General features: G+C 38.3%; 2 protein-coding genes across 11 annotated transcripts; one reads left to right on the forward strand and one right to left on the reverse strand.

Moving 5' to 3' along the window:
• Positions 1-252: 252 nt before the first annotated feature.
• Positions 253-151687, reverse strand: mid2 (midline 2). Of its 9 annotated transcripts, XM_053505921.1 has the most exons (13): positions 151493-151687; positions 118076-118165; positions 95031-95215; positions 55281-55995; positions 28085-28150; positions 26554-26649; positions 23743-23850; positions 19491-19639; positions 17001-17128; positions 16771-16914; positions 10078-10239; positions 5162-5369; positions 253-4228 (listed from the first exon to the last, which is right to left on the reverse strand). In XM_053505921.1, the coding sequence occupies exons 4-13, from the start codon at positions 55977-55979 to the stop codon at positions 3826-3828; spliced, it is 2163 nt and encodes a 720-aa protein (XP_053361896.1). In that variant the 5' UTR covers positions 55980-55995; positions 95031-95215; positions 118076-118165; positions 151493-151687; the 3' UTR covers positions 253-3825. The 9 variants fall into 9 exon arrangements, with proteins under 9 accessions (XP_053361896.1, XP_053361899.1, XP_053361898.1 ...); XM_053505924.1 differs by lacking the exon at positions 118076-118165; XM_053505923.1 differs by lacking the exon at positions 95031-95215.
• Positions 151688-182229: 30542 nt separating this feature from the next.
• tsc22d3 (TSC22 domain family, member 3) lies at positions 182230-213486 on the forward strand. Of its 2 annotated transcripts, none has more exons than XM_053505364.1 (3): positions 182230-182890; positions 211807-211858; positions 212142-213486. In XM_053505364.1, the coding sequence occupies exons 1-3, from the start codon at positions 182577-182579 to the stop codon at positions 212379-212381; spliced, it is 606 nt and encodes a 201-aa protein (XP_053361339.1). In that variant the 5' UTR covers positions 182230-182576; the 3' UTR covers positions 212382-213486. The 2 variants fall into 2 exon arrangements, with proteins under 2 accessions (XP_053361339.1, XP_053361340.1); XM_053505365.1 differs by lacking the exon at positions 182230-182890 and adding an exon at positions 211177-211503.
• Positions 213487-288358: the final 74872 nt, after the last annotated feature.

Below are 288358 nucleotides of genomic sequence, written 5' to 3' on the forward strand. Positions count from 1 at the left end.
TCTGACCTAACTGTGCCCTGTGCCAGGAGAGCCAGCTGAAGAGCATGGGCAATGCCCCGTCTCCTGACTGTGGGCACTCAGAACCCTGCCAGTGCACCAGACTCCACTCTAGCACTCTCATGCCCATGGGGTTTGTGAGCACACTCGCTTGGCATCATTATCCCTCTCTTCCTGTGACACAATCTGTGTACAGAGAGAATACAAATTTAAGGGCAGAACCACAAAACACACAGTCCAACTTTAATTTTTGGGATCAGATTTGTTTTTAATTGGGTTTCAGCTCACATAAATAACAATGTTCATATATATTTGTATATTATACAATTTCATATAATATATATTTCCCCCTATGATTTACATCCTTGTCTTGCTAAAACGATCGAAACAGAAACATGATAAACACGCTAGCGTTTGTTCGTCTAATAAAAACTGAAGTAAAATTGAAACCTTGTGTGATTATTTTTTTTTCCCTTGTAAAAGTAATCAGTGAACAATGGAAATGTAAAAAAGTTTATCAGTCTATTTTAAAAGCAACAAAATGCACAGCTAGTTGTAAACCTGATACGCAGTAAAACAAAAACAAATTGTTCAGTGATCTCTATGCCGCACTCTCTCCTTACAAAACATTATAGAATATTAATAGGAAGCAGCGACACAAACGCTCAAACAAACAATTCAAACCTGTCAGGTAGAGATGAACAGCCCCTGAATAAGACTCAAGCATACTGGAAAACCTTTGCATCCCAACCTCAATCGCTGCTGAAATGTAACTACTACTATATTAAAAAGAGGAAAGTAAGGAAATGGAAATGTTCAAATGTTTAGACTCTTACAATCTACATATATTGCTTTCATGTTTAGGCTCCACTATGGCATCTGAACTATTCAGTTGACAATAAAAAGATATTGGACAGCTTAAGATTCGCTGAGCTGTTAAAGACAAAATGGAATTTTCGCAACAACTGTCTGTTTATTGTGCAAGTATGTTTCCAATAGTATTAATAATAACCTCACAGAACACACAAGAAAGGATATCATGGTGTAAGCTTGCGCTGTGTGAAAAATGGATTGCATTAGCACTGTGATCTGAAGCATGCTCTGGGATTTTAGCCCAAAAACATCAAAAAAGCAAAAACGGTCATGGGAGAGGGGAGAGCTGAGCTGAGTAGCCACAGGGACAGGGGGGAGAGAAAGAGAGAGAGGGAGAAAAAGAGAGAGAGAGAGAGAGAGAGAGAGAGAGAGGCCCCACACATGACTATAAGCAGCAGCAGGAGAGTGCCATCAGTAGTTCGTCTGCTCTCTAGGCTGCACTGAGACAGCATATTACCGTGGGACGCCCATTTCTGTTTCAAGGAGGGGCTCAAGTAGAACTCACTATTGCCGATATACGTTATCATGCTACACATTATACATATATATTTTTTTTGCCTGCAAAGTAGAAATGATTGTCTATGACATCATTCACTGATTCCTCCCTGAATATCGCACTGAGGGAAATCATATATGAGGCAAAAAAAAAAAAGTCACTTCATGAAAATTGCAGCCAATCTGTGACATGGGTCACAGTTAAATTCCCAAAAACATAATTCTAAAGAAAACCCCTTACACCTTTCTGCTTATATTACTATTAGACATAATGGCATACGGGTCAAAAAGACTTTTCCACTTACTGCGTTGCGTATGTAATCAGGACAGGAAAATAACAACTAATTAAATTTTTTTTTTTTAAAAGCCAGGCACTGGGATGAAAATGTCCAACTTTTTGTAACCATAAATAAACTGTCATTTATTGTGTTTAAAAGTATTTGAAAGTGTTTAAATTTGAAAAAATAATGGGTCATACCGGCAAAGAAATAGCACAGATACACATAATCACATGTTTTTGTGGTTGTTTTTAGTTGTTTCTCAGACAAAAAAAAAATTAAAAAGCATTTGGTGGCATCATTCCCATAATCCAAGAGCTAAAAAAAGTAATGATAACGCAAAGGTAAACTTAAAAGTAAACTTTTAAAAATAATGATAACTTGGGCTCTACCCGACATGTCCGAAAACCCAAATGCAGTTTAGTATGTGAGACCTCCCCAGTCAACACACACTGGCAGGACGTCCATATAAGTTGATGTTTTTTTCTTTTTCTTTAGATTGGTCATTAAGCGTTGTAGTGTTTTTGGCACAGATAAATGCCACATTTTAGATGATTTGAGTTCTGTACTGTATACCTTCAGATCCCTTATTATATAAGATCCATTTTGATCTCAAGTTTATTCTTTTATCAAGTCCGGTTGCTGCGATATGGCCATTGTGAGTTTGTTTACAAGAAGGGAGTAGTCGACATCCTATTTTTAGAATATTTAAATTACAATTCTGTGACTTAAAAGAAAAAAAAAAAAGAACCTTCAGTCTTATTTGACACCGGGATTTCCCTGCTAATAACAGCAGCAACATTTTATAGCTAACAAATTGCATGTTTTTTTCATCACAACTGGTAACCAGTATGGACTGTGTTCACCATTAAAGTGCTTTAAAAAATGTTTTAGAGGATTTAAACTTTCTTAATCCTGTTAAGCAATCAGGAAGATATTTTTGCTGAAATTGAAGCTTTTTACATTGTACATTGCACTTTATTGGCCATAGTGCAAAACTAACTTGTGAAACTTGATACTTGACTTAAAACGATGGGTCACATACACTGTATGAACCATATCTACCTGCTTTGATAAGTTTTTTTTTTTTTTTTATGATAACGTAGTTACAATATAAATTAACTGAGTGACCTTACTTTACCCTGGACTGAACCTTATGTGAGTGTAACATGGATGCTGTGGCTGAAGTTTTCATGAAGTGACCCAAAGCACTGATGAGCTGTGGTTGTTGGCTGCCATCAGGACACCTGCATGTTGATGTCAAAGCAGACGTCCCTTTGCAGAATTGTCACAACCCCCTGAAAACTGAGCATGGGACTGAATACTGTTAGACTCGGCCCCTCCTTTTAACTGAACGAATCTATAAGTGAAAGCGTAAATTGTGTTCCATAAAGCCCTTTGGAGATTTAGTTCACCCGCAATGCTTTTACGTGTTGGTTGATTTGGTAAGATGGATTTAGCTTTCCAATAAAAAGTATATAAAAAATACTACATGGATCAGTATAAATCCATGTCTATAAAATCAGCAGTGGGACTGTCATGCTTTAGCACAAAATACAGAACAGGAAACCAATAGAGTGGAACAAATCACAGAGGAAATACATATCATGCTATAAACGTCTAGACAAAAGCACAAAGAAAATGCTCTCCTTGTTCCCTCCCTGAATATGAAAGTGTGAATTTGTTTCATCAGGTATTATTAAATGGTAACCTAAGTAGAAACACCATATCTTACCATTATCTATAATCCCTTTTTCTATTAGAAGATAAATCCACTATATCCAAACAATGTCCAGCCCTGTCCTAAATCATGTCTTTTTTTTTTTTCTTTTATTTCACACACGGGGCACTTAAAATGTTTGAAAAAGTGCTTTTTTTTTACGGATAATAGCAAAACTGATAAAAGAAGCAAACCAAACTATTAGTCATGAATAATTTACATACTTTTCCCACTCCATTACAGATCTCATAATCCATGACTAGTAGAGTCATGCAACACATCCGAAACACCCCTAACTGCAACGATCAAGGAGAGAATTAGCACATCTTTCAAACCTAGCTTCCACAATTCTATCCACACCATCATCCATGTGAGCCTGTGGTGGGGCCAAAATAAAAGCGAGGAAGCGAAGTGGACGAAACGAGCTCCTGGGACCGTTCTGGAAGAGTCTGTGCGAGCGCCTCAGTTGCAACACTTCATAGTCAGGCCATATGGAGACTCTTGCTGCCGGCCGCTGCCGTCCTGCTGCTCGGGGCAGTCCACAAAGTCGGGCACAGGCAGGCCAGACAGGATCATTAGTGATTTATTCGAGATCATGAAGGTAGGGGCGACAGGAAGCAGAAAGGAGATGTCGAATGTGTGCAGGTGCTGAGAGTTCATGGCATCATAGAAGGAGAGCGTGTTGTTGTCATAGTCCAGTAGCACTCCGAGCCTTCGCAGCTGCAGTGATGCCTCCACCAGCATCTCTTTGCCGTTGTGTCGCACCAGAAAGTTATTATTGCAGCGAGAGAACACCCATGATGACGAGTTCTTGCCGTTCCACTCGTTCTTCGGGGCCGACTTGTAAGCCACACCCACCGTGTACCTGCAGCATAGGATGCATTTTAAATGCAAAGGATGGTTTATAAATATAAATAAACTAATATTAATTAATAAACATTTAATATAAAGAATAAAACTGTTTAAACCAGTGTCTAGGACCTGCCCATGGTTATTGTCATATTTTTGTTTTGATGGGAACAAGTTTCAGGTAGAAGCACAGTTAATGTCACAAAAATGTATAAACGCGTAAGGGGAAAAAAAAAGCTAAGGTAAAATGCTATTTACTTAAGTGGGACTTAGAAGTTAACCATATGAGGTTACGAAAAGAAGATTCAGCAAATGTGTAGAACGCCAGCTAACTTTAACCATGTGTTTGAGATGTTAAAACATAAATGGAGTTTGTCAAACCTAAATTATTTAAGCAGTATTTTTTAACAGCAGATGAAATATCTTGCCTTTGAACAGATGGGATGATGGTTGTGTTCATCTGATGCTAAAATCTGATATCTCACCCAGACAAATTCTAAGCTGACATTTTCTTTTAGCTTTATTTTTAGTTTTGTTGTGTATGGGTGGAAATATCAGATAAAAACAGATAGGAACGGTTGCTAAGCAGTGGGGTCAAGAAAATGTAATTTTAGCGGTTTGAAAAACACAAATGTGCAACATTCACACCATAACACACACACACACACACACACTAATCTGTAGTAGAATGATTGAAAGATTTTTTTTAAACTGTGTGGAGATTGCTGCTTAAATAAGTATGAATGGCAGCTGCGTACACCACACACGCACACACACGACTGGGTGAATCTAGATGCCATTTTTTTCTACAAACCAGATGTGGAAAAGTCAGTCATTCTCTGATATATATATACAACTCTACTAACATAAATACAACTCGAGAACAAAAAAGTGATGGTACAAGAATAATAATTGGCCCAGAGGAGCATTGTTTATTTTTTTTACCCACCATGTGGATGCTCCTAACAACACTTCCCAGTAATGGCAGCCACTGTCGATAAATACGTTGCCAGCTGCGCCATAACAACCTGTACCACTAAAGCGCTCTGGTGTGTGACTCTTCTTTAAAGAGCTCTCATCCTTCTCCATGGTCAGGCAGTCGTTGGACAGGCGCAGCTTCTTATGAGCCGTCTTAGGGTCCAGTTTAAAAGGCTGGCCTGTGGACAAAAAGACATAAATTGAGTGAATTCAAAGAGACGGCGGGAACAAGTGCTTGTCAAGGACAAGGCTTTTACAAGCTTGGTCAAGTTAAATACTTTTCCTGATTTCAACAGATCTGAATCAGCTTAGTGAGCCTTACAGGTTTTACTGTTACACATGACCCAGCAGGAAGCCTGAAGTTGGGCCTGCGTTGTAATATAGCTGTAGCGATGTTACAATAACTTTTCTATTTTGGTTTATGGAAGTTAGAATGACTTTAATGAAATGACTTTGAGATAACATTCATCAAATGACCCAAACACAATGCTGCAAACACAATGCTGCAAACACAATGCTGCAAACACAATGAAATTTAAAACCTTTGATTTAGAGCAGTCATGCTGGCTGATTGGGCAAAGATCAGACTGATGTTAGAAAACATTAACATGAGGTACATCTTAGCTCCCAAACGACTGCACTATAGTATTGTATTACCACAGTGTCTACATGGCATCACATCCGGTTACAGAACAGATCTCAGACGTTAAGTAGACATTTGTCTGCTTTACAATTTATTATTTCAGTAAAATAATCTTGTTTGATATCTTTTGTGACACATGATGTTATGTACGTTAATTTACTGCCATCAACAGCATGTTCCTTACTCATCCAGTGGTCCAGTCCATCAGATTTGTAATTTCTTTTAGGCCAGCGGTTTAGTGTTAATATTGACAAAGTTGTATTTGCAACATTGTAATTCTAACATTCAAGAACTTTTCTTTCATTTTTAACCTCAACCTTTTCTTAATGTCCGTAACCCTGCCAAAGTAATGTCACCACAATAGTTTGACAAATAATTACTAGCATAACTTATAGGTTTTTCAAACAATCCATGTCTGTCGATACAGACCATGTTTTTCATTAACTGTTAAAATCAACGAAATGTATAAAAGGTGGAAAAGCAACACCTCTGACGAAGACGGCATATCTACAGTAGATGAGGATGTTTTCCCCTGAAGAGTTTTTCATCCCTCACACTCTCACTGCAGAAGTTTGGGATTGGAGTTTAAGCACAGGTCAGGACTGACATTTCGCTCAGACCTGAAGCTAAGCCTCTGAGGTGCAACCTAATGACTGACAGCACGGTGCAATAATCAGCTTGCATGTCTAGCTTCACCCGCAGTGTGAGTTACTGTGCCTGGCTATGAGGCATTCAAGCAATGTGCTACTTCCAGCCAATTCCATTAATGTTCTCTTGTGCTTTGAACTGCTTATCGCGGCGAGTGCAGTCCTCCCGAAACACACGTGCACGGTCTTGCCTTTCCACTGGGACTGCTCCTGGCAAGCAACAAAGGAAACATGTATACACACATGCAGACACGTGGCATGCTACAGCCAAGGTAAATGAAGCAGAAAACCTGTAGTCTATTATACCAAATGGACCGATACCGTTTAATACAAGGAATGTGGAGCGAGCCTGTGTAATAACTCAGTCAGAGCATTTCCAAAAAGCTCCATATTAGCCAACAGCAGACTGTGTAGGAGAGCTGCACCCGGGAGTGGGAAAGACTACCACATTTCTAACTCTGAAGGGATCTGATAAGAACATATTCACAATGTAAACAGAAGTGCTGATTAGTGTAGTTGGAAATGGAAGGGTGTTTTGTGTAACATTCTGTTCCTACACACGTGGGAATAACACCAGGACAATTGTCTTGTATTTTCTTAACTCCTTCTAATTTGACTTTAATTATTCTAAGGGGTTTTCTTCTGTGTTTGAGCGACTATCATGAAAAAAAAAAAAAAAAAAATAAAGCAGAGGCTGACATTTAGGAAGTCTGCTGTCGCATAATGCAAATCTAGGCAATTAAACAAGCGCAACGAGGACAAGGTAACTCTAAGACACTTTACAGCTCCTTATTAAGTATTCCACGCTTGCTTATTCTAATTAAGACACACTTCAGTTGGCGTAAAGGTCTTAAGACATAACCAGACAAGCCTGACATCTTATAAATAATAAATACATTTTTGAAAAGGATATACACAGTACATATAATAAAAGATGGGGGGAAAAATACACAAAGCATTAACGTGATTTTAAAATACTGTCAACTGACACGGAATCAGTTTCTTGAAATGAGCCCTGAATGTGCATCATCAGCTGAAGCAGTGCTGATTAAACAGAGCCTTCTGTTGGAGACACACACTCACACTCGTGCACACACACACACACACACATAAACACACACACAATCTTGCTGCTGCTAAACACAAATACATTATATACACTATGGAGTTATGACTGTGTGGGTTGCTTACTGACACAGACTGAGACATACTTCAGCACAGCTTGATTTCTCATCCCTCACACTCTGAAGTGACATTTTACTGGATGTTTAAAGGACTACTTGAGATATACAGCACGGGTCCTGGTGCATGACACTGTATATTTTCAAGATGGATTGGAAATATGACTAAACATTCTAAACATCCTGAATATTTACAATGAAAAAAAAAGGTCTTACAAAACACCTAGAGGCAGCAGTGTTACATGTACTGTACATCCTCCGTCAGTGTGGCTTTGATTTCTATTTTACAGCCCTGACGATGCCTCTTCTCCATTGTTGCCCTAAAGGCATGATATGACATGATAGAGCTCCTGGAGTAAGGTAAGGGATGGTTAAGCCTCGTCTTCTTCTCCATGCTCCACGGGCACACTTTTGAGAACATCCTGACAAGATGTATTAAAGTCTGAGATAGGTAATGTCTCTGCACTGTGTAACAAGCTGAAAATCTGTGAGACTATCACAAGTATCAAAAGCACTGGCTCGATAAAGCCAATTCATTTGCTTTTAGGGTCTCTACTCACCCCTGTTATCTGGTAAAATGTCACACAACATTTAGGACACGTGTGCCAGGCTGAAAAAAAAAAAACTTCTTCCCTAAACTCAAGGATGTTCTAAACTGGGGTCTAAACTTCTCTAACAGAGTGCTTAAGGTGCATACTAGGTTAATCTCCGGTACTGGTATAGCACATATGCTACTTAAGATTTCACACACACACACACACACACACACACACACACACACACATATACACACACACACACACACATATATTTTTATCCTGACTGCATCCCATCACATACTGTATAGTCTATTTAAAAAAAAAAAAAACTAAAACACATGACAGGTTCTTCTTGACTCTTATTGTTAGTACTCTCCTCACACACACCCCACACACAAACACACACACTTGGCTACTTGTCGGCCTATAGTTAGCAAGACTTCACTTTAATGACGCAGTCACCAGCAGCTCTGCTTCTGGATAATTACAGCCAGCTGATCATGCTGAGGCAGAGACACGCTGGAAACAAAAGACTGTTTCAGAATCTGCTCGCTCTGAATCTCTTAATCAAACACAAAGAGCTTATGCAAATGGATTCAAATAGTAGTGCTGCTTCTTAGAGCAAGCTATTGTGTTACTTTGTGTGGCTGTTTGACAGTGTACAATGTAGTGTAGGGGTAGAGGGAAACAAAACAGATGAGAGACATGCAAAAAGTTTCTCATCTAAAAAAAGAAAAAAAAAAGTGCTACAGCATTGGCAAGACTGTCAAACATGCACGTGGCACTATGGCAGAGTGTTCCTGATAAACACACCTGCTGAGTAACATGACTCTCACTGAACAATTCCCATAATTGGCCATTGCTGCTTTCTGTGCTGTTTAAATCTCATCTTTACTGTGCTGAGCAAACTACCTGCACTGAAAAGCCAAGAGGACTTCAGACTGCCTTCAACCAAGAGGGCGATTAAAGCAATAAGTGGTGAGAATGCGGTTTGACTGTGCGAAAGATGGAAACCTAATCACAGCGCCCAAACTCGCAGTAAATCATGATGAACCGTACTTACGGCCACCGTGCGAAACCGCGTAGGTGAGATAGGGGTATTGGTAGTTAACAGATTATTGGCCAAACTTCGCTAAGTGATGATGGTAGAATAATTATAAAGGTCTTGACTAAAACAACATGCATGAGGAATCACAAAAGATTTCTGCAATGGAAAAGTATTCTAACTAGTTCTTTTATCAGGAAGTAACACTGTAATGTAAATGATTACTTTTTAATGACAGTAATTTTGTAATGTAATTAGTTAATTTAAAAAGTAACGTCTCCCAACAGTGATGAGGATGAAATGTAAACCCTCCTGGAGAGGCATACATTTAAATCAGACCTAGAGGTCATGGGTGTTTTGTAACATGATTGAGAAAAGGCAGGAAGAGTTTACAATTGCATGGGACATCTGGGCACAAACACACATGCTGTACCAACAGTGCTATTACAGTATTATTATTATTACTATTATTATTAACAGGCTCAGTTGCTCTCTAATGACGCAACAGTGATAAAGCTGGTGTATGATAGATCTGCATCATTTAGCGGATTGCACATCTTTACTGACAGATTGCTCTACGCACACTGAGCCAGCGGATTCTTCAGAGTGGAATTTAAATAGCAATCTCGCGGCTGCGGATAGTAATTCTTATCAATCATATGTCCTTGAGAGGGTACTGTAGGTACTGGGTGAAACCGAATGCGTGTTTTGAACAGGACCCAACAATATGCATGAGAAGCAAGGCCCTAAAAGTTCTAGTGTGATAAATTGTGTTATTTTTTTGCTTATTTATCCTTGCAGTGATGTGTGTGTGTGTGTGTGTGTGACTTACTGTTGGTTTTGAGACGTGCTGGCTCGCTGTTGCGGCTGCCAGCCTGGTTGATGGCCTTGACGAAGAATATATAGCGGGTTCCACTCTGAAGCCCGTGCACCGTGTAATGATTCTGCTTGATGTTGGGTACAATCATCCAACTGTCCACTGAGTTATATAGACCTACAGACAGAGAGAGAAAGAGAGAGAGAGAGAGCAAAGATGTGTTAGAACAAATGAAAACACAAAAAACAATAATACTTTTTGAATCATCCTTTTAAGGTGTGTACATCAGTTACTTTTGAAATGACATCATCATCACTATTATTAATTTTGACTTCCAGCCAATGTCACTAGATGCAGAAAGGACATCCTGTGTAAAACCTGTGCCAAGTTGTTGAAAGTCCAACAACAACATTATTATTATTATTATTATTATTATTATTATTATGACTGCTGTTCTGGAGCTATTTATGCAATTAGGAAAAAGCATGCAAAATCTTGCCTTGTTTATGACACAAAAAAAAACACCTACCACACAACAAATGTTTAATTCACCACATGTTGTGGATATATGGATCAGTCCCTGTGGGATTCCAGCATGTGGGCTTCAAGCAAACAGAGACAGAAATATACACTCCCAGAACCCGATTCCTTATGGCAGTAAGACTTATACCAAGCATCTCCAGGGAACATCAGGGCATAGACATAAATCTGACGGTCAATACTCCCAGTGTGTGAGCGAGACACGCTTCCTTTCCACCAAGCAACCACAATATGTCAGCCCTAGGGATTAGCACTCTCGCTTACAAAATCACTGAAATTAAATGTCAAACGGCGCGCTCTTAGAAAACATGATCCCAAGACATCGCCCAGAAAGGACAGCTGAACCGCATCAAAAATGCACTTTTACACGGCCCCAGTGAAATATTCATTGTCACTCGGTCAGCCTCACCGCATACCTCCTGAGAAAGCAAATATTATGTCAATTTAAATCTTGCTTTGTCATGGACTTACAGTCACTGCATATAAAGTACTTAAATATTAATGCCTCGTCATAAATAAGGTGGAGAAGACTTCAGACTTCAGCGTGGTTAAAAGTTCAAATTAGACCCTCAGTTTCATCTGTTTTTTTTATTCATTTTTATTAAACACGAACAATTAAGGTACAGTGACTACAGTATGACTGCTTGCTCTTTTGAATTAAAACAGATCGGCACTCCGAGTGTTTCGGTATCTATACAGTAAGAAAAGAGCTCTCGAGTGTGGCGGTCAAAGTAATGTAAAACTAAACCAGCCGCCGCGCTGTCTGGCAATCTGTCTGTGGTTTTACAGTGATAGTTGTCATGCATAAAAATGCCACAATATATGAGGCCAAAAACATGGGAGACAGGTTTGTCAGTTTTCCACAAGAAAAAAATAAATAAATTTGTGGTTATCAGCCATCCAGCGAGAAGAAAAACTTAATCCTGGTCAAAGCTGTGTTCTGGTTGCTGTTAAATTGAGCTTGTGTAGTGACCGTTTTAGTTCAGGCAGAACCATGCTAAAATAAAACTTTAACACAACAAATATCTAACATAAGGTACATGATGTACTTTGTTTATGTTTGCTAATTTAGGGCACATACAGGGTTTAACAGGTCAGCGGTGCCATTATATTTTCATTAGAGTCATTAAGCTGCTCTTGGTATTCAATTTACATTAATTGTTCATTTGGTGTTTCCTTAAATCTTAAATTAGACGTACATTTTCCCCCAAATAATTTTCTAATTGCACCTGTTTAATCAAACATACATTGAGACCTCAGTCACTCGTCAGGCAGCGCAGGTAACAGAGTGAGAGGTGGACGGCAAGGTCGGGAGATAAATACATCAAGAACTGACATGTTAAATAACCAAATGTCCTAATATTCTACTTAAACACTGCTTTGATTTGACTAAATTATAGTTTAACATTAAATCATACCTGATGAGACAGCTGTAAATATCACTGTATCGTAAATCTGGCAGTTCTCTGTCCTTGAAAGTGTTTGAAAGAACAGCTGGAGCTGATAATTTGGTAATATCCAATCACTGGAGTTTCTTAACATTTCTGGTCTCGTGATCTCGTGTAAATTTAGCCAGAGATTTTTCAGTATTTTAGCTTGGCAGTGTTAACTTTGGCAGGCATGACTGCCAGGCAAAATAGTTTGTTGAAATGTTGACACACCTAAATCCTGATTTATGCTTCTGTGTCAAGTCTACACAAGTGGTCTGCAATGGTTTGAGCATTTATATACTTGTGCGCTGATGTGCTGCGTCCCTCAGCTAGTTTGTAGTGGGGTTTCTATGCCACTGTGCTGAGTCTTTTTGCCACTTCTTGGTGAAAGTACTATAGACCTTGGAGAAGATCAGTACAATGCTCGAGTTAATAAAAAAAAATGGATGCAGAGAAGAAGAAGAAGAAGAAGAAGAAGCAGGAAATGCAATACTTCTTGGTGGACCAATCACAGTTGTTGCCATCTGCGTTGGATTTCAGGGGAGGTGCACGTCAGGGTATGCCGTAGGCTACACTGTAGGGTACAAAGCTCTGGCATAGACTTGGTGCAGAAGCACAAATCAGCCTTGAGGAATACTGGGATGCTCTTGTTCCCGTCTGTGAAACCTGTTTTCGATGTTGTAACAGGGAGTTTTTGTTTTGTTTTTCTTCCATGTACAAGATGCCACTGACTTTACACTCAGTGTCTGTGAACAGACCGCATTCTGCATCTCAATAACCCTAACGGAAATGTAGCGCTTCTGCTATCACACTCAGTCTAACCCCTATCATATGTGGCCTCACAGGACTCTGCCTTTATTCTCCTCCTATTGTTCTCTGCAATCCTCTAAAGCCCAGCTTATGAATTTCTGCACTATAAAGACCTGAGCTTCTAGCAGAAGTCATGGACAATGTTATCGCAGGTAGGCCTGTCCTGATTTGAACTTGGGCAATGACATCATGTGTACTTTATTATCCTTAAGGCTAATCAGACATTTCATTGAGCATTACTGCACAATTCTTCAATCCAGCCGGACAAAATGTGTTGATTAATCTCCGTTAAACAGCAGTCTGGCATGTCTCTGAGAATAGTACCTGCTGCGAGGCAAATCACAAGTGCATATTAATCTTCTCTTTCTAACACGTTATCCTTTCTATAGTAACAGCTCATTCATGTGGAGCTGTATGACAGCGCTTTGAAAAAACTATGCCCAACAATAAGCAGCAATAAGTGAGGCTTTCTGCAATAAAATGTTTAAAATCAGTAAAGGATTTAAAGCTGACCATGAATGCAAGATTAATTTTTGGTCATTTCTAGACATTCAGTGGTTTTCAGTATGCTTATACACAAAAGAAATTTTGATACCCCTCCACCCTCAATGTTCTCTGGATGAGGAGAGAAATAAAAGGTGTATAAGTGATAAAAATTTATAATCCGCTAGTGTTAGTACCCATTGTTGGCGGTTACAGAGTTTTGCCTAACTTATTAATACAAAGAAATGGTTAAGTATCTTACGCCTTGTTTACGTCAAGTTCTTTTTTCATCGCCAGCACTTACTGTACATCACTCTTACTCAACATTTTAATTTGAGCAGCTAACAATCACAGTGTGAACATTTTACACGCCCTGACCTCGGACTGCAGTTTGCTCTAATGCTCTCGTAACACACTCTGAGGACAGCGCTGTCCACTCAGCGCTGTCCACTCCTTCCGCTTGCGTGAACTCACAGACGCCCCTGATTGGCCGTATAGCCGGGATTAATGTGGAAGCACTAAGTACCTCTTATCCCTCCCCTCTGAGAGAGCTTGGCTAATCAGCTGCTCATACTGTTCTTTCTACTCAACATTTTTATTTCATTTCAGCAAACACTGAAGGACTGGCAAAGATTCATTACATTCTGTTAAGCCAGTTTTTGCGTGATGCTGTGATAAAATCGTCTGGATGGATAGACATTCAGACAGAATGTTTTTTCGGAGACTTGTTTCGGATCCTCCGATATATGAAATGTAAAGATAGCTGATTTCTGAACAATGTACAGAAAAAAACTTTTATTTGTATAGATTATCAAAATCCAATATCTGGTGTGCATTTTAGCTGAAGCACTAACAGACTTTGAGTTAACTTGTTAAAGAAACAGTAAAATTTATGCTGGACCTTTAAGTCTTCAGCTGAAGGAAAGTCTTTAGGACAAAATTTGGTGAGATGGTTAACATGACTAGGCATATAAATAAATACTCCAGCATTTAAGCTAATCTCCATCCACTGCTCCTGTAGCGTGTGTATGACTACCACAGACAATCATTTTGTTCATTTTAAATTTAGTGAAAAGTACAGAAGACCGGTTTACTCAAAACTCACTCATTACTGGGCGTTCATTGAAACGCCACCAATGGATGTTTAGAATATTTAACTACATAACAATATACCACTTAAATAAAAAAAAAGGGATACAGTTCACTAAACATTTCACAAAAGCATTTTACATTCTGTGTATTAAACTACAGTGATGCACTAATGACTGAAGTACACAGAGACTGAGCTAGAAAATGCTGATTTCCTTTAGAGTAAAACCATTTACACTATACATGGTGTAGATTTCAAGCATTTATGTGTAATGACTGATTCATTTGATCATAAAGAAATATCGGTGTCATCAGTATCAATAGTTCTGTCACTTTACTTTGCATGACATAGGTTTATCTTTTATTACTCCCTGTGTTGTGTTAAGAATGGAAGTCAGCAGGATTCACTACAACTCTACAAGATCCATTCACAAACTGCTTTGAGGTAAAATAAAACACCAGGAAAGACGATCGAATGAGATACGAGTGAACTCTTTAACACAACATGCTGAACAGATCACTCTAGCAGTGAATCGTACCTGCCTGCTCTAATGTCACTGTTACCTATTTAACCCTCACATCAGATCAGCACTCCTTCAGTCCTCTCCAATCTGGAAGATGTACACCAGTAAGGACAAACAGTTAAATCTGAGCAATGCAGCTTGTGTGTGTGTGTGTGTGGGGAGGGGGGGGGGGGAAGTATGTGGGCTCCTGTGAGGCTTGGAGGACCTTTTGCTGCTGGCTTAGCATGCAGCTCTAGCAACTCCCATCACCATCAATCACCATCACAATAAAAGCGAAGTAAAGAGCATTAGCTTGGGTCAGATGTAATCGTGCCTGATGCCAGAACAGCACCTGCACTCGTGTGGATGGAAAAATCAGCAGGATAATCCAGCCTCAATGCTTGGGCTAATGACTGGCCTGGAAGTGTGCAGTCCCTGAGTAAGAGAGGGAGGAAGCTTTATACTTCTCCACTTCCAGCCCATTAGTGTGAGATCTGGCTGAGATAGCTGCTTTTGGAGCCGTTTTTAATTAGCCACCGAGGGGTGCCTTTGTGTCTGCGCCAAATGTGTAATTGCTGATATCTGACCTGTGGAGAAGGGCAAGGTAAGTCTATAGCTATTGTAAATGTTTTAAACTGGAACAAAGTTACTCTAATAATTCACAGGCTTGTTTACAGACGCTGGAAGAAAAAAAAAAAAATCAATGGTAATTAAATGCAATAAGAAAGCTTATACAATTCAGTCCAAGAAAACAAATTTGATTCGGTTAGGAATGAAACAACACAAAGCTCTTCTGAATGGGCTGTATGTGTAGAAACCAAGCAAAATAAAAGCTATGGGAAAGGCTCGTGTTTCTCCTCATGGGATACAAGCAAATTCTACCAATAACCAGCTAGTGGCTTCACTTAAGCGCTCGCATCCGCAGAGCGATGGAAAAAGTTGTAAATCTGGGAAGAAAGCATTCCTCTCCATTTCTCAGCCTCTCGGCTTGAATTCTCTGAGGAGGTTGCAGTAACGGTGGCCAGACCAGTGCTCCTGAGTCTCTGGGCTATTAAAGGCTGAAGAAGAAAAAAATTGCTTTCTATGCTGCTGTAACTGAAGGAGTACAGCTCACTCCACAGCAGAGTGAGAGAAAAAGAGAACGATATAGAGACAGATGGAGAGAAAAGAAAAGACAGGAAAGGAAAAGGGCAGAGGGAAATGTGGGAGAAAGAGACAGCGAGACAGAGTACAGAAACGTTAAGCACAATGTGTATTTGTGTAGGAGTATACATAAGTGTATGGAAGAAGTGGTGTTGTTTGAGTGCCACTCTAGAACTCTAGGCCTCTGGATTGCAGTTCTCCCTTTCTTTTTCTCTTACAATGGCTTCCTCTGCCAAGATCACGTCAAGTGTACTGATGTTACTGCTTTATCTTCTCCAAAAAATAAATAAATAAATAAATAAAAAAGGGACTATTTGTATGATAATGAAAGGCGCTGTGCTAGTAGGTGATCCTAAATCATATAATGAGAGTTAAGTAGACTTTTGATGCAGGAAATCTTAATGTGTCAGCAATAAATCCTCTGGAAACCAGACCTCACAAGAAGCTTTGTTATATAATGGAGAGTATGCAAAAATACGGCTCTGCCAGGCTCTAACTTACATAAAGCTTGTTACTATCTGCACTGCAGAAGCACATTCTTGACTTTGGTAGATCATATTTCTAATTTTGGGCAACAAATTCAATACCTACAGTATTATTCAAAATATAACACAATGCTGCATACAATGTGATGCGGAAAAGAATGAAAGGTGTAGATGGTACCGTAAAAATACACTGTTTGTAAAATAAATAAATATATAAACACTCACTGATGAAGTTGGTCTGGCCCGTGTAAATAGTGTATTGCAGTTCATAAGATGTGACACTAAACTCGTCCTCAGAGGTCCAGTGCACAGTGATGGTATCGTGGGAGGCTGTGCACAGCTCCTCTCGTATAGATGGTGGATTAGGGGCTGGAAAAATTTAAAGCTTATTATTAGCAACATTTTTTTTTCTTCCTGAGAAAATGATGTGTAGAGGTGGTGTGTATCTGTCTCACCTGTCAGATAGTCCAGGCCCTCCAGGATCTTCTTTTCTCGGGAGAAGTCGAGGGCAAAATTGTCAAAGGCCTCATTCAGATTGACATCTGGGATAAGGACCTGTGAGGAGGCGGTGGCCATGGCAACCCTGGGTGTCAGCGAGAGAGAAAGAGAGAGAGATGTGCATTGAAAGCAAGCTCCACACGCTCGCTTAAGGTTTGTTTAGTGCACTATTTCACCGTGACAGCCAGGTTAAAAGCTCACCTGAGAGCACAATTAAAGAAACGTGTAATACTGATGGAAATGGAACTGCATGGAGGCAATTATAAAAACCCTGTCTCATGAGCACGGCTCTGGTGCCACAGTGGTGGCACAGAGGAGCCCTTGCTATTCTTGAAATATGTCTTGCTACTAGAACTCTGACCTTAGGCCATATCAGTAAGAGGTCTATAAACTGGTATAATATTTATGACGACTTGAAGTGCCGCTGAAACCAAGACTAGTGTTCTGAGCTTTTTTTTTGTATCTGTATGAACACTAATACAATACTGCAAATAATAATAATAATAAAAAGTCACTGTTTGGGTTGCCATAAGAAAACACATGAGAACCTTTGTTGGGAAAAATTTCTGAAGTGATTAATATGTTTCAGCTGGCAACAACTCTTTTAACCTTAACTAATGCTGTTAGTAGCTTCTCATTTCTTTAACAACCGTGTCAAAAAATGTATCCCATGGTCATGGAAAATATGTTTCTGTGTTTCAGAAGGGTCAAATTATTGGATTGCATCAATCAAAAAAACAAAACAAAAAGCAAAAAACAACAATTAAGGAGATTTCTAAAACTGAGAAAACAGTCCAACACACTATTAAAACTTGGTAGCATAGAGCAGAACCATCAGTTCACAGAAGAAATGTGACCGGAAAAGTTGCTCAGTAAATATATACAGTACAGTAGAAATCCTGGCTATGTTTAACAATGAAAGTAGGAGCATTTCCACGTGCACAATGTGACAAGAAATCACAGGACTGGGACTAAACAGCTGTGTGGCCATAAGAAAACCAATTATTAGTGAGGCTAATCAGGAGGAAAAAAGGAAGGAAGTATAAAGATAAGACTTGGGCACAATGGGAAAAAGGGGTAATGTGTTCTGATAAGTCCAGATTCCAGAGTGATGGGTGCATCAAAGTAAGAAGGGAAGCACATGAAGAGATACATCCATCATGCATTGTGTCGAATGTACATAGTGCTCCAGGCTCTCCCATCACCAATATACAGTAAGAACTCAGCCAAAAATAAATGCAACTCTGAATGCAAATAGATGTTGTGATGTTATCAAAGCAATGCATAGGGTGCCATAATTAAAGGCAGAGGGTGACTTTTTTAGCCAGGCAGTGCATGTCTAGTTTAAATAATAAAAAAAAGCAATGAAAATGTACTCATATTAATTTTAGAGTTAATCACTTCTGGGAAAGCTATTTTTTGATGAGTCATCCTGTACTGGTCTTTTTCCCCCTTTAAATATGTTTGGAGTTTATTCAATTGGAAAATTATGGAATTTGTACAAGGTCAGGGTTTATAAACTTGGGGCTCATTAATGCTGGAATGTCTTGTATGTTTATGCACTGCCTGAGTTTCTCTATTCATATGAGGAATAAACTTTATTTAATCTACTGCTCACTGCAGATGCCTCCCAGTGATGACCTTTGTGACTCTCTAGGACCTATAGGTCGTCTATGGTATGGGTTTTATTTAGGTCATCCGACACGGGGAACAGCAAGTTGGGGGAAAGTCCTTGTTAGACCTTTAATGGTTCTGCATAATTAATTAATTCACTAAGCTACTGTGAATGTTATTTAAATTTGGCACTGGTCCGCTGTATCTTGAACACTATTAACTGTGCTGTAAATCAGTCAAGCATCTCAACACAATTACTCTGACCGCCTGTTGTAAAAGAAAATGTTTAAACATACAGTTAACGTCGCTAAATGAGGACTTTAACTGAATTATATCTGGCAGGTGGTTAGTGTATATGAATCCACACTGCAGCATTTTAGGTATTTTGCATGCAAGATCCATGAAGAGACGAATCCTTCAATCGTTACTGGCTGGAATAAATCTGATAGTTGTGTGGAAAGCGTAGTTTGCTGATTGTCCCTACGATTAGATGCCCATGCTTAACAACATGTCTTTGAAGTAAAGGCTATCATTTATCCATTGAAGAATGTAAGGCAAGCTGATCCTGATGGGGAGAAAGTACCGCGTTCGAGCACTTGTGCATGCAAAAGAGGCTTTGTACAAGCCACAGCTCCCTTCAAGTATCTTTAAATTCCTGGGTGACCATGTGCTGAAAATATCGACAGAGCTGAACGGAGAGCGTGATCCACAGCGTGTGCAGCATATTAAATCGTGCAGACGTGAAATGCTGAATGGTGTGGAGAGAGAGAGAGAGAGAGAGAGAGAGAGAGGGAGAGAGAGAGACCGCGTATGTGTTTATGCATATATCTCACCTTTCTGCCACGTTTCTGGCAGTCTGGAGGAAGCGAGCATGGTCGTTTTCTTTTAGACTCTGCTCAGCCTGTGTGATAAGAGCACTGGAACGTTCCAGACACTGTCTACAGTTAGCGATCTGCTGAGCCAACTTACGGAGTTTCATCACCTACAAAGACAGACACACACACACATTTTCATCCATCAATGTACAAAATAAATCAGTCCAACTCTTCCTCAAGGTATATCTTCCGTCCTTTGGTTTACACTATGCTTGAGGTGATGGATGCTGTTTAACCTCATATGGATCCTCTTTTCACTCAATCACTGAGAAAAACATCTTTACACAATATCTCTCTATTAAACCTGAATTTCATTAAATTGCACTTTGTTGTTAGTACAAGCGTAGACTCTGCACTCTGTGGAGCCACAGGATATTTAATATTTTATCTTCCTTGGGTGACCTACAAACTTGTAAAAGAGAATCTAATAGGCATAGGAGTTCAATTTTCACTTTTCATGTGCACTGATATTTCACAAGTTCTGCTTTGTGTGTTCTATTATTTTGGTGCAAATGCATCTCACAATTCTTCATGAGCTGCTCTGACTCAGAGCCACCATTTTTCAAATGAACACAACCCCATATTTTTGGGCTGTAAAAATGTTTATGAGATAGATAGATAGATAGATAGATAGAGTAATCACTTATAGTGTAGTGAGATTATGTATCGCTGTCGCAGAAAAGTGTGTCATTAGTGTGGAGGTGTACTGTATGGCTGCTGGCAGGTTATGAACACTGTGAATGCTGCATCATCAGCAAGCGCTCAAAGCAGTACCACAGTCTATTATTCTAGATAGACTTTTTCGAAAACATATTTCAGTATAAGATAAAAAGGCATATGAGCACTCTTCTTTTAAGTCTTTTTCACTCTCTCTCTCTGCTACTGTATCTCTGTGCATTAGCGCGATGATTTAATGCTGCAAAATGAAGTGAATTTATTCCTCGTGTCTGAATAAACTCAGAGTCTTCTTGCTTGGTTGAAGTTTAGAAGGCAAGCGGTAAACGATTTAATTGCTTTAATTGAGCTGCAAGGCGTAAACCCCCGAAGCCGAGCTTCTTCACCTCACAGAAGAACTATGGCTCAGCTGGAGTGAAGTGATTTAGTGGGATTGCTGTATGAAGAAGCTTAAATTACGCAGTACCCCGTGAATCTAAACACACAGTAAAGCAGGTCAAGTTTTACTTTTTGGTGTCATGGTGTGTGTTTGTGTGTGTGTAGGGGTCCCAGTTTGAATACTCAGTTATTAATGAAAAAAATAGGTCTAAAAAAATGAGGAATAATTTTTTACAGATGATTTGGCCACCACACTGGAGTGCTGACCCTAACTCTACTGAAAGTCTTCGGGATGTGCTGATGATCACTTTATTGGAGTGCTTATACTAAATAAAAAGGCATCTTAGCACTCTTTTTCACTCATTCTCACTGCTCTTTATGCATTGGCTCAATGATTTAATGCTGCAAAATAAAGTAAATTCATTTGCCGTGTCTGATTTTAACTCCAACTTCTCCATCTTGCTCTCCCACTCTCAAAGGTTAAGGTTTGGAAGGCAAACAGAAAACGCTTTAATTGAGCTGCAAGGTGTAAAACCTGAGGCCAAGGTGTTCACTTCACAGAAAAACTATGGCTCAGCTGGACAGGAAAAAACCTGATGTTGCATAAGGTTGACAGAACAATACAACAACAAATACATGCTGCAATAAAAGCTTAAGTTCGACCAATTGAGTGTGTAAATGTTTCGCCCAGACAGTGTATAATATAGTTGCGTAATAGTTAGCACTGTGACCTCACAACTCCAGGGATGAGGGTTTGAGTCTCGCCTTCAGATCTGCCTAGTGCCCCGAGTCCCCTGGGATAAGCTCCAGGACACCCATGAACAGGTACAGGATTAAGAGGTGTAGAGAGTGAGTGAGTGATGTGGAAGGACATTTCTTCTAGTACGCCTCTCGTCAGTATTCACATAGGAACGCTGCATAAAAATGCCCTGGACCAGCCTTTTAAATCCCCAGTGTGCTCATCCAGCCAAAGAAAGGGCATGATTGCTATGTGAGCTGCGGGCTGATAAGAAAATTGATTAAAAATGCTAGTTTCCACTTGACTGATGACAATGTCCTTTGGTTAGGTTATAAATGTTTAAAATATCTCCCCATCACATGACACCCTTAATAAATGCAAAATGCTTCCCTCATTACACACCTGATCAAATCCTTCAAAGGAAAAAAAAAGCCTTCTTTCCTTCCTGCTGTTTTGTTCATCCTCATATACGACTGTGCTAGAACACTCCCAGTTACACAATTTCATAATATGTATTTGCACAGTGTGTCTTTTAAAAATGTAAATGTGCTACAGCTGGGAGCGGCTGGAAATATTCCTCTGTTGTTTTCCAGATGAAATTTTAAAACATGCAGAGAATATTCTCCCGCAGTACATCTGTGTCTAGCCGAACAGTGGTATGTATTGTTCTCTGCCACAAAAACACATGCCTCTTCCAAGTTCATAATGCAGCGCCTTACAGAACTATTGTTTTTCTCTTTCTGTCGCCATCCATCCATCCATCCATCTATCGCTCTTTTAAAACCTGTGGGAACCGGGAGCAAAATTGGCAGGATACACCACATTGCTATAATGCACACACCCCAGACCTGCTTAAACAAGCTTGTTGATCCTATGACTGATTATGCTCTTGAGAAACCAGTCAGTTTTATTTGTAAAACAATCAACTTTTCATGGACAATAAGGAAGACAGATGATGCCTTGAAGTAGACCAATCATCTGTCGCGCAGTAAAGGAGAGATACCGCACACGGGCAATGGATTGACTTCTTTAGAATAAAAGGTAGAGTTTGATCTACACTTGACTCATCCAGCTCTTTTCTAGCACGACTTGTTTTTTTAGGGCTATTTTAAAAGGTCAGTGACATAATTCCAACAGTATTTTCATGCTTCCAGAAACCTGACACATCAAATTAATCTCACACGGGGGATTAGTACATCTGCTTGGGCTTCCTGCCTCACATTTTCAAAACGGTGGATTCTGTCCAAACCAGCAATCAATCAGTCAATGTTTGAGCAAAGAATCGTTAGCTGTAGATATTAGATGAACATTAAAATAAAACAAATTCATTTATTCAGATATTAATTTGTGAGTCCTTACTGTAACACTAGCATTAAAGAACGAATCAAGGCATTTATATACCACCAAGTGCCTATTAGATTTCCCCTGGACAGTTTCTTTAAAACCAACAACACTGAGTACTGCATCTCATTTCTTGGTGTCCTCGGTACATCAACAGTTAAGTTAACCTAGAAAAGAACAGTGCAAAGGACTGGACTACTTGTTTGTGTTGGTTGGCATCACTGAAGTGCTGCTTCTTCTCACCAGAGTATGCTTGTTAAGTGATCTCACATGGCTGGAACCAACACGCCGTGCCTGGCTGGAATGAACCTGAGCCTGGCTCTCTGTCTAATCTCGTTGGTCTCGCATGAGCATTGTTTCTCCCTTTCACTTCTTTTCTCAGCCCATTTTCTCCTTTAAACCTAACACCTCTTAGCAGTCTGCTTGTGAACGTTAGCGGCTGGATGCACTGGACGGTTTCCTTCACTGAAACAGTGTCATGCATCTCTCCAGGTTTATCTCAAAGCAGGCAACAATAAGCCCACAGAGAGCTCCCTAAGGAGGGACGTGCGTTACAGTAGAAAAACAATCGACCGACCGAACAAACAAACAAAAATCTCCACTTTCCTAGGCTTTCTTATCAGAAGGCTCATGAGTGATCCCTTTCCTTTTTTACAGGCATCAAAGTCAGAAAGCTAAAGATGGGTCCGGCAGCATCGCTTCCTCTGACACAGATCAAGTGATGAGTTTTCGGAGTAGGCTCAGAGCTGTCATCTCCATATGGGCCTCTCTACTTGACAGGTTGCTGCGGAGCGAGCGAGCACAGATGGGTCTTTAAAGACAAAGTAGAAAATGAAGCTTGTAAGGAGCCTGTGCTGTTTAAAAAATCTGTTTGTACAACTCGTTCCTTTTTCTACGCTTGAATTAGCTTTTCACTGCGTCACGTCACGTGGTTCGAATACATAATGGCGTGTAATTGATTGGCAGGTGATGCACGAGCGCAGCCAGACGCAGCACCTCTGGGGCTGACTAAAATTTGCAATTAAATGTCTCTTCTGTGCTTGCCTTGGAGGCGCCTGAGCGTGGGGGCTAGTGTACCTTAGACTCTTTGATCTTGACAGCGATGACCTGTTTCCTCTGGCGAATGATTTCCACCAGCTCGTCGCACTCCTCCACCAGCTTGGCCTCGTGCATGGCTGTATTCACCTGCAAGAAAGCAAAGCACAGAGACGCCGTCATGAAACTCGCGCTCGGAGAAGTGCAGCGCGCTGCATGCTAATCCTGCTTTCTCTTTGCCCCACTGACTTCTTCTTGTTCGGGGTGCATCTGTATGCACTATGCACAATAAAACTGTGTGAGGCGGGCTGCGTCATTACAGAGGGGATCTGGGGAGGTCGGAGCCCTGTATGACCTTCTCTCTGAAATTCCATTTCCAAGTAACACAGCTTCGATACAACAAACAGTTGTGACTCTGTGACACGCTCTTGACCTTTAAATCACCTCATCTGCCAATCTTTACCCAAAGCTCGCTACGTAATGTACATTAGAGCTGCTTAAACCGCTTTAATCACACGTTTTAAACACACACACACACACACACACACACAATAACACAATTAATTCCATCTGGTCTTGATCCCATTAGCAAAAATAAGCAGTTCAAAAGGGTAACAATTTAAAGCCAAACAAATGCAAGAAGCCAAGTGATGTGACAAAATGAGTGACTGAAATTGAAAACTGAAAAATGTGCTAATAAACCATCATCTCCTACTCACACTGTGACTGTTAACCCCTTTTATCTCTACCTGAATCCTTATGTAGACATATCTTCCCAGGAATTGTTAGAGAAGCCTAGGGGCGGAGGTTCATTGGATCTCAACATGTGGTGTGGCGAAGCTGCTTTGCTCCACACTCTCACAGTACTTCACCTGATCAATCTTTCAGTGGCGAACAAAGAGGTTTGTATGAAAAACTATATGGTGTATTATCACGTTTAAAAAAGCCTGGAAGGGTGTGGAATATATATTTATATATTCCACACCCATTGTTTTGAACAAATTTAACCCAAGGCAGATTGAGTAACCACCTCTCTGACTGTACAAGTTCTGATTTCAGTTCGTGAGAAGAAGCTGTTGCAGCGTGAGCTGACTGCAGCGAGTTTAACTAATGGCTCCTCTCATCAAAGCCGGACTTCCTGGTCTCACAGAGACCCCGCGGTACGGTTAATGAAATCATCTACAGACGTGGGGATCTCTGCAGTCTGTCACCAGTGAGAAAGGTGTCAGGGAAAAAAAAACACACACAATCTTAACAGCACAGAGCAGATGCCAGTGAGACGGACAGCTCTGTTTTTGTCCTGCTGCTGATTACAGCATTGCTCTTCTGTGCGCTGACAGCTCAGGACAGAATAGGACAGGAAGTTCTCAGCGCAAGGCCAGGAAACAGTCCTCTGATGCCTGCGGCTGTGTTCTCACCAAGAGCGAGATCCTGAACTGCGTTATTAAAAATGAATAAGGCAGAAATGGTCTGCAGTGTGGTGGCCATGCTGCAGTTCACATAACGCCATGTTGTCAAAGTGAAACCTCCTATGGCTTAGAGGTGCTATCAAAAAACAAACAACAAAACAAAACAAAAAAAAAAAAAGGGAAATTTTACTCGGAGACCAACAATCTGAAGGAATCTGGAGAATAGGGGTGCACAAAAACCCTGAACTTTAATTATGTGCTTTTTCATTTAATCTTCATTTTATCAGGTACTTCCTGTTGAGAGTCCTGCTTAGAGACCATTAACATGATCCCTGGTGCTATTACACTGAAGAAACTTCTCTAACCCTCCAAATCATCCATCATAATTTATAGATGATAAGATAAGAGCTCGCTTTATGACCCCCATTACATAGTTTTTTAGGCGGAACGACCCTCTAATGGAGCTTGCATCGAACGTCACAGCTACTGCAAAACTTTGCTAAGGCATGAAGGCTAAAAGCAGTAAACTCCTGAGTGAAACAACAGAAAAGTAACCTTATTTCCTGTCAATCACAGCTACAGTAGCCAATCGTGGGCGCCTGTGCGCTAATGTATTAAAAGAGGGTCAGGGATTGATTTCCTTCGACGCATGAACATTGGTATGGTAGGTGTGGTATGACAGGAAGAGAGCGCGTTGATTCAAGTTACCAAATTGGGGAGAAACATGGACGAGGTTTGTTTGCAGTGCAATTATTTAAAGTAAACAGTATCTACCTAGTAACCAACAAATTGTTTACTGACATCAGGGTTTCAAATTTCACGCACAAATCAAATCATTACTGGAAATCACTGCTGAATTTTCAAGACACATCATTATCCATAAGTAATAAGCCTTTCTCTGGACAGCAATACGCTCCAGCACTAGAATATAAAAAAGAAAATGTTATCATCATTTAGACCTTTTTGTTAAAACTCTTTTTTTTCTCTTGTCCCAAGCTCTTTATTAAATCACACAGGAATGGTGTATACCGTATGAATCACAGACCTGTGGCCATTTTCAAGGTTCTTTTCTCTGCTAAAAAGAATGATTTTATGAACAGAGAGGTTGAAAAATACAAATAAGTTACTGCGCATATGATGCGGTAAACGGCCAAATTTCCTGTAAGAGACATTCATCAATTACTTTTAAATATGATCTATTTTAATAAAATAAAAGATTTCTGCACAGATTCGACCGTCAACTCAGAATTAACGATCATCAATAAAAAGCGTTTAAACAACAGTCTACTGAAAGACTCACTCACTCACCCATTCACTCACCCACTCAAACAACCCATTCATTTACCCACTCACTATACCCATTCACGCCTAAAACTCTGTAAACTCTATGTTATCTGTGTGATGATGATGATGATGATGATGATGAAGATGGACATGGACATACCTCCACCTGTTGGCAGATCTGGATGAGTTTGGCCATCTGGTTTTCCAGCTCACTGTTCCTCTTTACCAGGTTGGTCAGGTTATTCTCCAGAGTTTGCTGTCGGAAAGAAGAAGAAAAAAAGTGTAAGCGTTGAGCTTGGAAGGTCATAAAGTCTTCAACTGAAGAAGTGCTGCACTTTAGTACTGTATCTGTTGTGGGATGAGTGTTAAGGTTGTATGATCGTCTATGATTCTGATCTATCAATCAGTTATATGTTAAAATAGAAATGATCTTCAATCACTACTAATAAGAAAAGTAGTCATAAGTAGGGATGGGAATCACCGGGGGCCAGCCAATCGCAGATTATCATGATCCCTAGGTGATGAAGTAGTATTACGATTCTGATACGATTACGATTCTTTCAAATTATATATTTAATTTTTTTTTTGTTACAATTCTTATTAAACTTGGCTAATGATTTACTCCTACCACAGAGGATGAGGATGCTGTGCTGCCTGACCATGTGTGAATAGTTTAGTTGCGTCACCTGTAGCATTACGGAGAAGCGCCAACATTTTACCACCTCAAATGCAAAACATACAAAGTAGAAAATGATTATTACGTACAAGTAGAAATTTTTATTAAAAAAAAAAAAAAAGAAAAAAGAATCGCAATATGTAGCTGAATCGATTATTTCCCCCATCCCTACGAATTAGCACATTTATATTAAGAGCCTAAATGTCTCAGATGCTGCTGTTACAACTTGGACCAAAAAAGTTTTACCTGAATGAACTATAAATGTAGTGCAATGAATACAAATGCAAGAAAGGCAACAAATGAGTTTAAATCCAAACTGTTAATGGTAAACTATTTTCACACAGTCACACATCAAGAGTTTTTTTTTTTTCACCATAAGCCCTGGTGTCCACTGTTAAGAACATGGTGTTTATTGAGTAATGCTCAATAAAATAAAGCTTGGCCAGTTTTTTTATTCGTCTCTGCCAAGCGACAGACTGTAAAGCATGTACGTCAAAAACCCACACTGTCTCCTAACCATGACGAATCTCGAGCGAATCATAAACCTATAGGAAGTGTATGATGAGAAATGGTAGGCTGAAACTGAGATAACTTTGCATGTTTGACAACAATACAAAAACACAAGGGATGAGTCAGTCAGAATGAACCCAGTCTCTCTGGGTGGCTACTCGTGTGTCTACCTGAATATCAGAATGAGAGATTGAAAGAGAAGCACGCACACACAGATGGTGCTTGACGAGGCAGCTAGTGGTAATGACATGGGTGGATAAAAAATCTAACAAGTTTCCGAAAAAAGCGTGGAGTGGTGAGAACAGCCTTGATCAAAACAAAGAAAACAACAATTAAAATAAGCAGACGTGAAAGAGGCTGGAGCCTGGCAGTCTGTTCTAATGGCTAGTCATGCATGTGGGATGCAGCCCCGGCCCTCTCGACTCATCAGAAACGCAGGCTTCAGCACGGGCACGCACACGCACACCTCCGACACAGAGAAGGGCCAAGGTAGCCTCGGACTCACCGCAGCGCTCGTCTTTGACGCCTCCATAACAGCTTCAGATACTCTGCCGGGGCTCACGTGAAAACCCTACAAACACACACATACACACAGCCTTACTGAGATAGCTGGCTCGCTGGAACTGATGGTAACTAGTCATCCCTGCCCTGCCTTTCTGTCTCTCTCTTTCTCTGTATCTGCTGTGTGAGCCACCTGGGAGCAGGTACGCTTCCTGTACTCAGCTGGTTTGTGTTGGATGGTTGCATCAGACGAACAAGTGGAGCCATTCGTGTTGCTTGTCAGCATTTTCAAATTCGGCGTGGCTAGGCGAGAACAGATGGGGGTCATTAATTAAAGAGCAAACGAGAAGGGGATGATTTATACATCAAACCCAAGCAGCATTTCCCTGGAGTGCAAGAAAGGCAGAAGTCCTGTTCAAGTGGCATTATGTAGAGAGAAAGAGGAAGAAAAAAAAACAGTGAAAGAAGAAATACAGAGAGAGGGAGCAAGAGAGAGAGAGTCACCGAGGGAGAGTAAGCAAGAAATTGAGATAGAGCGAGAGAATTAAATGGAGATAAAAGCAGAAATTTATAAAGAGTAAGAGAGAGAGAGAGAGATGGAGAAACAGCTCCATGGAGCAAGGTAGCGATGCGGTGCCCTCAGTCCTGTAAATCTGCAGCAGCACACACGGAGCCGCTGAGAAATGCACTCATTAAACCAGACAGCAGACTTCAAAGCCTCAGCCTGAGCCATGCAAGAGCAGGCAGCACACACACAGAGCGGGAGAAGGGAAAGAAATACCGCGGTAGACAGGACAGAAAGCAGAGAAATGAACAAAAAAGAAAGAGGGAAATGGTATGAGAGGGGAAAAAAAACGTGGAATGTCTGCGGTGACATCACTTCGGTGCAAGAGGCGTCTATGAAGTCGAGTGAGAGTTTTGATGATGAGCAAGAAAGCAACGGCACAGAGCGAAGTGAAGGGAAAGGTGGCTATAGTAAAAGTAGGGAGAGAGAAAATAAAAGAGAGAGCGAGAGAGAGAGTGAGAGAAAGAGATTGAGAGTGAGTGACAGTGAATGAAAAGATGTTGTTTTCCTGTCATAACAGCCAATCAGCTGTTCATCACCCTGGTTATTATCATGCACATGTGGAACATTCACAGACACACCCAGGTGTTATTCACAGAATACTGGGAGAAGACACACCACTCGCTTCTAACACAGATAATATTTCCAAGTACTCGGTAACCTCGGTCCTCCGGGTGTCCTCGAAGTCTCTGAATCACAGCGGCTCTACGGACTTGTGTTTAGTTTATCCATCACAGAAACATCTGGTCGTAAAAAAATGATAAAAATAAAGGCTTCATAGTGAGTGCCTTTACATATTTCGAAAACTGAATTGAACAAACTCTCTATATGACCCCATTAACCGGAGAATATTTAATGTCAGAGGCTGCTAGCCGAGACTACTTATAGCACCGGCTCTCTAGAGACACACACAGAAATTCGACCAACTGTGCAGCTCTTGCTTTATTTTGTTAAAACAGAAGGAGCTTCTCTGAAGGTCATCATGTAATGAATTAATACGCATCGTCTTCTGTATCGAATCTGGTTATTCTGGTTAAAGTGGGAGGGGATCCAGAACCAAGCCTGTGGAGACGCATCGCTGCGAGGTGGGAGTACACTCTGAAAGGGATCATGCACACACGCATTCACACCTAGGGGAGATTTCACCTGGACAGAGAAGCCATGAGCCATGGACAGGAGACAACTCTGAGGATGCATTGCTAATCCGGTGTGTCAAAAAATATATATTAATGTTGATCAAAATTCAAATTCGAGACATATCAGTTGATGTTTAAGTGCTCCACTGGGGCATCCGTCATCGACTGAGCTAACAAGCACAAGACACAGCGAATTTCTCTGTGGCAGCTCTCACATCCAAACACACGTGTGACACGCAATACTGGAATGTTTTGTGGAGTCAACTTTAACCTAATGGCCGCCCACATCCCCAAACATAACCGAATGTGTCGATAACTGCATTTCTGTAAACTTTTCATGCAGTTCACCGTCCACACAGGAGAATAGGAAGCATGGGTGCTTTTACCTTTGATTGTAGGATCGGCTGCTTTCCTCTTAAATTCCACCAGAAAAAAAATGGGACTTTAGGAAAGGATGAGAAAGTCTGGCAGACATTCAACTAGCCTACTGCTTAAGATTAGCTCTAACCATATGTCTTGGTGCACATGGCACAGGGACAAGAAGGGCGACTATGGCATGACTTGTGAAAATAGCGACAATATGGAAGATTATAGCTAAATTACTGAGCAGGGCTGTGCAGCAGTGTCTGGGAGAAAAGTGTTATTACTCTAAGCAGAAGCCATGACTGTTTTATATATCCGGCTTGGCTTTTAATTTTAGTAACAAATTCATTTTCTGTCTTGTCTATAAAGATGCTATTCTTTTCCTGTTGATTCACTTTAAATTTTATGTTACAACTCTATAATAACTTTACAAAAACATGATGAAATATCTAAAAAAAAGTTCACTTAGATGGCAGCACGTTGCCGTAGTGGTAGCGGTTAGCATGGTGACCTGATACCTCCAGGGTCGTGGTTTGATTCCTGCCACGGGTCGGTGTGCTTGGAGAGCGAATAAATTTACTTAGAAAGAATAAAAAAAATCAGTCCGTATGAATTTACTGAACTTTCAGCAGGTTTACTTCAGCAGGGTGAAGCTGTAAAAGTGCAAACGTCGGCATAACGAGCCAATAAAAAAAAGAAGCATTCCTTCTAAAAAAACGTGACAGAGGAAAATCTACTCATTCCTAAGGTGAATAAATGTGCAGTATACACTTTGTATTTAAATTTGGCTCGGGGCGGGGCGTATCTTGAACGCAAGTCATCCCCAGAGTTCAACACCCCGTCACACTAACGTCCTGTTCCAGAAGCATACAGAATCAAATCACAGCTCGGACATTATTTCTCGGAAAACTTAATAGCAGTCACGTCATTTTCTTTCAGTTTCCTGAACCATTACCTTCAAGATCACAGCCGGACAGAACATTATGGCCTGAGATTTGGTCCATTGTGGTGCAGGAATTAGAGATGTGAAAGTCCAGAGCAGCTACTAAGTGTGTCCTAATGCATTTACAGACCTTACACCATAATTAACTTCTATAATAAAGGTTTCTAAAACTAAACCATGAGGCCCTGCATATCGCTTATTTAATTCCTACATCGATTGTGCCATTAAAAAGGAACAGTTCGGGTGTTTCCAAGTCTTTGTGTTTGTGTGTTTTACCATAGGACTTGGTTGTAATAAATTTTCCTGCTTTGTATACTGACCATGAAGTGAGTGAGTAGTAATCAGGGACAAACACCACAAATGGTGTATAGTCGGCCCCCCAAAAAGTCATGGTTTACAGTTCATGGCCTTAGTTGTTCTAGGATTTTTCCTTAAAACCTGACTAATAATTGTTCATGGAAACCACCGACAGTTTAGCGAAAACCGCAAATACCCTCCATAATTTTATTTATGGCTTTTTCGTGGCAGTATATACTTCTTCATGCATTTTAATGCTAAACCATTAAGAACAATATACTTTAGTAATTTAGTAACATGAATATTAAGGTAAATTCAGCTACATATAAGATATAATACTGTATACATTTATTAGTACTGTAGAGAGAACACAAAGCAATAGCAAAGAAGAAGGTGACTTGGGTTGGTGAATTATTACTGTGTTTACCCTACAGTACTTATACCAAAGAAAACGACAGCGCATACCAAAGAAAACTTTCATGAATTACAGAACATAACGGGGTAACATTGATATTATACATTCTAGCACTGGGGGAGACACAGGAGTACAGAACTGTACAGTACACGGGTTTACCTTTACATTCTTTAAGGTTATGTATGAAGGGGAGTTTTGTTTATAAATAATATATAAAAATATGAATTTAAGGGTGTTTTACACATTTAAAGCTAATCAGGTCTCTAAGTTAGCTAGTTAGTTTTTCTGTTAATTTATGTGCTAAATTAATGTTGCATGTAGCACCTTGGTCCTGGAGGAACGTTGTTTCGTTTCACTGTGTACTAACCGTATATGGTTGAAGTAAGAATAAAGTCCACTTGACCTGACTTGACTTTGACCACATCTAAAATTCACAGGTGCTCTAAGAACCCCTGTGAATTTCGGAGGTCGACTGTATTTAATACTAATTTAACTCTTACTTCCTTGGAACCAACCAGAATGAGCCATACAGTACAGCTATTTCCAGACGCAGAAAAGGAGTTAATTTTGTACTACAAACACAGTAACTTTGAATGATAAAAACTAGATTTAGCTCAGTCAAACCTGGTGACAAACTTCTCAGTCGATGTGCAGGACACAAAAATTTATAAAAACCTAGACCTATTGTAATGTTAGTTAAGCCTTTATTTGTCACATATACATTAGTGAAATTTCTTCTTCGCATATCCCAGCGTAACTGGGGTCAGAGCCCCGCGGAGCAGATAGGGTTAAGGGCCTTGCTTAAGGGCCCAACAGTGGCAACCTGGTGGAGCTGCCATCCTTCCGATCAGTAACTCAGTGCCTTAGCCCTCTGAGCCACCACTGCCCACTAAAAGTCGGGGTGGTTGCACCAACCGGGAACTTTGAATGATAGTGGGTAAGATAATGTACTTCATGCCCCTTAAATTTGCACCTTAATTTAGATTTAGTACAGACTTGGGAGGAAAAAAAGAAATCCTAACTATCCCTTTAAGCTTTTAACATGATTGACTTTTCTTTTATTGTTGATGACGATAGTTAACCAGATGCCATGTTAAAGCCTGGCTTTGTGTCAGTAATCCATTTTCCACATGCTGTAGTTAATCAGATCGTGTGAAGTTCGTTTTGTGCGCAACAGCCACTATCGGGGGAACAACATCCAGAACATCCGATCATACAGCCATGTGCAAGCAGCATGAAGGTTAAACAGACAAGTGACGACCTCTTTAATCTCGTCTTCCGCCTCTGAAGGAGGAGGGCCTGCGTCTAGTGAAAAGGCATTGAAAAGAAAAATATCTGGTGCTAATTATACCCACACATGACGTTAAAGAGGAAGGAACTGCTCAACAGATTTGCCTAAAATATTATATCCACGGTGATTATCTATCAGGAAAGCAGACTGAACACTGATCTGCTGAGCTTGTGAGTCTATCCTGCTGTCATCCTCGAGCACTGGTTAAGCTTTAAAATAAAAACATATCTTATAGACCAGACTGTAAGTCAGACAGGCAGGAGACTCTTCTAATGAGACCATTATCTGAGGATACCGTGTCTTCTCCAACAAGCTCAAAATGTGTTCGGCAGAGAATACGTGCAACCAGAGCCAGCAGGTTAGAGTTAATGGACAGAGAGTGTGAGAAAACAATCGGTCACGCAAAAAAGAAACCAAACGAGATACAAGCCAGGCTTTTACACTATGCACAGCCTGCAAAGGTGAAAATAAAAAGCTCAGATTTTTCTCTTGCACTCCCTAATAACCGAACAGAATCCTCACATGCACCCAAAAGTAATCATCACAAGACAAGCTGGAGGCTAGCTTCTGACAGACAGCATAACAAATGGAAATTAATTTGCAGAAATACGCCTGGCTCTTCTACCAGCAAGTTGAGCGGCAACAATACGAACGAGCATGAGATAGCTGAAAAAGTGGCTCACGTGCCTTGTTGGGGAAATGGCTTTAATTTCGTGCAGCACTATTAAGTGGTGATGAATTTCCCTGGAATCTAAGTGACATGGTGATTTACTTCTGAAAGGAGACAAAATGCTCCAGCGCTCTCGGTTGAGACATCTTTTGGAAAGAATGAACTGCAGCAGAACACAGAGGCTGCGTGCAACAAACAGGTGCCTGTCTTATGCAATCATCCGGGAATGCTGGAGTTTGCGGTTCTCAAAGCCTCATTAACCCAGCAGTGAGAACTAACAGTAAGAGAAAGGGCGGAGGCAGCAGTAAATCATTTGTCATGGCTTGTCATTGCATTGGAGTGAATCATTGAGATATTGCAAGCGAGAAATCATTCGGAAATCAGGTTGGGAATCAGGCTACGGTAAAGGCACCGACAGCAGTATTTTTTAATTAAATGTCAGTTAATATTTATGACCATTATGTCCTGCTTTGACCCGCTCAGTATCTGTGTGCACTCACAGAAATAAACGTTGCTAGTGTGCCAGCATCAAGAGGACAGCTTTAGTTTTATCCTTTAGCTTAAAGGTAATTCATAAACAGTACAACACAATATGTGCACTTTCCCAGCATGCAGAGAATATACAAAGTCTACACAGCTTTTACTCAAAATTACATTTTTTCATAGTCATCTCTTATGTTTTGTACCAACCAAAGCTGATTTTTTTTATTTTTTATTTTTTATTTCCTTTTTTGTTTTAGTTAGAGTTTATTAAACAAGTTAGACACTGAAATGTTAGACACTGAAATGACACGTTTGAAAGAGGAGTGAAATAAAGGGGTGAAATAAATCAGTATCCAAGTTTATTTCAGCTGGAGCATTAACAGACACACACACATTGGATGACCTCTAAGACCTATATTAATTTGTTGAAGAAATATTAAAATATGTGACCTTTAAATATAATATAGCAATGGCTAAAGAAAACCGAATGCTTGTAATACACAGCACTCAGGCTTTATGAGTCTTCATTCTAAACTTTTATTCTACTTATTGTTATAAATGTGCTTCAGAGCTATCGGGTTGTGAGGGGATCTTTTGAACGCCTCCCTTTTCTTCATTCCACTGGTTTTGTTAGGATTTAGATCTGGGCTCTGATTGGCCCATTACAAAACATTGATCTTGCTCTTTTGAAGCCATTTCTTTGCTGAATTGGATTTGTGCTTCAGGTTGTAATGACGCTGGAAGGTAAAATCTGTCTTCATCTCCAGCTGTCAAAGGCCTGCAGGTTTTGGGCCAAAACAGACTGTTTTTTTGGAACTGTCCATGTTTTCTTCCACACTGACCAAAGTCCAAGTCCAAGTCCTTGCTGAAAAGAAAGCAGCTCTACAGCCTCCCCCATGCTTTACTGTGGGTATGGAGTTTTTTGGATCATATGGTGTCTTGTTTCATATCCATTACCATATAAAGTTTATATTTGTATTTTGTACTTTGTACTTTGCTTGTGCTTTCTTTTTCTCTCTGCTGGCGGCGGGTTGCAGCGTGTCCCATAATGTTTCAGGTCCCGTCCACTGCAATTGGTTTCTGCAATCTGTTGATTGCTTACCTGCTCTACCCTTGTTGATCCCGCCTTTTACCTGACGATTGGTTAACCACGAGACAAGAGGACAAATTAAGCCTTTTGAGACAACACTGCTGTAGACCGTGCCTCTGCTTATATTGTGATTGATTGATGTAAAACAGATCCTGTGTTTGACCCCATGCTTCGTTTCCCGACTACCTTCTGTTTTTCCTTTTTTTGATGTTGATTGATGGACGTTTCCGTGTATGACCATTTGCTTGTTTAATTTGCTTGGGTTTGCTCTTCTTAGGCTTTTGGTTGTTTTGTTTGCTAAACACATTTTGTATATATTTTTATACAATTCTTTATATAGTGAGTTAGTAGGAAGTCAACGCCATTTTGTTTATACTTCGTTTTCTCCTGCTTGTCGTTAGTCAAGGGTAAGATTTTTTGTATTTCTGTTTCTTCTCTTTTGGTGCAGCAGCATTAGGGGTTTCACCTCGGAACTAGCTAGAGGTTATATTTTAACCTGGTCAGCTTCTGAAGTTTTTAGACACTTTTTTGATGGATTTGCTAATTCAACTTTGTTGTAAATAAGCACTAAGCAAAACATCCTATTGGTCTCACCCCATTTTAATTTATTTTCAGATTTTTTTCTTCTTCTTTTCTGTCCTGTTATGGCTTGACTTAGACCTGGGCATAACAATATATTTTATAATTATGCTCAAAGAGTTGAACTTTGGTCTTATCAGACAGAAGCAAATTTGGTCACATGGTCCGAGGTTATTAAGATGGCTCTATATGCTGTTTTTCATGAGATAGGGCTTTGGTCTTGCCACCCCACCCCACAGCCCGGACATGTGCAGAACATGAGAGATTGTTGTGACATGCTGGGAGTGAGCTGTACTTGCCAGATATTCCTACAGCTCCATCAGTGTTGCTATAGGTCTCTTGGCAGCCTTCCTAATAAGGGTTCATCTAGTCCTTTTGTCAATTTTTGATGGACATCCAGCTCTCGGTAATGTCACTGTGGTGCATTATTTTCTCTACTTGCTAATCACGGCCTTCACGTCGTTCCACGGTGAATCTGATGACATTCGTTTTTTTTTCAGTCCTCTGCTGTCAATAAATCTCAAAAGATCCTGCATATGGTTCTGTTGCAGACTAGGCAAAGAAAATAATCTTTAGTTGAGGGTAATCCGAAACATTTTATTGATGACAAATGTAAATTCACGTTAGTGGCCATCTAAATTCTAATTTTTTTTTTTTTTTTCTCAGTATTAGGCAAATATAACCACATACAAACACCAATGTGCAGGCAATAATAAGTACCCCCTTACTACTTTCACAAGAGGGAATGTTAGTCTTATTGTTGATGCTAGTTGATGCTAATCGACAGAAGTTCTGGCAGTTTGCTAGTCTGGAGCAATCCGGATGTGTGTTCACACTATGCCAAGAGGGAACGACATAAGAAATGTCTTAGAGAAGCAACTGTTGATCCACATTAATCTAAAAAAGACTATAAAAAGTAATAAATAATTTGGAGTTCAATGTTCTATAGTGAGAAAGATTATTCACAGGTGGAAAGCATTTAAGACAATTGACAATCTTCCCAGGAGTGGACATCCCAGCACATTCACCCCAATGTCATAATGTGCAATGCTCATAGAAATACAAAACTCCAAGAGTTACATCTCAGAAGCTTACAGGCCTCACTGAGCATGTCAAATGGTAAAGCCTATGATGGCACAATTAGGAAAAGACTGAACCCTGTTTGGAAGCGTTTCCAGGAGAAGGCTTTTCTGTCTAAAAAGAACATGGAAGCACGACTAAGGTTCGTAAAACTGCATCTGAACAAACTCCAAGACTTCTAGAACATTGACCTATGGACAGATGAGACTAAAGATGAGCTGTTTGTCCTTAATGCTCAGCACCATGTCAGTGGAAACATCAAAATAAGGTGCTTTTGTAATGGCCTAAGTCCAAGTCCAGAACTCGACCCAACTGAAATGGACACTTAGATTATAAGAGACCATAAGTGAGCTGTGCATAAGCAAATGTCCCAAAACATCAATGAACAGAAGCAATGTTGTACAGACAAATGAGCCAAAATTTCTTCACAACGATGTGAGAGACTGATAAGTGTATTACAGGTAACAAACACACAGAGTCAGGAATTAACAGCGATTTTGACAATAATGTGAGAATTTGTTTTGAAGTGATAAATTAATATTGGCAAATGGCCTCTTGATACGATCATTTGTGCCATTATTTGCTGTTAGCTCAGATAAATATGTTTGAACACTAAATGATAAATGTAATAAATAAATATTAAATCAGGTTACATATAAATATTTTAAATACAATTAAATTACATAATAAAATCCACATCACAATTTAAACTGCAACAGCAATTTTCATCAAAAATGTTCGCAATGTGATTTGCAGTGAGACTTACGCAAACAGTTTTTTTCTTTACTTTTCTTTTTTATGAACAAGTTTCTACTTTATGTTTTTACTTTGGATTTTGCTGGTTCCTATAACACATTAATAGGTGAAAAAAGATCAGACATTTATCTTGGTTTCACCCTCCTCAACCACCCCCCCACCTCCCGCTGCCCGTTCCCCATCACAAAACCCTTCAACTTTAACAGGTGTGTAAGCCTTTTTATATTCACTGGACATTAATGTTTCTTGGCTGAACTCTTATTCTGAAAGATTATTGAAGGTCTGATCAAAGCCATCCGACATGTTTAATGCCTCGGCATCCTGTGATAAAAGGAGAGACGAATCAATCTGTACACAATGTAAAAAAAAAAAAAAAAACACACAAAAAAGTACAAAAACACGAAAATACCCTTGGCTTATGTTTCCTTATGTACAAAATGCATCCTATGAAAATGCATCCTTCAGAGACAATGAGCTCATAGAACTTGCAGAAATAATAAAACTCTTATTATACGAAGCCTCATTAAAGACTTCACATGTAGTGTCTTCACACAGCATTGCAATGCTTGGGTGGCTTCCTAACTATAAATCATGAATCATCTCATTTGCAAAATCTGAGTAAATAAACTGTGATGTGGGCCAGAACAACTGCTAACAAACAAAAGTGGATTACAAGTGGATTCCAGCAACGACACTTCCTGAAGTGTTTTATTCTTCTTATTCCACAGCAAACTGAAGCAATTAACAAGTCATCAAAAATAAAAATAAAACTTTTTATCCATTTATAGGTTTGTTTAAATTTGCAGAAGGTGAGATAGGGGTACAACATCAGGAATAACAGAGGGGGGCGGAGCTTGTAGGACGACTTTCACACACACACTAATAACGGATTGGGAATGACTCCTGTCTGGCTCACGGATTATATAAATTGTCGGATACAAAATAACAGATTTTTGAGAAAATAAGTAAATAACTAATGGCGGACCTAATGCGTTAGATTACTCATTACATCAAAAAAGTACTTTGTAACGCGTTACACCCAACACTGTTCATGTGGAGCGCTCGCTTCACAGAAACGACAACATATTAAAAAAACTGGATTCAGATAAACCGTGCAGTTGGATCGACTCGTTAACAACTCTTACAGAGAATTAACCAACATCTCTTGTCCAATCAGAATGAAGCATCTGACGGCAACTGGGTTATGAGCACAGGTAGTGTCTGCACTTTAGAAAGCTTCACAAGAGACAAATTGCCTTGCTGGCATCCCATGTAAACATGTTTTGAATAGAGGATAAAATGGCATACTGACAGCAAGAGTGATGAGGACTCTGCTTTCTTCGGGGGTTCACAGCAAAGACATGGCCTAGTTCTTGAGCCACAAGAGACGTCTCACTCAAAACATTCGAGATGCACAACATGGCTGAGTGTATGTGTGAAGCAGGCTTTTAAAAATGTATCTCAGTTCTCAGCTAAATAAAATTTACGTTTTTACTTTCCTTTCACACAATCTGAACGTGATCTACATTTCGAACGGCCCAAAATTCTAACACAAACAACACAAGAGTGAAACTGTCCTGCTGTGTCCAGATTGGAGTGTATCAGGGTGCTTTCACACAACGCACGATCGATTTATACTGTGCACAGTATCGACTGCTCCCTCCTCCCCACTCCCACGCTGGACACTGTTTATATACGCATTATTTTCGGTATTCGGGTCCCTGCTGTATTTTCATCCTCCGATACAGCAGGTGGCAGTATGCATCTACAGTAGTTTTTTAAAAAGCCACCATTAAACACAAAGACAACATGAAAACAAGTAAGTCAATCTTCACGCTACAGTATGCCCAACACCATATTATTGATATTTGGGGAAAATGAGGAAGAGGTTTCTGATGATGGAATGCTCTACAAAGTGGTCCACTTCCATGCTCAGGTAACGATGGCATCAACATCTCATCCGAGTACGTCGTACTAAACTTTTAAGTTTTTAATTTTTTAAGCAGACTTGGGTTTGACAATATGCTTGTGTTCACCCTAATGAAAAAAAAAAAAAAAACCAACCAGACTTTGGGGTCGAATGTACTTGGGAAACGTTACAACGTTCCTTTTGTAAAAAAAATGCCCTCAAGCTCATCTCGTCTCAGTGTGACAGTATTTAGCAGTCGACAATTGCAGACAGTACATTAGCACTTCCAGTTTAGCAGTCAATAGGGTGCGAACGCTGTGCATTAGCGCGCCGATTTCAGTGAACGCATGTGGGCCAACAGCCAGAGAATTAGTGATTTAATCCACACGGGCAAAAACAGATAATTAGTCAACGGTCGCTGTGTGTGTGTGTGTGTGTGCACGCTCAGAACACCTCCCCTGTGGGAGTGAAGCGACAGTGACTGACAGATGACAAGTGGACAGTATGGAGATGATGAGCACATGGTGCAGACAGGGAGATATTGATATGTAAAACCAGGACAGGCTGCATGTGTCACGTCGACTCATGAATCAATCAGCCTTCCTTTCCGTATACTTGAGGTTGGCATGTAGGTGAAAGTTAGAGCTGAATTAAGTGACATTAATATGAGCTTGATGTTATTATCACGATGGAATCTGATTTGCTGTACAGTAAATATGCTTTCGAGGCACTGATTTCAGCTGCTTCTCGGTGCCTTAAATAAGAGGAATATTCCTTGATGCTTCATACTGTAGCTCCTGCGTTCCCTCTGTCCAGCAAAATAAAGATCTCCCCAAGCACACCGTAACGCGGGATGTGTAATTATGTTGACAGCACAAACTATTTTTAACTCCTCTGGGTCTAATTCTCCTGCCGTTATCATATTAGTGAAAGGCAAAGTGTTAGTGTATCAGATAAACAGGGAGTAGGATGAAAGGGTGTGGGGGGGTGAGGCTGCATGCTGAGACTGTGATCAACTCAGCAGCTCTTGTGAGGCTCTTGTGTTTCTCTGTCGCCGGCTTTCTAAACAGCTGAGAGGTGATGCGGCTGTTTTTAGCAGCCCATTAAAGGAGCGCTCTGTGCTATGAAGCGCGCACGAACGCCACGACGCGTCTGTATAAACAGCCTCGGCTAGAATGGAAGGAGCTGGGTGCTTAACGGTAAAAGTCAGTGTTTAAAAATTATACACCGCCATATTTATGAATGTGTCTCACAAGGTTTTGCTTGAACTCAGCCTTTCTGGTGCAAATTAGACTTCTCAACTTGTTTATCCAAGAGAGAGAGAGAGAAAAAAAAAGATTCTATTTTCAAGACTAAGAAATTAAAGCTACCTAGGGAGAGCAACATAAGGCTAATAGATTAAAGAAAGCCACCCTGCCTGGCCAAATTATTAGGAACACACATAAATATAAAAACGGTCCAAAGTTTTGGATTTCTTTTTCGATATTTAAGAACAATAATAGATTTTTTTTAAACTATGAAATAATTAAATTCAATTTTATTTGTGTAGCGCTTTTAACAATTTACATTGCTGCAAAGCAGCTTTACACAATTAAAAGAATTTAAGTTTGTATGAAATGTGAATGTGTATGAGTCAAAATGATTAAACTGTCCTTGATGAACGAGCCGACGAGGACGGTGACAGTAGCAAGGAAAAACTCCCTGAGATGGCAGTAGGAAGAAACCTTGAGAGGAACAAGACTCAGCAAGAAACCCTTTTGGGTGATAATGGATAGCAGAAATTGATCTGGAGTCATACAGAGTGTGTGTGTAAATAACACATATGGCATTAGGTAATTAAGTAACAACAACAAAAATACAGTCGTTACTTTAAGACACATAGGTCAGCTATTTTGAAATGGTTCTTGCAAGAACAGTATTGTTAAATGTGTCTGCAAAACCCATCAAGCACCATGATGAAACCGGCTCTCATGATGACCTTCTCATAAAGGCAAGACCAATACTTACTTCAGTTGCAGAGGAGAAGTTCACTAGAGGTACTAGCCTCAAAAATCAGCAATTAACAAACAGCACCTCAGATCAGATCCATTATGAAGGCTATAGAGCATAAGCAGCAGAGACATCTCAAGATCAACTGTTCCAATGAGATTATTGCATATTTTGGACACCTTCAGAATTGATTTACAATAAAGAATGATATAAAAATCAAGAAAAGATCATGGGATTAGGTTTGGTGTCCGAACCTCTGACTGGTAGTGAAAAGCAGTAGCACAATGCTGAAACTCGAGCAATACAAGACAAGAACTTCAGTAACGTTCTTATCAAACATCAGAGTGAGAATGTTTTCTGACTGACTTCCATCGAGGCATGGTGGCTGGTACAGTACCAGATGGGCTTTCAAGAAACCGATGATCTCCTGAGATTTTCAAGTACAACAGTATCTAGAGATTACACAGGGTGGAAATGTCTACTTGATCACAGAGGTGAGAGATGAATGGGCAGACATGTTTGAGGTGACAGGGGGGTTATGGGAACTCAGATAACCATGCTTTATAACACTGATAGAACCAGAACCAGTGTTTACTTATTTATTGGGTCGATATTGTTAAGAATAATTAGTAATATAGAACACAGATAATCAATATGAACTCTTAGGCACAACCTACACTAAATAAACAATGTTTAATTTATTACATTATAAAAAAAAATCACTCACTATCCTGCTTACCCTCTAACTGGTCGCGGCGGACTTGCAGCATTTATCCCAGCAGATTTAGGTTCCTGGGTGGGGTATACTGGCCTGGACATAGAAGCGCACACATATGGGGAATTTGGTAACACCAATTAGCCTGCCCTGCATGTCTTTGGACTGTGGAAGGAAACCAGAACAACTGGAGGAAACCACACTAGGCACAGAGAGAACATGCGAACTCCACACAAACATGCCTGAGGTATCCTGGAGGTGCAAGCCCACATCGCTAATCACTACAGTACTGTGCCATCTAAAAAATCCCACAATGCTTTGGGAGAAAAGAAAACTGAAAAAAAAATAACTCACTATAAATACATAAATAAATTGGTGTAAATTTAGTTTAAAGGAAAATTCTGTAAAATTAGACCAAGAGAGTAAGGCACAGAAAGGAAAATTTACAAAATATTCAGTGTCCGGTATCCGGTTGTGTGGTAAAAAGCACAGCCTTTCAGCATGTTCTCTTCCACTCCTACTCATCTAATATCTTGCCATAACTTCACTGAAAACATGCATATGCAGGTGGCTGCTTTAGCCCAGTGTCTCACAAACAGAAAAGTTTCATTGAATTTACTCAACACATGGTCTACATTTCTCCCAATCCAATAGCGCTGCAGGCAGGACAGAAAGACAGACTACAGAAGTGGTGCTTGGATGTACTAGATGCATCATCCACATTTCAGGCAATCCAATAACGCTGGAGGCAGGACATTAGGCCAGGCCAGAGAAGCGTCTTTCCATCTTTATTATTTTTATTTATTTATTTTTCATCTTGGTTGCATCGGATGAGAATACATAGCAGCACTTTTATCGGCACGGAAAACAATTTCATCGTGGTGATTCTGACATCGGTCAGGCTGAATCAAACAAAAACGTCTGGTGCGTCTCCATTTCTGGCAAGCATTAAGGTCAGAATTACGCATCACCAGGATAGATAAATTCACCCAAACTGCCTTGAATCAACAGTTGGGGAATGTTTTCTGGGTCCTTTAATACCAATCAAGTTTTGTTTAAATTGTTTAAATTAAACTCCTTTTTAACAAGTTAATATAGGACTCAAAAAATCCCTAAACCATGTCTGTTATTTTTTTCTTTTATTTGAAATACTGCTCAAATCATGCATTTTTGGCTGCCTGAAAATCACTCGGTTTAACTTCTGATCTTTCTCAGTAGCTTTAGGGCGGTTTTTACATTAGGGCCCCGGGATCGTTTCCGAGAACCCAAAGTCTGGTCCATTTTGATCAGTAAGAACATAATCAGCTGGAAAAGGTGGTCTCGAAAAAACAATACAGCGTACTTGGGCACAGATGTGGAACCAATCGTACAATACCTAAGCACGGCAGGTCACCACTGTTTAGACGTGACGAGATCAGTGCCGTCGGTCTCAGTGTGTGGAGAGCAACGTGCCAATCTCATCCTCATGACCTCCACAGTCATACCTGATACAGTAGAAAGGCATGTGAGTGTGTTACTCTTGACTTTTTTTTTCTCAGATATATCAACATATATGCCTAGCATAGGGAGAAGGTTAAACCTCGACTTCTTTTGTCTTTAATGGTGGCTGAGCAAACAAGCTCCACCAGCCACTTGCTGTATCAGACAGTGTAAACACTATAGTGTCCCCAAGAACGGAGATGGCGCTGATGTATTTTCCTTAAACATTTTTTTTCCACACGGACTCCATATTACATTAAAAAAAATTCTTCCTTGAAGATTTCCCCTGCTTGATGTGCAATTAAAGCTACAGATAGCAAGATTGGACGCACATCATTGCCAAGTTCAACAGCTTCGGCCTCTGATGTTGTACCACTAACGCTTGTTATCAACCTACCATATTCTTGATCTTCAGTCCTGATGTAAATCCAGTCTTAAACCCTCATTTGTTAAGAAAGCAGTTGAAGTGCATGTGTACTGTAACACAAGACATTAGGGATTCACTTCCTTAGAGGATCAAGATAAAAGTAGAAATTTGTGTTATTTTGGACAGTCAACAACACAGCATTGTCTGTGCTTTGATTGTGTCTTATGACGAGCAGAAAAGCAGTTTGTTAGGCAAACTACTTATTATATTTAAAAATTGACATAATTCAACAGGGAGAAAAATCTGCCTGGCATGTTCAAGCCCATGGTTCTTCACTTAAAGAAAAAAAAAGAAAAAGTAAACCCCCCACCAATGTGTGTGTAACAATCAAAAGGTGAATTTTTCGTACATGACAGGTGACCAATAAATGCTACAGGCCATCTAAATATTGTTAAAAAACTGCTCTTGACATGATTACAGTACATGATCTCGACAATGAGTGCAGCGTACAATGGCCTCCCCAATCAACAGATCCTTTGGGATGTTGTACAATGGAAGATTTCCGGCACAAACATGCAACTGCCAAATCTGGACATATTGTTTGGTGCAGTCGGTTAATACAGACTACAACACTGTGTCATCAATGCCACTGAGAAGGGTGTTCTTAATAAAGCAGCAAATGTGGATAAACTTCCTATTTGTTCCCGATTTATTCCTCCAGGATGTCTTGCTTTGACACGTCCAGCGTTCACACTGACCTCAGTGGAGAGGAGATACGAGACAGACCCTCTGTCTACCACCACAGCTCATCGAAAAGGTGAGAGATAAGAGCAGCAGAGACGATTAAGCTGAAGTCTTTGTCATGCTGTTGTTGGTCCCTGGGGAACTGGAAGAGGATATTTGAGATTCCTGTGAGGTCAAGGAAGCTAAGGTCTCAGACCTCTGATAATGCAGATTTGTGGCCTGTCACGCACTAGCTGGCTTGTGTTGTGTTGTGTCCTAGAAGGAATGCAATTCTGGTAAAAGCAGCTCCTCATTCCACGGCAGGTGGAATATACTCTTATGTCAGCAGCAGTCTGAGACGAAGACAAGCCACGGGAAATTTGCTGCCCTGGTATGGCCTCTGACATTCCAGATTCCAGCACAGAATGGAAAAACTCAAAGCATCTCTGGAAGTGAGGTGGTGACCCAGAGCTAGGCGAGGCCCGGAGCTAAAGGATCAAAATAGCTCCCAACAGAAACTGGGTGGTTTAAAAGATTTTTCTTTGTTTGGGTTAATCTTTCATGGCATTTAAAAAAAAATGTCTTCACATGCAACCAGAACAGGCTAAACTCTTCTCTGTAGGAGGTAATGAAAGTTCACTACACATGATCCTCAGCAAGCTGTACTGTATTTAGAGATGACTGCATGCTTGGGACTTCCAATGAATAACTAATACAATTTAGTTTTTTTTTTTTTTTTAACAGACAGCCAGATTGTGTGAAAGACATCCCTGGGCACTTTATGGAAACACTAAAATACACTAGAAATGAGGGTCAACTTTGAGTTACACCTTAAAAAAAATACGGAAAAAAAGCCCTAAATATATATATATAAACTAAAAATGTCTCCCCTGAAGATTTCCCCTGCTTTGATGTGCACTAAAAGCTACTGATAGCAAGATTGGACGCACATCATTGCCAAGTTCAACAGCTTCGGCCTCTGATGTTGTACCACCAACGCTTGTAATCAACCTACCGTATTCTTCATTTTCAATCCTGATGTAAATCCAGTCTTAAACCCTCACTTTTTAAGAAAGCAGTTGAAATGCATGTGGAACACAAGGCATTAGGGATTCACTGTTGAAAATTACTTCCTCAGAGGATCAAGATAAAAGTAAAAATGTGTTATTTTGGACAGTCAACCTTGAGTTACACTTAAAAAAGAAAAGCCCTGAGTCTCCCATCTCCTGTCTTTATGCTCCATCCAAACTGTTCTTTAAAAAAAAAAAAGTTAACTAACACTAAATAGACACCATACCATCACATCCATATTTGAGTTCTTCCCAACTTGTTCTTTCCCACTGCATCCACCACAGACCTCCTCACCTGAAATCAGTGCCGGACACCACAAATAGTCTCGTGACAGAGTGAGAACAAACTCCCGTAACCTGACTCTAAGAATGTAGTGGAGAGACTTCTCAGAAGAGGCTGGAGGTCGTTATGAGCGCATGTTGGGGACAAAATCTGAAACAGGAAGTGGTCAGGTGTCCACAGTCTGTCAGCCGGAGTTTTAACTGGACATCTCTAAACTAAGTGATACATTTCTGGATTTATATTCACTCTCTAAATCACACTAAAGGTCAACACAAGACATGTTTCAGAGGCTTTTTTTCCCCTACACAGGTCTACCTCGCAAGAAAAAGTAAGAAGATAGACATCGATTTTATGCAGCACTGTGAAATGAGAGTCTGCTGCGCTGTACGGTGATGCGTACGAAATGCAAGTCATCACCGCGTTAAGGGTTTGGTGTGAATTCCAACTGGTGAGAAAATTTCCAGTGGTGTTACAAAGCTATTTCAATATAATTTTTACACATTTGTGTGAGACAGAAGAAGCGGCGAGTCTTTTTTTATTTTTATTTTTTTTCCCCCACAGGCGTTGAGTGCGACACCTTTGCAAGAATCAATGAGAAACTCCTGAAGCTTTAACCTTAACGACTGGATTAAGCTCTGTAGAATACCACTGGGATGACTTCACTTTGTGACTGGCGTAACTTAACATTAACTATGTATGGAAACAGTTTTTGTAGGGGAAATACACATTTATTTATAAGCATGGTTTAAGTCTTGTTACTCTGTGGACTAGTGGATACCATGTGACTGTTTTACCGCTGGAGGTCAGGTTTGATTCCCGGTCAGGGCACCTACACTAGTCATTGAGGAGTGGCTCACGTCAGTGCAATCCTAGTACTTGTCCCAAGATTGGATAAATTGGAAAGGGGTGTATCAGGTGCCATAACCGGTGTCATATTAGATGTACAGTCATGGTTTCCACAACTAAGTTTTCCTTAAAACCTGAATAGTAATTGCGGAAACCCCTGCAATTTCATGAAGACCTCATATACTATCCGCAATTTTTTAAAGGCTCTTTTCATAGCAATATATAATCTTTCATATGTTTCAACGCTAAACTATTAACAACAATATAATTTACAAATTTTGTTACATAAATATTTAAAAATTCTGCAGGTAAATTTTCATATAAGATATAATACTGTATACCTTTTTTATTAGTACTGTAGAGAGAACACAAAGCAATCGTAGTGGCTTGGTGATGGTGAATTATTACTGTATTGACCGACTTGCATGAATTACTGCACATATGGGGGAAACATCATTTCACATTCACTACACAGCAGTACAGTACTGTACAGTACATTGGTTTACCCTTACATTCTTTTTAAAAAAGTGTTTTGGGGCATATTTAGGGTTTAATCTATAAAATTAGCTATTTCGACCACATTGCTCCGGTAAACAGAGGCTTCTCAGGTTAAGTTTACTCTGAGAAAATACTCAAAGTAGGAATTTTTTTAAATAATTTACGTATCATGGTTATGTTTGGTGTCTCACTCCAAAATTGTTTTATGTATTATTTGTTTATATTAGACGTGCTAAAATGTTGCCATTCCTTTATGATCCTACAGATGGAGCTCAAAACTATTCACCCACTGGTGTGTAGCACAGCAGCATCCTGCGTGACAGGAGTTTGTATCAGGATTGTGGGTGGCGTAGAGCCTTATCCCAGAGGAACGGGGAAACTAGGCAAGGGACACCATGGACAAGGTGCTAATCCATCTTAGGACACAAGAACACACATACTCACTTACTATGGCCAATTTGGAAACAGCAGTTAACCTAAGCTGCATGTCTTTGGACTGGGGAGGAAACTGGAGCACCTGGAGGAATCCCAGCAAGTACAGGGAGAACATATAAACTACATGCACACAGACCTACGATGGGACTTGAACGCGCTACACTCGAGGAACAAGGCCACTGGGATAACCAGTATAAAAAAAAAGAAAAAAAAAAAGATCATGATATCATATTTGCTGGTCCCTGGTGATTCACACCCCTAGAAAATAGTCATAATGCACACTAACATATTAACACACTGCTCAGCCCATATCTCTCTCCCACACGTTACACTGTAAAAAGGCTGGAAATAGGTCAGTCGAAGAAAAAAAGTCAAATCCTTCCTGGGAGTGTGTGAGAGGAGAACCCAGTACTCTCAGCACACAGCTTAGTGTAACGACTCGCCTCTACTGCCTCGCGCTTCCAGGCTTGGAACGAGCCAATAATATCAGCATTAACGTAGTGACCTGAGCATCTCATTTGACTGCGAGAATGTAGAGGAAGTAAGAGGAGAGCCGTGTTGCTCGGCTCGGTTCTTATCGTCAGGAGGTCATATACAGCTTTTTTTTTTTTTTTCTAAAGAGCTTAACATAAGAAGCCCTGACAAATGAGCTGGAACTTGGAATCAACAGCAAGCTGAAAGACTGCTGTGACTTGCAACTGTCAAAACAGAAATTAAGCTGTTAATAGCTTATTTTTCATATGTCGTATTTTAGGTTGACACACACACACACAGACACACTAATCCCTGAAAATGTATTAAAAGATGACTGGCTCATATGCTTCGAAAGCATTAGTGTCCTTTCACATGCGAGTCGTCTCAAACGCGTGAAACTGGTAAAATCAGTCTGAGTTCAGTTAGCGCTCGCAGAGAGTCCCAACAATTCATTAATAATCAAAATAATGGACAAGACGGAATAAAAAGCAAACAAACAAACAAACACACCGCTTTTCAATCAGAAAAGTCTGACCCCATCTGCTTACGTTTTTAAATGGTATGAAAATAATGGAGTAAACCTTTGGTAATCCAGTTCACAGGTAAATATTAGTCACCTGATCTGATCATATCTCTCTCTCTTATTGGAATTAATTTATTCTTTCTGCACATGTTTGCTCTTCATGGGGGTAACATTAGATGATCAAGTTTCTGAGAGGACGTTTTCTTTTGCTTCTGTTCCTGATTGGTAAACTTCGTGAGAACGACTCTCTTCCACAGGTCTTTATTTTTATCCACTGAGCCTCAGACTGAGGAAGGAGCAAATGACCGGCTCCACATCACGTACGTAATAACAAATAAAAGATGAGACAGAATTCTTTTAACCAATCATAACACAGATGGCAGGATTTATCTAAAAAAATTAATAAATAAAAATTGTCCCAGCGCTGCCAGGTTGCCTCTGTTGGGCTCTGGAGCAAGGCCCTTAACCCTGTCTGCTTCACAGGCGCCGTATAATAGCTGATTCTGCGCTCTGACCTCTTAGCAAGAAGCTGATATACGTGTAGAATAAAGGATTTTACTGTGCAGTAATGTAGAGGTGATGAATAAAGGCTAAACTTAACCTAATTAAATACTTTGAGCATGTACCCGCACACTTTATCGGATCAGCATCCATGTTACCAGTTGAACTGAAATCTCTAATCAGAATGAAATAATATTGTTCATGTAAACGCAGCTAGTAAGGGGAAAAAATAATAAATGTAATATTTAGGTGTTTTAAATGAATACTTGATTCTGATTGGTCAGCAGGTGTTGCTTAATCTTTTACAACCTTTCCACAACGGTTTGTATAGATGTGCTTTTTAAAAACATCATTGTTTTGACTGTTAAACCTTGCACAGGGATTTGTACGGCGGATGAAACAACAAAAGCACATTTGACACATTGTGTGCAATTGTTCATATGACATTTTTGTATGAAGAGACAAGAGGGAGGCAGCATGGTGGTGTAGTGGTTAGCACTGTCGCCTTGCACCTCCAGGGTCCGGGTTTGATTCCCAGCCAGGCTCGATTCCCGTCTCTGTGTGCATGGAGTTTGCATGTTCTCCCCGTGCTTGGTGGGTTTCCTACGGGTACTGTACTCCGGTTTCCTCCTACAGTCCAAAGATATGCAGATTAGGCTAATTGGTGTTCTCAAATTGCCCATAGTGTGTGTGTGTGTGTGTGTGTGTGTGTGTGTGTGTGTGCTCTGCGATGGATTGGCACCCTGTCCAGGATGTATCCCGCCTTGTGCACCAAGTCTCCTGGGATAGACTTCAGGTCCCCGCAACCCTGAATACAGGATAAAGCGGTATAGACGGTAAGTGAGTAAGTGAGATTGGAGGGTAAAATAAAATTAAAAACAAGTGGTGACAGGAACTAACTTGATTTGCAGACATTTCACAATATTAAATAAACACAAAGTGTAAGTGTATTGCAATGTAAACTGTTAAGACATGCTGTTACTAAAGTAGGAAATGCCGCACCACACCATCCTGATTACATTACAATAACATCATGCCCAGTTCTGTTAACACTTGCATAAAGGAAAAAAAAATAAAATAATTTTTGACAATGACTTGAGGCGAACAGTGCACATGAGGATCTGCCTTCAACCACTCAATCACCAGCAGAGATGATTTGCGAGCAAATATCAGGGCGATCGTGACTCCAGCAGTCACAATAGTCTCCGAGGCCACGGCCCTTCTGCAGCAGTGTTGGAATACAGAATTTCAAGACACAGCTACAACTCGCAAGACACAAGAAGATTAAAGGTTTGCTGCTCTCTTTTTCTCTCTCCTCAGGTTGTGGATTGGGAGTTCAAAGTCAAGCAAGTTCAAAGTTGCAGTGGAGAAACATTCAAATTAGCTACTGCAATGGAGAAGAGAGAGAGAGAGAGAGAGAGAGAGAGAGAGAGAGAGAGAGAGTCAGTAGTCGACATGCTGCATGAGAAGCCTGCACATAAAAGTGCATTTAAAATGAGTTGTTTCCATTGCTGGCTGGCTTTAACGAATACAGCAGAGCCAAAACTGAGCTACTTTTCCTGAAAACACACATGCTTAAACACTGCAAATAATGAGACCAGTGAGGCCCGTGTACTGTAGGTTACGGGCCTTCTTTCCGGCCACTGGGAACAGCATGCTGAAATTAAATCCTGTCCCGGTGAGTCATGGCAGTTTCTTTTTTTTTTCTTCTTTCCATGTAAGAAAATCTCCGGACAAAGGTGTTGAAACTTTCTCAGGTATCTGCTTTCCTCCGTGCACTACACAAAGCCACTCGTTTTAAACAATTAACAGCTTCCTTGCATGGCCGTATTCACATAGCTGTGAACCAGAACAAGGGGGAGAACAGCACCGATCAGAATTTCCTTTACATGTGGGTGTGTGTGTACAAAAAGGTCAGCATGAATAGGTGATCACAGGGAGATCACATATGCTCTCTGGGCTCGCCGCTGTAATCATGATGCACACGTCTAATGGCAGTCTCTCTCTCTCTCTCTCTCTCTCTCTCTCTGAGAACAGATTACGGCCTTCAGCACATCTCGTATTCACACTGCCCGGTGTACTGCAGGAAACCTGACCTGCTCTCTGCTTGTAATACAAATCCCTCAGTGATTATCACCTAATAGGCAAGTAATATTTTATGAGCCTTTTAAAGGCAAGCCCTATAAAACATTAGGGCTACAACACTATAAATGATATTTCATTGTAACACAACATCAAATTCTCTCGAAGTTCTGCAGCTCCAGTGATGAGCAAAGATGAGTTTTTTCTCCTCATTTATTTGGGTGAATTTCACAGATTTTCTCCCTAATTTAGTCGTGTCCAATTCCTCCCCGTCACTAGGGGGATCTTACATTAAGGCTACTACTACTCAGTCGGGAGGGCCAAAGACTATCATGTGTTTTCTCCGAACCAGTGAGGACAATCTGCTCCTTTTACTTGCGTTAGCTCACAGAAGCCATAGAGCCGTAATTAATGTGGGAGAACTGCATACTTCTCATCCTTCCCCTCTGAGAGAACTCAGCCAATCAGCTTTCTTTAGACCTCTGGCAGCAAGAGGTTACTGAATCGAAAATTCTGAAATTTTGAGTCGAACTCGACTGATACGGTGAGCACTTTACCACTGCGCCCTCCCTCATTCATTTATTCTGTTCTTTTGGTTTATTCCCAGAAGTCTGCACACATTAAGGCTGTCACTATCTGAATTTACACATTTTATTTATACCTGTAATTGAATTCGTTTAGAACATAATAAAGTACATATTATATGTTTAAGCTTAATCCATCCATCCAAGATCTAGGAATTTTTGTATTTCAACTAGGGAGCTATTTATTTGTAATTATTCCCATTTTTATGACTGTGGTAGAACCTCTGGTCAACAATCAGACACTACGGGCAATTTAGGAACGACAGTTACCAGACTTTGGACTGTGGGAGGAAACCGAGTATCAGGAGGAAACCCATCCACCACAGGGAGAACATGCAAACTCTATGCACGCAGACCTGATGAGGGAATCAAACCCAGACCCTAGAAGTGCATGGCGACAGCGCTAATCAATAAACCATCAGTCGGGCCTTAAGCTTAATAATGTATCGCATTTTCTAAGTAATAATAAAGCGAGTCTAGTTGAAAAAAACCACCATCCTCATTTCATATTTCTTGCTGCTACAATTATTAAACAGTGTTCGTTTGTTTCACCTGAGTGCTCTCTCTCTCTCTCTTTCACTTTGTGTACGTGTGTGTGAGCTTCAGCCAAGTTCTTTGCTTTGTCTCTGTGTTTTGGTCCTGATTCAGCAGCCGTGTGCTTTGTGGTTGTCGAGCGCTGATCAAAGCCTGGCTTTATCAGAGTGCAGACTCATCTACTATGATAATAACTCCGGCTGAAAAGAGCAGCAGGACAGGGTTGCAATCTCTTTCACACTTCACGGTGAGGACTGTAAACACACTTGCAAACATGATGTAAATGCTGGGTGCATGCTTAGACTATGTGCAAGATGAGTCAAAACAACCCAAGTGCATAAAACCTAAAAGAAAAACAAAAAACATGAAGCTCATATAAAGCATGTTCAGCCATGATGAGTGCTTTTTTTTTTGCATCTTATGACTGAATGCAGCATTATCTCAAACAGCCTTGAGGGAAACCAGCAGGAAATTCCACATTTATGAAGAGGACAATGATAGAGATCAGCTGGACTCAGCTGAAACTGAGCCAATGAACCATCTAATGTCAGCAAAAAAAAAGTCTGCAAGATATAGTGTGAGGCTTAATGTGGAGATGATTCATGTAGTTTCACTTGTAGAAAGAAAGGAAGCAGTTCACTGTGATTACTGGCAAAGTCACTGAAGCAACACAATGTCATAATCTAGATGCAATACTCCACTGAGAATTAAATTTTCAGGATATATACATATATATTCCTGTAATATTTAACAGCCACACATATTCAAGGAGAATATCAACACATTTCATCCTGTCAGGGGAAACATTCAATTTCTCATTGCTAACTGGTTTTAAGATACTGTACGCTCACCTCTGGACACACCTTCTAATTCACTGTTTTTAGTTTAGCGATTTATTTCCTACGTTGTAGAACAATACTGGATATTTTAAAGCCATAACACAATCATATAATCAAGTAACAACAACAACAACAACAACAACTACAGTCAGTTGTTATTTTAAGACACAGAGATCAGTTGTTCTGGAACAGTTCTTGCAAGAACAGCATTGTCAAGTGTGTTTGAGTTATTTAGGTTTATTTTTTTTATTCTAGATACTAATACTGGATTTTTTTTAACTACTAAATAACACACATGGAATTAGGCAGTTAAGTAACAACACGTCAGTTGTTATTTTAAGACATGAAGGTCAGCTGTTCTAGAATAGTTCTTGTAAGACTGGTTCTCATGAAGACCATCCCAGGAAAAACAAGACCAAAATTTACCTTTGCTGCAGAGACGCTCATTTAGAGTCACCAGCCTCAAAAATCACCAATTATCAGAGTCGTTATAAAGGCTTTACAAAGCATAAGTAACAGACGCGTCTCAATATCAACTGACAAAGGAGATTATTGCATATTTTCGATGCCATCCAGTATTGTTTAACAATGTAGAAAGAAATAAAAAAACAGGAAAGACTAGTTTAAGTTAGAAGGTGTCCAAACTTTTGACTGGTAGTGTATTTGCTCTTTAACTTCTTAGCACACTGTATACTAGCTGATTTGCAGCTGTTACATTTCTGTGATTTCTTTCTTTGCCAGTATATCAATAGTGTTACCAAAGGATGGGTTTCACTGCAAACCGAGATAACTCCATTTAGTTTTTGCAAAGGATGCCAAAAGTATTAAAATCTAATAATATATTATTTTTGTGCATGTTTTCCAAAATGTTATTTTGAAATTGTTTTGATCATATCAGTGTGCTTTTTTTCTTTTTTTTTTTCATTTATTATTTTTGCAAAAACGCTATAAATCCCACAGTTTTGTCACAACAGATAAATCAGCCTGCAGTCGTGTTTCTGGCAATATGAAATTTATCAGTAGTATGTTGGTGGAAAACAGCTGGCAACAAATAAAAAAAAGGGGAAAATGTGTTGGATTTTGTTGCACACACAAACTTTTTTTCAGTTACAAAGACTATCAAAGATCCTGAAAAACATTTGTAAAAAAATAAATAAATAAATAAATGCATTATCAGCCTCCTCGTCTACTATTCTGCCAGGTGAAGCAGTGGCTCATCAAAAAAATGACTCCACGACTGCAGGAGTCACTGCAACCGCAGCAACAAACTGAAAAATTGTTCTCCATTTCAGTTCATTTAGGGCTGGTGATATTTTGCCCAGCTGGTAGTTTCGCTTTATGATCATGTGGCAGAAAAAAAAACAGCAAAGTGATTGTTCTTTTTTTTTGCTATGAAATGCAGGCATTTTCAAAAAAAAGCATTTCACAACAGAAAAAAAGAACCCTTCTAAAAGAAGACTATAAACCGTTTGCATCACTGTTTGCAAAAGTTGCTTGGTTATCGGTTGCCAGATTGAGTGAAAGTCCAAAATATGGCATTTATCTCGTTTTGCTTGGAAACCCCCTCATATATCTACTTCCTGTTTCAATTTATGGTAGAACACTAAACTCCAAGAGACGGTCAAAAAAAAGAAAGTCAATGTGGCACTACAGCAACAAAGAAGAGAAGTCGCGGGCTTACCTTAAGCTTGTCGAAGCGCTCGCTGAGAGACGTGACGTGGTGCTCGCGGTGCCGGCCAACCAGCTTGCACAGGGTACAGATAAGCTGCTCATCTGTAGCACAGTACAGGCTCACTGTCTCACTGTCATGCTCGAGGCAGGCCAGACCACGCAGATGCCCGTCACCTGCAGGTTCCAGCAAGCGATGGCTGGTGAACGGCTTCTTGTTGGGATGCGTGGCACGCAGGCAGCGCTCGCAGTATGATGCCTGGCACGTTGCACACGTCTTCACGGCGTCACGAGGAGGCTCCTGTTCACAGAACTGGCACGGTACGCGCAGCTCGGCCGACATGGCGCTGCCGTTGGCGCTGCCCCCGGTGGGTGTGGCGCTGCGGGGCCGGGGTGGCGGTGGCCGAAGGCGGCTCTCGCTGGGTGAGCCGGGCCCGCTAAAAGAGGCCTTCTGAAAACGATCGATGATGTTCTGCAGCGTCACATTGCGTCTCAGGCCGTCGAGGCCGCGCGGGCTTAACGTGATGACGTGGCGGCACGTTGGACACTGGAAGGCCGACACGGACTCGAGCGGCTTCGCGCCGGAACAGTGAGACACCAGGATGCGATGGGCGCAGCTGAAGCACAGGCTATGGGCGCAGGGAAGCAGCAGAGGGTCCTCAAACAGCTCCAGGCAGATCGGGCATGTCAGCTCCGACTCCAGGGTTTCCATCTTCAATGGGCCCGATCTAAAGGCGACATCAAATCCCACAGAAGCTGGTGAGTCACCTGCGTGGCAGATAGCCAGGGGGTTAGTGGCAAGCTGGCACCCCTCTGCGTCCAGGCAGCATGGGGAGAAGGGCAGGGGGCAGCTAAAGTGACATTCCACTCCAAATTCCCGGTAAATTCCTGATCTAGTCAATATTATTAAAATATTAGAATATATGTGGAGTGGAATGTCACTTTGGCACAAAGCAGGCTGGTTAATGCTGGCAAACAAGTTAAGCGACAGAAGCATTCATCTCAATCAGTACACTTTAATGTATCGTACATGACAAAATGATATGTTCTGCTTAACTACACTATACGAGGTTAGATCTAGAGACGGGTGACAATTTAAATGAAACACACAGCTGATGCTGGGTTTGGGTCGCTTTGTCGCTCTCTCTCTCTCTCTCTCACACACACACACAAAGAGATGTAAATCAATTACTTTAAATCAATACAATGTTACTTTGAAGGACCACCTTTACCACGAAACAAAGCATTTCCTTCTTTTTCATTTAATTTGTCACCCGTCTTAAAAAAAAAAAAAAGTAAAGGAGCGTCAGCTTATGGAGATGTTAGTAAGAGCTGCGACATTTGCACGGATATGACACACACACACACACACACACACACACACTTGACTTACTATCATTGTGAACACCTTGCACTGATGTAATTATTATCGTAGCAAATACAGTACTACGGCTTCAAACCCATCCTAACCTCAGTTACTGTATCTTTAATAACCTTCTTCATTTAATCAGCAATAAAACTGAGGCACTTTTTGTTGGTAGCCTTCATCAGATCCTTTCTTCTCCCATATCTCAGTTTGCTTTTGATGGTCAGGTTATCACTTTGTCCTCTACAGTCACTAACCTGGGGGTTCGGTTTGATCTACAGCTGACTTTCAGCAAACATATAAAACGCCCGTATAAAACATCAGTTTACCATCTACGAAATATCTCCAAACTCCGCCCCCTTTTAACATATTCCCAGATGCAGAGAAACTTGTTCATGCCTTCATATCATCAGGGCTGGATTACTTTAATGGACTCTTTGTTGAGATCCCTGTCAAGGACATTCAGAAATTACAATAAATCCAAAATAGTGTCGCTAGAATCCTAATGAAAACCAGGATATTTGAATATGTTGAATATAAAATCTTGTTGTTAACCCATAAATGTCTCACTGGCCAGGCACCATCTCATCTGCAGGAGCTGATCTCTGTACAATGTTCTAACCGCACCCTTATGACCCTCAAAGTCCCATTTACCAGACGAGCCACACAGACACTGTTAAAGCTAACTTGAAGACTTTTTTATTCAAGAAAGGTTACAATGGTTGATGTGGTTTTATTTAATTGTTTTATACTTTTTTTTATCTTTTCTCTTTTTTATCTAAAAGTTAGCACTTTGAGATTTAATGAATGAAAAGTGTGTTACAAATAAAATGTATGATTATTAATATTAACATAAAAAATTATGCTAAAATCATGTCTGTCTGTTTTTCTCTCTCTCACACACACAGACCCTTCCCAAGATATCACTATGCTTCCTTCAGCCAAGACAACAAACACCTCAGCAAGTGAACTGCTGTCTTCTGAGATTTAAATAAATAATAATTAAAAAAAACCCTCCTTATTTTTACCTTCCCTTTCCTCTTCAGACAGCTGCCTGTGTCCCTGTAACGGCCCGAGAGAGCTACATTAGAAAAGGGAATTCGGACTCATTTGAACTGGCCTGGGATACGACCGGTGCACGATATGAATAAGATACTCTGTTATGCAGGACATTGAAACCTTTCAGTGGAGGCCGTCAGGGGACGCGATTAAAAATAAGCTGGCGTCATTCAGAAAATAAATCTGAGGTACGTAGAGCGGCTAGGACCGGCATTAACCTGTGATTTATTTGGAATTTTATTTGGCTTTTGGGAAAACCGGATCTCAAATCTTAAAAAAAAAAAAAAACAACAGATGCCGAGTGCTTCGAAGGAAGTGTTTTATTCGGAGGATCATGTGACCAATTAAAAAAACCACCGTGAACCTTGGATTTTATCATAAATTCCCAGGAATGATTAACGCGTATTCTGTAGCCTTGAACGTCCCCAAGTAGTCGCGCGCTGCACTGAATAGAGATTCGAAACACCCTGGTACCTCGTTCACTCACTCACTCGCTCACTCCGGGCTCATATACACCCCGTCTGTGACAGCTTTATGTTACTGTCTGAATTTATGAAAAAATAAAGATTATGATGAAACGCTCTGGGAAGAAACTATGAAAAAATGGGCATTTTAGTTTTATAGTCGGTGATACAATCAAGGTGTTGATTCAGTGTTTTATGAGACATTTGGATGCTGGTAATAACGGAGAAAAATAGCTCATAAACTCTTCTTACACACACACAAACAAACACGCACACAAACACACACACATGCTTCGCAAACCAAGTTAGCAGCAGGAAACACCGGAATTAAAGCTGATGAACGTTGTTAATGCGGCCTTATTAATATTTATCACTCTTTCAAGAACTTTGCACGTCTTTGCCGTGAGTTTTTGCTCAGCCATTTGGCATCTTATTGATTATCACCTCAGGACACATTTATTTTTTTATTTTTTTTTATGATTTACATACTCGTCATATTCAAAATCAAAACACCAGCCTAAATAAGCAAAGGTGCAAAAAAAAAAAGAAAAAAAAAAAAAGATCAATTTCATCTTAATGCATCTCATCTTCTACATTTCGAATCAACCCATCATGTGTCTTGCTCCGGGGATGTTTAGATGAAAACTTGGCCACTCACACACACACACAGACACACAGACATAGCTACAGATTCAGACTGAATTGATCTAATGAAGTCTTTCACAGCGGCGCAGCACGTCGAATGGGCCGCACAAGCCTCCTGTGATCACCTCGCGACATGGAGTCTCCGTGATTAAAGTGGCGCCGTGTAAATTTCTTACTGGAAAAATAAATAAGCTGAAGTAAGTAGATAAGAGGCAGCGTCCTTGTGTAACCTTCATGTTCCTGCGCGCTCCGTCTCAAGGTGACTTACTGGTCCATGTAGTTAAAAAACAACTACTATCTTAATTTGGGAAGGTCATGAGACGGAGCAAAGGGTGAGAAGGTCTTAGATGAATATCAGGGTGAACTCTGACCTCAGTGCTTTAATCAAATCTCATGTTCTGAGATGAGACACAGAAGGATTCTCAGTGAGGAGGGACAGAGGGAACACGTCAAGGTCAACTGGGAAGAAGAATAAACACGTGAATAAACTGCATACTACCTTTGTAAAAAGAAGCCCTGAAACAACAGCTTCATTAAACACACACACACGCTAACACACGCACGCACACTATACATTAATCTTTTAAAAGTAAAGATGTTTTTAACACCAAACTACACATGTTTACCTGGGTTAAAGCCTTTAAACTTGTTTGTGTGTGTGTGTGTATATATGTGTATGCTGATGAACTGTAATCGGCCGTAAGGTGCAAAGCACACACGCCACGGCTTGTTTGAGTGTAGAGACGCCCACAAAACACTGAGCAGAAAATGAGAAACTGAAAATGCAAAAATGACATGGACACAGACATGGACAAAGACATGGACACAGACTGTTAGCAAAATCTGGAGACGACAGGAAAAAACTTAAATGATAACGATTATACTGCAGCATTTTTCACCCCCAACTGAATCGAACTCCTCGTCTTACTTTCTCTAATCTATGGATCTGTGTTGGCTTGCTTTCTTTAATTAGAGCTAAAGATATGAAATGTAATACGACTTTCACAAAACTTTCATTACATTTGTGTGTGAAGAACAAAGCTGTTTCAGTGTGACACAGTAATCCTTGTACAACTGCAGGAACTCATCACAGATCATAATGTGAAGCTGATTAATCGAGGTTCACATGAGTCGGCCTGTATATACTGTATATACAAATTCACACAAAAGTTCTCACGGGACACAGACGTGTTTTTTTCCCCCTAAACAGGATTTTTATAAAAATTTCTTGTGTGAATAATTTGTCTGATTACACATTAACAATAAAATCATTTGAACATGACCTGATACTGTATGTAAGGCGCTGTGTTGTCCTGACTTTTCCTCTTTTTTTTTATCTTTTCTTTAAATAAAAAAATGAAACAAAACCTATTTGCAAACAATCTTAGTGTCAGTACGCAGAGAAATATAAAACAATTAGCATTTTTAATTAATATTGTTTCAACGAGAGAAAATAATACTGAAATTGCAGTTTTTAGGTGCACATAGAGTATAAAATCAAAAAGTTAGGCATTTGAAATTTTTAGGGAAACAAGATTGGTCACTTCCATGTTGCAGAAACCTCAGAAGTAGCTTATAGTATTATAATCTTATAATTACAGTAAGTGATCGTACGAGTTCTCACTGAACTGGAGAGCGTATGACGATGTCTGCGAGCTTATTTTAAAGGTAGCATAAAAACACCATGTTGGGTGGGGGGGGGGGGGAGGAGGGGGTTTGGCTCACTCACGCCACAAACACAAAAACAAATTGTGTCATGGTGTGGCGTTTTGGAGACAATGACAATGAGCCTTGTGTAAACAATGGGGACATTTCATTTGTTAAAGTGACTTGTGGACAGCTCTTCCTTGAATTATATTTGGACAAAGATAATCATACTGTACAATAGAGTGTATAAGTTTTCTTATAAAAATAGATTTTAACTGTTACACAGACTGTAATGAATATATATTTAAAGATACCACGGTTTGGCAACAGATTAACTTAATGTTCTTAAGCCCGCTGAAATCACTCCAAACTAATTATTTTTCTAAATCTATCCAGTTCTCTGTGTTGGTAGTGTGGACACGGGACACATACAGCTACTGTACGACCGTGGGTATGCTATCTGACCCTGTATGTGAACACTCAGTAAAGGTCAGTGTAAGGACGTTTCTGTATTCTGATCTTGCAACAACAGACATTTCTAATACATATATTTAGTTATTTATTTTTTTTAATCTGACCTACCTATCCGATGACACAATTTCAGCCTCCTCTAGTCAGTCTGAGAGTCACTGAGTGCAGGTCCCTGGCGTGTGTGTGTGCCTCATGATAGGAGTGTGTGGTAGAAGTTCTGCCTGAGCTTGTGGGTCAGTTGTTGCCTGCTGGCCCAGACTCCCTAATGGAGCAATTCATCTTCTGTCAGCCTGCAGCTGGATACGAGTGCCACATGTTTTGGGTAAAAGCCCCGAACTGGAGATGAGAACTGAAGTTCACACCACCTGTACTAGAGCCCTGATCGATTTAGAGTGTAGCACTAAGCCTACTGGAATCTTACTGCCATGTTATCATGGTGAATCTGTAGTGAATGACCAGCAGCGAGTACAGGCCAGGCGTTATTATAACCGCTTCAAGATGGACAAAAGTACTGTATATGTACATCTGACCAGTATTCAGCACCATGTGGTTTTTAAGTACACGACCAGTCAAAAGTTTAAACACACCCTTCTAATTCTACGGTCTTTCCTGATTTTTGTTGATCTATTTTTTCATTGTAAAACTGCATCCAAAATATACAATAATCACAATTAAACAGTTGATACTGAGATGTGTCTTATTTATGCTTTATAAAGTCTTTATAACATGTCTAATTGCAGTTTTAGGTAATGAGGATGGTAATCTTTAAAGGGACTTCTCTGCCACAGACTAAAGTTTTAGTCTTGTTTTTCCTGGGATGTTCTTCACGAGAGCCAGGTTTATTATGGTGCTTGATGGGTTTTGCAAACACACCTGACACAATACTGTTCTTTCAAGAACTAATCCAGAACAGCTGACCTTCATGTCTTAAAATAACACCTGGCTGTAGTTGTTATTGTTACTTAATTACCTAATGTTAGTATTTATATGACATATACTGGTACTTAATTACCAGTATTGTTCTAGAATGTAGAAAATTTCCGCCTTTTCTCTCACAACATCCAGTCTTCCTCTAAAAAGGCTCATCGCTAGATTTCAGGGGGCGTGGTCACGGGGCAATTAGCCCCCAGTGTATTAGTGAGTTCGGGTCCTGATGCCAGACCTTCACATGGTCTGGCATGTAGTTGATGTTTTTTTTTTTCCCGAAGGTGTTCAGGTGGGTTGAGGTCAGCGCTCTGTGCACATGTTCCTCCACCTTATACTTGGCAGATTATGTCCTCATGGAGCTGTGCGTAATGCACAGGAGGACGGTCATGCCTGAACATGTTTATGTCTCATAGTTCCAGTGAAGTGACAGAAATACTAAAGCATTCTAAGATATCTTATCTAAGACATATCGGCCAAAACATGGTACTGGTGCTAAAACGTGTCTGGATGAAAAAGGTGAATTTATAGATAGGTTTTTCAGATATGATGTTTTCATGGTACTTAAATGTTTATCAGATATCACGAATTAAATAAAAACATGTTTAATACAATTCCATACAATTCCTTTTTTGTAATGTCTGTAACTATTTTTAATTCAAATCTTCCATTGATCTTATTCATTATTCAGATGAAACTCGGCCAGTTTTAGATTTCACATGAAAAAACATAAACCTGAAAACGTGTATTATTCTAAAGCGCTAAAAAAGATATTGCAACATGAATTTGAAATGGTTACAGACACTACAAACTTTTTGTTTTTTAACTGGTACCAAAAACCATCTCTCACTAAGCATTGCGGTATATGTGTTAACAAGAATTACTGGGCAGATTACAAAAAGCAATTTTAACTAAATAAACTACAGTTTTCTATGTTTTTTTTGACCACCTAACATAAGGTGTCTGTCTAATTTAGAGCATTTTAATAAAACCACTGTCGTTTTTATGACATGAGTCATATGCTTAAATAAAATAAAATAAAATAATTATTAATAAATAATTAAAATAAATAATTTTTATGCCATTTCTGGGGCACATATAGTTTAAAATCATCTCTACAAAATGGCTGAAGTTAGCAACTTGAAATATTTAGTGAAATAAGATTGGTTTCAGAAACTTCAGAAGTAGCTTTTTTGGGATAAACATTTTCTGTATTATATTAATAACATCTATCTATCTATCTATCTATCTATCTATCTATCTATCTATATAATTATTTAAAAAAAATCAGCACCAGTACTCGCGTGTGCTGCGTGTAAAAGTATTTACATTTTCATAAAGGTTAAGGTTTTTCTATCTAAACTTTTAGAGTGTACGCAGTGATAGAGATAAACTGTGTTGTTGAAGTAACACTCGTATCTAAATACACGCCTTACTTTAAAATAGTTATATTTCATTACACATACAGAACACACAGCAAAAGTAACAATCTCAACATCAGCCTTATTTCCCCTCTCGTCTTTATCATAATTCTTTTGTGTGGCAATTCATATATAAATTAAAATTCATTCGAAGAAATTAATATTTTGAAGCCAGTATATGTTTGCAGATGTAATAAAAAACTGGCGTTCTTCTATAATCTGTGCACTAAACTAGTGACACAACACTGCAGCCCATGTTAAAAAAGCTAATTGTTTACTAAGTGTGTTTAAAATTGTAACAAAAGCTGAAAAAGACTAATACGATTATTCTCTACATAAAATTAGATGTCCCTTAATATTTATAGTAATAATTTAAAAGTGATTGAATATGTCTGGTTAATTAAATGTCTGTGGTCTGGATGTAGACCTAAAAAAGTATTTTATTGATCTAACCAAGCGCTTAAACAATACCATAGCAGAATAATCAGGTATAAAGAAAAATATCTGCAGTTGACCCAGTTCGGCTTCTGTAGGAAGATCTTCTGCTACAGCCAATTATTCATTTATGTAAATTATGCAGTTGAAGCCAGCTTCGAGAGAAAAGCAAGATTTTTTACGGCCGTTCGTAGCATTTTACTTCCATTTACTCTCCTCGCCATTAAGCAGTCAACTGTTAAAATGGTTCAGAGAAAGGAAAAAAAAAAGCTGACAATGAAACACAATGTTTAAATATAAAAGACCAGAGAGGTTTGTGTTTCTTCTCTGCTTGAAGTTCAAACCAGATGCTGTGTCTGTTCAAATGTGGTAACATGAATCACCACCACAACACAAAACACAACCACTTCAAAAGTGGTGCGTTTGATTTATAACCATGAACTTATCACCAGTGGTTAAACATTAAAAGGTAAATCATGTCAACATGCATAATAGTTGTGTGTATCTGGACCTCTGTAATCAGACCACTTTTCAGGTTTGATCCGTAAGATAAACAAGAAATGGAAATGGCTGTTACAGTCCCCTAAAGATCAAAGTGCTCTGCGGTGTCACAAGCGATTCCCAGAATCTTTAAATACTTTCCTTATTTAAAAAAAAAAAAAAAAAAACCTCAATTACCATAACAAGCCTCGAGTGTGGCTTGTGTTTACAGCAGAGGCTAATCCCAGGAGAAACTGGTGGATTATCAAAGTAAGCAGGTGTACGTGAAGCAAGCTGACTCTCTCTGCAACTGTACCGTAGCTCACTCAGGCACGGCCCACTGTCTCTAACGCTTAATAATCACTATCGCGCAAAAACCTCCTGCATCTTAGAACGCTGACATTAAATATCAAATTACATTTCTACTATATAAGCAAAGACCTGCGGCTAGTGAAAAGCATGGTCGCCATCATGCCAGTCACAGTGTTTCTACCACCGTAATACCTTACATCTACACATAAAGCGTAAATAATCTTACAAAAAAATATTTAATCAACCCGAATGATTTTTGCAATAAAGGCTAAAAAGCCGTCTGATAAACACCGCTGCAGCAGGAACCGCAGCAACACTTCCAGCGGTTTAACCTTGGCCCAGAATTCACAAGTCTTCCTGAGCCTTCATTATCGTCCTAAACAACATGCAGCAGTTGACACGAGTGTCAGATTCTGCTCTGTCGGCATCAAACTTAACATCCACTTAATGTCTCTCAGCTAATGACCGACTTTCTCCATTGAAGCCGAAATACAGAGAAGCAGCCAAACTGGCGAAATACGCAAATATACAGTACAGTATGATGTCATTATGCTATGAAATGCACACTAAATTAGCGTAAAAAGTACACTTTTAGGATTGATCAAGCAGGATACGAGTTTAGAAAAAGGACAGCAAGATTTGGTGCAGTAAATAAACTCGAAGCCTATGAGTGTAAATTGTTAATTACGGAGCGGATCCACAGGCTACTTCATGTTAAACTGAAGCTAATGGCTTTAATTAGAAACCGGTGGGTGAAATGAATGTAAATAATGTTAATTAAAGTTGATTAAATTCAAAAGTGATACATACACTTTAATTACTTAGGTAAAACTTAATGATGTTAAATGGTCTCAAATTGAAAAACTTCTTGAAGACACTGTATAACACACTCTACATGGAAAATACAAACCACTCCCAACTTGTACGCTTCTGCGAGAGCATCACTTCTTCTTGTGAGTTTCTGGGTCGTTACATGCATTACTGCAACCTATTGGACTGGAGTGTGGAGAAGTTTGGTTATCGCTTCATATGGAAGACATTATATTTAAACAACAACACAAGTTATGCATCATTTCAATGTTTTTCATACGGCTGGGGGGTGCATTTACTTTTGGAAAGGTATCGATGTATTTTTGTATCTGATACTGTGTGATACAGTGGATCCATCTTTCCTCTCACAGACTCTTTACACGGCTAAAACAGAATTGTGTTTAAAAGTTTAAAATACTCAGGGGACTCTCAGTGGTTTCAATGGAGTCTCAGGGGACTTTGGGAATGAGGCAGAGTACACCCTGGACGAGGTGCGAGTCTATCGCAGGGCACACGCACATGCTCACTCACACACTGTGGGCGGTTTGAAAACACTGAAGTACACAGACGAAAACTCACCAAGCATGCAAACTCCACTAACACAGGAGTCGTACCACGGTCCAATGAAAATATGACGCGTAAGACACGGCATTATCGAACGCTATGAACTGCAGTGTGAAGAGCGCGTTCTCGGTTGTGTGGTGAAGCCTGAAAATTATTCTTTCTTGAAAGAAAGTGTGCTTCGAGCTTCAGCCCGGGATGACCATAGAGCGAAGAAAAAAAAGAAGTAGATATTAATGCAGCGTCGTAGTACAGCGCGTTCATTTCCACATGTTGGTAAATTCATATGTACGCGGCGCCAAGACCTCTTTAATGTCCGTGTTAAAGTGCTCTGACTAACTATAGCACCGTGACTATCAAGCACTGACCACACGTCTCCACACTGCCTTCTCAAACTGAAAGAAAACAATTAGTGAATGCATACACACAACGACATGGTAACAAGTATGTGGCTTCGTAATACAAATTACCTGAGAAATATCATTTGAGTGCTCAGTGTAGTAAATCTTGTATTTATTTTTCTGTAGAACAATTCCAGGAGTCTCCCGAAGCAGAAACTTGAATCTCGTCAGTGGACCTTTTTATTTTATTCTGTTTACATTTTTTTATTGTTATTTTTAATAGTATTTTATTATCCAATCTCATATCGTTGTTGAGAACGCCAGAAGGAGCATTCTCGGAGACAGGCCTATTTTTATTTAATATGGGCTGTTTATTTTACATATTTTTTTCATTTTCAGGTTATAAACAGGGAATGAAACCCTGTCTTCACGTTTAATTTGGTCCCCTGATTTAATAAAAGTGCTTGTGATGGCTCACATGTGGCTTGACCTGCTGAACATTTAGAAAATAATGAGCTATATAGATGGATCACGGATGAATATTCAGCCTAAGATACAGTATAATACTTAGATCACCTAATGTTTATTCAAATCTATTAAAAAGATCTATTCATCATGTAGAAGCTTGAAACAAATCATACAGTAAACGTTTGTGCTACTGAAATCACAATGGGGTGAAAATCTAACTGAACTGAATCAAATCGACAGTCTGTCTATGTCTCACAGCCATAAGGTTAAATACGCAGTAAGTTAAGATGACTTCGAATGATTTCCACTAAAATGGTCTATTAGTCACAGACTTGCGATAAAGATAAGAAAGAGACTTTATTGTCATTGTATTGATACAATGAAATTTGTTTGTTTAGAATAAACAAAAGCTAATTGCACTAAAATATAATAAAATATAGTGATACAACAAAATGAAAGCTCAGGGCGGTAACGTAAACCATTCAGATGCACTTGGCTGAAAAAAACAAAACTGAAACCAAAAATCGTTTCTTTAAAATCTTAAAACACGCCTACTCTTTATTTGTATATTTGTGTGTTATTTTGCTCAAATTTTCTGATCTCTGAAATGAAAAACTTCAAACCAATAGAATAATCAAACATTTATTGACAGTGGCGACCGAGGGTATTTGCAATGTAGTTGCGGTACTTTTAACCACCGCTGTTTTGCGGTACTCCTCATATTCAATTGGATGTCGTGATTTCAGGTGGTGTACCAACCCTGTTGTCAAAAAAACGTTTTTTAGCACCGCACCCCTCTAGAGATTTTTGCAGAACAAATGTTGCCTATTGCAACTTTGGAGTCTCATTATCAAAAATTTTAAAATACTTCCGTATCATAAACATTCACATTTCATACAAACTTCCATACTTTTGATTGTGTAAAGCTTCTTTGCGTTTGAAAAGTGAACAAGTGTAACGTAACTTGTGCTGCATGAGGATGGGTGGCTGAAATTTTCGTGCATCCCTAATAAATATAACACTATATACAATGGAATGTAAACTAAGTTGGTCCAAATAGTAAAGTTCAAACACGATTGTTAAGAATAAGCAAATACTACACAAGTTATAATACTAACCATTTATGATTAACCTTGCTGAGCTTCAATAACAACAACAATACAGTCCTGGTGTAAAGTGTCTGGCGCAGTAAACTGTCTGGCGCATTAGGAGCAGCAGCATCGTGTCCGTCTCATGTGGCTTTAGCTTTGTACACTGGAGCTGCAGAGCTGACAGAATTAAAAGTCAAAGGAACGGTGTTGTGATGAGACTTTGCAGCTCTACATAAGCGCATTGACAGTGTTGAGGAAGAAAAGGCATCATTTTTATAACTGGGTGTCAAACGGTGTCAGGCCCAGATAAGCGAGTCTACCTGAAACTGTCAGATTATGAAAACATGCTCTGAGGATTTGTTAATCCGGTGAGATTTCCCTCCTACACTCTGTAGCGGTTTATTTATTTATTTTTACAAAGTCTAAAAGTGAAGGGGCTGCTACAGTAGATGTGCTGAGACACTGAACTGAAACATTCAGTAATCTTCTACTTCAGGTTCACTCGACTGCTCATCAAGTTATGAGTAGTTACCGTAAGAACGCTTCTTAAATCACTGTTAAGATTCACTGCGAGACTATTTTGGCTCAATGACCCAGGAGAGCGCAATGTTCCATGCGAGCGGCCAGGCGTCTATTGTCCTGCTGCCGGACGTCGCTGAAACTGCTGGCTGATGCTCAGGTTTTCCACATCCTCTCCCGTTAACGCTGGCCTGGCCTAATAAAACATGCCGTTTCTATTCATAGAATGTAAACAGCGATGTGGAATCGCAGTTGCGCTTCACTGTAAGTCGATCCTGGTCAGAAGGCTGAGCTCTTTTGGCATTTGCCCTGCACAAACACGGCTGGCTAACCTTCACATTTAGCACAGCCAGATCCAGGTCGAGGCCCATCTGCTGCTCTGCCAGGGAACAACGTGGCTATAAGGTGACGGATGCCTTGCGGCAGAATGTGGATAATCCAGGGGACCGGGATATTAAACACAGATTACCCCTGCACTGTCAACCCGAACTGTGCGAGATAAATCTATACAAGTACTCACACCTTGTCAAGTGCAGCTTCAATCATCACTAAAGAGTAGGAATGGGAATCATGCAGCGACCACCTGATGTGATATATATTTAAATCGGCATAGAGATATTGTAAAAAAAAAGAAAAATAAATAAATAAATTATATATTATATACACACACACACACTACCGTTGAAACGTTTGGGGTCACTTTTTAACTCCATGATGGTTCCTGATTTTTATTTCTTTCTACATTGTAAAAGAATGCTGAAGGCGTCCAAAAATGCATTAATCTCCTTTGAACAGTTAAAGGTGAGATGTGTCTGCTACTTATGCTCAGTAAAGACTTCATAACGCCTCTAATCTGAGATGCTGTTAATTGGTCATTTTTCAGGCTGATAACTCTAAATGAACTTCTTGTCAGAGGCAGAGGTAGGTTTTGGTCTCGCCCTCCTGGGATGGTCTTCATGAGAGCCAGTTTCATTATGGTGCTTGATGGATTTTGCAAATGCACTTGACAATGTACTGTTCTTGCAAGAACTATTACAGAAAAGCTGACCTCTGTGTCTTAAAATAACAACTAACTGTTGTTTTTGTTGTTGTTGTTATGTAATTACCTAATTCCATATGTGTTATTTTATAGTTTTGAAATCCCCAGTATTGTTGTAGAATGTAGAAAATAAATCACTAAACAAAAACAAAAATATTTACAAGTGGCATCAAACTTTTGAATGGTAGTGTATACTGTGTATAATTATTTTTTTCCTGATTTCTTTACAATTCTAAACTAAAGGTGCGTTCTGATCGGCATGAAGTGCCCTGCGAAGTACATTCGACAGGGTGTTCAGCCATGTTAAGTACGATTCCAAACCGGTGGGGGTTGAAAATATTCAAGTTAAAGGAAACTGAAAACGGTGTAGAGAACAAGTGAACAACGGGTCTTTATTTCACCGGAAAAAGGAAAGAAAAATGGAGCTTGAAAATAGGATTTATATATTTATTATCAAGGATGATGTCCTATTAATAGGGAATAATAATGTACATTTTAATTGAATCAAGAAATCCGTAGTATTATATAGGCTAGTAATCTGTATTTTTTTTAACTTTAATCAATTCTTATTCTTAATTTTTTCCCCCACATGTTCTACACATGTCAATAGCATATGTTTTACAACAGTGTCAGTTTTTGCTTTAATAAATATTCAATATTTAATGTCTGTAGTGTGAAATTTCCACAGCCGCAGCGGCAGATATGCAACAAGCTTATGTTACCATGGTAACACACTGAGGAAGTGACTTCACAGGATGATTTCTGAATGGTGGAGTTTTGTCAAGCAAAGAGTTCATTTCATCGACATTCCCTACAAACGGAGAGAGAGTAGGGAGCACACTGAAGTACACTTCGAAATGGAACGCAACCAAACTTATAAAAAGCAAATAATTGACTCCTCCCACACAGGATGCTGTGCTGTCTGCCGATATAGAGGGCACCACCTGTAGGATTACGTAAGAACTGCAACGTTTTACCACCTTAGATGCAAACAAATCAATTAAAAAAGTGTATATATATATTTAAAAAACTTTAAATGTAAATTATAAAGTATGTTATACATGATACACAGGGCGATACACACGGCGCTCAAATTGATTTATCAGCTGTCTTAATCAGTCGTCACACCTCTCCTACACAACTGGTTCACATAGTTCACTGTGTCTGTGAGTTCATTTAGCAAGCATCAGCCAGCAAGGAAACAAAAAAAGTCACAAAAACAAAGTGAGAGTCTCATACTCTTTTCCTCTGCATTCAGACAAGACAAAGATGTCACACGGCACCACGGTATTCTGGGCTGACACAACAAATGATGCTCTGCTCATCATCATTTTAATTAGACACACTGCTACTGCCAGAGCCAGGCTTGATCGCACCTTCACCCAACACAACCGAGTTAAGACCTTCAAACGTCCTGTCATTTCACTAATGCTCTTAGCTCGCGCCGTGTCTTATCGTGCCCGAGCACAGTGTAGCGTCTCTACACCCTCTCTCACTCACCCAAAGCACTTCCATTATCGATGTGCCTCTGCTCTGGTAAGAACAAAACCGGGATATGAAATGCACTGCAAAAGCTTATAAGATATTTAGCATGGTTTAAAGAGCAGTAAGCAGAAAAACAATAAAAAAAAAAATGATAGAGTAACCTCATTGACTGATGTCCCCAAGGCTGACTTTCGCCTTTCAAGCCTCGGAGACAGAGAGAGAGAGAGAGAGAGAGAGAGAGAGAGAGAGAAAGAAAGAGAGAGAGAAGATAAAGCCAATTTGAAACGGACACAGACCGCCTCTCTGAGTGTCCTCTGTGGAGTTGCGGTGTCGCTGCGGTATTTCAAAAAAGACTGATACAAGGACAGAATACCAAACTCCTGACTTCTGACTGAGCTCTGGCACTATGGGTTCACATCTTGGAAGAAAAAAATAAATAAATAGACTTTGATTTTGTTGTTCCTCTTAGAGCATGAGAGTCGATTTTCAATCACAAAAGATGATGTGGCAGGATTTGACAATTTCTACGACACATTCAATTTTTTTTAAAGGAAAAAAGAAGAAAAAAATGAAATTGCGCTTTCATTTCTCACACAGCAATTTAGAGTTGAGTGATTTCCATCACATGCTGCGTTTTAAGAAGCGAACACTAACTGAAAAGATTTTTTTTTCTGTGTTAGTCTCTGATGATTGACAATAGATAGCTGATCAATAAGAGTGTAAACATTCGCCTCGAGCTGCAGCAAATCCTTCGGCTACGTCTTGCTGTAAACACACTTCCAGACGCAAATGTGTGTTTTCTGTCTTGTTGTGTTTTCAGTTGGCCGTGCACCAGCGATCGGTTTCTGTGATCTGTCGGGTCGTCACATTCGTTTCCTTTCGAGTATACTGTAATTCACTGACGAAATACTCGTGAGGTGACATGATAAACAAATCAGCTGCTACTTTTACAAGTAAATTCGTGAGATCATTAAACATGGCTGCTGCCACTGCTGTAGGATCGTGTGTTTGAATTTAATGGAGATTTATAGATAAGAGTCATATCACAAACTCAAGTCAACGGTAGAAAACTCCTCAAATAGTACAAACATGCAGAGCAAACTTGCGATCGGATTTGGACAGCAACACACTGTTCGTACATTTTACTTCAAAGGGTTAAACATAAAATAAAGCAACCGTGATGTGACTGAAGTGACTTTTAGCTTTAATTTAATGGATTTAAAAAAAAATAGCAATATTTTACGGTTAGAGCCATTTTTACAAAGTACTTCCATTAAAAAAAAAAAAATCTTGCTTTAAAGTAAACAAACTAAGATAATTAAGATTATAAGGACTGTTTTTAAAACTTGGATGGATTTTTTTCTCTTGTCAAAGACTGCATCAAGTCTGGAACCAATGCACATCCTCACACAATGCTGAGTTTCCTCCATTGAAATGCTTTCTCAAGCCTGCACTACAGTCGCGCTCAGTTGCTACTTATTTGTGGGTCTTTTTTTTTTCCTAAGTAAATGAAAAGCAGCCCAGTGTATTTGAGGTCACGTGACCGACTAGGATGTTTAAAATCATTCCATTCGTTTGGCTTGAATGGAGAAAATGCTTCAAGATTGTTTTCATGGTATGTTTTGAGTCATTATCCATCTGTACCGTGAAGCACTGTTCTGTTAGTTGTGCAGCACTGGACTGAATCCGAGCGGAAAGCATACAGTAACTCTACACACTATACACAGCATTCGTCCGGCTACTTCTATCAGCATTTCATCTGTCTAACGAATCCTGAGAGTGACTCTTGGAGAGGAGTTATGAAGGAGATTTTCTTAATCAGCAAAACAGTTCTGTTATCATCTACCTTTAAAACCTTTGAGTGTTACCGAACTTGCCAGTGCAATCCTTCTTTTTAAGAACGTTTGTTAATTGAACATTGTTAATTTTTTTGCTCAGTTTTTTTCTTCATTGTTAAAGTTTTCGCTCTCTCTCTCCGACAGATCTGTTTGCTTGTTTCTTTTCGTCAGTCATAATTGCCCTCTTCACTTACACTCACACCTCTTCGGATCACACAACTTCCCATGAAGAGCTTCCGAATGCAACATTCAACACTTCAGACCTCTCATCTTCTAAACTCCTTTGTGAAATAATAATGAGGGAAAAACAGGCCACACCCTATTTCAACAGGATTACATTTACATAGGGTCCCGGGGCAATGTCCTATTTGACAGACGCTCTGGTTTATTTTGTTTGCGTCTTGCGAATTGACCTTGTTTGTCTTTATTTCCTCTGACCACTTCTGTGAAAATTGCAGACTGAATTACATGCTGTTTTTCACCAAACTAAAAGATAATTTTACACACAGATCCATGATTTTCTATTGGGATTCTGTCTCACTGCTGCTTGCTGTATTTAGTCCTGCAGCACGTGTATCGGTGTTCCTACCACAGATATTAAACACTGCGTTAATTGTACTGCTGTCTAACAAATGTAACAAACAAATATGACAGATTTCTGATGAACTCGTCCGCTCTGACTAGAGCTTTGGTAAGTGCTTTGGCTCTGTGATAACGTCTCCGAATATGCAGAACTATTCCTGGTGCTTTTCTCTTCGCAGTGACTGATGGGAATCTACTTACACTCTACACATTCCTTTCTTTCAATCAAATACAACAGAAGCGCCGTCACTGGAAATCTGGCGCTCTCTCCCTTTCTCTCTCTAGCTACATCTCAAGTGTTTAGCAGTCTTTTCACAGCAGCCTTTCTCTTTGAGCTGCTGCTGACCCGACGCACAGATTCTGTCTTTTACATACTGGACGGCGGCCAAGCAGCGCTGGCACGGTCCACTGTGTGTGTTTAATGAGAGGCGTCATACTGATGAGAGATGCTAGATATTTCATTCCCCCCTCCGCATGTCCCTCTGGCCCCTCATCACACTTCAAAAACCAGACTTGAACTTAACCCTTTAAACTTTGATCACCGGGGAGGGAAACACAGAGCATGGAAAGCTTGATTCGATGTTTATTAAATCGCGTCCACAAGCTCACATGAAGCTGAGGTCCACGTTACAGCCGTCTACACACCTTCTTCAACATTTAGGAAGGAGCTCGGCTGATAAAAGCCATCGACAGACCGTTTAGACTCAGGAGCATCGGTGGGAATAATGCTGATGAAGCACAGAGGTCTGTTCCAACATTGTAGAGAAATGATACTGGGGAATGTGATGCTGTTTTTACATAAAGTGAGCTAATAACCTGATGTTTTTTCTTTCAGGTCTGGATGGTTGGAAAAATTAGAATCATGAAAATGTCGAAACAGAAAAACCCTGAAGACGAGACAGATCTGTACAGATCACAAAACCTATGACCTAATAATTTGGTCAGCTGTCAAAAGCCATTGAAAATAACAAAATCTCTCACAACTAACCAAAAAAAAAAAAAACGTTTCATAAAATACATTTATTACAAATCAGTTTAGCTACTAGATACTAGTGATGGGAAGTTTAAATCATTTTAGTGACTCAGTTCTTTGAATCTCGTTCATCAAAATCACTGTATCTTTTTTTGAGTTCATTTTGTTTTTTGGATAAGAAATGAAATAAAATGTCGCATTAGTCTTTTGAATCTACCACACTAGCGTCGATGGGAGTCGCGTGACAAAAGAACAAACGACTCGGAGTAGAAAGAATCTCTCAATTCTTTTTCCTGTACATCAACTGAGGAGGTTTTGCGATTATTTGCGCATGCGCGCCCAGTAGAAAATGAACAAATCACTCTCCGAGACTACTCATTCTTCTGAGTCACGTTAAAGATTCGTTCTAAAAGAACGAATCGTTCATGAACAACCCATCACTAATAAATACATTTGCCGGTCTATCCACTTGAGATCTTTTCCTGAGACAATTTGGTGTTTTGGCCTTGTCTCAGGACAACATACACAAATAACCCTAATGAAAAAAAAATATATATATATATTTGTAGAAAAAATTGTGGATGTTAAAAGTAAGGGGGAATATGTAAAATTTACTTTTTCAGTAATTTTTTTGGCTTTCAGATAGGGACCCCAGTGTGTGTGTGTGTGTGTGTGTGTACACAAGAGCAACTAAAAAACATTAGGAGAAAATAGTCCCCCTTTGTTGTCATTGTACTACTGTTTGTACTGGCCAGGGCTTAAACAAGCCAATTTGATTTCACTCCTCTTGTGACCTCATATAAGCAGAGCCCCTCCCCGACATTGTTGCCCTGCTCTGTTTAATAAAGGGGGCGTGGTTCAGCAAGAGCTCACTTACCAAGACACAAATACGACAAAATTAGAGGAGGAGTGAAGTACAGGAAGGTTGAGGTATGAAAAACAAAATGCTCTATCTGAGGACATTTCAGCTGGAGCATTAATGGCGCACCCATTAGAGGACCTCTGAGACAGTAAAATATGGGAGCTTTAAAAAATATTTCTTCTGGGAAATCAACCAGAATCCTGCTTGTTTAATTTGCACCCAAAAAGTAGCTGTGGCACAAAGTTACTGTTTAAACGTTACATGAATGCAAATCACAGCAACAATATACAGCCGGTGTGTGGGAGACAGAGACAGACCAAAAAAACAAAACAAAATCAGTTCTCAGTCACAGAGATACTTAAACCTACTCTCATTCTATAACTTAACAATAATTATATAACATATTTAAAAAAAGATTAATCCGTTTAAGATAATTTAATACTCGGGCTAAAACTTAAGCCGCGACCCGATCGGGTCGATGGAGTCTAAACGGTTCTGTGTCCGTCTCCACATTCACAGTCATGAACATCGACTCCACAGAATGACTTTGCATTAATAAATGAGCAGCTGTTTGAGAGGTGTTACACGACTGTGAAGGCATGGAGAAGGGAGTCCGGGGTGAGAGAGAGGGAACGAGGTTACACTGAAAGGATGGCAGACTTCCAGAGACCCGTCTCAGACGCAATTCCTGTTCTTCAAAAGGTAGCAGAAAGGAAGATGCTGCTATTTATAAGGACGTGTAATGTTTGGCATTTCCTCGTGGCGTGAGGGTGGGGGTTGAGCGCATTGTTGTTTATGACAATGTCTCGTCGACTTATTGAATCTCTCCTCGTTTCTGCCATTCGATTTGAGCATTTAAAAAAAACGCTTAAAAAAACGATCTGAAATGTAAAGTGATATTCCTAGAGAGTGAGAGTTTTATGTCTGTGTGTGTATATCATATGCACGCTAGAAAAAAAAAAAAGGACGTGTTGCTGAGCTTTCATTATGAAACACTGAGATTAGAAAATGATACAATACAATTCCTAACAAAAACACATGACAGTGTTGAATAATGGACCTATACTTGCGCAAAACTGAAGTATTCAGCATATCAGAGCTGATATTAAGCACAACCTTAAGCTGTTATACAACAGTTCCACAAGCACCACTTATTACCAACAGATTATGATTTGTTTGTTTGTTTTATATTCTTCAGTGACTTGCAGAAATAGCATTGAATTGATTAACAGTTCATTAAAAGGGAGCCAAAAGTTTAGGAGAATAAACCATGGAGGAGGAGATGTACAGTCCTGTAAATACTTGTAAGTTTCTCTTTATATTTCAACTTGTTTAAAATATCAGCTAACTTCTGGAGTTTCAGGGTTGAATCCCAGACAGTGTAAAGAGGAAAAGCTAGTGCACTAGGGTGTACAATCACTACATTCTCACTAGATCCAGGTCGTTCACTTGATCAAAGGATAGAGACGACTTTGGGATTCAGCCTTGTGTTAGCTTTGTAGCTCGTGTTAGCTGTGAATAATATAATACGGACTGTTCAGTGGAAATTCGGAACGACATAAACCCTATTATTTTTACACCCCGTATGTGATGTTGATCCCGTGCAAATAGTCCGTGTCTGTAATTTGTGAAGTAAAAAAAAAAAATTAATAATAATCACCAAAATTCGCAAATGAGCCACCATATTTCGCCGAACACCGAGGTCCTGTGATGATATCAGTCCTGTGTGATTTGGCGAGGTTATTTATCTTTTTTTTTTCCTCAAAGTGTTTGTTTCCTGCGCACCATCTTTTTATCCGCCTAAAGAATAGGAGGGGGGGGGGGGTATACGGTGGACTAGGAGGCAATTTGTAAATCACATGAGGTGCCCGGATAATACTAATCCCATGCGATCAGGGTTTTAAAAGCAAACAAGTCGAGTGTTAAGAAGACAGTGTTATCGGATGTGTGCTCGATGAAAAACCCTTTACTCACTGGTTTTGAATGTGTTGCATCAGGCCGATGCTCTCCGCTCTGTACTGCAGATAAGACTGACTCTCCTACTTTCTTTCATCCCTACTACAACCGACAGGTAGTGTAATCAACGACTGTTAGATCACCTGTGATATTATAGTTAACCCACTGCTGTAGTAAGTCCACTGCTGTCGTGCTTTCACCGGAGAATCTCTTGTCCAATCAGATTACTCGGCTGAAAATACGTATTGTATACTTTATATTATTGTTGTTGTTATTACATATGCCTAATGTAACAAATCAACACAAATAATCCGCTGTCCAGCAAAAACGGTCTTGCGCAGTCTGCTTGAATAAAACCACACGGAAGAAAAGGCTGGACTTTGATAACGGCTGCTTTAACATGAATGCCAGGAAAGAATTAAAGTAGTTTACATACACACACACACACACTTACACTACACACAGGCATCCTCCCCACACCCACACAAACATCTATTTCCATTCAGCACCGTGGGTCGTCAGAATGCAGGTTAAACTGCCCAAAATGGATGCGTGTGTGTGTGTGTGTGTATGCGTTCATGCTCGATGAGATCACTTCAGTCTGTTTTGTGTTAGATATGCAGAAGAGCCCACTCGTGGTAGGACATTAAAAGAAAAATAAATAAATAAAAAGCTGCTGCAGGACAGCTGGAAGTGTCCAGTATCATCCAGCCTGAGACAAACATCTTAACCCGCGTCCCATCATCGCGGCCTCACCGTGCAAGAGAGAGAAAATTATGGAAAACAAACACCGTGTTCTCACAGGCGTAATCAAGATGAAACGAGCTGCTATTGTTTAGTAACAAGTGCTCGATTAAAAGCAGCGCACATCTCGTCAGCTGGAGAGAAACACATGCTTGCTTATAGAGATGGATTATGCGGTGTGGAGAGAGAGTGGGCTTTTCAGCAGCACTCTAATCCAGCCGGGCTGGAGCTGATGAAGTGAGTGGGAGTGCACTCGCCACGCTCGGCTGAGGCGGACGGACGGCACGGTGGACGTCGAGTGATCGCCACGCAGCCAGAATGAATTTGCTCTACATCCAGCCGTGTGCTCCACTTTATCCTTCTCCTGCTCCATCTGCCTTTTCACAAAGTGAACCCCCGGGGGATCTACACCACATGTCCGAGGTGCCTGGCTCAATCAGAATAAACAACGTCCATGTATACACACTTTAATCTGAATAAAAACACACTGAGGTCAATCTGAATTACATATTTATCCAACCGAACGAGGTGGGAGATCCTTTTACTAATCTGCTGAAACAGATAAATAATAAGCCTTTGGGTCGAGTTGCTTATTACACTGGCTCCTTTAGCGAACAGCTGAGAATCGTAGCCAGACTGTCGATCTGATAAGATTTTTTAGGCATTCCTGTTTCCAATTCAGTTTAATTCAATAGCACTTTAACGTTAATCTGATTTATTTCAAGCAGCTGTATTTCTTACAGGTTTTAAAGAATTAAAACTGATAAAAAAACATTAAATAACTCTAAGAAAATTGTGTTCTTTAAACGTTACTGACTGTTACTTTATCGAGCAAAACAAGCAATCTTAAAATCTTAGGATCAAGTATTCAATATTTTTAAAAAATTGCAATTAATAATTTAATAAATTATATATTTATACAAAAACAATGGAACCTTGGAGTGTGAGTGTAAGTGTTTTGCAAGACGAGCTAAATTTTTAAAAACCTTGTTAAACGAGCAACGGTCTTGATATACAGTAAAGGAGTTAAACTTAACTTATACTTAAGGTATTGATATACGAGTGCTGTAGTATGCATGTGCTTTGTCTGCCAAGCCTCATGTGATCACAACTGACAGAGGTGAAAAGAGTAATAAAATTACTTCAGTGAAATTTTAATGAAGTACAAGTAAAGTTACCAGTATAAAAATCTACTCAAGTAAAAGTAAAAAGTGGCTTATTAAAAATTTACCCAGAGTAAAAGTTGCCAAGTTACTTTTTTTTTAACAGCATGGGAGGGATAGGGGGCTCTAGTGTAGTTCAAAGAAGACAAAGAGATATAAATTCCAAACTAGTTGTTTTTAATTAAATAAGCACTTTTGCATAATAAAGCTGTTGCCTTTCTTATGGTTGAAATCAAAGTGGTCGCTTAAATATGCCCAGAGGTCTGCATTACTGGCATCTGTTTTGTCCATCTTCATCGTTCTTGTGAGTTTTGGCCGTTTGTTCTCCACAGTCATCCATTAATTAGTGCAGTGGTTTTCGGGGTGCAATTTTTTTCTTTGTTGCATTATTTTGATTATTTAATACTCAGTAACAAATATGATTTAGAATGTAGCGAAGTACAATACTTCAAACAAAACATATGTGAGTAAAAGTAAAATTACAGATTTAAAAAACTACTTTAGTAGTTTGTAAAGTAGAAGTACACAAAAAACTACTCAATTACAGTAACACAAGTAAATTTAATTCGTTACTTTTCACCTCTGATGACTGAGCCAGTGGTTCTTCTCTTTCTGTCTCGCTGTGGGATTGTGGGTAATCGTCTCTCATGCTCAGACTTAGTGCGCGTACGTCACTCGTAATGACAACTTCCATGCGCGTGTACTGTTTACTATAACATTGTGACCATGTATGTGTGCATAAAGCATTTCTTTTAATTTTGTGTCCGAGTGTAGTGACTGTTATTTAGCAACTCCAAAAGGAAAAAAAAAATTAAAGGCTGTAATAGTGTGGAAGATGTTCATGCGGTGTTAATAATGTACATGTTTATGTTGATAACGTTTACTTGCTTTTATCTTATTTTAACTACAGTATCTTTCAGACCTCAGGTCATGAAATTTACATCTTTATGTCTATTTAATGATAACTCTTGGAGGGCATCTTACAGTTACGCACACACAGACCGGCCTGTCCAATTATACAATGCTATTTCTTATGACATAATTCAATAGTTTCATCTATTTGTCCTCATTTATGGATGTGGTTTGGCTCATATTCATTTTAATAATCTTAAGGGACATTAAGGTCAAATCAGGGATTTTGAGTTTTTTTAGAGCCACGATCGGACTGCTGCTTCACGTCTAAAATGCTGGCCTCCCAGGAACTTCTTTAATAGCCAAACTTGTGGAAGTGGCTTGAAGTGAAGTCAGGACTTTACGTGGTTTTCACAACTATTTCATGATGGAAGTAGCACAAGTGTTTTTAAATGTTAAAGCACTTCTATAATTCACTCTGTATAAGAACGTTTGCTTAAACGCTGTTTACTAGCGAGGCCCGTTGTTAGTAACCCTGCCGTCATGCAAGAAAACACACACAAAGTTTTGTATCCGATTACATGCATCATATGCATATACTGTCATATCGGATATGTATAAACAGTTTCTTTAGAATGAATTCATCCGATTAGGGAAAGTTTTTGCACGTGTAGACGCTGCCAGTGATGAGGTTAGCATCACACTTATTAAAAAGACACTGCAGTGTTTTGGTTGGAGCGGAACGTGATTATCATAAGTGAATCAGGGAGAGAGAGAGAGAGAATGCTCATGCTAAAATATGGAAATGCTGACTCCGCTGATGTCTCAACTGCGTATGCCTCGACTGCCGAGCATTTAGGAGCTGCGGCTAATTAGGATTTGACGAGCATTTTGTCACAAAATGCAGACAAACCTCGCTCAATAAAGAAATGAAAGGATGTTTTCCCGCTTCTCTGACTCTGGCGATCCTTCCCTGCTCAGGCAGATAACAGTTGCTGAAAGAAATGCGAACATTCACAAGCACCTCTCCGAGTGTTATGTCTGTCAGGTCTCCTTTTTGAAATCCCCTTAAAATGCAGAGCGACGGCAGTAAAATCCAGACATTGCATGAACGTGCATGCCTTTCTGAAATCTAGGTGTGGATGCTACATGCTTGTCAGAGTACATCACGTCCAGCCGCAACCCCTCCCTCCCTCCCCGCCAGCTCGCTCTCCTGTGCTTTCATCAATCTGTGAGGACGAGACCCAGGGGTTAGGGTGGACGAGGTTGCTGATGAGTCCTGGTTCCAGGTGAGATCATGGGAAACGCAGGCAGCCTGCTCTTAACAGCCGCAGCAAAAGCCTTCCTTCCCACTGGAAAGTCCTGACCTCTCGTCCACCTCCATCTCCACAACAGCGGCTCCAATTAGACCCATACGCTCCACTCTACCTCCATCAGACTGAGACTTCACTCCGGAGCAGATGTTACATATAAATATACTATATTTTAGGCAGAGAGCTGTCGGATAAATAGAATAAAACATACATTTGTGATGTTGTGAGTAAGAACTGCACTTTCAGGCACCTTTTGAAAGGAAAAAGAACGTCTATTCATTGGATCGAGGATACTGCAGATATGGTGCTTACCATGAAGTGTTCAGATAACCTGGCTCGGTTATTAGCCAACTACTACTACTACTACTCATGTCTATTACAATTGTATCAACTAATTCCTAGAGCACAGTAAAGAATGTATTCCTAATTCCCATAATTTCATTTGTCAGCTCTCGGTCATGTTCTTGAGTTTAAGACTGACAGACAGCACACAGTACTGTCACCTATTCAGCCATATTCAACAGAGTGATGTGCGCATGCGCAACACTCATCACTTTAGGTACGATGCAGAGTATGTTTGTGCACCCGTTTTAAAAATCTGTCCACTTTATCGATTAACTAGAATCGGACCGTTCAGTCTCGTGATAAACGAGTAAAGCGCGAGTGTGGTGTACTGAGACACAGTAAACGCAACGGATGACAGACGACAATAAAAAAGGTTTAGGAGAGCCGTAGTGACGGTCACACATGCGCTGTAGACAAACACAGTTCTGCAATGAACGGGCTCTTCTTAAAATTTTTTTTAAAAAAGACACACGGGATGGACAGACAGGAGTCTTCAGACATCACATTGTGTATTTGAGTTTTCCGATTTTATTCAACTACATGTAAATTGTACTGCTCCCGGAGAATAGAAATGACGTTGCAAAAATGCAGTACAAAAGTAAAAATGTGTGTTTTATTATTATTATTATTATTATTATTATTATCATCATTATTTTGGAAAAAGAAACAATCAAAGTTAACCATAAAAACATGTGATCTTATGAATCTGTGCTATTTCTTTGCTTATGCAGACCACTGTTTTTTTTTTTTTTTGCATTTTTAAGTTATGTTTGTATAGGAATAAATTGGAATTTGAATAAATATAATTGAAATAAAATTTAGTTTATAATAATGTCTGAAAGCTTGTGCTGAAATAAAAAAAGAGGTGTCACTCTGGACTGCACAATCTTGAGCCCTGGCTAATGCTATAAAGCTAAATACACACACACACACTGTGTCGCCACAATTATTCTAGAATCATTAATTATTTAATACATTTTCTAAGCATTTCAAGACATCTGATGAACATTCCTGTATTTCTACATATCTTAGAAAAAAGGGGGAAAAAATATTGCAAGGTCTGTTTTATTTCTGCAGCCCTAGTATACAGGCCCCATTTTCACACACCCAGTAATCTGGGTATTCCTACATTAAGCATCATCTACAATATACTTGGACTCCGAGCAGCACTGGCAAAAATTTAACTAAAGATTTTTATTTATTTTTTTTTTTTAAGGAAATGTGCAAACTGCCCGAGTGACTTGGCATGGCGCTCTACAGGAGGACGGTCCTGGAATTAAAAACAGTGTGAAAGCTTCCCAGGGACACATTATGGCACCCAATCCCATCCTGAGCATCAGCACATTGTTATGGAAGTATATCAGTAACATGTTGCCAGCGTTCATGGATGACTTCATAACTTCATTATCCTTCATAACGCCTGCCACTGTTCACCAAGTGTTTCCTCTCGGGCACAACGCGATGAACCAGGCATGAATGAAAATATAAAAGGCTCTATACAGAAAGTGACAAAGAAAATAGTAAACATGTCATGTATGTGCAGAAAGTCTATGTCTTAGTCTCCGCAGAGAGTGCACTATCTGGTACACTCTTATGGCACTGCTACTAGACTGCCACGCTGCTTTAAGTGCCAGGGCGGAGTGAGAAAACAAGTCAGGAGCTTGACTCAGCAGGACCTATTCCTGAGCTCCATTGTGCCTGTGTTCCTGAAATTAATTATCAGCTTGTAGAGAGGAAACTCATTTATAATGCATGGCACTTCCTCGCTTTTCAAAGCAGAAGCCAGGACTGACTAATGTAGTCAAACATGGAGGCACACGATCCCTGCAATCTTCATTTTTTTTTAAAGACGTTACAATCAATTAATCAGACTCGCGCTAAAATTACCATAATGCACTAAAATTTCCTGTCAATTACTGCTGTACAGCTCAGCATGACGCAATTATAAACAATCAATTAGATATACACTAAGGTGCTTTATAGTTTCCAAATGTTTGATCATGGGGCAAATATGAGAGCGTGCGGGAGCTTTACATGACGCTCTTTGTGTGTAGTAGTGTTTCTGCATGATGCATTTAAAAAAAAATCTACTCACTTACAGTACACACATTTTAAAAACTGTAGGAACTGTATTTTGTCCTAAGCTTGATATATTTTACTCATGTTTACACTTTATAATTGTATTTTTCTCCTGCTGCATCATGTGAAGCAAAGCTGGACAACTATCAAATGTGTAAGTACGTAAACGCTACTAATACGTACATTAACACAATACTATAATCATTTAATACTTCTAAACAACGCGCTAAACAGTGATCTTAAAACCTGAGCTAAAAGTATGTAAGCTTGGTAAATCCACATGGAACTACTCTCCATACAAAAACATTAAACACCGCTGTATCACCTACGCGTGAATCCGTGCAGTAGCTGTAAGTACGGGTCATCGTGATCCACGGCGAGCTTTGGTGTAGTGTTTATGTTTCCAATCTTCCCGTGTGAAAAATTAAACATGTTAAATTTTATTGTCGGTCCCCGTTGTGGAACCTCGCGGAATGTCATGAGGTCCCTCGCAGAGACTCGAGTCTAACACAGTGCGATAATGATTCTACAGTAGATAAAGTACTTCATAAACCTGGTAGTATCAAAGTCCGAAACAACGACAGGACCTTTTTCTGGTGTCTTGTGGAACGTTTTCTATACTATATGCACGACCATGGGAACTAGTCCTCCTTAAGTTTCCATGGATATGAGGCTAAAAAACAGTACATAGAGAAGCAGGACCTGTTTCCTGTTTTTGGCAGCGTGAGACAACTGAGACTGAACCTGACTCAGCGTAGTCCTCCGAGAGCTATAAATACACACACACACACACCTCACTCACTGTCTGTACATGGATTTTCATTCTAAATCTCTGATTGCACACACACACACACACTCAACTGTCAGGGTGTTGATGTACATCTTTATAGGACAAGATCAACACTAAAATAATAAAATGAATGAAACAACATTATGTTATGGTTAAATAGCAATACTTCGACTTATTAAGAGCACAATAATTGCATGTATGTGTGTGTGTGTGTGTGTGTGTACACTTATCAGGGCTGATTCATGGTCAATTGCTCCAAATCCATTAAAGCACTAAAGTTCCTTACAGATGCCTCGTTTAGTCCAGGTGAATGAAACTCTGGTTCTTTTAGTGCAACTTTTGGAGACAACACACATTTTCAGGTGCAGGGGGATGGTGGGGGGTTGTGATCCGACCTTGATCTGGACCATCAACAAGGAGTACTCTCTGCATGTGTGAGCTAAACAGCCCCCTGTAGCCAGGTGCGCTTTTTGCATCTGCACGTTTGCATGCTTACTGAACACATCTTCGTACAAACTCAATATTCTCTCCCTTGTTCTGCTCAGTTGATTACAGGCTGCATGTCTTTTATGCAAACCATGAAGCAGTTTTGTGTTTTCCGAGACGTTCTCTCAAAGAAGTTTAGACGTTCTGTTTCGGCCTGGTCTTGTTTGGTTACACCAAACAATCAGACGATCACAATTATAAGCGAACATCAGTTGTGTGGTTTCTCCATGTTGAAGATTAAATTTCAATTATAGGAACCTAAATCTTTTTCCTGTGTTTTTTTACGTTCCTCCCTCAGAATTATTTCATAAATGAGCTGAGGGGGAAGTTTTCAGAACTTTTGTAGTGATGCATTTTTAGTTTGCTTGGGTTTTTCTCGATGTGAAACGAAACTAAACCTAAACAACATGATTCCCAGCCTGTGGATATAAATAATGTAGGCACATTAAGCAAGATGATCACACCTGTATAATGGCTGCCGAATAAAGCATTACACATTTTTATGTTGTGTTTCGTTACAGAACATGTCCTGATCGTTCCTGAAATAGATCTGCCGCTGTAAGACGACCAAAAAACACCATTGTGTCACAGATCAACTATATACTGATAGTGATGCACCTGGCACTGAACGCTGACAAGCCGGGTACTTAGTATGTCGTTGGGAACCGAAACACCCTTCAGGACAGAAATGTTCAAGAATTCCCCCCGTATTCATGACTACAATAGGACCGATTCCTGCACATAGTGTGAATGCTGCATATCAGGTCACGTCAGGAGGCTTTTCACATGAATGAGCAGATTTAAACAAAACACGCTCTCAGCTTCTCTCCAATTGCAGAGTGATGGAGTTGTACACTCCAGACATCTCGTTTACAAAGACGTTGCATAATGGGATCCTGACGAACAAATGTTCCATACACACAGGCAAAAATGTTCCTAAATCCCTGTTTATTAATCCGCAGTAAATTAATACCACCCAGAGAAACTATTCTACAAATAACCTTTAAATAGTGGAACACAAGCAATTCCACAGACTGATTTTCATACACCACAGTCTTTAAAAGGTTATACACAATGGTGTGAAAAGCATCCAATTCTGTAGGTATAAACACCTCGTCAAAGGAGAACGGTTGCACTGGATGGAGCTGACAGCAAAGCTACTGTAGAGTATACTAACTCAAATAAACCACTCTTTACAACCGTGGTGAGCAGATAGACATAGCAGAATGCACAACAAGTCAAACCTTAAGTCAGATAGGACTTAACAGGCATCCTATGTGCTAGAAACAGAAATCTGAGACTGCAGTAAGAAACTGGACCAAAACTGGACAGCTGAAATCAGAATAAGACTGGGTTATGTAGTTCTGGTGTTGTGCTACCGATAAAAACCACAGAAAATCATCAGTTCGATAAATATTCCCATCTTTGCCACCAAAAAAATCTGGTCCTGACTGATATCTATGGGGACCAGCAGTAACCTTTTCAATTTGAGGTACATCAGACTACACAGCCCATGACCCTGTCACCGCTTCACCTATTTTCCTTCTTTGGACCACTTATGGTACAGTAGGTCCAGACACCGGCAGACCACTAACATCCCATAAGAGCTACAGTTTTGGTGTTGCTCTGACCCAGTCGTCCAAGCCTCTTGTCAAAGTCACTCAAATCCTTACACTTGCCCATTTCTGCTTTGAACACATCAACTGAATGTTAAAAAAAAAAGTAGCCTCCATGCCTAAAATATATCCCGCCCACTTAAACAAAGTGTATTTATGAAAGTTACTGAACATCCTAGAATACTAGCATACATTTTGTCGTTTCCTATCATGCACAGGTAAATGCCTCCATCGACTGAAGTACCAGTACATACAGTAAGTATACCAGACTTTTCCATACACATTAACAGATTTTGGCACAATGCTGATTTTCTACAATTTCTAGAAAGAACAAATCGATTACACATAAGCTCAAACCCAATGCCTGAGCATACACAACTGGAAATTACAGAACCAAAATTTCAATGACTTCAAAGTCTGTACCCTTTGTTTACAAGAGAGTCCACAACGCCTTTGTGATAGCGACACATGAACCATGAAAGCACACGGGCCAGGCTGGTCTGTCGAGCTTTCTGTCGTGCAGCATCCAATCATTTCATTCTACGTCTGAAAGAGCTGCTTACTGTTGATGTGTCAGACTGTCAGAGAGCTCGTCTGTGAGTAAAAAAGAGCCCAAAGCATGCCTTCCTACAGCTAACTGAGAGAACAGCGGGATTAAAGATAAATATGTGCAGGGATGGAACAGAAGAGGGACATCTTGTGCCCATTGTGTTCATGCTTCTGTAAATAGCTTTCCAGTGTTTCCAGCCATAAATATTAAAGGGATTAGAGCCGTTACTTATGTCACCGGAGAGTCCTGTGGATGCAACTGATTCGGATCGATGAGAACGATTCTCCTCTCTGAAACTGACAGCTGTTGGATGGCATTTCTTATGACCTTCAACACGATGCTGATATGTTTTCCTGAGAACAACAACCTAATCAACAAGCACCAATTTCTTAAGGAAATAAATAAATAAATAAATAAATGAATGAATGAATGAATTGATTTGACATATTTCGAGACTTTGCTAGGCGACAAAAACAAACAAGGCTCAGAATATATCAAACTGTCAGTAATTGTTTCAAGATTGAAGCAGCCTCCTGCAGAAATGTCTTTCCGATCAATACTTGGGGGAATAACAGAAGATTTACGGGTGTCCTTAATGGATTCACGACATCCAAAAAATAAATAAACTGCTGCACAGAATCCTGCTTTATGATGTACTATACAAGTTTCTGTCAGATTTCGCACGCATTAAACTAATTCCCTGGTCGAGATCAGCTGTCTTGGACTGCATAGTGAGATTTGCTATCGGTGTAACCTCTGCGATGGTGCTTGAGGAAAAACCACCAATGATCTCTAGGGATGGGACGATACATTTATTTTTTCTTGATATGTGATATGGCGTTTCGGATTTGCAAGGTTGAATGTTCAGTTATCCCGATTACAAAATAAAAAACCTTAAGATGCTCATGTAAGAAGATCGCTTGATACAGAACACATTATAATTTAAATCACAATATGTCAAATTTTAAGAATTATTCCTCATTCTTAATGACCGGACAGCATAGCATAACAGGAAATTAACAAGGAACACTACAGATACAGTAATATCGACCTGAGAACAAAACATGACTAGACAAGAAGTTTATCCTTATTACCTCAGGCTCGGTTTAAAGAAAGATTGTATACAAGACGGCAATTTCAACATAAGTTTGGATTGTCGTTAATAGTCATGGGGTCATTTTCAGAGGTGTTTCGCATGATACAACCGGGTCTGGTACAAAATTTTATGGGGATCATTTTCGTAGTACATTTTCTATCACAATCCCGTTTAAACTGCGTGGTGCAAACATGGATTAAGTTAAATGTAAACAGAAAAATAAACATTTAATAATTGTGTATATATACAGTATATATGCACGTACATATGGGGTGGTGGGGGGTTAATCTGACAACATGAAATACTTTTTCTCTTGTCTGTTCGAAGACGATCCAGACATGCAGGATCACCTGTGCAGACAAATTTAATTGTGCCCTGGAATTATTTATGAAATGTCAACAATGCGAAGCATGACAGACCTCTGCTCGATTAGACCAGATCTGAATGCATGACCTGCGTCACTATCAGACTCACGTTCACGAGTGAGTAACTTTGTTTTAAACGCTTAAATCATGAGATCGGATGCTGAAGCTTGGAATGGATCCAGGCACCAAAGTGGCTTTATTTTTTAAATGTATTTTAATATCTGAGACACATCAGCTGATTAACGCGGAGTTCCTGCTGTAAAGGTAGTGAGGCTTGAGCGTGCGTGCGTGCGTGCGCGCGCGCGACCGACTTCCCCCGTCACGCCAAACGTCAACACGACAGATTTCTCTCAGTCAGCCGACAATAAATCTCATCAGATCCACATTCAGAAACGAGCGGACTCGGCTTTACACATCTCATCTCACTGCGTGTCCCGAGCGGTGATTAACGTTCTGTGAAACTAGTTTCAGCCGGAGTCCGAGTTCTGAGGAAAACCTGAACCGGACAGAAGTGAGAGATTACAAACGAGGCGTGTCATGAAAAGAAACAAATTAATTCATAAATAAGAAAACAATTGTAAACTTGTAGTAAAGCGTCGAGCGATGCTATAAATCAGTGACAGTGAGCAGAAGGCGGAGGCTAGGCTAACAGTTTACTCCAGCAGTTAGACGGCGCGTGAAGCCCAGCAGCGCGTGCGGAGCGAGAGCGGCGGAGAGAGACGGGAACCTACCAGCTTTGTACGGCGACCATGCGTTTCTTCTGTCATTTTGAATGACGCCTGAGGAACCGGGAGGGAGAGAAACGGGAGACGGTACTGAAGTCGGTGTGGAGCGTCTCCGGCGTTTAGCTCGCGACAAAAACCCGAGGCTCCGCAGCGGCGCGCGCGACTCGCACTGAGGCGCAGCGGAGAGGAAAAGCGCGAGCGCGCAGAGCGGAGACAATCACAGGAAAGAGGCAGACTCCACCCACTTCTCACTACACACACACACACACACACACAGCTCTACTGACTGACATACACACAGCTCTACTGATACACACACACACAGCTCTACTGACTGACATACACACAGCTCTACTGACTGACATACACACATACACACACACAGCTCTACTGACTGACATACACACACATACACACAGCTCTACTGATACACACACACATACACACAGCTCTACTGATACACACACACACACACACAGTTCTACTGATACACACACACAGCTCTACTGATACACACACACAGCTCTACAGATACACACACACAGCTCTACTGATATATACACACACACACACAATATACAGAGAAACACACACAACCACACAGCTACACTTACAAATTGACACACAGATACACTGACACACAAAGAACACACACATGCACACGCACATACACCTATACACTCACATCATAAGTACACTGCTTTACTCGTACACAGCACAGCTACACACACATACACACCACTCAAATCTACACATACCACTTAAATCCACACACACACACACACACACACACACACACACACACACACACACACAGGTACACACAAACACACAAAGAACATCACCAGTACACTGCTATACTCTCACACAGCACAGCAACACACAAACACACACACATACACATTTACTGTACAACAACATCTACGCACACACATGCACTTAAAGAACATCACAAGTAAACTGCTATACTCTTACACACCATACGCATGCAGAAACAACCACACACACACACTACTTAAATCTATACAAACACATACTACTGTTACAAACTTATAGAAGAGCTATACAAATACACATTATTCTCACACAACAGAACAACACATGTAAACACAAAGAGCAGCTACACAGTGGACACACACACACATACAACACACACATGCAGATACAAAGCATAGTTACACCTATATGCTCAAAAACACTACGCACAGCTACATCTACACATTCACACTGAAACACTGGCACGCGGCAAAGCTACACCTAAACACAGCGCCGTTAAATCCAGGCGTGTTACTCTGACCCTGATCTATCAGCTACCTCAGTAACTGTATCTAAAACATACACACCTCCTCCATATTCACTAAGATGCAAAAAAAAACTTATGAGCTAAGCACGGCTGACATTTGCTTTTTATTCATTTGCTGTTATTCCTCTCCTCTTTCCTCCTGTCACAATGAAATAAAGACATTTTTTTCAGTTGCAAGCACACAGTGACAATAACTCCCGTGCTTCTGTGATAAACAATCAGCTCCGAGGGTTACCGGAAAATCATCGCGCCCTGTGTCTATACACTTCGGTAGTTTAAAACCAAGACAGCCCAGTAAAACCTGTACGCTAAATGTGCATCTAAATAAAGGCTACACACAAGGATATATTATTATAAACACCAGGCTACAGAATAGTGTCTGTCCCTCCATTTATCTCGAGGAACAGCTTTATCCTGGTCTGCTCTAGGATGAATCCTGAGTCCACTCTGGAAAGGCTGGGTGTTAAGCAGGAATGTACCAGGAATGAATGGGAAGGCAACCCTTCAGGAATTTTCTTTTCTTTTTTTTTTTGAAAGCCAAATCTGCCGCATGCAAATAAAGTCTGGCGCAGAACCGTTCTCTCCACAGCACTCATCGCTGGTTGTGGCCGAAAGTATTAAGACAGAAAATAGCAATTATATACAGTAGCTCGCCCCATTTGAACATAGAAAATAATACTGAAATTAACACTTCCAGTTAAAAGTTTGAACACACCTTCTAATTCCATGGTCTTTCCTGATTTTTATTTCTTTTTAAGTTTTAAAAACCATGCAATTTATCTTTTAAAAAGTTGATACTGAGATGTGTCTGCTATATCAAGACATGCAAGAACTATTTCAGAACAGCTGACCTTCATGTCTTAAAGTAACAACTGACTTTTGATGTCTTGGCAGCGCGGTGGCTTAGCGACCCAGCTTACAGACGACAAGCAAGTGAGTGTCGATGTCGTTGTTACTGTACATAACTCCAGAGATTTGGATTGGAAAATCCAGTATTGTTCTAGAATGTAGAAAGTAAATCCACACTTGTGTTCAAACCTTTGACTGATACTGGTACTGTATATACTGGCTGCACTGATACATTATGTGACATATTAGGCCATTAGTTTTATACTTTATGAATTTCAATTCTCAGCGTTGCTCAATCAGCAATATTTCACTGTATCCATTGTGAGGAGATTCTTATCGCCCTTGTTTCAAGACATTGTTCCATTCGAAATCTATTTCCTGCTTCCGTTCCCATCCCAGGTCAAACGATGGAAAACCGGACAACAATAGCACACCATGCATTTGTGTGTGTGTGTTTCTGTTCCTGAACAGTCAGTGGTCCCCTGTTGTGAAACTCAATCAGAAAGTCTTTCTCATGATAAGGTCATTGTGTGTCTGTGTGTGTGTGTGTGTGTGTGCGTGCCCCATTCTGTGACGCATGACACATCCCTGTCTGACTCAAAGTCAAAATATAGCTCAAACACCCTATAAAGCACTGATGTATCAGTGGTAACTGCTGCTGGTGTTTACAAAGAAGTACACAATGCCACAGCAAGTGTTTGTGATCCGGCTCCAGTGCTCGACCCCTGAGAATTAGAGCTAACCCCTTTGGCAGGGACATTTATCAAAGTCAAAGTAGATTACAAAACACATCATCAGTGTATACGGTGATGGAAAGCTGCCCTTTCCATGCACCATGCTACATAGATTTATAAACTAGCACATATCTACAGTAGCATTATGCACTAGAAATCCAAAATAACTGAGATTGGGTGATAAAGACATGGGAAAATATTATTCCCTTGGTCTTCACACATTCAGCCATAAGACACACCCATCACAGTATTCAAACCTGTTAGACACGCCAGACGTACTTGTCTCAGACTGGACATGACACATTTCATCTCGTCTCATGAAAGACATGAAAGCCAGTGACCGAAGCCGGCTGACGAAATCGGAAAAGCGCGTTCGCATTGTAAAAGCTTCAAAGCCAAAAGCACTTATTGATCTGTGCCGACAATGCATATTTACAATAGAGTGAGTAAATTGGTCTGTTTTTTTGTTGCCTTGAGGCATTTTCTGAGCAAGGTTATGTTCTATGATTCAGTTATTGATCCCATTTCAACACAACTTCCACTGTGCCTTTTCAGTGTGATGAATGCGCAGCGTTGAAAGCGATTTTTCAGCAGGATTTTCTTTTTTCTAGCCACTGATTAACAGTCGAAGATACAAAGGGCCAGGTGACAGAACTGGGGATAAAATTTTTCTGATGACAGCGATGTAACCTTCTTTTCTGAGGCAAGAGAGAGGCCTGCCATGTGCGCTGCTTACATAACAAATCATCAACACGTCTTCATGTGGATCTAAAACGGAAGTGTCTGGGTGTGAGAAGTGTGATGGGCGACACTGTGTATGACGGACAGCTTTATAGCATATCCAGTGCAGCGGAAACAGGCCAGCTTTCAGCTTTAGTGCGACTGATAACTGAGACTAATGTAATGGAAGAGAGTTGAAATGGATGACATACAAGGAGCGATTGAACATAACAACTTTAGCATCTAGATGACTCGCGTCATGTGCTATTAACTGAACATACAGTGCTGTTTAGTGTTTTTGCAGGGATCGCGGAAAAATAAAAGTAAAAAAGGAAAGCTGAGGTGCTGAAGACAGATGGACTGCAGAGCTCTTTGAGCTCTAAAACCCTTCGTTTTTTTTCCCCATGTGAGAATGAAAGCTAACCACATAAGACAAGGGATTTAACTGCCACTTTCATTTCAAAACAGGACCAATAGCTCTGTTTTCACTGTGGCTTGAATCAGCACTGAATCAGCACAGACGTAGGAGTTATTTTGATCTTTAGTTGTCAGTGCTCACATTTTACAAGCAAGTTAACAAGCAAATTTAAAAGAGATCAATCAATTGTAATTTTCTGCATGCTTAAGGTTATACAGTATAATATTTTGTGGAGACATATTGGACTTCTAGTATACAGGAGTATAATAATTCAGAGACATCCTGTATGCTGCCAAATTGCAGCAACAGTTTGGAAAACAAGGTGTTCACGAAAATGTGACCAACATATTGTATATTATACTAAAGTATTATTCTAATGATCCTGTGTAACAGTGACACGATAGACGGACAAAGAAACAAGGGCAACAACAAGTGAGTTGTAACCATCATCTAATTGACTCTTCAATCACGCCACTGTTTGAAAGATAATTGTTGGAGAATAATGAATCACTCATCCTGGTGTGTGGAGAGAATGTAATGATGTGCAGTGGACTCGTATTAGTAAAATCACTCGATAAACAGCATTGGGCCGCATGCGAAGTCCACATCTGAGGCTTATAGCTTAACGGCACAATCGTTTTTCTTTTAAAAGCAATTTATAGCTGCACAAAGCGATTCGATTGAAATGAGGGTAACAAATCAAGAAAGTAATGACTACTTACATAAAGACCATCTACACCCAAGCATGCTCGTTAAGGATTAATGAAACAATAAATTGTTGTGGGGTTTCTGTTGGACGGCAGGGGTAGTGCAGCGAGTACTGTTGTTGCCTCACGGCTGCTGGGTCCCTGATTCCATCCTGAGCTCAGCTTAATGTCTGTGCAGAGTTTTTCATAGTTTCGACATGTTTATTTGGGTTTCCAGAAGGTTATTTGGTTTATTCATGAAAAGCACACCAGCAGGTGAACTGCCCCAGGTAGGAATGTGGACATGGTCCTTGTGATGGACTGGCATCCCATCCTTTGCATATTCCTACCTTAACCCCAGTGCTTCCAGGATAAATTCTAGATTCACTGGTAGACAACATTGCTGATTCACTTTGTGCCCTATATCAGTCAGCTGCTGGGAATGGCACCATATGGGCATCGTAGCTTAAATACAACTGCTGTGAACAGATTTGCAGTCATGTCTTCATCATTGAACAATTGATAAATTCAACCAAATAGTTTATATTTTATGTATACTGTACAGTATGTATATATCTGTGTGTATATACTGTATAGGCTGTATGTATGTTCTTTAAAAAAAATATATATATACACACATTATATATTTTTTTATTACATTTATATTTTATACAAGTCTGTCCAGTTGCGATTTTGTTACAACATCATGCAAAACTGGCTAAAAAGATTTTAATGAAACTTTCTCAGTCTTTCGTTATTTTATGAAGTTTAACCATAAACGTTTTCTAATTACTAAGTAGAATGAATGTTTTTAACAGATTACCTCACAGCAGCCATTGCTTTTTTTGGCCAGCGTTTTTGCTCTCGAAGTGGGCGTGACTGTACGCGTCACTTACCAGGGCCAATCAATGCGATAGTTTACCATAAATACACAGAGGATACTGAAGACATGACATCCAGTAATTGGTTAGGCTTAAACAAGACAGTTAGCAAGACCAAAACTTACCTCTGCTTCACGGTAGAGGTTCATTTACCAGCCTTAAAAATCCCCATTTTACAGCACCTCAGATTAGAGCCGTTATGAAAGTTTTACAAGCTGTTCAGTGATAAGCAGCATTGTGGGTTAGTGGGTTAGTGCACTGTTGCATTGTACCTCCTGGTTTGGAGATTTGAAACTTACCTCTAGTCTGTGTGCATAGTCGTTCTGTCCTTGGTGGCTTTCATGCAGGTAGTCTTGTTCTTCCCTCATCGTCCAAAGACGTGCTGTATGCTGATTGGCATTTTCAAGATTGCCTGTAGTGTGTGAATGAGTGTGTTTGTGCCCTGCCCTTCGCTTCCTGGGAAATATTCCAGGCCTCTGTAACCCTGCACAGGATAAATAGTATAAATAATGGATGGATGTCTGTTTTCTAACAATGTCCACTGATAACAGTTTTAATGAAATGCAATTGATTAGAATGGAGTTTCTGTGAGTGTACACAAATAAATAATGAAATGAAAAACTTTCACTTGTCATTCTTTGCTAGATATGAGTGGCAAGCTCTTCACCTGACTGTAACCGTCTTGAATAAATAGTATCCAAGACTGAAAGTCCAGCTAAGAGCAGCCTCTGTGTGGGCTATGTCAAATGAATAATTGTGCTAGGCGGAGGTTTGGGGCGTAATGTCAATGGAAAAAAAAAAACACTTGGCTGATTATGTGGGCTGTTCAGCCCTACGGCTGGCTATGAGAATGAAAACATAATGGCTGCAGTTAAATATGTAATGGCCTGATGCTGTGCTGGACCACAAACTGAATTCCCTTATACGCAGAATCAGGTGAGCTCAGAGGCTGTAAAGATTTCCTGCCAACCTACTCGAGCTCATGGGCCACGCTGCTTCACAGAAAGGCAGCTCTGTGCTACTGAACTCCCATTAACACTATCTTAAATATCTTGAGTGAAATGTGTTGTTAACAGAGGTGTTGATAGGATATGCTCCAGTGTAACTGGATAGTAAAGTAGTTATTGATCGTGTGAAATGTCCTGCTCATTTCCGAACGCTTCACCAGTGGTGTGAGTGGGTTAAATGCTAATAGTGTCTTTGGGTTGGCTAGTGGACCCGTTAAGAGTGCATTGGAGTGACAAATCTTTGTGGGGCCTCTGTCACTTACGATTAACTGACTCTCTAAGGAGGCAAATCTTTACAGGGACAAATCGATAGAGACCTCATTTTAAGCACCTCAAATGTCATTTATAGATAGACGGGCAGCGCACAGGTCATTAGGAAGCTCCTGCCATACTGTTAAAAAAAAAGTGCCAGCAGGAGAGCATGCAGATGAGGTGTGTGTCACTCCTGCACCATTTAAAGCAAGGATAATCAGCTGTACCATACCAAATACCTTGGTAGACAGGGGACTACCCTTTTCTTACTAATGACCCATGACATGTCTATTTTCATCTCTGTTACAGCTTAACACTTTGTGAACTCATTTTGCTGGATTTTTCATATAAAACATACAGAATTCTCAATATTATGAGCTGAAGGAGAAAGTAAATTTTACCGATTCTCCATGATATCAATTAAATTTAATTCAATTTCAATTTTATTTATATAGCGCTTTTAGTCATTGTCTTAAAGCAAAAATAATAATAATAATAAATCGGACGTTGGTGTACAAAAAGCCTAATTTACTCACTGTTTCTACAACATCTAAACATCCTGGCATAGTGCAGCTGAAAATTAATAACAATTTGGCTAAAATGAGATTACATTAGCATTACACATGACTGACATTACCTGCAGTGTGTTTAATAACCAGGTACCGGCTGGGACGTAAATACATTAAAATATTTTTACGAAGAAAAAAGTAAAATATCTTCGTTAACAGCTTCTGAATATCTTAAATAACAGTCAGAAAGAATTGCTGAGTTTAAATTAGTGCTAGGCAATTAGACCTCTAATCAATATTATGATTAATTAAACATTTTACCTAAACTATGATTAATGACATTCTATATTTGGTTTTGTTTTTTTGTGTTCTAATTTCTATTACGTACACATAAAGCAACCTCTAGGCAAAGTCTAGGCCTAAATTAGTATGTTAGGGTTTTGCTAGCTGGAATGTCAAAACTTTGATCTCAAAATAGCTTTATAACCTAATAATACTGGAGTCACGTCATGCACGCATGCTAATTACACGGAACACTTACTATAACTACAGCTTATCCTGGTTATTGGTAAACATGCCAAAGGGGCATTCATGGTGGGGGTAAGGGAGGGAGTGAAACAAAGATATTAAATACAGGCTGTGTTCAAGACTAATCTCATTACCTTGCTATCTCACATGTTTGGAAATAGTACAGCATGATAAGCATGAACACAAATATGCACTTCATGATGTTAAATAAAGGAGCAGAACAAAGATCTTATCAGCACCATCTCAATCTACTTGTTTATGTAGCAAACAGATGTCTCTCTCTCTCTCTCTCTCGCTCTTTCAGAAAAAAAACACGAGTATAATGGGAAATTACAGCATTTCTTTAACTTCAATATGGGGATTTTAATCCTTCTACCTTTACATATAGTTGTGTATTGTATTTATTAGTTTTCATTTAAAACACTACCATGACCTTTTTAAAACATTTTTTGTTTTTTAATTGGGTAAGCTTAAACAAGACAGTTAGCTTTTTCACTTATTTTGGTCTCATATAAGAAGATCTCCGACTTATTGCTCAGCTTTGCTGTTCTATAGACGCAGTAGCTCATTTACATAGACACTGAAAGGGCACATTCAGAAGAGGAGTGAAAGAGACAAAGTCTAAGGTATAAAAACGCATTATTTAATGAGTATTTCAGCTGGAGCTATTAAAGACCCACTATGGGCCAACTCTGTGACCTATTTTAACAACTTTAAGATTTATATATTTAAAAAATGTGAAACACTAATGGAAAGGTGTCTATATAGTAGACAGCAATTAGCTGTCTGTCACAGTAAAAAAAAAAATCTTCCTAATTCTTTAATTTAATGTACATGATTTTATTTATAATGAGACCATTTTCTTAGTGACTTCGACCATGCCATGGTTGTCAGTGCCAGACAAGTGGGTTTGAGTATTTCAGAAACTGGCTGTCCTGGGATTTTCACTCTCTGTAACATTTAGTGACAAAAATAAAATAAAATAAATAAATTTATTTAGATTATTTAGAAAGATTAGAGGTGAACAGCCAAACTAGTTTGAGCTGACAGGAAAACAACAGTAATGAAAACAACCACAGTGATGAGCAGAAAAGCATGTTAGAAATCTTAACACACTGAGACACAATGGGTTGCCTTCCTATTATCCAAGACAGGAATCTGATGTTACAGTGCAGATCATGTACAGAATCGCCAAATAAAGTATACTTTAAGACTTGCTTTTTTAATCTTTAAGTGCTCAAATGTGGACAAACTTGCATACAGTGTACACATGCCGCATACCTACAGTTCTTCTCTATTAAATTGCTTTATGAAATCGCTCTAAACTCCTCTTCTATTTAAATGACTTAATTCTATAAATCTCAAACACAGGGCTACTTTTGCTGTAAACGAAATAGGGTATGCCTTTAGAGAAATCACATTCTGAGAGGTTGAATGTGGTTTTGAAGCAAATGCATGAGTTCTAATTCATGTTTGTTTACAAGGCTGGTAATCAGTACTCATTAGTGCAAAGAGAACACTGCATGCTGCTCTCAAATCCCCCATTACATAAGTCACACACCACAAAACTAGCCCTGTGGGACCTTCAGCTGCTCTAGTTCCAGTAGTAGAAACTGTGACACTGGAAGCAAATGCAGACCTGGGCATACCATAACACCCCCTCATTGCATATAGACTATATGGGGGAGGGAAAAAGTTGAGGGAGTTGAGTCTGCCGTATACACTTTTCTGACCTGACATACACTAAGTAGGTAAAATAATGACTGGGCTGTGTGTCAGTTCTAGTTATGCTACTGCAGGTTTTTTTTTTTTTTTTTTTTTTTCGGATGGCAGGGTGAGAAATGGATAATGGATACCATGTGCATGACGCACATACTGTATACTATGAATTAAGGGAGCAGAACACAATGAAGAGAAATGGAATATATTTTTCATACTCTGTTATGATTCATTGAGCAATGTTAACAAGGAATCATTTATGAGACGTGTCATTTAAAAGACTGAAAGAAGCTTTGTGCATTTGGGATTTCTTCACGGTGCTCGATGTTCTGCCCTTGCGAAATGGCAACCGCAGGGTGCAAGTTTTGGCCTGGACGGTTTGACTCATGTCTCAGTCACACCTAAAGGCTCTGAGAGTATGAGCTGCATCTGCTCATATAAGCAGTCTGTATTTCAGCACATATCCACGGGGGGAAACTCTCCTTCACAGCAGCCATATGACTTATTTAATGGTGTGTATAATAACAGAATAATAAAGAGACAAATTGTAATCATTGTTAAGAGGCGAAAAATAATTATAGCCAGTGGTGATCAGCGATGTCTGGAAGTGGAGAAATTAATTCAAAGCCAAAGTGAATAATCAATGGAAAATAAATCTGGTGAAGATTAAAAAATAGATGCAGAATGGTTCTAGCTTGAGGATGGTTGTGGGCCACTGCTTATGTAATAAATCCCTTAGAAAACAAGAGTTTTCCTTCGAGGCAGGTGTTATGATGAGAAAAAGGGCATCTTTCATCTAAGTCCTAGAATCTGAGGGAAAATGTGATGATATTTTAGCACCATAATGTGAAATCTCCCTCAAACATGCGTGCCAGTGTAAACACGTTCTCAAGAGTTCTTCACACCTGAAGGGTACTACGATCCAAATCTTCTCTTGAAGAACAAATATTAATGTCGCTTTATATTTGCGAAGCTTCTTTAAAAAAAAAAAGCCAGCCAAGGACCTGTAAAAAAACAAAAAAACAAATGCAAAGTGCTGTGTGGCTGAACTAAAATGAGATTACACGCATCCTATTTCTGCCATAAAGGCAGTTTTGACTCGGCGACATGGCCTGACTGTTGGAATTTTTTCAGCAAGCTCATTAAAATTAAACACAAATTCATCCTCCTGCATGATCTGCATTTTCCAAAGCAGAAAATAACACCAACACCCATGTGCATTCTGAAGGCCAGGAATGCTGACTCGTTATCCAAAACAAGCACCACTATTGAAAAGGTAGTGTTCGTGATCGCTCCACAGTGTCTAGGTATTTGGGAGAAGAGACACAAAAACAACTCATGACCAGCCTGTACACGTGAACATCTGAAAAACAGACACAGCACAATTATTTAGGAAAGTATACAGTATAACACCGCACACTTTGCTATCATGAGTCTTATCACTTTAGTTTCAAAAGCATTAAAACATTTCTAGCGCATCTGCAGCATATTTCATATGAGTTAACGTTCAGATACGGATTCTAAAGCCATAAATCCAGGTTGTGCCATCTACACTGCATTTAGGACTTATGGAGACATAAATAGAGAACTGATAAAGAACTCGTATTTCAAATGTACGGTGGTATTACAGCTTTGTGAGGCTGATGAATGCGGTTCTGAACAGAAGCCTGGCTGTGTCTGCCTACTCAGCGATGCGGAACCTCCAATGGCTCTCGAAATAATGATTATAATCACACAAGCTCAGCACTGATATGAGACTCAGCACTATAGCTACTGCCCGAAAGCAGCCGAGCAGCCACTAGATGCAGTTGGAAATGGTAGATAGGAATTACGCTTTCCAGAGAGTAAAAGTGCAGGCTGCCAGCATGTTGTAACTTGTGTAAGGAAAAGACTGAGAAAGGTGTGATTTGATACTGTATGATATAGTGTAGTATCATCAAGCAAATCAGTGACGTATGATCGTATCAAAGTGTGAAAGAAACTTACAAGGTTCATTCACTACGTTTTTTTTTTCAACAGGTCACTCAAGATGTCAGGCTTTGACATCTTACACCGGCCATGGATATGAAATCTTTATGGCCGAAAGACACATGACCATCACATCCCTTGACGAACTGCTGCCACAATGTTGAAAGCATACAGTACAATAGTATAGAGTATCTATGCATGCTGTAGAATTAAAGGGGTCATACAGGCCTACATGCACTTTTTTAAGCTGTTTGGACTGAACCGTGTGTTAGGAGAGTGCGTACACAACCACTCTACGATGATAAAGAGCCGCCCAGTGGTTTTCTTTTCATTTATTACAATAACATGCCCCTTCTGAAATCAGGCCAATCGCAAATGCCTGTCGATGTGACGCCACACCACAAGAGGCCGCTCCTACACTAGTTGATTGACACTGGTGTTTTAGCAAAGACTCGCCCCGAGTGAGAAGAAGCTGTCGGCCATTGTTTTTTCGCCGCTGGAGCAAAATGACGCCTAAGCGAGTGTGGTGTACAGTTGTTGGGTGTAATAGCGAACACAGCAGTCGTCATTCACTACCTAGGGTTAGTGACCTAGGGTACCTACCTAGGGTTAGGTATCTGAGCCACTGAGGACGCAGTGGCTGAATTTAGTTTTTGAAGCTAACGTCCCCGCCAATTTACCTAAATGCGTTCATGTTTGCACTACTCATTTTTCACCAGACTGCTTTATAAACGCGGGTCAATATAAAGCAGGTTTTATTAGGAAGCTGCTCCTAAAAAATGGATCTGTACTAACGCTTCGTGTTCCTGCTTCATCTTCACCAGGCTTGGTGAGTGTAATTTATTTTTCTATGCCTCTTTGCAGATCGCCTTTTCTAATAATCACGATGAATGCGGAGTGTAAGTTAACTTACACTCTCATAGAACATGGTTATGGCTTCTTCTCTGTGTACATCCGTCTCTATATAATCCCTAATCGCCTGTTTATAATAAACCATGCATTAAGGTGATTGTCTAGTTGCAAACTGTGTACGTAGTCGGAAAACTATATTATGCTTACCTTTGTTACGTTAGATGGTTTATAACGATGTCTGTCGAAGATTAAGAAGTCATGTAAACACATCAGTAAAAACATCGCGTCCGTATCTCTCTCAATAAGCTTCTCCGCTTTATGTTGTTGTTGCTCGCGGCAGCGTAACAGCCCGTTAATTCATGCCCATGCAGTGATGAGAAAGACAAATCGAGTCGATGCATGTTCATTCTTTTAATTTCTGCTTTGTCAGGCGATATTACAAACTTCCGCGTAGGTTCCATACTTAAATCAAACCAAAAACGACTGAAGAAAACAGGCTTAGGCTCTATATTCCAGCGTTTTCCAGTTTGGACTGCATTACCCACAAAGGCGGGCTCAGCAGAGGTCATGAGCATTTAAATTAGCATGTACTGAAACAGGTTGCTGAGAACAGAGCTAGTTTTTACCAGGTAAAAGTAGTGTTTTTTTTACACAATCCTTTTGAATTTTTAATTAACGTATAATACAAACTTTTCATTAGGACCCTAAAGATCATATTAACATATTTAATGAAAAATGGGATGTGTAGGACCTTTAAGATTTCCTTTCACAGGATCTACACGGCTCAAAGCATTTCCAGCATGACAGTGCACAAAGCAATGTCCATGAACACATGGTTTAACTGAGATTATCCAAGGTCTGCAGAGTCATGACCTCAGCCTCACTGAACACCACTGGGAGGAACTGGAATGGAGGCTGCACAGCAGGTCTTCTCATAACCTCACCCTTGTGGCTGAATAAAGAACAAATCTTCTTAGCCATGTTCCAAGTTCCAGTGGAAAGCCTTCCCAGAAGAACAAGTAGCAATGGGGGAACAACTCTATATTAATATTAATGCACCTGAATCACTTGGACAACACTTGCAGAAAGCAAACTGGTCATGCTTTTTTTTTCAACTTTTGTTAAACACAAACCATCACAGCTTCTGTTGTAGCATATCCAATCACATGATTTATAAAAAATAATTTAGCTTGAAGCGGTTCGTCACACCAGAGTTCAGCTATAGGGCTAGAGACACAGGGTCAGAAAGGGAAGAGCTTTAACAGGCTTCACATTCACAATGAAAACAGAACAATTTAAAAAATAAATGAACAATGTAGTCGGGTGCATGGCCCCTCATCCGCACCCACTCCAGCACCACCATCACCACCACCCACTCAACCTTAGCTCTAACACAGCGTGAGCAATTTCAAATCAGTGCTTGGCCATTAGCCTTGTGGGTGAAGTATCTAATGAGCATTTACAAATCCAGTGTTACAGTGCATTCAGGCCATGCTGTGTTTCGTATACATACTACTTATTATGATAATAAAGCACAAAGGTAAAGTCAGTATTACAAAACAGGAGAAAAAAAAGGCTTTCAGAATAGTCTATGACAGTTACATTCCTCCTATTACCTTAAAACAAAACAAATGGATTGAAAATGGCTCAGCAAATGCTGATTAGAGAAAGTAAAAGCAAACACTAATTGAAGAAATTGCCACAAAGCATTAAATCATGGCTGTATAAATAAATTTACTCATCATTTATTAATTCAATCTTGGGAGTCGCTTTAATCAAAGTGTTGCTCAGATTGTTTGGATAATTGAAACGCTGTAGAGAGTAAAATGACCGCCCACTGAAATAAGGATAACATTAATATAAGCAGCAGCTTACTTACATACTGTATATACAGTAGATTATTTTACTCAAACACTCTTATACATTCCTATTCCATCACTTGTGATATTTTCACTAGTGTTTAAGCCCAAATGCACTTTTCCATGCAGCAAAGTCTATGATAATGTCCTTGATAAAGTCCAGTCTTTAACCCAGTTTTCACTTAATAAAGTGAATGAAAAGTCCATTGGGTGTTTCACGGCTCATTGTGGAGCGCATATAGTTTTTAATATAGGGTGCATATAACTATCATTTCGCACACCTCAAGCCCCAGTCACTGGTAATTTAAATGGACTGTGCCATTTTCACAGTAACGGGGGATCGGTTATATACGGGACTAAATAAATAGTTGTACTAGATCTCATTTAAGACTTTTGCATTGAGCCTCTCCTGTGACTTGATCATGGGGCATCTGTAAGTGCACTACACAACTACATTAGATTGCCTTAATAATGTCATAATTGATCATATATAATAATCACATATAGTGAGGAATTAAGAAAGCATTCATGTTGGATTATTAGCTGGATATTTTGCTGTTGGTCCCTGTCACTTACAATTCTATAGAAGTATAAAACGATGATAGAAAAACACTGAAAGTGTCTGATTCTTATATCTCATGGCTTTCCTATCGATAATTTCATCTCTGACAATCTGCATATATAACTTGCATGCAATAACCCTATATTAGATAATAAGGGGCCAGTGGGGACTCGAACAGTTAAGACTCCAGGTTCATAACAGGAATGTTGGGAGTTACAGGCTATATATATCTTATAAAGACCAGATTGGCCATACAAAGCCTAATGCATTAGCACCGGTGATCAAACAGTAAAGCCATACTGTGCTACTTTCACGGCAGCCTAATGCATTATCAGTATCAAAATTAAAGGGACTGCAGTGTGACTTTTCAAACTACTGGCATTATAACTAACTGGTCAGGTTTACCAGAAAAATGCATTGTCTTTAACAAGTAAGTAAAATATTAGTAAATTTTGGACTTCAGTGAAAGAGCCATCACTAGATACAGTTAATGTCACTAGTTAGTTTATCCTAAGAATATTTTTACATTTCAGACTCAGGAGTAAACTTTCAGTAACACATAAAGATTAGAAAAATATAGACTAGAAAAAGATCCTTCTTATAATGCTAGCTTTCAGGATTAAATGATTGTTTTGTCCTCTTTAAACAATCAACCTTGTCACTCAGTTTCAGTATGATATTATTTGTTACCTAAAGAATTTTAATCCAGAACCATGGAATTTTTTTTAAAGAGCAGCTGAGAGACCTATACTGTACCATCACTTGATGGAAACTGATATTATATGGTGATTAAATGCCCTAAACACATGTTTCATGCTGCTCATGCTGTAGGATTGTCTGACCTGTGGAGATCTAACCAATCATTCATAAGACTGAATTCCTGTAACTAAACATTGCACAAAAGGCAAGATTTGTCAGGAAATATTAAACATGGCTCGAAAAAAAACCAAACACAACCATGCACTACTTGCACTGCTGATCGGTCTTAGTCTCGGCTGATCCTTCAGTTCACTGTCATTGCAGTACTATGGCTTCAGTGCTACTCAATATATTGTGGGATTTTGACAGAAGTGCAGTGATTATGACCAATCTAACATATAAACAAGATATCTATGTCTTTAACCTTAGCTGCTTCCGGGATGGTGTATCATGGCTGACCCTGTGTTCTGACCCCAGCTTTCTACCCAGGATACACGGGGGGAAAATGTACATATGATAAATAATAGTAAGTTATTTTAGTACTTTATTGCAACTCAGGACCTTTGTTCCATGTTGCATGTGTCGTGGTCTCCTTTGTATCCTGTTTCCGGGTGGTGTGGAGTGGTGTGGTGTGTTTCTGGTTTCAACAACTGCAGATCTGTCACTGTTTGTGGAAATTCCCAAATAAACATGCTGCATGTGTTACACACAGTTGCTTCTAGTTCCCATGTCTTACACTCCCTTCACAGACAGATGGCAAACCTATACAAGGGGCGGGCTGGGAGAAACCACTTTACAGTTGGAGAGCTTTGATCAAATTTAAGGCAATGCTTTCTTTGGAAGAGTGAGAGAAATCAAAGTACCAGGGACAGAGCTTGCAGAAACTCAGGGCAAAGTCGACCCGCTTTGAAAGTTTGCTCACTCGTGCTGGCTTTCATCAGGCAGTCTGTGGCTTAGTGATGACACACATCACAGACGGGGAGGAAACGTACAGCTCATGGCTGCGTCAGAGGTGAAATGCACAATTGTCTGCTCTTTTCCAGCTCCAGCTGAATAGACTGAGGGATGGAGTGCCTCTTTTCATCACTTTAGGGTTTCAAACTTTAATCGTGAGGCGATGCTAGAGTATTGAATCTGTCAGTACATTTATTCACTGCAGGTTTCACATCTGATGTATTTAAAATGGTCTCCAAACAATTTGTAAAGATTAAAAGAAAACTGTCACTGGCATCATTTGCTGAACAAAAAAATGCTGCTACCTCGGACTGACATGCAAGATGGCTATTCAGCCTGATGTTTGTTCGGCTTAAACTGGTGTGCCATATGGCATCTGGTTACAGCCTTCATCGCAACAGATTTGTTTAAACAAAACCGAACAATTCTTTAAATTAACCATCTTGTTTAATAGCTCTGATATGAGTTATGCCAATTAGAGTATACTGAAGTGGACGTGCACAAATTCTAATGAGTCGGCAGACTGTACTGTTTATAAATGACCAATAAAAAAGTTATTTAAGCTCCAGAAGTTCTGTTCTGAAACAAAAATCCAAAATTCAAGGAAAATCCTGCTTAATGTTTTCCCCCTCAGGCCTGAATATCCCAATATCCTGACATAAATATCATCATTAGAAAAGTAAACGAACACCCAAAAAAACACATTATACAGTATGATAAAGTAACAAATACCACAAATTGTGGCACTTTGCTAGCTTTTTATTTTGTTTGGATCAGCAGGAAGGTAGTTGGTGGAAGGTATAAGCTGTAACATACCTGAGGGCTGACAATTACTGAGGATTCAGATAAAAAGCACTGCCAGCACATGGGACCACTAGACCGACAAAGCAGGCAATGACAAACAGCCTTTGCAGAAGAAAAAGGGAACTGGGCTTTTAGAAAGAAATCTTTAATGCAGCTTAAAATCATGACAATTTGCTGCGAGGAGAGCATCATTTTCCCAAATCTATGCACTACATAACCACCCTGGAATAAGATTTGGGGATTATTAGTGGAAGAGTATTTCTCATTCACTAATAGAAGGCTCAATATGCATATGAATGTGTATGTGTGTGTAAGGGGCATTTAAGTTAAACCAGGACTTTTGATTGTGCAAAAAACAGAACACAGTTAAGAGAATAGAAACTACGTACCCTTATTTCTCTATATAATCCCCTGCTAAACTAATGCACTGCACCAGTGTTTCTTTAGTGCTTGGATACCATCAAGGTAGATAGTTTTCTCCGTATGCCAGAGCTATGACCGGACCGCTTGCTTCAAGTGGCTTACCAGATGTTCCAAACATGTGGAAATGTCTTGGAGTGAGGTCAGGAATGGGTCAATAACTCCCAGCCGAGTTCCTATAATGTGCAAGTGGTGTTGAATGATTGTGTATGCAGTCCTCACAGACAGCTGCGTCTCTTCTGTAAGTTGGTGACAAGTCATAATTGATTTTCAAGAATCAGGCATTCCATCCGCTTAATGTTCACATGATCCCCCGCCCTCCCCGGCTGGGATCATCATCCATGAAAGTATGGTCTTCTTCAAAACGTTTGCACCGTTCAGATGTTCCACTTGGGGCTAAGAATCACTGTACTGTGTTTAAGGCTTCTGTAAAGGTTAATCTGTTTTATGCCTTCATTCACGAGAAATTTAATCACAAGTCCGGGTTTAACTTGAATGCCCTTGTAAAAAACTAAAAACTGTAAATAAAATAAAATAATAATAATAATAATAATAATAATAATAATTAAAAAGTCACATGAAAATAACCAGGGGTATTATTTTTTTTACGTAACCTGTTAAGAAACATGATGACTGTCAGTTAGTCAGGTAATCTTTATAGGATGTACAGTAGCAATATGAAATTGCTGTGAATTGTTGTCTTTGGCGGTCGTGTCTCTGGGAGAAGTTTAACAATGACTCCTTCACTGACATAACAGTGACCCAGGCTTGTATAAGAGATATTAAATAAATAATATTTAATATTATTTAATAATATAATAAATCTGTTGTTATCATGATATCAGACAGATACTGTAAATATGTATTTCATCAGCTTATTATGGTTTAAAGACATGCATGGCAGCATGTTCACACTCAAGGGATAGAATACTATCTGTCAGAGATGACACCCTGTCTGTTTGAATCAAAGCTTTCACAGTGCCAGTACACACACTAAAATGCTGAGAGACTTAACACTACAAGCTTAACACTACTAAGCAGCTGGCATCCTTTTTAAGGTGTGATTATTAGGGAAAATATCCTTGAATGACTGACATTGAATTATGCAAATATTTCCTTAAAATGATCTGCATTCTTAGCTACTTAACTCTGAGAACAAAGGACATGTTTGGGCTTAAATGTGTCTGGATTTTTATAATGCAAAAAAAAAAATCTGGAGGAAAATGTTTAGCAGGTCAGGAGTGGAAGGAGTAGAAATATACTGATGACATCTGATCAAATCAGTCACTGGTTAGAAGGAATATTGTCCAGAAAATGGTTCAGACTTAAAGGAATCATATGTAGCGCACGTGTCTTTATTCTCATTCCACAGTTTATGTTTGTTTTTGTTTTTTTTACTATTATATCATTTGCATTTTATGGATTATTCACTTGAATTATATTATAGATGCTTGTATGACATGTCAGACATACCTTTCATTTTTCCCAAGGACCAGTGTCTAGATTCATAGAGCTCCCAGCCATAATAAGTGTTTGGGCATGTCAGGGCTGAGATATAATTGAATAAGCAAGCTGACATGCATACACACAAACACACACACACACACACACACACACACACACACACACACACACAAACACAAGGCATGAGTCTGCATTATCTGTAGAACAGAGCTGAGCTAAGTACCTGTCAGGAGGCAGGAATCATGCAGCCAGGGAGGCCTTGTTGTGAGAGTCTGACAGCAAATGCGTTATCTCTGACTCGATGGGAGGTCTGACAAACTCCAGGTCTAGCAACAAGCCCTGCTAGGGCAAGGCTGAACCTGTAGAAAGTCAGAGGAAATGGTTTATGTGTGTGTGAATGAGTGTGTGTGTGTGTGTGTGTGTGTGTGTGTGTGTGTGTGTGTGAGTGAGTGTGTGTGTGTGAGCTCCAGCTGGACTGTCAGGGTGGAGTGATGGTGAACAGCGAACACTCGTGCTGTCGTGAGTGGATAAGTACCACTGGGCCCCAGTCTACTCAGTATTGCAAAGCTGCTGCCTTCAGACACTCCAGACAGAAGGAGGACCGAGAGAGAGTGAGAGAGGGACAGCGAGAAAGAGAGAGAGAGAGAGAGAGAGAGAGATAGAAAAACACGGTTTAATGAAGTCTGATTTTAATGTTTTTCTCAGAAGAAGAACTGTTAGTATTATATATAAACAGTATATACTGTAAGGGAGAGTAGGTCTGTTGTAACAGGTGGTCAGGCATAACAATATAAATTGCTCTAATTAGTAACAAGATTACCCTCACACTCTGCACATGCTCAGTAGTGTCCTCTGGCTGCTTGAAACAGATCTGCAACTGTTTTTCTTTTTTTTTTTTCGTCAAGATACAAATTTTAATATAAGAATTTCTTACATTTCAAATAAGTTATTTTCCTTAAATCAGGTTTTCATGTATATGCAAATTACATGAAATGCGTCTAGTTACGTACTAATTACATACAATATATGTACAGTAAGCCATCCCTCATTTCTTCATATTAACGAAAAACTGAATTATATACAGTATATTAAATTGACAAATGTTTTACTGCGACAGGCTGCAAGGTATTTAAAGACACAATTGAGAAATTGATTGCCTGTGTAACATCCTCATTTCCCCTCTCATCTGTTCTAACCACTCTTCACTCAGCAGCATCAGTATACTAATCACCGGCCTGATTATCTTTCATCATCTACACCGGTTTTTCACCAGATAATACCTTAAATGATAAAACTTAATTTAGAAGTTTTATGTTTGGATGATTCATACGTCGCTGTGTGGATTAATAAACAAAAAACATTCCTTTAAAACTGGTCAGGTACAGGGACTGGACTTAAAAATGAGAAGCAAAAACTTGCCAAAAAATTTGAGCCAAAAAAGTTTTTTAGAAAGCCTGGAGCCTCAAGACTTTTGCATTAAAAATACAAAAAAGTCTAGCTCTTTGAAAGCAAAATATGAAGAAATAAGGGCTGGCTCAAGACTTTTGCACAGTACTGTATGTGTGTGTGTGTGTATATGTCTGTATTTTTGTAGGGAATACAGTTGAATTACTACTGGACAGTAGAAGACTGGAAATAAATCTAGCCTGGTCTGATGAATATCTTTATTTCTGCTGAGGCACACAGATGGTAGGGTTAGAATTTGGTAGCAACAGCATGAATCCCTGGGCCCAACCTGCTTTGTGTTAACACTCCAGGCTGGTGGAGGTGGTGTAACGGTGTGGGGAATGTTTTCTTGGCACACTTTGGACGTGTTATTACCAGTTAATCATCTCTTCAACACTGCAGCCTATTTGAGTATTAATATCCATGTGCACCCCGTCATGGCCACATTTTATTGATCTACTAATAGCTACTTCCATCACAATAATTCGCAAAGCAAAATGTGTTTCAAACTGGTTGACATGACATGACAATGAGTTCAAAGTTCCTCAATAAACTTCCCTGTTATTTAATCTGATTCCATTAAAACACCTTTGCGATGTATTAGAATGGGATATTCACAGCATGAAAGTGCACCTGAAAGAAACCCGCATGGTGCGGTCATGCCAACATACTGTAGGTCAGAATCTCAAATAAATGTTTGCAAAAATCTTGCAGAATCCATGCAATAAAGAATGAAGGCTGTTTTAAAAGTGAGTGAACGTTACAATATGTTTAATGTAGATTTGGGGAAAAAAACGTTTATGAACATGGTCGTATATTTCAAAGCCATTTCTGTTACATTAGGGATAGCTCCTGTCACAAATGCTTTAACATCATAACTATGCATCCCAACTGCACTGGACACAATGTGCCATTGGAATAAAAAAGATCGATGTAGAAATTGCATTCTCAATTGCATTCTCAAAGCATGCCTAAGGACTTTTAATAAAGCATTTTATATAAACATAATCTAGATTTCTTCCTTTAGAAAAGATGTATTTGTTTAAAACTAAGCGTGATGTAGGAAAGATAAGAATGCATGGAAGATAAGGCTTAGTGCTATTAATTCATCTTATTTTCTGAAGAAAGGCATCATACCTGTGCATTTGTACCAAACCAATAACCGAATCATCCTCAGGCTCCTTCTGGAAAAAAATTCAAATTATGTACACAGCTGGAGTCTGACAGTTTTATTTCCACATTTAATCATCTTCTGGGTATAATCCTATCTTCGATTCTTGGTTAAGAGCCCTAAATATTAAAACCACTTAAAATGGGTTAAACTGAGGAAGATACAGTCAGCTGAATTAAAAGGCAGGATATAAATATTCAGCTAATGTTGCAGGTATGGGCATCATATTACACTTTTCATTATCCAAGAATCTTTTTTTTTTCACATGTACTGCAGGGTGACTAAACACTTAGATATACACTATTTCTTGGCTATGCAGCAATATCCAGGATTAGGTACTTCTCCAAGGTTTTTGATGTGTAATGGGAAATGCATTCAGCATCAGCCAATAATTAGCTGCTGCTGCCAGAGCGCACTGCCTAGCTTCAGTGGTCTAAATAATGAACACTACACACATAAAGGAGAAGGCAGAGCTGTATTAACAAACTAAATGCATTGTAAAACAGGCATATTGTTGAATAACCTGTGTAACCTTTCTGCTTTCATTCTAATATGAATCATGGAGAGGACTTGATGACTGTGAGACCAAGAAAAAGATACATTGTGTCAAACTGACAAGAAGGACATTTTCATTTCAGAAATTTTCTTTCACATTTATTCCATCTAGAGTGTTAAATAGGGTCTTCTAATGAATTCAGCATATTCGGACCAGAATGCATAATGTTCTCTGGGATTAATATAGTCCTGCTGTCTGGCTTGTTTAGCAGTGTGGGCTCGAATTATGGATGTAACGCTTATATAATCAAAGGATGCAAAATAAGAGACATCTCTTGTTGCTGAAACTGCTCGATACTGAGCCTTACTTGAGATGCAAAGTGATTTTGCTAGTATTTATCTCTTAAAGTTGGAGGGCAGCTTCACTTGGATTTCTAAAACTGTCAATGGGACTTTTATTAAGGGAGAATGCTCTCGAAGCATGGCTCAAATAATCCAAACTCAAGTGTTCAGCTTTCTGCAGATGAAGACATTTCAGCACCCATGGAAATGATTTTCAGATTTTACGCTATCAAGGATCTCCAAGTCTAGAGGGAGCAGGGTTTGGCATGGGAAAGGAAGGACAAAAAAAATGCACCTTAACTCTAACAGAGTCATACTCTTAACATAAACTGAGACAGGGGAACTACAATCACCATTTGCATCTGTTCTTCCTATCTTCTGGGCTGAGCGACAAGGAGAAGATTAATGGACCAGGTAGTCACCAAAGCCCCTAATGACAAACTGATGTTTCTTCTGTCTTAATGCAGCTAAAATAATTATATTGTTTCTTTGTGGAGAAAACACTGCCACTGTAACAAAAGCAAATAAACTTCTGAATCAGATTGTATTCAAGATTCAAGATTCAAAGATTCAAAGAACTTTATTAATCCGATAGGGAAATTGTTTATTGTTGGTTACAGTTGTTCACAGTTCTTATCTTAAGGAAATTTTTAAAAATTAATGAGTCCTAGTATTATTATATGTCATATTGTATTACATATTTTATTGTAAGTAATATTGCAATTATCATATTATTAATACAGGTAATTATAAATGTCCTATTGTGTTACTGTTACTGTCAGTGAATATCCACATAGTGTATGAGTTACAGAGAAGAGTTGTATAATTTTATGGCCTTGGGAGAAAAGATCTCCTGTGGCGCTCTGTGGAACACTTGATGGTAATCAGTCTCTGGCGGAAATTGCTCCTCTGGTCAGCGAAAACACTGTATAGCAGGTGAGAAGAATTGTTCAAAATGGATTGTACTTTGGACAGAATCCTCCCCTTCGCTACTATATCCACAGAGTCAAGCTCCATGCCTAGCACAGATCCGGCCTTTTTAATTGCCTTGTCCAGTCTGTTCCTATCAGACACCTTCATGTTACAGCCCCAACAGACCACAGCGTGAAAGATGACACTCGCCACAACGGTATGGCAGCAGAGTCGTGTCGATCGGGACGTCTCATGACGGAAAACATCTCTGCCAAGATTTCAGCTTTCTCAGTTATAATCCCTGTGGCCAAGGTTAGAAATATACCTTTCAAACAAATTTAATTTACTTAATTATCAAAGTCATCCTAAGGCAAATAAGGTTCATTAGTGTGTAAAACAAGACACTAAGAAGGGCACTCAGCTAAGGGCTAGTCCTGGAAAAGTGACACTATGATGCACTATAGCGAGGTAAAGAATAAAAATTTAAAAAGGTCCGGTTGAAAAAATTTCTTCAAGCTGAGGTCAGAATTTCTTGTAAGTTCAGATTCAGATCTCTATACAGTATATGCAGTCATTGTAAGTCTATAAAAATAAGCAATATAAAATTTCCATAGCATTTCAAGAATATTAACTGTTAATTTTCAGTAACTACAGTAAACATGTGGACAGTTTCAATTTTGATGGCCTTTTATATTTCCATGTATTTGAAAGGAATACAAACAACAGTCTTTAATCACTCTTTATTTGCACGCTCCTGGGCTGTAAATAAATGGGAAAAGGACTCCTTTGTTGTATCTGACTCTCAGTTTGGGTATTTTACCTCAGATTGCTGCGGATATGTTTGCTTTAGCAACCCATGTTTTATATCAGAATAGCTTTGCATTACTGCTTTTTATCACCGCCACAGTTTTAGAATATACGGTATGAGACCAACTGGTTTTAAACTTATTATAAACATATATTGATCTGTACATTCATCTCTAAAGATTCAGTTTTCATAGCCTACTTTCCTTTTTTTGGAATAAGCCATGCTATGTCACGCTTTCATTTCTGGTGTCTGAACATGGTAAACTACTGTATCACATTGAGGGGCTCTGATGAGTTAAGCGTATAGCCGCGCACACCTAGAGGAAGAAAAAAAAAAGCTAGATTATCGCTATATTAATTATTCAAATTTAACAAAAAAGCATCAGGGAACTTTTAGTCAGTCTGGATCAGGACCACGGTCAGCCATTTAGTGATGCCTGCACTAAAGCAACAAATCTGAACGTTTGGATGGAATAATTTCTTGGACCAATACCGTGGTGCGTTGGACATTAATCAAGTCATACACTCATTACTTTAGTTCCTACCTGCAATTAGTTCCTATTTACTAAAAGAGAGAGAGAGGGAAAGAGAGAGAAGAAGAGCAGGAGAGAGCAAGAGAGAGAGAAAAACCTTGTAGAAGAGATTGGTGCTTCATGTTAATGCATGTAGGTAATGACGTTAGCTGCTTTAAAATCTGCCAGAGATGCCAGTAAAAGCTAGCAAATCAAAGCAACCAATTATCACACTGTTTAATTCCTCGGCCTTTGAAAAAAATTATATATAACCAATAATGTTTCTCACTGGAATGTTGACACTATGCTTGAAATGCCCTAAGTGACAAACTACAGCATATGATAACATGTGACGTGAGAACATAGAACAGACTCATAATACACTATTAATGTTCCCACAGGTCCACTACATACACAGCTCAGCAGGTTTCCAGTGATGGTCAAAGCTAAACCGTCCATCATTAAAGGAGAATAATTGATGTGATTGATGTGGTTCGCTTAGTGCCGGGGACAAAGCAACTCGAATTCTTCCTGCCTGAGTAGTATTGAGTGAAAGGTTTTGAAGTGAGTCGTTACAAAGAAGCAGTTAGCATCAAAGATGCATCACTTGCTGAGCACTCGAAGACAAACTCGATTGAGATCACTTTAAAGGATAATGAATTTGTATGTTCAAGGATCCAATTTTTCTAAGCAGGTATTAATGTCTGAATGAAATGTCAACAAATGTAAAAGAGAGTGAGCTGACTAGCATCGAAACGGTGGCTTTTTAGCATGGAGTGATGTATTACATAATTTCAGCTCACAGCAGTGTAATAGTTAGTAACACATGCTTAAGATTACCCGCCTGAAGATGCACTGATTTGAACTAATGGTAACTTTGAGATGATAAATGTTCTGCACCGTTGGGAATACAGGACATCAGCACTGTCAACCGACACCCTCCTGCTTACAGCAAAACACTCTGTGGTTTCTTAACAAGGAGACTGTTTTTTTTTTGTTTTTTTTGTTTTTTTATTAAATTGAATTCTAAAATCTTATTATGAAACAGGGATTAAGTGTTTCTTTTTCAAATATAGGTCAGAAACATGATGATTCTAACAGTACCTGAGGCCTTGACCCTTAGGTATATAATTCTCATGACATCATACTAATGACCAGCTTTTACTCAGAACTCATAACACACTGCGGCCTACAAACATGTGTAGAGGCATTCGACTTCAAGTATATCCAGGACAAACGAATTGTTGAGCGCCATCTGAGTATCGACTCCATATACTGTACCTGTCCTCAGTCACCCTGCGCCCTATTTAAGCACATTTAACTTAAACGCGCAGCTCTTCGTCAAGAAATGCTTACTATACCATATCTGGATTTACCAAACATTGTATATTTTTTGTGATAATATTAGATTCTCTGCCTGATCTGATTTAGCGCTTGCCTTAACCTTATGGATTTGCTTAGCTGTGCCAAAATATATTAAATCTGCATCTTTTAATTTTTTAAAGCATCTGTCTTAGTTTCTCTTTCTGACATTAATCAGGTTGCAGAGTCTTAAACAGCATCATAGTCATAATCTATTTTTTCCTTTATGGTTTGAATTTAAACTACACTCTGTCAAACTGACTATCACTGCATGCGCTAAAAGTACGTCAAGAGAGACTACAGAACATGAAGTGTTAGAATGAAGATTTTCAGGCAGCAAAAATGAATTAGCATTAATTGTAAAGACTAGCTTTTAATAAATGGAGACGGATGAATATTTTAGAAGTTCTGTATAACTGAGTCTGTATAGTGAATTCTTCCTCTGGATCATCCTGAGTATTAAACAGTATACTACCTGTTTATACATACAGTATGTCATAGTATCTGCCTAAAAGCTGCCAGATCTGGATCCAATACTGAATCTGAAAACCAAAATCAAAGGCATTTGGTCCTCATCAAAGCATAAGTTAATTTTTTTTTTAATTCAAACTCAACCAACATATTATTGATATTAAATACTTAAATAACCACAAACACAACCATAGGCTAATTTACCATTGCACCAATACTGTGGGAGGTGGAGTTACACTGTAGCTTTTTGAAAAAGCACACAAAATTACATATGTCTAACTTATCAGTTTGCAATACTTCTTGCTTAATTTGCAAAACTCAAACTCTTTCTCCCCTTAAAACCCTTTAAAATGGAGTTTTCCTTGTGCTGTCAACCTGTTTATGTATTTATTATTTGTCAGTAGGGTGAAATTGTCACAATAGTACAGTAGCAACAGGTATCCTAGGTGTTTGAGCTACCAGGGTAATGCTAGGAAATAGTGGAAATAATGGTCTCTATATGGAAAAAAATTGTCAAGGAAAGTTCCCTCAAATGATATTCCATGAGCAACAAGCCGGGAGTAGTGAGTTTATAATCTCTGTGGAACAGAATGCACCCTGAGGGTTTCTTTCTGATTGCCTTTCTGCTTTTGACCTTGTTGCGTTCCCTGTTTGTACTCTGTATGCCTTTTTTTGGATGAATATTTGACCTCTGCTCATGTTTTGACTATAATTTTTGCCTGCAGATATGGATTTGGAATATGGATAAAGATCAAGTTTACACTTCCACATCCATCTGGCTTGTGTCAATGACAAAACCACATTATTGTCAAAGGGAGTAACATGCGATAGTAGGAGTTAATATTGAAACATTGGGGTTTTCAGATTTATCATTATGACCTATTTAACAAATAGATTTGTTAAAACCTTATTTAAGTGGTAATGTTGTCCATCTAAAAACCAAGCTTTTTAAAACATTTTAAAAGCAAAACACAATTTTAGCTAATTATATGAGCCATAATAATATACAGTAATTGATGAAAACAGACTACTTTCTGATTAACATTCATATACAGAGGGGCTGTTCGAAGTTTCAAAGAAGCCAGCCTGCTTAATTTAACCCTCATCTATCCAACACAGGAAGGAGAAACAACATTCATTACTGTCAGGCATCTGATCTGAATAACAGCCAACTCTTACGCTGAAGCCTCTTTTCATTTTAGCAGGGGTAGGAGGCTGTGAATAGAGACAGGTGTGGGGAAGTAAAGGGTCAGCATTTTTACGGGCTGGTGACGCAGGATGGTCTGTGATGAAAGACTGGAGCTTGTCACACACTGTGGATCTGTCAGCACCCTCAGCCTTTGCTTTTCTCTCAACTGTTCCCTGTTTTGCAGCAAGACATTTCCTGTGGATGCCAGGATCACGGGGGATCAGGCGAAAATGTGAAATGTCTATGATTTATAAACTCAGTTCATTTGTTGACTTTGTAAAATGATGTTTTTAACTGCTATTTTCGGACCTCGACTGAAAGCGAATCTATTAATGTAAGAAAAATAGAAAGTGATGAAGAAGAGGCACGTCTGAGTGCTGCCATGTGGAACTGAAGGCTTGGTGGTGCTTGTGGGTGTGAGTGAGAGTGAAAGAGGAATGAGGGCATTTGGTCTCTGGCCCTGTTCGATTAGCATGTCTGGCTCACAAACCTCTCATTTTTCTTCCCACACAAGTGCTTTTTCAGACAAGTGCTGCCACATTCCAGCAGCTTTAGGGAAAAAAAGGGCAAGACGGGTCATTGTCCGAAAAAGTCAGGCTCGTTTTCTGCATTGCAGCTAATTGTAATAACCACATAAATCAAAACTGTTCATTCTAAAATAACAGTATAGCACAATAAAGTACTGTGGAAGTTTGTCAAAAGAAAGGTAAACTTGTTCAAGTCAAAATTAATTCCTCTTTAAGAATATATAAAATAAATAAACACTGAATGTGCTACAGAGTAAATAGTTAATAAAATTACAATAGTGCTTCAATTAAGAGGCCAAAGGAAAAAGCAAACAAACTGCATATGCATTTGCCCAAAAGCAAATCACATACCGAGCTGCATTTGTCAAGCAAAAGTGGCTGATGGAAAAGATCTTGTGGAACTCTGCAGTGGCACAGCATCCGAACAGCAGTGACACACATAAACTCATAAAGTGCAAATTAAAGAATTTAGAACGCTTACAGGAGATAGAAAGGGTTGAGATCCATAAATACCTGTTAGATATGATGAAAGTGGGCAATGTGATTTTTTTTCTATTGCCCTTCTTCTGCCATCCAACACTACAGGCTGGTGCTCTGCTCTTGCTGTGACACAGAAGGGAAATTAAACGTCAGGATTTTTTAGTAGTAAATAAATGAAATGCTGCCTCCAATAATCTTCAGCATTGCCTTGGCAGTGTTTACAACTTTAGTTGAAATCGCATTCCAAGAGACTGCTGCCTCAGTACAAAGTGATTTAATTACAGGCATATTTATTAGGACATTTTACTTCTGATGCCACCTTAATTCTGGCATGACAAAGTGTTACATTTCTAATATTCTTGCAGGTGCGTGTGTTTGTTTGTTTGTTTGTTTTTTCATTTTAAGAACTGAATGTAGGGAAATGCCACATACTGTTTAATGCATTCATCCTTGTAATGTTGTTAGTAATTATTGTATCATATATACCTGCAAAACTTAAATTCAAATTAAATATAATAATAAGTAAAGATCAAGAATTATTGTATTATTGTAGATGAGAATCACACACACCTCACAAACACAGACTTTACAAACACATGCCGTAAAACAATCTCACTGACAAAGTACAGTACTATGCAAATTTTTCAAGCTACATGTATCATTTCTTCATATTTTCTTTATAAAGAGCTAGACTTGAGGCTTGAGGAATAGTTCTCCAGGCTTCCTAAAGGAGTTTTTCCTCTCATTTACAGTCTAGTCCCTGTACCTGACCAGTTTGAGTTATGGTTCTGCTTGTTAAGCCATACAGTGACCCATGAATCATTAAAACCGTATAACATAAGGTATGATCTGGTGAGAAACAGGTGCAGATGATGACAGATGATCACGCCGGCGATTAGTATACTGGTGATGCTGAATGCTGAGAGCTTGGAACAGACGAGAGGGGAAACGAGGTTGCTGCTATGGTTGTTACATAAACAACCATTTTTTATTGTATCTTTAGGCAAATTGCAGCCTGTCACAGTAACACATTTGTTTACATTTCTTTAATTCAATCATTTAATTTTATTTAAAATAAAGAAATTTGGGGTAGCTCCAGACTGACTGTACGTGGTGACAGAACAAAAATTTTCTCATAAACATGGCAAGCTTGATCTTATGTAACATTGATGTACCACACATTCTCAAATGTCATATATGACATTATTACACCAAGCCCTGCTTTCAAAACACAACACCATAATACCATGAATACGCCATAGTTACAACTAATTATATAGTTGTCTGATTCTGACATTTTATGACAAAATCTTTTGGGTCAGCTGTGTCAGCTGTACAGCGAATTGACAATGCCTCGGGACTGCAGAAACATGAGACATACGCAGCTTTGACATGTTCTTTAAATTTGTGACCTTAAACAGGCCTTGCCTGAATTTACAATCTATGCCAATCACAGAATAAAAAAGCCTTGAAGGTACTCTACTTCTTTTTTCCTCTGTAGAATGCAAAGTATTTATTAGTTATTAATAGTTTGAAATGACCTCTCCCCTTTGCAAGTCTTTTAATTTCAGTAATAATGCTATATTATAGTTGAATTATGTAAAAGTTTGTCACAATGTTTGGATAGTTGTTTGTGGTGTGCTGACTAATTGTCATCTTGATTTCTGGCCTGAGATTCTTTAGGGGGAAAAAAAATCCACTGAATAAAACACTTTAATGTGGTTCAGTGCGCTGCCCTATTGGTCCAATGCACTTTTAATTACCTGCCCTTCTTCTGTGATACAGCACCCAGGAGAGATACTAATTCTGTGAAACACTCACTGCTCAGAATACGAACTACAAACAAACTACACCACTCTATTTGCTCTCTCAATACACGTCTCATTAATAATTCCACTCTAGTATCACATCATAGCCAGACCACCTTTAAGATCTGCATTTCAAAGCTTAACCAATAAGACTGTTCCTAAATTAATCACACAGACAGATGCACTCACAAATGGTTGCCATGAAACTGTCTGATTGATGAAGTGAGGTCTATCATTTACACAAAGTACGAGGGGTGTACAAGTCAAACCAGGACTTGCAATGAAATTTCTTGTAAATGAAGGCATACAATCGATTGACATTTACAGACGATTTCAAGTACAAAATGGTGATAAGACTTTCAGCTGCAGTAAAACATTTTAATGTTGCAAACGTTTTTAAAAAGCCTGTGCAGTACATCCTTGTAATCACAATCCTGGGTGAGATCACACAGAGCCCAGTGCAGTTGTTCCTGTCAACATTTAACGAGTTGAACACCCGATCCTTGAAATTCAACGGATAACTTGTCGCCAGGTTCTCCAAGCAATTTTTTTATGTTTGGGCCATTTAAGGAGTTCCTGGGAGACCAGTGTTTCAGACATGTACTGTAGCAGGACGTCTGATCAAGGCACGGCGTACTGAAGGGGTTATACAGTATAGAGAAACTTGCATTAGTACTCGTTGTTGAAAAGAGTTTGTAGAAATAGTTAAAAGGGTAAAGCTTAAAATAAGCTGATCAGTTTAATGCAATCAGTAATATTATTCTTTTAGGTTGAAATCCACATACATGTCTGCCTGTGTTTCTGTACAGTAAAACTTTCTGCCTAACGTATTAATACAAAGAAATACAAGTTTGTAAGGTTAAATATCTTATGCTTTGTTTACGCCAAGTTGTGCTTTTTTCGTCGTCACCCAAATACACTTCCTGTTCATTAATCCCAGAGTGAATCACTGTTAAGAAATTAAAAACTAGATCGGATAAAGATTAAGTTTTGTCTTAAAACAACTCCAGCACTTTATGATTCACTTATGCCACTTCAGCACTTTTACTTTAGCTGAGAAAATAATAATCCCAGTAAAAGTATTTAGTTTAGCTTCTCTAATTAATATCTATTAGTGCAGGTGTTTGTGCACTAAGTAGCTTATTAGTAGCTTATGTTAGAGTACAGTAGATTATTGAATATAGCACATAACTGTTCATAGCATCGCTTTTTATTTTGATTTTAGCACATACATCTTTTCCATTTATCATGTTCAGTTTTCATAGTGTCCTTGCCTTTTTTTGGAGAAAGCAATGCTGTGTTGCACTTCTGTTTCTGTTTCATGAGGATTTGGGCACCTTGTATGTGCATTACGATCGTTTCTGTGTCTTTCACATATGCTGTGTATACAGTCGTGGCCAAAAGTTTTGAGAATGACACAAATATTAGTTTTTACAAAATTTGCTGCTAAATTGCTTTTAGATCTTTGTTTCAGTTGTTTCTGTGATGTACTGAAATATAATTACAAGCACTTCATATGTTTCAAAAGCTTTTATCGACAATTACATGACATTTATGCAAAGAGTCAGTATTTGCAGTGGTGGCCCTTCTTTTTCAGGACCTCTGCAATTCGACTGGGCTTGCTCTCAATCAACTTCTGGACCAAATCCTGACTGATAGCAACCCATTCTTTTATAATCACTTCTTGGAATTTGTCAGAATTAGTGGGTTTTTGTTTGTCCACCCGCCTCTTGAGGATTGACCACAAGTTCTCAATGGGAATAAGATCTGGGGAGTTTCCAGGCCATGGACCCAAAATTTCAACGTTTTGGTCCCCAAGCCACTTAGTTATTACTTTTGCCTTATGGCACGGTGCTCCATCGTGCTGGAAAATGCATTGGTCCTTACCAAACTGTTGTTGCATTGTTAAAAGAAGTTGCTGTTGGAGGGTGTTTTGGTACCATTCTTTATTCATGGCTGTGTTTTTGGGCAAAATTGTGAGTGAGCCCACTCCCTTGGATGAGAAGCAACCCCACACATGAATGGTCTCATTAATGCTTTACTGTTGGCATGACACAGGACTGATGGTAACGCTTACCTTTTCTTCTCAGGACAAGCCTTTTTCCAGATGCCCCAAACAATTGGAAAGAGGCTTCAAAGAGGAGAATATGACTTTGCCCCAGTCCTCAGCAGTCCATTCACCATACTTTCTGCAGAAGATCAATCTGTCCCTGATGTTTTTTTTTGGAGAGAAGTAGCTTCTTTGCTGCCCTTCTTGACACCAGGCCATCTTCCAAAAGTCTTCGCCTCACTGTGCGTGCAGATGCGCTTACACCTGTTTGCTGCCATTCCTGAGCAAGCTCTGCACTAGTGGCACTCCGATCCCGCAGCTGAATCCTCTTTTGGAGACGATCCTGGCGCTTGCTGGACTTTCTTGGACGCCCTCTCAACAAGAATTGAACCTCTTTCCTTGAAGTTCTTGATGATCCTATAAATTGTTGATTTAGATGCAATCTTAGTAACCACAATATCCTTGCCTGTAAAGCCATTTTTATGCAACGCAATGATGGCTGCAGGCGTTTCTTTGCAGGTCACCATGGTTAACTATGGAAGAACAATGAATCACCCTCCTTTTAACATGTTAAGTCTGCCATTCTAACCCAATCAGCCTGACATAATGATCTCCAGCCTTGTGCTCGTCAACATTCTCACCTGAGTTAACAAGACGATTACTGAAATGATCTCAGCAGGTCCTTTAATGACAGCAATGAAATGCGGTGGAAAGTTTTTTTGTGGATTAAGTTAATTTTCATGGCAAAGAAGGATTTTATTATGCAATTCATCTGATCACTCTTCATAACATTCTGGAGTATATGCAACTTGCTATTATAAAAACTTAAGCAGCAACTTTTCCAATTTCCAATATTTATGTAATTTTCAAAACTTTTGGCCACGACTGTACATGTAAACTATAGTGTTAATTGGCCCTATGGAATTATGTGTAGAGCCATGCCCTCCTCAATAGAAAAAGGCACTACATTTGTTTAAAAAAAAGCCCTGTGATGTAATCTACTCAACATATTGATTTCATTTATAGCTCAGGTTTAACTTTAGGTAAACATCTGACAACTGCCCAAGTTTCATTAAATTCTGTCCAACCAGTTTTGCACAATGCTATGACAATTTCTGTCTGGACAGACATAACCTTTGTTTCATTTTTGTAGCCAAAGGCAGTTTTTTCTCTCGTAACTGTGTTTTGATATTCCGCATAATCAAAAGTCCCATTTGACTTGTATACTTGTAAAATAAAGAGAAAATATTTTTGCCTTACAGTAACTTCCTTTAAAGCATAAAACTGAAAGCTCAGTTACAGCAAGGATGCTGAACGTTATGCTGTACAAGTGTCAGCCCTCCTTATACTGTACAGTAATATACAGTTTTTATTAGCCTCTATTTACAGTACGAGTGGGCGGCACGATGGTGTAGTGGTTATCACTGTCGCCTTGCACCTCTAGGATTTGGGTTTGATTCCTGGCCAGGCTCGATTCCCGTCTCTGTGTGCATGAAGTTTGTATGATCTCCCCATGCTGAGTGCGTTTCCTCCGGGTAATCCTGTTTCTCCCCACAGTCCAAAGATATGCAGATTAGGCTAATTGATGTTCGCAAATTGCCTGTAGTGTGTGTGAATAAGTGTGTAAGTGTATGTGTGTGTGCCCTGCGATGGACTGGCCAGGGTGTACCCTGCCTCGTACCCTAAGCCTCCTTGGATAGGCTCCAGGTCCCCGCGACCCTGAAGACAGAATAAAGCTGTATAGAAGATGAGTGAGTGTTTACGAGAGGAAAGTCCTGAGTATTCAAAGGCCGGTTATGCACATGGTTAAGTCAATTTTCTGTGAGCTCCATTTAGATTATACACATTACCTGTCTTCATTGTTTGATTCCTTTCAAAAGACCACACAGCATCCTTTATAGACAAGCTCTTACATTCGGCCATATAATAATCCTGAATAGAAAATGAGGACTGGAGAAAGAAATCATGTTTTCCTCCATTTGCTGTAAAATGTAATATGATGTTTAAAAAAAAGCCTAATACCTTGATGTGATGAATAATGAAGAGGCTTCTCCTTGCTGTTAAATATAATATAAAAAGGAAAAATAACAAAAAGACCAATACCAATATATGAATGACAAGATGACAATAATTAAAATAATTATTCACTGGAAGTTTAATAAAAGTATATTGTTGCTGTATTTTTTGTATCGAATCTTCACTATGTACACAGAGGTCAACTGATAACATGGCTCATAACAAGTATACACACACACACACACACACACACACACACACATAAAGGTCATGTTTCAAAAATGCTGCCAGTGCCACTGAAAGATTATTGCTGCGTAATAAGTGTTTACATCTACTTCAGTGTTGAAAAATGACCTGTCAGTTAGTACACACGCAATCTAAAAACACCATGCACACAGACTAAAGGCATGATTCGAACCCCCACCCCTAGATGTGCGAGGCAACAGAGCCAATTACTATGCCATAGTATGTTTATTTAAAGTCAACAAGAATAGATCAGAGATCAGTCAGCTGATAGATCAGGTCATAATTTGTTATCAAAAGATAGCTTTATATATAGAACCTGAGTAAATCAGTTGTGGTAAAACTTGCAGTTTGCCTTAGAAAATGATTAGAAATGTTAATTACTTATCACACTGTTATAATTAAGCCATATCACTTGAGAGGGAGTGCTGTTGTGATGAATATCAGCAGGGTGATGTGTTGTAATGTGGTTGAAGAACTAGCGTCCAACACAATCCAAAATCGCTTTGTAACCCGTGATCAAGGGCACTACTTGGTTATTGAACAGTGGAACCTTGGATTACAAGCATAATTCTTTCCGGAAGCGGCCTCGTAGTCAAAAAAGATTCGTGAATCAAAGCGGATTTCCTTATAATAAATAATGGAAACATACATTATTCGTTCCACAGCCCCAAAAAATAAATACATATTTATAGTAAAAATAAACCAAATTAACCTGCAATTTACTTTTAAATAAAGTTAAAATAAATCCTGATAGATAAGTGTTTCCGTTTCTGCGCGCAGGCACTGTGTTTGTGTATGTGTGTGTGTGTGTGTGTGTGTGAAGCTAAAGTAAGAGGAGAGGAGACCACCACCATAGACCACCATCTTGATGGTCTATGGTTAAATAAACAAACAAATTATTAACAAATTGATAAAGTGTTTGTGAAACTGTTGTATACTGTAAATGCGATATCACACTCAAGGTCATGCTGTTGTACTGAATATCAGCATGGCTATGATATCTTACTATATTTGCATTCAGCATATATTCAGCATGAGGTGTTCTTTTCATTCCCTAGATCATAACAATTTTTTCATGCTTTCAGATAAATACCTTAAAGGCAGCACTTTCTAAAAGCAGGCTTGTCCTATCTTCCTTGGATAAATTCACCTAGATGCAGCAACCTTGCACCCAAGAACTGCTGCCGTAATGGCCAGGTCATGCTCGTCATACTTAGTAAAAGAGTTTAACTGTAAAAGACAAATGACTTACATTCTTACATACTTACAGCCTTTTGTTTTTGACTTTGGTTCATTTTTCTTCTTTTTCCTCAGGCTGTACCAAAGAGCTTTTCCTTGCCACTGTTGCCTCTGGGTTGCTCAGTCAGAATAATAAATAAATTTATATCTGGATATTTGTATGGCTGCTTTGTGATAACGTCTATTATTAAAATAGTGCTGGAGTTTTACATTACAATAAGAAACTGTTCTAAATAAAAATGATAAAAGAGTTGCCAACTTAAAAAACTTAAGACAGAGTTTTACATTATTAACATGTTGCTTGTGTCCTTTGTTTATGATACAGCCTTTATAGACAGTCTCCAAGTACTTCACATTTCCTTTTGTTTTCAGTTCTTTTATATTCTGTACATTTTTACAACCCAAATCCTAAAAAGGTTGGGACAGTATGGAAATTAAATTCAAATTGAAAACTCTACAACACATCCTTATTTGATGATTTACCATGTGAATTGAATTGTTTTTTGAAAATATGCATTCATTTAAAATCTGGTGGCTGCATTCTCCAATAAAAGTCGGAACAGTTGACTGTTTACCCATGTGTAACATCAACATGTCTAATAATAACACTTTTTAGGCATTTGCACACTGAAGTTGAGTTTAGCTATTGGGAGTTTCCCCAATTGCAATGGAATTGTATGTGGGTCTTCGCTTCACAATGCACCACATTAGGGTAGGCCAGTCTAACACACATACTAAGTGTTTAGTAGCTATGCTTGTGTAATCTTAAAAGAATGTGATTCGGTGTTGTCCTGCTGGAAAATCCATGGATGTGTTTGAAAAAGGTGGTGTTTGGTATGGCAGCATACTGTATGTTGCCCGAAAAATAAAAATAAAAATTCTGCATTAATGGTGCCCTCACTGATATTCAGTTTACCCATGCCACGAGCACTGGCACAGCCCATACCATGACTGGAGCTGGCTTTCGGAGCTGATGCTGATAACAGCTTGGATGGTCCTTGTCCTCCTTGACCCAGAGAAGATGTTGTTTTCAAAAACTATTTGAAATGTTGACTCATTGGACTACAAACATGTTTAGAGTGTGCCACTGTCGATCTTACATGAGACACAGCTCATAGATGTCTTTGAAGCCTTGTGACAGTATTGATTTATGGTCATGGGACGATTTTTAAAACCTTTAAAAGATGGCACCAGAGAGCATACAGTACAGATTCAGAAGTGCTCCTTGTCCCTTTCTGTAATGCATTGAGACTTGACGGTTTTATTAATTGCTTGATATTATTGTGCACTAAAATTATGGAATGTTATTCTGAAAGTATTGAATAATAATCTGCTGGCGAATCGGTGAGTCTCACCACATCCTTGCACTAGAAGGACTAGGCCTTTATGTAAAACTACTTGTATAATTAAGCGCTTATACACGAGAGGGACTAGTATACTGATGGATATAGCATGGCGTGAATCGGTCGTTGCACAAAGGGTGTGAGCCTGAGCCTAAGAGCATCACACTGTGCAAACACAGGTTATGAACAGAATTCGACCAGTTATTTTAACCAGTTATTTTGCTCTGCCAACACATATCCTTTGGCAATCGGATTTAACTAACTGATACAGCGGAACTGGTGACTGACAGATAATAAAAGTAATTAGTGCAATTAACTGCAATTAACAGGGGTTAAAGTAGTTTTAAATTCTTACAAGGTGAAAAGAATAAACCATGAAGACAGTCCTGTAGAGTTTCTCTTAATAGTTCCACTTATTCCGCTTTAGAATATCGGCTTCATTAACTTCATTAACCCCCAAATACCATTTAATGGTCCATTTAAAATCCCTTGCAACACTCCTAGTAGTACCCTTGGTCAGAGATTGGAGAGTGAGGAGGAACTAGTGAGCTTTGTAGCTTTGATTAAGTGTGATTCTGAGTGACTATGTTGGAGGATGTTGCAGCCACCAGATTTGAAATGAGTGCATATTTTCAACAAATTAAATGCACATCTTTAAATCACCAAATAATGTGTTGTTGTGGTATTTAGACACCTTTTTGGTCTTATTACATTTTTGGAATTGGTGTTGTATATTCCTACCTTAAGTAAACATGCTGTAAGATGATGGATTGATTCCTGTCACAACCCTCACATTTTCTAAACAGGCATGAGAACAGCAGTGCATGCAGTACAGTGGCTGGGTTGTATGAGGTAGGATACTCTGTTATAGAATAAAATATGTTAAATGTTTTACTTACTCACTCATCGTCTATACTGCTTTATCCTGTATTCAGGGTCGCAGGGACCTGGAACCTATCCCAGGAGGCTTAGGGCACAAGGCATAGTAAAATCCGGACAGGGTGCCAATCCATCGCAGGGCACACACACATACTCATTCACACACTACGGGCGATTTGGGAACGCCAATTAGGTCAACCTGCAGGTCTTTGGACAGTGAGAGGAAACCCACCACCATGCACACAGAGAAGGGAATCGAGCCTGGCCGGAAATCGAACCCAGACCCTGGAGGTGCAAGGCGACGGTGCTAACCACTACGCCACGTGGCACCTGTTTAATCTTTTAGCTAAAATTTTTTTTAATGTGAGTGACATGCTCTTACTCCAGACAGTGATTTGGCAGTGGATCTATAATAACCTGTTAAGTAAAGCTATAATAATTGGTCATTAATTATAATTACACCAATGAGTCACGTAAAGAGACTACAGTAATTGTTAATAAGCCTCAGGTCCACCTGCTCTGACATGAATCTTAATCTTTATTTTACACTTTTTTATGCCACCTGGTTCAGATTTTTTGGGATCTGATGCTGTTACTATATTTCATCACACTGTCTGTGTGCAACTTTTTGTTCCAGCAGGTTGATGAATCTGACCACACGTATAAGCACATCTGGCAAGCCTCTTTTAAACAGCAGAAGATCAAATGCAGATGTACGAGGACACTGTGCTTCGCTGGTGATGGACAGCTCCCCCAGCAGGTTTTAAGTTTATACAGCCCTATGCCACAGTTTTCATATCTGTTTCATATTATTTTTAGAATGAAAAGGCAGACGTTGTCAATCATTTAAAAAAAAAAAACAAGGTGAAGATTTTTTTTCTGGACTGCCTTTTATGGCAGACAGTATGTATTCATGAATATCTGGATTGTAGTTGAATCTATGTGGCTCTGTTGCTTTTTGTACAATACTTAATATATGAAATGAATCCTCCCAAGAAGACAATATTAAAATATGTATGTAAATTTACAGAACTTATAAACCACCTTTATTTAGAGCAACTTACTTTGATTTTACTATAGATCTGAACACTAGAGGGCCTCGCTCAAGGGTCTAACAGTGACAGCTTGGGGGTGCTGAGGTTTGAACCCTGACCTCCTGATCAGTACGCCAAAGTCTTAACCACCGAGCTTAATTGTATTACATACAATAGTATGTAGATGTCCTCTTACAACATAACCAGAGCAACACGTAACTATGACTAGATGGGGTACTTAAACTGCCTGTGGTTATGCTTAATTACTTCAACAGATCGGAAACATCCCTTTGAAAGTGGCAGAAAAAAAATAATAATGCTATTGAATAATTTTAGTGCAATATCCAGATTATACGAGGGCAGTAACCCACTGTCGTATTGTTGGAGGGGAGAGGACAATGTTAGCTGCTGCTTAAGGGACTCGGTTAATCTCACCGCAATAGACAGAAAGCCTTAAGGCATACTTGATTTAAATTTCACAAAATTAATAATGTCATAAAAAAAAGAAAAGAGTCAAAACATATACACAGAAATACAAAGACACATACTCGGAAAGCAGCCCTAAACACATTACGAAGGCCAGTGGATTGTTCTTTCCTATTTAAACAGGCCGAGTCTTTTTACGTTACACACATTATCCAAACTCTGTAATCCCATCAGCAAGCCCTCGCCTCACAGAGACAGGTCGACATACAAAGGAGCTGTACTTTCTAATCACAATCACACGGTGCCATGCAGAGGCAGAAAACTCAGGTGTATGGATAAGTGGATTTAAAGTGGAGCTGCAACATCTTCTCCATCTCAGAAATGGAAAGAATCGAGGAGCATCTATTTTTAATCTCCGTCCCACTTCTCAACTCAAGAGACACGCGGTTCAGGCGGATCGTTCCTGGCACACGATTTTTCGCTTTTCATAATGCTGCATTTAGTAAGATACACTAAAAATGTCTTTAAACTACTTTAATCCCAGACTAATACAATCCAAAACTCTAACCATTCCTTAGCATTATAAATTTGTCTTGAACAGAGATGTCCAATCTTATCTGCAGCTTTTCATTCCAACCAAGCTGGAGCACGACTAATAAGTCATCATTCACATGAAGACCAAGACTAATTGATTAAATAAGTGGAATCCAGTGCTCCTGCTGGACTAGAAGGAAAATTTGCAGCCAATTGGTGGAACCTGTGTCCTTATATTTCAATATTTTACCATGATTTGCTATTTTAAAAGATGATATTCATGATTGAAATTGCTACCAGAACCACACTTTCACAATTTCAGTCCTGGAATATGTCTGAGCCATCAGGAAGAAAAAATTTCCATAGACGGCAAACCCTGGTCATTCAGTACATTCAGGTGAATCTGAAACCTCACATCATAACAATGCCCCTAGAGGCTTGTACAGTGGCCACTATGCATGATGGGTGCATCGCTTCATGCACATCTTTACTTACTCCGACACGCCCATCGCTCTGGAATAGTGTCAATCTAAACTTATCACACCACATGATGTTTTTCTTTTAATCTAAAGTCTTTGAGATCCCTAGCAAATCATGATTTTTTTTCTTGGTAAGTCTCAATAACAAGTGATTATTTTAAGGTCACACACCTACAGTATTCAGTCCCAGTCCTGTGAGTTCTCATCATATTGTGTGTGTAGAAATTTCTCTCTATTTCACTATTAAATGTAGCTGTGCATTTCTACTGTCAGTTTTTACCATGCATTGTTACTTAGAGTTAGAGTGAGCACCATTCATGATTTTTTCTGACCACATTTCTTCCATGACATTGAAGGTTCAGCACAGTCCTTACAGCTTTTAATAATGTGTTGGACAGTTCTAAACCCAATTCAAGTAATTAAATCCAGTAATACAAATATTCATCATTTTTGCTGCTTGATGCAGGTAAATAATGTGACCCTTCTGAAGACATGACATTTTATACACAATAATTATTACGTAGCATGCTGTTTGGATTTCAGCTTTGGTTAACATGCACTACCGCTCAAAAGTTTGGGATTACTTTCTAACTTCATTCCTCATTTTTATTTCTTTCTACATTGTAAAGCAATACTGAAGGCATCTAAAATATGCAAAACTCCCCCATGAACAGTTAATGTTGAGATGTATCTACTACTTATGCTCTATAAAGTCTTTATAATGGCTCTAGTCTGAGGTTCGTTTAATTAGTGATTGTAGAAGAGGTGAGTTTCGGTCTTGGTTTCCTAAGAATATCTTCATGAGAGCCGGATTCATCATTGTGCTTGATTGGTTTTGCAAATGCACTTGACACGACTGCTCTTGCATGAACTATTCCAGAAAGCTTGACCTCCGTGTCTTAAAATAACAACTTACTGTGTTGTTGTTGCTGTTATATAATTACCAAATTCCACATTATTTTATAGTTTTGAAATCCCTAGTATTGTTGTAGAATGTAGAAACATTTCTATAAATACTCTGGAGGCAGTGTTATGATTAAAATTTTATGAATCTTTATCTTTTAAATAGAATGGAGTCAGCTGATGACCTGAATGTAAAGTGGCAAAGATATCAATCTAGTATTCCTGTATCTATAAGCCTTATACTCCCTAGTCTGCTGCATGCCATAATCCTGGTGTTCCCCAAAACAAGTCAGCACCTCATCTGTTGCCACTTCTGGCATGAACTGGAGAAATTCAGCCATCTATTTAATATGCATAGCAATATTAATTGTTACCTTTTAATAATGATTGGCATATTTGCTTTAAACTTGAATGCATGTCTTTTAGAGTTGCTGCTTAGGGAACATCCAAGCATTATACTCTCCAGGTTTTTTCTGTTTCAGGCGCTGTGACTCAGGTCACACTAGCTTTCTTCTAACCACTAAATAACATTTTAATTCCTATACATGTGAATCAAAAGGAATTCATTTTTAGAAACCCCATTAACAAGGTAAGGGAAAACTCTGTTCTGCTTTTTATGCAGACAATAATGTCAAAATTTACTACGTGCATTTCAAATATTCTACTGTGCAAGAGCATTCAAGTCGTCATAATTACAGCAGGTACAAGTCTATAGTATAATAATTAGATTATCCACCGGAGAAGACTACAGTAAAAACTACAGTGAGCAGGCCTTAAAAACCTTCTAAAATAACTGAATAAGACACACTGGAGAACTCTGGGAAGAGACAACCTGTGACCCCGGCAGGCCTCACACACTGAAACATCTTCTTTCTTTCTGTTCTTGACTTTTTTTCGAAGCATGCAACTTCAAGCAACTCAAAGCTTCATCTTTCTCGAGTCAACAAAATGCATTTAGGAAGAAAAAGAAAATGTTTCTCGTATTGTGCGTCAGCTCAGCACATCTGTATTTACTAATGTAGGTCTGTGTGTTATATTTATAAACTAGTTCTTCAAAGCCACATGCCTGAAGCTGGAAAATGCTACCTATAGTCAGGTATCTACAAGTTATAGGTTCGTACCGCTCCTCAGGTACTAGGAAAACAGATCTGTTTAGTAGAAAAAAAGATCTAACAAAGTTTGACAGCAAAGATGAAACAGAGATGTAGGTTCTCCTCGGCCAGATTCTTCTCATAATCAGCTCTCTGTATGGTGGGAAATCAGTCCATGCTACACACATGCTCAGCAGTTCCCCAGCTTATTAAACAGCTGCGACTCACAACGCATCTTTGTTGGAGTCTGCGATAGGGAGGCGCCCTGCTCGAATGAATGGCTCTCAGTGTAAAATAAGAAATTAATACAGTGTGAGTCTGTCTTAAAGATCAGTGAGAAGCTATTTCACACCCAGAGATGAAATGTTACGCCTACTGATTGAAGTCATTTCATTTGAAGAATAATGTACCCCTCACAGACTCTTGTTTCATGCAAGGCATTCCACAGTCACTAATTTTTTTTTCTTGGGTTGAGATTTCTGTATTGTGCTTTCTCTATCATTTTCTTTTATTAGTTTCAGGTCATTTGCTGGGTCAGAATGAGAAACTATTCTCTTATCCTGATAAACACGCTTTACTGCTTCACTAAAATGGGAAAGTTCAATAAAAATGGAAAGCGCTATAGTTAATTCAAATGCAATGGATTCGGAAAATGCAGTTCTGTCTCGGCATTCGAAATGATTTGAGATTCGTTTCGTGAATTGTAATTATGTATAATAAAAGTAAACTGCTGTTTAATCATTAATTTAATGAATAAAAAAGACAAATGCATATGCAGTATTTTCAGCATTTTAGCCTGACCTAACAACTCCAAATTAAAACCAATATTAATAGCCCATGTAAAGATTTTATAGTGAGCTCTGGACTATTCCCAGCATGTTTTTAAACAGATAGCACCCACATGGGGTAACTAAACTGAATTTCTTTAATTATTATTTTTTTTTAATTATTTATTTAATTGGGTGAATCAGTTATTTTAAAAGTCATAAAAAGTAAAACTGATAAATTAATGCATTGTTAAAACTAAGAAGCATTTCCATTCAGACTTAAAACCTTTAAACATTCTGAACTGAATCAGGTTTGCCCCAAATGGATATTATTATGCATTTCCCTGCTCAGAGTGTGGCCTGGGTCTGATGCCATGATCACTGCTTTTATGTTGTTTTGGGTTATTTCACCACCCGACCCACTAAAAAAAAAAAAATCAGTGTTTGGATTTAGATAAGCAAACACTTAAACTAATTTTTTTTGTAAAAGGGCTGCAGTGATACATTTTTTGCAGGTGGTAACAACATTTTTGCCAATAGCCAATCATAAGTGACCATGATCAGAGATCACTCGAAAGCTCAGTGACGTTGCATGGTAAAGAATGGACCAAATTTAGAGCTATGATAAACAGTAAAAGTAAGAGCATTTTCACAGGCACAATAGAGAAAAAAAAACCTAATAGGGTTGGGACTAAGCAACTGTGTGGCCATAAGAAAACCACTTGTTAGTGAGACTAATTAAAAAACAGTCTTCAATTTGGTCGGGTGTATAAAGATTGCACTTGAGAGCAATGGAAAAATGTAAAGTGGTCTGATAAGTCCAGACGTACCCTATTCTCAGAGAAATGGGAGCATTAGGGTAAGAAGGGAAGCACATGAATCAATACATATTGATCTGGGGTTGTTATACATCAATGCAGGCGGTGTCCAGGATGGTAATGCCAAGGTCCATCAGGTTCAAACTATGAAAATGCATAAGGAAGCCCTGGGTGCATAAGGAATCTTTTTCATATAAGAATTGGCCATAAGTGTCCTGATCTTTAACCTCATTGACAGACTAACAGGGATGTGCTGAAGAAGACTTAATATAAGACTCACTATAAGATCTTGACCAATAGGTTGCATAATACTTGCTGTAATCAAGGCTAAAGGTGGTCCAATAAAATATTAGAATGTGTGACTATTTTTGGTTAGGCAGTGTATAAAATGCTTTTAATTACACTGTCATTTGCAGTTTTGTTCTCCAACCTGTCTTATCATTGGCTGATTATAAGAATGGCTTGACCTGATTCATTTTTACAATGTTGTTCCTGTTCCATCTTGTGGAGAACCTCATCCAGGCTCTCGTCTAAGTCTTGGTCTCAGCCTGTGTAGTTCCTAGTTTTAACCCTGCTTATATTTTGTTTTTAAATATATATGTATTATTTTATCCTGGTTTAATGATGCCTCCTCTTACTCTGACCTCTGTTCTGACAGTAATTCTAAAATTAAGAATGTGTTCATTTTTTCCACCTGCATTCTGTTTCCCTCCACTCTCCATGGTAACAGTGTTTTCAATTTCTTTTCTTCAAAACATGACATAACCAGACCATAACTTTTTGTCTATTTGTATTTCCTTAATATGCTTAATTAGAGTATCCAAGTCCACTTATGTTTATAACCCGAAAACATCACCCAACGTTCTGGCAGAGTGAAGGCATGACTTGCCTTAAAGCATCTCCCATCATGCCTCTGGCATTTTTCATTACTTGGCAACAGAAGGTTGCAAAGAGTTGCCTTTATAAGAGTCAGATCTCTGATATAAGATCAAGATACCAATATCATTTAAAACAAGGGAATTATTCTGCATGTAGTTGTTCCTGAGATCATTTAGACCATACATGATGAACACATAAGAATTTGAATAAATGATTTGGAAATGATCAGGCATGTTTACACTGGCCTTACTCATGGCATCACGGATGAGAATGTGCATCTTGGCAATGTATTGCCAGCGTACGCTAACTGCCTTCTGGGGTCTGATTAGCAGCGCTGAGTAAAGAACATGTTTCTCATTGAACGACCCTCAGGAGAAACGATGTGCTCTGAGAGATCAGGAGCGCAGATTTCACTGCAACTGCCAGGCGTTCTAGGACTGAAGCACTTACCTCATTTATGTTGTTTTGACATTCTATCTCAGCACACTGGATTTGAAATTAAACAGTGACTGTGCATAAATAGCAGAATGCCAGATTTAATTTATCAGTATTTACATATATATTGGGTGGGCAGTGATGGAATTGCAGCCTTTTTCATACGTACTCACCACATCCTACGCGCTACGAGCACAGAGCCAACCTGACAAACAAAAAAAATGTTTCACTGTTTACTCATCCCCTGTCAGACACACACACTCACTCACTCAGTCAAAAAAAAAAATAAAACCTGCAAAAGGCATACTGTACTTTTTCCAATGGCAGATTTTTGCTATGTAGTTGATCCATAGTCTTATTTAAAACTTATTTAACTATATATTAAACGATGTATAATTCACCTTAAGCAGTTATTATACCATATGTATACTTTACTGTATCCATACGTTTTATTGGAGGAGTGAGCGTATGTGCATCTATACTGCCATCTAGTGATTAAAATCCCAGAAGAAGAGCCAAACGACACCTTTTATTATTATACAGAACTCCCCAAAAATGCTACCCAGCGGGCGGAGAAATAGCAGCATATAATATCAGTATCATGATCTGCATAAAAAATTTTAACTATCATTATATAATAACAAACTGAATTAAAGCACGATATATAAAATTTGTACAGATTTCATACCTTTATTTTTTTTGGTATTTATTTCTATATTTAAAAAAATATATATTTAAAATGTATTCAAGGTCTACAATTTTTTAAAAATAATAATGCACACTAACAACTTTTTGTTAACAAACCTATTATTATGATATATACTGTGTACTGGATTTTTTTGATGTATCTACTAACTACTCAGGATTTATGTTGTAATAAACACCTCAACAAAACATCAATGTGTAGTGTACCACTATTTTTATCTTCTGTTCCATGCTTAATAAACCATATGCCATGTATAATAATCCTCCTTGTGCACAGAACAGGTGATTCCACTAATTAGTTCTCATCTGCGATATCTGACTGAAAAGTTGTGCTAAAAAAACTAGTGAAAAACTGGCTATGTAATGATGGTAATGATCCTGGAGCTATCGCCTGGGTCTTCTCCAGACCTAAAACCAACAGAAAACTGTTGGACAGTGGTAAAGAAGGCAGTAGCAGTCAATAAACTGTATTCTGTACATGATCTTCAGAAAGCAATCAAGCAGAAATGAGTTGAGCGAGTAACACCAGAGTACTATAGACGTCTTTTTGACTCTATGCCCAGGCGGATACATCCGCAGCTAATAAAGAATAAAGTACTTTATACTATGTACTTATAGCTACATAGCTACTATTATATAACAAGTTCATTGCATGAAATAATTTTTTTTATTATCTCATTATTTTAAACACTTTAGAATGTCATTAAACGTGGAACTTTTGTCTCGATACTTTTTTTCAGCACCCCTGTAAATGATCTACACGATGGTCCCCAAGGTTTCGAGCAGCTTTTTATAAAATTATATATTTTTCTTTTTGTTTTTATTCCAGACTAAAGATATCTTTAAAGCTAACAATGGATGAGACCCAACACCACACGCTTTTTTCTCTGAGGTCATCTGAAATCAGTAGTTTATAGGTTCTTAATCCAGGTCCTGGAAGACCCCCTGTACTGCATATGTTAGTCTATTCCCCGCTCTATCACACTCACTTTAATTCAGGAAAGGCTGTTAATTAGCTGATTACATCAGGTGTGTTGGGAGCTAGGGAAAGACTAAAATGTGAAGGGCAGGGGGTCCTCCAGGACCAGGGTTGGGAGCCTGTGCAGTAGTCTAATGGATTTGGCCCAGAACAGTCAAGAAAAAAAAGGAGGAAATCAATTCTGCATGTAACAACAGTCAGTTCTGGTATATTAAGAAATGTTCAACATTCGTGTATACATGAATGCCACAAGGTCAAAGAATGTCAATTTGCTCTACTGTAATGTATGCTATTTAAATATTATACTGTTACACACTGTTCATATTAAATAATTTTGAAGTCTTTTAAAGCACCCTGTATATCAGACTGAATTCAAGAATATAATCCCTTTTAAAGCATAAAATAGGCAAGATTCAGAGTGCTTAGGTCGGGCTGGCTGGCTGTGTGGAAACATTACTCCGCTTGTGTCTGGGGAATTCAGCTCGGTGAAATGGATTGTGGCTCGTGTTTTGGTGGGCCTGAGAGTCGAAGTGGAAATTAAAAACTGAGCTGTGGGCTTCGGGGAAGGGAGTTGGTGGCAGGTGGGGGTGGGACAGGCAAATCGCCCTGCAGTTGAACCGTATAGTTCAGACGAGGGACAGCCACCTGTCATGAGAATATGCAAACTCATATCCTCTTACATCCAATAGCCTGGACACAGACTGGCTGCCTGGGAGGCCCTCTGTCTTACAGGGAGTGTGTGTGTGTGTGTGTGTGTGTGTGTGTCGGTCTGTCTGTGTGTAGTTTAAAAGGCCTGTTTAAAAAAAAAAATCACAAAAACACTTTATCATGAAAAGCACTTATAAATAAAAATATTTATTTCTTTGTTCGTTAGAGACCATTGCATTACTTTAGCACTACAGCTCTGTGCCTTGACTCAGTTTCCACCTTAGAGCTTACTTTAAAAGTTTGCAAGTAACATACAGTGTAACTCCTAATACATGGCATGTTACATTCACGTTGAGCACTAGGACTGCCTTGCTTTTTCTCAAACACTACAGTTTGACTGGTACCAGACCATGACCACTTTCCTCAGACTGGTTTTTCTGGTTTGCACGTGAATGTGATTGCTGTATTTTCACCTAAACTAAACAAACCTCACCAAAGGGGAAAATGAACCAGGCTTGGGTTAAGAATGCTTAAAAGACGAATTACAGTGCATTTGTGTACCTGAAATAAAGTTTGTGTACAACAGCCACATTTCCAGGTAAAAGATACATGTTATACATGTTAATGGTTAAACGATGTTACTTGTATCAAGGTACCACTTGATCAACAAGAATAATAATGTTTAGCACTGTTTTTCTGACAGTGGTAAGGATTCTTTGGTGTACTCCACCCATCCCCCTGCAGAGAGGAACGCCAAAGACTGTTAACTATCCAAACTTTGTTTATTCTCAGAGTATAAGACCAGAACGGCCTGGACGTCCTTCCACATGAGTGATCCTCTTTTTCAGCTCCAGTGAGTTGCTGTTGGGGGAACGTTCAATAGCACAGGCTCAACAGCTACATGTTAATCTTGAGGCACTGTGCTCTGTAACATCTGACCTTCATGAGACCACTACATCTTGTTTGGGTTTATTACTATAACAGGTGTCATAGCTGACATAGAAACATTGCTGTACAGTATATTACACAGAAACCAGCTTGCTAAGGTATAGCAATACAATTCAACCTGTCTACAGTCAGTTATAGAAACCTGCTAATTTTCCCATCCATTTCCATGCTAACAAAACCTATATTTCCATTGTCACTTCAAAGGAAGTAACTGATTACTGGAAGATGTAATGATGCTATTCAAAGAGACAGCAGCCTCCGGCAGAAGACAGACATAGAGAATGTTTTTGAAGAAATAAAACAAAAAAGTAATCTTCATTGTCTTATTGTTCTATTGCTTTCAAATCACTCACAAATATTAAAGGTGACAGAAGGACTGGAGGTGGATCATCACAGCAGGCAGATTAAGATTTGTAATATGAATCAGGATTCAAAATAGGTTCAAATGTTAAAAGAAGTGCTCACTACACAGCGAAAGCCTTGAGCAGAAGTTCTATCTAATGTCGCAGACTCATAGAGAGAAAGAAAGAGACAGAGGAGCTGTCACAGTTAGCTGCCTACGCTAATTACAGCATAAGCATGTGACATGATGCTACACTAAATAATGATCTCGACATAAACAAAGTCTTACTGACTGAGTGCGAATCTGGGCCTTTCTCAGAAGATCTGAAATAACGCTGTGAGAAGTTCTGCAGAGCGTTTTTTCTCAGTGCTAATTGCTGGCTTTCAAAGCAGCCTCTGTGTTTGGGAAGAAGACATGAACAGCAGCAACAACTGGAGAAACCATGATCTGCTCTAATCAAAATTTGCTGGGATACTAATGTGAGAATTCTGTGTCAATTGCACACACATAGAAAATCATACAAGCCAATTTATCTGAAGACTAGTTAATGGTTAACATTACCAAGTGACTTGCATTGCAAACGAATAACATTTTCCCTTTGCATAGTTATGAAAAATGAGTCCAACATGTGTCAAAACATGCAGTTCCTTGACTGACCACTAGGGTCCAAAGTCAACCAATCCTTATAGACCCCCATCTTAAAATGCCCAACTTCAACAGAAATAATCATGCTCACAGCCTGGTGCAAAAACAAAAAACAAAAACAGGACTGTTTTTCATTGCTAAATCTCCCATTCATGACAACTGTCTGGGGTGAATTCTTATGTAACTCATCAGATAAAATTATTTATGTCATAAAATGATCCATAATTAGGAGCATGGCCAATTTTAGTGACATCTAAAATGCAGGTCACTACCGGTCAAACCGCTGGCTGTCTGCATGTAGTTTAACTTACCACAAGAACTGTAGGAGTTGAAATGTAGCGTATGGATAATGCTGTTCAATCAAATGAAAACTAACATCAGAATATAATTTACAGTACAATTAGTCTCCCTAGCATTTTAGCTAGCTCGTGGTAACTGCGGCAATATTATGCTTGTGGTAAATGAGGCAACCAACAGCCGGGCTCTTTTTAATCCACCCATTTATAGATCAGCCGGGGGTTTAGGCGGAGTCAGCCCCTGCCAGGGTACTGATGCTCTCACAGTTGACCTTCTAAACTGTGCTACAGAACGTCTATTGGTGTATTCTTATACAGTCTATGTGCTTGACCAAAGGACCGGCACTTTTTTGAAGGTCTGCAGTAGATCAATGGAGCTGAATTCAATAAATTTCTTGTAAACCATTGTTTCATACTTTAAATTGCCTAATTTTGTGGAAGGCCTTGTTCACAATAGCCTCCTCAGTTTCTTTTTTTTTTTTTGTGAAACAAATAACCCTGCTTTGTGTGGTGTTGACATGAAAACTCACTATGGTCAATGGCCATCTTTTTTCCAAATTATTCTATTAAATATCTTATAATAAGAACCTAAAATGATTTTTAACAATAGATCATGAAGGATTTTTTTTAAACCTAAATGACGGACAGCGAGAAAGTCTGGTGCTGCCTCAAGGATTAATCTTTCAAAACTTTAGTACTGTACGTCATTTACCTGGAAAATACTTACTCTTAGGGTGCTTACACACCTATTAGTCTTGTTGCAAAATTTTTGTTGAGCGAACCAAAAACCAAAACAAGTGTGTGTAAAGCTAAAACCATTTGCATATACCTAAGTGTTAGCCAATGAATGTAGAAAAGCTATGAGAAAACTTTTTCAAAAGAAAAAAAAAAACAAGCACAAAAACACTTTATCATGAAAAGCTCTTTATCATGTCCAATGTTTATTTCTTTGTTCGTTAGAGACCATTGCATTACTTTAGCACTACAGCTCTGTGCCTTGACTCAGTTTCCACCCTAGAGCTCACTTTAAAAGTTTGCATCTGCGGATAAGTAACATACAGTGTAACTCCTAATACATGGCATGTTACATTCACGTGAGCACTAGGACTGCCTTGCTTTTTCTCAAACACTACAGTTTGACTGGTACCAGACCATGACCACTTTCCTCAGACTGGTTTTTCTGGTTTGCACGTGAATGTGATTGCTGTATTTTCACCTAAACTAAACAAACCTCACCAAAGAGGAAAATGAACCAGGCTTGGGTTAAGAATTTTTAAAAGGCGAATTACAGTCCATTTGTGTACCTGAAATAAAGTTTGTGTACAACAGCCACATTTCCAAGTAAAAGATACATGTTATACATGTTAATGGTTAAACGATGTTACCTGTATCAAGGTACCACTTGATCAACAAGAATAATAATGTTTAGCACTGTTTTTCTGACAGTGGTAAGGATTCTTTGGTGTACCTAGAACCACATAGCAGAAGGTCCCCGGCCCCTTGCAGAGAGGAACGCCAAAGACTCTTAACTATCCAAACTTTGTTTATTCTCAGAGTATATGACAAGAAAGTCTTGTTGACACCCACGGCCATTCTCCACTGAGAATAGAAATAGTTATCTGGCATCGAAGTAATGACACTCTTTAAAACTCTTTCCGCGTTGTGGGAAATCACAGCTCCCCTGCGTTGTGCTACTGTTAGACTCGCAGCGGGAATGTAACAGACTGAATGGTCATGGTGTTTGGAGCGTCATTTCCCACACGCAGAGGCAGAACACACTAGATGAATGCGATGTGATCTGGCATCATGTTCCATTTTCGAAATAAATAAATGCAATCCTGAGATGGGTAGAAACTTTCCCAGGATCCCTGGCTGATTTCTTTCGAGGTATGTGGCTTCGCTTTTGTTACCGCTATGGATAGATTTCTCTCTCGAGCCCTGGAATCCAGCAGCCAAAGTGGGAGACAACAATGGTGGCCTTTATTTGTTGCTCAAGGCGCAGCGAGATGCCCCTGCACACGGGTAGCGGCCCACAAGCTGCGGCCATGACCTGGCTGAGCATGAAACTGGCCAAAGCTGCAGGAACAGAGGTTCAACGGTTCCAACAACTCTACTGGAACTGAGTGTAGGTTTCACAGAAGAGTGCTGCATACTCTTCTAAACAGACAACATTCTCATGAATCCATGGAGACAGAAGACAACAGGGTATACACATCATCTCTGGGAAAGAATGAAGGAAAAATTTTGTTAGCATGAGAGTTATAAATACTGTTCGGACAAGATACGAATTCCAGACATACTGGATGTCTTTGAAGGAATGTTGCTGGAGGAATAAGTGCTTTCTTTATAAATCCCAAAGACTCAAGTGCCTTCCTGCTGTATCTGTGGCTGTTACAACACCTGAAGTTCCACACATAATGGACTGTTTGAGCTTTATTTTAACAGCTAGTTGGCTGCTTGTGGCTGCAAAGTGTGTGCTGGATCATCAGATCACATGACCATTACACATTGAAGGAACTCCATAGAAATCCACAGAACTATTGCTTTTTTAATAAGACCTTTAAAAGATTTCTATATGAAATTCTCTTAGCACCTCCCAGGTTGGTGGATCGAATCATACCACTAATCTCTGTATGTGGAGTTTGCATTTTAAGATTTAAATTCAGATTAAGAGCACAGGGCCAGCTAGGATACAGCACCCTTGGAGCAAAAAGGTTTAAGGGACTTGCTAAATAGCTGCTCAACAGTGGCAACTTGGCAGTCAGGAACCCAAAGCCTTAACTGTTAAGGCTCTTTTTAAAGCCTTAAAAAGGTTATAAATCACCTATGATAAGTTCTACATGCCCTTATACAGCTTATATGCATTTACACCCCTAAATAAATCTTCATGCTCTGTAACATTTCCAGCCAAATGCAAATAATCCTTCTCTCATTCAAAAACCACAGGGGGACAAATTAGCAGCTGGAGACTGAGGCCAGTGTAGGCACTTAGCTTCTCCAAACATGTTCTGTACATGCAGAAAACCTACTATACGCAACTAAATTTTGTCTTTGTCAACTTGTGAACATTTTAAACAACAGATATGGAATCAATTATTTAAACCATGGAATGACATGTTTTCAAAATGATGGACATTTTCATTAGTAAAAATATAAAAGCAGGTTAAAACAAAGTGAGGACTAATTTCACAGAGGGCACAGAGATTGACAGTAATGTAATGAAAAATGAAAAGCAAGCTGTCAGGAAAAAAGATAAAGTCAACAACAGAAAATTGGTCTTTTTAAATCTGAGACCTGGTTATCATAGCCTGAAAATAAAACTATGTGACAAGGGTTTGGAGAGAGAGAGAGAGAGAGAGAGAGAGGTGGCTTTAGAAAGAGATTATAATTATGAACCATATCCGACTCCTCACATCATTTTTCATGTTGTTTTGGAGGTCAATACATACTAGGGCAAAGATCGTTTAATTTACATATTTTATTTTTGTGGCAATACATTTATCACCACACAGACTCTAAAATTGATTTTTAAAATAAATTCTTAATTTATACAAGTTTGCATTTTAAGTGGTAAAATGTTTCAGTTGGAGCAGTTTACATTTTTTACACATTTGCAGACATCACAGTGTCCTGTGTATTAGGAGCAATTTAGTTGCTAAGTTTGTTTAGCATTGTAACAAAATCTGAAAAAGTTTAATATTAAATCTGGATATTAGTAGAAGCATACTAACAGAATCCCAATACAAATTGAACTGGCTATATAATATATAATCCTGATAATAATAAAAATATTTCATTTTAAGATTCCATTTCAATTCTATTTTATTACTCACATAGTGTAAATTTTCCAGCTAAAGGTTTTCTATATTTTCTATATTTGTGTCATTTTTACACTATGTTCCTCTTTCAAATTCTCTCTTTTCTCTTCTTTATAATCTTATTATTACTTGTATTTTATTATATTATTTTTCTTTTTTATACATACATATATATTTATTTATTTTTTAAGGACATGGGCAGTTGTACAAGCATTTCCCTGCATATCAGATTGTGCATATTGTGTATGTGACAAATATTTTTTATTTTTATTTTATAATATTGTAATATGGTAATTGGCGATGCCAGGTGATTCCCATCCAAGTTTACATTTTATTGTGAATTTTATTTTGAATTTATTTACCCCTAATGCTTTATCCTTACCTTGCCAGTCTTCAAGCAGACAAAATGAGAGCAGTTTTCTATGTTCTCTGAGAGTTATAACTCTCCTAACATCTGTGCTATTCTTCCTAGCTGACACCACTGACCTTCTGCTGTACAACAAAAGCATTAGGAGCTGTCGAGTGGTTGGGTGCTGAGCTTTGTGTGAAACTGACACATTGAAGGTGTGAGAAGAGTGTTAAGGCACCAAACAAGTTTTACTGAAAACCCTCATAGGCTGTGTTGTGTAGCCTGTGAAACAGTAACCTCTATTCTTCAGTATCATCTGTTTCAAAGCAGCTGGAGGCCAGTAACACGGTCGTTGGTGCATTTTGTCACAGTAGCACACAAAGCACACAAAAACAAAACAAAAGGATGATCGCTCCCTGGAGGAGTTTGTTAAAACCATCTCACGACCTGTCCTGACCGTGTCCTCTGATCTGCCCTTTTACCAAAATCCAAACATTCAGCAGGGGATCATTTAGAAGACTTAGCAAGTCTGAGTAATTAATATATTGCCTAATCATCTGGATGACTGGATTAGACATTGCTCTATCTTCTGAGCTTTTACTTAGTGTAATTATTTCAGCATTTTAAATTTGCGCATAACACAGCTACAAACTTCTCATCATACCTTCATCTCCTCTCGCACTGTGCTACTGTTGGACAGGATCTGCTGACCAAGAAAGGGACAGACTGTGCTCATAAGGTAATCTCAGAAAACAAATAAGCTAGTACACACATTTATAATAGAGATGAACCTGGCCAGTAACTAGAATTGGCCAGTGAGTAGAATTGGTGGTCTATACAAACATTGTACCGAGCTTCCAAGTGGCGCAACAGTATGCATTCTGTTACTTTGTATAAATATATGTAATATAAAATCGGAGGTTAAATACAATTGGGAATCTAGATATCATGATAATATCATATCGGGAGGTGACTGGTAAGCCCTTCCCTAATATACGTATACTGTACACACGAAGAGAGATAGAAATATGAATTTAATGGTATAATACTTGCATGAATAGATGAGTGGCTCAATGAAGTCACCTTTTATGCATTTTAAACAGAGCCTGAGTACAAAAATAGTCACTATTCCCCGATTTCATTATAACAAGAGTTTGAATGCACACCAGCTGCTTTAGAAGCACATTAACTGGGAGCCACTGCATCGCCCTGCACGCCATGTGCCTAATTTTAGTCTCTAAAAGATTTAGTTCAAAATTACCTGTCAATGCATAGGTCAGTCATAATTCATGTGACATAAGTCATGTTATGAAACAACATAACAAAAGCTACAAAGAAACGTTCTTGCTTCACCAGTTTTTGTCAGTCAATGTGATCTCTACAGCAAATATGTTAAAATATACAAAAATACTTATGCCCTTATGTAAGGAAAACAAAATCTCCATGTAGGAAGTCCTCTTGCTTTTCCTGCCATACTCAGCGCATTCATATCTGCATCATTAAAAAATGCATTACTAAAACTTCTGACAAGCAAAGCAAATAAATGAGAAAAGCTAGTTGGAATGGGATAGGAAATGCAGAAGCTCTGTCTAATAAATGAAGCTGCCATACTGAGTCTAAGAAGAAAAATCCACCCATATTAATCTACAGGATTAATGTGATCTTTATCACATTCATCTATATCAATTTGATCGATTTAGTTGTAATGAAATTTAGAATTAGCTTTTTTTGTTTAAACTTCTTCTCTCTGCATGTTGGGCTACTTTCACTTTGTTTAAAAGTTATCTACATTACCCATCCACCGATAGCAGCGCTAATGGGATTCAGCTCTTTCTTCATCTCTACCTAAACATGTTGATGCAACAGCCCTTTAAATTTTAATATACCTGGGGGTAAAAGTGGGGTTTGGCAAGAGGGGAACCCAGATTAGCGCTGAAGCAGGGAACAATGACAAATTTCAAAATAACTCTATTAACAGTTATCATAACGTAGGTGTCTAGGAAGACTTAGTTCACATGAACAGTTTAGTGACGTTCGTTGAGCCTATTTTGACCTTATATTATTTTACCTTTCACTTCCGAGAAAAACAACTCCAAAATCCACTCACTATCCACGCCTCTGTAGTTAAACAACAATATAACTTTCAGTATTTTGCAACTGTTGCAAACACGAGTTTATCTGCATGCATGAACACACTTAACTGAAGAGATAAGTGAACGATAAAATATGTGTGTGTTATTATTTTGGATTTCATCAGCAAGTATCTCAATGGTATAAACCTGAAGGAAAGCCAGGCTGCAACACAAACAGCAACAACCCTACATGCATTTTTGTTAGGGCTTTAAACAGCACTTGTGTATCGCAACATCTCTCTGCTAGCGAGTACAGTATTGCAGCCTGTGAGGGGGGAAATGATGTGAGCACAGAGCTTGGGTAAAATGATCTGCCCAATGCTGTGCATGCTCAAAGCATAATTTCTCCCTCAAGAAGATCTCAAGCAAAGTCTCAGAAAAAATTAATACAGTACGTGTGCATGGCTTTTTGATTTGTGTATGCAGCTTTTCTAAAGCTTTGCGTGTGTATCTCATTTGCATTTGCCGATTTTGGCATCATACTAGTAACATAGTTTAACCAGAGATCGTAAAGCAGAGCCCTTTGGAATCTCAAGTACAGTATAAACTGCCATTCCATTTATTTATTTATTTAGCGAAGGTGCCAGAGCTGGCCCACTTTGACCCCTAACTATATCCAACTCTCTCACTTCATCATCTGTACACTCTGCTCAAATTGATAATATTCCAAAGCTTTAACTATCATGCTAATACCACCATCAACACCTTGGTGATCACTTTCCCATTGGTCACTAACTAGGTAAACGCAGTGTCTTTTGTATCTCAGTGCAAATGCTTTATATACAGTCTCTGCTTGGACTTGCACAAAATCTACTATACACTGAACTTATCTAGTATGTGACAGTGAGCATTGCTAATTGTCTCTCTCTCTCTCTCTGTGAAGATACTTCCTCTTGTGTTTTTAGGAGCAGCACTATTGGACATTCCCATACAAACCCAGAACTAATTGACCCAGGTTGGACAACTCTCACTGAGCAACGAAAACAGAGAAGCATTTTAAGGAAATTACCTTAAAAATGCTGGATGTTTTCTGGAATCACAGATCATGTCAGTTTCCATTAAGTCATTCACTGCTACAGTAAATGTGTAAGGTTAAAACAATGCAAACTAATGTGCAAAAAATAGTTTATTGGAATAAATCAGAAAATGGAGTACCCGTCATTGGGGTTTAAAAGCAACCTATTTAGAATGATTCTACTAAGTTATATTCAACTGGGAAATCATGTAATATTTCACTTCAATAGTTATGGAAATCGCAGAGACTTTAATTTTCAACCTTTCACGTTGAGTATGCACACAGAGAGCATAATAAAGAAATGTTTAGTGCCACAGTCATTTCTTTATGGCCCCTTGGAAGAGTAAAATAAATTACAGTGATGTCAGGTACAAAAACTGTTAATCAATCAGCCCCAGGCCTGCACTCACATAAAACATTTCACCCTACATGAGCTTGCAACCTGCTAATTGAATATCCAACCCCTGATGAGAATTCGGCAGCATTAACGGACTCTGGCCTCTTCGCTGTCTAGATTCTTGGCACTAGAGCTGTGGGAGGAAGACATCTCTCTGTGTTCTCTACTCATATAACCTTCAGCATGACTGCAGCCAATATAAGGCGAGAATAACCACGATAGGAATAATAGCCACATAGCCCTGAGAAGTAGAATTGAGACACCGGATTAGCCATAAAAAAATACCTGCTGCCATTTTTAATATTTAAAAAAACCTTTCTGACTTTGGGGGCATCAAAACATATGTTTAAGTTACTTAGCAGAAAACTGAATAATATTAATATTTTCCTATCAAAAACTTTTATGTTTGCTTACATTAATAAGGTGTGACTGAAACTGACTTGCAAAAAAAAAAAAAAATGATGTCATGATTTACTTTCCTGAGATCACCAGTGTTTCTATGACAACGGCCAACTGGTAAATAGTAGATGCTAAAATCCATATATTTACCTGTCTTTTTACTTTTCCTATTCCTGTTCAGATCTTACACTGCTGTTTTCCCCATTGTGCTTTGTTACCATAATGTTGATCATAAAAACGTATTCAAGTGATGTGATATTTTTACCTTATTGCCCACCTCTGATGTTAAATCTATCCTTAGAAACCTGACAGGAAGTTGAGAGGAGCCAGCATAATCAGGAGCAAACCTGAACAAACACTGAGAAGACCACAGTGTTTTAGGAGGTGCCCTCTTCAAGTGCTGGATGCGTTATTTGAGGCGCAAGCCTTAGACGGGTTGCTGACAGACAGCTGACAACCTAATGCACGGCACTTCCTTCCAGGCAAGGGCCGTCATCTGAGCTGTTCTGCTCATTAAAATTCAAACATTACCTCCATTAGCAAACAAAGGATATTACAGACAGCCAAAGAGATAGCCACGAAAGAGAAAGGTCTAGTACACTGGATGGTGCGTATTCGGGTGAAGGTGTTCGTTTACGTGTTTAATGTGCATTTATAAAGAAAGTGTCAGACAGATTCACTCTAGTTAAACAAAGTATCACAATTATCGAAACAGTAATCTGAAGCAAATAGGTAGCTATGGGATTATGAAACCAAAAACTGCCACCCAAAGGTTAAATATAAAAACCAAAGGAAAACTGACATGGATGGAAAGTCACATTTTTAAACACTGTGGTTGAATTGCAGACAAAACCCCGAGAAGGCTGTCATCTTATTTTCTTTGGCTGTGGCAGTGCAGCTGGTGTTAGATGTGAGTCTACAGAATCTCGCCCCTAAACTGGCCCTATGGACAAAAAGGCATGATGCAATCATTTCCACATATTGCAGTTGTGATATGACTTTTATCATGTTCCTGCATTACCATCCTGCAAAATCCCGCATGTGACCTGGTTAAATATTGGCCTGTAGTACCTTAGGCTTAATTATGGGTCCAAGATTCAGCACACACACAAAAAAAGCAGCTCTGAAATGAACAAACATTACCGCGTTCAAAGCGCTGAAACTAAAGCCATTCTACAGTGAATATTTGAAAAGGCAGGCGCCAGTGACTGGTACCTCGCCAAAAACCACCGAAAACACTGCTGCTCTGAACTCGTGTTCTTTTCATGTGAGCTGGTTTGGAAATAATACCTTCAGCAATGTGGAAAATATTGTGATTTGATATTTTGGTCATATTGCACAGCCTTAAATTTTACGTTTTTTTTTTTTTAGATGTAAAAAACACATCATAGAAAAAAAGTAAAAATAGTGGAGATACTGTATGATGAAAACATGGCTCAAAACAAAGAACTTGTTGCATAATCTGAATTTTATATTCTTGTTTATGCTGTTATTGAATAAGACGAGTTAGAGTTTTAGAAATGTGAAGTACAAAAAAGAATACATCAACAGAATTACAGTTTTAGTCTCACAGTCACAGGATGACAAAATAATTAAAAAATATATATATACAATGCATGATTATAATATGACATAATACTTAAGTAGGCCTCACCATACCATATAATCTATTGTGTATAGAAGACATCAAAGCCTATATGTACACCTAAAAAAAATCTAGTGCTGCCTATGATGAACATTCTCCCTCGCTGATGTATTATTGTCGAGAATGTTGTCTCTTTTTGTGTTGTTTTCCTTGGGTATGTCTGCTGGAAGTCACCTTTAATGGGTAAGATCAGCTATTACCAATGCCTTGTGGAAAAATAATGCTCTGAGTAGATCTAGAGTACAATATTTAATTTATCAATATTTAATGTATGCTTCCTGTGTTACTGCTGTGCTTCCCTCAAGTCTACCTCTATAATATCTTTAGTATATTTCTGGGATGTCGAAAAATGCATATCAATCATTAATCACATTGCTGCAAACAATCAATCACCAATCATACTAGTTTTTCACAAAGGGTGTTAAATTCATGAAGGCAATCCCATGCCATGAACAAATGTCATAATGGCCAATTAATTACAGAATACAGAAACGTCAAATGAATTAATTTGCTATTTTCCTATGGTGCATTAGCACCTTTTTTAAATAAATGTCATTAAAAGTATCAAGATACATTTAGATATTGCCAAGCAAAGTCATCAACCACTGACACTGTGCCACACTCTACCCCCTACCAATCAACAGTCATTGAAAAATACGAGCGTGTTAAAGCTTAAGGTGAAGTTATTGATCAGAAGGGAAGTGTTTTAAGTCACAGCTGCAACAAGTTGCTGCTGTTGGTCCCTTGAGCATGGCCCTTAACCCTGTCTTCTTCAGAAGGTCTTATAATGGCTTATCATGCACCTTGGCATCAGTCTCAAAACAAATTTTATTCTATTAAGCAAAACAGAAAAAAATGTGGTGAAAAGCAAGGTCATAAGATTATAGGACATCTATAGTTTTTCCTAACTCTTTAAATTTAAATAACCGGTTTCTTCTTGTTGTGTATTGACCTCCTGTGCATGGTGTAATAAAAATGCCTCTCTGCCTTTAGGCACAATTGCTATGTTGCCTCATGACTCATAGAATTTAAAAAATGCCTCTGACCAGCAAGTAATCCATCTTTAGCATTGTTTTTTCCCAGTGATTAATCACTGACCATCATTATTTCCCAATAAACAATCACTGACCATTGTTTCCTAATGACCAATCAATGATGATCTCTGTTTTCCAGTCACCAATTACTGACCATCTTTGTTTTCCAGGGACTAATCACTTTTCTCCTTTGTTACCCAGTGACCAATCAGTGACCACCATTAATTCCCAGTATTCTTTTAATGACCACAACAGTTTTTTAGCGACCTTCACTGACCACCAATGTTTCCAGGAACCAATCACTTTCCACCCTTGTTTCCCATTGACCAATTACTTTTCCACCCTTGATTCCAGTTGACCCATCACTGACCAGCGACCAATCACTCATCATAACTATGTGTCCCACTGACACACTTTGCTCTTTTAAAATCTCCCTTAACTCTAATTTCTACAAGAAATTACAAGAAAGCCACTGAATCTCTCTGTACCTGTCTGTTTTTAAAACTAATCACCACCACTAGCCTGATTACTTTTGTCTGTATATATATACATATACATATATATATATATATATATATATATATATATTTTTTTTTTTTACTATTTTTTATTTATTTTATAAACCCATAAATGGAGTGACTTTACTTTGTAAGTATGTCAATAGCTGTTGTGACTCTTCTTTCTATAAGCCATGTTTTTACATAAAACTCTATCACCATCTGTTGTTGTTGTTTTTTTTACATTTTAAGAAAGTCGTCCTTCTTTTCCGTGCACATTATTATGACTGCTCAATGTATATGAATTTATTTTCCATAACGTCATTCTAGACTTTGGATACTTTAACATGAAAAGAGTTTGTATGGTTTAGAGATTAGTAAATGCTCACAGTTACACGGCGGTGAAGAGGTGAGGCTTTCAGCATTGCTTCGGCTCATCACTTACACTGAAGGTTCGCTGATGTTTATCTGTATGTAATGTAATGTAGCTTCAATAGAACGCTTATAGTGGAGGAACCCCAGGTGCAGCAACTATACCTCATACTGTCTCTCTCTCTCTCCCTTACACACACACACACACACACAGCACAATGACGTAGAAACATCAGTGTTTGTTATCGTTTTCATGTATGGACACTGAAATCGTCTCCTACCTTATACACTCGCCGACCTTCGAAGTGCACTTGCCTCGTAACTCTACAGTAACGCTCCGCTGACACGCCGCTGCTCAGAAGTTTACCGAAAACGGTTTGTTTGACTTGATTAGGGAACTCGAGCGCTCATTTTCTCTCGCCGTCGCTGTGAAAAAACACACACTGAAACTACGTTCAGAACGAGCCCGCGCCTGAACCGCCCCCTCGCGAACAAGCGCTCAAGTCACCTCGCCGGGGTTTAACGCTATTCCCCCGCCGCCAAACTCCCACACTCAGCGCTCCCGGCGGGCACGTGACTCTCCGGCAGGGAATGAAGCTGCGCGCGCTCCGCTACCTCACTCTAACGCGCCTTAGAAATTACTGCGCTGTGGCGCAGCTGGAATCAGCACTGATCTCCGGTTAGACCGTTACACTGTCACACCATTACACTGTCACACCATTACACTGCTCTCCGGTTAGACCGTTACACTGTCACACCATTACACTGTCACACCGTTACACTGTCACACCATTACACTGCTCTCCGGTTAGACCGTTACACTGTCACACCATTACACTGCTCTCGTGTTAGACTGTTACACCATTAAACTGCTCTCTTGTTAGACTGTTACAATGCACACCATTACACTACTCTTCTGTTAAACCGTCACAATGTCACACCATTATAACGCTCTACGTTTACTCTGTTATAATGTTACACCATTACACTGTTATACAGTTACACCGTCCACAGTTATACAGTTACACCACTGCATTACCCTACTGTTACACCATTACACTGTTATACAGTTGCACAGTTTCACCGCTATGATGTTACAACATTACACTGTTATACAGTTACACCGTCCACAATTATATCGTTACACCACTGCATTACCCTACTGTTACACCATTACACTGTTATACAGTTGCACAGTTTCACCGCTATGATGTTACAACATTACACTGTTATACAGTTACACCGTAACAATGTTACAGTTAGACTGTTATACTTTTATACAATTACACCATTATACTGTCATGCAGTCACAATGTTACACTTAGTAGTGATACTCTTAGGGTTAGTCCACACGAAGCCGTTGCGTTCCCTATCCGATCATTTTTTTGCGTAAACACGGCGTCGTCTCAAGAAATATCTGCGTACGCACGAAACCACTGAAAACGGTGTAGTTTATATGCCAGACCAGTATGGGGCGCTGTATTTCTGCCATAGAGATGCACTATACACTGAGAAGAAGACTTTGAGCATGCGCATAACCTTCGCGCTGTATACGAACCAAGATGGTGTTGTCCATTATCGCTTGTTGCTCATAACAGTTGCATAGAAGCAATAGATTTTGCTGTAATAAAGCTAGTAGGCTTTATAGCAACATGAACACAATCATGTAGTCCGCCATTATTGTTGTTGCTGTTACGTGTGACGCAGCCGACACGTGATGTGATGACATCATCGCTTCACAAAATATACGGATTGGCTGTACACACGGAACCGCAAGGGTGTCGTTTTCAGATTTATCCACTTTGGGACTTGGTTTAAAAAAATAGCGGTTTCAGTCTCCTAAAACGCCGGATCCGTGTGGACGAAACCCCAATACCATAACAAATTTATACGTATACAGCGAAACGTGTCTCCGTGTGAACAGGCCCTTATACTCTTATCTCATAATACTGTATTACAGTTACACCTTTATACTGTTATACTGTTATACCGTTACACGGTTATATGACTACACCAATATACAGTTACACCATTACACTGTTATATAGTTACACAATTACACTGTTATACTGTAGCATTACACTATTATACACTGACATCATTATACTGTTATTTAGCCACAAGTTATACATTTAACCCATCATACTGTTATACAGTTACACCATTATACAATTACACTTATACTGTTATACAATCAGAGTGTACAGTACATAAAAGTGTAAGTTATAGCAGTATAATGGTATAACTGTTTACCTAACAGTGAAAATGTGCAACAAAAGACTGTCATAATTATAGAGTTATAGTGTTTTGCAGTTACAGTACATTGTCATACTGTTTTATACTACTACACACGTATCACTTATTCAGTAGCTGTCCTGATAAAATTCTTAACATTAATTTGTGATTGAATATAAGATATATTTCCTGTATCTTTTCTTCACTTAAGTCATGTATTGGCATGTGGATAATATCATGCAGACTGCATTTTTTCCAACTGATTCATAATGGCATGAACAGAGATTATTTTTCAACCATTATAATACTAATTATAAATTATAAATAATGTGTTGGAACCTGAACCTTTTTTTATTTGGGTGCTACAGTTCGTATACTGCGTTTTTATGTATTATGGACACTACTTTAAAACGAAACAAACAAACTAACAAAGAAAACAAACAAAAAACGATTTGCCCTGCAGCACTCTACAGGAATACCAGAAGCGAGAGTAACATTCTTGGAGCACTGCATTGGGCCTCTTCCATCACAAACAGCTTCCAAAGTGGAAAAATTCTCCTTGGAAGTTCCATAACGCACACGCTTGGAAATGTTCTCAGTGTTTCCCATTATATAACCATTGAGAGAGGACAAAATATTGTCGGTATAAGCACAATTAAAGAAATAAATAAATAAAAAGCAACTTATGGAATAAACAACTTGTGAAATGATTTGTGCCTTTGGAATGCCACAAGGCAGGCATGAAAAAACCTTTCAAGCTGAATTCGTTCCGGAGTGTAAAGTGCATCAATCGCTGACACAGCACCGTTTGTTTGGGAAACTCTTGTGCAGGGGTGCAAGGGTGCTTAACTTCTCACTCAATAAATTCTACAGACAGCACAGACTGCATGCAAATTGGCCACAGTAATTACTGCAGGCAGTAGTGAGTTCCAGCCTAAGTGAGTTCCACTTCTCACTATGTGCTGTGCATTAAAGATAAAACCTTCATGGATTGTCTCTACTGACTAAAACAAACATTATATTTAATCTAAATTACCAGCTTTCGGAATTACAGGATTGCATCAGCATTAAGACTGAACCATTCACTAAATTGCTAAATTGTTCGATCAAGTGTTTGATGCAGTGAAATATATACAGCGCAGGTGTTAAAAATAGAGAGAACAAAGTTTTGAAGTTACATAAAAAGTATAAGAAGGGTTTACATGGTATATCTATTGAAGGGCTCTTGTATGAAAATAAAATCTTTGTGCAGGGTCTTTTAGGGCCAGAGTCAGGAGGAGGAGGATGGGGATCTTTGCAGAGCTGCTTTTTTTGTACCTACCTCTAAATAGCTCCAGTACACAATATACATAGAATAACATACATCATATCTCATCTGAAAGATCTCTGCCTTTCTATGGTGCACCTATAAATGACACCTTCAAACATCAGCACCTGTGTCACCCTGGCAGTCAACAAGTGTACAGACAGAAAGCCGAGAGACAGTAAAAATACAGTATCAACAGCATATGACTCTGTTCAAGCTCAAAGCCCTAGTGAATAGGGAAAGGCTGACTGTGAGCTGTGAAAAAACAATAAAAAAGAACAAAAGGGAGAAGCTCTTCCTTTTTTACGCTCCTCGTGCAGACTGAAGGAAAAGCTTTGGACATTACAAACAGCAGGCATTTCTGTCTGCTTCCTTGTGCAGAATGCTAATCAGGTCACCCTAATGCCACATGCCCCAGGCACAACCATTTTCACAAAATAAGCTTGGGAAACAAGCCCCCAAACCACACAATTTTCTGGCTTCTACATCTGTACATTGTGAAGGAAGAAACCAGTATACAACCCAGTTGCACTTTACTCTCTGTATAAATAGTACCGGTTTGTGTATGTATTGGTTCGTAATTGTTAGTGCCTGCTTTAGAACAGCTGCAGTAGTTTCAGATGAGCCAAAAAGCAACATTTTCCCATGATGCTCATTAGTGCTCAGCTGTTGCCAGTAGAGCATGGGAAGTCTAAAAGTCATGCATCAAAAAGTTTTGGAGTTCATTCAGGGATGGTGGGACCATCAGGTTTTCAGCTTGAACCAGTGCTGCTGTTTAAAAAAAAAAAAAAAGAAAAAGAAGAAAAAAAACATTCATTTAGTTGCTAAGACTCTGTTCGGGATTTGCATGGATTCCTCTTGGGACGATATTAATTTGATGAAGTGACTGAAGACCAATCCACCAGTGGAGTTGCTGCAGTGGTAAATCGATGCTCTTTCTGGAGTCTGCAGTGGCTACAGGTTTTCTCTAAATGCAATCCATTATGAATGTTTCTATTATAGAGAGCCTATGAACAATCATAGTGATGTAATAGAACACACGGTAACTCTGATACTCTCTATGTTTTACAGATTTAACAAATTACTTGTACTACATTTCTGACTGTTATTAAGAAAAATATAAAATGAATCTTATTCAAACGGAGTAAAGACTTGAGATTGACAAGGGCCTCTATTCAGATACTGCCAGCCGGATCAATAGATTTTAATTCCATTCAAACCTATTAAAGTAAAAATGTAAAAATCGACGTGGGAAGGGTTATGTCAACAGAACAAAGTCAGCAAGTCAACTCTTTATTCCTAATGTAATTATGGAAGTCCCAAGCACAGGCCCTCTACAGGAGATTTTATATTTGGACTAGAGCTTTAAGGAAAGCAAGAACCTCATTTAATCTCAAAGAAAAGATATAGTCAAGGTAACTGTAATGGCCAAGGAGAAGTAGATATCTGATAAATGGCACCAATTTACATAACGATTAGGTTATCTTGAATCATTAAGGGTTTATAAATAGTTAAGTGGCAACGGGTAGATCCAGTAAGGTCTGTTAAATAATTGATGAGGTGGACCACAGATGGGACATAGAGCCTAATTAAGTCCTGATAAGCTCTGTTCTTTATTTATGCATTAAGACAGACGTCAACGGATAGTACCGACTTAACGTGACAGAACAATGTGAAGGACGATTGTTGTGTGTACTCTTACCATTAGTGTTGTGATGCTGACTCAGGCATCGACATGAAGGATATGAAGGTGGCCACTTATAGTGTTAGCTGAAGGGTTTGTTTGTCTTGTCCATCTGTTGAAAGATTTATAAAGAGATATTGAAGGAGTTTAAGATGGCAGCTGCTATCCATCTTTTTCATATCTAACATGAGACTTTACAACATGCTGACCTCTCGAACACTCTTATAACAGCGTCTGCCAAGAAAACAGTTGTCTGAATATCTTTCAGGAAGGAACTAAACCCCACTTTGAGCAGATTCTCTTGAAGGAACATTGTCTTTTGTTGACTGTTAACCTACCTTAAGATATAAATAGTGAATATCCAAATTTTAGCATATACTATTTCTTTTGTGCAAAGAAAGCTATAATATCAGTACAAAAAATAATACAGTTCTACATTCATATAGGTCACACAAGGTGGGTAATTTTTGATTTGTGTTTTGATTTATATATTCTCAACATACCACCTTGGCCTAGTCATTAATTTTTAATGTCAAGAATAACCCTGTCGTCTCGTATCATTATTCAACAGAATGTGTGGAGAGTGGATTATTATTTCATGAGTTTTACCCAAGAGTCTTTCGAGACACCGACATTCTAGACTGCAAGGTCAGGCCATGCAATCATTTCTAATTATGTAATAAACTGCCTTTTAAGCAAGACAAAGTTTACAGTAAGCATTTTCACGTAGCAGTACTGTACAAAACTATCATGGACTCGTTAGTCTAGTAGCAAGCCCATCTTATTAGTGTGACATTGTGACTAATGTGTCATTGAGATTAGTGCAAAAGGATTTACCTTTTTTTTTGCGCTTTTTTTTTTCGAGGAATGATGATGGCATACCCTTGCTTTTCTGATCAAATTGAGTCCTGATTATTTAGGGTTTATTAGTCTAATGCATTTGGCTAAGGACCATGAGTGTGTAATGGTGGCTAAAATAATTTTGGCTAGAATAGAATGTGAATGTGGAGAAGCTTCCTATAATGTGTTGTGTACACGTGTTGAGCAAGACGCATACGGTAAGAACACAGGAAGTAATAAAAAAAAGTGCATTAGTCTCTTGGTACTGATAAATACCAAGGAAATGCATCCTTTTTGCTTTGGCCTTGAGACTAAATGGTGACTCTTATTTTAAATGCTGTGCCTTGCAAGTGTCTAGTCTGGTGCTGGATGGACAGTGGGTCTAAGATGAGAGTAAATCCTGGATTGGAAGCCAGTCCATCGCAGTTTATCATGCTCAGAGGTGGTTAGTAACGAGTCACATTTACTCCGTGACCGTGTTTCACCAATCGGACGTAGCAACAATAATCCCAGTTTGATCAATCAGCTGCAATAAGGCAACATAGAGAGAGGTAGTTTGTTTCTCTGCTGTCCAAAATGAGAAAGAAGAAGAAAGTCATAAACTGTTACATCTGTTAATGCTCCAAATGGATGTGTTTTTTTTTTTTGTTGTTGTTGTTTGTACACCGTGAATTCATCATACGAATGTAAAGACTGAATAAAGAAATGCAGGAAAAACAGTTAAGTAAAGTGAAATACAAGAAATGCTACAAATAAATATAATGCATGCTGTAAATTTTAACGAATAGCATAGATACATATAATAAATATCTAATCATGAAGTTCTGTTTCCCCAGGATCATCTGGGTTCAAGAGAGGTCTGGTGTGTGATGGAAGCATGTCCTTGTGACCTGGAGAGACCAGGAATGGCTGCCAAATTTTCCTATCAAGAAGACAACGTTCCTATAAGAGAGATGCTTGTGCCATTTTCGGCCTCACCTTGTTGAGTTTAGCTTTTCAAACCTAGCTGATGTGCTGAAACTATTGAACCTAAAACCTCACCATGCATCAATGTTTTGTGTTTAACATGTTTTGTGTGCAGTGTGTTTATACTGTATTTTTGCAAATAAATATATATAAATATATACGGTAAAATCCATGATGTGTGGGTGATTTGGAATAGAGACAAAGTACTGGTTAGAGTGCAAAATGTTTGTGTAAATTATATATTTAAATTATAATTCAAGCAAGTAGCTGTCAAATATGAGAAAAATGTAAACATTAACATCGTAATATCTATATTACTCGTACTTGCATTAGCAAGAGGGTGTGTTACTAAAATTAAATATTTAAAAAGTATATATATATATATATATATATATATATATATATATATATATAAAATTTAGCAGATCTCTTGATGTTCCTTCCTCTGTTTCTGTAGTCAGCGCTCCTCCATTAAAATTTGAGATTTCATCCCGGCAACAAGAGTCTCCAGCTCTTGCGCGGTAGGTTTTTCCTCTTTCTTCTGTTGTTAGCTGGTGTTGTGCTACTGTCGGAGGTCTCAGTCTGTGTTTCCTCCAGTGTCTGTCTGCAAAAAAGTGTAAAAGCAAGCAATTAGCTGAAGGTTGCAACCATAACATCTTGTACAAATGTAATTCTTCCAACATCAAAATTTTGTCAGAGCAATCATAGGTAACTTGAAATTGTGTGCGGAGCTTATGTGGGTCATCAGCATCTCAATTTTCAGAAGTGTCTCTGAGATGTGCTGGAGTATATACATAAAGGTTATACATAAAATAAATAAGTATCCCTAACTTTAATAGCTACACAGGCACAGCACTTGAGTTCATCACATTCTGCTGTTTTGAACAGGGACTTTTTCTGGGGCCCTAAAGTAAGCAGACATGAGGAGTAAACATTGCTGGGATAATAACGTTAGTATTTAATATTAACTTACCGCTCGCTCACAGGCTCTCTGCTGGACCAGGATCCACATTGTCCAGTTCGGATGATGAAGGTAGATGGTGTCGTTGGACAGAGGGGTTCCGACTCGATCACACTGGATGGTTTTTATTCTATTATTCATCTTTTCCTCACTTCAGTATCACACCGCGCGCTGTTTGCTACTCGACCCGCAGTTTAATTAACTCTGCACGGCCTAGCTTACTGCTGCTGCACGCGTGCGCGCCTAAATACTTACGGATACTTTCGTAAATATCAGAGATTTGATGTATAGTGTCCGATTGTTTCCTTAATTTAACTATCTGTGCGCTCAGATTTTGTAATCCGTACCCACAAATTCATAATTCTGTGCGCAAGCTTTGGTAATTCGTTCCCACAGGTTTGTACACAGACTCCTTTTAGAAGAACAGGAAGCTCCCCGCTATGTATTAATGAATCTTATTATATATTGTTTTATTGTAAATTGTTAAGTGTAATACATTAAACTGTCTGCTGGATGCTTACAGTGATTCTCTAGATATCAGGTGCAGCAGCTTTGAGGTAGAGTACTATGATTTAATAAGAATGATTTGCATTAAAATCTTGTGATAATCAGCACATTATTATAATTATTATTATTATTATTATTGTTATTATTGTTGTTATTATTATTGTTATGAATAATATTTAAAAAACTTGGCATTGTATATTATGACAGACTGTTGACTAACTGCTTTCTTCCTCTTTTGTAAGTTTTTGGATAAAAGCTTATTCTAAATGCATAGCGTAAATGTAACAAAATGTCCTGACCCCCTCTGCAATCGGTCCAGGGATTCGTTCCCGAGCTTGGAACGATTGCATGCTCACAGACAGAAAATCAACTGGTCCCGGGGCCAAGTGTGCTCGGAAACGGGTTCCGGACCCCAGTGAGAAAACGCCCTAAAGCCCAGAACTGAAGTCTGTGTGTGTGTGTGTGTGTGTGTGTGTGTGTTGGCTCTCTGGTCCTTTTGATTTGTGTGCTAATCCCTCTGCTAAATTGCTTTTCATGTAATACTTTACACACACACACACACACACACACACACAGGTCTTTCACTGAAAATATGATGCTAATAATGTGCTGTAATAGCTGGAGGGCTGGAGGATTTAAGTTCACTGCATCAACATAATGATCTGGAAAAAAGCCTAATGTTCAGCATATAACGTTCTGTCTTATAGGGTATGCTTTTGGGTTTGTGCTTCTCTCATCATGCAAATTTGCAATAATAATTATGTTCAGACACTGAAACAGAATGTACTGAGATGCACTGTTTTACATTGTGGTCTAATATTAGGGAAATTACATCAGTAGATTATCTTCATCTACCCAGGGAGGAAAACAAACAACCTTTCTACTCTGGTTTGAAACTGAAGTCCTGGAAGCATAGGCCTGTAACCGAGCATAGCTCCGAAACACAGTGACGAATTCAGACGAGGGTGGAAGTGACAGACTTGGCGTCCAGTTTGGACACAGCTTAAAGCGGACAGATGGCAAGCAGTCACCTAGCATGTTTACTACAGCTTTTCAAGGTCACTTTCCTAATGGCTTCAAATCCCTCTGGTCGCAAAAACGCACGCAAAAATGATCAGTGCTAGATCTTTCGACTTCAATTTACCTGTGTCATGTCTAGGCAAGTGCTTGTAGCAAAGAGAGGTTGTTTCAGGCTGTGTTAAAACAAAAAACTTAAAACGAGATTTGTAACTAATATAATTTATGTACATGCCTACGGAACTTAAGACAACTTAAATTAAGGGTGATAACACTTACAGTATCTACAGTATTACTGCAATTATTTATGCCATTCCCAACCAACGACCTGATACAGAAATTGAGCTGACTCATGGTTAAAAATTAATAGTCCTGGATTCACATGTTGAATGTGAGCTGCTAGTCTAAAAACCCCGGGGTTAGTCTATGGGGGAAAAACAAACAAACAAACAAAAACTATATATATATATATATATATATATATATATATATATATATATATATATATATATATATATAAAAGCTGTAGAAAAAAAATTGAAATCAACATCATTGATACAGTATCAACAATAAAAGTACATAAAATTTAATGTAATTAAAGTTTATATATTTACTAACATTAGTACTCGTCATTACACACGGAAAAGAGTTTGTGAAAATAGTTAAAAAGTTCAAGCTAAAAATAAGTTAAGACTTAAATGTAATCAGTAATTCTATTATTTCAGTAATACCGCTCATAACTTCATTTCCACTCAACATTTTGATTTCATTTATGGCACAGATTTATCTTCAGGCCAATACCTAAGGTCTAATAAAGTTTCATTAAATTCTTTTCTGAGACTGGTTTTGAGTTTTCTCATGTATGAAACAAAAAAAAAATGCTACCATGTAAAAAATAAATAAATAAATAAAAAATCATTAAAAAAGCGAGTTCTGACTAATGTACAGACACAACCTTTCTTTTATATAGATGTATTTATTTATTTACTTACTTAATTAGTAATTGTCAATAAAGCATTTAGTCCAAAGGATTTATGTCAGTACTGTATGTCAGCGCTTTCAAAGCAGATATTATTCACCAGTTAAAATGAAGACCCTTATAATTAGTCTGTGAGACATACTGTAAAATCATGTCTCATAGATTTCAGCTGTATAATCGGATGAACAAATGAATATTCAGTGTCTCAAAACTGAATGATAAAATTCAGAAAAATGAGATCTGATTCGTGAATTTTGTTTGCGCCCCAGGACTTTCAATGTTGGGAAGCGAAACTTCATTTCAGCGTGAATCATTACTGCTCCATCACTGTGTGTAATTCGTCCCACTTAGGAAACAAAAGCTGATGTAGAAAAATGAATTGCCAATACAGAGGATGCAGCACTCCTTCCTGATAGAAATCCTTTGAAATAATGATACCCAGATGATAAAGAACCCAGAGGGTGATGAAGCTTTGAGTGTATACAGGATCGGAGCCTTTTAAATGTATCACGCTTGTCTGAATAGGAAATGCTTTGTTGAATGTCTTCCGTAGTTTGAAATGAGGGGTAATTATGTGATATAATTTCTCTTGTGTGTGAAATGTAACTTCAAGGGAGTGAGTCGGTCAAGGAAACAAAGGATAAAGAAAAAAAATATGCCAGGAAAATAAGTATTGTAACATCAGCATCAGGTGGGTATATGAGCTACAAGGGATCAAGTGATCCAAAAGACATAATGTGAAGGTTCAATGGACATGAGTGTAGACTGAAAGAAATACTGAGCTATACTAAAGCAAGAGAGGGAGTGATGTTGTGCTTAATAGCAGCATGGTTGTGATGCAGTCATAGGCATTACACTTATTCTAGGATTAATATAGGATTAACTATGTGCGACAGTAAGCGACTGACCATTAGTGTCCTTAACAGGGGTTAAAGTAGTTGTAAATTCTAAGAGAATAAATCATGGAGGTGATGGAATAAAAAAAACAAAGAAACTTATGAGATTTACTTTATATTTCACTTATTCTATTTTAGAATATCAGCTAACTTCCACCCATACAGACAGTTTAGAGGCAATTCAGAACAACTCAGAGTCTATTAACTAAGAGACAAAGTGTAGATGGCATACTGTTATCTGAAAAGTTAACTTGCTGAAAGTGCTTCCGTGACTGGTTTTAAATGTGGGTTTTGGCAAGCAACTGTTCTTCCTTCTTTCCAGTACTGTGGACCATACCAACCTACTTTTCACCCATACTGGCAACTATATATATAGTTAAATCACCCCACGCCGATATGCTTTATATCACCTCTCGTGGAATAGCTCCTGTCCGATCAGATCACTTAGTCAGAACTAAATGTTGTTTAATGTAATGTAAGTGTATAGAGGTATATTTAGGTTCTTGACACTTAGCCTGTGAAGACCAGTCGCCTGGTGAAATGTGAGGCATTACAATATAAGGGATATGGGATAAAAAATGAAAAATCGAATTGTGATTAAATTTTCTTAAACAAGTTGAACTTTCTAAAAGAAAACAAAAAAGAAACGATTTTAATATGTCAAAGCAAAAGATTTCACAGACAGTAGTCATTAAGAATCTTCAACACTTTTGATAAGGTAAACAAATTAACACTATTAATAGACTGAGACGAGGAAATAGTGGGTCAAATATAATCAATCGTTTTCTTTCATCATTTCCCGCAAACACCCGGGGCAGGAGGAAAAGGCCGTGCAAAGAAACAAACTAAAAACCTCTTTGGTGTGCTGACCTGGAAAAGAGAGAAGCATTCAGGACTTTTAGACCTGGTGTGAGGACTCAGGTCCGTGCACAGTGGTACAGTATAACCCTTTATCACAGTCTGCTTGCATTATAGTTGGCTAATCCTAGCTCGTGGTCCCCTCGGGCTGATCATAGCACCAACCAAAATAGATTTCCTCTCACCTCCAGGACCATATACACTTTATGCGTGCTGGCATGCACATGAACAAGTGCCCCTGGCAAGGGCAAGACTGCATACGAGGATTTGTGTGGATTTTTAAGCTTGCAATTTTAGAGGGAAAAAGGTAATTCTGTGAAAGCACATGCTCTCACAGCAGAAATAGATAAACGGACCATCTCGCTATATCCTCAACTCATCCCCAGGGAGCAGTCTTAAATATCTCATCAAGAGGAGCAAGGAGTAAGAGGGACAGGGATTGTGTTGAAAACTGACACGACCCAAGATTTTAAGAGCGCTGCTGTTGGAAGAGGTGAGTGATTTGAAATAAGGCTGTAGTTTGCCTGCAGTCAGGTTAAAAGAAAAGCTACACAACAAATTCCCTAAACCCCAAAGCAGATGTTCAGACCTCCCAGTCTCTGAGCTTCAATCTCCTGCTTCTTCAGATGGGCCCGTCGAGGGAATGGCAAGAAAAACACAAGAGGGATTTGTGGATTCAATGAGCAGGGAGCAGATATTTTAAATCTGTAAATGTTTCGAAAGCTGGAGGTAAGATCAGGTAAAGGCAGAATAAATGTTCCCTTATTATGCACTTATTACAGAAGTACCTCTTCAAATCCAAGTCAAATAGAAACATTTGCTGAGAAACTGAATCTCTGTACAGTATGTGTACTTTCACTATTAATCACTCTTAGCTTTTACCTAACAGCATGTAAACATTACACGTTTCTTTCGAACAGGTTTTCATGGTGTGATTCTATAACTATACTGGAGTTATGTACATAGGGTGAATAACATTATAACACAGAACATTAAACATTAATATTATGTAAATTGTAAATTGTGCAGTCGGGGCAGTTCTGGCCCCTCAGGGCTTGACTACACAAGACCTCCTATGACCTTTTGAATCCTAAGCCACATACCGCCAGATTTAAAGTTAAATAAAAGACAAATGCTAAAAAAAAAAAACAGAGATGTGATTAATGCATCTGTTTGTATTTTAAACCCCTTTTACAATTCTCTGTGTGAAATTGGTAACATTACACAGAGACTCCTTTATTAAGCGATTTATTGACCAAAGTAATTCGTAGAATATCGTGAGATCGAATCTCAGTCAAGCAAAGACGTTTAAGAAAATTCTATATTTGAGTTTCATTATTAATCCCTCTCAGTAGCATGTAAACACTTTCAGTTGTTTGCCAATACTCTAAAGAGATTTCAGACAATGCAACCACCTGGGAGAGAATTATTAGAAAGACAGCTTAACCGACATTCCTGAAAGAGAAACCGAGAGAGTTCAAACAGATGGTGTTTGGAGAGGAGACTGATTTACACACCAGACCTGAGATAATGTGCACTTTCAAGAGGCGAGTATGGAGATGAAAGAGAACCTCTGACCTACAATAAGATGCACATTTGTTAACTGTCAGCCAACATGAATGTTTGGCTCACACTTAAGAACAAGCAAATATTCACTTACTGAAACAGAGAGCAAATAGTCAATATGGGTAGGGCAGTTTAGAAGCAAAGTGTCAGTTCTAATTTATATTCAGTCCATAGCTAGTCCTCTGGCGTAATTCTGGCTGCTCGCTGACTGGGAGTGAAGGAGGGCAGGATCCCTCTGCCCTGCATGTAAGCAAAGGATGTTCCAGTTTGTTTGGGCATCTGGTTGTACATGTAGTACACAGTCAGAGCTTCTCAATGATGGTGCTGGGCAAGTTGCTGAAAAAACAATTCAGTTCTATGCTGCATGACCAAAGTCCTGGATAGCTACAGAAATATAATCAGGCGATTGAATTACTGGGAAAAAAAAATGAAGGTTAAAGAATAAGGCTGCCATCATTACATGAAACTGGTGAACATTGCAGCACAGTGGCATCATCAGATATCTTCGCAACTGACATTCTAAAATAAATATATATCACCGTCACTTGTACTGTATGTGACCTGACCACTTAAAGCACTGGCTTTGGTGCCCATCTGTTATGACTTCAAACTCTTTCTAGAATGTTAGAAATGGTAATAACGGAGCCAACTCTCAGCAGGGAGCCACAGAGGTCGGTCTAACCGCAGCTGCATAGTGTCTCTGGGTAAAGCACAGTGAGAGGAAGAGTTACTACTCAAAGCACATAGTCGTCTTTGACAACATTAATGCGAGCTCAACACTGCTGAGAGTTCTGGAGCAGGCCAGCACCAATTATACTGTTGTGCTGCGGCAATTCTGCTGCTGGTCTGACACCTGTGTCTGTGAGACATCAAATGTAGTCACAAGCCACATGCACAATGGAAAGCATTAATGATAGTCTTCTGGGTTATTCAGCTCAGTACGATTATTATTATTATTATTATTATTATTATTATTATTGTTATGTGATGCCTCTGCTATGCCTGAAACCTAAAAAACCTTAAAAATAATCCATTTAAGGCTGTGGTGGCTCAAATAGTGGGTTACTGATCGGAAGGTTGGGGGTTTAAACCCCAGAATCGGGAGGTTGCTACTGTTTAGTCCTTGAGTAAGGCTCTTTAATCCTATTCTCCTCCAGGCGTGCTGTAACTTAGCTGACCCTATGCTCTGACCTCAGCTCTTTAATTTTATTTTATTTTTTTTTGGCTGTGAACAACAAATGAGTATTTTACATCAAGTAGATGTTAATTATGATGTATTAAACATTATTCAAAGTGCATAACAAATATCCTACTAATGCTACTACTACATCTAATGCTGAGAATAATATTTCTTCTTTTTATTAATTTTGTTATATTATATATAATACATAATAAATCTGATTCGTATTGTTTATTTGAGTAGGTAAGGTTTTTTAAATTCTAAAACAGCCAGGCCTCATTACTTACAGTAATGAGTTTTCTTTTTAAAATAATACTTGAGACATTCTACCTCACTGTATATCCTTTCAGGGAAACAATTCAGGTCATTAAATAGTCAGGACAGAAAGAAATTTTAAAGTGGAAAAACAGCATCAAAAGCTGGGAAAGAACCAGCTAAAAAAAAAAAAAAAATCTCCCCAAAGTTTACTTCCATCTAAAGGGTACACATAGTAGTGAAGTTATAATGGCGTAGGGTTTATTAAAAAGCACAATGTTGCATTATGTATAACTCAATATAACTTTGATTTTTTTTGCACTAATATTAAAAATGCACATTTATGCTATTATCAATTATGTGATTATAAAAGTACCATATAATTTAGCGAAATGCCTGGTTTATAACATAGATTTAAAGCCAAGTGATATAAAATCACCTGGCATAAATTGGGCTGTAAACGTTCAGTTCGAACCAGAGCGTTGCACGTCCCAGGCATTTAATGGCCTTACAAATTATAAAACTACTTTTACAGTCCTGAGCAGCTTGTTGTTGCATGCTGGCATCCATCCTTCAGTGCTAATAGCTTATTCACCTAAGGGAACTGCAAAGACATACAGGGTGAGCATAAAGTATTTACATCTACATTACAAGACACATGGTTTATTGCAAATTATAAACATACACTGCCTAGCCAGAAGACATTACCATTGGGATTTACATAAGCAAATAGTTAAAGGCTTTGGGGAGCATTAAGATTGTATTGGAGCAATGGAAAAAGGTCATGTGGTCTAATGAGTTCAGACTGACACTTCCAGAGTGATGGGTGCATCAGGGTAAGAAGGAAAGTACTTATCATGCATAGTGCCCTGTACAAGCCTATGGAGGCAGTGTTATAATGTGAGGTTGCATCAGTTGTTCAGGTCGAAGCTCAGCAACGTTATGTGGCATATGTTATCACATCAATGGAGTTTTTCCTTCCTTGATGGCACAGACAAATTTCAGTTCTCAAGCTGTGAAATAGTAGTCCTGTGGGCATGAGGAATCATTTTCACACTTGAACTGGTCACCACAGAGTCCTGACCTTAACCCCATGAAATGTCTTCGGAATGTACTGGAACAGACTTTATGGAGTGGGACGACTCTCCTGTCATGCCGTTGAGGGGTCGCCACAGTGGACCATCTGATCTGCACACGGGCTTGGCTGGATGACCATGATGATGCAATCCTTCAATTTTTTTTTTTACCGGGCTCGGCACCGGCCCGGCATCAGTGGTTGGGGTTTGGGTATTGTCTAAGAATCGAACCAGGGCCTTCTGCATGGCAGGCAAGAAACCTACCATTAATGCCCCTCCTGTCATTTAATACCTCTTGATGAAAAATAATTGTTGTGATGTTGCATCATAATCATTGCTACATAATGCCAATAGATTCATGCAAATCTAAATTTTTGTAAATATACTGTATGATTATACCTTTTGTAGGTTCTGTATATACTGTAAGAATTGTTTATTCCTAGCATTTTCTTTTCCCCAACAGCATCAAGCATCCTAGAGTCACTTTTGGGACTTTGCTTATACAGCCAGTTTCTGTCATGTTATTTCTTTACTGGAACAGTCCTACCACTTTGTGTCTAAATGTATTCGTCTCTATGTTAACAGAAAACCAAGAACTGACATTTGCTGTATCTTTGTTTTCCCTTTGAGAGAATAACACTGCGCTGTGCTCAGAGACGGATCTATGCTGTAAAATATAGTCTAGTGTTAAGAATGCTATGCATTAATCCTGCCATGAATAATACAAACAGCTCAGAGCTGGGGAAACGCTGAGAAAAAAAGATGACCTTGTTGAAATGCAACCCAATTTGAATGCTTATATGTGACATCCATAACAGAAATCCATTTATTCATCTTCTGTGGATGTTTTATCATGTTCAGGGTCACGGTGGATCCGGAGTCTGGCCCGGGAATACTGGATACAACGTGGGAAAACACCTTGAATAGAGTGAAAAGCGTGAAACATAAATACATTTGCACACTTATTTATAGTTTGTGGCAATTTTATGGAGCCAATCTGGCATATTTTTGGGATGTGGGAGGAAACTGGATCACTTAAAGGAAACATGTTCAGACAAGGGGAAAACATTTTATAGATATCATGGTATTATGGTTTTCCCCTTCACTGGGTGACTAACATTACCCGGATACATCTAAAGGACTGGAAAAAATATTTCATGTGTAAGTAAATAAGGGCAATGAAATATTTCTTTATTAACATTTTTAATTAGCTTTTATTAATTAACAGGTAGTGTTGATGCTGTGCATAGGTTCACGTAGGTTTCCTTCAGGTTAACTGGTTTTCTCTTTTTTTCCCCCCACCTTCCAAAAACATTATGGTGTGTGTACAGTATACAGTATATGTGTACATGGTGCCAGCCAGGGTTCATTCCCAACTCACATCCAGTGTTTCTGTGATAGGCTCCAGATTGACTGTAACCCTGCAGTAGTTATTGAAGATGGATACATAGATAATGTCATTCTGTGACATCTTAATGGCATCGAGGAATGTTGATGCTGCTGTAATTGCTTTATCTGCACAGAATGCATCATTCCTAATACACAGTGTTATGGGGTGCCCAAAAAGACAAGATGCACCACAAAGCAACAGTTTGTCCTGAAGAGGACAAAGGAGTGGAAATTAGATGAATGTATAAGCTTTTGGTGTTGGACGGGATGGTGTGAGGCGTGTTTAATGCTAGTGTGATAGTGAGACCAAATGCAGGGTGTCTACTCAAAGGGAAGTGACTCATCCCTGGACGATGAACGTTAATAGCTACATTTATATGGACATTGTTCGTTCAATTTCGATCAGAGATTCCAGCTTATCTTTTGAATCGAATGTTGATCCAACGAGATTTGCGGTTACATGCTCAAAGCTTTTAGTCAAAATAACTTTTTGGGGAACAGCAAAGTGGTTCTGTCTGCAGTGAAGCATTTAATCGGGAGGAAAGATATCAAACTAAGTATGTTTTTCGAAACTTTGACATTAGGTCGGGCTTCCTACTGTATATTTCCCGATAAATCCCGCCTTCTGCATCATGATTGATTCGAATTTGTGATTTATTAGATGCTTTATTATGTATGAAATAGGGAGCCAATCGGTGGCCCTTCCTCAGCCAGAGACCCAGTGGATGAAAGTAAAGACAGATGGGAGAGAATTGCTCTCACAGATTTATCAATCAGGAAAGGAAGCAAAACTTTGTTAAGTTCTTGTGGAAACTTATCACCCCCATATGGGGCAAATGAACAGAAAGATGTATTTATTCCAGTTACAGAGAAATTATCTAATCAAGTGTTTGCATGGTTCATGGTTGAAAAGGCATCCATGGTGTTACACATATATACAGTACTACTTCATTTTTTATAAGATTTTGCTTCCTGTCCAAAATCTGGACTACTTTGTACATGGCATTGGCAACAGACTGGTGTGGCCAATACAAGTTTCAAATCCTAACCAAGCCATTACTGTACCATCCATAACAAAAATACATCAATTTTCCATTCTCTGTAGGTGTACAAATATCATTTATTTCTGCCCTGTCAATCTGAGTAATACATACCAAATACCATTTGTTGGTGTATTTAAGGTCATGCATACAAGAGGGCAGCTGGCTTTCTTACAGGTGTTTTCATCTGTAATGTGATATTATTTGAGCAGCAGATATCAGATGCAATGGGAAAGCTGCATGTCTGGAGGAAGCAGACAGTACGTTAGCACTCATCCTGCTTGGTTGGGAGCTGCTGTGCAGTAGGGGAGAGAGACATAAGCAAAATAGATAAGAAAATACAAGCAAGCAAACATGCATACATACAGGATATAATGTGAAAAATATATACTTAGTAAACATGCTGTAGAAAAGTAAAAATATGCCTCAAACTGAGAGTTTCAACAGCAGATCAAATAAAGTCTATTCTGATATATATATATATATATATATATATATATATATATATATATATATATATATATATATATATTTCTGAATTGCTACAAACACCTTTATGTCTTAGCAGCTTCTCAGCATGACAAGTACTAAGAATATGTGTTCTCGATTTAGATCTGTCGCTTTTAGATCTGTCATGAGGCATAACAGACCCATAACATCTCCCACCCAAAGTAAACCACCTCAGGCTTCTGAACTGAGCTTGGATTAACCAGAATCATAAATCTGACATTAGCTTTGACACCTAAGTCAAGTGTTGATGTGAGAGCTTCATAGCGTCCTTGGCTTCGAGATGACACTCGGCTCTTCTTAAGGATTCACAGTAGTGGAACTAAATCACACATCTCTTCTGTGCCCTGGAGGCGACATTTCACATTATTAATTTGCTTGGGCTGGGAGGTCACAGAGACATGGTCCTGGGCAAAAATAATGTCAGGAGACGCTGAGTTTGGCAAAGAGCATGCAGCTGGACTTCATGAGGGAAACTGGAAAGGTAACGAATGGCAAAGGTCTTTTCCCCATAGCATGGAGTGAACGATATCCTCTCAATATACTCAGCATATTGAGTTTACTTCTCCTAGAACACAGATCGATATTGAATGTTATTGTTTTACAGAAAAGTTCACATTAGCTAAGGCAATGAAATTATAAAATCCTTTACAAAGGATATTAGTATCCAGAGCTACAGGCGCTCGAGCAAATGTTTTATTGTCATAGTGTGCTACGTACTGTATAATTAGAGATCTGGTGTCAGGCTAAATGTAGGTTTCAGGCTTCTAAATTAAAAAATAAAAAAAAGCTTTCTAAACATGCCATTAAAACCTTTTAGATAAAAAAAAAACTTCCATAATAGCACAAAGAAAAGTTTACTTGTTGGTACTTGGTGACACAGTTGGTTATTTCTAACTGTTTTAGGCTTAACAGTTGTGCCAGTCACATTTGTTCAGATTTCACAGTTACTATATACAGTATTGTCAATACCATGATTGGGATCAGTGTGTTAAGGCTCTGAGTTACTAATCGGAAGGTCGGCACTGTTGGGCCCGTGAGCAAGGGCCTTAAACCTGTCTGATTCAGGGGTGCCATATAATGGCTGACCCTGTGCTCTGACCCCAGCCTACTAACAAGTATGCAAAGAATAAAGAATTCCAGACGAATAAAGGCTGAAATGGTACTCATCACGATCATGAGCAAAAAATAAATGTGAAAAATAAGAGCATGCAAAGCAAACAAATAAGCAATTGAAAATCAAAATTCATGAAGTGTGCCACTAATTTTGGAGTTCAAGAAGCCAAAAAAGCATGTACGAAACCAGTCTTTTGTTTTAGGAATTATGTATGTTAATGCAAGCATACTGTATATTCCGATTAGTGTAGTTCCAATATTTTGTGTTTGCATTTTGTACAAACAAACAAACAAACAAACAAACAAACAAACAAACCTGTTTTAGTTGCACTGTCAGTTGTCATCCAACAATAGTTGATGACTTCCTGACTGGCTCAAGCATCCTCCTACTGTACTGTATATCAGCTGCCTGGTTGAAGGGTGGGACAGTCTGTGCATGCAGAGAGGTAGCTGTACAGGGTCATAGTGCCCCCTGCTGTCCAACGTCAGGAGTGTTAGCGACCGTAAAATCCACAAATTAAATTTATATATGTATATACAATTTTTTAAATGCCAGGCTATTACTCAGTCACTCATTTCAGGGCATATTATTAAAACCAATATAACTGATTAGATTACTTACATTGTGATTGTACAATTGTAAAGCAGGAGAAGCTAATGAGTTTAATACTGTGCAGGAATTATGCTTTGAAACCTATTCTAATGGTCTTAAAGTGGTACGATTAGCAGTGTCTCCTTGCACCTCCAGGGACAGGGTTCGATTTGCGCCTTAGGGTCTGAGTGCATGGAGTGTGCATGTTCTTCCAGTCTTTGGTGGGTTTTCTCCGGGTAATCCGGTTTCCTCCCACAGTACCAAGACATGCAGATTAGTCGAATTGGCGTTCCAAAATGTCCGTAATAGATTCAATGGTCATCATTGGCCTCCATGGTCCCTAGTTGGATTACAAAGGTTCCTAGGTATGATCAAAGAGAAATTTTGGAACGTATAAGCAGTTATTAATTACGTTTTTTCTCAGTTTAAGGATGCAATATGGAGATATATTATAAACTCTGGCTAGTCAATAGAATTTTTTTTTTATTACTTTCCCCTCATTTTATATAATTATAATTTTACAGCACAATTTACATCTGTATATTGTGCATATGATTTAGTAAAACAAGTGAAAACATTCTGGAAAAAGACTTTTTTGGTAATAAAGAAAAAGCAAACATGTATCAGACAGACATATGACTAAAAGAGAACTGAATAAAAACATGAACGATGGCAAAACAGGAGAAAACATTCCAAACAGCATGAAACAACAGGACAACAAAACAGCTAACACAGATGCAAGACAAGAAATGACTATTTATAACTGAAGTGATCAACACAATGCAGGCACATAGGGTACACAAGGCACCCTATAGGGTTCATTCTTTACACAGACCAACTGCGCCAGAGTCCCGTTTCATTGAACCAAACATGTCAGCTGTGAACCTAAGTTATAGGAGATGTAGTTGGGCTGGGCATTTTTTGCTAAAACCAGATTAATTATATGAGCTCTATGTCAAAGACATGTCTAAAACTGCTAGTGAGCTGCTAGACTGAATGAATGACTTTATGCTGTAAATACTCAATTGCCTATTAGTTTACGGGTTACTTTAAACATTAACTATTCAGTAATCAATAACATGAATCTCGCCTCGGACATTAAATTAAATTAGGGCTGTGTCATAAAAGCTGTCAAAATAAGTTTCGAAATCAATAGTCATAAGCCTCTCATGAATATTTATATATAAATGCATTGGTTAAAATAAATGAGTGATATTGGTAAAAAAAAAAAAAAAAAAAATTATTGATTGCCTCAACCAAGTCTGGCCTAAAAATAGAACCTGCATTTTCCCCCTCTGGATCTTAATGTTGTCCATTTTTGGCCTATGTGAGCATGAGATATGAGCAGCATGGCCAGAGTCTGAGAGGACAAATTAAATTAATCCATCATACATAATTTGCTTATAATGATGGTGTCTGGGATAAAGATCCATTAAATAGTCAAATACCAGAGCCCAGGTAGATCAGGACTCTTCCTAAGCAGTGGAGAAGTTATAGTCCACTTAACTAGTCAGCATTAACCTTTCTTTAGAAGAAAAGCCAATCATAAGGACGTCTTCTTACAATAGGTCACAGTAGGGAGAAAACCTAACTGGCTTGTTTAAGTCCCCAATACACAATTATATAAAAGAAAAAAAAAACAGCATGCACATCAAAGACCCATTGTTATGTCTAAAAATAAAAAGGTTCCATAATTCCATAAAATTTTATTATATTATTTATTAAGTTAATTAAAAAATTTAATTTTATCTTCATCAAAGTCATAATAATAGTAAACAATTTCTGCTTACAGTAACAACACATAAACAATTGAGCTTTTTAGAACCTTTTTTTTTTAAATACATTCATGGCTCAGTGGTTGGCGTACTGCCTTATAACTTCAGTGTTGTGGTTTTGAATCGTGTGTCCTAGGTAGATTGGCATCGCCAAATTGCCTGTAGTATTGTATATGATTGTGTGTGCAGCAGGGTGGTCCCTGCCTTGTGCCCTGTTCTATCTGAGATAGACTCCAGGCCCCCTGTTTCCCTGCATAGGGTATGCAATAGTGAATAAATAAAAAAGACCTGTCGAATTCTTACATGGCAGAATCAATTTTTCTTTATCAAAATGTTTCTGTACTTGTCGATTTGACCAAAGGTTCAGATATAAACCTGTTTCATCAGATAATCAATATTCCTGAGATTTCTTGAAAGAGTATCCCTCTGTGCCATGTCTGGACTCCAAACTCTCCCGTTCACATCTTAATACTTTTTCTTTTCTATCGGTTGTTGGTTCCGCTCGGCCCTGTAAGTCCTCCAAAAACACATTACCGGATGTCTGAAATTGACAAAATCACCTAGGAGCATTGGTTTTGGATGGATGAGACAGAAGACAAAATTGAACTTTATTTTCTCTTGAAATGCACAGTGCTTCATTATGTGTCGAGGGAAAAAAGGACACTACATTTGAAACATTAAGGGCCAACTTTAGAAACACAGCTGTTTTGCAGTCTAGAGACTTTTCAAACATTGAAGGGGCAATCAACTTACAATTGCATCAAGATGTTTCTAAGGAGAATGTCAAAGTTTGCATGGGTATTTTTTGTGGTTATAATGTGGTTTTTATGGTTTATATAAATATATATGGTAATGACCTTGATTGCAGCTAAACCAATCAGAATTTAAAACTAAAATTGTTTGCTTTATACTAACTAAATCAACCAATTATCACTGAGACTTTAAGTCAGCGGTTATTGCATGTATTCCCCCATTATTGAACTGAAACATTTTTTATCTGGAGGAATGGAATAATTTTCCTCCACAATGTTGATCAGAAGCTTGTGAAGATTCTACACAAATCAAAGTGATATTTGTGTTTTATTAGTGTATGGGCGGAATATGTTTGTCTTGGTTGTTTATGATGACAAAGATTGTGATCAGATCACATTTTATGAGCAAATAATACAGAAGAAAGTTTTGAGTCATATTCTTGTACCATGTTTGAAAAACCATGAAAAGGAATACACATTAAGCTATTACATAGAATTGATATTGATTATGTTAGCACTGCAGCCTTGCACCTCCAGAGTCCGGGTTCGATTCCTGGCCAGGCTCGATTCCCGTCTCTGTGTGTCTCCAGTTTCCTTCCCCAGTCCTAAGATATGTAGATTAGGCTAATTGGCGTTCCCAAATTGCCCGTAGTGTGTGAATAAGTGTGTGAGTGTACTGTATGTGCTCTGTGATGGATTGGCACCCTGTCCAGGCTGTACCCCGCCTTGTGCCCTAATGGGAAAAGGCTCCAAGTCCCGCCACAGGATAAAGTGGTTTAGATGATAAGTGAGTTAGTGAGTGAGTGATATTGATTGTTATTAGAGGGAGCATAAGAGGGAGCAGAAATGCCTTTAATTATTCAATAAATAAAATGCCTTCAATTTTAATTAATCAATCACAATTTTATATTGCATCACCATGCATTATTATATTGACATAATTAGCATAAGTTCATATTATCTTAGGAATCAATAAGTTTGGATTACCCTACACTGTGTAGAAAACAAACAAGCAAAGAAACAACAAAAAAACATTTCTGCGTTCCAGTATTCTGATATAAACTGCCATTTTCGGCATTTGGTAAAGAAGGAAAATTTACAGTGGTGTGAAAAACTATTTGCCCCCTTTCTGATTTCTTATTCTTTCGCATGTTTGTCACACTTAAATGTTTCTGCTCATCAAAAACCGTTAACTATTAGTCAAAGATAACATAATTGAACACAAAATGCAGTTTTTAAATGAAGGTTTACGTTATTAAGGGAGGTAAAAAAACTCCAAACCTACATGGCCCTGTGTGAAAAAGTGATTGCCCCTCTTGTTAAAAAATAACTTAACTGTGGTTTATCACACCTGAGTTCAATTTCTGTAGTCACCCCCAGGCCTGATTACTGCCACACCTGTTTCAATCAAGAAATCACTTAAATAGGAGCTACCTGACACAGAGAAGTAGACCAAAAGCACCTCAAAAGCTAGACATCATGCCAAGATCCAAAGAAATTTAGGAACAAATGAGAACAAAAGTAATTGAGATCTATCAGTCTGGTAAAGGTTATAAAGCCATTTCTAAAGCTTTGGGACTCCAGCGAACCACAGTGAGAGCCATTATCCACAAATGGCAAAAACAGGGAACAGTGGTGAACCTTCCCAGGAGTGGCCGGCCGACCAAAATTACCCCAAAAGCGCAGAGACAACTCATCCAAGAGGCCACAAAAGACCCCAGGACAACATCTAAAGAACTGCAGGCCTCACTTGCCTCAATTAAGGTCAGTGTTCACGACTCCACCATAAGAAAGAGACTGGGCAAAAACGGCCTGCATGGCAGATTTCCAAGGCACAAACCACTTTTAAGCAAAAACAACATTAAGGCTCGTCTCAATTTTGCTAAAAAAAACATCTCAATGATTGCCAAGACTTTTGGGAAAATACCTTGTGGACCGACGAGACAAAAGTTGAACTTTTGAGACAAAAGTTGAACCCGTTACATCTGGCGTAAAAGTAACACAGCATTTCAGTAAAAGAACATCATACCAACAGTAAAATATGGTGGTGGTAGTGTGATGGTCTGGGGTTGTTTTGCTGCTTCAGGACCTGGAAGGCTTGCTGTGATAGATGGAACCATGAATTCTACTGTCTACCAAAAAATCCTGAAGGAGAATGTCCGGCCATCTGTTCGTCAACTTAAGCTGAAGCGATCTTGGGTGCTGCAGCAGGACAATGACCCAAAACACACCAGCAAATCCACCTCTGAATGGCTAAAGAAAAACAAAATGAAGACTTTGGAGTGGCCTAGTCAAAGTCCTGACCTGAATCCTATTGAGATGTTGTGGCATGACCTTAAAAAGGTGGTTCATGCTAGAAAACCCTCAAATAAAGCTAAATTACAACAATTCTGCAAAGATGAGTGGGCCAAAATTCCTCCAGAGCGCTGTAAAAGACTTGTTATCGCAAACGCTTGATTGCAGTTATTGGTGCTAAGGGTGGCCCAACCAGTTATTAGGTTCAGGGGGCAATTACTTTTTCACACAGGGCCATGTAGGTTTGGATTTTTTCTCCCTAAATAATAAAAACCATAATTTAAAAACTGCATTTTGTGTTTACTTGTGTTATCTTTGACTAATAGTTAAATGTGTTTGATGATCAGAAACATTTTGAGTGACAAACATGCAAAAGAATAAGAAATCAGGAAGGGGGCAAATAGTTTCACACCACTGTAAATATTTGGGACGGTGTGGATAACAAAATATAGCAGATGCTGTTTTTTTTGTAATTTCAAATACACACAACTGTGAGTTAAGCCTTAATAACCCTCACTACTGGAGGTTGAGTTCATATCGTTTAGAACACTCTGAGTATTTTGAAATTATATCTGATGTATAATTCAAAGATCACATTTTATACTCCTTTTAACTCATGTTTGCAAAAGTCTGTTCAGGCTTCAGCTGAAATACAGTGAAGATCATGCATTCTGCCATGCTTGATTTTCTTTCTGATTCTTGCCTTTTCAAAACGTGCTTTTTAATTGCCCCAGAACTCCCCTTTGTTAAAGTGCATTTTTCTAGCCAATCGGAACATCAGATTTTTAATGTAGGCTCCTGGGTTTTGCATGAAAACAGAAAGGAGCAAATGTGACAGTTACCAGATTAGAACTCAGAACAACCCCCCCAAAAAACTCAGATTATCCAGCAAACTCAGTAAAACTCAGAACAACTGTTTTATTTAATTCAATTCAATTTGATTTGTATAGCATTTTAACAATTGCCATTGTTGCAAAGCAGCTTTAGTATAGAGTCAGTATAATATGTGAATGTGTATAAATCAAAGCTGTACATTGGGTACTCATTTACAGAACTGTGCAAATGTCTTGGGCCCAATAAGTAAATAAATGCCATAAAAATGCCATTGATAACATTTCTACATTAAAGAAACTTTCAGGTAAAGTAAAATGAGCACAGTCAATATTTGGTGTGAAATCTCTCCCCTTAAAAATAATCAGTAGTGTTAGATACAGATTTGTGCAGTTTCATAAGTAAAGCATCTGTTTTAGTCAGCATGCTAAACTTTCCATCTAAACTGGTGTGTATGCAATATGTTTATGTTTTACAGGCATGCAAATATTTTGCATAATAAAATATAGCTGATAATATATTTAATATATATATATATATATATATGTCTGATAATATTGTGCCTAAAACTTTTTGCAAAGTACATATACAGGTACATTTAATCTATATAAATAAAAGAAAGGTTTTGTCAGTACATTGGTCACAACTCTCTCAATGAAATCTTTCTGTTTCATACATTGGAAGACCATCATGCAAAACTGGCTCAACAGGATTTAATAAAACTTTAATAAAACAAGTCGTTTCTCACCAGTGATGGATACTTACGCTAGTTATTTCTAAATTCACTCAAGGATTAATGCAAGTATTTATTGTTATAAAAGAATGTGTTTTATTAGTTTGAACAAGATTTGTAATAACAATTGGATTTTTATCCTCAAGAGGGCAGCAATGCTTAATTTTTGCATTTTTCTTTGACGACACAGTGCTTCAAGTTGTTGTTGGTCTTCGGTTGCTCCTGACGAGGGGTCACCAGAGTAGACCATCCTATCTACACACAACTTTTATACACAGATTTTATACCTGTTGCCCTTCCGGACTCAACCCTCACATTTTATCCAGGTTTGGGACCCAGTGGCCGGAGATTGTGCATTGGGTCAGAATTGAACCTGGGCCTTCCGCGTGGCAGACGAGAAACCTACCACTGAGCCACCGATGCCCTAGCACAGCAGTTTTATTAAAATTAATTTTTTTTATGCAATTACTGTTTTGCTAACAAATCAGACCTTTACGCACAGTATATGAGATGTCAACGATATCTTTTCTTATCAGCGCTAATAATAGTTGTGAAATAAGTTATACATTAACATAGCATTGAATCTCATGTTTGTGAACGGGGTGGTTGTGAAGGCCATCTTTGCAAATAATCCATGGCAATCCTGATTCTAATCATTCCTATTCAGTTCATTTGTCATTGTCCATATATATTTGCAGTGTCAGGAACTACAGTACAAAGTGACTGTGATGTGATTTTTTTTTTTAATCACATGCTGCAAACAATACAAAATTAATTTATGCATTCATGCTCAAGATCCTCGTTTAATTTCTCAAGCGACTTAAGGTGCAGCATGTGTATAAGACTGTAGCACTCACACTAAATGCAGTGATGCCAATGAGAGCGAATCATGTACAGTACAACATGGAATGGTACACACAACTATGAATAATCAATGAATTTATGTAAAGCCTTGTTTGGAGATAAAATATATTATTTTGCTTGCAAAATGCTGATTATTTTTTTTTTTTTTGTCATTTTACATAACATTCTGATCACTGAGCTGTTTAATGTTGACCTAAATTGTGAAAGACATTCTTTCGAAAATAGACCAAAGTACTCTACTGATCAAGGCTGTTTGTTTCTCGGGATTCGAATAAACCCCAGAGGCTTTAAAAAAAAAAATTCTGTCTGCTCTGGGTACTGATCACACCGTTCCTAAAATATGTTTTATTTAATTTTTCTCCATTATCAAATTGTGTTTTAGTTTGGTTGTTGCTTGTGATATAAAGGAACTCATCTATAATTACTGAACACATGGTGCCTAAGTGTACCATTCCCTGGCTCTGGGGTGAATTATATATTTTAACGTTTATATTTTACCAGAAAATGTGCAGTAAAAAGTGTCGAATTTAATAAAAAGGGACAATAAGTGTGTCCTCAAGGTCCAATGAGGTATGATGGATAATAAACACTCATTTCCATTTCCATATACTAGATTAAGAAATCTACTTTTTTTCCTGCATACTTTAGCTGAATCTGCGAGCGAAGCCGAGGCTGAGAGCAGACAACAGGAGAATTTAGCCATAGAAGGCCAGAAGGAATGGATGAGAGAAGGAATGAAGCTCAACATGACATTCAAATCTACCAATGCAAAACAGATGCAGTGTCTGTGAAACAGACAGGTTGCTCTCGGAACACCTCCTTTGTGTGTTTCATGATTTCTAGCTCTAGAAATGACTATATAAAAGGTAGAAAAGAAGGCAGCATTAATATTAGGGGCGTTCGAGTCAAATCAGGACATTCATTAAAATTTCTTGTGAACGATGGTGTAAAACCGTTTGACATTTAGAGTAGAGAAGACTTCAAGCAAAGCACAGTGATGAGACTCTTACAGTAGCTGTAGCATTAGGAATAGAATTGTGCAAACGTTTTATAGAAGGCTGTACGTCCATGGCCGTCAACATTCAACGAGCGGAATGTCTGAGCCTTAAAAATAACTTGTCAACAACTTGCGGAAGAGGTGCATCGTCTGTTAGAACTGTGCACATAGTCGTTTAAGAACACCACTTGCACATGACAGGAAATCAGCTGAGAGTTATTGAAATGTCCCCCGACTATTGACATAGTCCTGACCTCGCTCCCAGCCAATTCCACACATTTGGGCAATTAAAGGAGTTTCTGGGAGGCCAGGGAGGCTACTGAAAAAAAAAAAGGGGGATAAGTGCGCTTGGATTAGTGTAGCAGGGGATTGTTTAGGGTAATAAAGTTTTTACTCTCACCAGCCGAAAAAGGTGACGCTCATGTCTCCACTGTGTCACATTTAACACTTTAACTAACAGAACACATTATCGCTGTCTGTTTTTACTCGGCACGCATCAGATCGAAGAGATTAGGCGTACCGAATTCCTGTTTTTTATTTTTTTTCACCAGATAAAACGATAAAACAACAAAAAAAAAATTCTTTTGCCCTGACATTGCATGCAAAGGTCTGGAAATTTCTCCAGATCGTCTTGGAGAAACACCCTTTGCCACTGCTTTTCTAAACAGCATTAAGCTCGGTTTTCTTGAATAAAAGGTCAAAACAAACAGTGGTGTGCTCTAAGGCAAACATGATTTACTTTGTCTTCTATACTAAGATTGTGAAGAATTGAAGTAAATCTGTTCAGTGGTGAAGATATGCACCATTTATTGACCTTAGCATGCAACGCCATTGTGGAACTACAGAGTTTTTTCCATTTAAAAAAAAAAGAGAAAATACAAGCAGAAGGCTGCTTGTGCAATCATGGCTGTCTATCACACTCAACTGCCTTATATGACCTTACGAGTAGTTTAAGTCTATTGTGTTTATATCGATTGATTTATTAATTTATAGATTTTCCTTATTGAAGAATTAATGAGCACTAATAACAATAGAAATTCCAGTCGTCAAGTAAAATAAACGGACTTTACACAGACATTTGGAGTCTTTCCATAGACTTTAACCGTCTGCTCTCTTACACACACACACACACATGCAATGAATCTAGAGCTGTTAATTGCTAGTAATATAAGAACTGTACAATAATTAGTCGTCATGCAACACCCATGCTGCATGCCAAAAGTATTGGGACGACAAAACCTGTTTGCAAATAAACCCCTGAGACACAAATACATGCATCTACTATATGCATTTGAATTTAAAATTAGCAGCACCAGTCCCAGTGTGTCTACATATATATATATATATATATATATACACACACTCTTTATATATATATATATATATATATATATATATATATATATATATATATATATCTATATGCATATGTGCATATATGCACGCATGGGGGACATTTCTATCATGTCTCTTACTTGTCTCATTCTATTCCACTTCAGCACATGCAAACTGTTTTTCTTTTTTCTTCTCCATATCTGACAGAGGTCCTTCCCTAATTTGCAATGTGTGTGCGAACCAAAGAGGGAGGGCCCTGTGTGTGTGTGTGTGTTCACAGAGCAGAATTTCTTACCAATCACAGGAGTTTCCCCACCCTCTCTCTTTCTCAGTCGTGCATGTGTGCTGCTGTACTCACGCACATGGGCAGGGGAAAAAAAGTACATGGCGAGAGAAGGAGGAGGCGGAGGAGGAGGAGGAGGAGGAGGGGACAGAAAAGCTTAGACAGCTTCTGGTTTTGCTTTCAAGCGCTCGTTGCATGCCATATCACCTCCCTATGCATACAAAACCGGCGTGGCATACACACACTCTCATTCAGAGACTCTTGTAGACATTCAGGAAGGAATTACCTTTCCAGACAAATACACAAACACGTAGCTTTTGTCCAGCCACCAATTCGGATGACTGGAACTCCATCTGAGAAAGGGGAACACCTGCAAGGAAGTGAGGTGGCGAGAAATTCTACACATTCACAATTAAAACAGATACATGCCTGCTTCGCTGGAGTTTCAGGACTGCCAGCGTTACTGATTGGACCTGTGTGTTTGTGGATGCGCATGTGAGAGGAACTCTATCTTCCCTTGAGTTGGCCCAATGTCAAACCAAGACTGTCTTTCCCCCATTGGCCTTGACTGCTGCAGCTGCTGCTTGGATCTGGCCAATGGAAGTGAACCAGAACCAGGACGATCTGGACTCCCCAGCCTGGGAAGCCCGAACTCCATCAATAACTTCAGACAACTCCGGGACCAGCTGATGTTCCAGAACCTGAACACAGACAAGTTGAACACCATCATGAGACAGGACTCGCTGGAGTCGGTGGTCCGTGACCCCTGCTACCTGCTTAACGAGGGCATCTGCAACAGCAACATTGACCAGACCATGCTGTCAATTCTGCTCTTCTTCCACAGGTACATGCGCACAGACACACATACTGTACACACGCAAACACCCATCATCCAGACATGGCCAAGGGCAGGAAATCATTCAAACTAACTCATAATGCTTTGATTTGCAGGATACAGAGATGTCATAAAGGTACCATAAAAATAAGTACAGTACATACTTGCTAATAAACCTACAAAATAACTTTTTAACAAATCATTGTTTTTGCACTCATGAATGCCATATTGAAATGTGTAAGCTTGTGGATAGTAAACAAACTGCAGCAAACTTTACAGATCCTACTGTATACAGACAAGATAAAGTCATGGTAACATAATATCTCTAAACAGGAGATGTACCGATAGACCGGTGTTGTTTTTAAACATCATTATTGTCATTATTCTAGAAACATACATGTGTAATTTCTTTCCTCTCAGTTAACAACTGAAAATGCAGAATATTACTCAGTGAAAGAGTGAAATAGTGAAATGCATTTCTTAGTTAAGCTGCATTTCAGTTACAGTGCTGCTTCTGGTTGTATAACTTTTATGAAGGTAGGTAAACAGGCAAAGTACTCAAGCAGTACAGAAATAAGGAAATAAAGACAAAAACCACACACACGCACACACACACACGCCTACACACATGCACACACACACACGCACGCACGCGCACACACACACACACACACACACACACACACACACACACACACACACACTTAACCCATAAAATCAGTAATTAATAATAATAATAATAATAAGTCATTGATTAATACATTTCACATAGCTAGATTTAAAATATAAAAATATATTATTAATATTATTATTATTATTATTATTATTATTATTAGTAGTAGTAGTGGAAGTAGTAGTATTAACCATAATAATAATAATAATAATAATAATAATAATAATAATAACGACAACAACAACAACAACGACAACAATAAAATAATAATAATAATAATAATAATAATAATAATAATAATTAGTATTATTTTTATTATTAATACATTATTAATAAATCTTCTGTACATACAGTTTTCCCCCTCCAGACCCATGCTTTCAAACACAGACTATAAACTTCTTATTTAAATCTTTCATACTTCAAAATGTTTAGTCTGTCACTGTATAAAGTGGAAGGACTAATGTAGGTGCTTTGACACCTGATGAATAACCAGTGGAAGTGTCTTGTCAGGAGAATAATAACACATGGCATTAGTTGCTGTCATTGCACAGTCCCTTTCAGGCTTTATATGTCAGTGCTTTCATGTCAGTCTGACAAAAACATAGGTGAGAAATTTCAAACGCTCCGTGTAAACATGCTTCCTTGAGTGACATTTGGCAGATTGCTACATAGCGTCTTTTTCCCTTTAATATCGTGTTTTAGTTTCCTGTCGTTTCCCTACTAAGCACTAATTGACATCAGAGTGTAACTTTATTCCCTGATAAACCTGAACGCCAGCCAAATAAAAAAAAAAAACATGTAACAGGTAAGGTGAGCTAAGATGTGAGATAGATTTCGCAATTGTTTTGATCCTCTGTTTTATTGCGAGCTATGTACGTGATTAACTTATAGTGAATTGTTAAAAGGAGGTAGGATGATTGCTGTTTACTTTATGGAGCTAGTGTATAGTGTATAGTGACTTGATTAGTACCACAAGAGCTCTAGGCCATTAACAATCATAATGTTTTATGATAACTGTCTGACGAGGATCAAGGATATGTCAAATCAAGTGCACACCCTTTTACAGTATTTATCCAGCTAAAAATGTTTCACAACAACAATGATAACGATTTATGGAAGGAATAAAACACGACTGGGCGTGCAACAATGTTATCTGTTACCACCTCAGAGTTGATAATTTTTCAAAAACAAGCATGCACTATCATGTTTTATTCCTCTTATACCATGGCAGTCTACTAATGCTAAATTATTATTTTAGTAATATAGTATTCTATTTATTAAAGAAGGATGTAGTATCTACATAGTTGAACTGTTGATACAATAGCAATGTTTATTGTTTTTGTATGTCTGGGGGAATTTTGCTTTATTTATGGTGTACATTTATAATCAGCTGTTTCCCCAATATTCTCTCTTTAGTTTTTATTTAAATTAATAGAAAACACATGAAGCTTGTCAGGTTGTGTTGCATAAAATATTTCAACATGTGTACTTTGCTATGTGTAAGTTCATATTTAAATAACCGCATTAGGGAAATCTTATAGCTCTTGTTAAAAGTATAATTATTTAAATTATTTTTTATTGTAACATACAGACCCACAGTGTTTGGGACTTGAATCCTTGATGACATGAAGTAAATAAACATTTATTTCTTAGCATTATTATTTTAATTTCTCTATTACTTCCTCCCTCTCTATTAATTCTATGTTTTCTTTTGTGTAAAAACATAATACAAAATCATCTTATCAAAGCGGGTCTCAGTATTCAACAAATACAACCTCAGATGAACAGCAACATATAATCTTTTTCATTCAGCCATTATTTATTTGACAGCAATGAAGCCAAAAAGTAAAAAAAAAAAAAAAAACATGCAGGCAATAATAAGTATTGTTTTACAGGATTTAAGAGGGAAAGTTTCAGCCTAGGGCTGCTAATAATAAGCCCTTGATTAATTGATGATCAACAGAAGTTTGGGCAGTTTGCTGGTCTGAAGCAGGTGTGTGTTAACACAATACCAAGAGGCAGAGACATAATGAATGGTCTTAGAGAAGTGATTGTTGTTCCACATTAATCTGGTGAGGGTTATAAAAAAACTCATTGTGAGTTCATTGTTCTACAGTGAGAAAGATTATTTAAGATGATCCTAAACTAACTTTTACATATGACTGTACACATGTAGACATGTAGAGAAATGTCTAGGCTGTGTCAAACCATGAATACCTTGCTTTCACATCACATTTCTATTATTTGTCATGCATCAGCATTCAGTCCTGGTCCAGAGGTGGATCAGATGGTTGAGGCTTTTGGTTACCGATCAGGGGGTCGGGAGCTTGAGCCCTGCCACTGTCGGGTTGCTGCTGTTGGGTAGTTTCAACAAGGTAGACGGGACCTGCCGATGTCATGGATGATCTGTAAACAGGATAAGGATAATTGTGTTCTGTTACATTTCAAAAACATATTTTCTCCTGCTCTTTTTTCTTACATAATGTATCATATATTTTTTTATATTTTACACAGTCAAAAAGTAATATCTCATATAATAGGGTCACATAATAGGTTCCACTTTTCCCAAGATGTAAAACCCTTGATATTTAGTGAAAGGAGGATAGTGCTATTGATACGGCTTAGATAAAGGAGGTGTGTCTGTTTGAAAGGTTTCAGGACAGGGAGTAACTGAGATTTTTGGCAGCACTGCTTTCTTGTGTCCTGTACAAGGGAAGAACTCTGTGACCTATTTGCTAAAAACGAACGACTCTGACGAGTTTTCATTAATGCCCTGAAATCCATGTAAAGGATTTCACCAGAGATTTGGACAAGGGTGTGCGCAGCACTGTTGTTGCGAAGCATTATTTTTCATCCAGCCTTTAAGTTGCGCCATTCCGTCCTTCCCTTTGGGGATTATGTCTGGGTGGAGGTATAAAAAACTTATGTCACTCAAAAGTTAAGATGGGTTCTACTGTAAATGCTAATACAGGATTAAGGGTAATACAAACATACTTACAGGTCTGTTCAGGTGTTTATGTGTCTGAGAATGTGCATGTAAGCATCAATCTTAAATCTGTTTTGAGCCGGATAAGTCTGTTAGTATTAATTTTAACTGATGAATTGTCTAACCTGGTTGGGCAGAAAATTGTTGACTAAATATACTAAATAATGTACTTAATAATGTAGAAGAAGTCTTTAGTGTTGAAACAGTCAGCAACTTTCAGTCATGGGAATTTTCAGGACCTTCCAGCTTCTCGGTATCATGACATACTCTATTCTTGACTTCAAAAAAGTAAAAATAGTTTTCAGAAGAAATATGTCCACTTTAATATGAATGGGAACAGGAACTAACTTGTCTTACGCTCATTATCACACATTAGACATTTCGATGGTGAATTTATACGTCCCTCTGTGTGTTTTTTTCATACATAGTCACTCCTGAGCAAAACATGGTGTTCTCTGGCTTGTGTCTCAACTGTGAATTTCTGGACTTCCTTTTGCACGTTCACAGCGTCATTCTTTTACAATAGGTATTGCAAAAAAGGATTAAATAAAACAATTCTGCCATTCGGCAGCAGCTGTGGAAACATACGGTCACTCGTATGTCAGCATAAAGGAATCCTGTGTATAACACAACTCAAACCTAAAGAGCAACCATGCATTTATGTCTTCAACATGAGCAAAACAAAAAAACAACCCTGGCACAGTGGCCTGCTCGGGGACGTAAACTATGTCTCCGGAGTGGGAGGGCGGGGACTGTATGGGCACATAAACAACAGTCGAGCCATGTGGAAAGACAGCGAGAACAGCCGGGACAAGGGTCAATAAAAAACTAACGTCTGTAACATCTGATGTCTCACAGTTTTCTTCTGAACTAAAAAATTGAAGCATGGACTTATGGAACTGCCTTCAATTTGATCATTTCTTTAAATATTCTGATTAATCTAGCCAAAAAAATGCATTAAAGTTACATTAAAAATCTGGTCATGCAATAGCCTATTTTTAAAAGAAAGGAATTATTAAAGGATGAAACATATTTTCAGGGATTCTTTTTAAGCCTGCGGGATATTTCTTAAAAGGAATATGGGCCAGACTACTTACGTAAATACTTCTGGGGTCATGCAAGGCGGTTGAGGTTTTGGCTGAAGAGGTTTTCCTTTGAAAATTGTTTTGAGAAAGCGAGCCTGATCCTACAAGATAGGATAAGGGAGGGGAAATCTCGGCTTTGAGGACCCCAAGCATTGAGAATAAAGTACTTCCTACCTTTACAATGTCGCTTAACCTACTTGTATGGTGCAGCCATCTTTTGGAAGCAGATCAAGTGAGTGTAGTTGGCACTTGTAGTCACAGTGAGTGCTCCCAGCTGTGTCAATAAATATCTGTGAAAGGGAATAGCACAGTGTGAACAGAAGCGCTGATTCAGGGAGGCCTCTCCTATGGGCAAATGCATAAAGCTGAGACAAGCTTTTCATAACTTCCCATATGATCTCATTCAATATGATATGATGATTTGTTTTTTTGGAAAAAACGAGTGAAAGGTCCTCGTAAAAGACAATTGCCAAATGTTGCCTGGTAGCCCTGTTAAAGCATGGGGCGCTACTGAAATAGGAAATAGAAACTGTGTCTGATTTCTTCCTGATAATCAAAAAATATGAATGGACGCTATCAGGGTAATCCTTTACAGGGCAAATTGTCTACCATCAGGCTCGACATATTTTTAAAAATCTGTTGTAATTTAATTTATTTTACAAAGGGTACTTGTTGGTTGGTTTCAATCAGTTTCACGTTTATGAGATGAATGGATAAATTAAACATTTTGATATTTGACGATAGGCATGGTGCCTTAGAGGTTATCAATGTCAAGGTTTCTAAAAAATCGACCACAGTGTGTATGTAGATGTGTGACGCTTGCGGCACCACATCTAGGGTGTTTGCTTCCCTTTGTAGTAAGTTCCCTAGAACAGGCTTCAGTCCTCCTGCGACCGTACAAGGATAAGAAGTGTAGAAAATGAATGGATAAATGGATATTTGATGGTGATAAAATGAAACTTATAATAAATAAGAAATTAGCTTCTGTGGTAAACATTTATGAAGTATTGACATACACTTACTGTACAAACACGCCTTGTCATTCATTCGTCTTATAATGAATTTAAAGCCTATGACTGGAACACTTGCAAGGTGGAGGTAGGAGGTAACAGGCACAAAAACCCTACACTAAGAGCAACCCAAGCTCAAGGTCAAAAATATCAACATTCCCATGAAATTTGTTGATAAATACCTAAGATTAGATACAATTACACTGTAATTACTTGGCATCAGTTCAACATCAGTATCACAACATTGAATTTGGTTGTGGTGACTACCATGAGAGTGCTCCATCAACTAGTAAATGCAGTTACCTGTAAATGAAGCCCTATTTAATTACATAATTGTTCTCCCGATAGGGAATAAGCTGTAACTCAAGTGTTGACTATAGTGGATGTCAGAGGATTTGAACTTTATGATGTTTTAATTGACTGGTTGAATAGAAGCTATGTTAATGACTTGGAAGGGGCCAACTGCTTGGTACTGTACATGGTGCTCCTGTTTACAGAAACAGGGCTTTGGGTACTGTAAAGCCACTTCTTACCAGGCACACCCAGTCTTGGTATTCGCAAAACCACCCTAAACATTTGACTCTGTAGAACTATTAGATTATATTAAGCTATAAATCAAACAAAGCCAAATATCTAAAACATATAGCTTCTGGGCCTGTGTGGTTAACAAACAATGCAGTGATTAAATAGAAAGAAGACAATGGTCGACTTTTCCATGTAAATTGAAGTAAACCTTCCCTCCACTACTAGCTTGTGAAACATCTCAGGTCATGGGATTTTGGCTGGAGACAAAATCTCTTGGATGGTTTCAGCGATGTTGATCACAGAGCTAGTCGAAGCCTGAGTATGCTCAAAGGATTGCCTTGAGAGACAGTTGCTTTTGAATGCAAACATGTAGAAATCTGTTGCAAGGCAATTTAATTAAATAGCACTTTATCTCCAGTTTATTCATTTCGAGTTATTTCGCAAGACTTTGCAGGTAAGAGGAGAATTAAACTTTGCTTCATACTGTAGGTGTGTTTAGATATGTACGCATATACTGTTGTGATACCACTGGGCAAACTTCAGTACCCAGTATGCCATGAAGTTGCAAAGCCAGAAAATTAACAAGTTTGAATTGCTACTTTCAAAGCATTTGAGAAAGTCCAACTTGAGCTACACCTCATCCAAAACATATTCCTCATGCCCTCAAAGACTGCTGGTAGAAGCAGCTTTGGACTGAAATAGCTCACCTTCGCATTTAGACCTGGACTGATGCCCTAAAAAGGGCAAAATAACTCAGCAAAAATTTGCAAAGCTTCTTCGCTCACTTCTCCCCTCTCCCCATGTCTAAATCAATACTAAATCAACATTCTGACAGAATCCGAGCAAAACAGGAAGCACTCTTCCTCCAACAGTTCATTCTATTTAAATGGTGCATATCTATCTGTTTGGCGGTTAGCAAATAAGGATAATGATTTTTCACTATAACTAGGTTCAATTAAATGTTTTTTTTTTTTTATGTCAGATGTTTTGTCCAATTGACTGATATTCAATGGAAAGTTTAAGGGAAAGTTAGATTCTTTTCATAAATTAAACGCCTTTTTAAAATTGCTGATGTTTAACCTGTTTGTAGCTGGTTTGACAAGTTCTTAGCCAACATGAGTTTCTAAAAAAACAAAACAAAAAACAACAACAAAAAAAAAAAAACAGTGTTATGGATAACATGCAGCAGTACACGACATGGCTATTAACAAAATTAGGACCTACAGTGATTAATCACAATTTCATAATCTACATCACAATAAATACTAGTGATTAGACATGCTAGCTTAAAAACACATGACGGAATTAACAAGGAGTTGCTTTGGCAAGTGTAGTGTAGAAAGCAGCACAGGGTTTAAAATCCCAGCATACCCAATAACATAATAAGCTCCCCACCCTATACCCATGGGCCTCTGCACGCAAGTTTCCATTCACACACCCCATCTATGTACTACATTATTGCTTATTAGATTCATACATGTTGAACACTTTACATTAGTATTACATTATATATATATATATATATCTTTAAAGTAATTGCTGCATATATCCAAATTGCAACCAGATTTGTTTATTCTTAAGGAATATCATGTCAAAAAAATAATAATAATTAAAAAAATGCAAGGTTCATGATTAAAAAAAAATAAATGTAAATTGAAGGTCTGCTGAGAGTATGGAGAACTATCTGACAGGATTTTAATTTCCTAAAAAAAAAAACAACAAAAAAAACAAGCTTCTTTTTACTATATTTTGGAAGCTGTTGCTGATTTATGTTCACAATCTTTCTGTGAAGGAGTGCCACCTCTGCACTGCCTCTGATATTTGCCTAGCTCATTTGTGGCCAGCTCGCCATCTGGAGTGGCTGTCAACCATGTGGGTTACATAAGAGATAGTGAATGACAGTGAGTGCTGAGTGGTGAGCCGTGGTAAGGTGCTGCTCTGCATTAGTCCTATCTACTCACATCCAGGCAACGACATCTATTATGATAACGATACAGCCTCTCAAAAGCTGCCATCCCCCGACACGGCCAAGAACAGGCCACCTCATGCAAATAGATCCTGTCCTCCATGTGCTAGACTCTGGGTGACATTCTTAACATGGATAATGCAGAAAAACACAATAATAAAATGGCCATTATGTAAGAATTTTTTTTTTTTTTGAAATCTAGCGGTGCCTTTACATTGCACATTGGCAAACCTGGCTAGTGTCCTGTTTACACTGTTCCAAGAGTAACCCTGACAAGCCCTGGCTTAGCCTGAACGAAACATTGTGTTCTTTCTCCATATTCAGTGGGAGAAATGAATCACGCCGATATCACAGCTTATCCTTTGTTCGACTGGCGAGTTCCAAATAATTCTCCTCCACAGGCATGTTGTTTTGCAGCCTGAGCGCAGTACACATACCCTACACATGCACGCTACACAGTACTGCAGATTGCCAGTAAAACACTAGGAATTTGCTAAGTCCCTAAACACTGATGTTCAGGTCACAGTGTGTACACTGAGTGCAGTTGTATGAGAGTCTGGCAAATGGGTCGTTCTTCCTCCAAAACAGTCTTTCCTTGGTAAACAACTTTAAACTGTCTGTTTTGGTTTCGTGGCCCCTGATGGGTAATTACAGGAGCTTTTTTGTTTTATAAAATGGTACTCTCACGCAACCGGTTGAGACCTTATGACAAGTTGTAAAAACACACTGTGATTTTCAGGAGCGCATATTTTAGTCCAACTATCAGGTGGTAAGTGGTCATTTTCACACAATGGCAAACAAGAGCTGAGAAGGTTCAGCTGAAAAAAGCTTGAATACATGGAATGAGTACAAATCAATGTCTAAAAAAGTATCTAAACCACCATGTTGTACTCATAATTTAGGTTTTAATTACATAGCTAAGAAACCAGAAAGTTGCACAGTGGTTTTGTCCGAGCAGCAAAATCAGCTGTGTTGCAGCAAAGCTTTTCATCGAAACATACGTCTACTGTAAGTACTGATCCGTTTCCCATTGAGTCATAAAAGGTGATAGTTACTTCCGCAACAAGGACCTTTCTTAATCGATTTCTTGCTCAATTTTCCCGCCCTGCAGGGTTGCAACATTGACCAAGAAATAACAAGATAGAAAAATTCTAGAGGAGGGGTGTGTGTGACTTATAAACTGAATTATTTATATACTTCTGGCGCTTACTCAGTCTCACTTTTATGACATCACTTGTCTTGTTAGTGCTCTGCTGGTGAATGCTAAAACCGGACAATAATTTCTATCCGAAATACTGTAGGTGCTCATATGTAACATGTGGATGTATGAGTAACGTTTTAAAAGACTAGACTGTGACTGAAATGAGGAAATATAGTCATAGTGATTACAGAAATAGCTGATATGGTTTTGCCCTTTTTAATAATCCATGCAGTGTTCGGGCGTGTAAGAATCCGTCCTTTTCCTTTCTCTCATTGTGTTTACCCCAGCTGTGGTAAAAATAATGGGGAAGGCAGTTTTAGTTAAGCAACCTTTATGTGGCCTTACAGGAAACTATCAACTTGTTCTGGAAACACCCTGTTTCATGTCTGTGCCAATCTCCTTCTGTGTTTTTACACATTTTTTTTTCAATTTACATCCTATTTCGTCTACCCTTGAGTGTTAGGCCCTACTAAACCTTTCAGCCTTAAGTCCTTTTTTGTAAACTAGGATTTGGTTGATTGTTTTGTAAATACCGGATTGAACAAGTTTACTTTCAGACAAATCTCTTTCTGAGCATGCTGCTGTATTAAGACTATCCTTTCCCTAACTTAATGGGTGATCTGACTGTCTTTACCTGTGTTATAAAAAAACAACCAAAAACAGGCTGAATATACCTAAAATCCAAGCAAGACCTGTTTAAACCTAACATTCCATGATTTGTTTAGCAAACCTGCTGTGCCAGATGTGTAGCACTAAGCCTTCTGCATGCACTAACACCTCTGCTGGCATAGAGGGACACTAAGTGCCATTTACCCAGTTTGTGGCAGCATTCTTTCCACTGAGATGTCATAGACCAAATCATGAGTGAGGTACAAGTTTGCCCGCTATCATGGCAGCTAATAGGCAAACGAATCAGCAGAGAAAAGCAGTCTGGAAAACAGAGAAGAGAAAAAGAACACAGTTTATGAGTCCTGCCAAAGAAACCCACATAGACTGCCAAGAAAAGAGAACGGGGCCTGGAACGTGAAACATTTTGCTCTCAGCTTCGTCCAAAGGGTTGAATGGGTTCCACAGACCAGAGCCCTTTCAAGATTGACTACAGATACAAGTCTCATTTGTTGAGCAACTTCATTCACTTGCACTGGAGGTGGTACTCAATAGTCAGTTAATAGCATTTTTTCGAGCATTCTCAATGCTATAATAATTGTATTAGTAATGTGCGCCCGACGTACCGTTCAAATTATTCCTTCAAACACTATTACGCATGAATGTCCTGGCAAATGCATGCAACATAAAACCAAAGCACTAACAATGAAGTTTTTGAAACGGACATTTCAAACAATTTAGGTTGTTTACCATCTGCTTTGCCTCTCGACTAATTCTGCGTTCTCAGAGGCTGCTTATAACAGGGCTCATTAAACGTCATTCCATAAGTGTACCATTATTTTCAAGAAGAATTTTGCCCTCTAAGCAAATAACAAGTAGTGCCTTCGTTTCAGAATCACTCAAATTTCCAGACACTTCTCCTATTTGTCTTCTTCATTGTAGTTCTTTAATTAGGCATTCTTCCCCCATTGTTGAGTCTACAAAAATAAAAATGGACAAGTGGATAAAAAAACCTCAAAACAAATAAATACTTTTTCCAGTAATGTACTACAATTTCTTCACACACAAATCCTTATGGTAATTAACCAAAAATTGCAATAATCAAAATCCTCCTTGGATTTCAACTCTGCCTTACAGTATATCTACATTGATCTCAGTCAATGTTATTCAATTGAGGCCACCGCAAGAATATTATTTATTTTAACACTGCATTGAAACATTTTACAATAATTTCATCTTAACATTGCTAGATTTGAACATAACATACAGTATCTCATATGGTATTCTCAATATTTTGGAGAAAAATGTGTTTTGTTATTGTTACCACCCAAAGGGAATATAGTCGTGTTCTGACTGAACAGATTCAAGAATTCAACACTGCTTTGGTTTAAGTCAAAATCTTTATTTGATGTTGCATTGAATAAAATCTATAGACAGCTTTTGCGTCCCTGACTTGATGTCATTTGCTGTTCCTAAAACCTTCTGTTGGAAAGCTTAGGTGTGTTGTCCTCCTATCTGGAGACATTTGATTCCCAGAAGTTATTTAACACAAGTCTGGAAATGGAATTGAATTTCATCAATAAGTCGCTATAGATCCAAAGCTTGTTAGCACCTGAGTCTAAAAAGTTTCTTTAAAGATTCCTTCTTGCCCTGAAGGACATTTATGAAGGCCAAACTGTGAAGACCAGATTAAAGAATTATAATCTGGACTATCAGCTGATGCAGTAATAAGAGGCTCATGATTTTCCATATGTCAGCATGTTCATTCATGTGACGAATGATGACTGTAATAGGGGATCAACATAGATTTTATATATACATGAAAATAATACCTTGCAAGGCATTTCAGATGAGGGCTTGAAACAAATATTGTAATAACAAATCCAATAAATATAAGACCTTTTATAAATTAAGTACTTTTCTAAACCTTAACCCGTTTACTAGGCACTTGTTTTAATGCAAATTATTAACCTGAAGGCAGCGCAGGAGGCTTAGTGGATAGCAATAACCCTTATTGCTGGGGGTTCAAATCCCACCTTCGGTCCTGTGTGTGTGTGTGTGTGTGTGTGTGCACAAGTTCTCCCTGTACTTGGTGGGTTTCCTCCCACAGTCCAAGGAAATGCAGTGTAGGCTAACTCGCATTTCCAAATTGCCCGCATTGTGTGATTGGATGTATAACTGTGTGTGCTTCGCATCCAGAGTATAACCTGTGGGTGCCCTGGAATAGACTCCAGGTCCTCCATGCCCCTACACAGGATAAGTGGTTTGTATTATGGATGGCTGGTTGGATGGATAATGGTAGCACACCAGGCAAGGTTTGATGGCAACATGGCATGGAAAACAAACAAAAAAAAAAACACTTCAAATGGTCTTTATAGCCATAGAAGAAAAAAAACTGTTACTGCCTTTCAGTCATAATTTACTATAATAGGATGAATTTAATTCAAGTGCCCTGGTATCCACCATATGTAAAACATATGCATGAAAAGATTCTGGATAAAATTGTTAAATATTACTTTTAAAAAGATCTAGAAATATGATTCAGAAAGCCAGATCCAAGTGTGCAAAACAAGTGACAGGATGCACATAAGATCAGATCGCTGCATGTTGAGAAAATAATTACATACTTTTTATTAATAAAGTGCATGGTTTCTCCTTTCAACTAATGTTTCCTAAAGAACTGGGAGTACAGCCAAGTACACTATCAGAGGAAGCACAGCAGAACAACAGCTGTGAGCGCCCTTGCTCCCCGCCTCTTTCTCTTCCTCATTTTTAAAAAAAAATTTCCCTCTTTCAGTGTTCTATCACACACATCGAGACTCGCACACAAACAGAGGCATGCACACGCTGCCGCACACACCCGTCAACAGTGTCAGACAGTGACACAGCACGCCCTTCGCACGAACACTAATAAAGCAGGAAGATCTGAAATCATGTGTGTTCAAGACGGTCTTGGTGCTCCACCCATTTATGCGTTTCAAACCTAAAAACCTTAAACACCGTCTTGAGAAAATGCATCAAGTTGCTCGCTTTTGTCACCGATATAAATATGTAGGTGCGGAAGAAATGTTTTTGAAGCAGAAATATTATAGCTATCAAAACAATCTGCCGCACCCCAGACATTGTGTTCAGGCCAATCTCTGAGCTGTGTGCTTTGGATGCAGTTCACTCATGTAGGAAATAAGTCAACAGAGAACGCTTAGCAGCTTGAAAGCGCAGCGCCTTAACTGCCACTTCCAATCCCACATCTCAGGGGATCTGTCTAATAATAGGGCTTTTCTGTGCCTGCTTTCCTCGCTGTCCTCATGTGAGGGTCATGCAGAGGCTCGTCCTACACTCTGTTTATGTCTCATGTTGCCAGGAAACTCCTAGTTACCAAGTTTGTATATGGTCTGAAGTGCAGTGCGGATCAAGTCCACCTAATCTCTAACTGCAGTATTTAAAGAGTAATGAAAGTAATGAAAAACAAGTATTATAATGTAACATAATGTATGCATGATGTAACCAAAAAAAAAACAACAAAACAAAAACAAAACAAAAAATATATATGTATATATTTATATATATACTTATATATATATATATATATATATATATATATATATATATATATATATATATATAAACTTATATATATATATATATATATATATATATATATTTTTTTTTTTTTTTTTTGTTACATCATGCATACATTATGTTACATTATATCAGGCTTCATGCAAGCCGACATAAAAATAAATCAACTAATATATAATTTAATTTTACAATACAATTATTGCATTTTTCAACCCATGGTGCAAAAATGTGCATACACACATACGGACCATGTGTGTATGACGATTGACAGATGGATCAGGTGAGTAGGTTGTAGACAGTCGACACCCTCTGTCAGTAGCGCATGCGAAAAGCTAAAAGCCTAGAGACAGTGCAAACAGGGCTTTGCTGCAAGCAAACACACGGTTCAAGGCAATCTCTCCAAAGCCCTGAGGGGGCATTCTGAATGTCAGCACAAGAAGCCTAACACCTCTGCTCGTGCCAGGAATAGCAGAGAACCAGACAAGCAGTCAAGCCCTCGCGTACATGTGAAAGGTGTGCTAATTACCTGGCTAGGCCAGACGGCAGCACACTCCTGTGCTTCGGGCAAGAGGAGCTTTACATGTTGACACAGTATCGTGATCGGCGCAAAAACAACATGTGCATAGGGTTGACTGAACCTATTTAGTGGTTTAGGAACATAATTGGGTTGGTGCACCGGGCGGGACGGCCGGAGTCAGAACATATGCGCAAGAGCAAAATTCTTTCAGTAGAGAAGGTGTTTGTTTGTTTTTCTCTCCATCGACCTGAAACATAGCTACACTTCACTATCTGTATGGCTGGAAACAGGGGTTCAGGAGCAGAATGAGAGACAATCGTCCATTGTGCTGCTCTAAGACAGGTGATACGGCGTAATTGTCTTGTGGAAGGGTGATGAGATGTCTGCTTAAGACTGAGTTGTTTGTCTAGATAATTGTAAAAAGGCTATGGCACTACACTGGAACATACTGGGTGTGGCAAGTTGGAATTTGACACTGTTTTCAGTTTATTAAAAGCCCCTCATTAAGCTTACATACAGTATGTCTCAATCAAAAACAGAAACACAGATGTCGCTATTAAAACCTGAATATTACCTTTAGAGAAACAGGGGCTCTGGTTTGCCATATAAAGGATCGTTATTATACTTTCTCGTTGGATCAGTAAACATAGACCCACTTTAGGACATGCCAGTTTTACTTCCCTTATTGCCATTTCACTTCAAAAAGCATCTGATTGTTAACGTGTTATAAGGCACTTCTTTGTTCTTTTTGGTTTAAAAAAACAAAACAAAACAAAAAACGATGTAATTGCTATAACTTTGCAACGGTCAGTAAAAAAGCTGTAATCGTCATTTTTTTAGGTACAGGAAAGTCTTTACAGTTTCCTGGTTACATGACATGTTTCATTGTAATACCCTACATTATTAAACATTTATTATTTTGCTGCAATATGTTTGTAAAAGTAATTTGTAATCTAAATACCATAAACATACTATTTTTTAAAACCATTATTTATTTGTAGTTTTGAGAAATTCCTGTGCTTACAAGAAGAACGCAGAACTAAAAGTAACGTTACAGGAAGATAATTAACTTCCTGGTAACTGCAATGCACTTAATATTACACCACCCGGATTTTGGTTATTTTTCTGTAACCGCACACCCTGCTGCATCTTTATTCCATTCTCAGTTCTTAGTAAGTACAGTAGCCGCTACTGTCAAAGAAGGCAAACCATTGTAGCATTGATTTTAAAATACTATAAGGATGTTCCCAGGACGCCTCGCAATGTAGGTGTTTTTGGCACGTCCAGCTGTGAGGAGGCCAGGGGGCAGTTTGAGGACTAGGTGGAGAGATTTAATCTCCACACTGGCCTAGGAATGCCTCGAGATCCCGGGGCCGGGGAAAGGGAGGCTTGGGGTTCCCTGCTGGAACTGAAGTTGATGCAGAATGGATTGATATAAGGATGTTCATTTTAATACATGATACACTATGAGGTGGTAATTATTTAAAAATGTATTTAAAAATGTGTATGTATTTGTTTTGAGGGTGTTTTCCTGTCAAACACCCTCAAAACAAACAAACAAACAAACAAACAAACAAACAAACAAAAACAAACGCAATACAGTGCAGTTAAAGTTTTCTGATATTAAGTGAACTTTCCCATGTCTCTATCTCTTACATATCTCTTTGTTCTTTGTCATCTGTCAATAAAACAAACCTCTTGTTGTACTTCCTCATTCTTATTTGAAAATATTTCCTACGGCTCACTGGAACCCTAGTGTCCAACCCAAACATACTAAAGTGCGTCCTTCTGTCGGCCAGTCTCTGGGGCTCCATATCATATATATGTTAATAACATCTTAGTTCTTTTGATGTACAGGGCGTTTACAGAGCGACAGACCAAAAGCATAAAAAAAAGAGAGTTTTCTGCCTCTCATTGTGTGCCTACTGAGGTGCGGCGACACACCAAACGATGATTCGTCCTTTAATTAATCTTAGATTTACGTATGTACATCATAGAGCGTTGTACGTTTTTTAATTTGCTGACCCCTTTGTACGTTGCATATTCTTTAAAAACTGGAAGAGTGCCAGCATATCGCTATCTTTGTGTAAACCCTCTTCAGTTCCAGATTGTTTTGGAGATAAAATGACAGCTAGCTGGCTCTAACCTCTAAGATGAGATGAGAGTGTTTACATTACTTCATGTGTGTATAACTTAAACTTGTCCTTCTGACATGAAATTCAAAATACAAATAGTGTCAGTACACAAATGCATGCTTGCACACACTTATGCGAGTGCATGCTAACATACCGACGCATACTGCTCATTAAAGCAAGCCTGCACTAGCGCAAGGCAGCGTTCGTCTGGCTTTATTCTGGCTTTTACTTGGAACCAATTTTTTTAACCTCAGATCTGCGTTTAGAGTCAGATTATGTAAGAAAAAGCGGTGAAGAAAAAGAACAGTTAATCTACCCTACCTAAAACCAGGCATCCTCATTCTTCGCCTGAACATGTAACCATGAACATTCCTACTCGCTGGTGTCACAGGTTATTAGATTTATACGTGTGCATGTGCTATATTGTCTAAACGAACAATAAATAGCATCTTTAATCCTGACTTTTGTAAAGAATATATAAATAAATAGCAATAGTAATAGCAATTGTTGTGGTTTATAATGTAACGGATGCAAAGTAGCCTAACTTTTGAAAGACGAAGACAACATATTTTGTTTACATGCATCTCATTCTGAACAATTCAGTCTTCAGTAATGGTGGTAATCAAAGCCCTGATGTAACTAAATAGATGGGGGGGATTTTTCAGCAGTACCACCCAAAAACACTTCACTATCGCTGGGCTTTCATCCCCTTCACCCCCCCCCCCCCCCTTTACTTTTCTGTGAGGTTAATTATTTTTTACACACACAGGGTAATGAATTCATTAAATCCTTGTTGTCGATCGACACCACATGAAGAAATGTTGAATTTCAATACACTCACACTCATTTTTAAGCCTCATTGCCTGCAACAAACCAAACAACTCTCTGCCAGCACTGTACCTGGGCTAATAAATGAGACACAGCGGGTGTGCGCCTGGCTCTGCGTGCACAAAAGGCGTTCTCTAATGAGTTGATTTAGGCACCGACACAACGCTGAGCTGTTGATGCCATCCGATCCACACGAGAGCAGATTCTCGGAAGAGCAGCATCCTCTGGTCTTGGCACCGTTTCTTTGTGCTTAGGCCAAAACAATACTGCTGCTTTTCAAAGCAGGAAAGGCAGTGGCTTTGTGATCACCCAAACAATAACCCCAAGACTCCTTTAGGCTGGATCTAATGCCATTGAGTTCAGGCTGAAATAGGACAAAACTAATATCTGAATCTATAATATCTCAGTTTGTAGATTTTCCCTTTATGTTCTTAAAAACAGGGAAAAGAGATCCTGGGAAGTGAAGGTTCATACATCTGTATATTATCTATACTGGTTATACTGTGAAAGGTTGCGATGGTCCTGGATCCTATTTCAGCGAGCTCAGGGCACAAAACAGTAAACCCCCTGGATAGGGTGACCATTCATTGCAGACCACAAGCACACACACACACACATACACCCACAAACACACACACAATCATACGCTACAGGCAATTTGAAGCAGGTGAAGTTATGTTAAATTAATAATGATAAGAGGAAGAAGAATAAAAATATCTGAATCAACACGGCGCTGGGCATTAAAGCCAAACCACATTGTTCCAGAAGCCTTGTGGTTTGTTTAGATGCAGTTTTGCAAAGTCATGCTTTTATGTTGCTTTTAATCAGAAAAGGTTTTTTCCTTCCACACAAACTTGTACTTGTTCAGTTTTCCTCTAATTGTGCTGTCATGGACCTTGATATTTAACATGCTCAGTGAGGCCTGTAGATGTTCCCTCCTGTTTTTTTTTTTTTTTTTTTACTATTAATTGGGGTTTCCAACTTGCCGGTAATGTGCCAGTGTGTGTGAGTTTGTGTCCTGTAATAGTCTGGCTCACCTTCAGGGGGTATGCTGCCTAGTGCCCTGTGACTCCAGGGATATTCTACCCTTAAATTAAACGTGTTAATACACAAATCTTTTTTCAGTTTAGGTGAAAAAGATACCTAACCATACCTGTTTATGCTCTTTTCTTTATTTATTTCTATTATTAAGACGTATATATTAGTTTTAAAAACACATAAATAGAAATATGAAGTGAAATATACTGTATTCGGTGTATTATTACTTGCTATCATATTTTACCACAACACTAGCAAGAACATCTACAGTAAGTGTTATTTTTTTTGTGTGTTTATTTCATCTGGTTACACTTACAGTACCTTGCAATAGATTCTTGTACAGTACATTTTCTAATGTTAAATGAATCTTCCATTTACTGTTACTACAAATTGAACGCTATAATAAACTGATCATATTTTAATTAGGCTTTTCACAGTATGATTATTAGCCCAGGTTTGTTGTCATATACAGAAATCAACAATAACACAACAACTAGGGCTATTATAAAAAAAAAAAAGTCATCTGACAAGAAAGCTTCTACAGAGTCAGAATTTTTAAAACACATTTATGTTAAACTCTCAGAAGGTGACCACTACCTTAATGTATAGAAACAGGCAAAACCAGTGGGTCTGTAATACAGGAAATGTAAACTGAAAAAAAAAAATTACAAGCTTGTTTACATGAATCATTCTAATGGACAAATACCTACCCTAATGCCCTTACAGTAACTACTGATCTCATATTGTCTTCTTATACCCACCCATGAACAGACTCCACCAAATTCCTCATTTTTCTTTTTTCAAATGGCAATGTCTCTGCGATGTGTAGGTCTAGATCATCTTGGTGAAAATGCTTGACCTTATGGATGTTTATATCACAGCCTGTTGTAAAAGAATTACCCTTATTAATCTAGTCCAGCAAAGACTAGTAATAATATTAAAAGACCACTACTATAACAGTTTAAACCTGGCTTTAGTCAAATGTTAAAATAAGACTTTTCACTTGACTTGAAGCCACCTTGCAGTTGATGGCTATGCTCTGGCATGGCTTAATGTATGTTCTGTCCATGCATGTTTTATGATTGTGCTAAAGAGCAAAAGCTCACTGCAGAAACAGCTACTGGCTTTACAGCTTCCTCAGGCGCTGCAGATGAGGCTGGTTACATAAACCTGCCGTGACAGTGGAGCCCACTTTTTTGAGGAGCGCAAAGCCCACAGGAGGCCGTTGTGTAACAAGAAACATGGATTAGTTGAGTTGCTGAGCGGTTATGCGTGGGAAAGCCAGTCTGACATTTCTGCACCTCTGCAGAAAGCCATGCATTATTAATTGTGCCCATTTGCGGCAGCACGGCCACTGCCACACAGCTGCATTCACATCTGGAACACTCTGTCTTCATACCTGACCCGGCAGAGCTAGTTTATTTACCAAGGATATGAAAAAGGAATCCAGGAGATTCCTCAGACACAATGTGTTTTTTAAGCACAGAACATCTTGAGCTGATGGTGAAGTCCATGATAAAGCCTGACTTTGGTGCCTGTACGTAAGCACACCAGCTCAAGAATTTAAAGAAAAGTTGTTGTTTTTTACAGACACATTAGCATAACAAAAAGGATGCTTGTTGTTTATCAGGACAGAGTCACGCTGGCCTGTGAAGCGTAACTCGCTCTGGGACACCAGGCAGATTGTGATCATGTAGATAGAAGCTAATCAGATTGGGAAAAGCTCAGTGTGGAACTTCTTTATGTGCCTCTGTTCTGGCTTGAAGTCTACGGAGAAGTTCTTTTTACCAAACACGTGACAATGACGCAAAACTGCACAGGTGTGTTTTCTGTCTTTTATCATCTGGTATTTGCATGCATAAGATTATGTGAAAAATACAAAACACACAAACACTGGTGATATTTAGCAAAATTATTTCATTCAGACTGTATGAAAAAAAAGCCAATATTACATTTGGGGTTAAGCCATTAAGTCATATAAATCAAATTATCTTTTTTGATTTATTTTTGTATGTTTTGCATGATTTTGCATGATTTTTCATAATTTTACCAAGAGAACCGTATTACACATGAAATGTTTAAATGCAAAGTATAACCACACGTAACTACATTGTCCAATTAAATAACACTTCTCACTTTGGGTTTGGCCTTATCAGAAGAGACATGGTCTATAACAAAAACATTCACTATCATTAACAGTTTATGGAAAGCACACAGCAAACACAGATTTATGTCTAGGCACTAAACATAAACTTGCTTTATAGGCATACTTTCTAGGAATCATAAAGGTCCTTCCTTGAAAGAAAGTAATTGTAGCTTGGGCTTTTAAATATGATGGAACCAGAGCTTTGCAGGCTAAAGGCAAATCCATATCAGGCTGCATGTTGTCACGTGATATGATAACAAATATGTTCACACTTGGAGCTCAGAAGCAACGGAATTTGAAGCATTTGCATGATGCACACCCCAGAAAACTGACAAGTAATGCTGGCTTGTGAACATGTGTAAAAAAAAAATAAAAAATAAAATACTGAGAACTTGTCTCCTTCTGCAGTGAGGTATGTCTGTAATAAGGTGAGAACAGACATCAGCTAGAAATAGGATCCCCCAGCTGGTGAAATCTGAAGATTTGGTTTTATGCTGCTTATACCTCTATTAATTTAAAACATAGCTTTGGTTGAATCCCAATTCTCCTCGATTTAACCCTGTTTTTCTATAATAAATATCAGTTACAGGCAGTCAGGCCTGGACTTGAACTAGACTTGGGATAAACAGGGATCTGAAAGTGAAAGAGAAATATTAATAATATTTATTTTGAAAAATACAGTACTGTACAAAATCTTGAGCCATTCCTCATTTTTTTTTTATATTTTGCTTCCAAAGAGATAGAGTTTCTTGTATTTTAAGAAAAAAAAATGTGTTGAGGATTTGTTCTCCAAGCCTCCCGAAAGACCTTTTTGGCTCTCTTTTTTTGGCAAGTTTTGGCTGTCTTTTTCAATCCAGTTACAGAACCAGACAAGTTTCAGAGTACTGTTTGGTTTGTTAAGTCACACAGAGACCTATGAATCAGTCAGGTATTAAAAAACAAAACAAACAAAAACAAACAAACAAAAAAACCTGTCGAACTTCAGGCATGAACCAGTGAGAAAGGTGATGACAGATGATCAGGCCGGTGATTAGTCTACTGGTGATGCAGAATACTGAGTGGTTGGAACAGACGAGGGGGGAAATGAGGTTGCTGCTGAGATTGTTCCATGTATACATACATAGTATCAGCGCATGTAACTACAATGTCCAATTTTTTTTTTATTATTTTTCTTAATCTTTTGGCAGTTTGCACAATAAAATATTTGTTCCCATCTCTTTCATTTAAATATATATTCTTTATATTAATATCATAAAATGTCAGTTAGGTTTATCCTTCCCGAATACAAAACATGTTGATTTACTTCATAAGTAAGTTTTAAGTGATAATAAATTCATAGCTCACATCATGGAATCTATTTGGTAGCTAGTTCGTACAAATATATCTAAAGAAAAATGCATATAGTTTGAATTTTAACAGAGCAGACATGCTTCATATAGTCATATACTGCAAACGTGTATTTTTGTGAGAGTTCGTTAAATACAGCCTAACAAAACATAAATTCCCTCTATCGGATCACATGATCAGGCTGCAGAATTACCTGTGTGGGTGTGCAAGTGAAAGAGATGGAAAATTACTTTATTTGTTCCTCCTGATGGCGATGAAGAGACATATGAAACATGTCATGTTCAAGGCCAGAAGAAGCAGCTTTCTGAACAATGTACAGTCACTATTTAAAAAGCAAACGCTACAACGCTACAATTCACTACGTCAATACTAAATACATGAAGTATGGAATGAACAGATTGTACCCTTGTTTTGTCTTTAAATCATTTGTAAAGACTGGATGCTGGTTCCCACTTATGTTTATGCCCAGGTCAAGCATACATGTATATATAGAACGCACAATTAATCTGGTAGTCCTTTGTGGGATGAAGCAAGTAAGTACCTTAATCACACATCATTCATGTATAGCCAAGCTCTTCTGGCCCATCCCAATCAAATTAATACCACTTTCATTGAATTGAAAAAAATAAAAAATAAATAAAAATCTTTAATCCCTTAGCTTGAATAGACAGCACCTGTTTGCACATGTTTGTACACCTCATGTTAATTCTGTACATGTAAAGCTATATTGGGCTCGGCAACAGCCTTAGAGTATTATTAAGCTTTTTATTCCATTCCTGTTGTCTGGATTTGCCTATTCATTGATAACAATGCTGTCTGGGGGCTAAGTTGAGGATTAGTCTTGTAAAAGTTGAAACACGTCGTTTGGACAACGTGAAGAAAGGTGTAATTATTCTGTGCAAAATAGAAAACAGCAAAGATTTATGGAAACTTTAAGATACAGTAGGTATGACGATAACCTCTTTCCAAGATGTAAAGAAAATACGCACAATACAGGATTGCATCAGGCAGAGATCAGCTTCTTAGTTGCCGGAAATGCGCATATGTACGAAGAGAACAAAGACCTGAACTAGCCCTGTCACATGATGTGACCTTGTCATATATTTACCTGGAGAATTAAACGTTTATAAACCCTCGTTAGAAAGTTGACTGATTGCTTATGGCATTATTAGTAGAGTTTAATTATTATTTCATTATATTAAGAAATAGCAAGGATAGAAGGCATTGTTGTCTATTTTCTCTCCTCCCATTCAGCTGAGACAATGAGACACTTTCTCTCATAGCCTAACTGTTCCAAAGATCCTGCACTATACCGCCAGTGCCTGGCACCACGATAGCCTGCAGACTTTGACAAATACACATGTAGCCATGAGCTACAAGCCTCCTTTCTCACCTAGTCTATTCAACAGGAGGGACAGGCGGTAAGTGGTTATACATCATTCCTGCTGATGGCTGATGGATTGGTTGTGCAGGTGTGCAGCGAGAGTGAAAAGATTAGCTCTTGCCTAACTGCTTCAAGCTCAGGGTCGCTGGTAGAAATTAGGCAATGCTGTCATTAACAAGTTCATTACCTTCCTAACTTCTTTAGTGCAAACAGTGATGGACTGATCATGTCTTGATTAACCTTTATTTGAACTATCAAAACAAGTTTGGCAGTGGTGATGATGTACTAGGACGATATGATTTTATTTAGCATTCTTCTTGCTTTTTTTTAATGTCCGGACATCTCGTTTTATGCACTTTAACTACCAAAATAATTTTGAATAAGGATAATTAATAATAGTCTATACATCTGTATTTATATTGATATTGGTTGTTAAAAAGGCCTGCATTGAGATAGAAGAATAGAGACTACGGCTTCTTTTCAGTATTGTGTTTTTTATGTTTGACATTAAATCAACATCCGTATTAGTCTTGAATAGTCTTTTTACAGCACATTATTAGGAACATAGCACAGAGCGTTTGTTTACTGGAGGGAGACAGAGACGTCTCCACTGTCCCATGGTGACAGGAAAGAGACACACCACATAGTGTCCTATTGTGTATCTGAACAACTAAGATCACAAGCTGTTATATGTTAGGGAGCGAAGGTTTAAAATATTCTAACATGCACTTTGGATTTGTTGATGCCTATTCAATTTATTATTTATTACTTAAAAAGGCATTTAATCTTTTTCTTAATCTAAAATTTAAAAGAAATTTTATAGAAAAATGAAATTCAAAATAAACAATAAATTCAAAAGAAAATCAAAAGAAGTTAAAATAAATGTCAAAAGTTTAATAAAAATATATATTTTTTAAATATATAAAATATATTTCCTGCAAAATTATATTATGCAGATTTATGGAATAAAATGGAAACATTTGCGGATCTAAAAATTAGTTTATGCAACCTCATTTCCCCTCTCGTCTGTTTCAACCACTCACCATTCAGCATTGTCATTATTTCAATGAACAGCCTAATCATCTGTCATCATCAGCACCTTTCTCACTGGTTCATGCCTTAAGTTAGATGCATTTTTATGAAAATGAGGTTCAAAAATGAGAGTCAAAAACTTGCCAAAAATTAAGGGCAAAAAAAAATTTTTTCTTTCATAAAGTCTGGAGAACTATTTCTTAAGATCACAGTACATTAAAGAAATACAAGATAAAATAATCAGGGGTGGCCTAAAACTTTTGCACAGTACTGTAATAATGCTATGTATTCAGTTTATGTATGTTTTTCATTTTTTCCCATCTTCAAGAAAGTACGTGGAATGAATTGTCTACATTGCTTAGGTGTGAATGAATGTGGGAGTGTGTGTATGTGTGTATTGTGCCCTGGAATGGACTGGTGTTCCATACCAGGTATATTTCAGCGTTCCTGGGATGGGCTTTGATTATGCTACGACCCTCACCAGGATGAAGCTGTTACTGAAAGTGCGTGAAGGTGTTCGGAAAATCCAGGAAATGAAATTTACGGCCGTGCTCTATGTGATGGTATATGTAGAAAGCAGCAGCTGTTAGAGTGCTGCCTCAGCACATGACTACACCACAGCAAAGAGAGTTCTGTAATTAGGGAACCATTACGCTCCTTTTTTTTTTCAATATTTATTCAGATGTAGCTAATAAAAGTACACCAGTCTCTTTGAAGACGGTTACATAATTTGAGCTCACCACTAACTGGGTAGATTTGTTCTTTGGCTCCTGCAGACCTGTCACAATTATGCAGAAGCTTACAACTTCTCATTTCATACGCACACAGTCACCAGCCCTCATCACTTAGCTTGACCTGCTGGTGTCTATGGTCCAGGGGAGAAGATGCAAACATGGACCGACTGCTTTCCCTAATGCGTTCTCAGTCCTTTTCTGTTCATTCTCTCAGAATAAGATGGGTGCTGTGGTGTCTTTCTTATTCTTTGTGTTGTTCTTACCGTGAAAGCAAACTTTTTACCATCATATTATACCTTTTAGTAATTAAACTGCAATCAACTGTGGCATTAGTTAAATGTACTATTCTGACAGAGTGACACAGATTTTTTTTCTTAATAGAGATTTCAGTATAAAGTAATATAGCTTGACCAAAGGATCTGACAAATAAACACTAGCCATTCATTCATTACTTAATTTTAAGTACCCACCATGGACTGACACTTAGGAATAATTTAACAGCCAATCACTTTATATGGATGTTTTTGGAAGGTGGGAGAAAACTAAAGCTCACAAAGGTGAAGGTGAAAGGTTCATATTCTCCATGGTGACCTTGTAAGGCAACAATATGCCGAACAGATTTTATTGAATAATAAATCTGATAATATACCTGTTAAAAATCCTTGGCTAAAAGCCCAAGGTGCAGCCATTTATATCAAACTTGTAAGTGAGGAAATGCATAATGCCATCGCCATGGGCAGAATTGAGGGTTAATCATTAATTTACTGCATAATTTCTCATGGGAAATGATCCGGCCCAGTACTCAGGAACATTCACATACCAAGCTAATAAATTACACATGTAATATCTTGATCACTTTCTGGTGAAATCATTTTTTTGTTTTTTCCCCCCATGTACTTTTATGCAATAAAAGCGGTACCATGGACCTGATGAAATAAAATGTTGAAATCAACATTCTTTTAAATTCTGTCACTGCTGATTCAATATAGTTTAAGTGTTTAACTGGTGCAATTTCAGTAGTTAATGGCATATTTCACATACTTTCTCATTCTGATGTGTAATGAATAACCACAACAGGATTATTTGCTTTTTATTTAATTACCTTTGGTAACGCAAGAGGTCCAGTTTCAGTGTGGGATGTCTATAACTCTGACAAATACATCAGAACTATGCACAGTGGGCACTGAGGTAAAGTTCAATCTGCCAGAGCTCACTAAGATACTGCCGTCCAGTTTGTGGTAAGAGTCCTAATTCAAACACTTTTGATAATCAGAAGGATGAAGGGAGGCAGAAGACGGCCTACAATGGCCCTAGATTAAGTGAACCCTAAACTTCCTGAAAATGGATTAACACCCATGTTGGGTTAACTTGTAGTTAAACTGTGAGAACACATCTTTCCAAAGGCTGTCCACACCATATGGCTTCCTTCTTTAGAAGGTATAACAATAATAACCTGAATACAGAAAATAAGCATAACTTAAAAATATCAAATATTACATTACTGTAAAGCAGTTGTGAATAGTCCCTTATTGTGTGCATTGTTTATTAATAAAATCGAATTATTGTTTTTTTATTTAATTTGAATACTACTTTTATCTAAGGTCTCTTCTGAAACTTTTATCTATTTCCATCACACAAGTTCCACAGATTGAGCAAAAATCCAGGTGCAAACCAGTTGTAGGAAGAACAAAACGAGCTATGAGTAAACACATGGGCTGGGGCTAGTATTCAGGAATGCTTGCGCATGAAACTGAAATAAGCCACAAATGGTACAATCCTGATACATAATAACACACTAAAACACTAATACACGCTAAAATACGCACTAATAACTCAATTAGTGTAAAATAAGTAACAGTCAGGAACGTGCTGGGACATGTTTACTTAAAAAAATTAAACAAACCGCATAGCATAAGTTAACACACCTAAACAGAGAGGAAGAGAGAGAGAGAGAGAGAGAGAGAGAACACAAATAGACTTAAGTATCTGTTGACTTATAGATATGTGACTGTTGAGTGAGAATAGGGTAACGTTATGGTGTTAATGTGCTGCATAGCTTGGACTATTGCTCGCCTTTAGTTATTATATTTTACCGGGTACATGCACTACATATCCATAACTAAATTTTTAGATTCCTGTTTTTCATTAGTATACTGTATGTATTAGTATTTGCACGCATAATACCCTTGTTTAGTTTTTCTAATGTTAATTATTTTTAAATGTTCAACATACAGTATTCCAAGGGTATAATTTATAATAAGGGTCCAAAAAACATGAATATTTTACACTAGTTTGCTTTGGCATGTTTTATTTTGTAGTATTTTGTTTATTTTGTAATATTTTGTATTTTTCTTAAATGTATTTTTTCGAATCCAAAAAAAAAGGGTAGTCCATCAGTTCCTCTTTATTAGTCTAGATCAACTGGAAGTCATTTCTTTGTTTGTGCTTCTTATGAACATTTTGTCCCAAAGCATTTAACAAACTGATCCTGTGCAGCCTTGTGCTTATTTCCACCCATAGTACACACCATCTGTGTGTTTAGTTTTTCTAATGCACATTATTTTTAAACGTGCAATATATTCATGGTTCCAGATGAACAGCTAATAATCCAGGTACAAAAAACAAGGAATATTGCACAGTGGTTTGCTTTGGCACATTTCTTTTGATCAGTAAAACTGGACAATAGGCAAAAGACATATATTTAAATCAAGTATTGTTTTTAGTCTAAGATGAGCGTGTCAAATGGCAAAAAAAAATAAATAAATACATTTATATATACAGTATGCAAGTGTGTGTATGTGTGTGTGCTCTGCAATGGATTGGCACTCTGTCCAGGGTGTACCCCGCCTTGTGCCCTAAGTCTCCTGGGATAGGCTTCAGGTCCCCTGTGACACTGAATATAGGATAAAGCGGTTTAGAAGATGATATATATATATATATATATATATTTGTGGAGTAGTTTGCCTTGTGCCTTGGCACATTTTAATTCTGACAGTCTGTAATGCACATGAACGCCACTAGATGTCGGTAATGAGCCAGTAAACAGCTCATAACAAGGGAACGTGGATAACACTGAACAGTCAGAATGTATGCAAAGTACAACTTTGGGGGAAAATACATTGGACATTAAACATACATATAATACATATATTTTAACAAACTGTTTGAGGGTGATAAACCGGGGATGCACAGGTTTTTTTATAAGGACTCGAAAGTTAATTTGATTTGATATGAAACACTGTAGTCCAGGTAATGTTCAGGTCGATAAACTGTGGTAGTTTAGACTTGGCCTGTAATCAGAGAGGTATTTATCTCCGTAACGCACACTCGAGTTGTTTGTGGTTTGGTGTTCTTGTTTTTGACTCGCGGCTCCTCTGTGCCTGTGGCGATCCTCGCACGAGTTCAGGGAGGGGTCAAAACCGCCTGGCTCATTTTCATAATTTATTCCTGCGTCCTCTCTGACGTCAGCGCAAAGCGCGCGGCGAGTATAAAAGCGGGCGGCGGCAGAAATAGCAGCAGTCTGCCGACGGCGTTTCTCTGAAACAGAGCAGTGTAGAAGTTGCGCGCGGCTTTTCGGGAAGCGTGCGAGCGACGCGACAACAAAGCAACCGCAAAAACTAAAAAAAAAAAAAAACAACTTCACTTAGTGTACCGACAAAAGTCGCAAAAGTGGCGACAAGCATTATTCAATCGGGATTAATCCTGAATATGAATGCGGAGATGTTCAAAACGCCAATGGAGGTGGCTGTTTATCAGCTACACAACTTTTCCATCTCCTTCTTCTCGTCGTTCTTGGAAGGAGATGTTGTATCAGTCAAACTGGACAACAGGTAAAAGACACGACTTTAAATCGCCTGTGGAGTATTGTTATTCAGTTTTGTCGAACGCACTAATAATAATAATAATAATAATATCATAAGTTTGATGCTTGTTCAGTTCCTCTGTTAGTTTAGATGAACTGAAAGTCATCTCGCTGTTTGTGTACATTCATTTTTTTCTGGACATTTTGTTCCCTCTAAGCATTCATGTGCAGCCTTGTGCTTATTTTCACCCATTGTTCCCACCATCTGTGTGTGTGTTTACCCCAGTGTATTAAGTGCTAAGGATCTTTTTTTCTTTCTTCTCTCTTACAGTGCCTCTGGTGCTAGCGTTGTGGCGATAGACAACAAGATCGAGCAAGCCATGGTAAGAGCGAATTCCCCTGAGAAGCATAAATGCAAAATAAATTCCTTTCCCAGGCTTGGCCTTTAAAACAATGCATGCAATCCATTCTTGGTGTCAATACAGAATGAAAGACTATAGGAGTGATCCAGCCTGCAGAAATTACAAGCCCCTACACACACATACAATATATCATAACTATCATATGAATAGAAGAACACCTTTTTTCGTCATGCATGCATAACATAGATTTACTAATGTGAGAGGAAGTCTGAAACTGAAATCTTCTTCTCTCTCTTTTGTTTAGGATCTTGTAAAGAACCACCTGATGTATGCAGTCAGGGAGGAAGTGGAGATCTTAAAAGAGCAGATCAAGGAGCTGGCTGAAAAGAACAACCAGCTGGAGCGCGAGAACAGCCTGCTAAAGAACTTGGCGAGCCCGGAGCAGCTGGAGAAGTTCCAGTCACGTCTTCCGTCAGAAACCCTTCTTCCGCAGGGGATGGAGACATCCGAGCATCGCGGGCAGTACAAAGGCTCGGCTGTATAAGTGGCTCTGCATTGGGGCGGGCAGAGTCACAGCTCCCACCTGAAATGGACCTCACAAGTTGTCGTCGTTGTTGATGTGCAGCTTCCACATGAAGCTTGCTGTACAGACGGGGAAAAAAACCTGACCCAAATGAAAGCCTCCGACGTTTCCAGTGGCCTTTGCCTTTTCTGTAATATCCGACAATCTCTTCGGACTGCTGCAGAAAAAGAGAGAGTGATGTAGGTTACAGTATGACCAGACCACCGGCCGCGTGGAGGGGGATCCCGGCCTAGCGTTTCTCTCGCTGCCTCTTGAGGACGAGAGAGGCTTATCTGACAGTGCTGGTCCCAAACAAAGCACCAAGGGAATGTTCCCTTAGAGACTTGCTTTTCCGAGTCACAAGAGCCCCATGTGGAGTTTTCAACGCTACAAGCTACCTGGGATTGCACATAGTCAAGTCTGTTGACTGTGCTTAGACTAATCAGCTCACGTTAGTGGTCTCAGATGCACACATCCACAAGAGCTTATGTGGTTGAGCTGGACCTCATGGTTCATGTTGTTACATACATTTGGTGATTTTGGATCACATGCTTAGTAAGAATCTTCTGTATTCTTTGCCGATGGGGCTTGCTGCTTGTAAGGGATGTTCTGCTTTGGTTTTTCTTTTGAAACTGAACAAAATCAACTCCTGTAAACTGTTGATTCCTTTGTGGGGGTAGTGATGTGTATAAATTTGCTTAGTTCTGTAAATTAGCACATGATGTAAAGAGAGGAGATGAAATGATGGAGTGGAGCAGTATCTGCTCTTTGTTTTGCATGTGCACTCCTGATATTGCCAACTTGCTCACTGGCAGGACTTGTTTGTAACTGCATGTTGTCTGAAGAAGGCAACATGATCCTGAGCTAACATTTCTAACTACCAAAGTCTCACTTCATTTTCATGTCACTCATGACCATGTATGTGTGGCGAAGGTTTCTTATTTTATTTTTATTTGAGTTTTTTTGTCTTCGTCTATTTTTTTTAAAAACATGAGTGCTGTTGCTTCAACTGTGTCCATTAAACAATGTTCTCAACAATGTATGGATGCAAAATGCACAAAGCAATAAACCTTATGTTTACACTAAATCTTAACTGACTCTGCTGCAATGACTTAAAAGTGTATTTTTTTTTTCAATGCAGTGTATTTTTACCTGAATTTATAGTTGGATAGTAGTAATAACTAATCTACAACATTAATCATTAGCTTACATTTGGTACATACTGTACAGCTTCAAATATTATGTACATTTAAGGTCATAGGAATAGAAACTTTTGATTATACATATTTCGTGTTATTTCATAATTGACTTTTAAGGTCTTTTAAGCTATGCTGCCAGATCTTGAAATTGTTTTTTTGGCAAGGGCATTATGTAAATTCCGTATTTAGATAACAAAAAACATGAACCCGAATGACTTCCTCCACAAAACAATGTAATAGACCTGCTCTCATTTTATAAATGAATATCAGGCATGACCTTTGTTTGGAGTAATTGTCTCTATGCCTTTTCTACACACATTCCACACTCCATGACTAAGGTAAATACTGGATATTTACCTACCATTTCCGGTTATCATTGAGGACCTTACGCAAGGTACTTATGACTTTAATAAGATCTTGCGATGTGGACTTAAGTTGTAAATAAAGTAATCGTAAGAGTTGCTGAGCATCAGTTACACAGCAGGTTATGAGGAAATCAGCCATAGGAGTCTTGAGATGACCACTACCTTCTAAGAGTCTTAAATCGCTCTTTTCAAAGCAAAGAAAATCCCAACACTGGCACATTTAGTGAAACCGGAGCAGTGTTGGGTTCCCGGGTGGCAAGTTTCCACCAACTAATCAGAGCTCAACATTTCAGTGCAACTTCTTACAAGACTCAAAATCCAAAAAAGGGGATTATATGAAGGTTATGCAGTTCAGTTATCTCTTGAGGAATGTCCACTGGGTAAAGACTTCAAAGAAGGATCATCTGTTCATGTTAGGTTTGTTCTGTTCTGAAACACAATACATAGTGCTGTATGTCATGACTTGGCATAGTAATAGTGCAAAAAACAAAACAAAACTATATAGTCTTCTTGATTGCCAGCTCTGAAAACAAAACACATCCTTAAAAACATTTCGAGCTATAAGTGAACCTTTTGTTCTGTCCTCCTCACTCTATTTAGTCATTCTGATTAGCGATTCTAAGAACAAATACTTTCTCTGCACAGTAAGGCCTTGGGTTCGAACGTGAGTGCTCTTCTGGGTGGATGATGGCTTCTGGCCTGGGTGCTGTACTTCAACTTCAGCCAAGGAATTAAAAAAAGCAGCTTTTATGCAACTCTCTTATGTAACTTTCCAACATCTGGTTGAACATGATGTGGCGAGCTGCTCTGCATATCAGGACTAGACTGACTGCGGTCTGCCTTGAGTTTTTATACAGCTATAACCGACCTGCCAGTGATAATTCCTAGTCCTGGACAGGGAGAGGAAAGAAAGGAAAAGTGCAGTAATCAGTAAGGAAAAAAGAACATCCCACATTTTATAAATCAGTTCTATAATATCCCTTGGTATATTTGTGAGATGAGTGTATTTCTGAGTGAGTGATCTCTACACTGTAGTCACGTTTGCTATAATAAACAGTGCAGTATATTTGTCTTCTGCCTAAATATAGCCCTAAAGAAGTTTGACATCTACACATTGTGGAAAATTATGGGCGGTTCACAGTGTGTGTGTGTGTGTGTGTGTGTGAAGCTTGATAGATCTTTTATGCTTGGCTCAGGCAGGTGCATCCTGTAGTGAAAAAAGGCATTTACCCCAGGAAGGGCCTAAAGTCACTGAGAATATATGTACTGTACTTGTGATGGAGTTTTGGCTCATAGCCCAGCTCATGAAAGGCTTATAAATGTGTTAAAAGGCAAGTTTCCTTTTTGATTTATCTTTTACTGCACAACAGCCTAAAGTAAGCATTATACACGGTGGGTTTATGGAGACTTCTGTATAGAACTGTGGAAAGCCATCAAATAAATCTCCTTCACATCAGGATAAAAGTTGTTGCAAGGTTGTAAGTATCATGCTGTGCAAACACACAGCCTCAGGCGAGTCCTTTTCTATTTAATGTTGAGCAGTTCAACAAAACACATCTCGTCTCTACCTCAAGTGGCACGTAAGCCCTGACTACAAACACACACTCCTGTATTATTGGCATGCTCTGACCCTCATTTTGTGTTTCTGTTTCCTGTGACTTTCATACATCTTCACGTACGATTCACATGGCTGGCAACATTCATAAATCTGATTTCTCTAAGCGGGCATGGCCAATGTTTTTTTTTTTTTTTTTTTCGTAAATGACTTACGGTTCCGTGTTTGGCCATGTTGGGTATTCATAAAGCACCCCAATGATGGTATCAGCAAACAAGCTATTCTTGACAACTAGCTGTTTTATACGTTTATTTTAAACAGCTTTGTATGATAAAGAAGAAAGTAGACTTTTTGTATTAATAATAACGGTATCAATTTTGGATGAGAAGCCTATAAATATCTACACCTACTGTAGCTACAGTATACTGCTGTGGTAATAAAAAAAGTACACACAATTCCATTTAAATAACAAAGATACTTTGTTATTCCTGCATAGTTGTTCCCGCATTGTTAATAGGGGTCAAGCTTCAGGCAAGGGGTTAACAGTCAAAAAAAAGTCACATGACTCTTTGTTTAAAATTGGGCTTTCTGGCACAATTGGGCCTATTAATTGAGCAAATAATTGAACAAAAAAACGAATTGAAGTGTCGTTTTTTAAGAATTTCATTCATTTAATTCTCTAATTTTACTTTTTTTGCTTACAGAATTTCTACTGTAGTTTGTGGGAAAAAATACTGCTGTAGATTACATAAAGAATAAAATGCAGTATAATGCGGATTACTGTTATAGTTTTGCACCAATCAGCTACAACACAATCTGACACAACCACCAAGTGATTTCAATGACATTTATTATCAATGATATATTAGTAAACAATGGTTTACAATGGTTTACAATGTCATGGGGACCCAAGGCTCAACTCTGCCTGTGAGGAACAAAGGCAAAGGAAGGTTTTAGAACAGTAACTGCATCACAGCCTGCCAAGTCTGGCGAAGAGTTCAAGGTTGTTGATCCGGCCAACAAATTCCCCAGATCTCAATCTGACAGAGCATCCATGGAATGCGGCCGACAAACAAGTCTGGTCCAGGGAGGCCCCACCCTGCAACCCACAGCACCCAAAGGATCTGACACTAACATTCCAGACACCCAAGTGCACCTCCAGAGGTTTTATGGAGTTATACCCCAACGGGCCTAAGCTGCTCGGTCAAAACAAGGAGAAACTACAAACTATTAGCCTTAATGCTATTTATAATCGTTGTTGGATTGATGTGATGTGGCCTATAACAAAACACATTACTCCAAACTTTAACAATTGTGTTCTCCTTCAGGTTTCCTCTGATGGTGGCTTAGTGGTTAGCACTGTTGCCTAGCACCTCCAGATTCTGGCTATAACTCCTGTCTCCTGCCTCCTGCATGGAGTTTGCATGGAGTTTACATGTTCTCCCTGTGCTTGGTGGGTTTCCTCCAGGTGCTCTGTTTTCCTCCCACAATCCAACAACATGCAGATTAGGCTATGTGGCATTCCAAAAATTACCCATAGTGTGCTAATGAACATGTGCGAACAATGAACATTAATGAAAATATAACTTTAATTTACTTAAGACAGTTGTCATAAATGTCCATTTTAAGATATTATTAAAGGAATACTTAGCAGAAGGTGTAGGAAGAAGTATACTGTAAATGTTACAGCTAGTTGTCATTTGAGTTCTTTGATAAGAGCTTGGTGCGGTCTATAACTATATTCTATTCTAGTTTTGCCCTTTCCTGTTTATGGAAATATGGAAATAACATGCAGAGGCCATGAGGATGGGCTAAGGAGGTTTAAACATTACGTAATACATTTTAGGGGTGCCGAGTTTTATTTTTGGCCATCTCTCACTGTGCAACACACCTGTTTCTAATGTTTCGATGTTACTGAAGCATGCAAAGTGAGGTGAGGTGTGTGATAATTGTTGGAGGGAAAATTGGGTTTTAAATCATCCTTGTGTTGTAAGACGTTGACAAGCACCCAATTTATACATGTGCTTGTAATGCAATGTATGCATATGTATAGAAACAAGCCTTTAATGATTATTGTATTGTGAAATTTTGCTGAAGGCATTCTAGATTATTGAAATTAAAGCTAAACAAGAGCAGGTTCAGCAGGTTCAATCTGGCGTGATTAGGTATACTATATACTTACAGTATATGTATGACATTCATTGATCAGCCATAACATTCATCACAGTTTGGCCCTTCTCAAAGTCACTCAAATCTTTTATGCTCGCCCATCAGGAAAAACGTTAATTTGCTGCCTAATATATTCCACCCACTTCCAGGTGCCACTGTAATTAAACATTGTATAGCTACTGTGACAAGGGCGAGTGTAATGGGCTACAGTAAATTGCTTTGAGCTACAGTATAATGATGTTTGATACTGGTCCCAGTAGAACTGTTAGAATAGTCAGAATACACAGTGCATCACAGTTTCGGTGGCAAAAGAGGGACCTACTTAATACTGGGCAGGAGGTTCTCCAGGCTTGATTCCTGCCTGAGAAAGAAGTTTCCATGTTCTCCCCGTGCCTGGTAGGTTTCCCCCAGGGGGTCAGGTTTCCTCCCATAGTCCAAAGCCATGGAGATAGGGCTAAAATGCCTTGGCATTCCTAAGTTGTCTGTAGTGTGTAAATGCACATGTAACTGTTGACCGGGGGTCCTATCACAGTCCTAAAATGGGAATAAACACAATAGTAATTACAGTTGGCCTCCATGGTCCCTAGCTGGACTGCAGCGGTTCCTAGATGAATGGATGGAGGGATGGCCATTTATTTGTGTACTGTACCAGTCAAATATTTTCACCCTTCATTTCTTCATATTAAATTAAATTAAATTAAATGACATCAACTCAATGAAAGAAATGGGAACATTTTTACTGTGACAGCCGGCAATTTAAAAATGGCTTGTTTATGTAACGACCTCAGCAGCAACCTCATTTCCGCTCATCTGTTCCAACCACACAGCATTCAGCATCAGCAGTATACTAGTCACCGGCCTGATCATCTGTCATCATTTGCACCTGTTTCTCTCCGGTTCGTGCCTTAAGTTAGATGTTTTCTTATGCCTGAATGATTTATAGCTCTATGTGTGGATTAACAAACAAACAACATTCTTCTTAAACTGGTCAGGTACAGGAACTGGACAAAAAAATGAGAGCCAAATGTTGCCAAAAATTAGAGCCAAAAAAGTCTTTTAGGAAGCCAGGAGAACTATTCCTCAAGACTACATTACAAATACAAGGTCTGGCTCTTTGGAAGGAAAAAAAATGAAGAAATGAGGGGTTGCTCAAGCCTTGATCATGTACGCTTGTCTAAACACTTGATTTACATAATTAATGATGTTCTAAATCAGTTGCCACTCATCTATGCTAACAAATGCTTCTTCAACCATGTGTCTCATGTCACACTAGTGTTGCCTGGATATAATGTATAAATGCATGACCCTGTTCATGATAAACAACTTCTGAAGATGAAAAAATATATTAAAAGAGCCAATGAGTAATTTGCTTTCTTGACTTCTTGAATTGAATTTTTTAGAATCAACAAATGAATTTTGCTGACGCTGGATCCGGAGCTGTTCCCATGAACATTGGGTATGAGGCATAAATCCTCCCATTAAACACATACTGTACATATTTGTACAGTCATGAACACCTAGGAGCATTTCAGGGAAGTCAGTCCACCTACCAGTATGTTTTTTCTTTTTCTGGAAATGGGAGGAAATGGGAGAATCTGAAGATATTGGAAGAATGAAAAGAACACTTTTCACTCAGACAATAAACTAAACTCGGGATTAAACATGGACACTAAAGCTGTGTGCCAGCAATGCAATTCATTCTTATAGTATACAGTACATTTTGGTCTGGTCTGTGTTTACCTTCTGATTTGCAAGTGTGGGTGTGCGGGGGGTGGGGGGGGTGTTTGGGGGGAGGGGACGACTCACTACACCAGCATGAAACAAAGGACTATCTCCTGACAGTCTGTTTTCAAATCAAAGTGTTTGCGAATGAGGGCATTTGTCGTGACAGCTAATCCCTGTGAAATAAAAGCCTGTACGCAGTAGCTACTTAATGGGTCAGTATCACTTGTACACACAATGCACAAACACCAACCTGGGAGAGGACAAATTCAGGTGAGACTTAGCAGGGCTGCTGACCTTTGTAGATAAGACTATTGTTTGATGAATGGTGTAGACCTAAAATTAACACACATAAAAAATGTACACGGCAGGTGAAAGTAGGTGCAGGTGGTATTTACAAAAAAAAAAAAAAAAAGGCCTTGCAAAATAAAACTACAATGTTCAATGTTCTGAATGTCTACTTGAGAATATTTTAGGGAATACAGGTTTTTTATTTTATTTACATTCCTCTAATTTAGAGGATACCCCATTAGGATACTTGGAGTATCTCTGCTTGTTACATGTAAGACTGGGGTTTGATTCCATGACAGGAAACCATGCAAGTCTCAGTGCTGGTTCCAAGCATGGCTTGCATCAGGAAGGGCATCATGGGTAAAACCTGCGCCAAATTATGCAGATTGGATGGTCCCTTCTGTTTATCGCTAATGGAAGCAGCTGGAAGACAACGTCTAATTTAGCAGACCAAAAAATATTTTAAAATGTAGTTGAAATTGATTATTTTAAGTCAAAAGTCTTAATAAAAAGGGCAGCATTGTAGAGCAGGTTGTGTTGCTGATTCACATCTTTAGGGTCCTTTAATGATCCTCAAATTGGGTTTAGTCTCTGTGTGGACCTGTGCATGCTTTCCCCAATGTGAGTTTTCGCTGTTCTTCCACCTTTCATAAACATGTCAACAGAAACTGTATATTGGCTAAAGCAAATACTAAACCATAAGAATAAAGAATAAGATTCTTTTAGTGTTCTTTAAATAATCAAGCAATGCACGCTGATTATTATTATTATTATTATTATTATTATTATTATTATTATTATGTTCTGTCTAATAAAAATACACAGTTGTAGAGTTCTGAGTGGAAATTTGCAGGGGTCCCACAGAGAGCCCAAAGAAAGCAATGCAGTCTTGGGTACTTTTTAAACTTAAAGTTTTCATTTGAGTCTTTCTTGAATGCCAGCACAAACATTACCTAGAACAAAAGTGTAAACACTTGGACAATCCAATGCTTGATACTAAAGGCCAGGGGCATTGAGTGCTGTTGCTGAATGAAGGGAATAAGTTCTATAAACACTGTTTTCTCACCATGAGCCACAGAATTTTACAGCTTTCATAACATTTCATGATAATAGCAGCGTGGTACATTTCCATGAGAATCATCTGAAACCTATTTTCTAAGTCGCTGACGCCAGAGGAGATGATGGTGTTGGGAAATATAATAACAACTCTAGCAGGTTCACGTTGTTTTGGGTGGTGTGTGGTCTAAAAAAAAAGTAGTGGTTGATAAAATCACCTCAGTTCCTCATTTATGACACACACACACACACACACTCACACATGCCACAGTAATTTCTCGACTATGAGGAAGATCCAGGTGACATTATGTTAATCTCACTCTTAAGGAAAACATCTTCTGTTCAATGTGATTATGTAACTCTGCTTATTAGTGTTTTTGTTAGATGTTCGTGGTTACTTGGTCAGTATGGCAGACTTAGTTCCCTTAGGTTATCTAGTGGTACTGGAGTCGTCACTTTCCCACTTTCCCGCTGCTGCCTACACACCTCAGGAAGCGCATGGTCGTAAACAGTCCAGGATATGACCTTGAGGATAGGCTATTATTAGCATATGTTTTAAAAACACCGGATGTTTCCTCTGCTACACGGTGTTCGGTGTTTTGTCTGCCTGCACCCTGATAAAACACTATGGATGGATTGTGTTTTTAAGGAATGACCCAATTGTATGGATCTGATAGACATCCACACTATGGCCGTTGCCGATTTCCTCCTAAAATCTTCTCTTATAAGCCTGTTTAAGCCTGGTTGCTAAAAGGTTTTGTTTTAAAGTTTTTATACTTTTATGCTTAACTTTGCCATTGAAAAAGGAAATGATAATAGTGCCTGGGAGGCTTCTAGAGCTATTTATATTCCTTGAGAGTGCTGAGTTCCTTGTCTTGATATAGATCAGGAACCCAGCGCTACCAGGATGGTGACTATTTAAGGGAAATCTGCTTCAATCCAGGAAGGGGCACAACTTCTAAACAATACTGAAAGTTGAGTAATGATAATATTACAGTACATGGCACAGCTTATCTGATGTATCTAGAAATGACTCAGAGTTTTATGTTTTTTTTTTTTAAAAACTAGTAGACTTGAAATAAGCAGTCTGCCACTTCTTCACATATGAAACCTAAACAATTTGGGACTTTACAGTAGACCAGTGGTTCACAATGATCGGGCGTATTACAACAGATCCTCTTTTGTTGCGTGTGTGGCTTATGAAATGTGATGAAATCGACTTGGGGTGTGAACAAAGTTGACAAATCTAGGAAAGTTTCTCTGGGAAGATCTCACATTCAGCACTGAGTTTTATAAATGCATTGGCCTACTGTATTCTTTTACACATACAAACATGCTGCAAATTATTACTGACCTGATGATCATGTAGGTCAATCAATCAATCAATCAATCAATCAATCAATCAATCAATCAATCATTTAATCAATCATTTAATCACTCAATCCCTATTTTAGAATGGTCAAATTATTACGCCGAGTCAAGCAAAGTAAACAACTGAAGAGATTTGAAGAGATGACTTAAACTGGCTAAAGATTAGTGAAAATCCCTCATGGCTGTGACTGGAGATCACTTAAAGGCTTGGTGAAGCTGCATTGTAAAAAATAACAGTAAAACTTTCCACATGATTAATTAACTAACACAGGATTAGGACAAAAGAAACATTTCATTTCAGTGCATGCTATGTTACATCACAGCTGAACAGTGCATCATCCTTCTTGCTCCTACATGAACTTACAGGCTCCCATGATCAGCTGGCATCACTTTGAATGATAGGGGAGAGCGTTTCTCTTTGTCACTTGGGAGCTCAGCCAAATTAAGATGGGTTTCCTTTTTAAGTCGGGTTTCTCTCTTCATGCCATCTCAGGGAGTTTCCTTGCCACTATTGCCTCAGGCTTGCTCATTAGAGATAAATATTTTTTAAATTATGTCCAGAATTTTAATTCCTTTGTTATAATATGTTATTAATAAAATGTTAATGAACTGAATTGAGTTGTTATCAAACAAATGAAACAATTTCATCCCTTCGTATTTACCACTAGCTACCTGTGTGATTTGTACAGTGCATAGAGATGGCATAAATGAGTTTGTGGAAATCTACATGTGTTTTTTTCTCCTATAGATTTTCTCTAGTCCACAATACAGTGCAAATCCAGTGAAAAATAAACAACAAAAAACAAACACTCCCCCCTCCAAAAAAAACATCTAAAAATCATTAGCGTGAATTTGATATTAGAATAGCACGTGTACACCTCACCTGCTTCACGGTACAAAATATGCAAAATGAAAACACACCACTTCATAACTCAACACGTTTGATTACAATGTGTCAAAATATCCACGCCCAAAATCACGAGTGCTCTTTAAAATGGATTACAGCCTGCTATTAAACTTCACTCATACTGGAAGGTAAAAAAAAACAAAAACAAAAGTTAATTGCTTTGAGCTAACACACCTGTGTAACGTCATGGAAGTTGAGGAATGAGATGAGCAGGTATACAGTAGTTGCCTGTGTTTATCACTGCATGTGCCATCATATAATTAAACATCCTAATTATTACATGCATTTAAAAGAGACGTTTTTTCCTGAGTAAGTAGGGACTGTACACAGTGTTCTCTATAGATTTTATGACACTTGTTACAGACACACATGTGAGCAAGCACATACTCTAGAAATATTCAGATCTGCACATTAAACATGCGTTTCGACACAATAATGTTTTTGCACGTTTTTAAGTAGGTAAGTCTTGTGCAGATGGAATATTTTTAATGACACATATTTAGTAAAAAAAAATCTTGTTATTAATAAAACAAACAAAACCATAAAGTGCCTTGAAGGTTGGAAGGTTTAAAGGTTTTAATTAGGTGGATAAAAATTATTAGCACATCTGTTTTGCACTAAAAAAGCAGTTTACCCATAAATTATATTATGTAACATTTTTATTTCTTAGAAAGCTAAATATAATTCCTTAAAGTAATACAATGTTTCAGTGAAGTTAAATGACATAGTGTGGCATTGCAGAACAAGCTCAACTGTGGTAAACAGCAGCTTCTGAGGAACAGAATGTTCCAGATGTTGCACATGTTCCTCGGTTTAAAGATGTAATAGCTCAACATGTCGTGTAATGCAAACAAACAAGCTAAAATCATTAGGTTCAGTGAACAGCTCTTGAAAGCTTTGCTAGTCACAGACTAACAAATTAAAAGGTCTCCTACTGGATTTTGACAGGTGCTGGAAATTTTGACAGACCAAATGTTTTAGGGTGGTTTTTTTACCTTCTCCTCTAGTGCATGATTGATTTAATGCATTCATTTGTGCATCATGTCATCTTTTGCTCAGTACAGCTGTTCATGCCAAAATTACACCCAGCCCCTGTGTTAACCTCCTGAGATCCGAATATGAGGACATGAAATTTTCTCTTGACCACATTGTTTTTATTTCCTTCAATGCACAAATGAAGACTGTTGGGTATAATTATTTTGCCAAAATTATTTCTGTTCGAAAACATGGAGCAAGTTCATTAAGTTCAGAGGAATTAGATCATATCTGTCACCCCCCATCAGGAGGGTTAAGGCTTCTAATCCCGCCTTTGGTCTGTGTTCATGGAGTTTGCATGTTCTCTCTGTGCCTAGTGTGGTTTCCTCCAGGTACTCCTCCTATAGTCCAAAGACCTGCAGATTAGGCTAACTGGTGTTTCCAAATTGAATGTGACCGAAAGTGTGTGTGTGTGTGTGCTCACTGTCCAGGGTGTACCCAGGTTTCCTGGGATATACTCCAGACGTCTTGTCACCCTGTACAAGATAAGTGGTATAGAAAATGAATAAATAAAAGAAAAACATCTGCAACACCAGCACAAATAATAATAAAAATAATACTTATATCAATATTCATTATTTACATTAATATAAACTGCCATATATTGTACCAGGAATTTTTCTTAAAACTGAAACAAAATTGCTTTACAACAAGACCACCCAGTGACACTGCACGTTCACTGTTAAACAATAATATTATATATATTTTTAATTATTATGGTTGCTGAGTTAAAATGTGGTTGGGAAATACAGCTTGCTTGAGGTTTCAAAGCAACTTTACCAGTCCTGGATGGCAGTTTTATTTGATTACAGCATATGTGCTGCTATGCTCCTCCTACATTTTCGCACAAAAACAGCTACTCGTTAAGTCGCTGTAGAATAATAAAGAGTGCAGAGAGTTGTTTTGGAAAAAGGTTGTAAAATTCCCAGCTGTTTCTGATGCCCAGGCTTACTTTATACAGCAAGCAGTATGCAGACACAAAGACAAATACTCCAGACCAAGGTTTAAGTAAATACAATGAAAAGAACTGTAACCCATGAACTCTCACCTACATATCATCAAGTTTAAAACAAGACAACGAGCCTACTTTTTTATTCTTATTATAAACTCATAATGCCTAAATGTTCCCATTAGCGAACGTCTCAACAACAATTCTAAGTCATTAAATGTGTCTGCTTGTGCTACAATGTGCTTATCGCTCACTTTACTGGTGGCTTGAGGGCTGTGTTGGCCCATGAGATCCTCTCAACCTTGCGTTATAACTTGTTATGGTTTGTAAGCAGACCAACAGTGATGCATTGCAGACTGATGAGGTTAGAAAATGAACATGGTAGGGGCTTTGTGTGGCTGCTAAGCCATCTGTGATAAAGACATTGCAGAATTGTATAGCTGCTGTCTGCGTGAGACAGAAGAGCTTGTAGAGATCATATATAAAGCAGGCTCATCAGAACAGGGACGACGTACAGTCCTGCAATATAAGGATACTGCTGCTGTTACTACTACTACTACTAGGCCTACTACCACTAGGTACTACTTTGTATTGTTATTGTTTGATTAATTAATCTTAAAATAAATGATGTAAATTTTTTTGACAAAGAATAAAACAATACTAACCTACGGTATTCGAAATGATTATGTATACTGTGCAAGTTTTGGCACCCTGTGGTTTTAGTATAAATTTTCTATGGATTATTATTATTATTATTTATCTTATGATTTTACTATTAAGTTAGTATGCGACGATATCTGGTTTCCAAACATAAGTATTTCGACAACAACAAAAAAAATCACCCAGCATAAAACCGTAATCCTCTAAATTACAGTCATACGACTTGATACACTTTGGTCAGTAAGCAAGTATTCTTATATTAAGAATTAAAATATTCTTTAAAATGCTGTCAAATGCTTTTAAACGTTGGAGCCTTCAGTTCATGAGCACAAATTAGAGAATTTTTATACTATACAATATTTTTTTGTATATATGCGCTGAATGTAACAAACATTTGTTAAACCTACAGTACAGTATATAAATCCCAGAATTAAGATAAGAGCAGCACACATTCTCAAATTTCATCTTTCAGACTGCCCAGATGCGAGCTCAAACTCCAAGAAAGCAATCAGCACACTACCTGGATGTCCTCATAACTGGTTGTAAGACGATAAACAACGATGCCTTAAACACGCATTAATTAACGATCAGCCCTGACAGCTGTGTGCACATTTGGGCATCCGAGTATTTGAATTGATCACCCGGTGCAGTACATTCTGTGCCAGTTGGACACGCGCTTCTGTGCTGTCTGGAAAGCTCTGCGTTGACTCCAAAGTTCTCTATTAAATTCCTGCTTCAGACTATTTTTCTATGAATACCTGCATTTCCGGAGTAAGAGTGCAGTGACATGTTAAAAAGAGGTTGTAAATTAGTTTAACTTACAGTACACAAAGAGTCATGCAGGGGGTCAGAAGAGGAGCATGAAATACTCTATGCTATGTTGCATGATCTGCTACATCAAGTTTGTTGTCCCAACACAGCTTTCAACAGAGATATTTATATTCTCTATAGAAATTCAGGTCAAGGCTAAGTTATGTCCTGGAAAAAGTTACAGGGAAAAAAGATGAAGAAAACAGTCATACATTTATCAGATAAATTCATGGTGCTTCAAATGTTATATTTATTACATAACATGACAACCGCTTTGAAAATAGTTCTAGTTGAAAGATTTATTTTTATGTGCTGATTCTAATCTTAAACTTAAGCCTTTATTTGTCACATACGTTATACAGTACATTGAAGCACAGAGAAATCCTTTCTTTGCATATGACAGCGTATCTGGAGTCAGATGCAGGATCAGCCATGATACAGCGCCCCTGGAGCAGACAGGGTTAAGGGCCTTGCTCTAGGGCCCAACAATGGCAACCTAGTTTTCTCAGAATTCTCACTCATTTTCTAGATTACTTATCCTGTACAGGTTCACAGGAGGCCTCAAATCTGTCCCAGGAAACTCTGAATGGGGTGCTTTCCACTGCAGGATACAAGCATAAACTCACACTGTACAGGTACTTTGGAAATACCAATTAACCTACCCTATCACTAAGCAGGGGAAGGACAGGACAGAAGGATTTATGTTAAAAAGAAAAACAGTTAGGGTGAGTAAGCATGTATTTCCAGCTTCTGTAAGGGAAGTGATAAATAGCTATTCTACTTTAATTCTAAATAAATATAAAGCATGTCGTGTCATTTTGTAATAAATCAAACCTTGATAAATGTGCTGGGGTATAAGCTAAAGAAAACACTTTGTAATCACCCTGTCTTGCCTGTGCTCATTTTCCTACACACCTATCGTGTTTGGTTTCTTATATATTTAAAAGCGTCAAGACAAATTTACATCTCATTCTGTTGATAAGCCTTGTTCCTGGTTGTGATTATAAGAGCAAGTAGTTACATGACATCCAGTAAGGCTGGATTACGACGTGGCTAAAACAGCTTAGATAGCATTAACACAGCAAATAAAGCTCCTTGTTTACACCAAAAAGAAAAAATATTAATGCTCAGTTCTTTGTTTTGCTCTCTTACAGATCCTTCTAATTCAGCCTAATTGATTTTTTATTAAAGGTTCGTGCATGTATTAATAAATACTGTGTTCAGCAAGCAGACGGTTTTATTAATTGTTGTCATCTTTAAATATGCATAATATGCTGTGTTTCTTTATCTTGTTAAGTTCATTGAGGACACGTTTCTCTCCCTGGCTTCATGTTACACACGGACAGTTGCCAGTTGGTCGTGCACATCCCTCGCTCATGATGCGGTCAGCAGTGATTGTGTACACTCTCTGAGGCGTTGGTGTTTAGTGTACTGTGTCCTCAATCCATCATCCCGTGTCAAAACTTCGCACGACACAAAGCAGGCACAGAATGAGACTGCTGATAGGAACTTGGTGACTTGTTAACAGGACTGAGCATAATGATCAAACATATATAAGTGTCAAGTGCTTGATCTGTGTGAGGCATAATTCATGGTACAGCTACTGTATACAGAATGCTTGGCTTTGCATTTTACGAATTTCTGGCTTATACCATATTTCATTTTAAATGAAAGACACAACTGAACGAGTAACTTTAAAGCAAAACTCTACTCTGGCCTCTCATTAGTCTTTTTCTCTAGACAGACTGTGCAAATACTCAGCGTCTGTAAGCTACATATACTGCTAGAAAAAGTACACTGGGTTAGAAAATAGATATAAAATTTTTACCAAGGGCAGCAGACATCTGTAAAATCCACATAAACCCATTTTTACTAAATGTCCAGTATTCTATTTGCTCTAAGGCCCAACAATGGCAACCTAGTTTTCTCAACTAGTTTTTCCTTTTCATTTCCGAACACACTTCACGCCCAGTGGTTTTCTTGCATAAACCACTATAGTGCTTAACCACTACTTCCTTAATAATTAATAAATAACTCATACATTGTATTTTTTTCAAATGTTGGGGTTTTGTCAAAATAAATACTCATATAATACTAAACTTATAAGCAAAAGACTGTATTCTAATGATTCTTTTTTTTTAAAACCTTGCACAGTGGTATAATATGAAATACTGCATATGGTACTTCATATATGAAATGTCATGAAAGTAAAGGTTATGAGTGGGCTAGAATCTAGAGCTGTATCTCTGAAGGACCCAGGGGCACACAATATCACCAAGGAATTTATCTTTATCTATCTTTTCTACAATGTATAATGCAATAAATGCAGTTGAAAAAAACAGACAAACAAAAAAAATTCATTAGCAATTCTAACCTTTTCCTCTTTCTATCCAGGCCTTGTGTAGATGTTTTTTTGTGGCATGGAACAGAATTTACAATCAGGCTTTGATCATGATGTTTCCCTTTCTATATTTATCTGAGTTCATATTGTGACCTCTGGTCTGGTCTGGACTTCTCTGCAGCAAACATCATCAGTACTGTTTTGTGAATATTCTGGGAAGTTTCTCATTTTTTGTTATAAAGGGGAATTTCCAGAAAACTTCCAAGTCCTTTTTTCAATGCCTCATGAACTCTTGCTCATGGTTCAGTGCAACATGCTGTTTTTACTTCCAATTTAAATGTGGCTTGTGTAACGACTCCCTAGTTGTACATTGTCTGTTCACGCCTCCAGAACCTGTGTTACAGCTCAGCAGCTGAATCTGCAAATTTGTTAGCAATTTACACCAATCAATACAGTTCCAAGGTTATAAACACCATATTTTAACCTCTAATGAACATAAACTAGCAGGGACCCTCCCAGACCGCCTGTAGGACGAATAGGAAACATTTTGTCATCATTTTTTATTTCCAAATGGCAGCATGATGGCTAGTTTGAGAAGGGCAGGTTATTCCCATGCCATGGTGTTCCGTTAAAGCAGGACAGCACATTGGCTGTGGGGAAGAGGTGTAGTACTGGCATACACTTACATCCTGGCTGGACCTTTTTCCTGAAAATCACCTCTGTTTCCTTTACATGGCTGTAACACACTACTCAGTTTTCTCCTGAAAAGGCCCTTTAAAAAAAGAAAAAAAGCAATTATATGACAAACCAATTAAATTATAATAATAATGTTTGGACATACTGAATGTGGCACAATTTGTTCAGGTTCCAAAAAAAACAACAACTATATAAAGCCAGGAAAAAGTGTACTTTACTGTAACTCCAAAAAGCTTTTAGTTGCTACTGTGATAAAAGTTAAGAAATCAGTGGGTATAGTCTGAGGGAGCTATTTATGACCAGGCAGGATGTATTACGGTAAAAAGCATGAAACAATTAAATATTTTAAATAATCCTAAGTGTAAGTTTTATGCTGCAACAGAGGATAAACACATCTTCCTATCTTTATGGAAGTTAATGATTACAGACTTCATAATGGTTTTACTGTTGAGAACCACTGAGTGATTTATGAACAGTACCAATAATGAACAATAATGAAAAAAAAAAAAGGCCTGCATACCGACGTACGTACAGTTGGTTTATTAACACATACACAAATTTAACTAAATCGAGGCAAAAAGCATAAGGAAGCAAAGATAAAGAAACAAAGATAAACAGGAGCTTAAATAGGAGTGCTGATTAGGTGAAAGATAAAATATGTGTGAGTAAGCACTGAGTCATGTGACCCAGTGAACCAACACTTCTGTGACATGCTAACATTAAAAACCTAAATCTGTAAATATTTCATTTGTAATATCGAACGAATGCAACATATTGGACCTGCAAATACTGCATTGGTAATTAACTAAAAAAAAGGATTGAATGTTTTCCCCATTATTACCCAATCATTATTGTTTATTACTGTACCACCTACACACAAATGTAAATTCGCGTGAATGGTCATTTGATTGAAAACAGAAGTATGAACTCTTTTGCATGGTACAGTATTTAATGGAAGAATATAACTCACAGCAGCATGTGTGCGCAGGCTTCATTGACCTTTACATCCAAACTTTGATAATGTGTGTGTACAATTCCAGTTCCAGAGAAGGTCTAACTCACTTTGGACTCTGCTCTCTCAGCTCTTGGCCAGTTACTTGGCTGTCGTGTCTTCCTGTTTACATTGGCACTGGATGGGGTCTGATGAATTCCCTTGATGTAATGGCAATGTCGTGCTCATGCCTCATTTTGCGTAGGTCCTGACAATTGAGTTTATCAAAAACACTTAGATTTTTATTTATTTATCAACTATGGACTCGAGTAAAATACATAAACAAGGGAACATCGTCATCACTGACAGACACAGCTTTGCATAGAAAAATCTGATAAAGGTAATAAAATATATGATTTGGTTTAGAGGTTATGTAGTGTAATTGCTTTGTACACATTCCTAAGAAATTTCAGGAAACATATAAAGGGCAAATCCTAAAGAGTGGTGCTGTAAAACCACCACTGAAAAACATAACAGGCGGGCAGCCAAAGGCCACAAGGGTAAGATCAAAATGAACCTGAACTGCGTCAAAATCATCCACTCATCTTTAGAGTTAACAATATTTTGCTGTTCAGAGTTGAGCTTAACCTGGAGGCTATCCTATTAACACAGGATGTGAGGTGGAATACGCCCTGGGGAAGGGAAACCAGATAGGATGCACAAATTCACACACTCATTCATACATTTGAGGAAACCTGAGAACACCCATAAAACTGTAAGGGGACAACATTGCTGCTGACATTGTTCTTTTGAATAATTATATATCCATGCATCTATACATCCACCTATTATCTATATCAATTATCCTTAGTAGGGTTGAAGGTGGCTTGGAGCTAATCGCAGGGAACCTTGGCACAAGGTGAAAGTTTGCCTCACCCCTGGATGGGGTGCCAACGCATCACAGATAATAATATTTATCAAATAATAAGAATACTAATTACTGAGTGTGATAAAGCCCTTAGTAAAGCCTGGTGGCACGAAGCAGGGCTGATTGATATGAATGCAAGATTCAATCATGATTATGTCACTCACTGGCAAACAAGTGTACGTGCATCTCATTGCATTGGATCACAGGACAGAAAGTTTCACTGTCAGTTTCATTACAGTTATGCAATAAGTCTTTAAAGGTACTTAATAAGTGCTGTAGGTGTGCTTTAGTTATAGTTCCATATGTCATTGAGGACACTTTAAAGAATAAAAAAAAATACATGTACAGTACACTTAAGATCTGACAATCATCCCATCAACAAGTTGAATAAAAAAATTCTCACACTTTAGAAAAGCAACAGCTGTGTAGTTGACATCAGGGGGTTGCTTTAATTTGTTTTTATTATCTGCTTGTGCATGCTGACCATTGAATTTCTCATTTAAAGTTCATGGGAGAGGTGAATCTTCCAGTGTTTTTCTGTACAGTAGGTGCAGAGCAACAGGACAATATCAGTGTGGGGCATTCACTGAACTCTGAGGTGATAGACAGCTATTAATGTGATGCCATTAATATTTCCCATATGTCCCATAAGGAAAATCTCTTAGGAGTAGTGAGATATAGGTGTCTGGGTAATAAACTCCTTTAGGGGGAATCAGAGAATAAATCAATTTTCCATTACCTGACTTGTTTTTATCAAACGTTAAATAAAGTAGATTTATATGATTATCTATTATTACACCTGTCTCAAAAGTTTATTTTCATTTACAACAATTATCTTTAGGTTAGGAAAGTATATTCTAAAGACACTGCAGCCACCTGCTGTTTTTTCTCAGGACTCAAGGGAGGCAACCTGTGGCTTGATGCTAATCTGACAGTGTACGTCCTCCTGTGACACACATCTGCGCCTGGCTGGATTGAACTCTCTGGCCAAAGGCTGATACACTTCGCCCTGGGAGATAGGCTGGGAAAAAGTCTTCGCAGCCTTACGCAGTACAGCTTGCCTCACACTTTCTCCATCTGATCAACCGATCGAGCTTAGCTTTCATCAGCCTCTTCTCGCCTCCCTGACTAAGAGCTCCCTCCTGTGTTTACTTTCCTGTGGCTGATGTTGCCATGGTGACTGTGACAAGAAATCTTTATGTAAATAATAAGTAAGGCAGGGAGCTGGAAACAGGGTGAGATTAAGAGTCAGCACTCACTGAGTCATCTTGGCCTGCTCTGATGTGTCTATAATTGGGCCTGTCTGATGTCTGTATGGTGCGGGGGTAATGACTGTCACACATTTACGTACTGCCTAATTCAATTTTTCCCCTGCTTTGGTAATTGTGTCCCTTGGAGAAAAATCATTAACGTTATTATTCAGAGTTGTGAATCCCTACAGTGGTTGTTTTCTAGTAGAAAAAAAAAGCCTTGTGTTTTTGAATAGCTGGTAACTGCTAATTCTTAACTTGAGTCAGAGGATAAACACAGCCAATTGCTTTTAGATTTCCAGAACATAGCAAGGCTCTGATCCAGGGACAGAGCAGCTTAATGCACGGGAAAGGCTGCTGATAGATGATCCTTATTCCTTTTGGGAAACAACGTCGCATAGCTCTTTAGCCAAAGCATAAACATTCTATTCCCCATCGGCCCTAGAGGAACTGAGAGTACTTTTATGGTGCTGTGCTAATGGGGTGAACTAAGGAGGACAACAAGTGCCATTTTTAAGATGCCGGCAGTATGGGAGAATTTGATTACCACATTGTTAGAGAGCTTTCAAACGCTGTTTCCTCCCATTGGCACAGCTATTAATACAGCAGACTGCGCACAGTGCCAGCAGCTACTTGCTGAGACAGCGTGCAGACTATTGTCTCAGATAAAGAATAACAGGAATCATCTGAATGGAAAAAAACATGCATGCTGCTTATGTTGTTTTTGTTTTACATCTTATATGCAACAGCTGGGCCCAAGTGGAAAACAGAATACATGAAAAACAGCACATTACTTATTGAACAGGAGAACACAAAGTCTATGGAGTAGACTGGATAAGATACTGTACAGTATGTACCGTTTGTTTGTGTCGAATTTTCTACTTGTGTGGAGATCACATGAACACACTATACTATGCTCAGTCGTATACACTGTATAAGAGGACTTACTTTCAGAGCCATATTACTGAATGTCGTTGAATGTAGGCGAGACACATTTTCTAAAAAAAAAAAAAAAGTTCTAATGATTTAGATATTATCTTATTATTTGAAATGGTGAAATTGGTTCACCTATCAGATCAGCCAAGTCACCCAATCTATGTTTACTTCTGTAAACAACTATACAGAAGTAGACCATGAAGGGTCCTTATAGACTTGGGAACCTTATCTGCGTCTTTGTGCATGGACGAGACAGTTAGACTAAACATTGTAGTGCTTAATGATGTTTCTATTTTTGTAGCCAGCTATCAAGTTAAGGACACATGCACATTGTTGGTTATTTAAACCTGACATCCATAAAATTTTCAGAAAATGTAGCATAAATCTTGACATCTGGGACTTATTCTTACCCCATAACAAATTAGCTCATAAAGGTGCATATCTTTACCTACATAAGCAAATTACATGATATAATCCTCATGAATGAGCTTGGGACATCAGGCAGAAGGAATTATTCACTTCAAGTCAGGAATGGCCACAGGATGATATACGGCCATCCCTCTTAATAAGCTTCTTGTGCTAGTCAAATCATTATCTACTCTTATCTGTTAAGAAAATCATTTTAATGCAGATGACCTTTGCACTAAGCTGAGCTTTGACCATACTTGGTAGTCGAATTGTAAAAATATACGTAGTGCGATGATAGACAACCAGTTGTTTTTACGAAGATAAGCCATAAGATTAAAAACACTGACATTAATACCAACTAGGTTTTAGGTTTACTTTGTGCCACTGGGGCAGCTCTGGCCCCTCGGGGTGTCGCTCTGCACTGCCTCTGCTGTGATATCTGGCACCAGGATGTTAGCTACAGATCCTTTGGGTGTTGTGGTTTGTGTGGTGTATAGGACTTGATTGTCTGGTGTATCAAATTAGTGAATGATCAGATTTGGATCCATGGAGTTGGTGACCTTGGGTGCTTTGATTGCAGGGCTACAAACTCCCCAGGCATATGCTGGTTAACACAGCTTAACTGTTTCAACATTATAACTGTTTTTTTTTTTTTTTTTTAAACTCTCTGCCATATCTTCAAGTTGTGTTTGATTTCTGAAGATTAAAACTGCTGAGCATGGTGTTGCAAAACATGTCCCAGAAGTACTGATAAAATGCATATATATAGCATTTCTACACACTTTTCTCCTTCACTCTTTCACCTAATAGTGAAAAACTCCTGATAAACCTTTTTCTGAGTCAGCTCAAACCGGGATGGAATCAAAATAATGGCTTAAAATTTGTTCGGGGTTGGGGGTTGGGGGTGTATGAAAATTGGCAATGTTAGTTTTTACAAACTTTATTTTAAATTTCAAATGCTCAAAGACTTGTTAAAGAAAGAGAGTAACATGGTCCAATTAACAGTTTTGCTGAATGAATAAAAAGTTAAGGACTGAGTGCACTGCAGTCTGATCAGTGGTGGTAGGGTCATGGAGGAGATGCCATATGGAGCAAATCATGTGGTCAGGTGTATTAAACTATGGTTAGCAATTAACAATGTCGTTGGGGTCTGTTGCTGTCCGAGGGGACGCCACACTGACTCATAAACACATGTGCAGGCTGTTTGGCACTAATAGAGTATGTCGTGTTCACTCGTCTGTGTAAGAGGTCCTTTATTGCAGTTTGTTTATGCCAGGAGCTATGGCTGCATGCTGTTATGCTTTACACATACTGAAGAAGACATTTCGATCTTGCTCCATTTTTCCCTAACACACTGTGAGTTTATTTAACATGGTCAAAAATGAGAAAAAAAAAGACTAATATGTTCAGTATTGCCTACTGCATTCCACATTTTCACGTCTGATTTGACTGACCCGAGAGTGTGTTCTGAGTCATAAAGCATTAAGCAAGTTTACCCACTCGTATTATTCATTAGAATGGCCCACATTGCGGCGTTGTCACTGACAACCACTTGACAACAATGTTTGTACACAGAAGTAAATTACGCAACCCGGTCACATGTTCAGAGGTAACAGGGTTTCTGGTCCCTGGCTCACTGGTTTGAAACACTTTCTGTTTCTCTTAAATGCAGCCTTAGGAGGAAATAAGGACTTTGCTTTGTAAGGACATACTGCTGAGTAGACCTGCAATACAAGTTTGGGATTTCCCAGCAAACAACAAGGATCACATTTTGAGGAGCATTTTATTAAAAGTAATACAGTATTTACAGCACTAACAAAACAATTAAACATACTACTGTATAAAGAAATCCTTGTGACCGATAAAATGTCATACATAACATACATACAGTACATGATGTCATTCTCATCTAATCAGCTGAACCATCATCTAAAGGACAGTAAGATAAACTGTTGCTTTGATGTAGTACATAGATCATTTCTAACACCTTCAGCATATTGTTCTTGCAATGTGACTGGAGGATGATAAAGGATTTAAGCCTATAATTCAATGCAATTCGATTTGTATATGTATAGAGCTTTTTAACAATTCATTTTTTATTAGATTAAAATCCATCTCAGTGACAGGTCAAATCCTTCCATAGGGCCATTTGAAATCAAGTGTACTTATTTACCAATATTAGTCACATAAACACATTGTGCATTGGTGTACTTAGTGCTGCAGACGTACAGTATGAAGAAAGTGATTTCATTTTGACACTAAAATGCACTTCTGGTGTTTCCCTCCAAACCTGCATGACTGTACCACAGATGTCCCTCTACAGGCAGATATGTCAACCTCTGGTTTCACACTCATTGTGGTATTCTGTTCGCACGCAAGCAGAAAAGATTAACATACTCATGTTTCATGTGACTTAAGTCTTTGATAAACACATACTGTAAGCACAGAACATCACCACTCAGCACATGCACAATTTAGGGAAACATCACACTTAAAATTTAGCAGGCAAGAGCATGGCTGGTTGGATAAACAGTGGTGTCAAAGGTATTCACATTCATTACTTGAGTAGAAGTATAGATACTAGACTAAGATTTTCGACTTCTTTAGAAGTTGAAGTATCAACTCAAGCTCTTCACTCAAGTAAAAGTGTAAAAGTACTGGTTTCAAAACTACTCAAAGTATAAAAGTAAAAGTAATGTGAGGGGTAAAAAGCATTAAGGATAAAAATGTATTTTTTGTATTTTTTAACGGCCATAGTGATTTGGGATACTGTATATGGAAATTGAAAAAGAATGCATTTTAGTACAATGCAAATACATTAGAGAAGCATATATGTGTAGTGTACTACTGAGCATTAACATGTTTATGGAGAAGAAGATATGATAATTAGTTGCCTATAAGTATTTTAATGGTGCAAAAAGTCAAACTTTAGAGGCGTGTCATCGGTAACCTTTATTGGAATGTAAATGTACATCCAAGCTTAGCTGCAGGAATCGCTGAGGGCAAAATACAAGAAAATTAGTGTACCCAGGGCAGGCTTAGTAACAATTACCCTTGTATGGTTGTCTACAATAACCATTAGTGCTGTCAGAATGAATCTCATTCCTGTTACCTTCCTCGCTGGTGCTTGGTTGTGACATTTCGCTCGAATCTTGAGTCTCTATCACGGACATCTTCGTCTACTTATCACAACCTTATCAACCGAAAATGCTATTTCATTTAAACGTCCTTGCTGGAGTGTGTGACGTGACGTCATGTGCAGGTGCGATGGATCGCATACCAACCAATAGGGTGTCGGAATGGTTTGTTTATACTTCTCATCCAACCACAATCAAATTCACTCCATCCGGATGGCGCGATTTATCCAGATGTTTTTTTTTGTTTGTTTTTTGAATGACGAGCTGAAATAAAATAGGAGTAACGAGGCTCTTTTTAAAATGTAAGGAGTAGAAAGTACAGATAATTGCGTAAAAATGTAGGGAGTAGAAGTAAGTCGGCTGAAAAATAATTACTCCAGTAAAGTATAATTACCCAAAAAATTTCTACTTAAGTAAGGTAATGAAGTATTTGTACTTCGTTACTTGACACCTCTGTGGATAAAAGGGTTCCTTTTTATTGCCCAGACAAGTCTTAGCACCCAGGTCTCTATAAATTAAAAGAACATTCTTAAAATAAAATAAAAAAATAAATAAATTTAAAGGTTTTGTTATTTATGTACAGGCTGTTTTACTTCACGCTTACCAAGCATATACTAAACGATAACGAGCACTGGCTAGTGAAAATCAACACCCACGCTGTAAAGTTTCAGGTCATGGGGACAGTTCTGTACAGTAACCCTCATCTAAACTAACTGCATGCACTCGAAGAAGACGCCATGGAGCTAATATTACAAAGTCACCCAATGGGAATTACAACTGATACATGGTTCAGCCTGGTATAAATAAGGAAGCATCAATGGCACAAAGAGGACTGTCATTTGAACATGACACAGAGCATTGAGTCTGGATTATGCAAGATTACATTCAGATACCTTTTACAGTTAAGTGCGTGCCACCAAGACTGCCTGAAGGAGCATGTAAGACATGTAAAGCCAGAGGGATTTTCCAACCAAGTAGTAAAAGTGAAAGGTTACGGACGATCACTTTCAGTGTAACCAAACATGCTGTTACAAGATTGATTTAAACAGTTCACTGAAGTATCACTAGGAAGGACTTTTTTCCCCCCTTTTTGGCTTGGTAATATTTCTTTGAGATAAATCATTCACCTTATTAATTCTAAGGTAGCAGGCTAATCCTTTCTGAGCATATACATAATCAATGTAACCATAAGTGTGACTACATCGAACACTGATGATACCATAGTGAAATGTTGCATCAGAGTTGTTGCATGACTAACATCATATGATATTGCTATAAAAGGTGTGTTAAACTGGATTATTTCATGTTGTAGGAGGATTGCAACGTCTATCTTCCATATACAAAGAAATGACTAAGACATCATTTTCTACCCAACCCTTTGAGTATCACCCACTTTGAGTAGGTGGTGCAGTCAGGCCCTACTGTCAAAATTGTGCTCTGTGGGAGGAAACATTTATAAACAGCAGCATGCTATGTATGAGAAACACATGATGTCACCCTGACATGTTTGTGTAGGATACACTTGGGTCTTTTATTAGCAATTCCTCACATCCTCCAAACACTTCTAGTAATCATTGGTTCCATATGTTAAGGACATCGGTAGCTCCATACAACCCTGATGAAGTAATTAGTACCACCATGCAATCTACTAATATCTATGGAGAGTGGCTATTAGTGCTTTCAGACCAATTTCTAATGTTCGTCCCAAGGAGATCAGGGTTTTCAAACATGTTCCTACAAGTCTGCCAAATGAGGTCATGAGTCCTTTTACTGAATTCCTTTCACACCCTTGCCAATGTGGTTGTTTTAGTGCAAATATACAGTAGGCTATGGGGTGGACCTGCAGCATCGCCGAATAGTATATTTTGAATAAAGTGCTTGGAGGAAGAGTCTGCTGAACTCTGGCGAAAGAACCACAATCTAAATGAAGAGTGTACTTCAGTGTAGTTGAACAGCATAATTTGGAGTAAGCTGTGTCTGTGAAGGTTTTCAGTAATCCAGGGAACGGTTGTGCCAAATGCGCTCTTCAGCGGCTGCCTAACTCTCAATTCTCTGGGAACAATGTAATTTGGAACAAGACCTGCAGTTTATATATATATATATATATATATATATATATATATATATATATATATATATATATGTGTGTGTATAAGTGTACTTTTAAGAAAAACCTCCACTTTACTGGAAAGGATTTACAGTCTGGATGAACATGGTGTGCTTTTGAAAAAGATCTACACTTTAGTTGAACAGTTTTACTTGGGGAAGCCCCTGAATCACAGCAGGAAAAAAGGCAACCATGGTGACCAGCTTTGTTAAATTAGCTACTGTTCATAAAAAGTTCAGACTAGACAGAAAAATTGACGCTACTTTAAAGCATATACTGATGTGCATCATTTTATTTGTGGTTCCTGATGAGTGGGCCTGAGACCCATTTGAGTTTATGCCATACATCTAGAAAATCCAAATTATTATTATTATTATTATTATTATTATTTCAGTAATGGTGGAAGAGATCACTATTGCTTACATTTTTGTATAACGTTTTAGTTATTATTTAGTACAGTATGTACAGTTTGTATTATTTTATTACAGCCATATGAATTTCAAATCATTGTACCATACTGTACCATTCAAGATAAAAATTTTGAGAAGTTCAATTGAAAAAAAAAAAAAAAAAAAAAAAGATTAAATTAAACTATGCAAATAAAATGAAAAAAAAAAAAATCAGGCAGATTAATCTGTGACTGAAAAAATTTCAATATTATTCCCTTTCTAATTTAAGATTTTATATTTCTATTCCATTTATAGAATGTTGCTCTGGATTGATTCTCTTCAGGAACTTGTAAAAAAGTTGTTTGTAGACCAAATGACTTGACTGAGGCAAATATCAGCGTTGTTATACACATGAACATTTTATCAGTTTGTACCCGTTGGTGTGGTCATATCAAAACAACACTTGGTATCTATGGACTAGAACACCGTTCCCATGGTGATAGGCTGTAGCTATAAACAGAGAGGAGGAAGTGAAGGAGGAAGTGGCTCGGTGCAGATGACGCAGACAGCCAGGGCTCTTGTGTAGACCTTCACTCTATTTGTCTACACGTGGTTTCCAGATGCTACAGAGGGTGAATTGTTAGAGCAGGTGAGGTGAACTCCTCTGTGCACAAAAGAGTCCCATGTACTGTATATGTAGACATGGCTGGAAATGTCTGCAAGAACTGATTCACATACATTTTAATACATTTTATAGCTAATTCATTTAGAGTGTTTTCTTCACCATGCCCTGGGTTTTGTTCCTAAAGAGCCACAAGTTTCCAAAATGATCCAGGCATGCATGGAAATTCTCCATACCAAACACACACTCCTCAGTGTTTTAACCAGTCTCCCTCCTCCCTAAACTCGGTTTCCTGTGTCAAAACGACCACATCACACCCAAATGCCGAGGAAAACATTTACTAAAGCCTCCTCTCATGCAACCACTGGTTGCTTCAGGAAAAAAAGTGTTATGGGTTCAAGAAGCTGATTGGCTTCTTAGAATGTCATACCACCGCTACACCCAGTTTTCAGAGTCAGACCCACACATAAAAGTATTATGTCATGCTTCTTTGTTATTTTGGGTAGGGTGATTGAGCTCACAGTGAAATCATTCATATTCACACCAACTTTCAATAGCTCATTTCATACGTTCGCCGGTCAGGGCTGTAATAGTGAGGCTAAATAAACAGCTAAGGTTACGGTGGAGCTAAATTTGAACCCTGTTTGAAAACAATTTGACATTTTTTTTTACCATGACTGACTTGTCAATGTAACCCACCAAAATAAATGTGGAAAAATAAACCACCGTGTAACCCAGCCTCAACCAAAAACAAAAATAGTTTTCAGCAGAATTACGTCGATGGTGATATCACGACTGAATAAAACAAAGAAAGAAAACAAACAAGAAAAAAAAAAGATATTTGTATAAAGAAAAAATATTCCCTGCCTCAATATATTGTGTTTAGATTGTGCTTAAAAACTAAAATTATATGAGATAAATTCAATAACTAATTCAAATGAAAAAAGAAAGCAAGACGAGTGCATTACATATGCGCGAGTCAAGGCGTCATTACCTCAGCGGTTAGCTGGCGTTCTATAAGCGCACATAAACATCTAGACAAGCTAAAACCAGTTAGATCTGGTTTTTCCTGGTCCCTTCCTGCATGTGCTGAGCGAAACTGAAATCTGTGAACAGCCTCTTGTGAGTCAGAGCTGTGTTACCAAGGCTTTTGTTTCTGAATGAGAAAAACATGCACGGCTCTGTGTGTCTGGGATTGTAGTTGAGGGAATCCCTTATTACGGAAAAACACACATCGTGTCCTACTCTGTCAGTATGCACTTGGCTGCGTTCCCACTAGCTCTGCCCAATAAACTCCACCCTTGCTTAATATATCTGCTTCTGTGGCATACTCAGAGGCACAACAGATACTCAGACCAGAAGAGAAATAAATTAGATCTAATGAAGTAGTTTTGCTGTAGAGAAAAAGAAACAGGCTACACTGAACAAACATTCTCATTTAGCCAAAAAACAAAAAAAAAAAAAAAAACAGATTTGCATTAAGTTAATGTGTAACCATGCCAGATTGACTTTAAGCGAAAAGAAACATTAGGAGTATTTCGGAGAACAGAGTTAAAGTTAAAACTGGAAATCCTGTTCCTCCATGAGGGCTTGAGATGCACTGAACTGTTAAGATAAAAGACAGGATGTGCAAGCAAAGTTTGTTATTGAGAGATGGACTCTGAACAAGCAAAGCCTCTCAAAGGTCCAGGCAGACACAGTTCCAGGGAAACACGAAAGTAGTTGAATTTACTGAAAAGCCTGTATAGATTAATGGTATACAATAAAGACAAGCTCCTCAAAGACAGGGATTAGACTGCATGCACGTCCCGCTGTTTTGTCAACATCTTTAACAGAACAGTGCTGCAATAACATAATGAACTGTTCATTAGGCTATAAAATGGCATGTAACTCAATAAACAGCTCCAGAACATTTCCATGCATTAAACCCATTTAACCCATTTCAGGTTAATCAGTTAGACCTTGACAACACACACCTCAAAGCCATCCAGGCTGCCCATTACATCCCCCAATCACACTCTGTACTCACTTTCTTCCCAAACACGTGTGTCATCACGCAAGCCCTATGTGACATCCATCTTCTACTTGAACACACCCAACCATGAATGAATGAATGTCCTGTTTTCACATGCAAAAATGAGTGCCTATAAATCAGAAACAGAGGCCCTTCTAAAAATAACCTCCTACACCCAAAGAGGTAGTCAAAAATAGTCAAAGTCAAAAATAGTAGTGCTTATTTTTATGCCAGAGGATTTTCATCTTTAGTGATGGTCCACATGTAACCTTAATAGTGTAATTGCTGTGTGTAAACCTCAGGTGTGTGCCAGTAAAGATGTGTCAGTGTGTTGTTCTATTGCAGCACATTCCTGTGATTTTCAGTGCAATCAATGGGGTAAACTTGTCTGCACAAGAAAAAACAAACAAACTAACAGCAGCTAAAATCTAAATAAATACTAATTAACAAAAAAATTATAATAATCAAAGCATAATATACTGTTTTGTGTTTATAAATTCCTAAATGACAAAAATTTGGCATTAAATTATGTCCATAAATAACAAATGCAAATTGCAAAATGGATTTTTTAAACTGACTAAGTAATATAAATAATCATGAAAATTATTATGAAAAATGGCAACTGATTTAAAAAAAATAAAATGTTGCATGTTTTTTCTGTGCTCTTGGGAAACTGCTGTGTAGTGGAAACATATGCATCTTTAATGCTGATAAGTGTGCATGCTCACAACAAGAGTGTGCATGGCTAACTGGAACTAGCAGTATAGCTAACCAGGAAAGAGAAGAGTTAAATACCTATTTGATATAGTTCAGAGGGCTGCAGAAGCTTCAGACGAGTCTCAACCGAACTTTAGAATGCAGTTTTGCACAGCGCAAGGGTTGTGGATTTTAGCTCAGATTACTTACTTCGTAATCGAGTTTTGAGCGACAAACTTCATGGCCGTGTGTGCAGAGCAGGAAAATTGTTAATGACCAAGACTTATTGTAGTAGTGTTCTTCAAATTTTATTTGTTTTTGATTGACAGACTTAAAAAAAAACACAAACTATTAAAAAAGCATTGTACTGTATATGAAGAACATGAATAAATAAATGTTCGAATGAATGAATGATAAATACATAAACAAAAAATAAACATAAAAACAAATATATACACAGTACAAGTTTTGATACAGATTTAGATATAAATTCTCTTTTTGGCAATACTCATGTATGAATATACCTACTGTACCAGATACATTTAAGTTGCTTTAGTTTAATCAGTGTTGCTCAAGACAAATCTGGTCAAACCTGCAGGAAAACAAGACGACTGACTGCAGTTCATTAGAAAAAAAAAAAGTTCTAATCCTGATTGCTGACATGGCAAAGATAATGCTTATATTGATTTGCTAACAGTTGCCAATTTGTTAATAATTCACAGTGTCCTGTCTGAAATTTTGGTCCTATGCAAATAAAAGATAACATGGCATTTGTTTTTCAGTTATATAAGCACTTCCAATGAAGTGGTACAATGTTATTTCTCAGCTTAAAGAGTTTCATTTGCTTCTTTTTTCTTAATTTTTTTAACAGCCTAGTCTCTTTTTTAAATTTTAGCTGAAATATTTCTGCTGATGCTTCACTGTTTTTCTTTCCCCAAGAGCCCACAATTCAGTTTCTCACAGCTGCTCTTTTTTAATTTCCACTCTCCAAGTAGTGACGTAAAGAACTGGCAATGTGAAAGGACTGAGATGGAAAAAAACAATCTGTGTCTTATTTGCAGTTCTTTCCCAATGGGAAATGAAGCTCTATATTTAGTGCAAAATTACTGGGCAGTGAATCACCTATATATACCGGCAAAGTTACACATACTGCAACAACAACAACAACAACAAAAACAAAAAAATATTAACAAAATTTAAACATATAATTAAGAAACTGTAAAACGTTTCTATCTAGCCTCACATAGACAGTAATATAACTTTTAAAAAAATATTATCATGCTAGAATTTTCTCCTCATCAATATTTTTAATTGTGTCTGCTGTCTACCAGTCATATTAAAAACTGCTTAAAAACACTACTTAAACTTGAAGGCTTGCAGGCTTTCCTCTGTCTCACTGTGTTGAAACAGATCATTTTGAACTGATTTTCAGGTTAAAAATGGAGGAAAACAGAAGACATTTTGGCAATAATTTGGCAATAAGACTTGGCTTGGAGTGCGTCAGGGTTGGCAAAAATGTCAAAAACACACACACACACACAGTTGAGCAAACTTAGACTGTGTTGTTTGCTCCAGCTGTAAGTTCAGAGGACGGTCACTGGCACAAGCCCAGGGACAGGACTGTAAGAGACAAGGCTAGAGAAAAAAAAAGAAGGAAAAAGCATTAGTGTGCAGATTCATAGCCAGCATTTTGATTAGATAGTCCTCTAACTAATTAACTGTGGGACCTGTGCCATAAAACTACAGAGCAATGTCAGCTTTCACACAGTTCCACCACTGGGCAAAGCTCTTCATGGATATTGCATCCATTTATTTTATTTTATTTAGGCTATTTATTTTATTAGTAATTTAGGTTATTTATTTTTTTAAATAAAATATCTCTTGCTCACATATTCCTTTTGTATGCTTCCCTTAAACAGATTCATGTATTGCAGCATCAGCATTATATACATTTGATTTGGACTCTATTTACTAGGCCCTAATTCATACATACAGTATAAGTCCTGCAATTTTTTAAATTATTATTCTGAGATGTGTTTTGTCATGACTGATCACAATTGTTTGCAAATGAAAAGTAAAACAAAAAGTCTCTTTTAGATTTGAGACTTTTATGCTTTTTTCAGCCTCACTAGCTCAGTCGCATCCTGTGTTTGACAGACAAGATGATTTCAGCATCCTGAAAGGTCATGTTTCTCCATCTCTCCATCCGGACCATGTTTCCGTCCTACTTTATTGGTGCTGAGAACTCACAACCCACCTAGCACTATGTACGTTGTGCAAATGGTGAAGCTTTAAGCCTGACAGTGAAAAAAAGGCATCTGGACGTACTAAGTGAATATAATAACAAAAGATGACTTTTGTTATTATACTCACATAGTATATCCCCTCTTTTCACTTTAAAACACATGATGACACATCTGCTAATTACCTCTTATCGGTCAGTTCTCCTCTATCATACAACAGGTACCAAGCAAGCAGGTTAAAGGACTAACACATTTTTTCAAGACATGTGAAGCCAGTAATCTATATTTTTTCACGTTAATTTTGCATGTTAAAACCCTAGCAGAATAAATCCAAAAAGGTGTTTGGCAGGTTTGCAGTGATTGAGAGGGAAAAGAGAATATGCCAACTCTCTCACCCCAGAGAGCTCAGCCTACTTTTCACCTTACATGCTAGTCTTGAATAGGTACAGCATTGTCTGGATTTGAGCTCATAGTCTCCCAATGATAGGAGAAATGCTTTTCTGTTGAAAAAAAATGCGAGCCAACAATATATTTTTTAGTCATTAAAACAGTAATTCATTATCTTTCTAGCATGAATCACATATTATTGTTACAGTATGGATTTTTAAAATGCCATGTATCATACCAAGCTCACTTTCACTCTTTCACTATATTGCTTATTCTGTACAGGGTCATGGGGGGCTGTGAGCATTTCCCAAAAGACATGGGGTACAATCCATTGCAGTGCACAAGCATGCACACACTAGGGGCAATTTGAAAACACCAATTAGGCTAATCCTCATGTCTTCAGACAAGACCTATTTTCATTTATGATATTTGTTTCAACTTTGTTTTACAACTCCAACATGCATTATCTTAAAACAACCCAACCAATACTTTGGGCAAGATTTAATTAAAGGCTAGATCTTTAAAGTCTTGATTAATTGATTAAAGTCATGTGACTGGTTCAAACTAACCAGCTAACCAGAACACAAGGTAATAACAATTCTGCCTTTTAATGACTATCAGATTTTCTTTTTTTCTTAGACTTTGCCCCTTTAATCCTAGGGGTCGTCACATCGGATTATTTATGCCGGATGCCCTTCCTGTAACAACCTCCAATTTTCTAACCAGGCTTGGGACTCACACTGCAGGCAGTGGCTGGGTTGTAATAAGGCATAGGGTTAAGGGTCTTACTCAAGCATTTAGCTGTGGCGACCTGACAGTGGCAGGGCTCAAACCCCTGACCCTTGCTCAGCATCCCAGAGCCCCAACTGTGTGAGCCACCACTGCCTTTTTTAATGACTGTCAGTATTGCTTGTGATCTAGATCTGTTAGCTGTTTGCAATTTTCAAAGGAAATTATGTTGTGTAAACTATCAGACATCTTTTATTAATTCATGCCATTATCTTTACTGTTTTGTTCCACGGTGGAACAATTATTCCAGTTCACAAGAACAGAACAGAACATTGCATGGTCGTTCCCTGAGCTGAATATTTTCCACGGAGACCATTGGCACTCGGTGTTGCGAAAACATCACTAATTCCCATTTGGTCATTAATATTTAATATTGTGGATGAATAACTTGAACAGTTTGTCTTTTCTCATTTGAGAACTTGGATTTTTTTTTTCAAAAGATAATCCAGGGCTTACCTTCCCATGCAGAGGCAGATATACCCTGATGCTACAAGTGACCCTTGAGTAAGCGCATCTAAAAAAAAATACAATAGCCAACTGTCTCAAACATGTAGGAAGTGGAAAAAAAGCAGAAAAGAAGAAGTGTGTGTTGAGTAGGGAACTCCTGGTGTGAGAGCTCAACAGACACAAAACCAGTGATGTTTACACCAGTGTGTGTGTGATGTCAGTAGTGAGATATCATGCTGTGTCAGTTATCTGGATATATCTAAGTTTGGAGAGGAGTGCAAATATTTAGTTGCTGCACAACCTTTGATATGTGAGTAAACAAAAAGAACCATAATTGTGAAAGAGTACATCATGAAGCAAAATACATTGCAATGTACTGGGACAGGATCCATGAAGATGCATGGCGAAGTTTTTTAATTGTTATATATATTTTATTATTAAAACGCTGTAACAGTTTTACATTATTTTTGCGAGCTCTGTGATTGCATCATTACATCTGTCTTGTCAGCATATTTGGAAGGCTGAGCTGCTACTATACCATATACCAGTGGTTCAAGTTGCATTTCAACTTGGCGAACCAACATTCTCTGTAGTAAACAGTTTCACAACCAACACTGCAGTTTCTGTTATTGTTTCATCTGTAGATATAAGATCTACATTCCCCTGATGTCAAACAATGGTGAGCTTATTACTTATTTGACACATATTAAGAGTGCCAAAGGCGATTACACAATATGTCTGAAACTTACTCAATTTGTACAAGGAGAGGCTTTTTCTCTCTGAGAACGGCAGGTATTTTCTTTACTATTAGCATTTCTGTTTAGTCTAGTCAATAACTCCCTATAGCTGTATACAGTATATACTGAATGAGAAAGTCAACTAGTCTAGGCAATTGCTAAAATTAAAACATACAATCAATCTTGCCAACTTGGCGTGTTTTTGGACCAACATTTCTCTGCCATCTTAGGTTTTATTTAATTGACACAAACACATACAGGGTGACATATGATATTTTATAGTTTTAATTTTATTTTAAACCCAAGATACCCCTGGAATGGATAACAATACCACTCAACCGTTTTCTTTTGGGGTCATCTAAATTCATCTAAAGCAATCATTTTAAACCCTGATCCTGCACATTTTAGTGTTTTTCCAGCTCTATCACACACATCAATTCAGAAAATGGATGGAACTAACTAGTTAATTAGCTGATTAGTTAAATCGGGTGTGCTGGGAGCTGAGAAAACTCTTAAATGTTTAGGGCAAGTGTTCCTCCAGGACCAGGCTTGAGAACCATTGATCTAAAGACATAATATGTGCATTCTCTATATGACAATAAGCCCCAAAGCTACATTTTACTCACTACCTGCCCTGTATAAAATGTCATTTTTATGTATGTTATACTTCTGGTATGCAGAAGTTGTTCTGCAAGTTCACTGTGGTAAAATTGCAGCTGAGAATTCCTATTAGATTGGAAAGGTGGGAGAAACAGGCAAGAGTTCACCTACTGGTCACAGATGTCATTGCACATCATGCTAAAGCAGCAAAACAAGGTGAGAACTGTGCAAAGTATTATGGTAATTTGTTTTGTTTGACTGTTTGCTTATGGTATATTCAAATCAGGTTAATTGTTAGTGATTCTGGATTTGCACATACAGTATACGTCTTATTATTATTAGATATAAGTTCTGAATGCTGGTACTGTATATACAGTGAAATCACAAACGTTTTATATTCTCGGTTTATAATCTTTAAAGTACGTGTACATTAGGATTTATTTTCCTGCATCTGAAGTTGAAAACTTATATGCCGGCTGTGTACTTTTAAGAAGGAAGCACCTTCTGACACCCAGCCCTTCCCCTTCCTTCAGTAGGACACAGTCCCTATACATGATGTACTTTCTGCTGTAACTCTTTAATGGCAGTAAACTCATATGTCTCTAACCTTTGTGCCTGTCAATATATATACAGTGTGTCAATGCATCAATGGGACATTCATACATAAAGTGTACAATGTAACAATTATATAAGAAAGATGCCTTTTTTACGTACCATAATGAAATATTGTTTACATTAGACAAATATGCACAATAAACCCAGACATTTCTAAATCAGGTAGACCACATATATTAGCTAGCAATGTTTGGGGTGGAAACTAAAGCTTGTTACTATCGTATGGTGTGAGCTGACATCAATCATCTCCCAAATGCTCTTGGGTGTTCCTTAACTGACAGGCATATTAGGGAAGGCTAAGAAAACAAATACGTCTGTGAATGACTGAATATGTGTACAAAGAATTTCTCCCATATATGGATCATTAAGGTTGTGGCCTGACTTGTCAAAATATGAATTGTATATTAAAGCCTCTAAGCTACAAATATTATTATCCAACAAACCTAATAGAAATTAACAACAACAACAACAACAAAAAACAGGAAAAGACTATAGTACTAGGTTATATTCAGTCCCTAAGCTCAGACATTTCTGACACAAGAAAGTAAAATGGGTGGCACAGTGGTGTAGTGGTTAGAACTGTGACCTTTCATTTCCAGGGACAAGGGTTCAATTCCTGCCATGCGTCTGTGTGCATAGAGTTTGCAAGTTCTCCCTGTGCTTGGTGTGTTTCCTCTGAATACTCCAGTTTCCTCCCACAGTCCAAAGACATGCAATTTCCAAATTAGTGTTTCCAAATTGCCTGGAGTAAGTGTGCCCTGTGTGCCCTATCATGGGTTGGCACTCCATCAAGGATGTACCCCGCCAAGTGCCCTGAGGATAGGCTTCAGGCCCCCATGACCCTGTGCAGGATAAGAGTAATAGAGAATGAGCGAGAGAGTAAAATGTGTTGAACAGCAGTGTTGGTAACCAGGCAACATCTCTTCTTTTAGGTGGGAAGATTGCTAATACACTAAACTCATCGTGTCTGTAAAGTTCCAGTTTTGACAGAAAGACATGTCTGGTGTCTAAGAAACTCATTTAACTGTCACAGATCATAAGCCAACTTGAAGATCCCAGCCAAAATGGTGAGATGTGCATTGTTTAAGAAAGCCTCGAAGCCACAACTGTCTCAGTCTCTGCTTTGCTTTGAGTGCTAAAGGTGGAGCAATGAGTCTCTAAAGGCAAGAGAAGCAGAGAAGAGCTCACCTACTGGTCATTACTGTACATGTCATAATAAAGTACCAAAGCAAAATGTAAACACTGTAAAGTACTTTAGATTATCTAATTTGTTCCACTCATGTTGCACTGATTGTTAATTATGTGGATTTTTTAGTATGCAATTATGTGATTATGCAGCTTTCTGCATGTGATTACATGTTTTTTTTTTCTTCTGCAACCTGGTATGCACTTGTCACCAGTAATAATGCCCAAACATTCTGAATAAATTCAATTGAAGTCATAAACAGGTTGTAATTTACATGTTCATATCTTGCTCCTGTTACTTATCACCCATATTTATATCACCCATCTTAGGTGGGGATAATAAACCAGTGGCTGTGAACTTTTAAAGAGGAAACACTATGTAACACCCAGCCCTTCCCCTTCCTGCAGTAGGACAGAATCTCTATACATGGTGTACCCACCTATTTGCAGTAAAAAAGTTAGAAAATATCCTGCCTAACCATTGCCTGTGGATATTGTAATTAGCCTGGATGCTTATTCCAGATATAGTAAACGATCTACAATACTAGGTGTACCATGTGCGAGAATAAATAAAATGTGAGTGGCATATAATATTAAACCCTACTAGTTTATTCATTTACAGTAACCACTAAAGTAACCTTTCAGTGCATCTGTTTATATTTTGTAAAGCGGACTCTCTGAACCCGGCTGGGGAGCCTAAAAGTCACTGACTGATGACGGCTTTACTTCATGTCATGGCACAAACCCTGAGATAATGTGTACTGTAGAACAAATCCCCGACTGTGTGCTCTGAATGATCTTTGCGGTCCTCGAGCAGGTGTCAGTGCATATGAGGCAGTCAGACAAGCAGGAAATGTTAATCCAAGAAAAGTGAGTGCAGCTGACAGGGTTAGTGATTTCATGCTGGCAGAACAAAGAAGAGAAAGGTGAAAGGCAGGAAGGAGCGTTTCCATGCCGCTGTTCGCAAACTCATGCGCAGATGGCAGCCTCTTGTTGGTAATGGTCATGCTGTGGCCTTTCATTCCCCTTCTAAGAGGAAAAAACACTGGGCAACGCCTGCAGGGAAAGTAACCCTGCAGGTGCACCTAGGAGGCCCATTGCTTTCTCTGGATCAGTCACACACTCACACACGTGCTTTCAACATGCTGGCTGCTTTCCCACCTTGCTAAGTCTGTCAGACCAGCCAACATTACAACAAAGTCATGGAGCAAACTAGTCATAGGTCTTAATTGGATCTTACCAATGCTGTAAGACTAGTGCTGTGTTCAAAATGCTTTCTGAAAGAGGGCAACTCGGGGTCTTAAGTCTCCCCTAGGAGACAAAACAAGCTCGACGTAATTCGACGTAATTCGTCGAAGGCACGCATGCTGTTTTTCCACTGAACATACAAAAACAATAGCAATAGACCTTGGGGTTTTGTTGGTTATACAACAACTTGAGAGACAACTTTACTATTGTTTTTTTTCCAAACAGAGGGAAACCACTGTTAAGCTCAATGTGGAGGTTTTTTTTTTTTTTTTTTTTTTTTTGGATCAGCTGTTTGTTTAACTTGCTTTTAACTTCTATAATAACAATTCATTTTGATTGACAACTTTAAATATATTTGCACGAACAGTAGCATCAAAGATCAACACTTGTTTTTCTTAGGAGCATTCCTTTCCAAAAAAGAAAAAAGACAAAAAAAATTGTCTATGTACTTTCTGACCTCCAGTTACTTTTGCTAAATAAAATGACTCCATGGCATTGTTGAGTCATGTAAAGGCCCCAGAACAGCCTCTCTCTTGAACTTGGTTCAGGATCCAGTGGGCCCCATTCTTTAAAAATCACTTCAATCAGCATTTAGAGGGTGAGAAGTGTGTCTGTGTGTTAGATCAACCATCCCTGTTCATAGAAATATGGGAATGTTCAACCACTGCATTTTTTTTCTGTTGTAAATGTCATGCTTTTCTCGCCTGTTCCAAACGCCGTTAAAGTTTATTGCTCTGCTTTATGTTTTGTTTCTGGCCTGCGTGCCCTAAAATTAGTGTCGGAAGTCAAATCTTGTTTTTCTCAAAGAGTTCATGGAACATTCCGTTTCTAAATAAGAAGAAAATACAGAGACACGCATTATTGTCAGTTCTCTTGGCTGACATGTCATGTTTGGCTTTCAAAACAGAGAATGGCTGGCTAGCCAGCTGCTCTAACTTTAGGCTGTTTGTACAAATAAATAACATTTTTAAGGACTAGGCTTTAAGAAGACAGCAGAATTACATTATTTGGTCAAATTTAAAATGTAGAATTTGGCATATTATTATAAACCCGTTTTTTTTTTTAACGTACTGTAGCAAGTACCGCTAACAAAGACTGAGATCAGTGATAAGCGAGAGTCGAGAGGCGAGAATTCAACAGCAACAGCCACTATGTCATCATGCACTGTACTACGGTTTAATAATAACTCACTTGCTTTTATACCGCCACAGAATGCAGAAATGCATCACATGACCAGGCTTTCCCATCCCACCCAAAATGTGACTGAGAAGGTAACAGCGTTGAAGTCATTTTGCTTAACCGCAACTTCCCTCCATCTCTGGTCGCAACTTCTGTTGAAACTGTCTTGAAACTATGGGTGACAGCATTTCCTGTTGGAGTGTATTTTTGCCTTTACTTTGCCCAGTGTAGGCACCTCAACCAGGCGACGTCAAAAATAGTAAAAACCGAGCCAGTCAGAAAAAAAATAGACATTTAGACAGTAAGAATGGACGGATCCAAAGTCTATGACCCTAATAGTTATTTTAAAGAATTTAGGCAAAACTACAATTTTTTTTTTGCACAAGAGAAGAAGCATTGAGTGAGTGCTGTTAATAGGGGTTTCTCTCTGGGTGGCTTCAACATGATATCAGCCCAACCACTGGGTGTGACCCTTTTTTTCAGTAAACAGACAGCATTCACAAAAGAAGTACAGACTTTCTACTTAAAGACTTTATGAAGGATTTATTAATGATATTTGTAATGAAATAATAGAAAAAGTTTTTGAAATGTTGCTCTATGTTGCATTAGCGATGTCAGTTTTTTTTAAAATCTCATCAATAATATAACAGTGTACATTATTACATATTTTATATAATGATTATATATCAAGGTATTTTGACTTTGTCATGTATAGCAGTCTTGCACAAAATGAATTAATTACTACATTTATCTTTTATACTGCTTATTCTGTTCAAGGTCACGGAGGTCTGGAGCATATCCCAGGAGACTTTGGCTATGAAGAGGGTGACAGTAGGCCAATCCATTTCTGGGCACACACACACACACCGGAGAACCCACCAAACGCAGGAAGAACATGCAGTCTTCACATACCCAAGGCAGAAAATGAAAGCTTGGCCCTGGAGGTGCGAGGTGCGAGGCCACAGTGCTAACCACTATGCCCCCTTGTCACCTAGTTCTCACTTAAGTTGTTAGCATCATCCAAGTTGGTGTCTGTGTCGTAACCTGAGATAACCAGTCTCTGTTCAGGTGAACATCGCTGAGGAAATTATTGGTGAGTAATTCAGCCCATTTTGTTCTCTTGGATAAATTTGCATGTTATTTATGTGTTTTTCACATTAAAGCTGTCAACGACCCCCATATTGAGCTGTAGTGACATCCGATGGGTTTTCCCAGACGACAGTGTGCCGGCCTACTCCTGACACCCTCAATGTACACACTTATGTTGCCTATTACATTTGGGAATCCCTTTTAAGTAGATTATATTGCTTAGATAGTGTTTAAAATTATGCACAGTCTATTTTGCACTGAGATTCAGCTATCCTACATATCTGAAAGAGCTGTCCTTTGAGTCACTTGATTATAAATTCCTAAAGTTAAATACATTAAGTTTTAATTTGATGCCTTGTCTTGTGATAAAATAAATACCAGTCATAGGAGTGTGCACCGGTGAGACTCTACGTACATGTGATGAAATCTTCAGAAAGCAGTACTACATTCCTGTAAACCACCTGGAGATGTGATCTCCATGATGAACCATGCCATCTGTGGGTAGCCTACTGGCACTGCAGCTTGGTCTGTGCATATGACTCCAGTGCATGCATGCATCCATGCATGTCCATGCACAGCCTTTTTATCTTGTACATTTTGTTCTGTATTCTGTTCTGCATGGCTGATATGGACAATAAAGAATATATGAAAGTAGTGCATATGCAGTGGTGTGTGTATTATTGAAAGAATTAAAGTCATATGACCGTTGTTTTGTTGAAAGCAATTAATTAGCATATGAATTACTTTTACTTTAAAAAACAATTAACACTTATCCAGTGTTAAACAACATGTTTCTCCAGCCCGTTTCCAATTTACATATAACACCTGGGTGTGTTTGCCTATGTCTAAGTGTTTTGAGTATTTTGAACTCCGTTGATTTCACTCAGGAACATATTGTACGTAACCTGTTTTTGCACCATATTTATTACATTAGTCCTGGCACGTAGCCTGGAGAGGTTGCGTGCCATCCCTTTTGAAAAGATTATTATCTCTATTTGTGGTATAGTGAGTGAAGCATACAGCTGTTCCACAGACATGATAATAAGGCAGTTGAACTTTTACTTACTCTACTTGCTGGCACAAAGTCAAGCTACAGTAAGAAAGCAGGAGCATTTCTAAACAAACAACAACAACAACACATTTCCCAGGCTTCCCTCTAGATTATTTATATTGATAAATGCCTCTTCCGGGTTGAAATCTGATTCTCAAATGCCCACTCAAATTTATAGGCTGCTGGAAAAAAAACTAACCTAATACAAACCTTGCAGCTACTATGAGGGAACAAAGTTTTATTGCCATTGAACAGTACAGATCCAGTACTCTTCAACAAAATGTAGCTGAGTATTTATATACAATACACCAGTGCTAATACTTGCATTGAGCAAGTATTAACAAAATGCCTGTTTCATATAGTAGATCATTATAATCGGGCCATGGCGCTGAATATGTGCAGTAGCTACTAAATAGTGTGAACAGTGTAAATGAATTGTAAATAACTGTTTAAATAAAGTACAATCAAGTATTCAGACAAGCTTTCAGGCATAAATGCTTTAGATGCCCATGATACTTTTCCCAGCTGGCAATGATGATGAACCTGAACCTGCTGGTTTTGGTGTTAAGGTTTTTGTTTTGGTCAATCGGTTAAATTTAATGATTAGATTATCCATTACCCACAATTTTGACATTTAAAACTTACAGAATTTACCACTCATTTTCACATCTCAAAACAGATTTTATATATATATATATATATATATATATATATGTATATATATTAAAAAGGAAGGAACAAAATGATTTTAGATATACTGTTATAAGAAAACAATCCGCTTCATTTGTGGTTCATTTGTATGGTTTTACAAGATGTTATATTATATAAGAACTGTCTGTCTAAAAATAAAGGTACTTAATAAAATAAAATTTAATAAAATGTCATGATGGTGCAGGCGATGGAGGTGAAATCCAGTTTCCATCAACCTCCCGCACATTACAATGAATAAATCACCGTGTTTGTCAATGTCTCTCGTTAAGCACCTTAGTTTGAGCTTGCTGTATGTGCCTTGGTCTTGTGTCTGTCATGTCAATATCATGTCTGGTTTAGGTTGTGGTTTGTTCTCAAACTATAGTTCCTGTTAATCGTCTCCTAAATTTGTGGCCTTTACCACACTCTCAAACTGTTTTTGCTAGAGCATGCCGAATTGTGCTGAATTGAAATATTTGATAAATTGTCAAACATTGTTTTGCAATTATTATAAAAAGACATTGCTTTGCCAATGATGCTACAAGCTTAGCACAGCTTTCTTGTGGAAGTTTCTTCTATACTTTTCGGCAGCATTGTTGAAGCTCAATCAGGTTGGAAGGGCAGCTTGGGTGCACGGTCGTTTCCAGGTCAATTGGGTTCGGCTCCAGAATCTGGCACCAGGAATTTCACAAGGTTGTTCTGAGGTCACTCCTGGTGTTATTCTTTAGGTCACTATCTTGTTGAAATGTAAACCATTTTACATTTAATATAAAGTGAGATCCTGATTGCCTGAACACTCTGAAAAAGGTTTTCACGCAGGATAGCTCTATATTTTACTGCATCAATTTCCTTTTTAACCAGCTAGTCTTCCGGTCCCTGTTGCAGAAAAAAAAAACACAGCATGATGTTTTTGACTTTAGGGATGTTTTTAAGAAGGTGATGTGCAGTGCCTGATTTCCTCCTCACATGATGTGGGAATTGTGTCATCAAACCACAGGATTTTGTTTCTCATAGTTTGATAAAGTTTCAGGTGTTTTTTGGCGAACCTCCAGCCATCTGTCATGCACCAAAGCTTCTCTCTGGCCACTCTACCAAAGAAGCCTAATTGGTGGATTGTTGCCGTGATGGTTGTCATTCTGAAAGACTTCCCCATCAGCACAGGGGAACTCAGGATCTCATTTACAGTTACTCCTGGCTTCTTGGTTATCTATCTGACAAAAGAATTACATCCCTGATTACTCAGTTTGGTTGGGCAGCCAAATCAGGGTGGACTAAGGCAGTTTCAAATCTTTTCCTTTTAGAATGATAGAGGCTACTGTGCTGTTGGTCACTTTAAATGCTGCAGAAATATTCTTGAATCCTTCCCCAGATCTGGGTCTTTGACACAATCTTCTTTCACAGGTCTACAAATAGATTCAAAATTCAATAAATACTTACAATAGTATTGCCAAAGCTTAGAAATAAGTCACAAGAAAATAGCAGGAGTATAATATCAATATGATAATTCTCTCAACCTCACAGCATAGTGAGCCCCTATATAGACGTGTGTGTGCCTTTCCTAATTATGTCCAATGAATTGAATTAGGTCGATTCCGGTCTATTTGAAGAAGTATCTCAATGACCAGTGATAGGAGTAGGAAAAAAAAACAGAGTTCAGCTGTAATGATAATTATAATAACAACAATAATAATAATAATAATAATAATAATAATAATAATAATAATAATAATATTTAACTAATATAATAACAAATTAACAAAACACCCCAAACACACATTTAAACTTTTCCATTGTGGATTTTAAGTAATGTAATTTTAAGTAATTTTTATGTAATGTGTAAAGGTATTATTATTATTATTATTATTATTATTATTATGAACACTACTACTACTACTACTACTACTACTAATAATAATAATAATAATAATAATTATTATTATTATGTAGTATTATCATAAATTAACAAAACACTAATTACACATATTATAATTTGTTTTTTTTTTTTTTAGAAAGGGTCTGAAACATTTCTGTCCACACTGTAGCCACTCATTTATACTGTAAGTGTAACTCTGGGACAATTTTTGTAAATTTTGTATGTCAATGAAGATACATGTTAACTTACATAGAAGTTCATATTTGGCTTTGTAGCTGTGGCGGATTAAGAACTCGATTAACTGATTAATTTAATATAATTTATCTGTTATTTTGCACCCTTTTGACTGAGCATATAGTACATGACCCTTGACCCTTAGTTCAACTTCTCATATACTGATTGTTTTCCTTTTGCATGCACACTGAAAAGATAACACGTTAAAAGCTACAGATATTTCAATCTGCAAGTGTACCATGAAGTCTTGGCAAGGCACACACAAGAGAGATCTTGCAAAGTACACATTTCTTTTTGACTTCTGTGACCTTGTGTTTTGAGGTCACACTGTTCCCTGCATAACAAGCCTGTTCTGTGTCAAGATTTCAACGACATACGCCTGTCTGCACAAATGTGCAGACACAATTGTCTCCATTTCAGATTGGCACACAGAGCCTGGGCGGTTATTTGAGTCTGTCCTGGCTAGTCTTTACAGCACAGAGTAAACACATGATGATTGGTTTGCTAGGTTATAGTACACCGTAAATGCGGCATACCGTGCATATGTTTCTGATGCATAATTATAGGATGTAAAAGCGTATCATCTTGGCATGTGCTGCAAAGTACATTCCCATCATTAAATCCAACAATGGAAACTGTGAAAATTGCTTGCTTAAAACAAACTTTAAGACTAGCTCTTTATTTCTGCACAGGCATGCTGGAGGTGTCATGAGCCAAACTCCACATTGCAAAATCAGACCTAATAAGAAGAAGACAAATATTGGTTAATGTAATTTAATTGTCTGGTATCGAAATATAATGAAAACAGTTGGGATCCTTTGTTTGAGTTGACTTTAATTAATTAATTTAATTTGAATTCACATTTTAATCTAAAATTAACAAAAATGCAGTAATGTAACATTTTTATACATAAAGCTATATCTAAATAAAAAATAAGGCTCCAGACATATATATTCAATTTAATTCAATTCAATTTTATTTATATAGAGCTTTCAACAATGGTCATTGTCTCAAAGCAGAAATTCATTTAAAAAAAAAAAATAATAATAATAAATTGTGTATATGTGAGAAAAATGTGTCTAGATAATAACGAGATGAATGAATGAAATGTCTCTGATGAGCAAGCCAAGGCTGACGGTGACAGTGGCAAGGAAAAACTCCCTGAGATGGCAATAGGAAGAAACCTTGAGAGGAACCAGACTCAACAGGAAACCCATCCTCATTTGGGTGATAACAGATAAAGATGATATAACACCATGTGTGTTATGCAGCTGAAAGTACAATATAACAGAAATTCTTTAAATTAACACGAAGTCCAGTTCAGCACAGGGAGTCAGTAGGTGCAGAGGGCAGATGGGGTCTGGATCACTGGGAGCACAGGAGCAGGATGTGTAGCTCCAAGCATCATAAAGCAGAATATGGATGCCTCAGGATCCTCACAGGGTTGGCCTTTGTCTACTGAAGCTGGTACAATCTCCAGATGCCTTGGGATGGGTAGAAAAGTACAGAACAGATGGAGAGATTTAGCGTAGTTGCCATTCAGGATAGGTGTACAGGAGTATGAAGTTATGGGATGAGTTAAGCGTATGCCAGATTAAAGAGATGCGTCTTGAGTCTACTTTTAAGCCGAAAAACTGTGTCTGAGCCCCGAACACTGTCTGGAAGGCTATTCCAAAGCTTTCGAGCTAAATATGAAAAAGCCCTACCCCCTTTTTTAGAAATTCTGGGAATTACCAGAAGTCTGGAGTTTTGTGATCTTAAGGAGCAGGAGCTAGGTATCAGCCTAGGACGGTCCCAGAAAACAATCCAGTTATCAACAAAGGGTAATCTCAGTTGTTGACATCAAGATTGTAACCATTCAAATATATATATACGATATATGATTCTTTTACTATGCAAAACATGTTTGATGTGATTATTTCTCTTTTAAGAAAAAAAAATTCCAGAAACAATTTGTTTTTACTTTTTTTAAATTCAAATTTTATTTGTCACATATACAGTCATACACAGTATGATATGAAGTGAAATGCTTATACAACCTCCAATGATCTAAAAATAAAAAAAAGATACAATAAAAATTAAATTTTACAAATTAGAAACATGGTCATATATAGAAAAACTTTGAGCTGTAAAAAAAAATCTAACCTTTACATCATTTAAAAATAATAAAATAATAACATATAATCAAATAAAATAAAAAAAGAATTATAGTGGAAATGAAAAAGATGGAAAATTCATGGAAAAGACAATATGCAGAATAACGTGCAAAGTCACAGTTCAAAGTTCCATGGTGTCCAAAATGTGCAAATTTGCCATATGTAATGTGTGATGTGCATCGTGATTGGTAGTGAGATTGTTTGTGGGAAAGCAGAGTGTCTACGTTTTACTGTATGTGGAGCTCGTATAGCCTGCAGGAAGAAGAAGGTCATTGGGGGTTAATTTTTTGAGGATTAAATAGTGTAAGCATTAGGCTATTTATATTACCAGCCCAAAGTGTATCAATTCTGATTGTTTTACTCTAATGAGACATAGATCTGATTTTTCAGGGCTGTCTGAATGCGCAACATTCACATACACACATGCACACATGCACACATCCATATCCGATAAGGGCTAATTCGACTTGAATGTGACTCTGTGAAGGCGTAGGGCACTCGCTGTGGTCAGTCAGCACAAGCATCATTGAGATTTCATAGCAGTGCTAGCAGAAGCTGATAAAACAGCGACAGCAAGCAATCTGGCTATCTTCGAAACCTCAACAAATACACCCAACTAACTACTTGCCGTCCTCCTGAGCAAAACTTTAAGGGTGTTTTTGCAAAAGTATCATCCTTCATTTGAAATGATTGAGTGGATGCATGAATACAATGTTCAAATGGCACGATCAAAGATGCATCAATGCATACAATACAATACATGCCATTTCACAGGACAAATGCATCCACATTAGAGTCTGATAAAAATCACTTGTAAGTAGGAATGTTTACCGTCATAACGTGCAAATCTAATCTGTGTAAAATATCAAAATTGAACAATGTGGCTTGTAACCAAAGTGTTAAAGCATTCTGTAGGAGAGAAAACAAGCAGAGAAAACAGTGACCAGTTAAATTAAGCAATGTCCCTCGAAACTATGCAAGGTCTTACTTCACTATGCTTTGATAACTGTCCCTGCTAGACTGACTGTTCTTGGCCTAGTGTGTTCTTCTTCACATCCTGTAGCTGTTTTTTTTTTGTTTTTGTTTTTTTAACTTTTTTTATTTGATGTGATGACACCCTGTTTAATTATTGTCATTGACTGTGTCAAAGTTACTTTGTCTGTCTTTCATTAAAAAAACATAAAGTTAAAGATTGCAAAAACATGTATTGGCCTTTTTCATATTTGATTGTACATGTTTATTGAACGTGCACATTGTAGACGTAGATTGCTTGGCTGACAGGAGAGGAACCTGATGCCAGGCCAAACTGCCTCAAGCTATGATGTGTTGTGCATTTTAAGGTGTTTTTCTTTTTTTTTGCTCACCATAGTTGTAAGGAGTGCTTATTTGACTGTAGCTTTTGTGTCAGCTTAAACCAACCTGGCTGTCCTCTTCTGACCTTTCTCATCAACAATGTGTTTCTACACGCAAAATATTTAATTTTTGTTTACTTTTGTTTTTTTGTTTTTTTAGTCTGGATTACCTGCAGCTCTTCAAAGTAAATCATTTTTTAGGAGCATGCTTGGGAGTGTGTTGTTCCACTTACACAACAGCCAAAGATTTGCCAAACATTACAATGTTTCATTTATTAATGCATGATATTGCACATTTTTATTTTTCAAAGTCAGATTTAATATTTTGGAACATATGCAAGACAAAATCCTGTAAGTTGTTACAGTAGAGAAACAACCTCTCTCTCTCTCTCTCTCTCTCTCTCTCTCTCTCTCTCTCTGTCAGTCTCCCTGTCTGTCTCTTTCAGCCTAAAGCAACCACAACGCATACTGTCCTGAGGACTTTTTTTGTTTTGGGAAACTTTTGCAAAGCACCATGAAAAAAAAAAATACTCAAAAAAATAAAACTTTACCATAACAGAGAGTATACCCCACTGCAGTTTCCTAAAGCATTCCTACTTCAGAATTTATAGCTGAAGGAAGCTGGGTCATTTGCACTATCTTTAACCTATAGTTGACGGGGATTCTATTACATATTACAATTGACCTTCTTCCAGTGTCTGCGTGTTTCCCGCCTATGATTCGTCCTTAGATTTTTACAGTGGAAAATACAGCAATTCCTATGATTTGATATGGATGGCCTTGGTTAAGGCTGTCCACCCCTGCTTTTGTATTGCTCTGCAGGCAGTTATGTAAACAGGTGGTGTTATGTGTGCCAGAAGCTGTTCATGGTCATGTTTGTTTGGGCTCAGAGTTAAGCCTATACTTTCTGAGAATGGTAACGTGTGCGAACGAGCCTGCTTCAGACTGGCTCGGGTAAACAAAACTGATGCAATGTCTCTTGTAAATTTGAGGACAGTCTCGGGGTCAGGTTAGGTTTCTTGTCTTCAAGGTATCGTTCTTGACTATTTTTTTTTTTACAATTAAAAAAACACATTCAAAAATCTACGATTTCATGAGTGACACACAAATTAGACCTGGCATATTTAATCCGCCATGATCTCGTCATGCTACTTCATGTGACAAAAGCCCTCATCACATGAAATGTGACAAATTCACACTGAGGTGGTCATTAATTAATATGTCATGTGATAAATACGTATGACACATACAAGTACAGTCATGTGTTTTGACTGGGTCTATCAGGAAGGGTTTTTAGTTTGTGCTTAAAGTGTTTATTTAGAACCCAAGAGCATGGCATCACTCTTTAGCCCTTGGAAACAGTTTCTTAAGAAAGTAAAAAACAAGTAGAAATTAAAGGACAAATATGTTTAATCAATCAAAATCTAAATAAAAGGTTATTTAGACGGTTAATCATTTTTGCTTTTTGTGAAATCCATGACTGTTGTATTTATTATGAAATCTTTGAAGATTTAATTAGTTAAACCCAGAAGGGAAATTTTTCCTTGTTATTATTTACACTATAAATGATTTTTTTAACTCAAGAAATGTAACCATAAGCATTTTTTCTTTCGTACCTACAGTATAAGCAAATGGAAAAAAAAAGCACATCTTTCAAATGTTTACATTTTTTTTCATCTAGATGATTTTAAATTGAAGAATTCCTTCAGGTAGAAACACCCGAACCCTTTATCGTGCTAGATAGAATATTTGTTTTATTGGAGTGTAGAGATGTCATCTCTGCTGTACATACTGAGTTTAATAAAATCGGCAGTGCTTCAGCTCTAAACCTCAGTAAGTCCCACATAAGAAATCTGATAGTGTACATGTGATCCCACTTCCTCTAAAATGTACAGAGCAGAAGATGTTTTTGACTGAATTATGAAATAAACATGTTGAGGGGGTTACGGCCCAGCATATGACCTTATTTTGCCCTTTTTTCTCCTTGTCTTTGTTTTTTTCTGTTTCTCCTTATATCTTGTTAAACCTTTGAACATATAAGAACTTATAAACAACAATTATGCATAAACCTGAAGATAATAAAAATATGAATATGACAGATCTGGATGTGTGTGGGCGGCTAGGTGGCTTATTCGCCCTGCACCTCCAGGTTCCGGGTTCGATTCCCGGCTCTGTTTGCATGGAGATTGCATGTTCTCCCTGTACTTGATGGGTTTTCTCTGGCTGCTTCCACAGTCCAAAGACATGCAGATTAGCCTACTTGCTGGTAGTGTGAATGAGTGTGTGAGCGTCTGTCCAGGATGTTCCCCGTCTCGTGCCTTAAGTCCCTGATACTGTATGGGATTAATAATCCTGTATACAGCAGTAAGTGGTAAAGACAATGAGTGAGTGAGTGGATGTGTCTAAATCAGGGATATACTTAACATATTGTGGCATTTTATCTCAGGGCACCATACACAAACATTCATGCATTCATTCAGTCCTTTGTGCAATTTACAGCCGCCGATTCAACTGCTGACATGGGGATTTTTTTTGGACAGTGGGAGGAAGCCCACTTGGAAACTCTGCACTGACTGACACCCAAGCTCGGGTTGAAACAGAAGTCTGAGACGGCACTGTGCCACCCACACTCACTACAGCGTGAAATATGAAACTGTCATAAAAAATAAACAAAAAAAGACAGGAATTCTACAATATGAACTTTTCATGACTTATAACCTTATCATATCAGACATTGTTTTGCTTTTCTATCACAATGAGGACTACATGTTACCTTTAGGCATTGTTCTCAAAATCTCTCCAGACAAGTTTCAAGCATGCCATGTGTTTTTATTTTGACGGCAGTCAAAAAGAGACTCACTTCCTCCTTTCTCTCGTGTAAAAGAGACAAAATGTACCGAACACCAGTGCTGTTGTTTCGTATGCAGAAACAGGAATCAGCAGACGAAACGTTCCTACCGGTCTAGACAGAACGTGCCGTTAATTACCCTTAAATATCTGCATGTGACTGCAAATTTGACAAAGTGTATATGGAAACGTAGAAAACAAGCTGACTTAAAGCGAAAATCTGACTTCCCTTTCAAAGTCGCATCCACACAAGTGCTCGAATGAATGTAGAAGAACTGATCTGTGAGAAATGGGTGAACTCTCCAAGATCAGCACAAAGGACTGCATGACATTTCTCTTGTTTACTTGTTTTCCTCCATAAGAGCACACACACACACACACACACACACACAATGTCCTTAGAAACAGTACACTGATAACCTGTGTATGCATTATAAGAAATGCACTTGCACCCACATCCCCTTGCCCACACCTGCCACAATGTAGTCAAACAGACGGTTCTGTGTACACCACACATTCAGTCTAGGAGACACAAACACGCCGCTTTGCACGTCTCTCCTGTCACACGGACCATTACAAAAATAAAGACGAGATGTCTAGTGTAAGGTCTGTAGCCCTGATTTGAACACAGATCTGATGATCATGCAAACACTTCAATTAGGATTAAACTAGCAATACATATTATTGACAAAAACAAGAGATTACCCACAAATCCCTACAATCCCTTATCGTGTGCAGGTGCATGTGCATGACTTGTTCGTGTAAGTTAAGAGATGTGGAAATATCTTCGTGTTCTAAAATCCGAACATGTTCACACACTTATGTCAGTGTTTGCCATTAAACTTGGCTTCATCGCGTGCCCTCTCGAACGAGTGGGAAGTCTCGAAGAGAACAAAATGTTCCAGACACTGAAAACAGAAACTAGGTCACGCTGCTTTTATGAAGTCTTTTGCTTCCCCCATTCGGACTCATGCAACACTGCAGCCACATGTTGACACTGAGAGAAAGAGAGAGAGAGAGAGAGAAAGAGAGAGAGAGAGAGACAGAAAACAATAAATTTAATTCTATAAAATATTATGCAGAAGGAGTGAAATTGGTACAATATTGCGGTATAATAGCTGTGATGAATAAAGTAACATATTGGTACAATATGATATTACGCTGCAGTCTGAATGAATGATTGTTAAACATCTGAAAGCAGAAAAATGTCTGCTGTGTTTACCTTTATTGTTTTTGTGGAATACGATCAACCTTAATATATTATTTATTAAGCTAAAAATTACTTAAAATTATTATTACACACACACACACACACACACACACACACACACACACACACACACACACACACACAAATCATAACAGATATATAATTCCTAGCCCAAGCCATAACCCAGACTGTGTACATTCTAAGCCAACGTCTTGTCATTCATAACATGACCACATGATGGAGACAAAGAGCAACTTCTCTTAATTAAACCAACTAATTGGATTTTTTTTCTAAAAAGGAAATTTCACTGAATGTGGTTTTCAGGGGAAAACGAGATTTAGTTCATAATGAAATTTTGACTTGATAGTTCTTGTTCCAAACTTTTTTTTTTCCGCATCAGTACGTACTTTCATTTCGGAGACACAGTTTTCTACCGTACCCACAATTCTATTTGACGAGCCACTCATATAAGTCTCAGTGAAACTTGTTTCATCTCTAACTGTAGTTAGCGATGCAGAAAGTCTTAAAACCTTTAGTCTATCTTACATTTTCATCTCAAACAGATCATCTATTAAAGCTTCACCTCTCATTGAGCTTGTCATCACATAGCTCGCTAACTGGCTGAGGTAATTCTCTGCACAACTGCATTTTATAGCTGCACTTCATACTGGAACATTTACTGTCTCCAGTAATTCTTTGCTAGATTCCTCATTAGTAAGACATTGAGCATCACTGCAAAATGTTTAGGAAAAAAAAAAAAAACACTTTGTGTTGTAGAAGTGAAAACCTTAACTGTTTTCATTATGCTTGGTGATGAAATTGCTTCTCTTGTTAAATGTCTTTGGAACGGCATCGACAATGCCTCATCAGCACAGCACGCAATCGCTTCTCATGAGCAAAAAAGAAATACAGCATCAGCCAACAAGTTATTTCCAACACCACGTAGATATTTCAATTTAAACACCTTTTTTTTTTTTTCAAAACACGTTTAGAGTTTCCCATCAACTTTAAATGAAATGTGAATGTTTCTGAGAGCATATTTTAACACATTTAACTCCCAGGAGCCAGACTTACATTTTAAACTCTTTAACTGAAAATCTCTTGTGTAGGGTGGACTAAAGCATGGATCTCAGTATCCTTGACTTCAAATTTGGGTACATTTACATCATGGATCAGCATTAAGTACTTGGGTCCACTTTAAAAGGTGGTCTTGAGAACCTAGGCATGGCTCGACCCAAATATGAAAGCCAACCATACAGTATCTTTGCCTGTGCAGCACATGCTAATTTCATCTAGGGCAAGGATGATTTGGAAAAAATATTCAATCATTATTATTATTGATATTATTGATCATTTTTAATAAGCAATTACAAGCAATATATTTTCAGGAAACAGTAAATGTTTAAACGAGGCACACAAGGATGGAAGATGACATGGTGGTTAGCAATGTGGCCTTACACCTCCAGGGTCGAGGGTCCAATTTAGTTCTCTCCATGCTTGGTGGGTTTCCTCCGAGTGCTCTGGTGTCCTCCAACAGTCTGAAGAAATGCTGATTAGGTTCATTGGCATTTCCAAATAGCCATTAGTATGTGAGTGTGTGGGGTGTGTAGAATGCGTGTATGTGTGTGTGTGTGCCCTACGATGGATTGGCATCCTGTCCAGGGTGTACCCCGCCTCGTGCCCTTGTCTCATCTCCTGTGATAGGGTCCAGGCTCCTGTAACCCTGACCATAGGATTAAATGTTATAGACGATAAATGAATGAAGAAACACAAGGATGGAGAGGTACTTACATTAAATAAAAATAAATGATGATAACGGAATGAGTCACATTATATAAAGAAAGCAAGTAAAAACAACTGGGATATTTTCCTAACATCAACATTGTTGTTGGTTTTTCCGCTGCTCTTGTCAAGGGGTCACCACAGCGCACCATCCAATCCACACTATAATTTGGCACAGGTTTTACGCCAGATGCCCGGGCCTTCCACATGGCAGGCGAGAAACCTATCACTGAGCCAGCAATGCTCTAACCTAAATTTAATAAGATGCAACTAAATTTTGGAAATAAATAAATTCTTTAACTCAGTAAATATAATGTTATAAGTGTTGATTTGTTGTATTTCCTGTTTTGGTTGGAACTGTTCTCCCATAAAATTTACACAAAACTGTGCCATACTGCTGATTCTTTCTTTTTATGGAAAATTTGGTCCTCGCTTTCTGCATTTTGGGCACTGAACAAGATGATTTACAATTTTATTCAGATATTTAATTTTTATGATTAAAACCATTTTTTTTTTTATGATGGTTTATTTTTAATATCCACGGGTTCTGTGTCCGTTGACGTCTCTTGCTGTCTCCTCAGCACGCAAAGGATCGTAGGATAGGTTGTGCCATGAAGCACACATCGTTGCCCCCCTCGTTTTCAGGGGAAAGACGGATCCATTGGAATGGGACTTCAAAATGTGATAGCCTTATTCATGATGCTGTGATCTAATCAGCATTCAAACGAGTCCTTTAAGGAATGCAGTCCCGATCTTAAACACACAAATATCCTCCTAATGCATTGCTTTTAACTAGACATCCTATTAAACAATTTTTATTCTTACTGAAAAAGTATCTATTGCAGAATACTGTATATAAACGTTTTAGCACCCAGGCCTCATTTTATTCTCTAAACTACAAATCTGAGTTGATAAAGTAAGAAGGCACACAAGAGTCTCAATGTTGACATTTTCCCCCAAAATATGAACAATATTAAGCATAGCATAAAGACATTGACATTGACTTCCTGGTATTCTTCTTCTCTTTGTGTTTATTTGTGACTAACAAATCCAATTAGATGCATACAGCCACCTACTGTAATAGTGAGTGTAAACACGCATATGTGCTTGTGTATGGAACTACTTTAATAATGTGAAAGCTGGCCAGTGGGAGGAAGCCGATGAGGGAGCAATTGTACTGTACCTGCGTATGGTACGAATCAATAACGCCTAGTGTGAAAGCAGCATTAGGGTGAAAATGTGCATGATAACTTCTTTCATTTGGTGCACATCTTGTGCATGTCCTCAGAAAATAACATAACGCAGCCATATGCATCTGAAAGATGCAATATGCACATAAACGGAAGGAGCATTATAGTCTGTAGGCATGTCCAAAAATGGCAGAAAATTTAGAGGAAAAGCATGAACCCACATTTTCCGCTGTACAGTGACAAATATGCATGTCGAAACAGTTACATTTTAAATGTCAGACTGCTTGTTTACTTTATATAAAACTGTCGGGTTAAATCTAGTGTGCCCCCTACTGGATTCCTCCTGTAACATGAGTAGTATATTTCACACAACATTGTATAGTTTAACAGCAAGTATATTTCTGACCCAATAGTAGGTAAATAGGTGACCATACAGGATATTTTGCTATATGCTAAATTGCTGGAAAAAAAAAACAGTACTCTGAAAGGTTAATGTATTTATTTTTCTATAAGTAACACAAACTGCATCACTCCATCAGATGAATATAAACATATTGCTTGAATACTCTATATAATAAAGTGATGTTTATTGGCAAAGAATGTGTGCACAAAGATGCTTTCCGCATATCAAGTTTAAAAGAAGCATTGAAGTGGCACCGGTTAAAACGCTTCAGTAAGCTTTGAACTTTTAATTTCTTTTTAGTGCTTCAGTGCCTCGGATTTAAAACCCAACATGCAGAAAGTGGTTTCACCTGCGCTTACTTTGTCGAGCTAATGAACATTATATGATCACATACATTAGTAAGGCATGTTGAGTTTAAATGAGCTTCAGTGAACCCTTCACTTCTTTAACTGTTAACTGCTTTAACACCTCAGATTTACACACATCAAAAGTGCAAACAAAGCCATAAGGGATTCAACAGGCTGTCTTATACCGAACAACCAAACACTTTGCTGCTATTAGGCTTTTATTAATGCGTGCAAACATAAGGAGCTTTGTAAAGTTGCGATTAGCTCTTAGTGGAGGAGTAGATAAAGAACAACACGATAATGAGTTCTAACAGGTACAAATAAAGATACAAATAGGAATTGTGCAATGTTTTCTTCCTTAAGTTTGGCAGAAAAATTCACAACACATCTGTCTGGGAATAGAGTTTTACTCTGGGACTGCAACAAAAAAGTAATGTGTGTAGTTTCATGAGGGTGTAAGAATGAACATCATTACTTAAATCAGTTTTTATTCATGCAACGAATACACAACATTGCTCTACTCATCTTCAGAAATGGACTTACAGTCATTGTGGCTTATAATAGGCTACTAACCAAATTTAAGAAAATATCAAGTAAAAAAACGTTTCTGCATGCACATCTTCTTGATTTACAAGTGATATAATATGATTATGATTTGATTAACTAAAGTGAGTAACTCATAATTTAACTAGAGCTGTGAGACTGAATCGATTTTGCAATTTAATCAACCTTTTGTTGTTTTTTGTTGGTCAGATTAAATTATTTATTTTATTTCATTTTTCACAAATACAATTAAAAAATTATAATAAAAACAAAGTACACAGCAATTCAGTGTGTACAATTTAGATCATTTTAGTGGTTTTTATTAATACAACCCAGTAAGAAAGATAGCTGCTTGAGACAAATTAGACAATTTAATTGAATTAAATCGAAAAACACACTGCACAAAAGTCAGACCAATTTAAATCAACAGTTTGCATACAGTATGATTCACAGCTCTAATTCTGAAAGTGTTTTGTTAAGAAGCAAACAAAACTATTCTGGTTTAGGCCACACCCACTTCATTTTTAAATCTGAATTCAAGTACAGATAGTTCAAATGCAGATACGGGTACAGATTATAGCATTGCATTACATCCCTAGCCTTAGGAGTAATCCAAGTGTCATCTTTTTAAATGACCAGGATGCAGATCTCAGTCTACTGTAGTTATCCTGGCAAATAAATAACACAGTGCATATTTACAGTATGTGTGTGACCTGTTTCTGCAGGGGCTAGTGATGCAGATTGTGATTAAACATGAGAGTGTGACAACAGGACAATAGCTGCTGTTGCAGCAGGGGGGGGGGCGGGGGGGGGGGGGGGGGGTTGGGGGCCTGAGAGAGAGAGAGAGAGAGAGAGAGTTTGTAATATTTGTCCCATATAAGAACTGGACAGTGTATTCATTCACTTGATGTTTATTAGTCTCCTCTTCTCATCAACTCCGATTTAAATAATGCATATTTGGTAAAAGTGGTTCAGTGTATTTCTCTTTTTTTTCTCTTTTTACCTTTTTAAACAAACATTTAATTTATTTATTTATTTATTTATTTATTTATTTATTTAGTGTGCATGTAGATGTGTGTGGGTGTGCGTGCATGCATGTCTTTCCGTACTAATTATGTCGTGATTTTCCTCATAGAACATATTTTTTACATTTTTATCATATTTTTTTTCCTTTTTATATCACAAAATATTAAATCTGTAGGGAATGAAACACAATGCAAAACATAAAAATAATCAAGAGTAAAATGGTGTTATGTGACCTGCAAGGAAGCAAGCTTTTGTTACCATCTCAAAATGTTCCATTCCTCTTATGCCACATATTTGCCAAAATTTTAATTTTATATACTAATAAATTGCACATAATGATTTTAACTGTTTATAGTTCAACTTTATATTGTGGATCTAGTTTCTGTTATTGCTTACATTATAGCAGATACAGTATAAGCAGACATCCCTGTTAATGGCCTCATTTATTTTCTCTTTTGAAGTCAACAACAAAACAAACAACAAGAACATATTAAGATTAAAAAAAGCGAGGAAAGTTCTCTGTTGTTAAAAAAAAATATTCTGGTTGGAAACCTATGGACTATGGACTAGCACAGACTCAAGGAACTTCCTCTATAAGTGTTAATTAAATGTCTCTGTAAACTTCATCATATAAAAAAATTAAATATATTATTTGTTTTAACAATAACAACACTTTTTTTTTTAAATCTAATTATTATTAGTCTTGGATTGTTGAGCATCATATGTACGAGTTCTTGTGAATGTTCCACAAAATCCCTAGTGTTAATACATCACTTTCAGAGCTTATTTGAGTCCAACTCGACACTTAATTCAACACTCTGGTTGTTTATTCCACTAACACTAAAGATTTTGCTGTGCATAGATTACTTATAAATATGAGCATGTTAATATATATTTATCCGGTTCCAGAGCTGTGCTGTCATATAATATTAATTATACAACAGTTCTGACAAAGTAATTTGATTGGACAAGTGGAATTCCATGAGTTCTGACATCAGTACAACACCACTGGGATGTTCCCTATTGGTGTCACTCTACCTTGCTGGTGTTTTAATAACAAATCTTAATCTGTTGATAATAAATGGCTTTTGTGGAACTGTTGTATAAGAGCATTATCACATTTGAGGTTGTGCTGAATATCCGTATTGCCATGCTGATATTGAGTACAACAGCACTCCCTCTCATGTGATATTGATTAATAAACGGACCGTCAGAATTGAATATTTAAATAACCATGGCACATAATCAATATTCAAAAAAAAAAAATAATAATAAAAACGAAAAACAACATTAACATATTTTTATGTTTTTAGATAGTGAGAATATCACATTGAACCTGTTGGTTGTCTGGTTTCATTTATTAGTCATTTATTCTGTAGTACAACAGGTTAAGGTTAATTCTGCATCATAATTGTGCAACAACAGATTCCTTTAAAAGCAATTAAATCCTAAATTGTTATACTGTTAGCATGTTTCATAGGCTCTTGAGTTCTCGCTCACTGTTTTATTTTCCTTAACGACACTTTTTCTCTCGGTTCAGTGTGACCTTCCTAGCATGCACTTGTCAGTTTGAGTAGCTGTGGATTTACACCAAGCTTGCTCGCTCTATTTTTACTTCATGCACTTGATAGTCTGCACTGCAGAAAATTAATGAGTTCCAGTTTCATCTATTAGCAAATCTTCAGCTGTTCCATGTCCTACACGATGGCAGAGCAATTGATTGCTAATTCAAGCTCTGACCGACATTAATCCTTCAGCAAATCAAAAGCCCAGGGGCACTAATTCAACACAAAGGCAGTGGCTATTTGCATCTCCAAACAGAACCTGCAGTGATCTATGGTGGCTACATGACATCCTGGGGCATGATTAATCTCCCGCCCCCACCGCCAGGGGACACAGTAAGAGAAATAAAGCAACGGAATCAATAGTGCCTTTATTGATAGGCTTTGCCAAATAAATCTGACATTTAACTGTTATCACAGGAAGGAAAATATAACACTCTGACACCCTGGGTATGCTTTTAGAAAGGACAAGTGAAAAGGAGAAAAAAACAGAAAGAGGTCTGTCAAATTATCTGAATGCTGATTTCCTCGTTGTAGCGTTATATTCGCCGAGCTGAAAAGTGTCTGAAATCAGGTTTGTGCAACAGAAAGGGCTAGTCTTCCCTTCAAGGCAAGTAATGTCTTCCAGGGAGCATTAAGCCATCACATCATCAGTAGCAGCACACTGCTTTGTTGAGAAAGCACACTGCGTGGGCTGGTGTTTTGGCCTTGGCTTAACAAGGGAGAAAAGTGGGCCCACGGCTCTCGGCTTTTAGCCGGTGACAACAGCGTCACGTAAATGGAGACTCTCTTGTCCAGTTTGCAAACAGTGCTGTGCTCATCAGGCAGAAAATGTCTCCTTTCCCCCTCTGGCTCGCTCTGCAGGCCCTTTGCTTAGCTCTCCAGTACCTCCCTACCAACTCGATGTATTCCCATCACTAACATGCTGTAGATTGAACAGCACACTATGGAGGACATTTTGTGCTAGGGTGGATCAATATGCAGGATTCTTCGCACAAATCTAAGGTGACAGGTAAGACTCCTAGAAAGCAGAGCATGACCTTTGAGAATACCGCCTGAAACATCTCTTAACTCTGCCAAGTTAATGCTGACAACCCACTAAGCCTACACTCATGGATCATTTATTTTCCTGGACAGTACCAATTGGAGAAAAGGGGTTGTACTAGTAAACAAAGTCAGGTCCATCAATTCTGAACCCCCCTCCTGGGTCACCCTGATGAGTTCTCTCCATTCTGCTTTCTCCACTTCCTTTCACATCGCTGGCATCATGGTCTATCAGTGGCTAACCAAAGGTTATTCAAAGAACACCCAGGATGTCTCCTTGGATTCCTGTCTTGTTTAAAATCACTTTTCCGGAGTGCTCTCTAGCGTCTTGCATTAGCCAGCTTTCAATTACAGCCAATGGCTCATCTACATACTGCACAGGGCAGAAGCTGGTCTCTCAGCCTGTGCTATTACACAGCGGCTCTGACAGGAAATCCATACGTGTCTGCTCTAGCCATTTAGCTCCCACTTCTCTATTTGCGGCATGAACTTGTGTGTCATTTCTTTTGTAAAAAAAAAAAAAAAAAAGGATAAATAATTTAAAGGAGAAAGCTTTATCTGGTGTCAAGGTTACTGTCAAAACATTCAAAAACACAACCATAGGTGCTGGATCGATCGGATTTAAATCCGCCATTGGGCAACCTGCCTAACATTATCATTCTGTTTGCTTTGCGTTAGCTCTATCTGTGGCCAAATACACTCAGCTTATTATGGCACACCTCCATATTTCTGACGACTCACATGGCCTTTTGAAATCAAACATTTCAAGTCAGAAAGACTTTTTTTTTCTTCAATGCCTACACATGCAGCTAGTGGTCAACAGGGGGCAATGTGACCTACTAAATCAGGTGCTGAGGTGTCTTTTTGTCCTCCAACTGGCGCAGTCGTCTTGTTCGAACGGGGAAAAAAAGACTGCATTGCATTTAGGGCAATTGTGTAGCAACAGCAGGATGAAATGCCTGTGGATTTACAGCAGTCTCTGGCAGTCTGCATTGTATGCCTCAATTTTGTTTGGACAACCTGCACTCCATGTATAATTAATGCTGATACAATTACTATTCTTTATGTCTGTGGACATGCATAAATATAAACTCGGGCAGGCTTTGTGTTTAGAGAGTATTTGCAAAAACTCTCTGCATTAATACCAGTCTGTAATGAATAGCTCTCGTTGCTCACTTCAAGGACAATCAAATTTATATTCGCGCTTATTTTTACTCCCTTTAACCGTACGCTTGATTTGGCAGATAATTAGCACTATGAAGACTTCTGGCGAGCTGCTCTGCACTAATTCTTGCACTAAATTATCAGCCCAAGAAAAGGAGGATTTAACAGATTATCGCTTGTCATTATGCAGAGCAATACTATTTCTCCTACAAGCAAACAAACCTGTATGTAGCAGAGATTTACTTTTAGATTGAAGCTATATTTTTGAGGAGTTCAATACACAGTGATTAAATTGCCATTGATAATCATTCAAACAATTATGGTGTTGATTTTTCAGATATGTATATATCAATCAAAGGAGTTTATGTAAAGTGTGTGTGTGTGTATGTGTGTGTGTGAGGGGGTGCTTTTATATCTTATTGGGGACCAAATGTTCCAAGAAAGATACGACAAGGAATTTATATTTTATAAGGGTTATTATAAACCTTAAAATGGTCTGGGTAAAAATAAATAAATAAATAAATAAATAAATAAATAAATAAATTGTGAAATAAATGCTTAAATTAATAACATTAGCCACATTACTAATTTAAAATCAAAAGTCCATAAAAAAGATAGCAAGACAAACCTCTTTCTTTCTCTGTGTGTGTGTGTGTGTGTGTGTGTGTCCTCCTTTTAAGTTGGTCAACAGTCATACCTAAAGACACTTCCTACCGAGATATTACATTCTCCCTTGTGATGGCGAGAGTACAAAGGAACTCCATTTGAGTTTCTGAGAGTCAAGATGCAATTAGCATCTGATTTTTGCATGCAAATTGAATTACTTGTTTCTGTGGGACCTTAAGACCTCACAGACAGACACTATTCCCCACTTGTCCCTGAAGCAATGTGGGTCTGGCAGCATTAACATTTGATAAGAGGAGTCGTTTACAAGTCCCAGCTGGCTGTGAGACGCAGACGGTGACCTTTCAAACCACTGTAAATCTCAGACCTTTAAGACTTACACTGTTCTTGTCTAGGCCATCTGAAGGTTTCCTTTATTCGACCACCAAAAGCACAGAGTTTTTATTTTTTTTGTTTTGTTTTGTTCTGCTTTGTTTAGATAGGCCTTGCTGTAATAGGATTACCTTATGGACAAACACACAGAAACGCCTCCTGCAATTTTTTTTTTACTAATGTGCTATTATTTCTGGTATGATAAATTTGGTAGTGATATATTATTAGGTTACAGATTGCGACGCCATTTGTTTGTCTTTGTACTGTTGCCATGGAATCTGTCTCTTGTCAAGAAGAGGGTTCACCTAGTAGATCTTATAAGGAACATTAGGAAGCTCATTGTAGTGATTGATTTTCATAACGGGCCAGTTGTAGATCATCCTCCAGCAAATCCTGTTTAATCTAATTGGAGTACATTGTAAAACACTCTGCTCAGAGAGAGAGAGAGAGAGAGAGAGAGAGAGAGAGCATGCAAGAAGAAATGGACTAAGAAATCAGAGCCCCTGGCAAAAAGTTTGAATTTGAATAAGCAAATAATAGAAGCTAACCAAGAAGGTGAAAAGAAAGTCGAAGCAGCAAACCACAAAGGTGCGACCGATGCCCATTTGCAACATGATGTCTTCATGAGTTTATGGGGAATACAAGCAATCGCATACTGATACAGAGCATGTGCTAAATCCAATTTGAAAAATAGCACCATGCAAGCAGTAACGTGATTGTTGCCATAGGAATATGTAGGCGTGTTAATTGGTACATTAGTCAACTGAAGATGCCACCTGCCCTTTACAGTACTATGCATGATGAAAACACTGATGCTGATGCCATAAAAGCTTTTTATTCAGAATCATACCTAACAAACCTACAATCTTTTTTTTTTTGCTTTTGCTGTATTCGTAGGGAAAAGATGCGGTCAGAACTTAAAATATCTACCTGCTGTCTACAGGATGAACTGGTATCTGGTACAGGATGAACTGGTATAATGAGGTTCAACATGTTTGTATCTCTCTCTCTCTCTCTCTCTATCTCTTTCGTTCTCTACCTGTACCAAGCTGAATCAAGGTGTGGTAAAAATGCTGGAGCCGAACGTGTGAATTTCACACACTGTGCGTCAGACAAATAACACCTAGGTTATGACATCAGCAGTTTCCCTCCCATTGAAACTGTCAAAATTGAGAGATGCACCAGCTCCCCTTTCCTTTTCCTTTACAATTCTGGCAAAATGGAAATAGATTGTTTAAGATGCGGAAAGTGTTCTGTATCTAATCTGAAAGGATCGAATTGACCATATGACTCACGACAAAGAGAATTTCAGAATTTTTGCCATAGTTATAAAGAAAGGGATGCCTTCTTTTCAGCAATAAGATGCCGAACCAGTCAAAAATGTACACGATTTCAAAATCTTTATATCTTTCATTAATGTATTGCTTGTTTATTTTTTCATACACCTCAAACACTTCAGTGGTGTACTTTAGTCTTCATAGTCTTCATCAAAAAAATAGGGACAGTGATCTGGATACAGAGTTTATGTAAAATAATTTTTTTGGAGAACCTACTGTTTGTCTGAACTTATTAGACATGTTATAAGAAATCTTGATGCACAATATCATCTTATGTAGGTATACAGTTACTGACTCTATCACACACCATCAATTCATTCATTTATCACAACGACCTGCTTTATCATAATTAGTGTCATGATAAAGCAGTCTGTCAGTCTGTCCTGTGTTTGCTGGGCATGAAGCAGGAACTGTACACATTCTGGATCTAACTCCATTCTATCACAGGGCTCTTCAATTTCATAAACTCATTCACACCTCGAGGTGTGAATTTTGCAGGGAGGTTGGAATAAACCCCAGAACATGGATGAAACCCATGTGGACACAGGAAGAACATGTGAGCATCCTAATATATTTAGTATACCGAAACAGGTGTCATAGGGGATCATATTATAATTTTCTGTATAATAAAAGTAAAAACATACAAAAATAATGTTATTCTTTTAGGAGAACAAATAGCGTTTTTTTTTTCAAATTCAAGTAAATTGAATTTACAGTGTAACATTTCTAATACTTGCAAATAATAAATATAACCAATTTAATTTTCTGATTGATTATGTTTAATCGATTATGGGTAACGTTTCCTCATTGTGAAACATAATTTTAGTAGTAAATCTTGCTTGGCTGACCACTTCTCATTTTCATGAACAGTTTAAAATTGTATTTGTGAAGAATTAGTAAACCAATAACAACATATGTAACATAGTTGGTAAATTAATTCATATATTTAACGACAGTGAGCTATTATGAATAAAACGTAAAGAAAATCAGGGAATATTTACCATAGTGTGTTTAAAATTCTTGAGAGAGAAAAGAATGACATAACTTGATTTTAGACACTTGGCATTAAGACAAATAACCTTTGACTCACAGGAGTTCTGTTAATACCTTTGTTTGACACAAATTTTGCAGACGTTATTATAGAAATAATATGTTTAAAGAGAAAAATCAAGAATAAAAGTAAAAAAAAAAAATCAAGACAGAAAATCAATTATTTACAGTACAGTTAGAGAAACCTTGTGTTGAAGAGACCCTGGCACAAAAGGCTTGTTGAGCCACTGCTCAGACAAAGTTGCCCAGTATATATATATGTATAGCTAAGCAATACATGTAAAAAATGTTATTATTCTGTAACCAATAAACCCCCAACTGCAAAATTATGGCCTATTTGACAACAATAAGTGAAGCATAGGACACACATATATATTTCCCTTAATATAGAAAATATTATATTTTTGATGAAACTATTTAGAATAAATATACTTATCAATATCAAATTATAAAATGACCCTAGTGTTTAGTAAATTGCTCACAAGTTGTGTGTTGTGTTGTGCTTTAAGTCAAATGCTTCAGTTCATATTAAATCAAACATCAGCATCTGATCTTAGGAACATGATATAATTGCCAGTTGGTTCAGGGCTTGCCAGTTGGTTCAAGGCTTTTTTTTCTCTTTTCCCATGCACAAAAGTATCTAAAGTTTTTATTTTTTTATTTTTATTTTTTTTAAATTGGACAAAAACCAAAATCATGCAGTGAGTAGAAGTCTGTGGGTGGAAATAACCTTTTGATGAAGAACAGGAGAAGGTCTGGTTGGAGCTCACAGGGAGTCTATAAGGAATTTACATAGCTTTGCTTTCCCACCATTATAAAATGTGCATGCTTAATTTTGTGGTGGAGGGAAGATCACATCAGGTTTCATGCCTTTCAGCCGGAAACAAGAATCTGATGCTATAGCACGTACAGTACAGGCTCAACAAAACTTGACAAAAGTTTGAACAAATGTTACCTGGTCTTTTTCCAAGATGGCCACATACTTGTTTTACTGCATCCTCGGGCAGAATGGCAAGCCGATTTGAATAAAGTCATAGGTTTGCGTGTATTTTATGATATTTTTTACAATATTCATCACATCCTTTTTTTGTATTTTTTTTTCCGAGACTGTGACTAGTTTGGCCCTGTGAAGAATGGCTTTATTTGCTTCGAACCATTTTCCATTTTGTTTTCTTATTCTGTCTTACTTGAGTGTTAGCTTTACCTCATCTGATGCCAGACATACTATTGTACCAAGCTCCTAGAGGAGATTCTTGGGTCTGCTGCCAAACAAATGACTATTACCATGACATATTTGCTGTTCCCTCTTTGCTGTATGAGGTGGTGTTATTGGACTGAGCACCACAAGGACAAAGTAAGAACCAAAGGATTTGTCCAACAAGCTTTGAACACACAGAGGGCTGTAACGACACTGGAGTCCTGATGCAGAGTAAAATCTGTTTTCAGAACACACAGCTGAGACACAAAGACTGTCTACAAAATTTATTACAACTACAAAGAGAGCGTGGGGATGCATAATTCATAATCTACTCTGGTTATGTATGTGTATAAAAAGCAAGAATATAGTGCAAGATATCCTATAGACTGACACAAAAACCCACCAAAAGGATAGAGTTTTTAGAATGTGATAATTCTTTGGCTGCAAGGATAGTCACGCATTCGTTAAGAACGATATATTACCAGTGCATGGCATCAGACATCTGAGAGAAGGCCTTATCCAAGAGCAGGGAAGATAAGACTAATGGGAATAGTCTGATATATGAGACTCGATAGGTGTGATGAAGGCGGATTTGGAAGGGATATAGCTAGATAGTGACATGACATAATCTGTTCCCCTTCATATTGAGACGCCAGCACTCTAAGCCTGCTCTGATGGGCACAAAGCTCAGACAGCAGAACACGCTGGAGATCTGAACCCCAGCTGCGCGTACAACATCAGAGACGGCCTGACACGCAATGTGGAGATGAACATAATCACCTTGTCATAAAACAGCAATAAGGGGAGTATGAGCAGTCATCTATAGAGCATTCTGCCTGCAGCTCACTAAGAGGCTTTGTACATGTGGTTGACTGCATGGCAAATTCGATTGAAAATGAAGAGTAGGAAACATGATGAAAATAATATTTTGGTGGACTCTAAAAGGCACAATACGAATCAATGAGAAATGACTCACTGAGTTTAACACCACAGAAGGTTGGAGTTTCTTGGATTCATATACTGAGAGTACTTTATTTTTGGCTCTGCTAAAAACTATACCGACTTAAAGCCCCTGCATTAATGAGTGGTCAGGTCCCTTGATGGCTGCTGTAGTTGGCAAGAAAGTGCTGAGTGAGCGAACAAACCTCCGGATGAAGCTTGCTGAAATAACTCTTGCTGGAGCAGGAGAAAGCGAACTGATGCTCAACTCCAGCTCCCCGGGCAACTTTGTCTGAGCAACGGCTCAACAAGCCTTTTGTGCCAGTGTCTCTTCAACACAAGGTTTCTCCGACCACAGTGAAGCCAATTAGAGCTGTGTTCTTGAAAGAGCAGCAATTATTCTTTCGCACGACATGCATGCCTCCTCACGTTCCACCCATTATTATCTCCTGGCTCCCCCTCTGTGAGGACCTGGCAAACTGTTCACGCATCCCGACTCCTGCGAGCTTCACTGAGCCTGCCTGTCCAAAGCTGCAGTCTGACGCCGACAGGGCAAAGCTAAAATAGTGTGCAGAATAAAAGCGTGCAGGCGAGCGCGGCAATGAAAGTGCTGGTTTCAATCATAGCCCCCTGCTTACTCGCCAACGATGTCTCATTCAAATGCATGGTAATTGCTTGTCTAATGTCAAAGCACAAAAGCATCAGTGCATAGGAGAGGTCAAGGAACAGCTCAAATGAGCTAGTGCTGTTCTAATCTGAAGCTGGAGGTGTATTGTGGTGACCATTAGTAAGGCATGGACTAAGGACTATGTAAATCACCTCTAAAATCTCACAAGAGAAAAGCTATCATTAAAACAAGCCATGAATAGATATTGTGATAAGAGAGGCCATAATAAGCGTCGTCCAGGCTTGCATGTTACTCTGCATGGATAATCGCTGTGGCAATTACAAGTCACGGTAAGAGGTTCTCCAGCACAACCCTGGGAGCCCTACCCACCACAGGTGTTCACTTCCCATGGCCCCCGTATTCCATAAACTCATAGAAGCTGACAAATTTCGTACCAGAGGTGGAGGACTCCTGTGATGAGACTGCTCTGGGAAATGCAAAACCGTGTGTTAACGCAAGACACATCACTGTGAATTAATCAGGTTCAGTATTATGGAACACATTTGAACAAATTAAACAAATGAATCAGTGTGGTATTAATTATTTAGATTTTAATGAAAAGTCTTCACTATAGAGATCTCATGCCTTATATTCTACCTTCTCGTACCAGCATGACATTTCCTCATCCATAGGTTGTAGTCATCAATAAAAAAATAATCTCCATGCAAGACACTTACTTTCTAGATAAATGTTAAAAAATAATTTTTGCCCTTCCAGACATTTGCTGAGGAAGCAACCCTACGATAATACGAAGATGCATAATGAGAATAAAAGTAATTTTTACAGGGTAAGAAGTATTTTTTTTTTCTTGTCTACTACAGGGGGAGCGAAGTTTCATGACTGAACAATTCGCTCCTTTCATCTGGGCCCAAGACATCTTGCTGGTTTTAAATTTGTACACGCTACTTTCTCCCTCTGGCTGTGCACTAATCCCAGAGAGGCGACGCTGGAGTCTTCGGATTTGTGGATCCACACACCCACGCAGTCTCGCCTCTTTGACCTGCCTGAGCCAGTGTTCTATAGAGATGCTTCTTCTCAAAAAGCGAGCCGCTCTAGCCAGTGCCTCTGACCCTGAAACCCAATCATAGGCAACACAGAACAACAAAACATTCCCAGCGCTGTCATCTACAATAGACACACAACTGCAAGACCTTGTTTTACAGCGCTGTTGTGATAATCAATAAGAGACTCGCCAGCTCAAGGTCCTGCTGCGGCACATTTCCCATGCGCTTGCTTGCTTTCTCTCTCTTGCTTATTTTTTTTTTCTTGCACTCTCTTCCTCACTGACTTCCACTTGCTCTGGAGAGAATGGTCTCAAATAAATTGATTTGATGGTATTGTTGATGTCAGATAACGTGAAAAAGCCCAGTGGAAGCTGCCAATTAGGACCCAATCAATCACTGTGCCACCAGTGTATTTATCCGGCCCTCTCCCTGTTGCAGCAGTGCTCTACAGAAATAATTGTTTATTAGAAAGACTAATCTAGTTCACAGGGCCTGTTCACAGGCCGACAACGGCAGCATCGACGCAAGGAGATGGAACACATTCGTCGGCCATAGCTCCACAAGATGGATCGCTTGAAACACTTAGATAAGAGAGACAGTACAAAATAAGTCCCAGGCATCTCAGTGACACAAAATAGAGTGGCATCAGCCAGGCCTGTCATACCACAGCTCAAATAAATTGATGCTCAGCCTGTCCAATGGGGCTACTAATTGTGTCTTCTTTTACCTGGAAGGTTTTGTCAGCATGCATCTGTCATTTATGACATCTGTGAAATGACAGTCTTCCAGGTGTGGAAAGAGGCGGATGCCAGGTCACAGACTCCATGGCACGGTGACAAGGGATGTGCTCGCTCCCAGCCATCACTTCATTAATCTCAAGCTAAGATGTAAATCCCAGTGGCTGTTTGTTTAAGCCTGACTGCTTTCTTGTTTTGGTGAAGTGTGAGCGGGACAGACTTCTTGCTCCCAGAGGGTTTGATCCCATGCTGTCTGCTGATGCAGAGACTTGAACACACTTCTGCTGAAATCCCAGTTTCATAATGTGGTACCGCCAAACCAAATAAAGCAATTCTAATGCTGCTTTCTCCATTGTTTGTCTAGGAAGGGCTAGAAATAGAGTGGAATCTGTGGCTGATGAGGAAACAGGACACAGAATTGCTTTAGATCCGGCACTGTGCTGAATGTACAATGGAACCAAAGATGTAAAATGTGCATAGAATGCTGTTGTTGCTTGTCGTTTGGCTGATCCCCTTGACACATCATATAATTGAAAACCATGGAAATAAAAAGGCCAACAAAAGAATATCTTGAAACTTAATTAAATCTCTATGCATGTTGTTTTCTTTAGCAGCCACACTTTAAGACCTGGGTCCTACAAAATGTATGATGCATTCTCTCTCTCTCTCTCTCTCTCTCTCTCTCTCTCTCTCTTTCTATATATATATATAGTGCATAATACATAATTTTGTTTTTTGGATGTGTCACATTTTGGTAGTGTGTAGTTCAGCTATTAACTTACTGCTGCTGAAAGACTTGCCGTATGTTGCACTGCATGTTTATTGTATTGCATGATGTTCTTTAGCTGTATGCAACTAACTACCTGACAGTAGCACCAAAATGATTGTACACAGCAAACTATTACAGCATATTAGGCCTTTTGGGAATGTGCTCGTCTGGAACACCGAGAGCATGTTGAAAATGCCTGCTGCAGTGGTACATGACAAATAAACATGGACCAGGAGACACACACACGTACATTTCTAATGTGAAATTTTATCCTTTTATATTACAGATACTAACAGTAATAAGGTTTTCTTCACAGGATTTTCTTATTTTCACGTTAACAGAATTGTGTAAAACAGGAACAAACATTGTAACAAAATGAACAATTTTCATTTAATGAACCTTGATACTTCATACACCAGAGAACCCAAACCCAGCCTCAGAAAAATCCCTGAAAAAGCTTTTTTCCCACAAAGGTGTGTGTGGCTATATTCATCAGGTTGCCCATATACAGAGTATACAGAAGACATGCAGAACGACCATAATGCACCTACAAACCACCCAAATCCTCCCAAAACAGAAACAAATGTGTGACATACTGAATAAATATAGCATAAAAAGGCAAGTAGACTAGGAAAATATGCACTTCAAATATGTACAGACAGATCAATGTATGTTTATTTCAGTTTTAAACCAGTTTGTCTCATAGGTTCCCGAAACTGAGATGCTATTAAAAAAGCAGTAATATGAAGCGCCACTATGAGATAAAACACAGGTCATTAGAGCAAACATATCCGCAGCAGTCCGGGGTGAGGGCGTGCAAACTACCCAAGCTGAGAGCCCAGCACTATGTGCTTAAATCAAAATTCTGTTATGAAGTTATGAGCAGTTATGTGCCAGATTATGTCACAGCATCATGCAAAACTGGCTGGACAGAATGTAATGAAACTTTGGCAGTACTTAGATATCTGCCTGAAATTTAACCTGCACCATAAGTGAAATCAAAATGTTGGGTAAAAGAAACATGTATTAGCAGTTATGTGCTGAATTTTATAACCTAATTTTAAAAAAGCTACTAATGAACTCGATCATTGGAAATGAACACCTGCACTAATAGATTTTAATTAAAAAGTCTAAATATTTTTACTGGGATTACTTAATATTTTTACCACTGAAATAACAGTGCTGAAGTAGTATAGGTGAATTTTAACAGCTATAACTGTTTTAAGACAAAATTGTCTTTTCAGCCTTTATTCTTTTTACTATTTCTAAAAATTATTTCTCCATCTATTCTTGCTTAAAAATTATGTCACAGCTTAGTTAAGAACTACCTGATATTCGAGGGTGTGAACTTGTGTATTTTTCAGTTAATCTTTTGTCTCTTTCTTATTGCAAATTTTCATATTCCTGTTTACAGTGAGACCATACAACGAACGACAACCTCTGCCATGTATTATAGTTCTCCCAGTGGACTTTTGAGTCTATGCTGAGCTGGAACTAGAAGGTTTTGATAAATATAGCCCTTCATACTACACATTAATTGTTATATAGAAATTTAATTCTATAAAATAACACATTATATTAATTTAAAATATTTAAAAAATTTTTTTTTTAAAGGCCTTAAACATAAATGTTAAATTTAAATACTTATTTTTGGCCACCATTGTTTATTAAATTTTAAGATTTGCCATTATAAATTAGTTAGTAAAAATGTAATTGATCACACACACACACACACACACACACACACACACACACACACACACACATTAAAGAATGTGTATATCATTCCAATTCACCCACAGTAATGTAAAAAAAAAAAAAAAGGTCATCATGTTGCACCTTTTCCTTGCACCGTTTTATCCCGGTCCTGAAGCCTGTGCCTGTATCTTTAATGCAGACCAGATACTTTATAAACACATCCAAAATGATGTTGCTTCTACTAGTTACTGACCTGTTAGTTTCTAATAAAATGTATATATTTATTGTGGTTTTAAATAGACAATCTTGCTGCAGATTTACATTCCATATTCTCTATCTTGCTAATTTAACTAGGAGTGGCAGTGTTGTATCTGTGTAAATCTCTAAGGTTAATGATAATTTTATATTATGTTTTTGCATGTTAAAATGCTGTGGTGATGTTAATTTGCCAACATTACAGACATTGGGACAGTGTTGGTATTCGGTTGTTTTTGAAAGTTCAAATTACTTTGATGAAATGATGTCGGAACAACATACGATGGGATAAGGCTAAAGGAATACCCCTAACACAATAGAAAAGCACATCTTCAAAACAAAATTAACACAAATAGGTTAAATAAAGGTTACAATTTTATTGTTTCTATTTGGAACACTGTGTTTGGGTTATTCCTTTAATGTTATTGCACTGTCAGAGTTATTCTATCTTCCAAAAACAACCTAATGGTGGATGTCACTGCGATGTCGGTACAACTATATTACAACGGTCATCCAACATTAGGGTTCCTGCTGGGTTGTGTCTCCCCTATACTATTAAACTGACCATTACCCCACTGGTAAGATGAATCATGATAGGTGTTTGTAATTCGCAGCAAAGTATATTCAGTGTTTATTTTAAAGACATGCTATGGAAGCAGATATCCCTGCATATTCTACTTTTCTTTTAAATGCCAGTGCAACGTTTTGCCTGTATAAATTCGTAACATTTAGAGGTCTGCAATGGGCTGTGGACAAGGCTGTGCTGACATTTTAGATCCGTGCCCAAACAATTATGCTTAATTTTTGGTCTAGCTCAATTTAATTGAGCATAATGTTTGAGAGCATTCCATGCCTTTTTTTATATAAAGAGGAGGATAGAGAGGGAGGGAGGTAGGAGAGATGGTGAGACAGAGAGCAACTGAAGCAAGGAGGAAGAAAAAGTACCATTGTCACACACAACGATGGTCGTAAATGGTGCTTCATTTTGCAGTAATTTACAAATCACTGAGTGGAAACAAAATTAGATTAAGAGGGTGCGTTGAAGTGGACCTGCTAAACATCACTATTAATTATCTGTTTGTCAAGGGGAAAGGGCATTTAATTCCTTGGCAGGAGGAAAAACAATGTCTGTATAGTTGGTCTAAATGGGGGTAGAGTCGTTTCTCAAATAAGTAAAAGTTAAAGGCAAGAAAAAAAAACAAGCATTCTCTGAAGTTCACTGATGTCTACATTAACAGTGAGGCAATTAAAATGGCTTTTAAACAGGAGGTTCAGAGAAGAACTCATCCTTCACAACTCATCACAAACAATAATTAGCAAAGGCTTGTAGAAATAATTCACTTTTGATCTACAGCTCATACTGAATATATGTACTGTATTTACACACACAGTATTAATATACATATATATATATATATATATATATATATATATTATTTTTTTTTTTTTGTTATTCAGGATTGGGTTGGTTCTTGCCACAGACAGTGTAAGATATTATAAAGATTGTAAAAAAAAAAATGTCCTCTGATGTTTTTGTCATCCTGAGAGTCTGAGATGCTTCACAGTGGTAAAAGTCGCTGGGAAACTCACTGCAGCTGTCAGGGAGATGGAGATTTCATGCTGACAGCGCAGTGAACTTCTCTACAGTTTAAGAAGCACAAAATGTTGGACTGTCCAATTCCTGTATCTGCTCAGCTCATTAAGGCCCAGGAGTGCAGTGAGTTGATGGGGGGATGTGGGGAGATGAGGGCATCTAGCTATTCCCATGCGTGGGCATCCGGAGGGGCATCTGGCAGGGTGATGCCCTGGGTCAGGCTATCTGTGGATGGAGCACCACGTGGACGCGATGCTGTCTGCTGCCGACAGCTCATCATTTATCACTGCTGAGCAGCGGACGTCAGGTGGGCGCGTGATTAATTTCGCTTTACCACTTTCAGAAATAAGTGCTATAAATCATCTTAAGCTCCCTGCACGAGATACTCGGCAATGGCCACTTGACAAATTTTCACTGCATTCTGTACCACCTCTGATAGCTCATATAGTTTTTTTGAGCTCACCGCATGTCTTTTTTGTAAAAACAAAAACCAAAAACAAAGTAATGGGCAGACTGCCTGAGTGACAGAAACAGCCCTCTATGATTAATTAAACATGACGGCTCCTGTTAGAGCAATCGGCACAAAGCATTTGTAAACACTTCCCCCCCTTATTTTCTCCAATGTGTCCATCCATCTATCCATCTGTTTCTGATGGGTGTGCGAGGGCTCCAGTGCTGATAGCATGGATGGAAGTAGATGTACAGACATTCCAAAATTCAGCATGACAGACATCAGTTTTCAAGTGTTAGAATGTAATACTGGTTATTTGGGATTGAGTGTCAGTCTGCCAACCTGTCTGCCATGTCATTAACAGTTTTGCACCACTTAAACTGCACATGCTGAGCCTTAAGTCATATTTCCTGTTCTTTTTCTCATGGTGCGAACATCATCAGGGGTACAGATGTGTTTTATATTCCAAAGCCCACATCTTGGCTGGGATTTAATCCATCTTAAGGTCAACCTCCCTCTACTTCTGATGCCTGTCTGTTTAATTAAGTAATGATGTTTCAGTCAAATTTAAAGCAGTTGGAAATGAGCACACTTAACGGAGTTCTTCATGTGCTAATCAATTCATTTGATGCAAATTTCCCTGTTTTGTGCTGTATCTTTTAATCTTTAGTCTGTATTAACAGATAAAGCTTGCAGACTATAACAAGTACACTGGAGTGACATGAAGCCTAGATTTTGCCATATAACTCTGATCACAGATAATGCTTCATGCTATTGTCCAATGTTCCTCTCACTACCTGCCCTGTTGACCCTTCGCAATTTTCCCCCTGTCTCTGGGATATGGCCTGTTTCCAAATCCATGTTCCTCAACAACCCAGGATGTCTGTCCCTCATGAGCTTGACAAATGCTACACAATCAAGGCTCCCTAGCTACTAAGCTATGCCCACAACAGTCAATTCGGCTCAGAGGCAAAGTGAAACGAATCGATTATGAGAGTGTGCTTCAGTGTGGCTGTCAACCAAATGTTCCAGAGACATGGCTCCTGAAAAGAAAATGTAAAATCACATTTATTGCATAGAGACGAAAAGAACATTTCTAAGATTTGTTCAACCCCCCCCAAGCACCTTTTCTATAATACTAAGAGGGACAGAGGCTATACTGCATGACGTTTCATGCTTTTAGGTATGTATACCTGTATGCCTGAAAGTTGTATTTTACCCATAAGAATACACACTGTGCTTCTACTCATTCATGCAGTTATCTAATCAGCTAACCAGCCACTCATGGCAATGCATACAGTATACTCACTGAAAACAACCCAGAATGATATGTTAGGTGAAACTACAGGCTTTCACCAATCTGTCAGCTGATACTCTCAATTAATTCTAACAAGACGATGTCATTTTTTAAATTCAGAAAGTCCACTTTTTTAAATCCTGATGTTTAAGAGATCCAATATAGACAATTAACCCTTCCATAGTTCTTTCACAATTTTAAATTCAGTTCATGTAGACTGTCTTGATAAATGTTTGTTCTGTATAAGAATTGGTTCCTGTTTGAGGTTTTCTAGTTTCTGAAGTATTACTGTGGTGGGACTTCGGCTGCTCCCATCGAGGGGTTTCCACAGTGAACCATCCGATCCACACAACAGCTTGGCACAGGTTTTTATGATGAATGCCCTACACAACCCTCCCCTTTAATCTGGGCTCTGACCCTGCACTACGTC

Source organism: Clarias gariepinus, chromosome 10, assembly GCF_024256425.1.
Source record: "Clarias gariepinus isolate MV-2021 ecotype Netherlands chromosome 10, CGAR_prim_01v2, whole genome shotgun sequence".
In the NCBI taxonomy this organism is placed as follows: domain Eukaryota; kingdom Metazoa; phylum Chordata; class Actinopteri; order Siluriformes; family Clariidae; genus Clarias; species Clarias gariepinus.

What these genes read in the sequence shown, in the direction of transcription:
- mid2 (XM_053505924.1), bottom strand. Translation starts at nt 55,979, where the DNA reads ATGGAAACCCTGGAGTCGGAGCTGACATGCCCGATCTGCCTGGAGCTG. An exon ending in AGATCTGCCAACAGGTGGAG is followed by an intron (nt 23,851 to 26,553) that starts GTATGTCCATGT and finishes GCTTTCTTGCAG; the next exon opens with GTGAATACAGCCATGCACGA. An exon ending in TTGTTAGGAGCATCCACATG is followed by an intron (nt 4,229 to 5,161) that starts GTGGGTAAAAAA and finishes CCTATGCTGCAG; the next exon opens with GTACACGGTGGGTGTGGCTT.
- tsc22d3 (XM_053505364.1), top strand. Translation starts at nt 182,577, where the DNA reads ATGTCAAACCAAGACTGTCTTTCCCCCATTGGCCTTGACTGCTGCAGC. An exon ending in ATTCTGCTCTTCTTCCACAG is followed by an intron (nt 182,891 to 211,806) that starts GTACATGCGCAC and finishes TCTCTCTTACAG; the next exon opens with TGCCTCTGGTGCTAGCGTTG. An exon ending in ACAAGATCGAGCAAGCCATG is followed by an intron (nt 211,859 to 212,141) that starts GTAAGAGCGAAT and finishes TCTTTTGTTTAG; the next exon opens with GATCTTGTAAAGAACCACCT.